Below are 288,358 nucleotides of genomic sequence, written 5' to 3' on the forward strand. Positions count from 1 at the left end.
TATAAGCCTAGCTTTTGTCACGTTAAAATTTCTTAATAAACGACAGTGGATAGGATAGTTTTAGGCCAACGTCATCTTCCCCGGATATGCCCTCTTTTTGGGACCAAAAAAGCGTCCAGTCTGATTTCAAAATTCCCTAAAATGTTTTTTTTTTTTTTTTGGCTTTCAGTCGTTTTTTTCTGCCTATGCCTAACCCTAATTGTAATTTATATATGTATATTTTTACAACAACAAAAAAAAAAGTTTTGTAAATTAAATTGTAGGACGTTTTGAGCGCTGTCTTGTTAAGAATATGGAATTGTATATAAATAACTTCTTAATCTCTTGTATAAATTCAGCAAAACATGTTTGCATTTTGTATTTATGAGTACAGAACATAACAAAAAAATAGGTGTATTATAAAGCAAGCAATTATAATTTGCATTAAAAAAAATTATAGGCTACATTTTTTATTTATTTTAAAAATTCTAGCTTTAAACATTGTAATTTGCAATAGTTTTACATTTCTTTGTCGGCCGTGCCTAGTTGCGTGTCAGTGAAAAATGTTAAACCCTAAACATATTTATATTTTTTAATATTTGTTTGTTGTTTTTTGGTTTAGTTTAAGTTACTGTCCAACAAGTTGTAAGTGCAGGCGCTTCGTGACGTCAATTTTAGAACCCTCGTTCTAGAATGCATATGCTGTAGGTCACCTCCAGCTTCCATCAGTTGGTGTACAGTAGTCGAGCAGTAGTGATTGCAGATTTATTTCTGATTTATTATTGTCGATTATCTAGCGATTGATTAAACGATGAGGCTTTTTAGACATTATCGAGTACATCCAATGGTAGAGGTGCAGGAACCCCATTCCACTGCACCTGCACCACCCAACCCTGGCATTGATATGGAGGTCCAGGATGATCGTCCAGAAACTCCTGTTGAAACTCCTGTTGCCGGCGAGGGAACGAAGAGAAAATTGTGGAAAGTTGGATCTTTGTTTAAATGTCCTAAAGGACATGCAAAGAGCACCTCGGGTCACCAGCAACAACTGAGTAAGTAATGTCTGCAAAGCGGGAAAAAGAGAGGGGGGTCAAAACGTCATAAATCAACTTAATAAAGTACTGTTGAAAAGGTATATTTGTTTTACAACATAGACTATTAAAACTTAAATCATCACCAATTCACATATAATGGCTATCCCCTTCATATGGTATGTAAAGCTCAAAATGGTCCTGCGGTGTATCGCTGAAATCTGAGTCTGCGACGGGCTGCTGTTTAGCGGGTAACCGCGCCTCGCCTTTCGACGTTACTCATTATGACTCCATGTTTTGAATACATATTATAACATAAAGATTAATTAAATTCCACTCACTTTATATAAATATTTTAAACCAAAAACTGCAGAGTTGCCTACCGATTGTAATCCAGAACCAGGTTTTTAGTTAGAGCCCCTATATATATATAGTTATGGGCCCAACTTAGCTAAGCTATTTTGTCAATAACATAAGAAACTATTCAAACGTGGTAAAATAGCATAACAAATCAGCTTCTCTTAATCTATACTTTATATTAATTAATTACTCGTTATTTTTTTCCTTAAGCATGTTCAATCACCCTGATACAGAAAATGTAAATAGGCCTAACGTTAGCTGAAAACTATTCTGCAAGTTTATTTGTTTAACAAAAATGTTAATTAATCTGCTTTTCTGGTTTGATTTATACAAAACTGTTTATGTACACATTTTAAGGCAAGTACATTATAAGTAACTATTCAGATTACCTGAAAATTAAAAGTAAGCCCTTACCATACGTTTTAGCAGAAAGGTCATTTAATTACACTACAATTACAGCAGTCTGTAACCGATTACACCTGACACTGCCCACGAAAAGGTAACACTGACAATATCCCACCCTCGCCTGATGTCAAAACTAAAATCTTTTTTAAATAATGTCACAATATATTGCAAGTGAAAAAGACTGCATTTTGTTTTACTACTTTGTCATTATTTGTTTTTTAATAAACTCCTCTGTCATCTTCAAACTAGACACTCGTCCAAGTGATGAGGCTCCCGTTGAAGCTGGTGAGGAAAACAAGGAAATAGAGAAAGTGGAGGAGAAGAATAGGAAGAAATGGTGGAGAAAATTCTTCAGATTTCAGAAAAGCAGCTCAAAGCGAGAGCAGCAGAAGAGTGAAGCCCATGAACCTGAAGAAGACAAGAAGGAAGCTCTTACCTTTGAAGAGCAAGAGAATGAAAAACTGAGGACAGCAGTATCCAGTGATGGTAAGTGACATGATCATGTCAGAAAGCATCATTTATACCCACATTTCAATTTCAGTTTAGTGATTTATTAAAGTATTCAAAAGTAAAAAGCAATTCGTTTTATGGGATTGCAAAATTAAATGGTAATTAGTTTTAATGCCTTTTTCATCACAATTTAACAATAGTTCACCCAAAAATCATCATTCACTCTCCTTTGAATGGTTATAAACTAGTTTGTTTTTTTTCTGTTAAACACAGAGGAACTTGTATTGAAGAATTAAAGAACCATAAACATTGACATTTCATGGTATTTGTTTTTCCTACTGTAGATGTCAGTAGGTACAGGTTTCCAACATTGTTCAAAATATCTTCTTTTGTGTTTAACAGATTAATAAAAAACCTCAAACTGGTTAAAAACATTTTCTATTTTTACTCTTTATTTTCAGTTTATTAAAAACAGCCCACACACATACAGTATCGCCTAAAAAACAAGAAATAGATGGATATTACTGTATATCAAAGTTCTCTTGGATGTACTCTATCACAGTGAATTTAGCTTACTACATAAAGGAACTCAAAACACTTAAACTTCCGCCCCACCCATCTAACATTGATCAAAATGTTTGTGGAAGGTTTATGAAAACCAAACTAAAAGACATATAATACATGTATAACATTTACAATCATAATATGGAATTGGCTGGGACAAAAAAAAATATTGAAGCAAGGTGTACATGGACAATTAAACCAAAAGAGAAATTATAAAATAATTATAGGATAATTATTAAATAAATTACATTATTAATAATATACAATAGTCTTGTAATAGTCTATATCTGTTCAGTCTGTCTGCAAAAATAGTATGAATGGTGGCCAAATCTAGTTAAAAATGGACAATTCGGATTATAAATGGATTATAATGTCACTGAAATTTTAGAAAAATTAATAATTTTGCATTGACTGAATTTGTTTTTATGCTTTAAAAGACTCCAGTTTGACCTCTCGAGAAAAGCTCCTGCTCAGAACATATCTGAACTGCAGAACTAACTCAGAGGAACTAGACAATCATGCAAATGATGAGTCTCCTGTTGAAGCTGCTGAGGAGAACAAAGAAATAGAGAAAGTGGAGAAGACGAAGGAGAAAAAGAAGTGGTGGAGAAGATTCCTAAAGCGTGCTAAGCCTGAACAGCTGAACTCTGAAGATCATAAGTGCCAAGATTCACCAAGATGGACACCAAGATCCAGTGATGGTAAATGCCCTCATCCTGTTACATTCATTTGTTTAATATAGTTTTTTACAACTCTGTATATAAGAAAGATGTTTTAAATGCAGATGACTTATATTCAGCCCACAATTTATATGGCCAAACAAGTTAAATGAAACATTATTCAATTTATTTTGTTTGTTTAAATTCAACGCATATAAATTGTTTGCAGCCAGTCACCTTTAAAAAATATTTTTTTCAGTGTACCCACATTACTTTAAAGAGATTTGCTCACCCTCAAGAAGTTCCATCCTTTAATGAGTTTATTTCTTCAAAAGAAGTTATCTTCACCTGACGTCGCAATCAAAATAGAACTAAAGATTAATGTCTTATAACGTTGTATGCCTGCTGGGTATATCCTGATGAAAACACATATGTAATGTAGGTTTTTTAATTGTATTTTTTTTAATTGTATTTTTTTATTCATAGATCATTTTACCATTACAAGTACTTTGCATCTGTGCAAACCTTTATATTGTTAACCTTAAAAAGGATTTAAATGTATTAATTTGCATAAACCAATTTTAACATAAAGTACTTTGCATTTGGCCTATATATTTTTTTTATTATTATTTTTTTCTATTTAATACTAACACATCTTCCTCTTTTAAAGAGAAATGTTAAAATATCTGAAATGTCACATTAACTGCATTTGTTTGTTCTATTTTCAGACTACATCTTCAGCCAATATGTGCTTGGTAAAAAACTGGGCGCAGGTGGATTCGGTGTCGTGTATGAAGCAAGGCGTTTGGTGGACAATCTCCAAGTAAGTAAAAGTCGCAGCGAGTTGCTGTTGCTTTATCATATCCTGATCCTTTTTTTGTTGTGCTTCATAAATCAGTCTACTCAGATTTAATGTACTGAAGAATGTGACATCTTTACACAAGCTAATCATTGTGCTTTGTTGATTAGGTGGCAGTTAAATACGTCAACAAGAAAGGCGACGACTGGGAACTATGGGATGTAAGTATAATAATGCATGTTATGTTTTAACCTCTTGTTAAAATCTCACAAACACAACATCTCTTGTTAACAATAATTACAGTCAGTGGTGGAAAGAGTACTGAAAAATCATAAAGTAAAAGTATATAAGGTTGGAGAACCTTGCTTTACGCCACTGAAAACAGAATTATTTTGAATTTGTTCAAGACAGGACTTAATTACTTTATTTGAAAAACAATTTAAATTAAAAATGGTCTCTCTTTCAGGATCAACACAGCAGAATGCTTCCATTGGAGATCGTCCTCACATTGATGGCAAATAAAGGGTGCAAAGAGCCAGGGATCATCCAACTGCTGGACTGGAAGGTTTACCGTGATCATTTCATTATGATCTTCGAGTATCCTGCTCCATGTCAGGATTTGGAGGTTTTTGTGAGGAATCAAGGTGGCAAAGTCAGTGAGAGTTTCGCAAGGCCAGTCATGACGCAGGTTATTCAGGCTGCGCTAGTGTGCTGCCAGCGTGGTGTCTTTCACCGGGATATCAAACTCTCCAACCTTCTCATCAACACCGAGACATTTCAAGTCAAACTAATTGACTTTGGCTGCGGAGCCATTTTGAAGAAATCTTACTACAGGACCTTCAGTGGTATGTACAGTAAAGTTTGGTTCTTAAAGGGATAGTTCAACCAAAAATGAAAATGTACTCACTGTTTACACACCCTCAAGTGGTAACAAATTTTTAAGTCTTTCTTTTTTCGGGATATTTTGAATATAGTTTAATACCTGTAACCATTAACATCCATAGTATCAAAAAAATACTATAAAAGTCAATGGTTACAGGTTTTTAACAGAAGAAAGAAACAAACCAGTTTAGAACAAGTGAATTTTCCATTTCTGTTAGACTATACCTTTAAACTTAACAGTAATGATTATTATTAGTTACTCCATCAAACAGTTTCCGTTTTACTTAGATAAAGACAGCTTTCAGACTGTTGTGAATCCAATAATTATTTCATATTTTTTTGTGTTTAAATGCATACAGGGATACTGCACCAATGCAAACTTGGCTGACCAAAAAAAATTCCTTTTTTCCAGGGACATTTTTGTACATTCCTCCTGAGTACATTTTTGAAGGGAAATACCATGCCAATCCTGCGACAGCATGGTCTCTGGGGATATTGCTATTCAGAATGGTGTGCGGAAGATATCCATTTTTCTTACCTCTGCTGTGGATCAGATGGAAAATCTGGTGCAGATGTGACCTGTCAAGCGGTAAGATCATTTTTTCAAACTAGCAATCATAATACATTGGAGACTTTAAATAAAGATGGTGGTTTTGAAAAGTGCACGACTTAATAATAGTAATGTTTAAGGTTTTCATCAAACGTCCCTCTTGTCTTTCTTCCACAGAACTAATCCATCTTCTCCATGATCTCCTTGAGATAAACCCAGACAAACGGATTCATCTGGAGGACATCCTTCAACACAGCTGGTTTAAGGTACTGAACATAAAAGCATCTCAACATAATTTTAGACGTCCGTTGTGTTCTTCTACATTAAATGTTTAAAGTATTTAAACGTATTCATTTGTGTTTTGTTTCAGGCCAGCAAATAAGCCCAATCCAGAAGTGGGAGTTTCTCTTCAGCTTTCTCGTCCATATTTTGAGCTAAATGATGTGTAAATATTGTATATTTGTTTTTGTATATGTATTGTTTACAAATAAATGTTTGTTCAATTACTATTTTTTTATTTATTTTGGATATTTTATCTTTTGAGTTGTGTTTTTATTTTTATTTTCCATGGCTTCTTAGTATGTTTGTTGAATAATTTCTGAATTTTTGTAAAAAAAAAATTTTGCCACCTTAAGTTATATTTTGGACACTTGGAATGTGTGTGTGTGTGTGTGTGTGTGTGTGTGTGTGTGTTTATTTTTATATTCTGTGCTCTTAGTATGCTGGTTAAATCAAATTACCAAATTTTCATTTCCAATTTTAGGCAAATGTAATCGTTTTGTTTTTTGTGTCCGTTTTTTTTTTTGAATTTCCAAAATTAGCTCAGAGCCTCGGAGATCAGAGAGAGACTGAATTGGTGACAATATTAATTATTTTCCTTACCATATATCCATGTTTTATAGCCTCTTTTCCTTCAAAATTGCCCAAGGAAACACTGAAAGACAAACACTTTAGTCTTGAGGCCAGGATGTGCAGATAAGCATGAACAATTTTTTTTTTCAGTATTAGATTATAAAATTATTAACTTAATATTGAATAAAAGGTAGTACAGATATTAAATTAAAATCACCCAGTAGATGGCGGTATGACACTATCTTAAGGCATTAATGGATCAGTAAATAATAAAACTGATTACTTTTTTTTTAACAGGTAACATGAAAATATTTAATGAAGATTTTTTTTACTCATACTAGAACATTTACAAATAATGGATAATATAAATGTATATTCAAGCCGAATCAAATTAATTAATAAATTCATTATTGAGGAAATAAATTAAATTAATAAGTGAAAATGTTGAAAATATTTACTTTAATTGATGAACAATAGTTAAACTCAGAAATTAGTTTGTGTTAAAAAAAATATTCGATAATCAAGCCCACAGACCTTGATTGACAAGTGCGTATTAAAATGTCTCCATAGTAGCACATATACCTGTGTACAAAACAGAATTTGCAAAGAAACTGGGATTAAAAGATCTGTTCCAACTCTCTGTGATCAGCTGCACCTCAGGAATGAGTTTTACAAGTTAAAAATATTTTAAAGTAAACCATAAAATCACTGTAATTCATAACTGCTGTAATCAGCATACGTGGACGTGCAAAAACAGTGCAAAGTTAAATGTGTGTGTACTGCAAACTTTAAGGCATTTGTGTGTGTCTCATCGTTACGGTGCATCGTTTGAATAAACTCCACCAAAACCATATCAAATAGCTATATTTGATTTATAAACTGAATCTGTAATCCATGAGCTGAATTCTAAATCTTTTAGGATTTAGGATAAATTAGTTTTTGCATTTGTGTAGTCAGTGTTTTAGGGCTTAAGGTTTGTGTTGCACATATACATATATACACGTTCTCCCCGTGTTCACGTGGGTTTCCTCCAGGTGCTCTGGTTTCCCCCACAAGTCCAAAGACGTGCTATAGGTGAATTGGGCAAGCTAAAATTGTCCGTATTGTGTGTGTGTGTGTGAATACGATTGTATGGGTGTTTCCCAGTAATGGGTTGCAGCTTGAAGGGCATCTGCTGTGTAAAACATATGCTGGATAATAAAGGGAATAAGCCAAAAAGAAAATAAATGAATGAACGAATTATTTACTGTCATCATGGCAAAGATAAAATAAATCAGCAATTAGAGATGAGTTATTAAAACTATTATGAGTAGAAATGTGTTGAAGAAATCTCCCCGTTAAACAGAAATTGGGGGAAAAAATAAACAGGGGGGCTAATATATATAATATATATATATTTTTTTTTGCGAAGAAGTTATGTGGGTGCAAACGCCTTGTTGACATCAGAGGAGAATGGCCAGACTGGTTCAAGCTGATAAAAAGGCAATAATAGTAATTCAAATAACCACTCATTTCAACCGAGGTATGCAGAGGAGCATCTCTAAATGCACAACACTTTGAACCTTGAGGCAAATGGGCTACAGGAGCAAAAGACCACACCAAGTGCCACTTCTGTGTAATGAATATGGCCGACCAGACACATAATTATTGTGCTTTTATTCAACAAATGAGCCAACTTTGCCCAGGGAAGATTCGAAACCTGATTCCAAGGTATTTATGACCCAAAGGAATGTGCCATGCAGCACTGAACAAAGAACGGTTCAGGACTTCTTTTAGCTCCTAAGACTGATGTTTTAATGTAAACTTTACTCTCTCTTTATGTGTAATCATGTGTTTTGCAACGTTTCCCTTGCTCCTGTATTAATATTATTGGTTTTAATACTTCTGTATACAATGTTTAACTGTACCGAAGCTAAACAAGCTCTTAAACTGTTCATGTTTAGACTTGTTCTAAAGCTAACTTGCTGAACTAATTGATCAATGACATTTTATCTTACGATACGAGTGCAACGTATTAACATTTTAAGAGACTTGAACGATTCTGCCTCAGTTTGCATCAAATTTGCCTATGCAAATTTCTCTTCCTTGAACAAAGGGCCATAAACACATGATTCAAGGAAGTTAGTTTATAATTGGTCAACTTTCCGTGGAGGGTGGAGCCGAACCCGCCCTATAAAGCTGGTTCAAAGCAACGCCCTCTCTCTCTTTTAAACCGCAACTCTCTTGAAAGAAACTCTCTCTTTTAACCGCAACTCTTGAACCATGCCCTCTGAAACCAACCTTCTTTAACCAGGGCTCTCTGCTCTGCAACGACCTAAGAATAAGACCTAAACAAAGAAACCTCCAAGAAAGCAGGCAGAGACCCAGATGGAAGGGATTAATCGCACAGCTCAGACATTTCACATGTCAGCTACCTCCTTTTCTTTATTTTCCATCGAGACTCTGGTTAAGTTTAGTGCGTTGCAAACCAGTAGTCCTCACTTCTGGCCATGCCGCTTCAAACTTAAAACTACTGACTCCACCCCACTTCAGACCTCATGAGCTCCAGGAACAGCCAACGAGCCACGTGCTCAACAATGGGAGCTTCTTCACATCACAGACAGACCGCAAGTACCCTCTTCCTTCCTACATCTGAACTGGTGTGAACTAAATTCAACCTTAAAGAGACAATAGAACGGTTAATTTTGATTATGTGTGATTTTCTTGGTTTGCTCTTACAAACTCCGAGGTTTTCCCATGATTACATTCTCTCAACCTCTTACTTTACCTTTTTTACTCTTCTCTACACTTGTATGAACCTGTGTTTTTGTTAGGTGTTAGTTTCTGTTAGATTAGTTAATAAAGTTTAATTTTGTATGAAGAAAGGTGCCTGTGTATATTTATGAATCTAATGTCTTAAACTTCGATCTTGTTACCCTGATCAAACTTAGTGGGTTTTATTTTTGATAGCAATAGCCATAATAAACTCGACTGCCCACTCGAACAATCGCTGGACGATTCGTTTGTTCGGATCTAAAGAGTCGATTCATTTGAAGCCCTGTTCAAATGAATCTTCCTCCCGCTAAACTAATCCGCTATATATATGTGTGTGTGTGTGTGTGTGTGTGTGTGTGTATATATATATATATATATATATATATATATATATATATATATATATATATATATATATATATATACATACATATATATATATATATATACATACATATATATATATATATATATATATATATATATATATATATATATATATATATATATATATAAATATATAATGGTGCAGAAGATAAGCGAGCACTTTAATCTAAATCATAACTCGCAACATTATAACAGTGGAAAAGGCATGGGAAGAATAACCTTGAGCCAATTGATCACAGTAGTAATGGTGTAGATATGCGAGCACTTTAATCTAAATTATAATTTGTTACAGATTATTAATGTAGATATGCGTGCAATTTATTCTACATTATTATAATTTGCTACATGTTTATTGGTGGAGAATCCACGCAGCAAAATATTACACCTGTCAGCTAAGAACCGGAAACTGAGGCTACAGTTCGCACAGGCTCACCAAAATTAGACAATTGATGATTAAAAAAACATTGCCTGGTCCGATGAGTCTTGATTTCGTCTGCAACATTAGAATGGTAGGGTCAGAATTTGGCATCAACAACATGAAAACATGGATCCATTCTGCCTTGTATCAACGGTTCAGGCTGGTGGGAATATTTTCTTGGTACACTTGGGCCCATTAGTACCCCTTATAGAAATTTCACATGAGTTTTACATGTGAAATTCACATGTGATCACATGTGCATGTGAAATTGCACATGTGAAATTTTACAGGTGAAACACACAAACCACATGTGAAATGCACATGTGATCACATGTGAAATTCATGTGACTTTTCTGTAAGGGACCATTTGAGCATTGTGTCAACTCCACAGCCTAATTGAGTGTTGTTGCTGACCATGTCCATCCCTTTATGACCAGTGTACCCATCTTCTGATGGCTACTTTAAGCAGGATAACGTGCCATGTAGTAAAGTGAGAATCATCTCAGACTGGTTTCTTTAACATGACAATAAGACATGTGGTAAAACGGGACATTGGCATCATGGATGTGCAGCTGACAAATCTGCAGCAACTGCGTGATGCTATCACGCCAAAATGGAGCAAAATCTTTGAGGAATATTTTCTGTACCTTGTTGAATTTATTCCACGTAGGATTAAGGCAGTTCTCAAGGGAAAAGAGGGTCCAACTCCCTGTACAATTTGGGCGTACCTAATAAAGTGGCTGGTTTGTGTGTGTTTGTGTGTACAGTATGTGTGTGTGTGTGTGTGTGCGTGCATGTATGTGTGTGCATGCGTGCGTGTGTATATATGTATGTATTTACAGTTTAAGTCAGAATTATTAGCCGTCCTTTGAATGTTTTCTCTTTTTTAAATATTTCTCCAATGATGTTTAACAGAGCAAATACATTTTCAAAGTATGTCTGATAATTTTTTTTCTTTTGGAGGAAGTATTATTTGCTTTATTTCGGCTAATATAAAAGCAGTGTTAAATTTTTTACACACCATTTTAAGGACAAAATTATTTGCCCTTTAAAGTTATTTTTTCGATGGTCTACAGAACAAATCATCGTTACAGTAAATTGCCAAATTACCCTGTTGCCTACGTGCCTAGTTAACCCAATTAACCTAGTTAAGCCATTAAATGTAATCTAAGCTGTATAGAATTGTCTTGAAAAATGTCTAGTAAAATATTATTTACTTTCTTAATGGCAAAGATAAAATAAATCAGTAATTAGAAATGAGTTATTAAAACTGTTATGTTTAGAAATGTGTTGAAAAAAATCTTCTCTCTGTTAAACAGAAATTGGGAAATTCTGACTTCAACTATATATAAAGGTAGTGCTGTTGCCTCATAGCAAGAGGGTCGCTGGTTCAAGCCTCGGCTGAGTCAGTTGGCATTTCTGTGTGAAGTTTGCACAGGAGGAAACCCATGCGAATGCTGGTAGAACATGCAAACTTCACACAGAAATGGCAACTGACCCATTTGAATCAAATAGCGAAAATTAAAGTAACATGAATTTCATTCATTCTTTTTGCTTCATAGTCCCTTAATTATCTGGGGTTGCATGAACCATCAACTATTCCAGCATATGTTTTACAGGGCGTATGCCCTTCCAGCTGCAACCCAGTACTGGGAAACACCCATACACTCTCACATTCACATATAACATTTAGTTTATTCAATTCACCTATACCGCATCTCTTTGTGAACATATGGATAACATGCAAACTCCACACAGATATGCCAACTGGCCCAGCCGGGACTCAAACATTTATTCAAGCCATCTTGTTGCTGCATGTTCAGCTCCTCCATCTACAGCTCAAGTCCCTCACGGCCCAAGAGAGAGAGAGAATGAGAGAAGAGTTTACAGTTAAAAATTGTCAGCAGGAGCATCCTCTGTGCCCCTCCCTTACAGCCAAACCATCACATACCCACACAGAGTTAAGAGTGCGAAGGACAGGAAGACATACAAACACCAAATGCTTAGGACCCAACCTGAGACCTTAATGGCTGACTTCTGCCAAAAAAGAGACTCATGCACCATCACTAATTTGCAGCTGTACACAGAAAACAGCAATGCTTGGCACAAAGCTATCTGTATTACAAGAATAAAAAAAAAAACACAGCATCTGCAATGGAAGACAAATCCAAATTCATGATGAGGACCGTGACCCCCTTTTTAACCGTAAATATATACCACATTGGAAAAATAATGTTTCAGGGGAATGAAGCCTGTCTCATCTTTGTACAAGATCAATTTAATGAGCTTCAATTAATAGTAGAGCAAGAGAGACAACCAGGCAGAGCAGACAGCAGTGCTAAAGGCAGGTGCTCCAGCCTGTAGCTGGAGCTGGAAGAGCTTGTCCTGGACTGTGATGCCCAGCTGGAGCGGTCAGTCACTCAGATATGCAACAGCCTGTCTCTACAAGATGTGGAGCTGGTGGAGCTCTGAGAACTGGTGCTGTCATTGACAACATCCAACAAACGCCTTCAACAACTAGAAAACAAATTGCAGCTGCTCAACCAAGAATATAAAGATAGTGTTGAAGAACTGAGAGGAGAAAAAAAAAGTTACAACAGGACAAAAACACCTTAAACACTGAGCTGATGACTGTAAAAGAAGAATTGATCATCAGAGAGAGAAAAAAAAAAAAAAAAAAGGGAAACAGAAACCCTCGCTCGGTCTACATCAAGCACCACTCAGACACCACCTGAAACAAACACACAGAGAGCAGACACACGTCAGCCCAAACACAGCTGAGATCAGGAGAACACATGCAGAAAGGCAGAAATAGTTATCTTAATGGACTCATATGGCAAGTACATCAGTGAGAAACGGCTATTCCCCAGTCACACAACATTGAAACGCTGGTGCCCAAACACAGCTAGTGCCTTACTTTAGCTGGACAAAGAGGAACTTTTTAATCCCAGCCATATCATCATACACATAGGGACAAATGACCCGAAGACACAACAAGAACAAGTTGCACAGTCCATTAAACAAGTGGCAATTAAAGAAACTGAGACTTTTCCATCTTCAAAAATAATCATCTACAACCTTCTACCCAGAACTGATTTCCACCCGCGGACTATACAGAGAGTGAACACGGAGATCTCACGTAAATGTGCTGAAATACCAAACATTCGCATCGGGGTGTGATAGGTGTGTGGGACAGTAAGAGGGGTTGTCGCGAACTGGGTACGCGGGCGTACTTAAGATCATTTGGGAAGGGCACTTTCAATCCAAGACTAAAAAGGACATGTGCACTGCACAGGTTAAGCCCTATGTGTGCACGTGCCTGCCCAGCACCCTCAGCCTCCACACCCTGTGACAGTGCACACTAACCCTCCTCAGCATCAACACCCTCTGCCAGTGCACCCACGCCCTTAGCATTCGCACCCTGTGCCAGTGCACCCACACCCTAAGCATCCACGCTCTGTGACAGTGCACCCAAACCCTAAGCATCCACACCCTGTGACAGTGCCCCCAAACCCTCCACAGCATCCACACCCTGTGCCAGTGCACCCACTCCCTCCTCAGCATCCACACCCTGTGCCAGTGCTCCCACACCCTCAGCATCCATGCCCTGCGGCAGTGCACCCACACCCTTAACATCCATGCCCTGTGCCAGTGCACCCACACCATCAGCATCCACGTCCTGTGCCAGTGCACCCACACCATCAGCTCCCATGCCTTGTGCCAGTACACCCACATTCTCAGCACCCACACCCAAGGCCAGCATTCCTACACCCTCAGTACTTTTGCCATCAGCCTCCACACCCTCATCAACAACAGCAGTATCTTGTAGTACCACCACATCACCAGCAGAGGAAACAGCTTGTATTCGGAGAAGTCCCAGTGTTGGGTAACAACACCAGCAGTTACAGACAAGAACAGGGAACTGAGCTATGCTGCAGCACTGAAACTGCCAGTGGACACACACAGCACCAGTCTGAAAGAGATCAAACGCATGATCAGTTTAATCTGCACTCGGCTGATTGAATAGTTGTGAATAAAATACTCAATATTGCTTGGACTCTAGATAATTTTGATAATGTTAATTATAATTTATGATATTTTAATATAATATATCATATAACTGTTTATGATATTTAGGTAGTTTATGGTTTATATGGATTGGTTCTATTCTAGAGGAATGTTAAAATTGTTTGTTGAGCAAATGAAACCGTTGACGATCTATTATTATTTTTGTATTGATTTGTATAAATAATATATGCTAAATAATAATATGATATTTTAAATAATAATATGAAATATTAATATTAATGTGATATATATATATATATATATATATATATATATATATATATATATATAAATAAAATATTGTGATGAATTGCATAATATGATGTATTGTCTATATTTTATTTAAATATTATATATAAATATCTTTTTTTTTACTAATACTATCTATTGTGTACTGTTTATTAAAATTATTATTATTATATATGGATGTTACTTTTTATGTAAACTTTAGAACTGCTTTGGCAATACATTTGTAACATTTGTCATGCCAATAAAGAAATTATTGAATTGAATAGAGAGAGAGAGAGAGAGAGAGAGAGAGAGAGAGAAAGAGAGAGAGAGAGAGAGAGAGAGAGAAAGAGAGAGAGAGAATATTCTGGTCATTTTTTTTTTACATCTGTCCGATGGTCTTGTCTTCCACTGTCGTCACTCCTGTTAATCCTCCACAGGTGTCTCTCATTACCAATCACACCAGCGGCCTATAAATATGAATCAATAAGCCTTATCTGCAGTGTTGTAGACAGTTTGTGTCTGAATCATGTTTACTTTTGGTATCTTCCTTACCTGTAAGTCACATGCATCAAACTCAGTTCCAGCTCTGCACAAATTTACTTTAACACTAGTTAATCGTGCTTAATCTAACTAATTTAGTCTATCAAATTAGTTTGAAACCTACAGGTAAATGTGTTAAAGCGGAGTTGAAACTAAATTCTTCAGGACTGTTGTCCTCTAGAATCTGTGTTTGACTGCCCTGCTGAAAGTTTCTTATTAAACTTAAAGAGATTTACTCAAAGTTTTACTGCACAGTTGAGATCTGGATAGTTTCCTAATGGGATAAGCTTTGTACTAATGTGAATTTGTCTGTGATGCACCGGTGTCAGTTTTCATTTATTTGTTTTTCAGTAATGGTTCTGAATTGCAGCCTGGCTTCCAGGGAAGTAAAGAAAGTGATTGTTTATGGGGGAAAAGGAGCACTGGGCACAGAGAGTGTGCGCTACTTCAGAGCCAAACATTGGGTAAGTTGGATTAATTCAGAAGAAAGACTACTTCATTGAAAATAAGTTTGCCTACACCATAGGCTTATGTTTTGATAATGGTTAATTATTTACTGTACTAACCACCAGTCGTATACGTTTCTCATTAAATATTGATTAATTAATATCTTCTGGCCTGTTATGTCAAAATGACCATTTTGATTTTTTTTTTTCCTTCCTCAGTGGGTTGTATCTGTTGATGTCAGAGTCAACAAAGAAGCCAATGCAAATGTTAAAGTTAAGATGACTGAATCCTTCACTGATCAAGCCAAACAGGTACACTGTGTAAAAGACTTTTTTTTTTTTTTTTTTTTTTTTTTTTTTTTTTAACTTAAGCATGTTTTAATCAGAGCCAATTCCATTCATTCAGTTCCCAGAAGTTTGCTAAAACTAGGGCTCTTTTCCATAAGTGTAAAAGCACCTGCTTTAAGAATCAAAGAATGTAAAGAAATTAAAAGTTCTGATGTTTTTGTTCTAAATGTAATGCTTAATGTAAGTTTTGCTGTGCATTAACTTTCTACATATTATTGTTAAAATAATTTAAGATTTGAAATTAATAAATTGGCATCAAAATAAGATTCTTAGTGATTTAACCAATGGCAGTGCTGGCCAATGCATTTGTTGGCTGTAATGATGGCATACCCCAAAGTACGCTAGGTGAAAGATTGTCTAGACCTTTCATGTAATGCTCTGAGCTTATGATTTTCAGTTTGATGTTTGGCAAAATGTTTATTTGGACTACAGAAAAGGTTGTAAACTCTTTACCCCGTAATGTTCGAGCAGTTAAGGAAACCGCAATTACAGTGTATGGAACATCCAAGCATATGTGAAGCCACGATCACACTAGGGTTTGTGCTTGTGAATTTCTGTTGTACAGTGCTGTGAAAAGGGTGGCGGGATTAAACAAGATGACTAGACATCTAAAACGGCAAGCGATTGGTTCAGGTTTTAAATTCCTGCCCAGAGAGGTCATGTTTTGATCATCGATTAGCCTCGCGCAGTCAAGACAAGATTTTTGCATGTCAGAGTTCACCAAGCTTTAACCATGCACTACAGTGAACTGCGAAACTTGACGCATGAATTTGTGTTTGTGGTCTGATGCATTTGCATGCGTATAAATTTAAGTCTATCGGGGGAAAAAAGTGCAGTGTGACCGCAGCTTTATACCAGTGTTTCCCAACCCTGTTCCTGAAGGCACACTAACAGAACTTTTTTTTTTTTTTTTTTAATAAATACACCTTCCTAATAACGCATACCTGAATCAACTCAACAGAAAATTAAAAGACACTTCAGAATCTCATTGTTAATTTAAGAGAAACATCTGAAATGTTCTGTTTGTGTGCCTCAAACAGGGTTGGGGAAACTGTGTATACACAGAAAGAAAGGGCTATAGTAAATCCAGTTAATTTAAGCACCTCACATTAATGTTGTTTCAAGTAACTTGTATCTGTTTATTCCCCCCCCCCCCTGCCCCCTCATAGGTAACAGTGGGTGTTGGTAAGCTGTTGGGTGTTGAGAAAGTTGATGCCATCTTCTGCGTGGCTGGAGGTCAAGCAGAGGGCAATGCTAAAGCCAAATGTTAGTACTGGTCTCATAGATTATTCAGACATGATCTGTTGCAATGGCATTGTCAAAGATACGACTTGGAAGCTTTGGTGCTTTCTGAAGTGTTTTGTGTATTTTGCACTGTTAAAAGGATGCAAGATCTAGTTCAATAATTGTCCTGAAGTTTCAGTTATGTGATTGTTTGACTGTATGAGGGGTTTTATTTTTTCTCAGCTCTGTACAAGTATGCGGATCTGATGTGGAAACAAAATGTGTGGACCTCCACTATTTGTACTCACCTAGCAACCAGATACCTGAGAGTGGGGGGACTGCTCACACTGACTGGAGCCAAAGTAGCACTGGGGCCGACAGCAGGTGTAAAACTTCATTTATTTTCTTCCCTTCATTTCTGGAATGAAATGCAAATGTATAATTGACAAACCAATTTGTTATTAATGTAAAATGGTTTAGGGTAAAAACATTTTATTACAAATAGTTTAACTTTTTGTTTGAAACAAACAATTGACCATGTTGACAGTTTTGTGCTTTAGCTTGAGAACTTGCTGATGGTCAATGGTAATTAAATATCTTTAGTTGGAAATACATTTTGTAAACTTTAGCTTTTCATTTCAGCACTGTTTAAAATGTTTTTACAACTGCTCTAAAGTAAAGGTTAAGATGTCTTTTTAAATAATAATAATAATAATAATAATAAAAGGTTATTACCAGGTCTGGTGGGAGTACATCTTAACATTAGATCATTGACTTAGATTAGACCGCAAGCATCTGCTTATGAACAATTAATTTTCTAATTTATAAAAAGATTGTAGTTGCATTGTGTATAGGTGTGGAAGAACATGGAGTTGCTGTTTTTTGTTTTAATTTTATTATGATCTCTAAGAAGGAATTAGGCTTTTTCCTTTTTATAGTCAACGTACCATGGCTTAGGCAGGGTTAAAATAAGCTCGTTTTCAGAAATGCCGTCAAGTAAATTCTAGGCCAGGGGTTCTCAAACTTTTTGTCCTGGAGATCCAGTGTCCTGCAGATTTTAACTCCACTTGCCTCAACACCTGCAATGATGTTTCTAGAAAACTTAGAGCTTGTTTAGCCAGTCCAGTTATATCTGATTGGGGTTCGAGCATAAAAGCTGTATGGCTAAGCAAAATTATGTACATTTTTATAGTGTTATTAGTGCATATATTAAAATTGTATGGGAATAAATAGGCAGCTCTTTATATAGGTGTAACCATTAAATGTACCTCTTTTAAGAATTTCCTACTTGGACATAAATCATTGGTTAAATCAAAATATTGTGTAATAAAACATGCTGTTTTATATTCGTTAAATGGATCAGTGCACCCTTTTACGGTTTACCTCAGGTGGGTGGGTGCACTTGATTTTGTAAAAAAAAAAACAAAACACAGGCTGCTGAATAGTCCAGCTAATTTCACTTAATTTCTCTTAACTTGCTCTTGATCCTGTTCAGCCAAGGTCTAATGAATTTTTTATATATAAAAATAATAATTCTGTAAGATATGACTTGGTTCGATCTCTTCTATTGTTCTAGAATCTGTTAGTTTTGGAATGGCAAAGGCATCTGTACATCAGCTGACCCGGAGTCTCGGTGGGCCAAACAGTGGTCTTCCACCACGATCTGTTGCTCTAGCAATCCTTCCGTAAGAAATACAAATATACAGAGTCAACTCATTGGTCCAGAATCCTTGTTTGACTAATATTTACTACCTTTTAGAGTAACTTTGGATACACCCACAAATAGAAAGATCATGCCCAATGCTGATGTCAGTTCCTGGACCCCGCTTAATCATGTAACCCAGTAAGTATAAGTGTATTAGAGTGTCTAGAGTTTGTCTGTGTGCACAAAGATATGATGCATTTTTTTCCCATTCTAGGCTGTTCTTTAAGTGGACTGTTGGTAAAAGCAGACTACCGTCAGGTAGTCTTGTGGAGCTTGTTACTACAAATGGCAAAACAGTAGCTACCCCTATTAAAAGCGTTTAGCATATTAATCAGCTGTCAGTCTCCCAATAAAGACTGTTTTAAGTGATTAATTTTGTGCTGTCTTCGTTTGCTCGCACATCACTCACATGCTTCATTCAATCATACTGCAAATTTTCTTTGGTAAACTCTGCTTGTACAGAAAAGATTTTCACCTAACAAACAAATGAAATAAAATTTAAATGTTTACCCCCCTCTGGTATATGGTTGAAAACAGTGGTGCAGACTGGTTTATTAAAAAAAAAAAAAAAAAAAAAAAGTCTTTCATCACAAACTAAAGTTCTTGTCTGTCAGTGCAAACTCAAATTATTATTATTATTATTTTTATTTTTTTTTGTAGTAGTAGTAGTAGTAGTAGTATACAGGAACAATTAGCATAAGTTGGCTTATGTAGTTGTTAATCATTCTTTCTCTTCTGCCTTATCACTATCAACCTGTACTAGAACGCTGATCTGATTTATCTACACTTGTCACGTGGTGCTGCCAAAGTTTGGTAATAGATTCTTTTGAAAACTTTGTTTAAAAATCCTTCATATATAAGTGGGTGACAATTCACTTTGGTCAAATCAGTGTGAACATGGGGGGCTTTTTGTTTAATGTTTTATTATAATTTTTTTTTAAAGAAATATTTAAATTTGTTTCCAACTTCTGACTCCTATTTATAATAATTTAAATTTAGATGCATCTAATTCAAGCTAATCACCTTATAGGTTGTGATTTAGTCTAATTTAAATCGATTAACCTAATAATTATTTTTAGTTAATGGTTCATCATTTACCCTAACTTGCTTAGAATCAGTTATGCTGGCCAGTTACATCTGGTCATGAACACAGCCTTGCCAGTTCTAGTTCTTAGAGGATATAACTAAACTAATATTGTTTAAGTAATATTAGGCTGCTCCATGCTAGGTTATAAGTCAGTGATTGTCAGAAATTAACAGGTTTCAACAGCTGCGGTCACACTTGACTTTTCTCCCCATAGACTTCTAGACATGCGAATGTGTCAGACCGGAAGCACAGGGTCATGCATTAAGTTTCGCCGGTCACTGTTATGCAAAGTTCATGCTTGGTGAACTCTGACCTGCGAAATCGCGTGACTGCGTGAGACCAATCGAGGATCAAAACATGACCTCTTTGGACAAAAATTTAAAACCTGGAGCAATTGCTCACTTTTTTTTTTTTTTTTTAAATGTCCATTAACCTTGTTTAATCCCACCCCTCTTTGCAGTGCCAAACGACAGAATTCCGCACACATAAATGTGACTGCAGCTTAATGCTGTGCCAATGCTCCATCCATTAAGCCTGAGGGTATGAGCAATCCTGGTCATAAGCTGCGGGAACATCAGCCTAAACAACCTATAAAGATTTCAGGAGATATTTCAGTTCAACAAGAATTTTACATTTATTTATCAGGCAAAGATTTTTGATGCCAATTTCGTAATTAAATAAGCCAATTTAAAAATGTACAACATCAATTACCCAAAGATGCATTTAAGAGTTAGAGATTAATAGGCCTACCTGACCAAGAAGTACGTTGCAGCATGCAGAGCTCAGACTCAACACTGATATATCCGATATCCTGGGAACAGAATCCCACAGACACTTTTGCACCTTTTTTTTTTTTTTTTAATAGGTACACCATATACAAAAAACTTGGACATTCTATGTGGAATGTGTGTGTGATCTGATCTGGTGGATCGTCACCAATCGGTGGGACAAAATGATTGTCACCTTAATCAATTTGTGTTTGGACAGCCTGAAGGAATTGTCTGAAACCCCCCCTTTTTACTGTGTACAAAGAGAGAATGTCAAAGTGGTTCTGAAGATTTTCATAAGGTGGGATTGTAAAAATACAACAATTTTACCAGAGGATGTCTATATTCACGCACTGTTGCCAACATCTCTGAATATAAAAGTGATTTTTTTTGTTGAATAAAGTGTTGTATTCAATATGTTCTGGAACGGGTGAGAAAATAATAAACGCGTTTATTCAAGCTGTCATTCAGTGATTTCTCATTCAATTCTCACCTATTCACATTCTATTTGAATTTGAAGATTTTATTCTGTTTGCCCTCAAAGGGTTTGTTAAGCCAATACAAAGAAAGTTTATATTTTGTTTATTTATTCAAGTTCATTTGAAATAGTTTTCTTAAGATAACCATCAAAAGAGCACACTTTAATAATAACATACATTAATTCAAGCTGTCAATCAGTGATTTCTCATTTAATTCTCAAGTATTCACATTCTGATTGAATTTGAAGAATCATAAGAGAAGTTCCAGTTAAATATTCTGGTTATCATTTATGCATCTGTCCGATGGTCTTCTTTGGTCTTTCACTGTCATTTCGCCTCCTGTTAATCCTCCGCTGGTGTGCCGCACAGGTGTCCCTCATTAACACTCACACCAGCGGTCTATAAATATGAAACAGTAAGCACTTTCTGCAGTGTTGAAGACAATCTGTGTCAGAATCATGTTATCGTTTGGCATTCTCCTTACCTGTAAGTCACATGCTTCAAACTCAGTTACAGTTCTGCACAAATTTACTTTAACACTAATTAAACATGCCAACACTAATTGAGTCCTTGATTTGTTTGAGACATGCAGGTAAGTGTGTTAAAGCAGAGCTGGAACTAACTATTTCAGGGCTGTGGTCCTCCAGGATCTGTTTGACAACCCTGCTGAGAGTTTCTTAAACTGAAGGAGATGCATGTAATGTTTAGCTGCACATTTGATATCTGAAATGTTTTCTCATGGGTTATTTGTTTTTTTTTTTTAACTGATGTGACTTTGTCTAAGGTGCACAGGTGTTATAAATTTTAATTGTTTTTCAGTAATGGTTCTGAATTCCAGTCTGGCCTTCAGCGAAGTAAAGAAAGTGATTGTTTATGGGGGAAATGGAGCACTGGGTTCAGAGAGTGTGCGCTACTTCAGAGCCAAAAACTGGGTGAGTTATCTCAGAAGAAAGACCATCAATGAAATAAGCTTGCTTGGCAGTGTGCCACCAGATGCACTTATATTTTGAGTTTATTTACTGTAAGCAGTGTTATACATTTCTCGTTTAACATTGATTTAACTTTATTTTCTTATGCGCTGTTATGACAATCTTTTAATTATTATTATTTTTCCCCTTTTCTCAGTGGGTTGCCTCTATTGCTCATAGCGTCAACGCAGAAGCCAGTGCAAATGTTAAAGTTAAGATGACTGAATCCTTCACTGAGCAAGCCAAACAGGTACACTGCAAAATAAGACTATCTCTCCCCCACCCCTTAAGTTTCATGCTTATTTTAATTCTACTCTGTAAAACCCAACAGTCAAGTTTATCGAATTAAATGAGTAGTTAACTCAATTGAATTCTACTACTAAGAGTTTACAATTTGGGTTTTTAAGGTAATGAGTTTTATCATTACTTCAACTTAAATGAAGTAAGTTAACAGTACTCAAACTTGTTAAATGGTTTGTTGCAAGCGGTTTCCACAAATAGTTTGAGTTTGCTCTACATTTTGGGTTTTACAGAAGTTTTGCTGTACATTAATGTTCTCCCTATGAATGAATTGTTGTGAGAATTAGTATAATTTATTGATTTTTTTAAAGATGTAAGGAATGGGTTATTTTAGCAATTATTAAATGGAGTTTTGAAGCATGCGTTGTACAAGTGTTTCCCAACCCTGTTTCTGAAGGCACACTAGTACAAGATTTCAACCTCTTCCTAATCAGATGCTCCTAAATCAACTTGGCAGAACATTTAACTGATCCCGAACCGTGAAATTGGCTGATTAGATTTAATAAAGACCTCCAAAATATGTTCTGCTGATGTGCCTCCAGAAACAGTTGGGAGAGCTGTGTAAAAAGCCACCATGGAGAAGCAAAGAGCTACAGTAAACGAAGTTAATTTTAAAGCACTTTTCACATTAATGCTGTTTCAGGTAACTTTTGTATCCGTTTATTCCCTCTTCTGCCCCCTCATAGGTAACAGTGGGTGTTGGTAAGCTGTTGGGTGATGAGAAAGTTGATGCCATCTACTGCGTGGCTGGAGGTCAAGCAGAGGGCAATGCCAAAGCCAACTGTTAGTACTGGTCTTGCAGGATTTTCAGACCTTATGTGACAGTGGTTTTGTTACATGATTTTTGACTCCATATGAAACTAATATTTTTGCCTCAGCTCTGTACAAGTATGCTGATCTGATGTGGAAAGAGAATGTGTGGACCTCCACCATTTGTACTCACCTAGCAACCAAATACCTGAGAGAGGGCGGGCTGCTCACACTGTCAGGGGCCAAAGTAGCGCTGGGGCCAACAGCAGGTGTGTAAGGTGTTTTTTTTTTTTTTTTTTTTTTTTTCTTTTCCCCCCCTCTCTTGCTCTCCTTACTCCCTTCCTTAATGTTATACGAATGTATAGACAAACCAAGTCTTTAATCTAAAATGTTTTACTAATGTTAACAACTTTGAAACCAGCTGTTGACAAATTTGTGCTTTTGAGCTCTATGCAAACTTACTGAATTACCACTGAACATCAGTATCTTCAGCTGAAAGTGTACTTTTTGCTGAACTTTAAGACACCTGACCTCCAGAATTGATATTGAACCCCCTGCACTAGGCTAAGTTGAATTTTCTAGTGTTTGACGACTTGTGTTAATATTTTATGAAAATAAATATGCAATTTTTTTTTTTTTTAATTTTTTTTTTTTATATGGCTGTAAAGATCAAAAGTACCTCCATCGAGAATCTGCTACTTGGATTTGCTAAGTCACTTAATCAAATGAATAAAGATTATGCCATTTTTGATATTTGTTAAATGCATCAACACTCCGCTTATCCAAGATGGGCCAAGTTGATTTCTTGTAATAAAACACAGGCCATTCAATTGTTGTTCTAATCCCGCTACACTGAATCCCAAAATTGCTGTTAATTTTCTCAATCTTGACCATACAAGTTGGAGGATTTTCTTGTGTGACTGTTTGCTCTCTCCTATTGTTCTAGAATCTGTTAGTTTTGGAATGGCAAAGGCATCTGTACATCAGCTGACCCAGAGTCTCAGTGGGCCAAACAGTGTCTTCCACCGCGATCTGTTGCTCTAGCAATCCTTCCGTAAGGAATGCAAATATACAGAGTGCATTTGTCCAGAATCATTGACTAATATTTACTGTTTTCATTTATTATTTAGAGTGACTTTGGATACCCCTACAAATAGGAGGATCATGCCTAATGCTGATGTCAGTTCCTGGACACCACTAAATCATGTAACTCAGTAAGTATGTGTATTAGAGTGTCTGGTTTTACTTGTGTGCACAAAGCTATGATGCTTTTCTCCCATTCTAGGCTGTTCTTTAAGTGGACTGTTGGAGAAAGCAGACCAGCTTCAGGCAGTCTTGTGGAGCTTTTTACCGCTAATGGCAGAACAGTGGCTACTCCTATTAAAAGCCCTTAGCACATTAATCAGCTGTCAGTCTCCCAATAAAGACTTTTAAACTTATTTGTACTGTCTTTACTAACCTGCTCATACATCACTCACCAGCTTGATTTAATCCCTTTTTTTTTTATTTTATTTTTTTTATTTTTTTTTTTTAAAGCTTTTATCTTAGGACTTTTAAAATATTTGGTAAAAACATCTGAAATAGGTGGTTTTTCTAAATTGTCATCTGACAAATTATTGATAATAGTGTAACAAACACCTGTCCATGAAGCAGCTTAAAAAGCTAATTGTCCAAATGCTTTTGGACCCTTAACAAGTGGGAGGTACTTACTGTATGCAAACTGTTGCTGTGCAAATATTTATGAATGTGTATCACTTGCAAAACTGATTTGTATTTGACAAATAAGATCTAGATCTGATATATATATACAAACTGAATCTTGTGAACAAATGTTTAATTGAAAGTCATGTAAGCTTAATTTTATTCCATTTTAAGCAACATATAAAGAGGTGATAAAAATCTAAATTTCCTTATAATAAACTCTCAATACTTTGCAAAGCCTAATTATCTTTTAATGACAAAATTATTAGTGAAAATTATTTTTCAAATGAATCTGGTGAAAAAAATGTATATAAACTGAAATTGAATAATTCCTAATTAGGAGCTTTGGTATAAAAACTAAAGATTTTACTCATGTTTAAAATAGTGAATTGCATTCATTTCACACAACATATTTAGAAAAAGCAGCCCTATCTAGCTAGTGGTACTAAATGCAAATTGTTCACCTCAAAAGAAACTGATGGCTACACTGGTTTAAATAATTCATATTAATGTGACTAAAAATAACCATGTATGGTAACTTAGCTGACATTAATTTCTCTCTTTATATAGCGTTCTAAAGACTTCTAATAATCAAGCAATCCAGAGGTTAAAGTGTATCTCACCTTAAAATGAGGAATCATGAACTTGAATGATAATTAGCTTAGAATAGCATCAAAACAGGACTAACCTTATTTTTGAGAATATCTGACAATGTTGCTAAAGTGGCTGTGAAGAAGGTAGACTGGAGACTACGGTGTTCGTTTGTGCATCCTAAAACTCAACACTTGTATTGCCTCTAGTTGCTGACATTATCTTTGGCAGGTACTGTGTGAAAAAAAACTGTAGACTACTGCTTCTCACTCAGGGCTGTCTAAGCTAAAGAGAGTGAGATAGTCACCAATGGGTGGGGCAAAATGATTGTCAACTTAAGCTGCAGTCACACTGTACTTTTCTCCCCATAGACTTCTATTCATATACATGCTAATGCGTCAGACCAAAAACGCAAGCACCTGCGACAAGTTTCACAGTTCGCTGCATTGCAAAGTTCAAGCTTGGTGAACTCCAATCTGTGAAATTCCATCACTTAACTGTCTGAGATCAATTGAGGATCAAAACATGACCAATCGCTCGCTTTTTTTAAAAAAGTCTAATCATCTTGTTTAGTCCCACCTCTTTTCACTGCGCCGTACGACAGAATTTCACATGCTCAAACTCTAGTGTGACTGCAGAATTAATCGTTTTGTGTTTGGACAACGTGAAGGAATTGTGTGGAACCCAGCAAAGTTTTTAGTGTGTACAAAGAGAGAATGTTAATCAAAGTGTTTCTTAAGGTTTTTATGAGGTGTGATTATAAAAAATATAACACAATTTTACCATTAGAGGATGTCTATATTCACACACTGCTGCCAAACATCTGTGAATATAAAAGTAATTTTCTTGGATAAAACGTATTTAGTATGTTCTTGAATAGGTGAGAAAATAATAAACATACATTTATTCAAGCTGTCATTCAGTAAGTTCTCATTCAATTCACAAGTATTCACGTTCTAATTGAATTTAAAGCATAATAAGAGAAGTTCCAGTTACATGTTCTGGTAGTTTATACATCTGTCCGATGGTCTTCTCTGGTCTTTTACTGTCTTCACTCCTCCTGTTAATCCTCCACAGGTGTGGCGCACAGGTGTCTCTCATTAACACTCACACCAGCGGTCTATAAATATGAAACAGTAAGCTCTTTCTGCAGTGTTGTAGACAGTTTGTGTCAGAATCATGTTTACTTTTGGTGTCCTCCTTACCTGTAAGTCACATGCATCAAACTCAGTTCCAGCTCTGCACAAATTACTTTAACACTAATTAAACATGCTTAATTAAACTAATTGCATCTATAAGTTTTGATAGAAACCAGCAGGTAGCTGTGGTAAAGCAGAGCTGGAACTGAACTCTTCAGGGCTGTGGTCCTCCAGGATCTGTGTTTGACAGCCCTGCTGGAAGTTTCTTATTGAGCTGAAGATGATTTGAATGTTTGGCTGTACAATTGAGATCTGAATGGGTTTCTCGTGGGTTAAATTTTGTTCTAATGTGTGTTTGAGTTTTCGATTGTTTTTGTTTTTCAGTAATGGTTCTGAATTCCAGTCTGGCCTTCAGCGAAGTAAAGAAAGTGATTGTTTATGGGGGAACTGGAGCACTAGGCCTAGAGAGTGTACGTTATTTCAGAGCCCAAAATTGGGTAAGTTGCATCAACTCAGAACCTCTTCATTGAAATAGGTTTGCTTCGCAATGTGCCACCAGATGATCGTTTGATAGTTTATTTTCTTCAAGCAGTGTTATTCACTTAAACATTTGATTGCATTTTATTTTATGCTGTTATGGCAAGATGATCAAATGTTATGTTTTATTTTTCCCCTTTTCTCAGTGGGTTGCCTCTATTGCTCATAGTGTCAACAAAGAAGCCAGTGCAAATGTTAAAGTAAAGATGACTGAATCCTTCACTGATCAAGCCAAACAGGTACACTGCCTAAAAGAATAGGACCATCTCTCCCTAAAGCCCCCCCCCCCCCCCCCCCCCCCCAAATAAATGCTTATTTTATTTCCACACTGTAAAACCCAACAGTCAAGTTTATCAAACAAAACGAGTATAGTTAACCACATTAACAGTTCAAAACTCCTCAAATGAGTAAAATTAATTTTGTCAAAGTCATTTGGTTTTATATCTCCTTACTTCAACTTAAATGGAGTAAGTTAACAGTACTCAAATTTGTTAAGTGGTTTCTTGCAAGCGGTTTACTCAAGTGGTTTGAGTTAGCTTTACTTTATAGGTTTTACAGTGAAGGTATGTTGTACATTAACTCTCCCTATGAATTAATTGTAGTGAATTAGTTAGTAGAATTTACTGATTTAAGGAATGGTTTATTTTAGCAATTATTAAATTGAGTTTTGAAGAATGCGTTGTACAAGTGTTTCCCAACCCTGTTCCTGAAGGTACACCAGTACAAGATTTAAACCTCTTCCTAATCAGATGCTCCTGAATCAACTCGGCAGAACATTTAACCGATCCCAAAACCTGAAATTAGTGGATTAGATTGATAAAGACCTCCAAAATATGTTTAGCTGGTGAGCCTCAAACAGGGTTGGGGAAACACTGCCTATAAAGCCACTGTGGAGAAGCAAAGAAAGAGCTACAGTAAACAAAGTTAATTTAAAGCGCTTTTCACATTAATGTGGTTTCAGGTAACTTGTATCTGTTTATTACCTCTTCTGCCCCCTCATAGGTAACAGTGGGTGTTGGTAAACTGTTGGGTGATGAGAAAGTTGATGCCATCTACTGCGTGGCTGGAGGTCAAGCAGAGGGCAATGCCAAAGCCAACTGTTAGTACTGGTCTTGCAGGATTTTCAGACCTTATGTGACAGTGGTTTTGTTACATGATTTTTGACTCCATATGAAACTAATATTTTTGCCTCAGCTCTGTACAAGTATGCTGATCTGATGTGGAAGGAGAATGTGTGGACCTCCACCATTTGTACTCACCTAGCAACAAAATACCTGAGAGAGGGTGGGCTGCTCACATTGTCAGGGGCCAAAGTAGCACTGGGGCCAACAGCAGGTGTGTAAGGTGGTGTCCCCCCCCTCTCTTGTCCTGTATTCCCTTAAACTGTTATACGAATGTATAGACAAACCAAATCTTAAGTGCTTCTATTTTACTAAATTAATAACTTTGAAACAAGCTGTTGACAATTTCCACAACTTTTGTGCTTTAGAGTTCTATGAAAACTTCGTCACCCTCAAATTATAAGGTTAAATTTGATGTGTTTTTCAATTTAGTTATTGACGTTCTTATTAAATGACAACTTGTTAAAAAAAAAAAAAAAAACCATAATGTAAATAAATTCTTTTAAATTGTAAGACTTACACATACGGTGTGCTGTATGGAATGCAAAAACTTTGAAGCTCAACATCTCTATCATTAAGAAAGCAGATGGAACCTTATTCCAATGTGACTTCTTGCTGAATTGCTATTGAACAGTGGTCAATCTCGTTCCTGGAGGTCTGGTGCCCTGCAGGGTTTATCTCCAACCTGCCTGGGTGTTTCAAGTGTACTTCGTAAGACCTTGATTACCTTTTTCAGGTGTGTTTGATTAGGGTTGGAGCTGAAATCTGCAGGACATCGGACCTCCAGGAAAATGTTTTGTGATCATTGCCATAGAAAATCGGTATCTTTAGCTGAAATTATTATTATTCTTTTTATGAGCTCTTTTAGTTGCTTTTTTCATTTCAACACCGTACTAATTCTGAAACTTTTAGAAGTGGCCATTTTCTAATCAGAGTAGGATTTTTTTTTTTTTTTTTAAATTCCTGCAGAATCTAGGATCATTGCTCCAGCAGGGTTAAAATGAGCACATTTTCAGAAGTAGTCCATTTAAACCTCTAGACCAGGGGTTTTCAAATTGTGTTGGTTCGGTGTCCTGCAGATTTTTCTAAACTTTGCAGGACGCCTGACCTCCAGGACTGAGATTGTTTAACGCATCAACTCTTAAAGTTTACCCAAGTGAATTTGATTTCTTATAATAAAAAAGGTCTTTTTTTTTTTTTTTTTTTTTTTTTTTTCTGCAAATCCCGCTAAACTTTTTCTTCCCAACATTACTGTTTAATTTGCTGTCTAGTTAATAGTGGATTATTTTATTTTTTGGATGTGACTTTGTTTGCTCTCTCCCATTGTTCTAGAATCTGTTAGTTTTGGAATGGCAAAGGCATCTGTACATCAGCTGACCCAGAGTCTCAGTGGGCCAAACAGTGGTCTTCCACCGCGATCTGTTGCTCTAGCAATCCTTCCGTAAGAAATACAAATATACAGAGTCAACTCATTTGTCCAGAATCATTGTTTGACTAATATTTACTATTTTAGGGAAACTTTGGATACACCCACAAATAGGAGGATCATGCCTAATGCCGATGTCAGTTCCTGGACCCCACTAAATCATGTTACCCAGTAAGTATACGCGTATTTAGAGCATCTGGTGTTTGTCTGTGTGCACAAAGATATGATGATTTTCTTCTATTCTAGGCTGTTCTTTAAGTGGACTGTTGGAGAAAGCAGACCACCTTCAGGTAGTCTTGTGGAGCTTGTTACCGCTAATGGCAGAACAGTGGCTACCCCTATTAAAAGCCCTTAGCATATTAATCCGCTGTCAGTCTCCCAATAAAGACTCTTTTTTTAAACTTATTTGTGCTGTCTTTACTAACCTGCTCGTACATCACTCGCATGCTTTGTTCAATTTTATTGGGAACTTTTTTTTTCCCTAATTTTTAAACTGCAAATAGCACTGTGTAATTGAAGTGACTTTTTTGATAAGACCGTTTAAACTCCCTCAGATGTTTGTCTATTGACTAACGCCTCTGGTTACTCTGTGTAGATGAGACTAGTGTTGACTGGGAGTGCTTATCTTGCTGGATCTTTCTTTTTTGTCCTCATTCTATTGTAGCTTTTATTACTGAATTTTTATTTTATTTATTTTTTTTCCTTCCCTCCCCTCTTTGTAAAAAAATTTAAACTGATTCCATTCGCCATATCTGCGCCGCTTCCACTGAAGGTAACAGCTTGCACACTAACTGTTACCTGGTGCAATATGTCTAGCTATAGGAGGGCTCTAAAATCTGCCAGAGCTGAGCACCTCCTCAAACTGATAGAAAATAATAATTCCTAGATTTTTGATTAATTTTTTTTTTCAGTGAGTTTTCAAAATAGGCTTCAAACAGAAAATAGATCATTCTAATGCAAACTCACAGCGTTTATGTAGTTTTGTTTCTGTTAGATCAAAAACAGCTACCATTGTCATTTACTCTAAAATAACTCTGTAGGCTTATCTATCTTTTATTAATTACATTTTACACAATTCTGTCATTACAGTTTTTTTGGATTGCTTAAGCACGATTTTCAAAACAGGGCCTGTGTTTTCAAAACAGTACACACAATTAGCACAACCACACACCCAATTAGCAAAACATTACAGATCCTTTGCATAATTAAACACTCTTATAAAAACTATAGACTTATGTTTAAAAACCACACTTTTTTTACCATAGAAACACACATTTTCATATTTACTATACACTGTTTGCACGAGTTACACACTGCTGTGATAAACCTAAAAGACTTTTAGCATTTCTGCTTCCTTATGATTAGAGTAGGCTACCATCAACAAAGTACAAATATAAAGTAAATTCACGAAACACTACTCAAGAACAATGTTGCACCTTGAAGAAACTCATCTATTCCTCAACATGTCCAACATGTTGGCATGAAGATTCAAAGTACTGTAACATGTCACTTTACGTATTGAACTGTAAGTTAGACATTGTCTCTTCGCCTAGCTGGATCTGGCATGAGAATTATCAATTGCAATGTTGTCCTTAGCAAGACACCTTGGAAAGAAGTGTCTTGAATGTACAATCTTGTATTGCTGCTACCTCCATCTGGTCACAGGCCTCCTCCATGGCTTGGTTGAGGGGTACCTCAGCTTGGAGACGAAGATCATATACTTTCCACCACCATGCTGAGAAAAACTCTTCAATAAGGATGAGGAATGAGAGTATGGTGGAAGATATACATGTAGGACGGTAAAATGTGGATGTTGCTGAAACCAGTTCTGAACCAGAGCAGAATGGTGGAAAGACACCATGTCCCAGACAACAATGTATTGCGTATGATCGATTTCATTTGCTGCTGTTATGTTGTGCAATTGGTCCAAGAATGTAAGTATATGTGCTGTGTTATAAGGGCCTATATGGGCATGGCAGTGGAGGATCCCATTCCTTGTAATGGCTGCACAGAGTGTTACTGTATATTTCCCCCATGTTGCCCTGGGACATTGACTATAGCCCTGTGGCCAATGATGTTTCTTCTACTCCGTGTTCTTGTCAGGTTGAACACACCATCATCTACGTAAGCAAACTCATGCTAGATCTCCTCTCCATCCATTCGTAAAACTACCTGAAGAACAGTGTCAGGCAAAATTGTATAGTTCAGTGTAGATCTAGTATTACAGTACAGTAAAAGATACTGTAATGAGACAGAATGCCAGATCACACTGCTAAAGTGAATACACACCTCTGCATAATCATGCCACAATCTTTTCACCTTTTCGAAATTGTGCTCGAAAGGCACTCCATAAATTTGCTTCATTTGAATATATATATATATATATATATATATATATATATATATATATATATATATATATATATATATTTATTATTATTATTTTTTATGGTGTGTGACAGTATTGATATTGAGACCTGATGGTTTTCATTGAAACTGGCATTTTATAGTGCTTAAACACCTGATTGATGTGTCTACAATAAATCAAACAAGTGTTTGCACACCTGATGACTGTGTTGAACCAATTGGTTGGACGGTGCAGTAATTTAACAGTCAGTGCTTTGGTATTGCAAGGAAGTGACTTCATGATAGATTTTAGTGTGTAATGTATGTTAAGTGTGTTTAGTGTTTTGAAAATCACTGTGTGTAGAGTTTTGCAACAAGTGTTAAGTTGACAATGTGCTTAAAGTTGTGCAAATATGGGCTGATGTTTTGATACTTGTGTGTAATATTTTGCTAATAGTGTACTACTTTTAATTTTAGTGTGTAAGCAATCCTAAAAAACTGTAATCCAGGGTCGCTACAGCGGAATGAACCACCAACTTATCCAGCACATTTTTATGCAGCGGATCCCCTTCCAGCCGCAACCTATCTCTGGGGAACATCCACACACATACACTACGGACAATTTGGCCTACCCAATTCACCTGTACCGCATGTCTTTCGACTATGGGGAAAACAGGAGCACCCGGAGAAAACCCACGCGAAGGCAGGGAGGACATGCAAACTCCACACAGAAACGCCAACTGAGCTGAGGTTCGAACCAGCGACCTTCTTGATGTGAGGCGACAGCACTATCTACTGCACCACTGCCTCGCCCATATAAGTGTATCACAGCTGATTCCCATCTAGAAAGCCCAGTCATATGTTAAGGTTTTTCCAATCACATGATCATATGCTTTAAAAGAGGACTCTTGAGGCTCTTGTTTTTGAAAGGAACAGTGAGCGCATCATAGAACTCCGTCACCAATACGTCCAGGTAAGGTTATGCAATACAGTCATTACTGTACTATACGCAGTGTGTTTTGCAGTAAACTACTCTTTAAACCTGGAGTTTATAAGTACATAGTGTAAATGCTGTACTGTACTGCATATCTACAGTGTGTCTAATTACTATTAGAGAGTCATGGAATTGGAGGCCAATCAAGTCCCACATGAAATTATTTGTTGACGAGGCTGACTTCAACTTGGTGAAAAGATGTCGCCCTGGGAGAAACAAATAGGCCAAAGGGCCACAGATACCGTACCAGGCCAGAAAAGAAGCCGGGCAAATGCAGAAGATCGGGCAGAATGGAAGATTCCTTTGTTTTTTGTTTTTTTATTATAACTGCGGTGCTTTTTCGGTGTGTATATCTTGCAGTAATGTCCTTTTGCAAATACTGCAGCAATTATGTGTCTTTATTTTATTTTTTAACATGAACTACATTTTATAAAGCTACTCTGAGATGGTCATTCATTTTTTTGTATTGAATTTCTACAGCAAAAGAAAGAAAATGCCTGCATTTACTAAACCCAGCAAAACTAAAATGGTGAGGCATCAAGTATAAGGGCAGAGCTGACACATAAAATAATGCAATGTCAGCTGATGATAGTGTTTTTATTGTCAGTGTGTTCTGATTGACAATGTTTCTGTTGGAAGAGAACATGTGTTAGTGTTTTGAACAATTATTTCATTTTGAAACATGATTGCAGTGTTTTGTTAGACATGGTGTAGTGTGTTGGTTCATTATTGTATTTTGAACATTAGTTTAGAGGTTTAGTTCACAATGTGTGATTTTGAGTATGAAGTTAACCGTTTTGCCAATTGTGTGTTTAGGTGTGTTGCTGCGTTAAGAGTTTAGGAAACTTGTTAAATGTATTGAAAAAACTGCAGCTATTGTAAAAAAAAAAAAAAAAAAAAAAAACTAGTTCACCTCAAAACAAGACTATGGCTGTCATGTGCTGGAAGTTATACAAATTTTAAATAACTCATATTAATTGGCCTGAAAATAACCATATTAGTCTCTTAGTCGCTGACATTATCTTCTGCAGGTACAGTGTGAAAACTAACTGTAGACGGCTGCTTTTCAGGGTTTTCAGGGCTGTCTAAGCTAATGAGAGTGAGATTGTCACCAATGGGTGGGGCAAAATGATTGTCAACTTAATCGTTTTGAGTTGGGAAAAGGTGAAGGAATTGTGTGGAACCCAGCAATTTTTTACAGTGTATAAAGGGAGAATGTCAATCAAATGGTTACTAAAGACTTTTATAAATTGTGATTATAAAAAATCCGACACAATTTTACCATTAGAGGATGTCTATATTTACACACTGTTGCAACACATCTGGGATTATAAAATTGATTTTTGCATAAGAGGTCCCCTTCAATACAGTAAATTAAAGTAAATGGAAAAACAGCACATTTCAGACAAATAAGTAATGCCAAAAACAGTTCATGAATATATATTTTTAGAATGCAATAGAATTTGGAGTTCACATTTATAAATACATTCAACAAACATACAAATAAAATAACCTGTAAATACACTTTAAAGAAGAAAAAAACACTGCTTCTGAAGATGCCTTTGATTAATAACTGTTACCACTTCCTTCCATCTGTAAATAAACAAAAAACAAGAAAGATATTTAAATTCACTAAAAATGAAAAGCGCAGGTTCTGAGATTTATTTCCTGCGACTGTCCACTAGAGGGCGCAGTCACTTTATAATCTCACCTGCTACACTCTCCACAAACGCTTTAGGGAAGAAGCCCTCTCTGCCATTGATTCTTCCGCTCCACCATTCATCATCTACATGAGCTGTGACCAGGATTCTGTCTCCCTGCTGGAAGGGTAGATCCTCCTCGGTCTCTGCTGTGAAGTCATAAAGTGCCACAGCCCATTCTGCACCATTGCTTTCAGCCTGTAGATAAACAACAAAAAGAACATTCTTCTTTACCTGCATACACAGTTCCCTTACTTCAAGAGACTTATAACATTAGCTGAGGGCAAAATAATTAGCTCTGTATTGAAATTTGAATTCTTTTTAAAATATATAACACACAAGTTTTTAGGGAAGAGTCTAAATGATAAAGTTCTAATTATAAATTACTTTTGTTTTGACTTTAGCTTGATGAAAGTACTTACAAAATAATTAGTGAAATTTTAAGATAAAAGCATTCATTCATTTTCTTTCAGCTCAGTGCCTTAGTTATCAGGGGTTGCCACAGCGGAATGAACCACCAAATATTCCAGCATGTTTTATGTCCTTTCAGCTGCAATCCAGTACTGGGAAACATCCATATATGCTTACCCATATATGCTCTAATTTGTTTATATTCTCACACTCATACAACATTACTTCATTTATCCAGCCAGCATGTGTTGGGGGGTCTACTCTTTTCCACTTGAATAATATCTAATGTCTTGCTAGTAGTGTAGTGAAAGCAATAACCGAATGTATATCTTTACTGCCGAAATGTACTTTGGATTTTTCACCTGAAGGATAAAAAATGGGTGAAAGTAAAAGCTGAAAAAAAAGTTTATGCTGTGCTGCACTGCACTGTAGAGTTCAGCGCATTGGTTTAACTCTCCCTCCAGCTGCACCGAGTGTAGAGGCTTTCGCACTGGACACGGAAAGCACTGCAACATGCAAAGTCCGGTTTACTGTTGGTCAAAGTTCAATATATCTCAATATTTCTGAAAGAAAATGTCCAATTTCATTTCATCCAATTCACACACCTCATGTGTTTGGACTATGGGGTAAACAGGAGCACCATACAAACATATGGAGAACATCCAAACTCCACACAAAAATGCCAACTGGTCCACCTGGGATTCAATCCAGCGACCTTCTTGCAGTGCGGTGACAACTGAGACACCATGCCACCTCTTTAGTAATCATCTATGTGCAATTTAAGGGATTAATTAGGCTGCTTAGTTTAGCTAGGCAACTCATTGAAGAACACTGGTTTGTTCTTGAGTCAATCAAAATAATTTCTAAGTTAATAATAAAATTTCTATTAAGGGCCTATTAATATTAACCTTAAATTATGATGAAATAAAAAATGCTTTATTCCAGTCAAAGTTAACAAATTAAAGGGCAAAATGGGAGGAATTTGGATCCTATATTTAACCTCGGGAAAAAAAGAGAGACTTATTGTGATTCCATCACTCCAATATAACTGTGGACACACTATATCTACACACAGTTCTATCCAAACAGCTTACAAAAGATGTTTCCATCATTGGTGCCCTTTAAGATTTTTTCATGTAGGAAAAAATATAGGAAAAACATAGAATTATCTGTTGAACATTACTTGGGAAATATTTTATTAAAAATATCACCGAACGGCAAATCATTTTGTCTTTAAATCAATAATCATTAAATATTAATATGAATTTGATAATATTGTCCACATTATTTTTTACTATGCATACTTTTTTATTGGAAGTCACAAACTTATAGAAACTTCTAACTATGGAAGGTAAAACAAGTGGTTTGTTAAAAATCACAAATTTACTTCCTATCATGAAATGAAGTGAAGTGAATGCAGGATTGCTTTAGTAAATGAAATGTATGGTCAAAAATGATCAGGTTGCTTTTGCCATTTATATGATCCCAATTTACAGAAGACTAGAATCTTCCTTCTATACGTCTTCTGCCTTTTGTGTTTCACAGAATAAAGTTGCAAAGTGTCAGGATGAGTAAGCATTTTGTTTAATTGCTACTTCAATGGGACATTATGTGTGTATATATACATACATACATACATACATACATACATACATACATACATACATACATACATACATACATACATATATACACACACACACACACACACACACACACACACACACATATACATATATATATATATATATATATATATATATATATATATATATATATATATATATATATATATATATACACACACACACACATACATACATATATATATATATATACATATATATATATATATATATATATATATATATATATATATATGTATGTATGTGTATGTATATATATATATATATATATATATATATATATATATATATATATATATATATATATATATATATATATATACACACACACACACATACATACATACATACATACATACATACATACATACATACATACATACATACATACATACATACATACATACATACATACATATATATATATATATATATATATATACACACATATATAAAACATACATATAAAACATGTTAACTTTTTTTAAAGAGATCACCAAAAAAATTTATTTTTATTTTTATCTTTTACACACATTTCACTTGTTCCTAACCTGTTTGAATTACTTTCTTCTGTTGAACACAAAAGAAGATATTTTGAAAAGTGGTAACCTTTGACTACCATAATATGACTCTGAACAACAAAATCAGTCAAAATTGTCAGTTTAAAAAAAAAAAAAAAAAAAAAAAAGATGTATGCATTCTCTAAAATGTGAATAAATAAAGAAAAAAAAAACTATAATTTTGGATTTCCACGAATATGCCCATGCAATACAAATACAAGAAGGTCACATATTTGTTTTTCCATCTATGGATGTCAGTGGTTATCTGCTTTTTGCTTTTCAAAATACCTTTTTTTGTTTATTTATCTGAAAAAAAAAATAAATAAAAAATTTTATGTTTGGAACTACTTGTTGATGAGTAAAGATTTAGTTTTAATAAAATGCTGTTCCGCTAGTACAGGAAATCATAAATGAGTTCAGATGGTAAGATAGGTACCTCATTGGCTCTGTATGATGATTGTGTGGATGAGCTGGCCATTCCTGAAAAATAAAACACAACCTACTGTAAATGAATGTAACTGTAAAATCTATTATAAAACAACTCTGTGCCAAAATACTGCACTCTTCCTTAAGTTATAAATATTCTAGAGTGTTTCAACCAATTTCTTTGTTTGCTTTGTGAACTTGACTGATTCCTGATCTCGATTGAGTGCCTGCATACGAATGCAGTTTGTGAATGAATTGCACTTTATTATTGGGGATGTAAAAACTGTTAATTTGCTCCAGGAGCTGCTGTTAAGAGAATCATCTCATCTATCCACGAGAAAACAATCTCCCTGTTCACTACAGTGTGAAGAAGTTTCACCCGGGCCTTAATGAAACACAAACAGAAGGGCAAATTCCTCACATTCCTGCCATAGGGAGAGTAGCCCACTCACTGAGTCACTGATGCTGATGCTGCAATACAACTTGTTGTTGATGCTGAGCGAAGATTAGACATCTACAAGTTGGAAACTGAACATGATGCATGCTTTCTGAAACTGCAGAGGCAAAATGAAAATTTCAGGAGTTCACATGGAATGCTTTTGGTTGCATTATTCCATACACCAGGTGGAATAAGGCGCAAAATGTGTGGGTCGCGATTTGTTGCTGTTTTCAGACCAGTGCAACCCTAATTTTCCCGTTTTGTGCTATGTTGTTTAAATAGCCTATACATTTGAGCCACTTTGCGTTGAGGCGCATTGTTGGTGTGTTGCTATTTTGAAGAACAGAAATATACCGCGCCGTTGACCAGCTAAAAACTGGTCTAAGGTCCAGGCTTTTTCAGTTTATTCATGACAATTTGCATTTGTATAATGTTATTATTATTTATATGCAGATTTATATTTTCTTTAATAAAAACAAGTTTTAGATTTGTCGTCTGCATCATCATATAAGGCATATGATAGGACGTGTGTTTGGATATAACTCAATTGTTTGAGCACACTTCGTTATTATTGTTCATTTGTTAATTTGCTGGAAATTAGAACTGAATTTAGAAATAGTTTTGAAACAAATCTTTGTGCTAAACAAATGAAATATGTAGGCTAATGGATGTCTTCAGTGGAGTGCATACAACACTGTTTCCTTATCCAGGAAAGTAAGAGTGTAAAGAGTAAAAGAGAAGGTAAAGAGGTGCAGAACGTATTTTTCCATCTTTAAATTAGCAAAAGTGGATTCGGAAATAACCTTAATGCTTTTGTGCCATGTGCTTTAGACTTTGCGCCTAGATCGTTAAAATATAGCCCTAAATGTTTCGGGACTATTGCTGTCTATGGAGGATGAGAGAGCTCTTCAATTTCATCTAAAATAACTAAATTTGTGCTCTGAAAATGATCAAAGCTCCCAGGTGATTGAAACAATATGAGGGGGAAAAATTAATAACATAATTTTTGGGTGAAATGCAAGTAAAATATATTTAGGCACAATATGGTATATTTGGTCTCTTTGCTGCATGTCTAATTGTTGTGTTTCGTTTATAAATAGTTCAGCATTATCTTATGAACAGGGTGACTCAATGACTCAATAAACCATTGATTAATAATGACAGTCAAATGCTTATGTAAAGGTGAGGCTACATAAGGGTCAGGGTGGCTCCGGCCTACTCAGACTGAAGGCTGGTCCGCCCAGACAAAAATCCTTTTTTTTGTAAAAAATTGTAAATAGGAAGCATGTCATTAATGTTAGACAAATTATGAATGTAAATTCAATGTTGAGGATTAACAGCCTTCTTTAGTCATTTTTAATGTTGTTAGTACATTTTAAAGTGCCCCTCCACTGCATTAATAAGGAAATGGCGAACTTTTGCTCTGCTCTGATAATTGTTTTCTTCTTTATTTGGCTCTTGAGTCTTGATTTAACAGCCATTTCAAATAAGTCATTTAAATGAGCAGTATTTGGTAATCAAATAAAATGTGTATTGTGAAAAATAGCTTGAGGCTCTTACCAGGCAATGCAATTTTATTGGGAGCAGATTTCTGCACTGGGACTGAAGGGAGATCCTCAATCACTTCCACAAAGTTGAGAGGGAAAATGCCGACGTGACCATTGACTTCTCCACGAGCCCATTCCTCTCCTAAATATTCCTTGAGCTGAATAACATCATCTTCAAAGAACGAGAGCTCATCACCCTGCTCTCCCTCAAAGTCAAACCTGGCAACACACCGAGGGCCTCTGAGGAAAATACACACACAGACATCAGATTTGACTGAATGACTATAAAGTTAATAAGATTGTCTGCATGTCCAATAAAACTGATTTAAAAAAAATATTGTTAATTTAACACGCGTTCAAGCTTTCACAATCAAATCTTCTGAGAATGACTAACCTGACAGTCTCGGGAGATGGTTTGTTTTTCCACTCATTTCTGAATGCTGGTGCATATATATTAGGCTTGCTCTGGAAAAGAAGATATTTGGTAATTGCACAGATGCTAATCATTTTTATCATTTCTAATTCTGAAATACTTTCCAACAAACATGCAAAATGGGGTTTCTTTTGTCAGGGTCACTGTGCAAATAGTTAAAGATACTACACAATAAACGACAGATTCTATTCACACTAAATTCAAAGAGGGAGAGCTTCTATTTTACACGTTTCCCCCTCTAAATAAATGTAATTTGCTGCTATTTATGCTTAATTGATAAAGTAGCTGATATTAGGCAACATTATAAAGTTTTTATGTAGTAATAATAAGTAATAATCATAAACACTTCCTTATATTATAGCTATTTGAAGAGCTAGTGTTTCTTCCAATACTGATAAACTCCTGGTGAACGGTTAATGTGACCTTTTTTTCCATTTTATTCTGTTCCTTTTACAGCATCGATATTGTAATCCAATTAAAATGTAATCAGTTTAATAGACTTTTGCTTCCATTTATTTGCTTACTAGCGGTTTACTCGCACACATCAGGATTAGCAGGCTAGCACAGAAGCTCCATTGAAAATACTGGGGTAAAATAAATGTTTACATTTTAAAGACATGGCAGGGAAAATGTAATTTAATGCAGTGCTTCTTGTACATTTTGAGACCCACTTTACAACGAATATCACTCAGCCTGTGGAGAGGGCTAATTTTCAAAGAAAACAGACGTTAAACGTGCTGATTTTGTAATGGCACACAGTTCACCAGAAGCGCTGACAAATTAAAAGTCCTTCCGCATACTTCTGCATATACCCTATTAAATACACATGAAGGGTTTTATTTACACTTTCAAGAATAGTTTATTTATTTTTGTTGAAAATCTGCAGTGTACCAAGAAAAAATTCATTATGTCTTGCTATTCCAACCTGGCATTGGTTGGTTGTTTATATTAGGAAGAGAAATCTGTAACTTAATTTGGAAACATCTATTAATTATTTTAAGTTCAAGTTCATTCATTTAAAAAGCACATTTAAAAACAGTCACAAGACTGACCAAAGTGCTGCACATAAGACAAAGTAAAATAAAAAGACAGAATATAAAAACCTATAAGACAAGAGAAATGACTGATAAAAATAAAACGACTATTAAAATAATTTTAAAAAGCCAAACTAATAAGGTATGTTTTAAGGAGTGATTTAAAAATAGACAGTGATGGAGCCATTCTACTCTCAAGGGGCAAGGTGTTCCATAACCGAGGACCCACCACAGAGAAAGCTCAGTCCCCTCTAACTTGATCTAAGACTTGATCTACTCATTTACAGATCCTGTAAGTCTCACAGGAGTGTAAAAATGCAACAGCTCCGAGAGATTGGGGCTAGATTATGAAAAGATTTATATACCAGTAAAAGCACTTTAAAATGAATTTTGAATTGGACGGGCAGCCAATGAAGGCCCCTTTGAAGAGGGGTAATGTGGTCATATTTTCTGTTATTACAAATAAATCTCGCAGCAGCATTTTGGTCCAACTGAAGGAGAGAAATTTGAGATTTTAAAATGCCACAGTAAAGTGCATTGCAGTAATCTAACCGTGATGTAATAAAAGCGTAGACAGCCATCTCTAGTGAGGTGGGATTTAAGAAATGTTTGACTTTAGACAGAAAACGGAGTTGATCAAAACTGGAGCTTGCTTTTAAAGCTTTATTAGCGTGTTCATGTAATTCACTAGCTTTACAGCCAATTCACACTGCAATGACAGAAGCAGACAGACGGCTACAGGCACATTTTGTTGGATTTTGTCAGAGTCACAGTTGTGAGTGCGTCACAGTTTTTCTTAATAGATCCTTTTCACATTTTTTTACATTGTAAAAAAAAAATATTTTTTTACTGTCCTATTTGCTGAAATAATAAAAGAAAAGATCTCCCACTCTATATCCCACCCTCTCATCATGTTTCAGTTCAGATTACATCAAACATCCAATAAAAATGCATATTTTAAAGCACTTTATGGGACCCTTAAGAATGCTGAATCAGCACTTGTCGTGTTGCTCAATATCCTTAATAAAGGCTTGTCTAATAGAAAGTATCTCTCGATAGGAGCTAGCTATTTTAAAGCAAAGTGTTGGTTCACAGATTTGCTGAATTGATAAAACAAAGATATTTGTTTACTTTATGAAGTCTTACGTGAAAGGGTTAAATATATGACCTTCTGAATGCTGTCAACACAACACTATTTGTAAAATCTGAGCAGTATAAAAGATCCCAATCAAACTGATTTGTGACCTAGGATGACAAAAATTTGTCTTACAGTATGTTGTTTAAGTATATTTTTGGGAATACATTGGGTCATTTTATGCCAAATTTAATCTTTGAATATTAAGTAAAGATCATATTCCAGATATTGTGTACATGTCCAACTGTAAATTTATAAAAACTTCGAATTCTTTTTGATTAGTAATATGCATTATATCATTTCATTTAAACAACTTTAAATGCAAATAAAACACTCAGATTACAGATTTCTATTAGTTGTATCTTTGCCAAATATTGTCCTATCCAAACAAACTATACCTCAATTGAAAGTTTAGAAATAAACAAAATGGATACTAATCTGGTCTAGGGTCACATTTATGGAATAGTGTCCATAATGGGAGGAAGTTTAATGATACCTAATAAACTGAAATAAATGTTTTTGCATTATGAATTTAAGTACTGCAGTTAATTACATTAAACTGACTTATTACATCAACAAATACCAATATTAACATATTATTGCACTACAATTTGCCAGTAGATGCATTTGTGAAATTTAGAAAGACAATAACCACCTATTTAAGAGCTAGATTAAAATATTTGATGTTAAGTGATTCAATTTGAAAGGAATAAAACATACTAAATAATTCTCACAACAACAACATTAACAAAATGTAATGGGGCATCTCCTGTTGTTTTTGAGAAAAATTCACTTACCAGCACCTTAACATAGTTAATGGGGAAGAATCCAGTGGCATTTCTGCATGTTCCCATGTACCAATCATCGTCCAGCTGTTCTACATTAGACACCACATCACCGGCTTTTAAAGCCAGCTCTCCTGGCCCCACTGAGACACAAACACATATGAGAATTATAGAAAGAGTTTCACAAGCGCTTCTAACTTTGATCATAAAGAAGATATGCTTAATTAATGGGCAACCAATCCTACAAATATGGATGAAACGGTATATAATGTAGTAATTATCCTTAGTTCCTACTTTAGAACTGTTTAGTAGGAATGCTGCGATCTGGATTTTTGCAGGCGATACAGAATCAACCGATTCCTTGTCATGGTGAACAGCCAATACAGAGAACCGATTCTAATGCTTCAAGCTTTATAATGCATTAAAGCACATTTTCCCTCAAAGTATGATACTTAAGTGGAGATCTCACCTTTCCTAAGAAAATGAATCAAGGATGTTGCACGTAATCCCTTAAACACGTCTCTTTAAACCATTTAGGTGTGAACATATTATGGCCAGAAGCAGCTTTACAGAAAATAATATAAGGCATGCAAAATTTGGTAAGAAATATTACAAACTGCTTGTGTCCCAGTAGCTCAAAACATGGTGAATAAACTGGATGCACTTGCAATAAAGAGGCCATCACTCACGTGAGTCACACCAATTCAATGTATAAACGGAGGTCACACTGCATCTCTATATATTTTCACGTCTCTACACATTATTTACCTTCTAACGTGTTGTGGCTGTTGTAGGCCATGTATAATACGGGAGCACAAGTGCATCTTCCTCTACTTGTAAACTCCTAAACACCTGTGATGAGATCGGCCAAAATGGCGAGTACCAATCGAGTCATCAAATGTGGTTATCGGCCGATGCTGAACTTCGGCCGATCGATTAGAGCATCCCTAATGTTTAACATTATTAAATTCACATTATCTGGGAAAATGGACTTTTGTTTTCTTACACAGAATACAGTTGCATGTCTATATTCACCTGGGGTAAAGTCATACAGGGCTTCCACTTGTAGAGATCCAGCATTTCCTCCCATTCCTCTAAAGGAACTGGTTTTCTGTAAAACCCATAGAGAGAAATGTTAGTATGGTGACATTGTGAGACAGCATACACCGCAAAACATTTTCTGTCTTGCTTTCATATATAAACTTTCCTAAACTAAAAATCTTTGTTTAATACTTTATTTATAAGCATTTATATAGATTTACACAAAACAGAAAAACAAAAAATCATCCCCAACATCTATTTCCCCTTCCTGGCTTTAACAGAAGCGTCAAATAGCTAACAGTATGGATACATCAAGATTCAAGTTCTCATGACACAAATGCACAGCAGTCCATGTACAAAAAGTTGAAGTCAGAATTATTAGCCCCCCTCTTTTTTCCCCCAATTTCTGTTCAACGGAGAGAAGATTTCATCAACACATTTCTAAACATAATAGCTTTAATAACTCCTTTAACTGATATATTTTATCTTTGCCATGATGACAGTACATAATATTTGACTAGATATATAATATTTGACATTTAAGGCTTAACTAGTTTAATTAGGTAAACTAGGCAAGTTAAGGTAATTAGGCAAGTTATTGTATAATGATGGTGATGCTGAACTTGAACTCTGAAAACTGGACTGACACAGTTTCAATTTACTAGAATCTTCTAGGTTCAGCAGTTTTGACACAATCTACATTGTAAAAGTGCTATAGAAATAAACATGAATTGTATGCTACATTAAGGCACTTGAAATAAACTACATCTCTGACCAACTGAAACCTGGTCTAAATTTACTGGTGCAATATTGTTATATATATATATATATATATATATATATATATATATATATATATATATATATATATATATATATATATATATATATATATATATAACTTTTTTTTAAAGAGTGTGTTGGTCATATGTGCTTATACAGGTTGATGGACCATGTACTTAAATAAATATAATTATGTTTCTGGGGTGATACACTTACTACAAAAACTACTAATAAACACTGAATTAATGTCAATATTGATCACCTGTGGTAGTGAATTGCTGGATAAATCTGTTAAAGGTGTGATTATCTTCATATGACTTTTCTGCACTGTGCCCTTGGTGTTTCCTGCTTGGCATTCAAATGTTCTGCTGTCTAACTCCTCGAGTAAGACAAGGACTTCATTTTTCTGTAGGGAATAAAAGGATAGAAATGGTAGAATTTCCATTGACTAAATTTCACTGGCTGAACAACACATTAACCAGCAGTAACCTGAGATAACGACATTACGGGTCTATAGTGAATGTATTGACTTTGAGGTCACCTGAAAGGACAGCTCTCCAGTGTTAGAGCCATTGTAGTCAAACTCAGCAATTCCATGAGGGACTTCAAGCTGAGCAAATCAAAAGAAAAACACAGAATTGTGTTAATTTGTCCAAGCTGCAATGTAGGCTCATTCAAATTATGTGTTTTTTTAAGAAATATACTGTTGGTACTTGCATGCCTCAAAGCCAAAAGTAAAATGTCCAGTGAGTGGCAATAAAAATAAAACGGCTTAAATTTTCTCTGAAGTAGATTGATGTGACTGTTTCACTAAAAGGTCAATGCTAATAAGGTTTTAATGCTTACATTTTGAAATAACACCACCTACTCTTAACCTTACACATTTGAATCAGATGTGGTCAGTCGCGGCATAACAAAGCAAGGACTTTTTGCAATGCATTGGGGGACATTCTAAAACATGGAAGCTTAACATGACTTAATATACCTAAGCATCAGCCAGAGAGATCCAAATTTCTGTCAAATTTATTTCTGATTAACACTAACTATTGTCAATTGAACGAGCCCTAATTTCTTAGATGAAATCAACAATATCCCGTTAAACGTTTTCTCCCCATTGAAGTCCATAACAGGAAACGACTTAAAGTAACTTGACAACAACCAAGGAAAACCAAATGTTAAAAACATTGTTTGTAAAATCAAATTTTATTTATAATAAAGTAACCATTGCTGTCAAAAGAAAGTGCTTGTGCATGTCACTGATGTCCCCACAACAACATAGGAGAAAACACTTAACACAATATAGTTCACTTTAGCAGTAGAAACGGGGCTAATTCTTTTGCTACTAGTTAGTAGTAATCACAAGTAAAATTTGATAGAAATCTGATTTTCCCCACTTGTTGTTAAGGTACAATAAGCCTCGGGGAATATAATGGGGAAAAACACTTAATGTGATGTTTTTCCTTTATCTATAGAATTGGGACTCATTCCTTTTTACAGTAGTCAGGGTTAATTACAAGTAAAGTTTGACAGAAATTTGAGACACGTTAAGCTTTTTTTCACGTTAAGAGTTTTAGGATGTCCCTGCATTGGGTTGTTCAGTTCGATTTGAGCTTTAGATCATGTGTAGTTTCAGGATGAGTTAATGATGACAGAGGTTTCATTTTTGGGTAAACTATCCCTTTCAAGTGGGCAGGGTGCCAAAATGCAAAAAAAGTTGTTCTATTGCCTCTAGTGCAGTGCTTCTCAACCACATTCCTGGAGGACCACGAAATTTGCATGTTTTGGATGTCTCCTTTGTCTGTCACACCCATTACAGGTATTTCAGTCTCTGTTTATGAGCCGATTATCTGAATCAGGGGTGTTTGGTTAAGCAGACACGAGGTGCGTCCCAAATCACATACTAATGCACTATTCTACGTCATTTTGTAGTATAAATAGTGTAAGTAGTGCGTTACTGAAAACTCTTAAAATAATAAGTGCACTTTTTCAACCGTAAATATAGTGTGGAATGATGGACACTTCACACACTCAATGACCGCTGCTGCTTTTGGGCACTGATGTTGGATTACATTATTTATTTTGGATTGTGAAAGCAAAATTCTTCTACGAGAGATTATACACCTCTTGTTGAAAAATACAATTATACTCAAGGCAGGTATTATTTGATAGTTTGGTCACCTTTTTTAATAATTTGGCAACCCACAAACGTTATCTGGGAAACGGTTTGAATTCTGCTTAGCAAAAAACCATTAGTGTTCCATTTGGGATGACACAATATACATATACTATGCTGTTGAGTGTGTAAATGCATAAGTGCGTATTGTGTGCCATTTGGGATGCAGCTGTGGAAAAGGTGCAGAGCTAGTGGCCTCCAGAAACGTGTTAGAGAAACACTGTTCTAGTGTTCTCTTCATTTGAAAACTGCTCTGAATTGTATATATACAAGTACATTTTGTAAATAAACATGTTGGTAGAGTCATGTTTTCCCACATAGCCTGTGTTCTCATAGCTTTCGTTAAACCATTAAATGAAGAATTAATTGAGGTAAAATCTGACCGTGTATTTGTTGTAAAGACGATGTCCAGGGTTGGGTCTTGGTGGTAGAGCAGGCCCCTTTTTAGAAGCTCTACGGTTTTGTTGCTGCCATTGAGATGGCTGTTGTTTTGATGGAGCTATTTGTGAAAATCCTGAATCAGATGGTCGCCGTTGGGAGTTATTCGTCTGTGGAGGAGGTGGTCTTCCTGGGCCTGTTTTAGCTGGTGGTGGACGAGGAGGCAATACTTTTCCTCCACTCTGCCTAAAAAAATATTTTGCTAAATTTAAGGACGCAGTATCAAAAGTGGCAACATGTTGTCTGTGTTTAAACACTGTTGATGCTCATGATGCCAAACCAGTTAGCTATGAAAATGGGACACCCATAAAGCACATTCAAAACACCCATTTTTTTACAAACACATACTAGAACAACTGTGAAGAAATATAGCATCAATTTACCGTGGAGGAAGAGACATATCAGATGAGACATTGAAGGGGTCCTAGAAAAAAAAAAACATTAAAAAAAAAAGCATACATAAAAAAAGCTTTTTTTTGTTTTGAATCAGGGAGCAAAAGAAATAAATATTGTCTTGTTTTTAGAAATAATATGGTAAAATTAAGTAAATATTTTCTTAAAACAACCTAAATAATCTGCCAATGCAGTAAGCATTTTAATCTTATTTCAAAGCGAAAACAAGTTTTTTTTTTGCTTCCCACATTGGCAGATTATTTTGCTTGTTTTACAGAAAAAAACTGACTTATTTTTACAGAATAAATATTAGAACATCAAAATAATAACAATAATAACACACACACACACACACACACACACACACACTACTAAAAGTATTTGAACACATATTTGGAAAGAAATTCTTTGGAAAGAAAACAAATAGAACATAACACTTGTAGATACATCCATGTAATCTTAATCTATGTTTATTTTAATCTCATAATGAGAATGTTATACATACTAGACAAATCTGTATCCACAGAGTATATCTCAAAGAAACCCCCCTCTTTGTTCTGTGTTCTTTAACATCTCTAGTAAATGTCAAAATAAAGCAAGTTTCAAATGCCAAAATCTCAGTAGATTAGAGAGTGAGGAAAATAATCTTTACAGCTCTGTTGACATTTTAAGGTTTATTGCCCTTTGAACAGCTTTAATGTCTTACTTGACGAAAGGGTTTAGCAGGTGTAGGTGTGCTGCCCACAGCCTTCTGTACAGGTAAAGGAGGAGGAAACTCTACTGCCTCTTCAGAGTCTGAAAATGCAGAAACTGATTTAATTGTTAAAGATTTTTCAAGATTTAAGCACAAACACTGTTTCATTGTTTGTTGGGAGTAATAATAATAAAAAATAAGATATTAATAAATGTTTGAGGCTGCTTTCAAAACTATTTAAAACATTTTAAACTTTTTGGTAGTGTACGTGAAAATAAAAGTCTTATGAAACATTTAGGTAAGGTGTAGGCTAAGCAGATCCAACGTACAAATGTAACTAGGATAATGTTAAGATAATAATGGCCCACCCAATCAGTTTAAAACAACATCTGCAGCTCTCTTTTTTTATAAAGTAAAACAAATACAAGGTTTGTATTTTTTGCAAACCACTGCTTATCTATTACTAATAAGCATGTTTATGTAAACATGCCTCTGATTACTTTCAACAAACTCATGAGCAACATTACTTGTTGTGGTAACTGACAAAGTATGACATAATTTGAAACCAAAACTGCAATTCGAAATTGTATTGCAACATAATGATATGGATGACAGGCAGTGTTTGGTAAGTTACTTCATTCATTTATTTTCTTTTCAGCTTAGTCTAGCTGAATGAAACGCCAATTTATCTAGCATATGTTTTACACAGCAGATACCCTTCCAATTGCTACCCATCACTAGGAAAGGTAAGTTACAACAAAAAAAGTAATTTATTTTTAATGACATCATTACAATTGTATTTACATTTTGTTTCTAATTACTTTGTCTGAAGTTTTTTTAAATTACTCAATTAATTAAAAGTATTTTAACTTCAAGTCCCTCTAAATCAGAGCCTTTTAGATTTATATATAAAAAAGAACACTAAACAAATGTTAAACATAGTAAATCTACCAAAATATGAAATGTTTCAAACTAATGACACCATATTCTATGCATAACCCATGTTCTCATGTCTTTGATTGTTTCTTAAGCATGTGCAAATGTCAGACAAATCTAACTTTCTTTAGTGGAAAAATCAATGTAATGTATGCAAAATATCTGAATAACAAAAATATAACTCCTATGTAACCTTCTTTAGTTGAATAATATACCTATTCAGCAAAATATATTTGCATAACACAAAATGCAATTACTCTGCATCTCTGATTTATACTGAACTGTAAAACTTATGTACAGTACTTAGTATAAGTAACTGTGATTAAATACTAAAAATGAAAAGCAATACCCTACTTTAAATTATTTCACTCTTAAAAATGTAATTGCATAACCAAGTTATTTTGTGGCTGATTGCACTCAAGGCTGACAACTTGTTTCATCCAAATATCATACTGCGCAATACTTGTTTGGTAGTTTCAGCTTGGCGCAAGAGTCGTTTTGAGGCTTTGCGCTATGCTGTTTAAATAGCAAATGCATTAGCGCTCATATGTGCGTCCATAGGCGTTCTGGTCTAAAAAGGAAGGCGTTCTGAGGCGGACCGCTGGCGCGTCACTATTTTGAGAAACTAAAATAGATTTTTCATTAGACCAAAACAAACCTGGTCTAAACTTAGGCGCAGAGTTGCGCCTAGCTTATACACTGCTTAATACGCACAAGAGAGCAATAGGCAAATATCTTTACATATGAAAAAAATTTTAATATTAAGGAAATATATAGGATATAATAAGAATAGATATAGGATATAAATATAAAGGATTAAAATATTACAAAACATATTATTTTCTAGTCTACATAAATATGAAAAATCACTGCTTTTATGTCTTCTTCATCTCTGGAGGCTTTTTCAGTTCATACATAACAATTTGATTTTGTATAATGTTATTATTATTGCAGTATTATTTATTATATCCATATTTATATTTGTTTTATTAAAAACAAGCTTAGATTTGCCCACCTGTCAGGTTTTAGATCATAAGGGGCACAGCATGTGTTTTAGGACATAACTCAGGTTCCCCTTCGGGGGGAACTTCAGCACTATAAGTGGATTTGATTGTAAAATCCACGCATTGGGAGGTTCGGTTCAGAAGCTACTCGTCTGAAAGAGTATTGAACGGGCCAATTAAGAATGAATTGGCAGCGCAAGCCTGCGCAGGTGAGCGGCATAAGCAATCAACTGAGTATATAAGCTCACCTGGCGCAGCAGACGCTATCCTTTTCGCTTCAGAGACTTTCTGATCGAGCCGATGAGGGTTCCTCCTGCTGTGACCAGCGATTCTGAGCGAACGAGAGCATTCTCCCGGTCCAGAGTGTGTACACGCAGTGGCAGACGGTCGAGCTGGGTTTCTCCCTTGCCTGGCGTTCTTTGGGTCCGGTCCTCCAGAGCGGTGCGTATAAAGTTGCAAACTTCACAGAAAGAGCAACACAGTCCTCGGATGATGGGCGCGGGCACTGTGTTACATGTCTGGGGGTCCAGCATGTTAATGCGCTGCTCGCGGGCAGTTCATGTCGTCATTGCGATGCCATGACTGTTGCGCAAGATCGCGGTTAGCCTTTGCAAAAAGGCGAACCACCCCAGTTGTCCCCTGCTCTGCAGCGGGCACTCGGGCAGATCTGAGGGTTTCAGCGAGAGATAATCCGTCGCCCACGGGCCCGCGCACCTCCCGCTCCTCTAAGCGCTCCATCCAAGCTTCGGGCGGGGGAAGCGATCCGTCTAACAGATGGTAGCCCTTACGCCCGATGACACCGGAGACCAGATGTCCACCGCGGCATCGGAGGGTGGGCTTTCATTGTCCGATGATGATCCAGACCCGCTCGCCCCCTTCGGGCTGGTGAGCGCTGTCACTACGGATCCTGAAACGGACATGTTAGCCGTGCTTTCCCGGGCTGCTTCGGCCGTGGGTTGGAGATGGTTTATCCCCCAGCTCCGCGGCCGGACCGACTAGAGGGGCGTTCCCTTCTTCCCGGAGGTGCACAGTAGGCTCACGCGGTCCTGTAAAGCACTTTTTTCTGCTCGTGCTGCGTGTTCCTCCACCCTAACCACTCTTGACGGTGAAACAGCCAGGGGGTATGTGGCGATTCCTCAGGTTGAGTGCGCGATGGCGGTAAATCCGCGCGGCGCCTCTTCTTGGCGGGTTCGCCTCGTCTCCCATCCAAAGCCTGTAAGTTATCTACCTCCCTCGGAGCTAGAGCTTACATAGCTGCGGGCCAGGCTGCTTCCGCCTTGCATGCGATAGCCACCTACCAGCGCTACCAAGCGCAGGCGCTGGCCGAGCTGCACGAGGGTGGGTCCAACCCAGGCTTACGAGCTTCGCACCGCCGCCGACTTAGCTCTTCGGACTACTGAGTCCGCTGCGTGTGCGTTGGGGAGGACGATGTCCACATTAGTGGTCCAGGAGCGCCACCCCTGGCTGATATGCGCAAAGTCGACAAAGTCCGCTTTCTTGACTTCCCCATATCCCCAGCCAGGTTCGGCGACACTGTCTGTGAATTCACCCAGGAATTTAAGGCGGTGAGAGCAGTTGGTGGGTGATGTCTTATCGGCGGTCCGTAGCCCGCTCCGCCCGCCGTGCCATTCATACCTGCTCCTCGCCGAAGGCGCCCGCCTACGAGAGCTGCTCCGCCCCCGCACACGCCTCCGGCGAAGCGAGCGCGTCGGGCACCTCGGAAGCAGGCAGCCCCCCTGCCCAGAACGCCGCTAAGTCCGGCAACGGACCGCGAAGCGCCCCTGGGACAGGCCATCTGGAGAAGAGGGAACTTGCTCTTTCCCCGCTGGAGGGCGGGGCCCCATTTCCAACGGCACTTTTTACTGCCATGAAAACATTATGAAAGGGCACTTTTCACTTCCCCAGATGTGACAGCCCGAAATCTGCCAGTCTGGGACGCTATGCCTTCTAGCTTGCAGATTCGGTGCGTTTCGCCAGTGGCTCACGAGCGCTGGGAGGACGGTCTCCTTTCTCCCACCCCTCGAGCCTCCCCTCCGGAGCTCGGGTTTGGAGTGAGAGCAAATATCTCACCTCCAGCTTTTCGGTGGGACCCGCGAGCTTCCCGGATCAGCACACCCACTCCGCGCTGCCCCACTGCTGGTACGTCAGCGATTGTAGCGATGAGTCCATTAGCGAGAGCTCTGCCTGCCTGGTTAGCGCGGGCCAGCTCTTCGCGGTGGCTCATACGCACAATCAGACTCGGCTATGCGATTCAGTTCGCGAAACGGCCCCCCAAGTCACAGGTGTGTATTCACCAGGGTCAGCCCCCTGTCCGCCCCTGTCTTGCGAGAGGAGATTGCTGTCCTCCTGGCGAAGGATGCAATCGAGCCGCTCCCTCCAGCCGAGATGGAGAGCGGGGTTTACAGCCCACGCTTCATCGTGCCCAAAAAGAGCGGTGGGTCACGGCCAACCCTAGATCTGCGCGTTTTGAACCGCTGCCTGCACAAGCTGCCGTTCAGAATGCTCACGCAGAAGCGCATCCTCCGGTGCGTTCGTCCTCTGGGTTGGTCTGCAGCATTAGACCTGATGGACGCGTATTTCCATGTCTCCACTCTTCCTCGCCACCGACAGTTTCTGCGGTTAGCGTTTGAAGGTCGAGCTTGGCAATACAAAGCCCTCCCCTTCGGGCTCTCTCTGTCTCCGCGGGTCCTCACCAAGCCCGCGGAGGGTGCCTCAGCGCCCCTTCGGCTCGCGGGCATCTGCATACTCAATTTCTTTACGACTGGCTGAATTGCCCTCTCTTTTGATTATGCACAGAGTTGATTATGCACAGAGACAAAGTGCTCTGGCACTTCCACCTGTGGGGGTTTCAGGTCAACCGAGAAAAGAGCAAACTCGCCCCCGTGCAGAGGATCTCTTCTCTCGGGCTGGAGCTGGACTCGGTCACCATGGCAGCGCGCCTCTCCGGAGAGCGCGCTCAGCTGATGCTGTACTGTCTGAGAGAGCTCGACAGTAAAATAGTGGTCCCACTGAAACTATTTCAGAGGCTCCTGGGGCATATGGCATCCGCAGCCGCTTCATGCCGCTCGGATTATTCTATATGAGACCACTTCAGCACTGGCTTCACGATCGAGTCCCCAGACGCGCATGGCACGCGCGCGCACACCGAGTCTCTGTTACTGCGCTGTGTCGCCGCGCCCTCAGCCCTTGGAGCGACCCCTCGTTCCTACAGGCCTGGGTGTCTCTAGAACAGGCGTCCAGTCTTGTTGTCGTTTCAGCAGACGCTTCCAACACGGGCTGGGGGGCTGTGCGTTGCGGGCATGCGGCTGCGGACCTGTGGAAAGGTACCCAGTTGCATTGGCATATCGCCTGGAGCTGTTGGCAGTGTTCCCCGCTCTCCACCGTTTTTTTCCGGTGTTGGAGCGGCAACACGTGCTGGTCAGGACGGACAGTACGGCGGCGGTGGCGTATATCAGCCGTATAGGGGGTATGCGCTCTCGCCGCATGTCTCAGCTCGCCCGCCGTCTGCTCCTCTGGAGTCATCCGCGGCTGAAATCGCTGCACGCCATTCATATTCAGGCAAGCTCAACCGTGCAGCCGATGCGCTCTCACGGCAGCCTTGCGTCCTGGAGAATGGAGACTCCACCCCGAGTCTGTTCAGCTGATATGAGCGCGATTCGGGGAAGCCCAGATCGATCTGTTGCTTCCCCCGAGATCGCTCATTGCCAGTTGTTCTTTCCCTGACCGAGTGCTCTCGGCACGGATGCACTGGCTTACAGCTGGCCTCGGGGCACGCGCAATACGCGTTTCCCCCAGTGAGCCTGCTCGCGCAGTTACTGTGCATGGTCAGGGAGGACGAGGAACAGGTTGCTGGTTGCGCCCCTCTGGCTCAACCGGACCTGGATGTCAGAGCTCTCCCTCGCGATAGCCCTCCCCTGGCAGTCCCTTCGAGAGAGCACCTACTCTCTCAGGGACAGGGCACCACCTGGCACCCTCGCCGATCTTTGAAGAGATTTTTAGACGCGAGGAAGACTTAGGTAACCTCCGATTGCGGTGGCTAATACCGTCACTCGGGCTAGAGCCCCCTCCCCAAGCGCGCCTATGCCCTGACGTGAAGTCTATTCACTGAATGGTGTGTCTCTCGCTGAGAAGACCCCCGTAATTTGCCAGATCAGCGTTGTGCTTTCTTTACGCCGAGAGAAGTTGGAGAGCAGGCTGTCGCCCTCCACACTCAAGGTTACGTGGCTGCCATCTCCGCTCTCATAACGCGGTGGCTGGCAGCACCGTGGGAACGCATAACCTCATCATCCGGTTCCTCAGGGGCGTTAAGCGAATTAATCCACCCCGCCCCCTCTCATGCCCTCTTAGGATCTCGCCTTCGCTACACAAGCCGCGTCAGATCCCTTCGATCCTCGACTCAGTATATTTCTGTCCCTGAAGACAGCTCTGCTGGTCGCGTTGATATCGATTAGAGGGTCGGGGACCCGGAGGCATTTTTCGGTCAGTGACTCGTGCCTGTAATTGGGCTGGCTTCTCTCACGTATGAGACCCCGCCCGCGATATGTGCCCAAGGTTCCTACCACTCCGTTTTAATACGAGGTAGTGAGCCTGCAAGCGCTGCCCTCGGAGGAGGCAGACCCAGCCCTTATTTATTGTCCAGTTCGCGTTTTGCGTATTATCCGGACCGCACTCAGAGTTTAGATCATCTGAGCAGCTCTTCGTCTGTTATAGCGGTCGGCAGCAGGGAAGTGCCGTACCGAAATAAGTTCCCACTAGATTTTGGATGCCTTTCTTTCACTATCAGAGCCGAGATGAGCCGCGTCCCCCGAGAGCGCGTGCGCACTCCACTCGGAGCTTCGCATCCTCTCGAGCGCGCGCACGCGGCGCCCCTCTAACAGACATCTGTAGAGCTGCGGGCTGGGTGACACCCAACACATTTGCAAGGTTTTACAATCTGCGAGTGGAGCCGGTTTCCTCAAGGGTATTAGGTAACCCTTGGTGATTGAGGAAACAATTCGGTAGGGTGTTGAAACACGCTTGCTGCGCCATTTTCCCTAACACGGAGATACGTGCGCCTTTTTATCTGTCAGTAAAGTTCCCCGTCAGGTGAGCCCTGCAGATTCCTCCGTGGCCCCCAGCACTGACTCAGCGGAGGAGTCACTTGCTGGCCCACTACGTTGTAGGTCTGCCCGCTGGTCAGCCCGCGTTTTGGATAAAGGTGCCTGCTATGCGTGGTCCCCACTAGGCGATCCCATATGCTTATTCAGCCACGGCCTGGGCGGACCCGTGTCTTCCCTCCCCGCTAACCACTCTTTTGCTATGCGTACTCCCCCTTTTAGGGCTAGTCCATATGTAAATTCTGCCATCTATCCCCCCTTGGGTAACGGATGGCCTCCGCAGCGTCCTCCCTATCGGGATTGCACGCTTCCCAACGTACTGTCGTATTTTCCTAGAATTATCTAGATGCTCACGACTTCCCAAAAAAATATATATAAATCCGTAAAACTTCTGTTGAAGTAGGATAAATTAGGGCCAGGGACACGTTGGAGGACCGCGCCCCCCATGATGTGGGTGCGTCACGCTTGCTTGACTATCTCCTCATCGGGGGTGTTGGTAAGGTGCAGTCATTATGGCGCTTTCAATGGGCTCCCAATGCGTGGATTTTACAATCAAATCCACTTATAGTGCTGAAGTTCCCCCCGAAGGGGAACGTTCGAGGTTACTAAAGTAACCCTTCGTTCCCCGAGGAGGGGAACGGAAGCACTATACTCCGTCGCCATAATGACTGTCCCTTAGCTGTTGAAAGTCTCTTCAGCTTAAAAAGGATAGCGTCTGCTGCGCCAGGTGAGCTTATATACTCAGTTGATTGCTTATGCCGCTCACCTGCGCAGGCTTGCGCTGCCAATTCATTCTTAATTGGCCCGTTCAATACTCTTTCAGACGAGTAGCTTCTGAACCGAACCTCCCAATGCGTGGATTTTACAATCAAATCCACTTATAGTGCTTCCGTTCCCCTCCTCGGGGAACGAAGGGTTACTTTAGTAACCTCGAACGTTTTTAAACACACTTCGTTAATATAGTTCATTTATTAGATTGCTGGAAATTAGAACTGAAAATTTGTGCTTAACAAATGCAATTAATTATTTATAGACTAACTGATGTCTGTGCGTAAAGGTTTCCCTATCAAAGAGCGAAAGTGAAAGTCATCCATATCTCTCATTCTCACGCAGTAGATGCTCTGTTTTTTCTGTTAAAAAAATTGTTAACTGTTAACTGTTAGCTTGTGAAATGCTCAGTTTTTCCACTTAGACTTACTTTACGTCCTGTAAATGACGAATGCGCTTATGGCGTGACGCATCTGGCTCTTAAAGGGAATGGGAGATGAGACTCTGATTGGTTTATTCTCAAAACACACCTATAACTCATTAAGAAAATAAACTCAACACTTTTAGACAATGCGCCATGGCATTTTCCCATTCCTTAAATTAGCAAAAATGCGTTCTGACATGCCCTGAAAGCGTTTGCGCCCTGCGTTTTGCACTCTGCGCATGGACCGTCAAAATAGAGCCCTAGGTATATTTTTAATGATCTATCCATATCATACATGCAAATAAATTACATCCTATGCACATGGTGTTATTAAAAGTGTCCTATGAAAAAAAAATCTTAGTATATCTAGGCATAAATTAATAATAACAGATCAGTATATGGAAATAGGCATGCTGTAAGCCTCAGACAACATGCTTTCCTCATTCTAATGTAAATTGCATGAGTGTAAAACTCCGCCCATCAGAAGACAAGCAGACTGTTGCGTGATTCATAGGGCACGCCCCCAGCATTTGCATGTACTTTAGGTCAGATTCCTTGTCATCCGGACGAGATGAACAGATGCGTCATCATATCACTAGCCAAAATACAGACTGATATGATGCCCTGGAACCACTAATATGCCCACCTCAAGTTACAAATTGAGGCAATTTTTCAGCTCCTCTCCAAAGAGGAATAATGTTAACATAAGATTAAACATACCTTATGTATGTTTAATCTTATGTTAATTTAACATGTTTTTTGTCAAATGTGAATGTTTCAACAAGCAAAAACTGCTGAATTGGGTCATATCACTTCAATAGTGAAAGAAATACACTTTATTAAATGACATCTGCTTATGCAGATGTTTAATTCCTGGCTGTGTTTTCTTTGACATTATAGCTAAGTCAGTGCGGAGCTAACTAATATTCACAACAGGTCCAAATATGGAGCTTCCAATTCTAGATGTATTTTATGGAGAAATAAAAGAGCATTTAAATCATTTCTAGATTTTGTAAATTTGAGAACCAATATAAATTTTGTAAATTTAATAAACCAATGCAGTATATGGAGCCTTTAGGTTTAATAGTCACTTCGGCTACATGTACAAGAGCTAACATTACTTTTACCAGAAATAGTGGTAACAAATAACAAATGAGATAAAAAAATTTTCAGTGTTAAATACAGTTGATAGTCAATGTGTAATAGAAACTCCCACCTCTGATTATAATAAAATTCTGCAGCCATCAAATCATAACCAAAAATACTAATATTAGGGTTTTATAAGGGGCCGATCACACCGAACGCGCCTTTACATTCCAAAAACGCGAGGTGCACCACACTGCCTTTTTGTTGACAAGTAAAAAGGTGCGCGGTCTTGACAACATAAACACTGCAGGAACCTCAACGGAAACCCAGCCACTGCTTTCATTTGATTGGAGAATGAAACAGACGTGAGTGACGTAACACTCTTTTTTCTGCTCAGAGTTGAAATTTTTTTTTTAACTTGCGCAAGGACAAAAACGCAAGGCGCAGGAGGCGGTTAAAACGTGAGGCGCGCAGGGCACATAAGCAGCGTGCAAAACGCTTATGGCCGTTAGCAAACCATTCAAAAGAGGTGCCTCTCAACGCAAGGCTACGTTCGATTTGATTGGCCCATATGGTGAAATTAATTCATGAATAGTATAAGGATTGTGGTAAATGTAATCTAATGTGTTATTAAAGTCTACAAAAAGCCTAAACCTACCCCTCACATTAGGCATATGCATTATATCTTCCACTATGCAATAGACCTGATTCATTACGCTATCGACATCATCAGGGACATCTTGGCCTGCTTCTATAAACTGCTCTTTTTAGTCTCCCTGCCTTTCCCATTTTCAAAATAAGACTGACAAATATGGTATGTTTATTACAATAACATAAGGAAAAAGATCATTGTATTGTTGAAATCTTACTAGAGATTGTTGAGGCCTAGCAAACGCAGCCTGGGGTGGCATATTATTAATACCATATTAATCGTCAAAGTCTGTGTTTTGTTCCTATTAGCATGATTTTCACTGTGATTTTACACAGTATTTAAATGAGAACATGTTTGAGGCTCACAGTAAGTCATGTACTGAACACCTATTATAGAGCCATGTCTAGGTATATACAGAGTTCCATTATAATGGCATCTTTTAAAACAAAATAAAATCCATTATGAAAACACACAGAAAAAAATATTAGGGAAGCAACAGCAATGTAATCTGCATTGACATCTCATCTGGCCATTAGTTTTAATGACTTACTTTTGTCAGTTTTACTGGGGACTCTGATGACTGTGGGTCTCCTGGTCACCGCCTGTGTATTCCCTCCCATGTAGGAGAATCCCCCTTGACGGACAGGTTTAGTGGGTGAGTGGTCTGTGAGTGGGGCACATTAATAATAATTAATGAATATACGTATGCATATTTAAAGTACTTTTACCAATGTATTGCATTCCTAAAAAAACTGCACTTACTAATGGAAGTATCCACATAGTCATTGCTTAGCACGTTCACTGCGGATGTGAGATCAGGCAGAAGAGCAGTGGAGTTGTGATTGTTGGCGTTCAGCAGGTCTTTACTGGGCTTGAGTGGTGGAATAGGTCCTTTGACAACCACTTCTTCATCTTGGGAATATACATTCTTATGTTTGACCAATGAGGGTCGAGAAGTAAGGGCTGTTTTGAAAAAAGGCTGAGAGTCAGACTCTTCTCTTGAATCCAAGGATGGTTTTTTAAAAAGTTGCGGCCTTGGAGCTGGTGTAGGTTCCATGTCAAGTTCTTCATATAAGTGACTGTCAAATTGTGAAAACGGCTCTTCTTTAGGCTTTATGACTGAGGGCCGTGGGGCAATGGAGGGTTTTGGTGCCAGAATAGGTGGTTTAGCACCAATTTTTCGTGGACGTGGAAAAGGCACAGAGGCTGCATCATTCTCTGTGGCAGCTTGACTTTCAAAGGCTTGGATTCTTGAGCGGATGTTGCGGTCGCTGTGGTGGAAGGTCATGTTCTCAATTTGGTTCCCGTTAGTTAGGTTGGTCTGCTCTCCCTGATTGTTCACAGGGTTACTCAGTTCACTTTGAGGTTCGGAGCTGAGGACATCTACGAGTTCCTTCAGATACTTGCCTGAATGGGATTCAAAGGTCTCCACAAGGGATATAGTGTCACAGCTGTCTTGCAGTGGTATCAGAGTTTGCCCAGTGACCTGGTTAGATGGACTCAGGGGCTTGAACTTGGTGCGAGGCTGAGGCACTGGACGTTGGATTGGGGTTTGATCAACAGTGGGTTGGGAGATGAAAGTGGATGTTGAAGATCTGGTAGTTTCTTGCAGGAGGGGTTTGGGTTTACAAGGTAATGTTGGACGAGGTGGTTTTATTGGCTGTTTCACTAAAACTGTTAAAGAAAAAATAATTCCCCTTAAGTCAAGGTCAACTTTATTTATATAGCACCTTAAAACAACATGAATGTTGACCAAAAAGTGCTTCACAAACATGGCAACAATAATAAACAGTAAGGTAAACAATAAGACAGGACAATATATGCTCAAATAAAAAATAAAAATAAAAAATTATTTTAGTCCTAAAAATAATAATAACAACAACAATAACAATAACAACAACAATAACTGAGAGAAAAGGTAGGTTTTGACTGATTTTTAAAAAAACACTTAATGTAGATGAGGCTCTAATTTCTAGAGGTAATGTGTTCCAAAGTTTTGGAGCATAGACTGAAAAAGTTCTGTCTCCTGAGCGAAGGACTTGAGGGATCTTTGGGGAGAATACAAACTTAAGAGTTCAGATATATAGGCCAGGGTAAGTCCATGTAGAGCTTTAAATACATACATTAAAATTTTAAAATCAATTCTCTGCTTCACAGGGAGCCAGTGAAGAGAGGCCTAGGGTTCAAAAAACAGGCTGCTGCATTTTGGACTATCTGTAACGCCCCATTCACACAGGGCTTCAGCTTAAACGCTTGACAGATGGAGTGTCTGAAGTTAGGGCTAACGCGATCATCATAGCAGCGTCAGCCAATGAAATTAGTCAGCAATAGGCCACTATCTGAGCTGATGTATTTGCATACAGCTATCTAAATGGCTGACGCTTCCATCGGCGCTTAAAAATTGGGCAAGTACCAACTTTTGCAGCGAGCAACGCCTCTAAAGCAGTCCCGACGAATCCACAATGCATTTCGGCAACGCTTGACATGACCCATTCAAAGTGAATGGGAAGCGTTGAGGCTGACGCCCTGTGTGAATGGGCCATGAGCGCGAGAGTGATGACTGACTGATGCTGATGTACAGTGCATTACAATAATCAAGCCCTTAAGAGATAAAAGCGTGAAAAACAGTCTTCAAGTCTTAAAAAAAAAAGAAAGGTCTTTAACATTTCTTAGTTTACTTGTTTGTCAAACTTTTATATCTGAGTCAAAAATGACCCGGGTTCTTGACTGACTGAGTTCTTGTTTACCCATCCATGACAACCAGTCCATGACATCCATATTAGGCATGAGCAATATGGGCGATCATCTTGTTGGCAGCGGCACGGGGAGAAAGTGCCAAAAAAAAAGTCCCCCGGTAAAAGCATTGAGATACAATTTCTTTATGCAAGAAATCTTCTCAAATCTATCTCAAGATTTCTTTATGCAAGTGTATTAATTTAGAGTGGCAATCCCAGAATAAAGACGTTAGGGACAAACTACATTTGGCATCTTTTGCACGAGCAAGTTTGTTTTTCTCTATGTAAAACCGAAACAATACTGGTAAAAGCAAACTGACGCATGCAAGCAGAAAACCATTCCCGCGCGCCTAAATGCGCTCCTGTACACCGATAACACACGTTTCGCTCATGGCTAAAGCAGAAAGGAGTGATAAAGAGTCAGGGAGAAAAGACTTTATAACATTAATTCTCATCCATGAGTTCTAAAAATTCCATTGTACACTCCAAATGTACAATATTTGAATAAGGACTCACCAGCAGGTTGTTGGTTTTGTTGTAAGGACGTACAGGAATCTGGACTTGTGACATTCTCCTCTAATGAGTCAGTCTGTGTTGCAATAGTTGTAGTGTACGAGTGTCGTGGAGATGGTGAAGGAGTGGTGACCTGCTCCTGGGTCTTCTCCTTGATCACCTGCTCATAGGATGGTGGCAGCTGAAGCACCAAAGACAGAAATCACTCAAACGCAAGCAGCAAACCAAGCAAACACGTCACAAGTATGCAGAAAACACACATGCCTAGAGAATAAATATTGAAAAAAAATGCACAATATACAGTTGAAGTCAGAATTATTAGCTGCTTCTGAATTATTAGCCCACCTGTTTATTTTTGCCCCCAATTTTTGTTTAATGGAAAAATATCTATATTTTCAACACATTTCTAAACATAATATTGTTAATAACAAATTTTTAATAACTGATTTATTTTATCATTGCCTTTATCACAGTACATACTATTTGACTAGATATAAGATACTAGTATAACTAGGGTAATTTAAGAACATCTGGGTATACTAAGGCATAGTAGAATAATAAAAAATCTGTGTATGGAAATGGGCATACTGTGAGTCTCAGACATTACCGTTTCCTTGTTTTCATGTAAATTCCACGAATGTAAAACCCCGGGGGACAACGAGTGAATCAGAACACAAAACAAACTCTGACAAGACTTACGGGCCAAACTCTCCTCATTTGCATATATGCCTACTTTATAGCAGTGACGTGCGGTGAGGTTTGTGGCTGATGAGGCATGACTCTTTCAGGGTCATATTTCCACATACTGTATACGCACCCAATTTATTTGTCAGCTACCGATTGTGTTTCATTTATCATATCAGCATTCTTACTGTAAATATAGTGGGGAATATTACATATTAAGCCAAGGAACACTGTAAAAATGAATAGCTATTAAATATGCCTCCCAAAAAACACCCAGCTGAATGCTACAGACAGCCGACAAAGCATCACGGCGGATGTGCTCTCTCTCTCTCTCTCACACATACAAACATGCAAGCACACGCATGCACCCACACACACGCGCCCACACGCGCTCACACACACACACACACACACACACACACACACACACACACACACACACACACACACACACGATTTGTGTCCATGTACGTTTAAATTGAATGACCTGAATTAGTGTAAATTGATAGAGTTATTTTCTGTCCCGTCCTTCAAAGCAAGCTCTTTAGCTCCTGCATTGGTTCTCTATTATTTATTCACGTTTTGATTAAAAGTCTAATTCCGAGAAATTTTTGAGCCACGATATTAACGTCACATCCAGGATTTTTGCAGTCAATCAGAGCAAACATAAAATAACAGACTCCTATTGAACTTTACTGCGTAGAAGAGCAACCAGCGAACAAGAATAGCTGTGAGCTCATGTGTGCTCTTTTCATTGTGGCAGAGCTACTGCCTGCCTCACCTCATGTCTTTTCAGTGCAGCTGTATGTCCGATTCTAACACTAAAAAAGTGATAGACATAAGTGAAATACTTTACCTATTATATTGAAAGTGAGAACATGATAAAAAAAAGTCTAAAATGTATAAAATATTTGAATAAAGCGTTACATTGGTAGCATACACTGAGCAAGCAAAAATCAGGCGCTCAGGCCAGTGTGCAGTGGTTAGGTTTAGGGTGCGTGAGGCACAGCTCAGTGCTGCCCCAGCTCGCTTTCTACACTCCTACACTGTTGAACAGGAGATACGCAAAATACAGCAATTTTGAATATAAAAAGGAACGAAATCATTTGATTCATACAGAATTTGCATTTATAGCACAGATGAGTGGACAAATAGTTATTTTATTATTAATATATATATATATCTCATGATGGCAGGGGTGTGAACCTACAATGGTCTCACGGTTCGGTTCAGTTATGATTATAATGCCATTCATTTGGTTCAATTCGATATCTCTGTGCATTGACAATGCTTTTCATACACAATTTGATATTTTACTTCACAGCAAAACAATTCTTGTTTTAAAATGTATAAATATATTTATATATTATTTTTAAAACAATTTTGTCCTTTAATAAAAATCCATCAGATATATGAACTGTACCTTTAAAAACTCAAGAACATGCTCAGAACAACATGATCATTCATAACAAACATAAATATCCCGCTCGCTTTCTGAGCCTTATCAAGTTCTTACACCCCTATGATTTATTCATTCATTCAACATTATTTATAAAGCACTTCACAACCACCAAAAAGCAGACCAAAGTGCTGAACAGTAAAATGGAAATTAAAACACTAACACATAGTATACAACTAAAGTAGTAAAACACTGCACGCATAAGGTATCAGGTAACAAAGGCCAGAGAAAAAAGGTAGGTTTTGAGTTGTGATTTGAAACGAGACAGCGAAGGGGCCTGCCTGATGTAAGGAGGTAGGGCACTCACTTACGTTTAGTTTTTGGCATTCTTAAGACGCATCTGATCTGCTAATCTAACACCACGCGACGGTATGTAGGGGTGTAGCAGTTCGGATACAAAGTGCGGGGCAGAACCATTTAAGGATCTAAAAACAAATAAAAGAATTTTAAAATGAATTCTAGTGTGGATCAAATCGGGGTGATATAATCAAACTTACGACTCCCTGTAAAAAGGCATGCTGCAGCGTTTTGCACTAGTTGTAGACGGGCCACAGAAGACCCACTTATCCCGATGTAGAGCAAGTTACAGTAATCCAGGCAGGTGGTAACAAAGGCATAGATTACAGTTTCAAATTACTGTCTTGACAAAAATGGCTTTATTTTCCTCAGTTGTCTCAGCTGGAAAAAGCTTGCCTTGACCACTGCCCCTATAATGCTGTCCAACTTTAGGTTAGGATAGAGTTGAACCCCAAGATTTGTGATGGTTGGTTTGATGTGCTGTGCTAGGTCACTCAGATTAACCGTGGAAGCTACAGTAGTATCCTCCCAAACCATGATTTCTGTTTTGTTTTCATTGACATTTAAAAAATTAAGGGCCATCCTGGACTTTATGTCATCTAGACACTGAAGCAGCGGTCTGACAGTTTCACTTTTTCTAATGGGGACGTAGATCTGGGTGTCGTCAGCGTACATGTAAAAAGACAGGCCAGGCCATGCCTACTAATTATTGACCCGAGGGGAATAGATAGAGGGAAAAAAGAAGAGGGCCCAATACTGAGCCCTGAGGGACCCCATGAGACAGGGTGGCAGGGGAAGAGACATGATCCCCGATACTAATGGTGAACGTCCGTCCTTCCAGATAGGACCTAAACCACTCAAGCGCCAGCCCTTTAATGCCCAACCACTTTTCCAATCGGAAAATTAAAAAATTTTGTGATACACAGTGTCAAAGGTGGGAGTTAAGTCAAGAAGCACAAAGATAACACACTCCCCAGAATCAGTGACTAAAGAATACACCTTAAACACCTTCAATAGAGCCTGTTCAGTACTATGTAAGGCCCTAAAACCAGACTGGAAAATTTCGAGCAACTTGTAATTTTCCAGAAAAGCTATTAATTGATCGTGTACTACTTTTTTAAAGAGTTTTTGAAAGAGAAGGTAGTTAGAAAAAAGGGCTACAATTTGTTAGGTCTGCAGTATTTAAGCCAGGTTTTTTGAGCAGTGGTTGCACTTCTGCATGTTTAAACTTTTTAGGGAATACACCTGAGGACAAACTACTAGTTACAATTGCTAAAACAGATGTCCCTAGAGTGGAAAAAGCCTTCTTAACAATTTGAAGAGTAAGGGCATCATGCAGAGAACCTGAGATGACAGACAATATCCTGTAGCATATCTAGAGTCGCAGGCTCAAACTTGTCAAATACAGCAGAGCAGTGTACGAAAACAGAAGGTTTGTTAGCAACAGGCTAAATAGGGGCCCTGATGGAATATATCTTTTTATTAAAAAGTTGGAAAAGCATTCACAAGTGGCATGTGAGCATCAACACAGAGTTTGTGGAACGTTGAGAACAGAGTCAATAGTCCTGAACAGGACCCGAGATTATTATGGTTTGATACAATGATTTCTGTAAGGAATTTCCTCTTTGGTTCTTTTGTAACCATCTGGTAACGGTGCCAGGAGTCTCTGAGAATTTGAAGTGACACGTACAGATTGTCTTTCTTCCATTTGCGCTCCGCTTTACGGCACTCGCGTCTAGCGGCGTGAGATGTGTTATTTTGCCAAGGTTCAAATTTGGTTTTGGGCTGTCTGATTTTTACCAGTGCCACAGAGTAGTGTTATGCAACCAAGAGCTAGGCTGATTAGTGTCCCTTTACTCGGGTATAACACAGATAGAGTTAAAAAAAGAAGTGACCTGGGCAGCAGTGGAAGAGTTGATAATATGAAAGGGTCTGGCAGAGACAAATTTTTCATCAGTATTAAAAACACCCGGAATTTCAATCTCAAAAAGTACAGGCATATGATCCGAGAACCCAGCGATATGATTGATCACACACTTAACAGAAAGGGCTATGATTAGCTCTGGCACTGTTCACAGCTGAAAAGCACTGATGAACAGCAGTGGTGATCACAGCTGATCCGTGATAGATGCGGAGGAGAAAACTTGCTATGGAGACTGCAATGGATCAACAAGTATTGCTACAACAGCCGAGAGGAGAGGAAAAGTTACCTCATGCCAGCTGGTCAAAGGTCGAGAGAGAGAGAGAGAAATAAACTATTCTCCATAGCAAGGGCTTCTGCTGTGTCCAGCAAACACACAGGCAGTTAATTGTGCACAGTTTCTGCGTTTTTAAGTAGTTGGAGCGTTTTAATTACTCTCGCTCGCCTCCCTCGCCCCAATATAGCGGATATGAGATAAATGACGTCAGTACGAAATAACCGGTAATGATCTATTACTGAACTGATACTTAATTTCTACGTCTGCATCGCAGTGCACAGAAGAAATTATTAATTTTGACATTTCTACTAATTTAGGTCATTTATCCAAACCTGATGAACGGTCACGTCAATAAGTGCGCACCAACTCATATGCAGCTGAGAGCATAAAAAAGCTCTGAAATCATTAATGTGCAAGCTGCAGGATGCGTTTGATAAGCCAAACGTTTTCTTGTCATATAACAGTGATAATTTTCCTCCCTTAGTTATTTGAAGCGTATATTTCACTTAGAATGCATTTATGACTTTTATTTTGAAAACGTGAGCCCCAATTTGTTTACTATGAGTTACTGGGCAACAACCGCACGAGGCATTTTTAAAATTGCTTCAGAATGCAAACTGCAAGATTTACACATGTATTCATCTCCACTCAGAAGAGGCACAAGGTATGTTTAGTTACATCTTTTGGTTATTGACCGTGGTTATTGTGAAATGTGATGCGATGTATGTTTTAACAAACACTGCTGAATTGTGTTAAATCACTTAGCTCAACTGTCATATGTTTATGCACAGGCTGATACTAAGTTCTGGCTGTTTTCTTTAAAAATTTAGCTTCAAAATACAACATGATACATCTCTATGACTCTCTTTTGTTAAGTTTTATTAGAATTTAGCCTTTATCCACAACAAATCTGGTGAGCAAAATAGATTACCATTATTCTGATTGGGTTTATATTTGTCTCTGCTCTGTGTGTGTGTGTGTGTGTGTGTGTGTGTGTGTGTGTGTGTGTGTGTGTGTGTGTGTGTGTGTGTGTGTGTGTGTGTAAGAGCAGCACGTCAGAGCGGAGCTCATTAATATTCACAACACAAACCATAAAGAGTTAATCATGAACTTCTGATTCTAATAGTATTTTATGGAGTAATACAGGAGCTCATGAAACCATTTCTGGAGATTTTTTTTTACTTACTGAAGCCATAAACCGACTATGTATACATCAGAGAAAAATTTAACTTATTAAACCAAAGCAGTATATGGCACCTTTAATTAGGTAAGTTAGGGTAATTATGTAAGTCATTGTTTAACATGGTTTGTTTTGTAGAGAATCGAAAAAAATAGTGCTAATATTATTGACCTTAGAAAGGTTTTAAAAAATTAAACATTCTAGACAAAATAAAACAAATAAAATAAATAATTCTCCAGAAGAAAAAAACAATACAGGAAATACTGTGAATAATTCCTAAATTTGTTAAACATCAGAAATATCTGAAAAAGGAAAAACAGTTATAGGGGGGCTAATAATTTAGACTTCAACTGAATATATATATATATATATATATATATATTAGGCTATATCACATATTTTATACATCAGCGCTGCCTAATATCGGATATCAACAATGAAAATGCTTATAAATAGTGTTGTAGTCTATTTCATTTAGTAACAAAACAGCACTGTGTTGCTCGGAAATGTTCAACATTTCTACCATGTACAGTATTACAACTATGTATACTATTTTTGTAACCATAATACAACACAAACTTTCAAAATATGTCTATAACTTTTTAAGCCACTCAATATTATCTTGAATACATGCATAATTTATTAGAATTAAAATATAATCCAAATCCTTTTAGTATGAGACTAACACAATTGTGCTGAATATAAATGCAAATCTGAGATCATCAAAAAAGGGTCATATTTATTTAACTGTGGAAATCCTCAAAACTCATTCTATAATCGCACAGGTTAATTAGTAAGGTAATCGCACAGGTTAATTAGTAAGTTAATACTCCACGTGTTAGTCTGTATTAACTCAAAGTGACCATGCTTTGAAAAGTGAAAACAAAGACATGCCAAGTAAACACAGAGAATCCACACACGTGTCTGGAACAAGTGTTAAGCGGCTGTTGAACTAGATAAAACGCCATAAATCACTGTACCTGCGCAGAGGTCAGAGCATTCTCACTCCAGACTGATTGTGTGGTAAAAGCTGTAGATGAAAACCGTCCAGATGGCACAGGATACCAAGAAGCTGCAAACGGCTCTGCTGATAGGATGGTTATCTCTGGCCTCCTGATATCAACAACAGATTTCTTATGAACATCGAGGAACGGACTACAGTAAATCATAGCAATACAACAATCATGCACAAATATTTGTTCTCCGTAAATCATTTAGCTATTTTCAATTACATAATAATAATAATAATAAAATATTTATGGTGGAATTTGACAAAGACTTGTATTTTGTCACAAGGCTAACAAGAACTCAAGTTTTTTTCTGCCTCAAAACTGTAAGTATTTGAATGGATTATATTGGGTCATATTTTCTGTCTTGAAGTTCTGCATCCAGCACAAATTTGAGTCAATGAAATTAATTGTTTCGATTCACGTCTGTTGGCATATTCCTTTTTAAAATAACTAAGTGTTAAAATAGCGAAAATGATTCAAACACACTCACCTTCTTTCTCTGGAGCAGACTGGCTGAGGAAGAGCTTTTGCAGAGGCTAGAAGATTTGACAGCATTCAGTGGTTCATAACACATTTGGCTACATATAAATGTAAGAACCAAACAATCATGTATAAGAGTTAATTTCTTACTTCTCTTGATGGCTGCTTTGATTGAAGAAAGGGGTCCTTGACTAAAAATGTAAACAGAACAAAACAATATGACACACACAGAACAAATGATCAGTTACCAGTGAAATTACTGGGTTGAAAGGAATGCTATTAAAAAATGACTAATTATAAATACACAAAGTGACAGCAAAGTTTTATTGTTACTATAAATGGTGTTTAAATGTTCTACTTAAAGAAAAAATAAATAAATAAACAAATAAATGCATAAATGTATTTAAGACTAAATGTTTTGTAACAATAAAACAGTCTTTGTTGTCACTTTGTGTATGATTTATAACATACGAACGCACGTACGCAAGCACGCACGCACACACAGTTTAGTTCTTTTCAATATTGCCAATAAGAATAAATGCTTTTGAGCACCAAGTCAACAAACCAGAAGGTTTTCAAAAAAGTTAATTTTCGGATTGAAAAAAAATAAAAATAAAAATAAAATCTTAGGATTGCAAGAATAAACTGCATTAAAAAATTATGTAACTTTAAATTGTAATGATGTTTCATATTACTGTTGTTCCTATTAATGCAGCCCTAGTGAGCTGAAAAGATTCTTTTTTAAAAATATCATAAAATCCCTAAATATTTTAAACATGTTTAACACATTGTCACCAGGTATCGTCACGTATCAGCTGATCAATATATCACTGCTTCTACCTGACTTTTTTCTCAAAATGTATTCACAATTTCTTATTCTGTGACAACACAATTGTTGTTGTTGTTGTGTAGATATTGGGACTTTTATTTTATATTTAATTCTTATTTGCAACATACAGATTTGTGCAAAAACTCAAAATCTTAAAATTCTCATCAAATTCTTAAAAATCTCAGAATTAGGGCTGCACATTACATCGTTTCAGTCTCGAAATCACAATGTGCACATTTGCAATAGACACATCACAAGATATGCATTGTTAAGTTTTAATTATATTTAAACAAGAGCTACAAAATTGTATTTAATTACTTTATTTATAGGAAATTTATATGATTTATGCAAAAAAGTTATTCTTAGAATTTTTGTCTTCTTTCTAGCCCAAATATATATTAGTTTATTCCACTGAAGGATGATTTGCTTGTTTGAAGAAAAAAAATGTTATTTCTTCTTTCTTCTGACTTATTTCTTCTGAAGATGAAAACAAAACAATATTTTTATTTGCTCTAAGACGTTTTGGATATTTAGACCAGCAGCAAGACGCAAGTAAGAAAGAAGTGAAAAAAGAGTCAACAAAAAAAGTAAGAAAATCTTTTTTTTATTGTGGTTATTCAATTTCTGGTAGAAAGTGGAGATACAGTATACTGAATACCATGTTAAGTTACTTATGACTAACTATGATTTTTATTATAACAAAGTCTTCAACGAATAAGGGTGCAGTTATTTCTCACAGATGAAATGTTGTTGCATTGACAAAACTTTGATTGAATTATTCCACTACATCTCTCATTCTTTAAAACTTATTGCTTATTTCCACTGTATCCTCCATGTACCAGGTCAAGCATTAAACGGCACAGTGAAACAGAACAATAACACTAAATTAGAGAAACTACAGTGTCGAGAAGACAGAGCGAATAAAAGACAAATAAAAAGAGCATTAGCAATAAATTTAAAATGAAGAGACATCAAAGATACAGTTCATACCTGGCATTAGCAGATATATGAAGTGTTAAAGGAATCAATTAAATCAAATTAGACTAATGATAAAATCTCTGTGATCATTCATGCTCAAGACTTTCCTTCACTTCCTGACTATGTGGACGTTTTGAAGCTTTTTGCTTTCTGCATAGCTGAAGTGATGTGTCATAAGGGCAGAGTGAGTATGCGTGTATGTGTGCGTGTGTGCGTGTGTGTGTGTGTGTGTGTGTGTGTGTGTGTGTTTGTGTGAAAGAGTCAGGCTAGGCCAGCAGGCACACAGCTTTAGCTTTGCTTTAAATGAGAACCAGCTGACATGTTTAGATTCACACCCTTGATGTCTCCCACTGTACAGGCATCATTAGCTCAGCAAGAAAAAGGAACAACAGTTCATCAGTTCTGTCAACAGTTGATTAATGTATTGGATTGTCTATTGCTGTTGACATTAAACAGTGATCAAACAAGCAAAAAGATGATTTAAGGTTGTTGTCATTTACTGTAGCAAATGTACACTGTATGCATAGTCAGAATGTTATAGCACTCTTTTTTTAAATTTCAGTTCATATTTGTAAATTTCTGAGATTTTTTTTTTCATAGTGGGAACTGATATTGTATATTAACCAATATTCTTCAAAAATGTTGAAATATTAAAAAAAGAAAAAGAAAGTCATACAGATCTGGCAAGGCATACGGGTGAATAAACGATGAACTGGCCCTTTAAGAACAGATTTTTATATTTTTTCTCTCTAGGTGACTGTAAAATGAGTCTCACCTAAGCAAAAATTCATTTTTGAGATTCAATTTGTGATGAAACATAAATCAAGGTAAAAATGTATGTTATTTCCAATTAAGCAAACGTGTTAATATTTAACTGCATATATGATACATTAAATGCTTTAAACAGAACAAAGTACACTGTAAAAAATTTGACCTTAAATTCACAGTAAATTACTGGCTAATAATTGCATTACTTTCACAGTAAATTACTGTATGTAAATTCACAGTAAATTATTGTGAGGTAGTTCACAGTAATTTACTGTGGTTTTGTCACATTAAATTATTGTGAAATTACAACCATATATTGTAACTTTACAGTAGACAATAAAGTCCATTACTGTGATTTCACAGTATTATCTTGTAGAATTAACTATATTTTACTGTGAATTTGCAATATGATTACTGTGATTTAGCAGTAGGTTGCAGTTTAAATACCTGATTTAACTGTAAAGTTACAGTTATATCCCGGACTAGTGTAATTTAACAGTGTGGTGCTGTAAAATTTCAAAGCAAATTTAGGTCACACAAAAATGAAAATTCTGTCTTAATTTACTCACCCTCAGGTTGTTCCAGCTGTTAAAAAATGATTTTTTTTTTGTTAAACACAGGAATAAAAATATACAATACTCCCCTTTGTGTCCAAACAACCTGAGAATGCATAAATGACGACAGAATCTTCATTTTTGAGAGATCTGAGAAAAAGATCTCTAAACTCTAAAATCAAAATAAAAACAAACACACAAACATTTTACAGATTTATTTAACAGTTTAATGACATCTGTGTAAACATTTCAGAAAACTTTCAAAAGGTGAAACCTCGACTGAAAAATACTATAAGAACATATTAATAAAAAAATCTGACATCATATGAAGCATACATATAAAAACATATAAAAAGCAGTGCTTCAGAGTGCGCTCTCTCTCTCGTATATATATATATATATTAGGGATGTAACGGTATCAGAATTTCACGGTACGGTAATACCTCGGTATGAATGTCACGGTACGGTATTTATTGAATCATTTACAGGAAAAAACAAAACTTATGAAAATACTCCAAAAAAGTGCCAAAAGTGTCAATGACATACAAATTAGCCATCTATCTGTTAGCTTTGAAACAGGAACTTCAATTTTAATAACAAAAAATTATTAAACCATGTAAAAAAATAAAGTTTCAATTTAGTAGTGTTAAAAACTCATCACATTCAACATTTAATCACTCACTTAGATAGAGATGGGTTTAAAGGAAAATTATCATATAACTATAATCTGGTAAAAGCTGGTATCTCTGGGTATTTACAATGTCCCCTACAACAGAAAAAACCCCTCTCATTTGGGACTGAGGATTCTGGGACAAGAGAGATATGACTTGGCCCATGTTGACAGCAGTGGGGTAACGTTGTGCATTGTCTTTCCCCCACTTGAGAGGACAAACCATGAGTGAGATAGAGATCTCATGTCTGCATCAATCTGAACAGTGTGCTGTGTTTCTGCAGTCCCCATGACTGTTATTAGTCGTATTCCCCAACTTGCAGGCACGTGCACACATAGGGCTCAACCTGTGCAGTGCACATGCCCTTTTTAGTCTTGGATAGAAAATGCCCTTCCAAAACGATCAAAAGTGCCCCCGCGACGCGACACAACCTCCGTCCAGTCCAGCCCTTCAGTAGGCGCTCGATAACACCTCTCTTGAGTATGCGCGCTCAACCCCCCCTCGGCGCTTTACAATACGCGCGCCACAACACAGCTGATCAGAACGCGCGCGACAGCACCGCTATTCAGCAAGCGCGCGGCGACAACACCCGCTTTAGGTTCGATCATTTCCATCTTTTTTTCATCTCCGCTACTAGCAGCACACTCCATTTCCGCATTACTGGATCTGTAGCGACAACAGACCGCAAAGGATTATGGCCACGCCGGGGCTGATGGGAAATGAAGTTTCAGCTACCTCCCGTTCGCCTGAGCAAATTTTCTCAGAAGACCTATAGTTTTACCGAGTCATGCGACTTCGGTAATATCGAAAAAAATTAATATTGCGGTATGACGGTATTTACAATACCGTTACATCCCTAATATATATATATATATATATATATATATATATAGAGAGAGAGAGAGAGAGAGAGAGAGAGAGAGAGAGAGAGAGAGAGAGGGAGGGAGGGAGAGGGAGAGAGAGGGAGGGAGGGAGAGGGAGAGAGAGAGAGCGAAAACTGCTTGCAAAAATAGGCAGCTGTCTATTTAAGGTCAATCATTTTCCTGATAATTGTACACACTTGCTGGTTGATGTGTCTTCTCTGCTTCTTTGACTTTGTCTGTCTTCCTTCCCAAAACTGGTGCCCAAAAAGCACCTATAAGCAAAAGGGCAGACAAACAGTTAGCTTCATACAACACTACAGCGCAAAATTACTGTTAGCTCAGTTTGAACATGCTGACAATACTGTAGCTCAGTCAAACTGCAATCACTTAAACAAAAACATCTGAAAAACATTTTCATCACAAACACACAATCAAGAACAGTCTAATGCTGGGTTCACACTTATTGCAAAGTGAACATGTGCATCACAGCACTTGCTCTTGAATACTATAGCAGGATGTTTCTTGCATCAAGCAAAAAAAAAAGAAATTTTTCATGATTTGAATATTTGGCAAAAAATTTGCAAAACAAATTGATTTAAGTGATACAGCACTTGTGTTGTATTCACTTCAATTAAGTTTTTTTTGCAAATATTCTTCCACATGTTTTGAGTTTCACTTAATTTGTGCTGCCCAGTAAAAATTCCCCACTATTTATGCATTTGCAATGACTTGTATGTAATCCACTCACCTGAATAGGTAACTTCACATATGGTATAAGAGCCCCATCCTTTTAAAGACAGCTTCCTCTCTGGTCTCCAGCACAGACACACAAATTGAGTCTGCAACACACCCCTTTATTACAAGGGAAGAAGGGGAGTCATGACTTGTGCTCCTATACATTCCTTGTTTAACCCCCCAAAACCCCCTTCAGGTACAATATTAAATGTAGACATTACCTTAAATTCCAGAGTGCAAAAGGCAACTTCAGCATACTTCAGTTTCAGACCAGATCCAAAGTCAATTGTGAAATCCAGGTGAGGTCCCATGACCACTTTGACCCTCCAAGGAATAAGACTAAAAGGGGGGGGGGAGACTAAATTAGAGGTGTTTGTGAATAATATTTTTTTTTTGTACAAATAAAGTTGACATTCCATGCACCACTTAATGAAAACCAAGCAAACAAACACACATGCCTAGTAAAATTGCTAATAAAAACAAAGACTATAGTTTAAAAAAATTCTTTGTCTAATATTTACTACTATTGGGGGTACTGGTGAAACTTCTGGAAGAACAAAAAGAGTTTGTACAAGAAACTGCTCACAACAAATCTGTGCACAACTTGACTTTTAAAAATCTAATCAAAATAAGGAAGGCATCAACATTACCTTGAATAATCAAGCGAGGTGTGCTTGGTAGCATCAGTGGCTGTGGCTGCAAAAAACAATAATTTATGAATATATAATGTTTAGATTGTGGTACTGACTTTAGGTTATATTTACTCAGTATGTACACTCACCTCACACTTCAGCTATAACGTTACAGTAACACTCAGGACTCTCAGGTACACCTGAACACCAAAAAATTAAATGTACAGTTAACGTTAGTGACAATATACAATAAGTTTCCATTAGTAAATGTTAGCAAAGCATTAATATTGCGAGAGAGAAATAGACAGTTAATATGTACTTTGTTAGTGTTAGTTTAAAAAATATAAGTGAATTGTATTATAAGCTCCATTTATTAAAACAGTTAATACTGTTTCATGATGGGTTTAGTTTATTTAACTAACTTACAGTGAACAAAACTAACGTTAACGTTAGCCATAATGATGGTCATAACGAGTAACGTTAACATACCAGAGCTTACCTTAACTTTATAGTCACTTCACCTACTTCAGTCTTGTACTGAAGTAGAGAATGCAGTTAACGCGAAGTTAATTAAAGAATATTACCTTTCTTTTTTCAGGAACTAGCGTCATGCTATTTAATACCTCAGAAAACACTACAATCACCGTCTGGCGTCGGTTAATTTCTTGTTTAAAAATAGGCGCGCTCAGACCCTTTGTTAACTAACGCTAACGTTACTAACGTAGGACCTACAATTAAAGTAAATGACATGTACTCTACAGAAATATATATACAACAATCATTTAACGGACAAAAGTCACATTTTAACACTTACCGCAGATGAATCCGTTGAATGAAGAGACGACAGTTCAAACGCAGATGATGCCTGTGGTGGTGACGGTGCTTGTTTGCAGGCGAGTCAGCTCGGTGAATCGGCTCCTTTAAACGAACAGTAAAGAGTCGAATTCGCCTGAAACCGATTCCTTTTTGTATATTAGTGTAGGACGCAAACATATAATTCATTAATATTCCGTCATACTGCTCGGTTACACGCAATTTTTACACTAGTTGTAGACGAATTGCATGTTGATGAGTATCAGCTTATGAACACGTCTGATAAAATAACTGAATATGATTCAATATTACGCGAGTCCTGAACCGAAGCAGTGCAAAGGTGATATAATGATTACAATAAAGTAAGTTTTTTTGCCATTCAAAATATTACAAATATCTGACTTTAACAATAAGAATAAAGTTCGTTTGGAGTGTTTTGAGAATTATTATTTTTTTCTCCCAGCATTCATTTCGCACCAAGCTGCAGCAAGCTGTAATGGTGGATGAGAAGGCACATACTATTATAAATGTTGCTTTTAATAGGTCATGAAACGAAGTTTTAACAGTTTTTCATGCGAGAATATAGTTCTTTAAAACTCAAATCTGTGGTTTTTTTGTAAAGATTGTGTGTATTTTAAGTGTGTTTTGCCGATAGCGGAGATCTATGACCTCCAGGCTGTTACGGCGCTAATTACTCATATATCCGGCGAGAGGCGCCTGTCTTCAGGCTAAACATTGTGCCATTTGCCCCGGCTTCGATGGATCTATATGCGTCAGGAAATTAAGATTTAACCGTTTTTCATGCGAGAATGTAGTTGTTTAAAATCTAATCTGTGCTTTATTTATACAGATAGTACATATTTTAAAATGTTTTTTCTTTTTAAATTCTGAGATTAGTGACCTTCAGGCAATGACAGGTGCCCAAAATGAATCGTCTAAAGCAGGGGTTCCCAAACTTTTCAGCCCGCGACCCCCAAAATAACAATGCCAGTGACTCGCGACCCCCAATATCCTCTGAGGTGGTTATAAATACAGAAACCTTGCATGCAATGACGCAAACACACCAATTAAATTTGTGTCAGTGCTTTAAATGTGCCAGAAAGTATAACCTGTTGTTATAAAATCAAAATGCATCTGACGCTATTGCTGTCTTTAATATAATGTAATTACCCCAGGGGTCGCAATCCAATAGAACTAGTAACTATAAGCTACTATAGTAACTATATAGAATATAGTAACTATAAACGACTATTTTTATTTTCAGTAAAGTTATGGATAAAATATGTTAATTCTTATGGTTTATTAAAAATAAATAGATTTTTGGAAATCACCAGACGACCCCCCTTCATTGCCCCGCGACCCCTCGGGGGGTCCCGACCCCCACTTTGAGAACCACTGGTCTAAAGCAGACATTTACCCTGACATTGAAATAATTTTGGCTGTTTATCAGTCTTTGGTTTCATTAATTAATTACTTTTTATTCCAGTTTATTATGTTTTAGCTAAGCACAAATTTGTGTTCAATAAATATTATAATAACATATTTTATATTTTCATGTTAACCTTATGAAATAAATAAAGGTGCAGTAGCTACAACTAAAAAGATCTTAGTAACCAAATTATTTTTGGGGCTGCAATAACATGCTGTTATTTCTAAATATCCAAAAAGTACCAATACTAGCATAAAAGTCAATTTGTATTAATTTACATGTTGAATTAAAAACCAAGTTTGAATTTCTATAACTAACATGCAAAACATATGGCCCCTTTTTACAGTAATTTGCTGTAATCATGCTACCTGCCTTAATTTCACAATAAATTTATGAATACAACATATTACTGTGATTTTTACAATTAAATACTGTGAAGCGATAGTAATGTAATTTACTGTGAAAAATTACAGTAATTTGTTGTGAAAATCTGGAAATTTTTTACAGTGTACACTATCTGACAAAAATCTTGTTGCCTATCCAAGTTTAAGAAATAATAACTTGACTTTTATTTGATCATTTGGTATCAGAAGTGGCTTATATGAAAGGCAAAGGCCTCGAGATTAAGCTTATTGTACCAAAATAAAAGATCATACCTTGATTTTTAATTAACTAGGACAGTAAGGTCTGACTTTGCTTAGACAAAAGTCTGGTCACTGAACAGAAATAAGCTAAAGTATAGAATATAAAGTCATGGTGCAGTGTAAAAAGAATTAATACTGTGTATGACTCCCATGAGCTTGGATGACTGCATCCATACATCTCTGCAATGACTCTTTTATTAATAATGATAACTTATTAATAAAGTCATCTGGAATGGCAAAGAAAGCATTCTTGCGAGACTTCCAGAGTTTATCAAGATTCTTTGGATTCATCTTCAATGCCTCCTCCATCTTACCCCAGACATGCTTAATAATATTCATGTCTGGTGACTGGGCTGGCCAATCCTGGAGCACCTTGACCTTCTTTTCTTTCAGGAATTTTGATGTGAAGGGTATTCCTTGTAAAATACAAGGAGCGCTATCCTGTTGAACAATCTCTCTCCTGTGATTTGTATAGTAATGGGCAGCACAAATGTCTTGATACCTCAGGCTGTTGATGTTGCAATCTACTCTGCAGATCTCTCACACGCCCCCATACTGAATGTAACCCCAAATCATGATTTTTCCTTTACTAAACTGGAACTTAGATTCTGTGAGAATCTTGGGTCCATGCGGGTTCCAGTAGGCCTTTTGCAGTATTTGTTATGATTGAGATGATTTAAACAGATTATTCATTGGAAAAATCTACCTTTTGCCATTTCCCCAAATGATCAACTAGAAATCAAGTTATTATTTGTTGCTCTTACAACTGGGATCCATGACAAAACATTTTTTGTTATTCCAAAAAATGTTAAATATATATTTCCACCCCAGAAAGCTATAGAATATAATGATATGACTTGACAAAAAAGAAAAAAGAAAAAAAGCATTTATTCTGTTTCAGAACAACATCAACATGTTCTTGTGATTCTTGAGCATCATTAGAACACTTTTTAGGCAAGGCAAGGCAAGTAAACACATTGGTCACAATAAAGGCTAGACTATTTATAATATGTAATTTTCCATGTGCCTTAATTAACCTCAGTTTTATCTGTCCTCCCGTCTCCACTCACTACAACCATATGCTGAGGATTTCGTTTAAAGACTCTTTATTATTTTGTGAATAATATCAGCTATGTATTGTAGTTACATAATCAAAATAATATTTAAAATAAGTCTACTGAGTTCCCATGTTTTGGTAGTACTTTTAAAATGTTTTTGTCTTAAAAAGGAACACTCCACTTTTTTGGAAAATGTATTACTTGGACTTATTTTACAAGCCCCCTAGAGTAAAACAGTTAACCACCTGTTTTCCCATTTTTATAAATTTTTCAGTCGAACTCTGAGTCTGGCAGGAGCACTTTTAGCTTAGCTTAGCATTTATCATTGAATCAGATTATACCAGTAGCGCATTAAGGTTGATTACAATTACTTGCTTTAATACATACAGTATGAAACAAAATCGCTTAATCGTTTAAGAAATCACATCACAACTCTGTAAATCGTAATCTAATCAAATCGTGAGGTGCCTCAAGTTTCCAACCCCGAACACTGATGATGAGAATTCGGTGTAGCACCAAACTAGACCAGATTTTAAATATGCTGAATCAGTGTTTCTTTGTGACAGCAACAAAGTCTTAATACTTTCTCTATTTCTTCGTTTATATCAGCGCACAATTCAAACACAATGTTCAAATACAAAATACAAAGACTATTATAGACTCAGCAACTAAATTCTATCTGTGGATAATATAAGAGTCTTGTTTATGTTTACATCTCATTCGAAGGTCTCAGAGGGTGTGAAAATGGCTTCCATATTTACAGTAGCAGAGATCTTACCTTATTTGCAAGCGCTCTGGTTTACTTCTTTCTGAGCGGTCTGTAAAACACAAAAAAGTATAAAGCGTGAGCTATTTTAACTCAGTCTACATTAAAGTGACTGAATTCTTAGGCACAGCTGACACTAGTGGCAATGTCTGTTTTGCTGGTTAAACTGTGTAGTAGATTCCTGATAAACCAGTTCTAAAAAGCTGAGAGAACTGCAGGCTATTGTACAACAACACAGTTTTTCCTGAAACCACACTCAGCATTCACATTGCTCCAGTCAAAAAGCTCACACAACAGGTTCCTGCATACATTGGGTACATTTATGTCTTCATTTTAACTTCTGAAGACATTTTGAGCATTTTATTCAACTTTTAACACCTTAAAGTGTATGAAACTTCAAAGCCTGTACAATAACACCAGCATGTTTCACTACACTAGTTTCTCCCAACAGCGTTAAGCATTTATAGAGAATGTTTAACTTTGCCCAGGTAATGAAGGTGAACTCATAAAACGTAATGAGCGCTTTGGCAATGGGGTCTTTGTGTATCTTTTATCAACTGTTGAATCACTGTCTCCAGACACACCTACTGGCTCCAGTTTCTGCTCTCACCGTGTCTCTCTGTGTGTGTTAAAGCCAGTGAAAAAGCCTAGCTCACCTTAGTTTGTTAAAATACATTATTTCAATCCCTGTTTTATTTGCAAGTTAAGTATAAAAATTTTAAATAGCAAGACATAATAAAGACGTAATCTAAAATTTATAATCCTACCTGTGTATTGCTGATAACTGTATGCGAGTTGTTTCTATCATTCTCATTCAAATAAGTGAAAGAGGTATAGAACAAGTCATGCTACAAGTGACGTTTTTTTTTTTCATTAGGTATGTTGACACATCCAGCGTGTCATGCAGGAATGCAGCCAATCAGGAAGCGTCCTGTCTTTTATCAATAGTGAACCAAAACATTTGGAAGGCACACTATTACTATGACTTGCATTATGTATCGCTGATCCTTCTTGTACAGTAATAGCTTACCTGTACAGAATATTATAGTTAGCTTAAAATCTTAATTGTGTCAGCGGTCTTCAGAACTGCATCCTGATGTAAGAATTTATCAGCTTTATCATGGTTACTGCTCCAGGAAGAGTTAGTGTGGTTTTGTGTTGATTTAGGACCAGCTTACCCCTTTAAAAGAGTCTTGATATCAGATGAAAATTCGAAAATCTCATCAGTCAAAAGAGACAGAATGGAATTTCTCAAATTATCAAAAACTAGCTTGATATGGGCATATGTTGAAAATTGATTGGTGATGCTAATGCACACTGCAACAAACAATATGAATGACAACTTCAATTTAAATACCAGTTATATTAAACCGGTCTTAAGTGAAACAACTGAAATAGACATCCTTTATGGAAAAAATACAGCTATTAATTATAGCTGTAGATAGATAGCTATCTATCTATTGTATTTATAATATCTTTCTATATATAATTTTAATAATTGTTTATAGATCAATAACTAAATTAAATTCCATGGATTACAATAGTGACCATAAAGGTTTCATTGATGAAACTCAAAATGTCACTAACTGATTTTTAGATGCATTTCCTGAAAAAATGGAAAGTTTTTATTGTCAAATAACATGTCTAGAGTCACATGGTTGGGGCAAAGTGTCACATTACAGTTTAATTTTTGTTTGCACCATAATAAGATGATACCTGCATGCATCAAAGCTCAAAACAAAAGGCAAGTAAACCATGTTAACAAAATGCATAAACATAGAGGTAAAATAACCATAACACAATGCAGCACTAAAAGTTTGCAATGTGGTATGGTCTTGAATCTATGTTTTGAAGATTTCTGTTGTAGTCTTTTTTACCTTGCTCCCTGTGTTTAGTCCTCCTTGCTGTTCCTTGTGTGTTTCCCATGTAAGACTTAGCCTATTAGTTGCCATAGGCACTCATTGTACCACAACAACCTGCCTGTTAGTTGCCTTAGCAATTCATTAACTCCTCCTGCTTGTTAGCCTGCTAGCATGTGCATTTATACCCTTGGGTTTGGCTTGTTAAGCTCTGTCTACTAACTGTTTGGCCAGTTGTGTGCTGGAAGAAAACCTAGTACTGCCCAATAAGCTAGCCACTAGCTAAATATGAGTGTTTATGCTTAGCTGACAACTAGCCGCATGCTTCAAATGCTAGTTATGAGTACAGTATATTGCACAGCCATACAGATGATTTAATCTTGGACTATTTTATGTTTTTATCAAACTTTCTTAAAGAGAAAAAAAACATTGTATGCAGTCATGTCATAAAGAGCCTTTAAGTTAAGAAAAAGTGAGAGAACTTGAGATTGTAAAGGGGACAAATGGTTCAAATTTCTACCATCAAAGAGTTCAGTTCTCAGCTAAAAAGGTGATTTGTGTGAATACAGACCTGTGTTTAAATGAGTTGGAAGGCATTATGAACAGGCTATGGGATTCATTTGTGCTGACAAAGTGTCTCTGTGTGTAAAGCCTGTCTGTGCAGGCCAACACTATCACTCATTGTATTAAGACAAAACCTTTTCACACTGACCTGAAATCAGTCTTCCAGACTGTGCCAAACAGATCATCTTAACTTTTAACTGCATTAATAAACATACAGTACGTCACACCCAGCAATGCATGCATAGACAAGTCATGGATTGATCCACATGCCGCTTTAATCGTGTATAAAGTTATCTTTCAGTCCCATTGAAGTGACCCTTAAACAGTGATGGATTAGGCTGTGCAATATACTGTATGCGCATACAGCAGTGGTTTGCAATAAATGAGCTATTTAAAACTCTTTTATCTCTTTGTGCCTGCCATTTGCACACCCTCTGAAAGAGTTTTCAGCACATCAGACAATGTAGTCACATGACGACAACAATCACTCACTGTCCTTCAGCTTATTCCCTGCTTATCACTGTTAAATATCTTGTCTGCTATTTGTTTTATGCAATGGTAAAACATGGTTTTTCACTTTCAGAAGTTGTAGCGATGTTTCTTTTACCAATGCCATCTTTTTCAAGTAACTGCTTTCAGAATAAAAAAGTAGACAATGGTATTATTTTTAAAGGTAATATTAGAAAAATAACAAATCAGGATAATAAAGTTGTGACACTGGAAATTGCAATAATGACTGTTAAGACAGATTTGGCGTCACAGGAATAAAATGCACTCATAAAATGTTACATTGAAAAAAAAATACTTTAAATTGTAATAATATTTTATAATATTGCTTTTGTTGTATTTATGAATGATACATAACTAGTAAAATGTTTATATTTATTATATATTTTATAAATATATAAAATATTGATAATGCATTATTTAGCATGCTATTGTGTATTGCATTTTTCTTCAATATAACACAGCCTTAGATAGTGACTTGAACTGAAGAGGAAGCGATTTTCAGTGTTTGATCAACAATACCTTCAATTCAGAACAATATCGATGAATTACTTTTGTATAGAAAGATGTGTACTATATTCATAACTTTACATCTCTTTTTTAACTTTATTATAAGTCTACTGTCTTAAATGTCATTTTCTTTATTTAAACAACAAAAATATTTATATATACTACTGGTCAAAAGTTTGGGGTCAGTAGGATGTATAAATATTTAAAAATAAGCTTCTCCTGCTCACCAAAGCTGAAATTTCCAAAATTCCCATCACTAACATCAAGACTGACAGTCTGCCTGGAGCAATGCATTTATCAGCACTCTTGAAACAATGCTTAACCAACCAAATCTGAGGACCAGAACTAAAATTGAGTAATGAAATATTGTAAAGTCTGAACATGTTTATGAACATGGGACTTTCCTGGTCGAACAGTTTATTCAGCTAACATGTTGAAACTGGATCATTTCTTCATGACTTCATGAGTGAAGTATTTGAGGATATGAGTAGGTAAAAAGAGTTTTGGGTACACCTATGTTCATCAATAACCACATATGTCAAATGTGTTAAATGTCATTTTCTTTATTTGAACAACTAAAATATTGATATAAACTACTGTTCAAAGGTTTGGGGTCAGTAGGATTTGTGAATGTTTTAAATTAAGCTTCTCCTGCTCACCAAAGCTGCATTTATTTCATAAAAATTCAGTGAAAAGGTGTAAAATTGTGAAATGTTATTTCACTGTAAAATAACTGTTCAAATGTAGCTGATCATTTTACTTAATATTAATTAATGTAATTGTAATAAAAACAATAATGACTGAAGTAATAATTTTATTTGAAATTAAATACAATAAGAAAGCGTTTAATTTACTTTGATTTAATTTAGTAAATGCCGCCTTAATGAACAGTATATATATATATATATATATATATATATATATATATATATATATATATATATTTAAAAACATAAAAAAACTGGCCCCAAACTTTTGACCGGTAGTGCAAATTAAACATATAAATGTAATAAAAATAATATTTTATGCTGCTATATAAAACCTGGAGAGAAGCCGGCAGGCAAAAGCAAAGATTTTAGTCCTCTAAATGTGAAATTTCACTGACACAGCAGCCACCTCTGCAAATAAAAGCCACTCATTTACTAGGTAAAGTGGGAGTTGATTTTTGTATGCTTTTAAGACAGTGAATTTACATCTAAATGAATCACTGTTCAATTAATTACTTTGTGCGAATTGATCAAAAATTCACTCTGATTATTACTTATCTAATAATGCAACATTGAGATAGGTTCAATTAAAAATCCCCATCATTAACATCAAGACTGACAGTCTGCCTGGAGCAATGCATTTATCAGCACTCTGGAAACTACACTTCACCAACCAAATCTGAGGACCAGAACTAAAATGAAAATGAGTAATGTAATATTGTATAATAAGTCTGAACATGTTTATGACCACGGGACTTTCCCGTTCACACATTTTATACAGCTAACATGTTGAAACTGGAGCATTTCTTCATGACTTCATGAGTGAAATATATGAGGATATGAGTAGGTGAAAAGGGTTTTGGATACACCTACATACACATCTATACCCACTGAAACCAATTTGATATTTTCCTTTATGAACAAGCATTAAAACTAAGCCCACTTTACAAAGCTGCAGACACATGAGAGAAAGTTTAAAATGTTTAATATGCTGACTGTCCAGACAAACACATGACACTGCACAGGTGCTATACTTTCAGACAGGCTGCGACAAGCACAACTGCTGCCTCATGTTTCCTCACTCAGAGTCATGTCACCTGTTCAGTGTCAATAAAGGAAAGCTACAACCTGCTGTTTTTACTCCCACTCACAGCTGACTCAGCCATACATCTAGAAACTAATGCTGAGGGAGCAAGAGGAACTTTTCACCCTAATTCACTTTTTTACAGTTTGATAATGGTTTTTAACCAATTACAAGTGTTAAATGTTTACGAAATATATTAAAACATTAAGTATCAAAAATTGACTTTTTGTTAACCCGCTGAAACTTAAGATACTTATAAATGATTATTGATGCATCAAGCCATTATTTACCACTTTCTTTGACAGGTTTCTACTTATTCTTGGAAGCAACATCAATTTCTTGGAGATTGTATTTTTCTTTGTCTATTACTAAATATGGGTCTGCAGCATCAGTTAAAAATATTTTAAGTTATGTTTTTAACTTAAGTTATTTTTTTTAATTTCACACATGCAGGAACCCAAATGTCTGTATTTTTTGTTTATCATAGAATAAGCATAGGAGATGCAGTTTGCTGTCATAATGTTTCTGAAATTTGTGATAAAAACTTGCAAAAATCACTTTATACATTTTTTATTGTTAAAAATGAAGTGTTCAAGTCAATTATTTTTTTGTACCATTTAAAAATGATGAATAATAATTGCACTCCAGAAAGTCAAAAAGAGCAGGCTAATTACTGTTTTAGGCAGTGTTGGGTCAGTTCCTTAAAAAGTAAATAATTTCAAAAAGTAAATAATCTCAAAACATACAATACATTGTAAATAATTTCTTACATTGATTCTTTAATGTCAACAATGTACCGTTATCTTAACAATTATAACATTCCTTAGTTGAAAAATGGCATGATTCTGAAAAATAGGCTATATTTGAATAACAAAAATAGCCTAGTCAATAATTAGTTTCTCTAAACTGATTTACAGGGGAGTGCAGAATTTATTTGAAGTAGGATAACTGAGTACATTACACTGTGGTTAAACTGCATAAAATTATCCAAGTTATCTCTTTATTTAACTTTCAACGGACAAGTTATTTAATTACAGTAACTACACGCAACAGAAAAATAATCCGTTACCGTACTCTACCTAAGCTACGTTTCAATTTTTCCATAGTAATTGCAACAACAACAATTGTCCTACCTGTTGAATCTCTTCTCGTAACAGAAACATTTGAAAAATCTTCACTTCCATCACTACAACGGGCTTCAGCCATGAGGTATAACCGCACGTACTTTCTAACAATATTTAGACTATTTTAACTTGAGGAAAAAAGCTATTTGAAAGATTTTGAAACAAACTCTGGCGGTGTGTTTTGTTTCAGCAAAAAGCCAGGAAGACTGTTATACAGTCAAAGACTGATGAACGAAACCCTGCGGTTGGCGCGAGCATCATGACAAACAGAAGGGCGAGAGAGAGATCTGTGCACGCGCGTCTTTTACTGCTCAGCAGAGGGCGGAGAAGATTACATTGATTTTAAACCTTTCTGTGAAACATTAGACTACACAAAGAAATACGTAAAGAAAAAAAAAAGTTGTGATCCTTAGCTATTCAGAAGTGTCATTAAACAAGAAGTGAGTCCAGGCCAAACGAACATTTGTTTTATAATTTGAGCAGCCTGGAGAGTCAAATTAAAATAAACAACAACAGTTAACAATTATTCTTTTTAGCCATATTATTTATGCAAACTATTTATTTCATTATTTTATTTTTGTTTTGATGTCAACCCCAATTATATGAAATGTTGTATTCAAAATATCCATTTCATCAATTCATTGTTTCATTTACATTCTATCAGTTTTAAAATGAAGCATGCATAATATTCTGATTGTGAACAACTGCATGATTTCAAAAGGTTCATTTTATTTTAATGAATTGGCATAATATGCATCCATGTTTTTAAAATTTATTATAAAACGATCAGAATTTAGGTCATTGCTAGAATATGTGCTAAAATAATAAATGTAGTATCACTCTTAATATATCATTCTGATTCACAATGCTGTAAAATATAATAAGGCCAAAGTGTTCTTTGGGATGGGTGTTTATTGTTTATCTTCTCAACTGCATTTTAACAAAATAGTTTTTACAGTTTTTGGCACACAAAAGTGTTCATGGAGCTTTTGAACACTGCCGTTGAACACCTGAAGTCAGTATAGGAATGTTTTGACAACCTTTTAAATATTCTGGACTATGAACTTCACTTGACCATTGTTGTCTATAGACATACAGTATATGTAGGGTGAGGGACGCTCTTAGATTTCATCTAAAATAGCCTAAAATAATTATCTTGTTTTCTGAAGATGAACAAAGGTCTCAGGGGAGTGGAATGATATGAGGGTGAGTAACAGTAATTAATAACATAATTTTCATTTTTGATGAACTAGTCTTTTAATGGCACCTTGTGGGTAATGGGAAAGTCACTTGGGCTACAAAAAAGTGTTTTGATTTTTTTTATATGCACATAACAACTCTATGAATGTCCATTCTCTTTCATTCTGCCACAGTGACTCAACATTGGAGTAAGGTTAAAAGCAGCAGTTACATCTTATGCAATACACATACAATACTGTCCAAAGTCTAATTCTTGGCCACTATATTCATTAACAAATTCAGTTTTTAAGTCAGTTATTTTTATCTTTTGCAGTAGTTAGTTAGAAGTAAATAGCAATTTACATTTCCAAAACAATTGTTTTCTACTCCTTTTAATAATCGAGTGACAGTTTTGATTGCTGATATCAGCCAATGCTCCACACAAAGATGTGATCTGCACCATCATCCAGTACACCTAGAAAAACATGAAGAAACAGAAAGAATCATGCTAAACTACATCAGTGTCAAAGTGCACATGTTTAATGTTAGAGCATAACTTAGCATACCAACATGGTATAATATTATGCAGTTTACTCATACTTTGGATTGTGCTATTTAGGATTTCACTGTGATGACAATAAAAGTAAAATTGTTACTAATATATGAATTACTAATATAATTTGTATATCAGAAAAAGTACATTGTATATTATATATAGTCTACATCATGCATGTATTACTAGGTTTTCAATTTATATTATTTCATTTTATTTTATTCTTGAAATCACGTGTTTATTATTAGACTGGTGTCACATACTCCTCTCATGTCTTCAGATGCGCTGATGAGGTTTTTCTGTCCCTCCATTGAATATCCTTCTTTCAAGTATTTTGAATGTGTAATTGTTTTATTTGAATTAAAGAATATGTACACTAGCAGTGGAAGTTACTGTGCAAGTTTTTGCTTGTGCAAAGCATCTGAAAAAAAAGATGGGCTGACTGTACTGTCCAATGCAGAGTATCAAGTTATATGAAACATTGAAAACTCAATAATTCTTCATTTAATAGAAATGCTGATTTTTATATAGTTCTACCTATTCTACCTTATATAGTTCTACCTATAGTTACCTATTTTTATCATGGATTTAATTTTTTTTGGCTTAAAGCAATATATATTTGAAGTTGAAAGTAAATTTAGATTTAACTTTTTCATACTAAAATTTATTCCAGGGTCAAGTTTTAAAAAAAGAAAAAAGTATTCTAGGAAATATATTCTTTTGTCTTTTTTTGTACATTTTGAAATGTGTTTTTTTCTACACGGGATATTCCACCATGACCTTTACATTTTAAAAGTAAAATTAAGAAAATGCAAAAAAAATAAAATAAATAAATAAATAATAAAGGAAAGAAATTAGAAAGGATAATGACGTTCCTAACATTTTTCCAACCTTATTTTTCCACAGTATAAACAATGTTACATGGCTAAATGGCTATCATGTAGTTTAGATACCTATGGTTTAGTCATTACTTTCTTTGCACAATTTATGTTACTCAAAATCCCTTCAAAAATTCTGGAGCTGACCCTGTCATATTTGTCAGGTTTATTCCCACTCAGGGGCTGGAGTCACTACACTGGAGGCATACACTTCTCAAAAACACACAGCTAAGTGCTCTATTATGGCTATATATGCGTGGGAACACCCCTGTCTTCCATTGTCATCTAAGAGAGACTTGTTATACAGGCAACACTTTAGAAATAGATAAAAAATGTAATGTATAAGTTGATCATTTTATTAATTTGCTGTAAATATGCACATTTGATGCAGTTACTGCATGATTGCATTTTACATTATTTCTGCCTTTACTAAACAAAGCTGTGCACACAATTTGCCACAGGCTTAATTTGTTACTGAAATTCCATGTTAATAGAAGAATTATACTGAATTTGATCAGCAAGAACACCAGGAGGAGGAAAAACTCATTTATGAAACCAAAGTATTCTCTTAATTCAATTGATTGCAAATTCATATTGGTTCAGGATCCAGAAATGTGTTGGTTCAACCCAACCATTATCTCAGCAATTGAAAAGAACAAAACAAAAACTTCAACTCATTCACCTTCCTCACCAACAGCCTTTTTCTTCTGATGCTGTTTATGTATATTTTTAACCAAAAAGGAGAACAAAAACAACACTTTTCACAAAAAACAGTTTAACTGGTTTTTAAAAATGACCTGTAATAGTGAATATGATCATAATAATAATAATAATAATAATACATTTTATTCATAATGTGCTTTTCTAAAACCCAAAGTGCTACAACATACAGAGAAATCAAACATGCAATAAAATACAAGTATACATAAAAAAGTTATAAAATATGAACGCAGAATAATCAAGAATCTAAAAATGCAGTCTTAAAAAGATGAGTTTTTAGCATCTTCTTAAAACTAGCTAGTGTGGAAGCATTTCTTACAGAGTAAGGGAGAGCATTCCGTAACCTATCATGCTGGCAGTGCGCAATCGATTTTACCGGGGGCCTCTTGAGAAGTTTTTAGTTTTGTTCATTCATCAGACTGTGCTTGTTGATTGTGCACACTCAATACAATGAATATTACAGACTAAAGAAGATTATGATAAAACTAATCATTTTCCATTTAAGCAAGTTTGAAAGTACCATAAAAAGTAAAGGAACTCAAGGCACTTAACAATCCAGTTATCTTTACATCTTGTAAGGTTTTTAAAAGCATGGGTTAACGCAATCAAACTTGAACCACCAGATTTCTGAGCCAGTCACCTGTAATGTGCTTCACTGCAAATCATCTGGTTGTGTAACAGGTATTATCTGAGAGGAACCATTTGAAAACATTATCATCCATTCTCTCTCTCTCTCTCTCTCTCTCTCTCTCTCTACCACAGGCGTCAAATCCAGTTCCTCGAGAGCCACAGCTCTGTTAAACACACCTGATCAAACTAATTGAGTCCTTGAGTTTTGTTTGAAACCAACAGGTAATGCCGCGGTCACATTAAAGTTTGTGCATGCTAAATTTTTTTGTGGCGCTGTGAAAAGGGGTGGGATTAAAGATTATTAGACATTATTAAAACGAGCGACTGGTCCATTTCTGTCCAGAGAGGTCATGTTTTGGTCTTCGATTGGTCTCACAAAATCCAGTGATGTGATTTTGCAGGTCAGAGTTCACCAAGCTTGAATTTTCGAAAGCAGCAAACTGAGAAACTTGTTGCATGAGTTTATGTTTTCGGTCTGATGCATTTATGTGCGTATATATAGAAGTTTATGGGGAGAGAAGTCCAGTGTGACCATGGCTTTAGTTTGTTGAAGCAGGGTTGAAACTAAACAGTGTAGAGCTGCATCCCTCCAGGAACTGGATTTGACACCTGTGCTCTAGACGTAGAGGAGTTGTAACATTTTGTTGTAACACTTTTTACATTTCTCCCTATATGTTTGAGATCTTTTAAGCCAGTGCGTTCAAAATCTGATTGAATAGTTACTGGGATGAGATTATGATTTCTACCTTACAACTAACAGCTAAACATTATCATCAACAACATGTATTAAAATATGTGCACAGACACAAAATTGACATAATTTAACTTGGATGGATTTAACTACAAACAAGGCATTTCTATTCCAAAAAAAATTTAAGCAAAAAGTATTACATTCTTAGCTCAAATGTAGTTTTTCTCCTCTAGCAACTGTTGTGTTTGCCACAGGCCTCTTCTTTTCCATATGTGGAATGAGGACTAATTAGCATGTGTGAAGTGAATCAGCTGGTTTGTAACTAGTCCCTGATTAGTGTTACATGACCTGTGATACAACTATCTGGTCTCCCCTATAGCAAACACATATTCCATTCCTCTTTCTTTAATTACTTCAATAAACCTTAATTGTATGGACTATTTTTGTTGTATATTGTATTTTGCTTCACCTAAGAATTTTAATTTAATGGCAGCTTGTCTAACTTTGAAAAATTTATATTTCAGAGTGGTTTTAAAAGGACATTTAATTGCATCATGTGTCATCATTAATTTATAGACCATTTTGAGGGATGTAAACTATAACAATGGTTCTATTGTATTTCCTGTTTTCCATATTAATTTCCAAAAATTCCAAGACTCTAAAAATGTCCAAATATTGAAAAAAATGTATAGCTGTTTTAATGTCAAGTTTTGATTGAATTAGGCTACCAGTTGTTACATTTAAAAAATAGTTTAACAACAAGCAGGAAATGTTCAGGGACCAATGACATTATGACATTGAAATGTTCTGCTTCTTATGCACTAATTATATTTTATTTATTGATTGTTATATATTGTAGTTATATTTGTGTAAAAAATAAAAATAACCTTTTAAAATTATAATGTATAGTTGTTTGCTTGATTGTGGATCGTGAATTTGAATACAACATGTAAGAAAAAAGGGGTTGAGATTACCTGCCCTGATTAAGGAATTCAGGCATATAAAACAACCTCTAATCACTAAATGAGCACCATTTTTTACAGACACTTCATATTTATTTAATTGTTTGCTGATTACATTCAGACTAATAGTCCTATTAGGCTATTTAGCCCATTGAAAACGTCTTAATATACATTAGTAATGTATTGCCATGTGTTTGAGAAATTGCGTTAAACAATAAATGAAGAAAATATATAAAAAACTATCCCAAAAACTTTTTCTGTCTGCAAAATGTATTCATAGACGCTGTGTACTTGTTCCATTTATATTCACGCTTGTATGTTCTTATTCTATATACGTTTAATCAGCAGATGTCACCAGAGAGTCGCGTTTCTGTCCTTGTTCTTTTTCTTGTGAGGACGTGTTTGGTATTTGGTTCTTTACCGCCACTAACTGGACAGGAGTTTGAAGCAGACTTCACCAAAGAAGGAAAACTCAGCTACATCATCATAGGAAAATACCAACTAATAAAATGTTATATTTAATTTTTTGGAATGTCTAAACCTGCACTGAGAACCTAATAATGTTGCATAGGCTATATTTCTCTTCCTGTACCATTTTAGTACAATTTACACTATAAGCAACGTATAGCTTACATTTTTGAACGTTTTGATTATTTATTTTATTCTGTAGGCTGCAGTACATCCATGCGTGTAACTGTAATAAATTGTCCTGTTTGTCAATATTGTAATAAACAGTGTCCTATAATAGTGTCCTCCAGTCACATTTTATTTGAAAATAAAAGTTTTATACTGAAATTTAATATTCACAAAATAAAAAAATGCATACATGAAACAATCTTTGAGAATACTTAATAATTTGAAATATGATATATGTTACGTGTTGAGAAAGATAAAGCATTATCTTTAACACCATGTAGTCCTCTATGTTTTCATAAAAATAATTAAAAAATGTCAAAAAAGGTCAGTTTAATATTTTACATTAATGATTATTTCCATGTAAATTATGTAAAAACGTTAAATAGTTTATTAAAAATTGTGTTAATAACTAGGCCTAAATTTCAAAAGTGTTTTATTGTGCTTTTATTTTTTTTAAATCCCCACACAAAGGTCGCATAAGACTGTTTAAGAACGTTTAAAAAATGTGTCCACACACAATTTTGTCTTGTGGCGTTAAAAAGACACGCACTAAATAAATACTACTAAAATAAATTATTCAAATAGGAATGAGCTAGAGCCCAGGCAGCAGCAAATCACGGATCTGATCTAGAGGTTGTGGGCGGGGCTTGTGCTCGAGCTCACCTTTCTAATGCACGCTCAGGTGACCGAGCGAGCGCTGTGCGGTGTCGTCAGAAATCTCTGGATCTTTAAAGTCTGTTCTGACAGAATCAACAAACCCACGACGACAACGACATTTGGACCACGGTAATGAGAGAAATAATGACGCGGGGGTATGATCGGTTTAACTCCAGTCGAAGAATATTATGACAGAGCTACACAGAGAGCTGCTGAACTGAAGTTTTGCCAGGTGTCGAAGAGAAACAGCGTTTGAAGACTAAAGGCAAAGTATGTATTGTTTCACATAGGCTATTATCTATGCTGCTGCCTTTTTGTTTGTGAATGTTTTGTAATTATTTAACCTATTCTAACGGGTTGTTTTCCTGCTCGAAAGAACAGTTGTGTACATTGTTTTTAGACCGAACATGAACAGGTTGATCTAGGTTGTCTGGAAAAGACACTCGTGGACTTTTGCTGGAAGCATGACTGCTACAACCAAATTCTGGTTATTTACATTCTTTAACTATAAGTAAGGTGCTATTGGTTATTATATGCGTAGAAGTCTAAAGATCTTCCCCTTTAGTGTTTCTTTATTGACATGACATGGAAAACAGATGTTTTACAAAAAAGAAGTATGTTGTCTTTAAATCTAGTCATTTAATTATCCAACAATATGACTCAGTAGTTAAATGTTCAGTGTTTTTCAGTGTTAAGAAGTGTTTTGTATAGTTACTTTTTGAAAAAATCACTAGGATTCTGTATTTCAAACACAAATATCATGTTTGTTTAAAGTGTAATATGTGCTGACACTTTTAATAAGTTATGTAACAATAGTTGGCTGTAAATTTAAAATGACAATCAAAAGATATTTACAAGTCTGAGAATAGAAAATAAAAGAGAGTCAAGTAGCAGTGTGAAATATGATGAGAGATGTCAAATATGACAATGGGGAAAAGTCAAAAATGTATTGTTCAATTTCAAGTCAATCCAAGAGCGCTCTAAAGACAGTGCTCTGTAGGGAGTGCAGCTAGTAAACACATGAGAAGGTCCCTCGGCGTGCAACAGGTGAAAAAAGAAGTCGCATGCATGAAGCTTTGCTTATGAATGCAGCTGTAATGTGACCATGTGACTGTGTTTTTTTTAAAATATGTTTTTACATAAAAATTCTTGGGCAACACAGTGGTTAGTCTCACAGTAAGAAGGTCGCTGGTTCGAGTCCTGGCTCGGTCAGTTGGCATTTCTGTTTGGAGTTTGCATGTTCTCCCCATGTTCCTGTGGGTTTCCTCAGGGTCCTCCGGTTTTCTCCACTGTCCAAAGACATGCACTATAGGTGAATTGAATAAACTAAAATGTTTATGGATGTTTCCCAGTACTGGGTTGCAGCTGGAAGGGTATCTGCTGTGTAAAACATATGCTGGATAAACTGGCAGTTCATTCCTCTTTGGCGACCAATGATGAATAAAGGGACTACGCTGAAGGAAAATTAATATAAATTGTTTTTGTAATGTTTTTTAAGCTAGTGAAGTATTTCCAAGTCATTTTATAAAATAGGTAAATACATTTATTTTTGCTTATATCAGGAAAAAATAACCGTTAAGCTGTCACTTATGCCATTATCCCAGCTGTTGTGACATATATCCTTCCCAATATTATTCCAAAGCCTGTCAGTGACGCATTGAGCAGCTGTCAGGCAGAATACAGTGGATTGTCAGTTTTTTTTTTTAACGCTTCAGGTTGATATTGTTCCACATTCATGTGGATTTGCAGTAGTAAACAGATTAACTTTTACATTTAACTTGTCTATTCCAGCCTTAGCTTGTCCCCTTGGCATGCCTTAGCCTGGTTCAGCCTTGTCTTGTGCTTGAGGATTAAAACACAAGACACACACACACACACACACACACACACACACACACACACACACACACACACACACACACACACACACACATGTTTTGGTGATTTATTTTATGCTAAAAAAAAACTGCTTATTTTATCACCCCTCAAACCAACCCTCACAGAAAAACATTTAATTTGAAAAGACCCTATTAAGTATGATTTATTTTACAAGGTCACGGCATTTTAATACCTAGGTCATACCCTTATCATTATACAAAGTGTCCTTGTAAAACCAGTACTAACATACACACACACACATACACGGACACTAACCTTCAAGACTACATAGCTAAGACATTAACACTCTAGGCCAGGGAATGCTACGGGAATAGTGACTGATTATTACATTACTTGAATTATGAATTTTGTAATGTTGGGTAAACATTTTCTTAAATCCCTGCCTCAAGTAATTTCAATCATTTTCTGGTTTAGTTTATTCTATTCATAAATCTTGTTTACTCGGACTAAATCATTGGAGACTACTGGTGATAGAGGGGCGCTGAATACTTAGAGGTAAAAAAAAATGTCTCAATGGGACTGAAAAGAGCATTCAGACTTCAAAAAGCGTTCTGTGTCTCTCTCATCTCAGCGTTTGATCTGACTCATGTAATTGCAGCAAGTGTGTGTCTCCTGCTTTGTGAGACAAACCACGTCATGAGGGCTTGCTGTGTGCTGTCTCTCTCTTTCTATCACTTTTTTGCATCTCTTTCTCGTTTTGTTTGTCCTTCCCCTTTGAAACCAGCTTTTGCTCATTTTGTACACAGAAACAACTCCCTCTTATGATAAATGCTAGCAAGCCATCAGGGATGAATGTAGTATGTCTGTTATATCAGGATTTCAGCAGTGTTTTCAGGAGATGTTTTCAATGTTCCATTTTCATGAGATCTTTTGATGTATAGGTATAAGTTAAGGCTTAATAAAATTGCATTAGGATTGCATTTAGCAAAGCTGAGATTGTCTTGCACATCATGCGAGTAAAGTGTTGTGATGTGATCAGTAGCAAATCTCTTAAAGGGCCATGAAACCCCCTGTCTCAGCCGGGTGTTTTCACACCTCTAGTTTGTTTAGGTGGGAGTATCGAGTGGCAAAAGAGGGAAGAGTTTGCATGAAAAAGAGTTTCATTACATGCACTACAGCTGATTTTCACAGCGGCAACACAACCACAGATGCAGGGGAGATGTACAGTGATTCGGAGAGCAGCATTTACAACGGATCTGAGATCTCTGGAAGTGGAGGATTTTCAGTCCAAAATATTGTCATGATAATACTGTAAACTTGGTAACTAAATCATTTTGACTAAGGTATGTCTTTAAAAACTGAAAGAGTACTGCTAACGATACTAACTTTGCCATCTGAATAAATAAAAAAAAAAACATTGATCACACACTTACCAAATACGTAGAGACAGGACAATGTCTCTACACCAATTGGGATTGCGTCCTAAAAAAAAAAAAAACATGAGTGGATTTCACCATTTCCATATTGAAAAAAGGTCTTAGGTAAAAAATGTTCCTTACAAACGTATTGTTGCCGTGTGTTAGCAGATCACTGTAGTCCACACATGTGAGTTCACACGCTAGATGTGCTCTTATCACAGGGAAATGGACACAAAACCTGACAAACCTGGCAAAAATGCGACACATTTATAAACGTAACACTGACAACCCATTTCTCCAAACAATTCTTTATTTTTCCACTTGTTTGAATTGCGTTTGGCAACACAACGTGGCATCTCTCTAAACACTGTAACAGGTAAAAGGAGTCTTCGAAGCTATATCATGCATATCAATGAATTTGCATCTCATTCATAATAGAGCGTGCTGATTGGTTCGAGCCAAGTCTTTCTTTAAGATTAATGTAATGACGTAACTTTGTACCGGCCGGTACAGACATCCAGTCTCCACGCTGAAGTTTACACAATGATCTCATCGCCGTGACACAGATTCAAAATTTCTTTTTAAAACAGAAGAACGAATTGTCTCTAAAACAACGCAAAAACAACCAACTTTCACTTTTTTTGTGAAATATGTGTCTTTATAGTGTTTTTAGCTACATGGGACACATATATGACTGTCAACATCTCAAAAAATGTGTTTTGGTGTTTCGTGACCCTTTAAAGCCCAGAACGTGCTCTCATGAGTGGCACGGTCGGACACACCAAATATGCCCCGAAGAAACCCAAGAAATCCTTTTCAGCGGTTGGTGAAGAAACCGAAGATTAAACAGATACTATGAAAGCAAATCATGTGGCTTGTTCACAAAAGGACATATTTCTCGACTAAAGTCTAAAAGTATGTTTGGAGTAAAGACATCATTATTTGTGGTATTTCTACATCCTTTCAGATGTAACATTAGCAACATTTACTACAAAGGGAAGCAAGAGCTAAGCTAAGCAAACAGCTGTCAATTTGTTCATTCATTTTCTTTTCGGCTTAGTCCCTTTATTAATCCGGGGTGGCCACAGCAGAATTACCTGCCAATTTATCCAGCATATGTTTTACATAGCAGATGCCCTTCCAACTGCAACCCATCACTGGGAATCACCCATTCACTCTCACTCACACACACATACTATGAACAATTTAGCTTACCCAATTTAACTATACAGGATGTAATAAAGTTCGTTGTTGTTGAGGGAAGAAGAAGAAAGGGTCGGCGACTCAGGTAAGCAAATGTTTTATTTATCTTTAAATGCCACCACACATGTATCGGTGTATGTGTGTGTGTGTGTGCTCTCTCCTCTCCCGACTGCTCCTCCCGTTCTCCTTAAGAAGGGAGTCTCTCCGGCCCAATCACTAGAAAGACAGGTGTTATTTATCATTTCTGATTGACCCGCTGATTAGCCGCCGGGCTCCTAGCATGCTCTCCCCCCTTATTGGGTGTTTGATCACGCTTGCCTCTTCACACAGGAATTCATGTCTTTGAATTTGTGGGGGAAGCCGGAGCACCCGGAGGAAATCCACGCAAACATGTGGAGGACATGCAAACTCCACACAGAAATGCCAACTGACCCAGCCAGGGCTCGAACCAGTGACCTTCTTGCTGTGAGGCAATTGTGCTACCCACTGCGCTACCGTGCTACCCTACAGTTGTCAATATCGCAGAATAATAATCTGTGATTTGACTCTTGGTGGCATGGTGGCTCAGTGGGTAGCACTGTCGCCACGCAGCTAGAAGGTCGCTGGTTTGAGTCCCGGCTGGGGCAGTTGGCATTCGGACTGTGGGGAAACCGGAGCACCCGCAATCGAAAACCACACAATCATGGGGAGAACATGCAAACTCCACACAGAAATGCCAACTAACTGTGAGGCATTCGTGCTAACAACTGCACTATACATAGTGTTCTTGCTTCTTCATCATATGGAGTTGATTTCTTTCCCATTTAAGCGTTTTTTCTCTGCCTTGTGAATGATTATAACCATTCATTAAATAAATTGATTAACTCTGAGTATTACTTTTCCAGTTCTGGGTTGTGGCTGGAAGGGCATCTGCTGCGTAAAACATATGCAAGAATAGTTGGCGGTTTATTCCGCTGTGGCAACCCTAGATTAATAAAGAGACCAAGCCGAAAAGAAAATGAATAAATGAATAATCTATGAATAGCACAGGTGTAGTCACTGACAGTTAACTGGGTTATGATAATTTATTCTGACTAATAAAACTGTTCATACTTCACCTTTGACATGGCAACTCCCATAACACTTGGCCCACTCCATGTAGAAAAAACAACAACTTATAGTTGCAGCATTTGAAAATAGCAAGTGCACCTTTAAGCCTCCAGTGTTTCTCACACAATAGTGCGCATTATCAGAACAGGATAACACCTGACTGCTGTTCCTTTGTTTGACTTAATGGGGCCACCATGTTTGTTTTATCTCAGCGTAACAGGCAGCTCCATAAAATCCTTTCTTTTTGTAAAGTGGGAAGTATGGCCTTGCTTGCAATCATATAATTGTGAGTTTCTCAGGATTGTAATGTAGGACTTTCTTGCTTGTTAGTGTGGAAACACAGTCACACTCTTTAAACACAAGATGAACACAAACATGCAATTTGCATAGCTTTTTGCATTATGTAAAGTTGTTGTCTCCCTAAACCACTTCCCTGTTTTTTTCAGTTACGCTCAGGTTGCGAATGTCTCCATAGTTACTGGTCCCAAGTCACCTTTTGGCTTGTGCAGTTTCCACCAATCAACGATGGAGACAGGTGGTGTGTTAATATGTTTATGCAGATCAGGTGCTTTGAACTCTGGGTAGGAAACCGATTGTATTGTAAACACACGGCACATGTTTGCATCTAACGTGCATGCGTACAGTAAAACCTTCAGCATTACTGGAGAGGCACTTATAATGTCACAGGCAATAAATTTGTGATAAGGGGTTTGGTTATCTGCAGGTTTTGACAGCCTTTGGACATTGGTATCAAACAGTTCTTTTTTCAAGTTCTCAACACATTGCTGGCCTTTATAATACCACAAGCAGTTATTGCTTTTAAAAAGGTGTTCATGTGAATGTGTACTGTCAGTTCAGAATTCGTGACCTCAACCAGGACCTGCTAGTCGTCTCCTCTTTGTGTCTGTTGTAAATATTTCAGTAGACTCTCACTGTAATTGCCCTCACGTCAGCTGGTCTCCATGGGCACCAGGACTCCTGGTAAATTCCTCTTATGTGTCTTTAGAAGGCGCTTGATCTTGACGAACATGTCTGCTTTGATTTGTTTTGGCATCCTTCATGTGTAGATTATGTGATACCCTCCTTGTGGGTGTGTGTGTGTGTGTGTGCATGAAAGAGAGGCCAGGTGTTCTCATCATGAAAGTCATATACTAGGAGATCAAAAACAATGCCTTGCTCTTAATTGGTAATGTGCTGCTCATTCATAACATATATTAATAGATTACTTTGGTTAGCTTGAAGTGTTTTGCCTTATTTCTTTCTGTAACTTTTATGAATTTGGTTTAATGAATTTCATGATCTGCTAAATCCATTTAATATTCGCTGTTGAAAAAATTTTAAGTGACTTTTAAGTGGTGTATTGGTCATACTTGTAAGCATATTTTACAGAAACAATTGTACAGAAGTGGAGTAAATGTGGCAAATTCTTATATTAGTGTCACTCTTGTTAGAAGAAATACATTTTCAAACATTTTCTTTTTTTGGTTTTAATGGTTAGGGCATGGGTAGGCAAGTTTAGTCCTGGAAAGCTGCAGTCCTGAAGCGTTTTGCTCCAACCCTAATCAAACACACATGAACAAGCAAGGTCTGACTGTTCCTAGGCTGCAGGCAGGTGAGTTTTTATCAAGGCTAGATCAAAGTTCCTGGGCCAAACTTGGGTTAGGGTATGGTATTCATATAGCTCTCTTCAAAGTTCTGTGTTGTTTGTATATGACTTGACTTGACAAATGCATATGTAATAAATAAACGTGGTGTACATGCGTGTACAATTAAGCTTTAATATATTATAATCTGAAGAGACAAACTTGCATAATAACTTTGGTGTATCAGTGTAAACATGGTTTATGTGAACACTTCTTGTCACTCAGTTGTAGGCTAAATGACTTAAAAACATAATAAACAACATTTGTTTTTATTAAAAATTTGATATGAGCTTTCTGTGTTGGGTTAAAGATAGTATATTGTATAAAAATCATGTCTATAGAAATTCCCTTTGTGTGTGTGTGTGTGTGTGTGTACCATATCAATATATTTCTGTATTAATACTTGTTCATTTGTCTGTTACTTATTTAATATGTAAATACCAGTGTTGGGCAAGTTAGTTAAAACACAATAATTATAAATCACTGACTACTACTGTAAATTTACTATTTACTAATTACTTCATGAAAAAAAAATCAGAATTACTTTTTACTTTACTTTGGAGGTACCTTTAAAACATATCAAATACATAAAAAACACAAACTGCTGCTCTTTCAGTAATTTAATATTAACTGAAAACATTACAATGGGTTTAGCAGAGCAGCTTCAAAAGATTTAAAAAGATAATTCACCCAAAACTTAAAATTCTCTTATCATTTACTTAATCTTCACTTGTTTCAAACTCATTTGTCTTTTTTTCGATCGTTTGACCACAAAAGACAAAAGAAATTAAAAAAAAAAAACTGGATACCTGTAACCATTGACATCCATAGCACATACTCGGAACATACTATGTCTGCGGTTGTGAAGACAAACTGTAAACACTAAAATGTTGAATGTGTGAAATCTGGAATACATGAGCGCGTTGCGGCACACGCGTCTACATTAGATATCGAACTTGTGCCTGCAAAGGACAGGAGAATGGCCCCATAAGCAGCTACGTTTCTCCTCACATTTTCAAAAGTTACCTTCCCTCCTGATTCTACACAAAAATCTAATTTAGTCTGTTTAGGCTGAGTTGGGCCGCTGTGTTTTTGGGCATTGGTGTTCTCCTTGACAAAGAGTATTGTTGTAGAATGCTTTCTGTTCAAATTCTTAAACACGTTGCTGGTCAAGTAAAAAGCAGCCGAAAAATGTTTAGAGGCTGGACAGAAACAGTATTTCAGCTCAAGTTCTCTATCAATTTAAAAGTGAATGCTCATAAACTGACGTTGCAGCAGAAAAGGTGATTTTAAAAAAAGCTTTTTTTTTTTTTTTCCAAAATTCTATATTTGTAACACAATTACACTGACTTTGGTAACTGTAATCAATTTACACACATTTAAAATAAAATTTGTTACTTACAATACAGTAACACATTACTGTGGATTATGTTGCACCCAACTCTGGTAAATACAGTAGCCATCTTAACTTGTAACATTTAAAATTATTCATTGATTTTAAATTTGTAATATAGAATCCTATTACATAAATGTATACAGAATTTTACCCGGCATGTTTTATTATTTAACCTCGAAGTTACAAATGTAGCAACTTTTAAGAGTCTTTAATGAGTTCTTGTGTGAAAAATGCTGCGATTAATTAAACTGACCTCTTTTCAACCTAGTTTTAAATGAGTAAGCTTCTGATCTGACACATGGCAGTCAAACATATGGTGTGGAATGTGTTGGACATGTGCTAGTAGATGACTGCACACAGAACAATCTCCAACACAAGTTACAACAGCCATGCGATAGGGTGGTGCTGGCTTTTCTAGTTGTGTCTCTGTCTTACTCAACCTCTCGCTGCAGCATGAAAAGCTCCAAGGACACTCCCTTTGGCTTGCAGGGCATGAAACCCAACCCATTCTCAAAGGACAGTCAGTCACAAAGGGACTCTAAACAAATAGCTCTGGGCCTGACCAGTATCACATTACTTTTTTTACAGAGTTGACCTTGTGAAAAACAAAAATACAAAACAAGAAAGAGTGCGAAAACCATTTTAGATTTTAACTGTTCAAAGTTTTTTTTTTTTAATCTTGTATGGGAACAGGTTCTTTGAAAATGTCCTGAGAATTTTGGTGTGACTACAAACATATGGAACCTGTTTTTCAGTGGTGTGGCACGATGTTCAAAAGGTAATGTCATATCAGACCTGTTTTAAAGGATGTAACAAGCCATAGTTCTCTGATAAAAATCAGTTTCTTAGAACTAAACAGACAAAACAATGGTGATGTATTGTAAAAACTGATTTTTTTTATTATAATGTATCTCCTAAATATTCTCTTCTGTGGTCTCAGGAAGTAGGAAGTATGGATTTAACATAATTAACTAAATGACCTTAATTGGATAAGTGTGGTTAATCTGAGCTAAACAGGGATCCAGTGTGCTCATGGGTGACTTCATTCTCATACTCCCCCACGTTAGACCACTACTAAGATAAGACATCTGTGCTGCTACTGCAAGTCTTTTTCTAATATCTGTTGAAAGCCACTGTCCCAGTTTTGTCCCAGTATATCTTCTGATCTCTTTGAAGAAGCAGATCTAGATCAAGAATCCAGTGGTGCTCTTTTCTCTCTAGAGGTTTTCTCTGCCCCCCTTATGCTGATTAAGAACTGGTATGTGCAATTGGGGTCATTTTTTTTATTTTTTTTTTTATAAGACAATGCTTATGCTGGTCATTTCCTGTATTACATCTGGACCTCCTCGGATGAGTTTAAGCCCAGTCATTAACTTGCAAAGAAGCTGCCTTTATTGAAATACATTAGTGATGTTTAATACAAGCTTTATTTGAAGCTCATTTTACTCACAACCTTCAGGCAAAAATCACTGAATTTGATTACTATCCAGTTTCATATACCAGCATTAGATGCACTTGTCCACCAGTCATGAACACACACTGGCACATTGTTTCTGCATTGACACACAGCTGCAGTGTTCAAAGTTGAAGCCGACTGCATTGCTACCAATGCCGGGTGTATTTAGTTACAAGGAAAATATTTGCTGTAATTGAATTTACTCTTCCACTAAAAAGTGAAATAAGAGATTACTTTTCATTTTTAGGAAATTAAGTTAGTTACTTACAATGTACTTGCCTTAAATACTGTACATAAATTCAACAGGTCTATATAAAGAGTATTTTGCAGAATAATTCTATTTTTTCAATTAAAAGCATTTATAATTTATTAACTCTGTTCTTTAAAAAATAATTGAGTTAATAGTTAATGAATGATTGAGTTATTAATTATTCAGTTAATCAAATTGATTAACATGCTTTAAACTATAAAATGTTTTAGAAGTTTATCTTAGCAAATGATATGTAAGAAATATGGTGTTATTCATTTGAAACATTTTGTTTAGATACACGTATTTTTTTAATTAAAGACAAAGTCCCTTTAAGACAAGTCATTTCACTCGGCGGCCATCTTTAAAACGCATCTCGGGCAGTATGCTCTGATATTCTGTTTGAATAGAAAAACATTAAATTCTCCAAAATTGCTTGCCAAGCTCACTTAAATTTCATAATAGGAATAAAAACAAACAAACAAACAAACAAACAAACAAACAAAAATGTCTCTTTAGTTTCATTTCTAAACATTCAAATCACACAAAATCTGCAGAAACTCACGTCTGGTCCGAGCGCCTCTGGTCAACCTCAGTCAATAGTGATTGATGATTGGCTCCTGTCCTAGTAGTAATATAATATAATATAATATAATATAATATAATATAATATAATATAATATAATATAATATAATATAATATAATATAATATAATATAATAAATAGTTTTTTTTCTAATTATTTTTTAGGGGTTTTCACCTTGATTTTGAAAGGACAGTTGGAGGTTACAGACGGCAAAGTATTGGGAGCAGAGAGAGTGAAAGGGTCAGCAAAGGACCTCGAACCGGGAAATGAACTCTGGTCACTGTGAGCACCATGGTACTATATGTTGGCACACTTGACCACTAGGCTATTGGTGCCGACTGTTATTATATTTTTTAAATAATATTAAATATCCTTTTTAAATGTAAATAATTAAGAGTTTTTCTGTTTCTGAGAATTTTTGTTGTCTATACAGTGAGATTTATGGGGATTTGTTTGTGCATTACTCTATAGTTTTAATTTATGTAAGTGAGTATAGCAATATAAAGAAATCCATGATCCTTTTAGAACCGAGTGTTCTTTTTCTTTTGGTGGACTAAAAGCAGGATCTGCTGAAGCTGCTTCTGCGAGTCTGGGAAACAATATTGACGTTCAAGCTTGCATGAAGCTGGTTGACAGCAAAAGCTGTCATTAAGGATAATAGTGAGCTCACTAAGTATTGATAGTCTTGTAAATATTGTCATACTGACAGTTTGCTTGAATTATTTTTGGTTGATTACACCTTCCAGGTTATTTGACATTATCAAGAGGATTTTGTTGACACGGGTTACATCTGATTTCTTGTCATATCATTTCCTAAAATACAGGGATTAAGCTGTGATAATGTGTTTAAGTCCACCTTATACTAAAACTTCTGTAATTACGTAGTTTTTCTCAGGAATTCTAATTTACTAAGTAGCGTTAAAAATGAGTACATTTACTTCCCCTTGAGTACATTTTTAGTGCAGTATTGGTACTTTTACTCCACTACTTTCCTTCAACCTGCAGTCACTACTTTATTTTGGGGATTATCTATGGGGATTAGAAGAATAAATTCTGTGATTCCCATCCAATCAAATTGCACATAGAAGGTAAATTGCATCATAATGAACAACATGGGCGATTTTATAATAGTAGCAAACTGTTCAGAAGCAATAAAAGTGTCCAAAACATGTCCAAAATCGTCACACACCATGACCCAGAGACTGTTTAGATGCATGTCACTGATGAGAAGATGACAAATGTTTACTGTATGATGACCAAAATGGCCTTTAACACCCAGCAGGCACAAGATGTCAATACGACATCAGATTGACATTGTACCCCAATGTCTTGGAGACGTTGCATTTTTGCATTTTGAAATGAAAATCGGGTTGACGTCAGAACTCAACCTCCAACCTAAAATCAACCAATTATCAACATCTAATGATGTTACAACTTGATGTTGTGTGGACATTAAGAATATGACATCTATCAGATGCTGGATTTTGGTTGCCATACCTAACGAATAAAGGTCAGTATTTGATGTCAATATGATGTTGGTTTAAGATGTTGGCTCTACATTGGATTTTGGTCACTTTCCAACACAACCTAAAATCAACCAAATATCAACATCATTTAACGTCATTATTGAACATTAAAATAACATTGTCTTTAGACGCTTGCTAGATATTGAATTTTGGTCACCTGACATCACAACCTAAATTTAACCTAATATTGACGTCTTATGATGTTGTGTGCCTGCTGGGCAGTAATTAAATGCAATACAGAATGTTACATTTACACACATCCACAAATTACATGTAAATGCATCAGCTTCTTACAGCGTAATACTCACTACTCTTGAGTATTATATAAAAGGGTTACTCTTTACTCATACTTTGAGTAATATTTACAACAGATACCTTTACTCTACTCTACTACATTTTAAGGTAGTTTAAGTAATGGTAGTTTTACATAAGTAGGATTTTTCAGTACTCTTTCCACCACTGTACATATGTGGTACTTATGAGCCACAATGTCTTGAACCCACTAGTAAAAAAATATACCAAAAGTTATATCTGGTTTTATATTTGAATTAAGAGTGTATTTGATAAACTATGTACTGTTTATTTCCTTATTCTTTGTAACTTTTATTTATCATAAATATCAAAAATTGCCATTCATGTTGCCATGCTAAGTGACTTGATGACTCTATTTGCAGTGGCTCATGAAATCAGTATTTTCGTGCTGTGTGTGTGGATCTGGTCATTTATATTTCAGATGGTTTCACACACACAAATTCTTTCTTTTTTTTTTCTTCAATTCTCACCTCCTCTTCTCTCGTGTTCTTCATTCTCTTTCCCGCACTTCCATTCTAAAGCTCTTTGTCATGCTCTGATCCATCTAGTCATTTCCTGGCCCGGCTCGTCTCATTCACACTGCTCTTACTAGCACATTTAAGCTGTTTTTCTTCATTTTTCATCTCTTCAGGACCCCCTTTGAATAGTTCTCAATCAACATGCCTCATTGAGCTCCAGAAAGCTCTGAAGATGCGAATGTTTCCAGCCTTGTGGAGTACTGTGTTCCCAGCAGCAGCTTTCAGCAGTGGTCTGACTGAGGTAGGTAGAAATTCAAAATCCATTCTGACTGTCTTCCCTCTTGGTTTCTGTGCATTTGTGGTGCTTGATGGCTCATGTGTACACTGAAACCTATCCATGCCTATTTTTGGCACATTTCAGATTGCACTTTCTACAGCGATTGACTTTAAATTCAGGTTGTATCTACTGATTAGTTGGTTGAGATTGTGTTGCTCGCATAGCAAAAACACAGTTGTGGTATTTGGTACATTCAATTATGTTAGAAATTAAAAATCTAAAAAAGTAAAAGTACCTATTTTAAAACTTATATGTACAGTATGTATTAGTGTTTGTAAAAAAGTATTCCGTACACACGGAAACATACTGTACGGAGACCAAATATCCAATATTGCAATATTTGTTTTATTCTTTGATTATATATTGCGATATGAATGCAATTGCACTAAATGTGTTGAATAACAATTTGGAAAGAATTAAACATTTTAGATTGTTTGAAATGATTCGGCATAAAATATAATAAACAATCTACAAGCATTGATAAGTTCAATAAAGAAAAAGATACAAATTAAATAAACATTGTTTTTATTGTTTTCCAAGGAGTCAAACCGTATTCAAGTATACAGTAATTGAATACTCAAAAGTAAAATAATACCACATGGTCCCCGTTTTATAAAAAAATTCAATAAACACATGTTACATGTTAATACAGTAAATACAAGTTATTAATTTGTCAAACTTACAAATGGTACAATTTCATAGGCCTCAATGCTTTTAAAACCCTCACACAGTCACAGGCCTCAAAAAACACTTGCAAAATTATAAATTATAATCCAGACTCAACATTGCATATACATGTGATGTGACTATTGCAATGATCACATTGCGATAGTGATGCTGAAACAATATATTGTGTAGCCCTAGACCAGACATAAGATTTTTTTATGTTCTTCTGGTATAATAATTTTATTTATCAGCTTTATTCTTAAAAATCAAATACATTATACATTTTATATTATTACAAATTTTAATACAGCTTTACTCTTAAGTCTTATGTTGCTCTGGTGTATCTACAGGATGGCAATAGCCAAAAATACATTGTATGGGTCAAATTATAGATTTCTCTTTTATGCTAAAACTATTTGAATATTATGTTATGATCATTTTTCATGTAGATTTTATGTACATTTTCTACTCTGTATGTACTCTGTCCATTTTTGATTATTAATGTGCATTGCTAAGCAAATCATTTTAACAACTTTTAAATTAGACAAATAATAGTATCTCTGCAACATATTGTCCTATCCTAACAAATCATTCATTCATTCATTCATTCATTCATTCGATTTCTTTTCGGCTTAGTCCCCTTATTAATCACGAGTCGCCACAGCAGTATGAACCGACAGCTGATCCAGCATATGTTTTAAACAGCGCACGCCTTTCCAGCTGCAACCCATCACTTGTGTACACAATAAATTATTATTTGTTATTCCTAAAACTTAGATAGGCGACAAGACCTTTGTCAGGTAGTGTAGATCTATGACTGGTGTTATGATCCTTTACAGAGGGCTGAAAAAGAACACTTACTGGTGCATCCAGGTCAAACTTAATCACCATTTCATGTAGTGTAATGCAGCTGTCCTCATATTACATTCCTTATGGAGGAATGTAATATGAAGATTGTACAAAGACAGTGATCTTAAGTAACACTGTAAAAATGAACAGCATTGGAATGCACATACTGGTGTATGCATGAATATAAGATGGTGCAACTTGTCACATGATAAGAATACCTCTGTCAACAAAGGAAAAAGTCTTGTAAATAAAATGGCATGTTTGCAAATGAATCCAGATTAGTATAGATATAGTTTTTGGATTATGGTTACAGAGGCATGCACATTCTGAGGATGAAATTGAGAACAGCTCGTTGATCTTGCTCAACAAAAGTTAATCTAATGCGTCAATCGCTTTTTACCAAAGGGGTCAATTTGACACCATTCAAAGGTTGACATCTGTAAATACATGGTTTAATTAAAGGAATATTTAAGTTGTCAACAAACAGCTTGAATTTCTTGACAAAAATCTTTTTTTTAAATAATGGAGTGTTGAAGTCAAATTGAACCCAGTTTTTAGATTTTAGGTTGATATTAGGGATATAGAGAATAATCAATCTGAACACTGAATAAAAATAAATATTAGGATTAAAAATCTATATTGAAGTGTTTTATTTAGTGTAGCATTCAACAATTGAGGCCTTGAGACGAAGAACCATATAAGTCCATATTTTCTAATTCTGAGTAATACGATTTTTTTCATTTGGTTTGGGAACATTATATTATATATTTCTATTTTACTTGACGATAGACAATAAAAGCTTCTCAATGGTGAGGAGAAAATATTTTCAGTGTCCGTGTTAAAAATCAAAAGTTATTCTGATTTTTATATTTCTAAATGTGGAAGTATATGTCCAGTTAGTGTGGAATAACAGTATATCATCATATCACTTGAAACCACTACAGATCTGATTTTTTTTATCATAGTTTTAATACAGTTACAGAAATTTCAGGTTAATATTAAGCATTTTTATTTTAAGTTTATTATTATTATTATTAGTATTTAAAAACAGAAAATACAGTATGAACAATGTACAATACATAGATCTTCTTAAAGGACAGTCGATAACCATCAATTATTAACAATAAACAATAAATAAATAAATACAACAATAAATGCATAAAATGCAGACATAAATCATAGCTATATATTGTTGTTTATTTAGAATATACATAGTTTGGCTGGTGTATGTGCAACTTGAAACTGTTCTCGCGCTTCGCCATCTTGCACATAAATATATAAACAAATAAACTCTGCTTGTCATAGTTTACACAAGACGGGCTGGAAATATGCATTGATACTGCTTTACTGTATATGGTATGTGGTTTGTTTTATGTTTGTTTTTGTAGCATTGTGTGCTAAATTTAGAGAAAGTGAGAGATCACATCCCATATACGGTTCTTCCCTTCTTCACACATATACGGTCGATATTTTTTTCAGTTTTTTTTTCGTTCTCCTCTTTTATTTAAATATGGTTTCCCAGCATCTCTCAAAACCTTCCTTACTCTGTCCTTCCATTTGTTCATGTCTGGATTTGTCTTATAATGTCTGAAGCGGACATGACAGCAAGGGGCATCTCTATTCTTCTTGGTGACATAAACAATTTTTGCGTGTGAGGCTATTTTAATGTTTAAAATTCAGACTCTTGGTCATGCGAAAATATCCCCAAACTGTTTCTGTGTACAAAGTTCACACATACAAATAATGTCACTGGGTTATTTCAGTATATATATTTTTTACTTATACGATTGTTCGTCGAACACACTCCATTACTATTTTTATTTAATATTTTTGTTTTTATATTTTAATTAAATACTAGAATATTAAAATATTCTGTTTTGGCTCTTCTGAAACAGTATATTAATAGAGTTTGTGCATAAGAAATACATTATAAAAACAATTTTACAATTTTGAAATTGACGAGTATGTCAGACAATTGAGGGAAAAGTTTTCCAGCATGCATCCCATAAAATGTTTTTTGTTTACCATTTTTCATGATATTCACTATGCATTCTAGAAGTGTGAACTTTCTTAAGATAGAGATCGACTCCAGATGATATGGATTGTAAAGAATGCTATGTTATTGCCTTTGCTTCTCTTTTAGACATCGGACACACTTACACACTCATACCATTGAAACTATAGATAATACTCCCCACACATGCATTTTTTTGACTGGAGACAGAGAGTATCTCTGTATCCGCGTATAATCACTGCCGCTTGCACACACATTTGGTTTAAAGCCAATAGCTGTTATCTAAATGCTTAAGGCTGTGGGTTTGTTTATTGATTTGGTAAAAATAGCTTGGCATATACAGTATAGAGAGCAAGCTTTGCAGTCCTGCTACATTTTCTTTTTTAGGAAGCATTATATAAGACTTAACATGTATGATATTACATAACTCACAAAGCTTGCGTCCACATGCTGTTAATTAGCATGTTTAAGTGATGGCAGCTGAGTTCATTCATTCACTGTCATGAAGAAATCTCTTATGTTTGAGCAGCCGCTTTATCCAGCAAATCCCGTTTTAAAAGCTTTGATTTTGTGAAGATGACACAATGCTGTTGCCAAGACAGCCACTGAAACAGTGATGCACATTTAAAATAGACTGTTTTCTGATGTTACTACCAGTGTTTGGTTTGTGCTGTTCTAGTACTACTTCACACAGTAACTCAGAGTGCAGAATTTTGTTTTATTTTGTCTCATTTTACTTTATTTTTCCAGTGAGATGCTGATAGTATTTAAACATTTTGTTTATTTCTCTACATGTTCTCATTCTCAGTATCTTATGTGACCATCCAGATAATCATTCTGGGTTGAAACTGGCTTCAACTCCATCCTTCAAAGTGAACATGATGGTTTAATATTGCTGTGAAGGTGCAACAATGACATCTATGGTTGTCAATGGGAACCGTGGTGGCCAGACACTGGTCCTGACAGGAGTGGATCCTGAAACATGCATGATTGTGTTCAAAAACCACTGGGCACAGGTATGTTATGCGTTTTACCTTCTTTACTTTTTGCTGCTCTTCCACATATTAATATTCTCCTCAACAGTTATAAGCAACAGCCATTGCTTATCATGCTACTATTGGCAACCTGTAACCACTGACTTCTGTAATAGAAAAAACAAATACTATGGAAGTTAATGGTTAAAGGTTTTCAGCATTTAATATCTTCTTTTGTGTTAAACAGAATACCGAAAATTAAAGTTTTTTGACTTACATTCTTTTCCTTGAAAATCCTGGTTCAGTTTAGAAAACTAAAACTTCTTTTGTTCTTTAAACATATTATTTTTCTTTCTTCCGCTTAATTTATTATAACTTTTGGCATGTTTTTTTCCTTGTCTGACCAGTTAATACAGGCTTAAACTTGACAATAGTTAATTAATTTATTCATTTTCATTTGACAAGGAGGTGGAGTCAAGGGAACTTGGGCGTTTACGGCAGGCGAGATGTGATAACAGCATCATAAACTCACGGTTGACAAAAAGCAAATCAAAATGAGCATAACAAGTGACTAGAGGGGTTTTGTAAAGGCAATGCTATAAAAATGTTTTGCAAATATATCTATCAAGTTTTTTTTTATTGTAACTATTTTAGTTTTATTTGCACTGCTTGTTTTTTATTTGCATTTTTTTTTTTTTTGTTGCAAATTTAATTTTTATTTCTCATAAATTTATTTTCGCTTTGTGATTTTTGCAGATTTGGATTTTTTTGCTCAATGATTTATTTTTTGTTTGCAAAACCTTCTTTTATTTTGCAAGCATATATGGCTCTAGATTGACTCCATAGTGCCTCCAATTTGGCCTATATGGCAATATGAATCTATTTTTCTGTTGGTAATATGTTATTTCTGTTTATATTATATGATTAATTAAAATAATTTACAAATACACATATTTTTGATTATAATATAAATTCCTAATTCAAAACAAGCGCATTAAAATGGAATGTTTTGCAAGTTCTTACAATCCTGAATTGGCTCTAGAACAGACAATCCTGTTGTAATCGTGCATTGTGAATAAGGCTCCTGACCTCTCCTGTTGATTCAGCAGAATGCTCCAGAACATAGGAGGCATTGTTTGGGCACAGAAGACAAGTTCACCCCATTAGAGAAACTCTACAGACAGAAATTATAGTGATTTTCTTTCTTTTTCTTCTGAATACACAATTGTTAACATCGTATCAGATCATTTTAATATTTTGCATGAGTCCTTTAACCTTTTCCTGCTTACTTTGCATTGCATTAATGAATGGCACATTTTGTTTAAAACAATATGTCATTTGGCCCTGCTTGTATTTCCTCTTCCTGAAGTCTCCAGGTTATGCCTTTACTGTTTATCACCCTGCTCTCAGTCAGGTGTGTCAGACTGAGATTTTGTCACCATGGTAATTTATCAGCACCAGGACAGAGGATGCATTGTTTCAGCTGATCTGGATTAGCAGCTCTCCTACTTCTGAATTTATTTACATAATATCAAAGTGATATTTTCCTACTACAAATAATTTAATTTAATTTAATTTAATTTAATTTAATTTAATTTAATTTAATTTAATTTAATTTAATTTAATTTAATTTAATTTAATTTAATTTAATTTAATTTAATACACAGTTAATTTAAACATAGTCTCTTCATGGTGCAACTTGATACTGAGAATAGAAGTCTTTTTTTTTATAGATTTTTATAGTCTAAAGCCTGTCCAGTATGAACACCCTCTGATCTCTTCACATTTCCTCAGGTGGTGAAGATTCTAGAGAAGCATGACCCTTTGCGCAGTAATACTGGTGGTCTGGGTGGAGGCCATGGTCTGGCTGGAGGTGGAGGACTCGGCAGCTTTCGTTTTGGACCAATCCCGGGTGATGAGGCCAGCGCTGTGCAGAACTATGTAGAACACATGCTCTTTCTCCTCATGGAGGAGGAATGTGGTCAAAATGGAGCCATGGGGCCCATCCTGGAGTTTGTAGTGATGGAGAATGTATTGGAGAGGCTATTCATCTGGAGCTTGAGACGAGAATTCACAGACGACATGAAATTAGAGCAGCTAAAGATGTATGAGATGCTGATCGGTCAAGCCAGGCAGCCATTGCTTCATCATAAACCTGTGTTGAAGCCCTTAATGATGCTTCTGTCATCCTGCTCCGGCTCTCCGACAGGTCCGAGCTCCCCCGCTGTGGAGACAGAACTCGTGCTGCTCCTGAACCAGCTGTGCTGTGTCCTGGCTAAAGATCCTTCAGTCCTGGAGCTGTTTTTCCATACCAGTGAGGACCAAGGAGCTGCTAACTTCCTCATCTTCTCCCTGCTCATCCCTTTCATACACAGGGAAGGATCAGTCGGACAGCAGGCCAGAGATGCACTTCTACTTATTATGGCTCTTTCTGCTGAAAATCATGTTGTAGCCAAACACATTGCAGAGAACACCTACTTCTGTCCGGTATGAGTCTGTTATTATAAGCTTTCCTTTTTTATTTATTAGTTTTTAAGCTACTTGAATAATTGTGAACACTTTTGGAAAAAATTCGAGTTACTGATGTGGTGTTTTGTTTATTTAATTATCTGCATTGCCTAAATTACCATTTATTTAAATAGATTTTAGGGACCTTGGTGCTTTTACATGTAAAAACTGTATTTAACTCCAGTGTTAATAATGTAACATACTGTATATTGGTATTATGTAGGAAAAATCATCATCATCTTGGAATTATAAGGTTCTATCTGCGTTCTGAATGATTTTGAGATAATGAGCTTTAAAGTTTTTGCATTCCATAGCAAACAGTATATGTGTAAAAAAAAAAATTTCTTTTTAATAAAAAGTCTTAAAGTGTAAACAACTTAAAAAAAAAGGAAGGTACGAGCGCATCACATTACTTAAGTGTGCTAGTTGCACATCCCCACTGAAAAAATGAACTTTTGCGAAAAATAGAAAAGCGAAATGCGAAGAGCCTCTAAAAGGCCGCCGTCATTTGCGATCTCCAGCAGTCTCTTGCACAGACATGGTGGATTCACCTGATTTGTTGACAAATGGGTTGCAGATCCATTCCTTGGCAGTTTGTGGGTCAGTCACTGTTCCTCAAAACAAAGAAACCTTCTAAAGAAGTTTCTTACACATTTTACTGTGTGCATTTTGCTGCATTTTTCAAAATAAATATTTTTAAAAGATTGTTCAGACTCAGATAATAAATAAAAAGGAAGTAAATAATGATTTCTTGTGCAGCCTGGTACCAATTGATACATGGACCAAAACCAGTCTGTGGCCCGGTGGTTGAGGACCACTGACTTAAAAGAAACACTTAAAATTTGCAATTTTCTGACATGTTAAATTCAGTACACATACAGACAGATTAAAACTTATTCATTTATTTCTTTATCTGGGGATCTTAATATTGATGTCTCTATAATAAACTTTTTTTTGTAAAGTAACCTAAAGTAACCCTTTTGTCTCGCAGAATACTCCAGGAATTTTCTAGTGAGCAATTTATTGAGTAGGGCTTAAATAATTGCTCATTGTAAAATTCCTGGAATGAAGGGATAAAGTGGACAGGACAATTGACAAACTGAATGTACACCCACTATACATGATAATCATTAAATGAAACTACACGCAGAAGAAATATGACTTTTTATATGAATTTTCATGAGCAAGAGCATGAATAAAACCTTGGATCATCTTATCTCACTGTTTATGAAATCAAAATGAAATCCACAATGAGTGAAACCAACAGGACATTTTAACTGGTTATATCTTCACTGAATGTGCAGATTGTTGTTGAATACTATCAATTTTTTTGTGCCACTGTGGGCACTCTCGGGGCGTCCAGGAGCACAGTGTGTTCTTATGTAAAGTCATTAGAGATAATTGCATAATCTGCTGCACCATGGATGAGTACCCCTCTTACTAAGATGACATCACCCTCAACTTCAACAGAGTCTGGCAGCTGATGTGCACTCTCAGCCCTTTGTGACCTCACATGCTTCTGCCAGTGAACGAAGCTAGAAAACATGCAGCTAAAGATTTCTGTGCTATTCCACAATTCTTTCTTCAAGTTTGCATTGTGAACTATTTGGGCATTAAATTAACTCATTATTCATGCGTTTTAATGTTGACATTCACTAAAACAGTAGTGCTCATCAATTAATCCTTGTGTTTTCAGAGTAAGAAAATGCATTCAGATTGTTAGTCTTGTTTTCCCAGTTGAATTTTAAAAATTATTTCAGATGAATCAAACAGACTAACACACATTTTTTTCATCTTAGGTTTTGGCTACAGGTCTGAGCGGCCTTTATTCATCTTTGCCTACCAAGTTGGATGTACCCAGTGAAGAGTGGCACTGTCTGCACCGTGACGACTGGCAACAACTGCCTGCTCTTGTGCAGTTTCTTAACTCTCTGGAGTTCTGCAATGCCGTCATACAGGTTTGTGCTAGAGATGCTTAATTTGTACTGCAAGTGTGTGTCTTTATACATCAGAGGTGTCCAGTCTTGCTCCCGTGGAGCACATTTATTGCAGAGTTTATTACATAGCTCCAGCACACCTTAGAAGTTTCATTTAGATTGATCCTTAAGACCTAAGTGCACATAAACTATGAGATATAAACCATTTGAGATCCATGGGATGCATACCCATGTAGTAAAGAATTCTGGCCCAGATTTGGCATCAATCTGGCACAGCAGGCATTCATCTAGCACTGGCATAAAGCATGTGGGCCAAACATGGCCCTGGTTTGGCAGAGGTGGCACCGTCTTTAAGGCGGCACACAATATTTAGCTAGATGTTATTAATTGATATGTGGGCTATGCAAGTTTAGCTTAACTTGACCCACATTTAAAATACATTTTTATTATTTTTAAATAAAAACATAAACCAATCAGGTCACTTCGAGAAAAGCATGCCCATAGCACGCCTAAAGTGCAATAATTCATCAGTTTATCAATTTCATTGCAGTCATGACACAGCAACATATTAAGCCTAGTTAAGGCTCAGTTACGTGTTATTAACTTGGCTGAGACTGCTTTTACTTGTATCAGGGTGTTCGTGGGGTCTTAAAAAGTCTTACTTTTTCAAAACAATATTTTAGGCCTTAAAAGGACTTAAATTCACTGAAATAATGTGTTGTCGGTCTTAAATAACTTTAAACAGGTCTTTAATTCCCTCTCTCAAAGTAAAGCTACTCAACAGGCAGATATTCATCCAATTACCAATAATCCATCTCAATAAATCTTCTTTTTAAAAGTTTTTTATTGCAAAGAAATACAGCAAAATCTCCAAATTAAAATCCTTAAACTAAAACAGTTACACAATTATTTATGATAACAACAATGCAACATATCCCTTTACATGATCTTTTATTTACAAAAAGTTTTTACAGAAATGAGGGGGAGTGAACATGTTTATAAGTAAATTTATTTATAAATAGCCATGAAACAGAAACACATTAGGCTGAATAGGAGTTATACTCAATTCTATCGTCCAAAAGCCAACAAATTTTACATTTACAGGATTTACATGAGAACAAGGAATCAATTTTCGAGTCTTTCAGGCTCACTGAATATCATGTACTTAACTCTTATTATTTAGCTATGCCTTGGTACAGTATAGATTTGCCAATCAGATGAAACATTCCCTTTGAAGTGTTGCCAATTGTGCATGCCATATTCATCAGACATTCAGCCAGTGATCTGTAGCATGAAATCCGAGGCTGAAACTTTACAAATCAGAAATCTATTGGCCAATCTATTAGTGAATTGCCTTTTCTTTCTGTTTTCTTCCAAAAAAGTGTCATTTGTAATGACAAAAGCAATCAATGTGAGTGCAGACCAGTATGGAAGTGGGGAAAGGACAATTATGTTTGGGCACAGTATGGGCTAAATTAACAGGCTTAGTTGTGTTAATTAGTGCTACAGTGAAACTGGGCTTCTAGTTACACAACTGGATGTGCATGGTCTAAAGCAAAACAACCTGCAATCATTTTACAATCAGAAACTAGACATCAGGACGAATGTGTGCAAGGTACTCAGAGGAGGTTTATGTCAGGTGACATAAAGGTCGCAAGGTTGAGCTTTAAGTAAACATTATCGTAGTTCCCTTATCTTTATATGCACACATACAAGAAAGTGAAATGCATATAAATAGTGGGAATGTATCTAATTTCAGCTTTCTCTGTGTGCAGGTGGCTCATCCTTCCATCAGAGACCAGCTGGTTGGCTACATCCACAATGGTTTTCTGGTACCTGTTCTAGCACCAGCATTGCACAAGGTTAGTAGGCTTTTTTTTTTTTTTTTTAGATTTGACAGCTAATACAAATAATATTTTATAACATGAAACCTAAACTTCTGTAGCTGACACTTGAAGAGGTGATGACCACAACCGCATACCTGGACCTGTTTATACGCAGTGTTTCTGAACCTGCCTTGCTGCACACCTTCCTCAGCTTCATCTTGCTCCATCGCCATGACAGTGTGCACATTTTGGACACACTAGTCAGCCGCATCAACACTCCTTTTCAGGTAACCCAGAATGTTATTCCTTCACATTTACCTATTATTTAATCATTATGAGAGAATGGGCCACTGAACTGCTGTTAGTAGCACTACTGTACCATAGAGCTACAAATAAAGGTTGAAGTTATGTTAAAGCAGGGTTAAGGGATAAATCAGGAATAATTTAAATATTATTAATTATAATAAATTTTTAAAAATACAAGGTTGGTGGCACGATGGGTATTGCTCTAGCCTGACAGCAAGAAGGTCACTGGTTCGAGTCTCAGCTGGGTCAGTTGGCATTTCTGTGTGGAGTTTGCATGTTCTCCCCTTGTGGGTTTCCTCCGGGTGCTCAGGTTTCCCCCACAGTCCAAAGACATGTGGTATAGGTAAATTGGGTATGCTAAATTGTCCGTAATGTGTGTGTGTGTGTGAATGAGTGTGTATAGATATTTCCCAATGATGGGTTGCATCTGGAAGGGCATCCGCTGCGTAAAACATTTGCTGGATAAGTTGGCGGTTCATGCTGCCCAGGTGACCCCTGATTAATAAAGAGTCTAAGCCGAAAAGAAAATGAATGAATGAGGTTAGTCTTAAATGATCAAAATAGTTTTCAGGATTTAATTTAACTTTTTTTTTTTTTTTTTTTTTTCCTTTGGTGCACAGATTTCAAAAACATATTCATGAATCTAGTTGCATAGCTTTCAAATGATACCTTTTTTGGATAGATGGGTAAATATTTTTAATAAACAAAGGTAATGAAATCTACAGACATGCCCAGATTGCCCGTGATGCATGTCACTGATGAGAAGCTGAAGGATGTTTACTGTATGATGACTGAAATGGCCTTAAACACCTAGCAGGCACAAGACCTCAACATGACGCTGGATTGACATTGTACTCCAACATCAAGGGGACATTTCATTTTGTTTTGAAATGAAAATCGGGTTGACGTCAGAACTCAACGTCAGGTTGATGTCAAAGTCCAACATTCAACCTAAAATCAACCAAATATCAATGTCTAATAAGGATGTTACAGCTTGATGTTATGTGGATGTTATCAATATGATGTCTATCAAATGCTGGATTTTGGTTGCCATACCTGACGAATAAATGTCAGTATTTGACATTAAAATTACATTGGTTTAAGATGTTGGCCTGATGTTGGATTTTGGTCACTTTCCAACACAACCTCAAATCAAACAAATATCAACATCATTTGATGTCGTTATTGAACATCAAAATAAGATTGTCCTTAGACCTTGGCTGGACAAAAAATTTTGCTCACCTGACATCACAACCTAAATTTAACCTAATATTGATGACTTATGATGTTGTGTGCCTGCTGGGCAATAACTAAATGCACTACAGAATGTTACGTTTACACATCCACAAATTACATGTAAATGCATCAGCCTTTTATAGCGTAATGCTCACTACTCTTGAGTACTTTTGAAAGGTCTACTATTACTTTGAGTAATATTTACAACAGATACTCTTACTCTACTTGCACTATATTTTTAGACAAGTAATGGTACTTTTACTTAAGTACGATTTTTCAATACTCTTTCCATCACTGCGTATAAGTGAAATAAGCTTTACTAAGAAAGAAAAAAAAATCTTTAAACAAATATAATAATCTTACACAATCTGATCTTGCATATAATTTTTTATCTTAAAACAAGATCAATATTTTGTTTGGCTAGAAATAAGATCATAACTATTGACTAAGGAGTTTTCCAACTGCAGTCCTTTTCTAATTCATGTTACTAATATATGAAGTCAAATATTAGTTTTCACAGCATATGTATTCAAACGGAACGCCCTACAGCACTGAGCCTTAAGGATCCTGTTAAACATGATAAAGTAAACACTGTTTTATCCACAATTAATAATAAATAATCTTTTAAATTAATTAGTTTTGTTGATTTTACAACATTTTTCAGTGTCTCTCTTGGGTGTTGTTTTGTGTTAGTATACTTATAGGTTGTGTTCTGTTCCAGCTGGGCACTGTATCTCTGGCTCTGTTTCGCACTCTCATCGGCTTATACTGTGAGGATGTCATGCTCCAGTTGATTTTCAAGTAAGTTTACTTCTGCAGACCCTTAAAGTTTATTACTCATCTGTTGTACATCATATGTGTTTTTTTAATATCCTATCATAGTCTCACTTTTGGTATTCTATGAACTGCAGTATCATTGAGTCAGTTGTTTTTGTGACGGGTTAATCACATTTCCTTTGGGTGTAGCTTTTCTATACCTTTTTTTCAACAGTATAATTGGACTCTCTGCACTCCTGACAGGTACCTGATCCCCTGTAACCACATGATGTTGAGTCAGCGTAGAGTCCTGAATGAGAGAGACTGTTACTCCGTGTCGGCCGCCAAGATTCTAGCCCTTACACCCTCTTGCTGCTCTCCCGAGATCATCCCCCCTCCTCTTAGACAGCTGGACTCAATCCTCTGGTCAAAAGGCACTGATGGCTCCCAAACTGGAACTATGGGTATGAATGTTGTTTACTTATTTTTTAATAAAATTCAGAATAAAATTAAGTTTTGCTTTTGTTATTACTTGTGGAAGACTCTAGCTATGTTTCCACCCAAAGAAGCGAATTAGATTTATGTGCAAAACTGGAATTTTACATAAAACAATTGAGAATATAGCAACGTTTCTAGCCAATGAGTCAAGTCTGATTTATACTTTTGACTGCTCGCACACATCACGAAAAGGTCAAGGCTTTTATACTTGACGCACTCACTGTTGTGATATTCTTTAAAGTGACATGGCCTGTCAAAAGAAACCCACCGTAATATCAGACGGATAAACAGAGAAGTAGGAATTTACTGAAACTACATCATATTATAATCGTTCAAGATTTTTAAACAAATAATTTTTGTTACTTTTATAAATAATTTTATTGACTGTAAATATTTTTTTATAACTATTCAAGGTTCATCACTTGCTTTTATTCATATCTCGAATAGTTCTACCTATTAAAGTTAATAAAACGTCAATGACAACAGAATATGGAATATTCAATCAGAATATTGCTCTACAATTATATTTTTTATTAAGGAAAGAATAAACCATTATCACTAGTAAAGCCTAGAAAAATATGCTATCAGTATATTTTATACCAATAAGTTCAAATATTATTTTCCAGTTATCAAAGAAATAATTTTGTTACTTCATCAAACACAATCAGTTTTGTTTACTTTGAAATTGTTTTAAATTTAAAACTGTAATATACAGGTGAAGTCAGAATTATTAGCGCCCCCCCCCCCCCCCCCTTTTGAATTTTTTGTTCCTTTTTAAATATTTTCCAAATGATGTTTAACAAGCAAGACAATTTTCGCAGTATGTCTGATAATATTTTTTCTTCTAGAGAAATAATTTCTTATTTGTTTAATTTCAGCTAGAGTAAAAGCAGATAAAATTTTTTTCAAATAATTTTAGGGTAAATGTCTACAGAACAAACCATCGTTATACAAACACTTGCCTAATTACTCTATCCTGCCTAGTTAACCTAATTAACCCAGTTAAGCCTTTAAAGGGCCATGGAACCCCCTCGTTTCAGCAGGGTGTTTGCACACCTCTACTTTGGAAAAAGCCAGAAAAGTTGGCGTGTCCAGCTCTGTTTAGGGGGGAGTGTCGGAGGAATAAAAGAGGCACGGTGTGGGAGTGTCTATTTGGGCGCGCGACTGTGTTTACATGGGCATTTGTAGTCGAATTATTTGCCAAATTATTAAATGGTGGACTTTAACTGTCTTTCATTCAGAGAATTCATTCATGCCCCTCGCGACACACGAGATATTTGATTCGAAGAGCTGCTCTAAGCGTGTATTTTTCATGCAATGTTTGATACCGCACGGCGAATGAGAGAAAAAAAAACTCAGCATTTCCCGGAAACTTAGATGCACACGGCAGGTAGCGTCAGAAAGCCGCGTGTTATTCCGGTCACAAAATGCGGTAAAAATCCTACACGAGGTTAAAGTTTGGTTGTAGTGCTAACATGTTTACAATCTGTGCAATAGTTTGTTCGATACGAACAAACTGAATAAACAAAGAGCACTGGTCGCTCACTTACCAAATCTGTAGAGACAGGACAATCACCAGCAACTAGAGCCGCGTCTTTATTAAGAGGAGAGTGAAAGCGAATCCGGATCTCAGCGTTTGCAGATGAGAACAGCTCTCAGGTAAACAATAATCCTCCTTAGACATGTAAGTTATTGTTGTCGAGCGTCGCGTACACTGTTAATCCACACGTGACTCTGAGCTCTCACAGAGAGAAAATGAAAACGAAACTTAACTGCAGCAAACTATAAAAGCAACACTTCACGCTTGTTTTGCCAATACAACGTGGCGTCTTTGTCGTCTAAACACTGTGACAGTAATGAATATTAGTGAAGTTGCACAATAGAGCGCGCTGATTGGTTTGAACCAAGCCTTACTCATGCATTAATGCATCACACTGTAAGACGTAATAAGACACACTCTGGCACAGATGTCCAGTCTGCATGCTGGAATACAACGCTATTATGTCATGACCGTGACGCAGCTTCAAAAATTCGTTTCAAACCGGAAGTACGAATTTGCTTGAAATAACGCAAAAAACAACCAATTTACACTTTTTAGTGAAATATAGGTGTCCTAATAGTGTTTTTAGCAGTGTGGGACACATACGACTGTCAACAGCTCAAAAAATGTGTTTTGGTGTTTCGTGACCCTTTAAATGTCACTTTAAGCTATTTAGAAATGTATTGAAAAATATCTAGGTTAAATATTACGTACTGTCATTATGGCAAAGATAAAATAAATCCGTTATTAGAGATTAGTTATGAAAACTATTATGTTTAGAAATGTGTTGAAAAAAATCTTCTCTTTGTTAAATGTGGAAAAAATATACGGGGGCTAATAATTCAAGGGGGCTAATAATTTTGACTTCAACTGTATACATCAGTGTAAATGAATGGTGGAAAAATATACTGCAATATTAAAACCACCTGGGTCTCCACTTTTGCCATGGCCTCTCTTTTTGGCTTTAACCAACTATCCCTCAGGTTTTTTTAAACTTATTGATAATAAAAATCCTTTCCCATGGCTGCTGCAATTTCTAGCCTAGAATTATTGTCCTTCTGGTTCTCCCTATGATCACACATGGACTGATCTATAAAGATGTCTGTACAGGCGTACCTGTTTCAGAAAAACTCTCTTTAAAGTGATTCATATTCAACTCAAATCAAATATGTCACCGTGCAAAATGTTTGCTTGAGTCTTAAAGAATTTTGTGTGCTCGGCCAGCCGAAATCATGTCGCGCACATTCAAAGTGAACCTCTGCCAGTACATCGATGAGGTCACATTCGCCGCGCGCACTCAAGCGAAGTAGCTGGCACCAAATATAAAAAAGGAATTTGCTTCATTAGGAAAAGCTACCGTGGCCTTTTTTATATATTAAATTAAGGACAAAGATGAAACTCAATGACTGTGCAGTTGCTTTTTGAGGCCTAAGATTGCTTATTGGGATCGCAGCAACTCAAGACAGAAGGTAATAATACCATACCACTTTGACACACTTTGGCTTAGGGATTTTAGGATGACCAAAACAACATTTTAAATCTTTTGCAATGTGGTTGGTCCACTTGCCAGTCTACTATCCCATTGCACCCATTTTTGTTATCACATGATTTGTTAAAGCAATATCACTCCATAGTTTCCATCGTTCCATAGTTTGTGCTCATTTTTTCTTATAGGATAAAATGTTTATCTGATTCAGTTGTACCAACAAGTTGCGTATTTTCCAAATTTCTACACATCTTGGTGTTTCCATTAAGTATTTTTATGCGATATTCCAAAATGCACATAAAACAGGTGGATTGAAACATAGCTAGGGGTGTTTCTTGTCATTTGACGTTGTAGTGTTCATAATGTGTAATTGAATTAATTAAATACATTTAAAATTTTAAAATGTTGACCTACATCAAAATTATGTTCAGTCTTGCTCCCAGAGACCAGCTGTTCTGCAAACTTTAGGTCAAACCTCAAAATTCTGTCATCATTTATTCACCCTCCAATTGTTACAAACAGGTTTTAGTTTCCATAGTATATTTTCCATAGTATTTTTCTTCCGTAGTATGGCTACTGGTTTACAAAAATTTTCACTATATCTTGTTTTGAAAAAAATTCAAAAAATGTTGGAACCAAGTGTGAGTAATTGATGAGAAAATGTCCATCCCCATGAATTATCCATTTAGGGTCAATTTTAAGATCTTAAGAATGATTAGAATCTTACAGACCTAAGTGTTGGGACAAGCTGAAGGTAAACTTTCCCAGACACTGGGCCTCAAAGAGCAAGAAATGGAGACCTCTGACCTAGATTATGCAATGCCTTTGAAGAAGTAATAGTTTGGTAATGATGTTTTTCAAAGGATTTTAGGGTTTTAATGTCAAAAGTAAGTGTTTTTGTGCTGCACTGTTTGAAACAAATTCGGCTTACTGGAGTCCAGTTGGTTTGTGAGCTGTTTGAAGACTGAAATGCCGTTCATTTCTCAATGACTTCCATGTTCTTAATTAATCTGCAACACACTTAAGTTGTGCCTGCACAAAGTCCATTTCCTCTTTCAAGACTAAATCTGCTTATGTCTGTGCCTGTTATTAAAATGTTTACAAATGCAAACAAATTCCTGAGCTCTGATTGTGTTAGGACTGCTTGACAACTGTTTTAAATTTTCCCTTAGAAACAAAGGAGACCCTCTCAGCAGAGGATGACTGTGTAATTGGCTCAGAGATCTACCTGGATGTCAGTTACCTACACTATTTGTACGATGCACGAAACAGCATTAGTCACTGTATGCGAGCATGCAGTGTGTGGTCTGCCCCATACAATGGTGAGAACCCTCCTCCAGAGGAATACCAGCGCAGCACATTGGAGGAAGCAAATAGAACTAGGTCATCAGTTGCCAGCAGGAAAAAAACAAATTCAGTGCATAACTCTGGTCCACCCCTCAAAGACCTCTCTGCTACTCCTGGATTGCTGGATCTGGAGTGGGATGATAGTTATGATGCTTGTCCTGCACAAGTGCATACAGAAGAAGATCAGGAGACTCGCCACATCCCGGACGAGCCCCCAGAGCACATTCAAGAACTGAGGAGAACTGCTATTATGTTTGTGAAGGGCTCTTACATTGAAGAGTCTGAGTTTCAGAACGATGTTATGGTCTATAACCTTGTAGCTCAGAAGGACGCCAATGATTCTGGCAATAATTATCGTGATCCATCCAAACCTACTGAACCAGAAAAACAGGAGGTCTTAGATGGACGAACAACTGATCAAAAGGCTAAAAATTCAGAATCCTCATTAAACAATGGGTTGAACTCCCCAGTTAATGAAATGGACAGTAAAAAGAGGGGGTCACAATCAGACCACAAGCTACAAGGCCCAGAAGGGGAGGATCTTATGGCCCAGTATGAGGAACTGATTAGAACTCTAGGTGCACAGCCTAATAGTCCAACAAAAGCAGACAGTGAGCTCAAGAGTCGTGTTGACCTCATAGATGACGAGGAGGATGAAATGGACTTTAATTCATTCTCGCCAGAGACACCAGAAGCAGAAAAGTTGCCTTCTCCTTTTGGAACCAAACCTCGCAGTGGGAGCAAGGGTCATGCTGTGCCTTTTACAGGTCAGAAAACATGTTTTACTTAATCCACAGAATGATTTTACCTTTTTGTTCTTTTTCTGTCTGACATTTCTCCAGTGGACCCTTTTCACTATCGATGCACCGATATCAATGGCCGATATCAATAACCGATAACACTTAGGATTTGGAGGCCGATAACCGATATACTATAGCCAGTAAATATAAATATTTTAAAATGTTATATTTTTATACAGTGAACAACTGATTTTATTTTAAAAACTTCATAAAAGTTTGAACTGATCTTATGTTCAGACAGATCAGAGCCACCGTACAAGTGAAAAGCTAAATACAGATTGTATGATTTACTTCAGAAAATGCAGCATAAATTCATCTTATATGGTGTTTTTGATTCTTTTGAACACATAGAGGCTCTGCTTGTAAATCAGACAATACTTCCAAGTGCGTTATTGCAGTCAATTGCGGGAAAAATTATCGATTCAATTTATTTATCGTTTATGATAAACCGATATGAGTCTTAAACTTGCGCGTACATGAATCAAATTTGTCCCCGTAGTCACATTTTGATACAACACCTGAGCATTGAGCACAGATGAATTTATGACAAACACAGTGCATAAAGACAGAACGTGGTGGAGGGTTGAGAACCCCTATGCTTGATTCAGTGACTGGCGCACCTTTCCCCTGCTGCTGTGAAGGCTCTGGCGGCTAACTAGTCACTATATGTTCGTGCGTGTGGTAATAGCCATCATGTGCGCTCGTTATAATCATAATAAATACGCCAATCAACTTGAATACAATCTTACATCAACAACACATGGCAAGCAATGTGTTGATAAGAACAAACAATCATATTAGATTACAAACAACCCAAAGAGTTGTTTAGCATGTGTGATTCGGTGCTATTGTGTTTACACATGTATTTTTTTTTCTGAGGCGATTTAAAGCAAAAGACACAATGACACTCTATCAAACAGGTCTACAATGATAAGGAATATGGGTATTTACTGAGATGTTAACGCACAGCAATACCACACAAAGAAATGACGGACTTTGAAGGAATAATAAATGTGAGGAATGCGCCTTTATAGTGCACTGGAAAGGTCTGAACAAGTTTGACCCATGCATGCACGAGGCTGGCAGTTCTGTACTATTCTGTAATCTATCGGCTTAAAGATATCAGCCTAATTTTGATGTCGGATCATAACGATAACAATTAAAATAGCATTTATCGGCTGATAATGATATGGCTGACGATATATCATGCATCCCTACTTTTCACAAGACTGTCATGATGCTTTTAGCGCTCATCAGCATCTTAAATCTTTTGAAAGTTTTTAATATTTAGATTTTTAAACAACGTATAAACATTTATATGTATTTATGTATGGATTATAACATCTTTGCGTCAAATTACACAAAATGAATAACTGATTGTGGCAGGTGTTAAAGTGTGTATGGAGAGTACAGTAAATTTTATGTTTTCTCTTCTGGCTATCGTCATCTGTCACACACAATTTTTTCCTTTTTCTGAAGGTATTGATAACAACATTGTGGAGTTTGTCTTCTATTATTTGAGCAAATAGGATTGTAAAAAAATATTTGTTGTATTCTCCCATTCACTGCACTCTTAAGTTTACCCAACCGTAGCGACTTCAGCTATAGAGAAACCTGGAAATATAAAAAGGGTCCGTTTCCCCATCTGGTTCACTATTTGAGGAGATAACCATTTGCAGTGGTGTCATTAACTATAGGGGACATTATCAAATGCATTATTTACAGTAAATCTCACAATGCACCTCAATAACAACTGTGTAAATTCAAAAGTTCAGTGGAATATGAGTTTATGCTGCTATTAATCATTTATATTATTTTTGCTTAAGTATCATAGTGGTTGATGTTTTTAGAGTTTCATTCCTCTTGTCTCTCTTAGGGCCGTTTGTGAGTGTACTGTTGTCTCGACTAGAAAACATGCCCAGTAACACTCTCCATGTGAACTTGCTTCTGACCGGCATCCTGGCTCAGTTAGCCGCTTACCCTCAACCCCTGCTGCGATCTTTCCTTCTCAACACAAACTTGGTGTTCCAGCCTAGTGTCCGCTCACTATACCAGGTATTAAACACTAACTAATCTACATATATGAATCTCCATTCATGAGTTTTAAAAGAAATTAATCCATCCGAGCGTGGCTCAAATCTATTTTCCCAAATCACATTCTTAAAGGGATAGTTCACCCAAAATTGAAACTTTTTTGTTAATTTACTCACCCTCACGTCATACAAAATGTAGGTGACTTTTCATTTCCTCAAGTAGGACAATAAAGATGATTTTTAGCTGAATTTGTAGTTTAGAAATCTTGGTAACACTTTATTTTGGTGGTCCATTTGAGTATCAGTAGACTGTCTGCTTAATATCTGTTGATACTGCTCCTTTAACACATTTAACTGGCTAAAAGAAACTTTGCAAGTAACCCTAACCCCAACCCCAACCCTTAATCCAACCTAACAGTCTACTTTTAGCCTAATGAGAATTAGTTTTAATGTAACTTAAATTCAACAAACAGACCATCAAAATAAAGTGCGACCGAAATCTTTATTGATTTCTATAATGGCAGTCATTGTTGGTTACCATTTCCTTTAGATTATCAATAAATATACACAAACAAGTCCAAATCAACAGTCAAAGCTCCACTGCAACACACTGATGTATTTTGATGTGGAACATTCAGTCTGTGTTGGATCCACATCCTTGACAAAAAGTTCTCAGGATGCAAACAAGCTAATAATATTGTAAATAATGTTCATTGAGTATTCAATTTTTATTTTGCTTCATAAGATCTCAGTGTATCATCAGGAGGCATGAAGATTGAATTAAATTTGTTCAGAAGTGTTTATTTTGAATCTCAAAAATGGGTGACCATTGAATATTTTATATTATAATTGTGATTTTATTTAAATCACCAAGGATAACACGTTCAGCTAAAAAGCTTCTTTAATGTTCTAAAAAAATTTACATACATCGTCAATGGCATGAGGGGGGAGTATATTACTTTTAAATTTAACTTTTTGGGATGAACTATCCCTTTTAATTTAGTTATAGTAGAAAAAATGACTCTGTTTAATTCAAATGTTAAAATTTTAGCATTTTATTTAAAGATATCTGCTCTCACTTAATTGATAAGCAATGTTGGTTTTTGCTAATCCTCAGATTCAATACAATAGCTATCATTTTTTAAAATTTCAGATATGTTTGTGCTTTTCAGGTCAGTATGTAGGTCAGTTTAGAAAAATTACCTGTTAATATGGGGCACCTTTAAGAGCTTGCGAACATTGCCTTTGGATTTGAGGAAAAAAAATAGTATTTGGGCCACTCTGAGATGTGGTGTGAAAGGAACCTTTGTGTCTGCAACTATAAAACATTACACATCCTGTAATATCAAACCAACTAAAACATAATCAGTGGCATTATATAAAGAAGTGCTAAAAGTATGCACTCAATACTTGCAGTATTATTGAGATTTTTTCTTTGGCAGGGTAATAATAGAAAACGTGTCTCTTAAATAAAAATGCGGCCCTCAAAATGTCATATAACAGAGCAATATCATCATCTTCCAGTCAGTTCGTGTCTCTACAGATATCTATTTCAATAAATTAACCAAATTAACCCAGTTTCATATCATTACATGAGATAAAAGCAGATACATTTAAATGCATAGCACAATAGTAAAAAAAAGCCTTCTGACTCCATTTACAATTCTGTCAATCTACATTCATCTACATAACTTTGTGTCTGTTGATAAACAAATAAAGCAACAGATCTAACAAATGCCATATAAAGATGTGCTTTTAAACAAATCTTTCACCTTTTTAAAATTTCTCCCAAAATAAAGAGATAAATCCTAAGGTGTCATGGTTTAAAGTGATGCAGTGAATTTATAGCAGCCAAGTCATGTGTATAGTCTTAGAGTCATTTATAACAGTTCAGAATGTGGCTTAACCAATCAGAATCAAGTATTGGAGCTATCCCTTTTATATATGAAAATTTAGTTTGTATATTTTTTTCTTTATTTTTTAAGGTGATTGTATACATTGATTTATATAGACGGGAAATTCATTGCAAACAAACACAAACAATAAATAAATAAATAAAGCTATGGAAGTTGACGGTATGCCCAAGATGGTGAGAACAGACTTTTTTTGAGATTTTTTTTTTTAGATTATACTGTCACTTGTGATTGAAATTCAGTGAATAAAGCATTACGAATTTGAAGAAGTGAACACTTATATTACATACACTCCCAGTCTAAATATTTAGAACAGTAAGATTTTTTTTAGATTTTATAAAGTAGTCTCTACTGCTTAACAAGCCTGCAGAGTACAGTAAAAATCTGCATATTTTGAATTATTTCTTTCACTATTTAAAAAAGTAAAACAAACCAAAAAAGTTTTCTTACATATCTAATAACTTTTCAAATGTAATTTATTGCTGTGATTTTAAAGCTGAAGTTCTAGCATCTTTACTTCAATCACATGATCCCTCAAAGCATTCTAATAAGCTGATTTGGTGTTCAAGGAAAGGTTAATATTGTTATCAATATTTATCTGTAAGAGATAAATTATGACTTGATGTATTTTAATAATGCTACTTTTTATAACCAAAACGAGACCTATTTATTGACAAGTGTTCATTTGGGTGTCAGACCAATGTTAAAACAAAACACATTACAAAAACAGAGCATTTAAAAACATCTATAGCTGCATCATCCTGCATTCGAACCTATTATATTTGCACGCTAGTCAAGAACTCACAACTCTTCTCTCAACTAAATCACTTAAAACCTCAACTCTACAATGTGGGGTTTAATACCTCAATTTGCTTAACTGTTTCTTTTGTATTGCTTTCTTGTTCCAGAGCAATACATAAAAATGACCACTACAGTATAACTGCAGAGATGGGTTTTAAAACGCTTCTAAGCTTCGACACATTTGCTTTGACTGTTTCAGTGTTTCATGAAGCCTTGCTTTGCCAATCACAATTAATCAATATACAGAGAATGACCAGGCAAAAGTCGATCAAAGGAGCAAACGGGTACATACAGGTAATCCAAAAAAACATTGTTAAAAACAGGCGAATGTTTAGGACAGGCAGCAAAAACAATGCAAACTATAAAACAAGGCAAAGGGTCAAAAACACAGCTAGACATGTCAACACAAGAAAATGCTTTGTGGTGTTACAAAAACAGACACAAGACCCGTTAATTATGTGTGTGCGCTGTTTATAGTTTATAACAATAAGATATACTTCTTTATATCCTGGCAGTGTTGCCAGGTAGTATTATGCAAAAAAAAACAACAAACTAAAGCAAGCCCCCCCCAATCGCTTACTTCATATTCCCACTAGTTAAAGCCCAAATTACTTTATTAACGCTGTCATAGTATTCATTTACAGTTATTCTGAATAACTTCAGCTGTGTATGTTTGAAGTCAAGGGGAATCTGGGACAGGTGTATGAGTGAAGTGCATGGTGGGATTTGTAGTGCAGTTGAATGTGAGTGTTCTCATTTATTTACATTTATTTAGCAATGATGCTCTAAATTAAACAAAAGTGAAAATATTTTGATTTAAGATAAATTCTCTTCTCTGCACCTTTTTTATTAATCAAAGAAAGAAAATATGAAAAAAAATTTACTCTGATGTTGTCAACGTTATAGTCTGATTAAAAAAAACTTTTTTTTTTTTTTGCAGCAAATCAGCAACTAAGCATAATTTCTGAAGGATCATGTGATTGGAGTAATGATGCTAAAAAGTCAGCTTTAAAATCAAAGGAATAAATGACATTTTAAAAGATGTTTAATGTCAAAACAGTTTATTTAAATGGTAAAAACAAACAATTACTTGTATTTATCTCTTCCTCTTTAAAAAAATATACATCTTACTGTTCTAAATCTTTTGAAAGGTAGTGTAGCCTATACTAATATAATAATATGTAATATTTCAAGCTTGAATTACATACTGTTTTGAAATTAAGAACCAGTTTTACAGAACTTGAGCTTTACATGATTGAATTCACATGATTGGAGTCACTGCATTCTAATAACGGACAAAATTAATAAATCACATGAAGTGGTTTGAGTGATCCAAACATAGACTTTTTTACCTATTGTATCTCTATATAGCACTGTCACTGTGTGATGATCACCCACATGGCTTTAAATATTGTCATTGTTGCATCGAGAGGAACATGGAATCTGTTTATTTATTCATTTCCCTTGCCTTTCCATTTTGATTTTATAGGTTCTGGCCTCAGTGAAGAACCAGATAGATGTATGGTCATCAAAAAATAAAGACTCCTCTGAGCTCCTCACAGCCGCTCAGCACTGCCTACTGGCCAGAGAGAGTTCACTAAGAGGTCAGAGTATGTTTATATTCCTTCAGCCATGTTTCATAAAGACATAGTGTATTCACATGTAATAAACACTTGACCTTTTTAATGCACGGCTTAATCAATTGTTAACTTTGAGGTTTTAAATGTGTTTATTTCATATGCATACCTGTAGTGGCTGTCTGCTACATTCTTGCTTTCTGAAGAAGTCTGTTGTACTTAATTGGTGTGGTTAGCTTGTTCCTGGTGTATGTCTTGTACAAATCGCAGCGTATGTCTCATACACAGTGTACATCTTGAAAATAATCAAGAAACAAAATCCTATAGGGAAGTTGACAAGGTTTAGCCAGGTTTATTGTTGCACTTTTAGTTTAGCAGTTTGATATTTAATATGAATTTTCCGCAATTTTCAGAAGACCAGGGCCTAATGTTCAAAGACTTGCATTGAATTAATACTAAAACATTGAGCACGGGCATGTGCGTACGCAGTAAAAAAATCTGATGTATGAAACACTGCGTATGTGGAATCCCATGCATATTCTCTTTGTACATCCGAATTAACGTGAAATTAAGCCCAACATGCAGCAGCGCAAAACCCCACCCTGCCTCCTCCCCTGTATAAATATGGTAATGACTCCACTTTGGCAAAACCAAACGAAAAAGCAATGACAAAAGCAAGCAAGAAAAAAAACAGGGGATGCTGAACTAACACCCTTTAAGGAGAGAGTTGCCTCAATTGTGGGTGACACTTTACTGTCGGAAGTAGTATCCGTGTCTGTGGGAGACACAGATGTATTTTTGTGGGTTGTTGAGGGGGGTTAACAGCCACGTCTTTAATGGATAACTGCTGTCTCCTGATATGCAGTTAAATAATTATGCTCAATAAAATAAAATAACCCATCGCGCACCGCACATCATCGTGGGCCAGAAAATCACAGTGATCCCAAAAAAATGCGTTCCCTTCAGATTCAACACTGCCATTGCCATAGACAAAGGGTTGTATACATTTGCAAATGCTTTTATGTTCCAAATCACATAATTAGTAAAAAATATATATTGTGTCAATTAACAAATTTTGTCAATTATAAATTAATAGCAATGTTTTTCACATGAGTTGGTGCGATACGTTGTACATGATACGTTAACATAATTGCCTCTAGGAGTCGCCAATGGAAAAAACAAACACACACAAGAAATACCAGTATGCCAGACATGAAGTTGGCGCAGACCTACGCACATTCTCACGTTAGTTTCATCGTTAGTAAATCCAAACACGAGCGTGAATCCTGCCGTACGCAGTGTTGTTACATGAGGCCCCAGTTGTTTGGCCTTTGGGCTTTCTGACAAACCGACAAATTTAAACCAGTGATCTCAAAAAAAGAAGAAAAAAATAAACCTAAATGTATTTAATTATATTTAAAAACAGGGTCTATTGGGGGAAAAAAAGATTTTTAATATTTAATAATAAGTACGCAAATATGCATGCATGAAAGTACAAAAGAATAAAGACAACAAACAATATAAAGTTTTTCTACAAACATATTTTTAAAGTTGAAAATATAAATCACATAGTATACAAATTATCAAAATTGATAACAATAAGGTATACTTCTTTACATGGGCAGAGTTGCCAAGTAGTATTATGCAAAAAAAAAAAAAAAAACTAACTAAAGCAAGCCCCTCCACCCCCCAAAAAACGTACCGAACAAGATACAGAATCGCTTACTTTAAACTTAATATTCCCACCCAAATAGTTAAAGCCCAAATTACTTTATTAACACTGTCTTAGTATTACAGTTTTTTCCAATTGTTTACACACATTTTCTGTAAGCAGGTCTCATGTTGTCAGAACTCTACACACAAATCACACACACATTGGGCAAAACTCTTCAATCCTTCTGCAAAATGAAACTCTACGTTCAAAACGATGTGATTTCTTATCAAAATGGTCTTTTGTTTTCAAATGAAACACACAAGCCATTACATCAATAGACAATTATAAGAACAGTTGAACACTGATGTGCTGAATGTAAAACACTCTGACCATTCATCATAATGACTTACTGTCAGTCTTTTTTGTTCAGTGTTACGCTTACTACAGACAGACAGTACATAGGCCTACAGAAGTGCACTGTAAAATATTTTAAAATATTGTTTTATACAAAACACACAAATACCAAATACATTTTACTGTATTTCCCCCACAAAAACTGTGTTCACAGTGTTCGTCCCAACCAACACAAAGTTGTAGATAACGTTGTCTACATGTACCATCAACAGAAGTATTTACAGAATAAAGTTACAGTAAAAAAAAACAAAAAAAAAACAGCTATACTGCATCTTCTTTTCTGTTTTGGTCTGGCCAAGCAGTGGGGGAAATGTCACCTTGCATGGCGAATCCAGCCATGAAAAGCATCAACTGCTATTGCTTGGAAAAGGGGTATACGTGTGTGTGTGGATTTCGGTCATACACTTTCCATCTCCAGACAGAAAAACAATTACTCAATAGGTTTGAGGAATGGAGAATATGGAGGGAGATAAACCACTAAAAATCGAGGGTGGGCAGTGAACCAGTTATGATCCAGATGAGTTCTGATTTCTAAATTAAAATTCTGTGAGACAAGTGTTTACTCATGTGATGAGTTAGTATGTGTAAAGTAAGGCAACTGACTTTACAATTGTGAATGACAGTGTGTTCCTTGTGAAAACAAAAGATTTTCTGCATGAAAATTGTGTTAAATGCAGAGAATTGTGTGTAGTGTTTTGAAAAATGTTTGTTGTAAACATGCAATTTGAGTGTAAAGCAGGAATTGTGCTTGTAGTTTAGCAGAATTGGTTCAGGGGGTGGTTCATCAGTTACATGTTGTAGAAATTGTGTCTGAAGTACAAGTAATTGTTTGTAAACAATTGAAAAAAACTGTAATTTAAAATCCTTTAAAAGCATATGGTATTTTGTTTTTAAAATGATACACACCTGCATTAAATTATACACCGTATTAAATAAATACACCGGGTCACTAGACCTGGGATGGCAAATGCTTTTTCTCTGGGTGGAAATTGCCATCCCGATTGATTCACTCATGCTTCTTGTGCACCAATTGAGCATGTTAGATTCTTCAGGAAAGGTAAATAACAGATACTATGTTTTAGGAATGTATATGTTTTGCCTTGTAGTGTAAGAGTAGAGTTTAATCTGCTCTATTTCACTGAGTTTTGTATATATTTGAATTAGAGAGATAATCCTTTCAATAAGAATGTTTAGAAATCACAAAAGATGTTTCTGACTTTCCTCCCCATTCATTTCAATCTAGATCCTCAAAGTTCACAAGCTGAAGATGCTTCTGAGGCCGACCGAATCAAGAGGAACTCCGCTATTCAACCCAAAACTGTGGTTCCCCTAAGCAAAACAGAGGTATACGCCACAGTTCTGTTCGCCGAATTCTTAAAAGAACTGGCAGCCATTGCACAAGAACACTCCATCCTCTCTCATCTTCCCACAGAGCAGTAGCCTTCAATTGTGCTTTTAAATTTATTGTTTTATGTTACCAGGAAACCTCAGAACTTTTGACATTTTGAATGAATTTTAGTTTTTATTGCAAGAACTATAGCCTCTAAATTAATTTGGGAATGTCTTGTTGTAAATAATTTTGAGGGAGTATCCTTTCGGCATTTGTTTGTCTGCTGTGTGAACAGTCTTTAAATTTCCATCATTTTGGTTATTACTAATACCCATTGCAGCACAAATGATCACTCATATAATCATATATTTATACTGGTGTTTTCTTTTTAAAATAGCCATTTTTATTGAAAAAAAAATATGTGCATTTTTATTGCTTTTCAGAAAAACAATCTCCATCTCCACTATATAGACTAAAATGCATGTTATCATTCCCAATCACTGCATGCCTCAGTCCGTTTACTATTTGTATACTGTTTGTATGGTCATATGATCAGGGCTTGACGAATGAACAGTATGTGATAGTCCAGAAGACCATTCAGAGAGCGATTGTATTCCAAGCTATGCCTCTTTTCAAGGGCACTATCATATATCTGGTGCAATGAATCACAAGACGTGTTTTCAGACCAGCGCAACCCTAATTTTCATGTTTTGCACCACATTGTTTAAATAGCAAAATCATTTTTGCCACTTTGTGGACACATTGGGTGTGCTGCTCTGTAAAGGTGCATTGTTAGCGCGTTGCTATTTTGAGGAACTGAAATGGACTGTGCTGGACTTTAGACAAGATTTTACCTGGTCAATAGCAAAAAGCGCGTTAGTTATGCGCCTATGTAGGTTCAAAGGTTTAATATACAGGATGTACAGCAATACACAAATATCTTTACATATGAAAAATGAATTAAATATTACAAACATTATTTTTTTACATTCTGTAGATATAAAACCACTGCCTCCATTTGCATAATGTTGTTATTATTATTAGCAGTATTAATTATTATATGCATACAGTTGAAGTAAGAATTATTAGCCACCATTTGATTTAAATATTTCCCAAATGATGTATAACAGGGCAATGGAATTTTTTACAGTATGTTTGATAATATTTTTCTTCTAGAGAAAGTCATTTTTTTGGCTTTATTTTGGCTAGAAACAAAAGCTGTTATTAATTTTTTAAACACCATTTTAAATTATTAGTCTCTTTAACCTATAATTCAGTCAATAATTCTGACTTCAACTGTATTTATATTTGCTTTAATAAAAATCAGTTTAGTTTTGTCCACCTGTCTGGTTTTGGTGACATCTGCATCACCATATGGGGCATAAACATAGGATATGAAACTCAGTTTTTTGAGCACAATTCATTGTTGTTGTTCGTTTATTTGTTTGTTGGAAACTAGAACTGAATTTAAAAATAGTTTTGAAACAAATCTTTGCGCTTGACAAACACAATTAAATATGTAGGCTAATGGATGTCTTCAGCTGAGTGCGTACAACACCGTTTCCTTATTCACCAAAGTAAAAAAGTAGAGTCAAAAAGTAAAGAGTAAGAGAAAGTAAAGTTATTTTCGCACACATGGTTTGTTTAACTGTTTTCTTGCCTGTAAAGTGTTTGAACCCACATAGGCGCATACCTAACGCTCTCTGCCCTGGACAAAGTGACACAAATGGATTTGCTATTTAAACAATGTGGCGCAAAATGTGAAAATTAGGGTTACACTGGTCTAAAAATAGCAACAAATCATGCTAAACACATCTTGTGTCTTATTACACTGGGTGTATGGTAGGCCCCTTAGATTTTGTGCCTACATCTTTAAATATAGAGCCCCAAATCTTTGCGTTTCAATCCATCTACACTGAAAACAAACACGAGCATTACCAAACAAAAACAGCATCTTCAGCATCTTTGACAAACAAAAATGGTGTGTTGGAAAGTGCTGGAGTCGTGTGCACGGCTGGTTGAACGGTAACAAAAATAATAGATTTTAAAACAAAACCACACTAGTGTAAACAGCTAAATCTCAATACCGAGCAATCACTGCTGCAGCACAAATCATCACTCAAACATCAGGAGTTGTTTACACAAGTGCGGGTTTCTTTTAAATAGTTTTTTTTGTATGAAAATGCTCTTCACTCAGACAGGTGAAGAAAAAAATTACAATTTCTTTTTAAACACTATACAGCCTAAAACGCATACAGTAAAATCTGACCATTCATGCTCACTGGACATGTGCGTATTTTTGTATTTGTGTTTCGTATTTGTATTTGAACTACTAGTTACATATAGAGTATGGTTATGTTACGTATTTCATATTCAAACTGCCAGTTGCTCATGGTCATAAGCTCATTTCAGCATAGATGGACTGAAACAGATTACCAGCTTTCACAAACTAAAACAGGGTCTTTGGCATCTTCACCCACCAATTTTAAATATGATAGACTATCATTTTAGACCATATCAAAACGTAAGCATTTTAAAACGAAAAACGCACTAGTGCAAAGAGCACCTCAGTATCACCTGCCGTTAAACAGAGCCATTTCAAGGTGACTTGTGGACTCAAGTGCTGGACAACAGGTAACTGAAACTAAAGGTAACTAACGAAGCATTAGATTATGGAGATTACATGGGATTGTTTACCCAAAAATGAAAATTCTGTCATCGTTTACTCATTCTCCACTTGTTTTATTTCTTTTGTTAAACTTAAAAGAAAAATATACTAAAGCATGTTGGAAAAAACAGTCACCGACTTTTATACTTATATTTATACATGGCAGTGGCTGTGTTGTTTCCCCAACATTCTTCAGACTATCAACGAAAGAGATTTTACTCAGAAGTAAGAAACTGAGTTTTCTTTTGCTGCTTGTTCAAACTAATAACATTGAAATAACATCTTTCTTAAGGTTTTTTTTGGACAACTTAAGGGTTTTATTTTTAGTTTGCTAATCAAACCTTTTCAGTTAACCTAATCAATTTGAGGTGAGACAACATGAAGGATTTATGTGGAACGCAGCATTTTTGTACAGTGTAGAACCTGAAATGGTGATGAAGTTTTCATTTTTGGCTGATCTTTCCCTTTAATAAAACCAATGATGATGATTGTTTGTAGAATGTACAGTGACCTTGTCTTTTTGCTGGATTTTAATCCCATGATGGCCTTACTCTAAACAGTGCCTGTTCCTACCGTCCTTAATTTTCAACATTGCCTTAAGAGTTTTATATACAGTAAAGATACTCTGTCAACCTGTACAACAGTCATTTTATACAGTACATTTGACCAACCTGTGGGACTTCTGGGCTGCTTTCCATTTTTATGTCCTTTCCTCCATCTAGTTGACTTGTATGTTGTTCCTTACATTAATTATAATGGAAGTGAATAGAATGCCCTACACCATTGAGCTTTTGGAAACTACTATGCACTGCAAATGCAAACTGCTGTTGTAATGTAACAGTCTTATTGCTTTATAGGCCATGTATGTGTCTGTACTGTACATTTTAAGTAAATTTGCTCTCTGTCAAAATCTAGGGTTCGTCTATTAGTCCAAAGTCCACTTGAAAACTTAAGTGTGTCTAAAAGTGGAGTGGAACGCAGCCCGGGAGTTTCTCTACAATTCTGACACTTTCTGGTTCTTTGTAAGGCATCACTGATGTTGTCTTGGTACTTTTCACAATTTCTATGCAGCACAGAAGTAACTTTCTTTTGTGGGGTAAGATTTACACGAACATTCAAAAGTTTGTGGTCATTGTCAAACTGTTATTTTAAATTGTTTTTGAAAAGGGTAATTTTCCCAAAATTGAACATTTCCACACATACAGGTGATTCTAAACTTTCTTCTGTTGAAATCAAAACAAGTTATTCTGAAAACCGTTGGGAAAAAGTAGCTATTAACATACTAAGGAAGTCAATGATGGTTTTTAGTCTCACAACATTCTTCATTTTATTTTCCTTTGTGTTCAACAGAAGAAAGAAACTCAAACAGGTTTAGAACAATCTGAAGATGTGTAAACAATGGCAGAATGTTTACTTTGGGGTGAACTATCTATTTAATGACTAGTTTATATTCCAGAAAATTGATGGAATGTTAAAAAAAAGGTCTTTGTTCCAGAATTATAGCATCTGCTGGGGAGGATTTCATCCACTCTGGGGTAGGGAATTTACGATTCACCTTGAGCCGGTTGAAAATCGTTTAAAATATATGATGATAAAAAACAGTAGAAATGTTGAATCAATTGTGATATCTTTTTTTGAGCAGAGGGGGTGATGTTTACAAATGCAAACTCGCTTCACCCGCACATCAGCATAGAGCAAGAGGTGGGACGGCAAAGTAAAATCACAGCAGCGAAGTGCACCAGACAAACTGTGTGCAGATCCCTCAAAAGACGTTTACTTGCATTAACAACACAAGGAATATGATGCATATAAACTGTCAGCACAGCGGAAAAACAGTCTATATGGAAAAAACAAACAAACCCCTGCTGAATAATGCTGCCTAGGCTGGTTAGCTGGTCGACCAGCCTGGTTTCAGAGGGGTTTTGGCCACTTCCAGGCTGGTTTCCAGCCATTTCCAGCCTGGTCTTAGCTGGTCAGGCTGGAAAGTGACCAGCTAAAACCACCTAAAACCAGTGTGACCATCCTGGTTTAAGCTGGACATAGCTGGTTTTGGCTGGGCTCCCAGCCTGGCTAGGCTGGTCAAACTGGTTTTAGCTGGTCATCTCCCTGCATGACCAGCTAAAACCAGTCTGGAAATGGCTGGAAACCAGCCTGGAAGTGGCCAAAACCCCTCTAAAACCAGCCTGGTTAACCAGCTAAAACCAGCCAACCATCCTAGGCTGGTTTAAGCTGGATTTTTCAGCAGGGACAAAAAAAAACCCCAAAAAAATATTGATTAGCCAAACCATGCGGACCGGATGGTTTGCAGTTTTGCAATGAACATCACACTGTGCATCAGTGTTAGTTTGAACATGTTTTTCAGACTGAAAGAGAAAGTTGCTCTCTTACAGAATTTTCAAAATAGTTTAAGAAAAAGAAAAGGCTCTTTACCTTAAATTTATTTCAAATAATTTTGTTTAAAAACCGTGACTAAATCATTTCATGGGATTAGTATTGTGAATTATATTGAATATTGAATCGTTACATCCCTACTCTAGGGTGATTTTGAGTCTTAATTTGGCCACAACTTTCTCTGTTTCAGCAAATGGAATGATTTTTGGTGACAGATCTTATTTTGGCATATATATATACAGCTGAAGTCAGAGTTATAAGCCCATATTGAATGTTTTTTTTTTCTTTTTTAAATATTTCCCAAATGATGTTTAACAGAGCAAGGAAATTTAATTTTTTAACACCATTTTAAGGTCAAAATTAATAAATCAGGGGGGCTAATAATTCTGACTTCACTTGTATATTTGAAAAATGCTTTGAAAATGTAAAAAATTAACAATACACTCTGGGCAAATTTACTACCCTTTTGTTTTGTTCGTCACTGTTTTAGCCCTATTGACTTCTATTTTTAATTTAGCATTTTTTTTTATTGCAAAGTCATGACACCATATTATCTGTATTCTTGATTGTTGCTGGTTTTCTCTGTTGGAAGAGGTACAGGTTTTTTTTTTTCATTCTTACTGTTGATCTTCAGTTGCAGTGCAAAAAAAGCTGTTTCTGCCTTCTATTTTGTGTGTGTGTGTGTGTGTGTGTGTGTGTGTGTGTGTGTGTGTGTGTGTGTGTGTGTGTGTGTGTGTGTGTGTGTGTGTGTGTGTGTGTGTGTGTGTGTGTGTGTGTGTGTGTGTGTGTGTGTGTGTGTGTGTGTGTGTGTGTGTGTGTGTGTGTGTGTGTGTGTGTGTGTGTGTGTGTGAGAGAGAGACCTTAGTGCTCTTGATATGTCTGAGAAAATTAAAATAAGCACCTCAGCTCTCAAAACATAGTAAGTGTATTTTTTGCACAAACACATTATAATCTGCTATTTTGCTTTTTAGAACTCCATATTAAAGCCAGAAATATTTTTTGCACCGACCTATCTAAAGGGTTAATGGTGCCAACTGATGATCAACAGTTAAAAACAAAAACAAAAAAAACCCACACATTTTCCCAACAGAGAAAATCCACCAACAGTAAAGAATGCATGATTTTATGGTTTCATTGCTTTGCAATCAAAAAGTCATTATAATGAAGTCAATGTGGCAAAAACAGCTACGAACATATTGAAAGTGTAGTAAATCTGAACAGTACACAAGGGGTAAATAGAGAAATGTATTTTAAACTGTAACACTATTTTTGACTGTATTGTTGATTGAATAATGGTGAGCACAAGATATTTTCAAAATAATATAAACCACAAACTTTTGAATGTTAGTGTATTAAAATACTTTTTTTCCCCCCACAAAAACTATTTTAAGGTTTAGCTTTGTATTTTCAGAATGAATTACTTATGCATGAATAATATGCAGTTTCAGTGCATCAAAACACCAAAGGCATGAGAATGTGTCCTTAGTATCAGAGAAATGTTGCCTTGATTTCACAGTAGTTTACTGTCTCCAGATGTAATGTTATACTATATATCAAAAGATCACCTGATACCTTTGTTTTTAGTTTAAACTGATGTTACATGGTGCACCGTAAGCATTGGTTGTTTTCACCAGCAATAATTGAAATGAAGACACTTGATTTATTTCCTTAAATGTACTCAGGAGGCTTTGAATAATTCAAAGTCTTTTTTTGGAGGCTGAATGTCTTTCCTGAAGCCCCTGCCTGATTATGTCAATCAAAACTTTATTACCAAACATCCCGAGGCCCCAGATGTAACTTGTTAATCCAAAGATCTTCATTATGCAGTTTTATGAATTGTAGGTTTTACTGAGGGGGACAAGGGCTACTGTAGATTAGAAATGTTAGATTCAATTGGTTCTGAGGGTTGGAGCAATGCTTTTATTACACATCTTTGTACAGTTCTGTATGTTCTTGGTTGTAAAAAGAATTGTCAATCTGTAGAAACTTCACCAGCTCATCAGTTTATATTTAGACAGGAACATGTTAAGCATTTTCTGTTTACTAAATGGAATTCTGTCTCACAAATATATTGAGGTACAGTATGAAATCTTGAATAAAGAACTTGAACCTGGCATACAGTATGACTGAGTGAAGATTAATCTGTGCTGGAATGGAGGTGAGCATCATTTTTTCTACTGCTTTTTTTACTTGGTGTTTTTTATGTATCTATAATTAATCACAGAAGAGACGCTCAAACCCTCCTTTATTAGGACGCTGAAAACTTTAGACTGCAAACGGGACAGCAGTTGAACATGACAACTTTCTTAAACTTTATAAATCCAAAATGTTGTTTCAAGCAACCCAAAGATGGAATTTTCTGTCACACTTTACAATAAGGTTTATTAGTTAATGTTACTTAATGCATTTACTAACATGAACAAACAATGAACGATACATTTACTACAGTATTTGTTTTAATGTTAGTTAACGAAAATACAGTTGTTCATTGTTAATTCATGTTAACTCATGGTGCATTAACTAATGTTACCAATCATGAGTTTGGATGTTTATAATGCATTAGTAAATGTTCAATTATGATTAATAAATGCTGTTCAAGGGTTGTTTATGATTAGTTTATGTTATTAAATGCATTAACTAATGAACCTTATTGTAAAGTGTTACAGAATTGTCAGCAGAAGAGCAAAAGGTTGTTTAAAGTCATTTGTTTTAGCAAAATGTACATTCTTTACCATTATTTACAAAAGACACTCATTCAGTCAAAGTTCAGGTTTAGTGTATACCAAAATATTTTCTCTTTTTAGTAATAAAATTTTAATAATTTTCATATATACATTTTTACATAGTTTCTAAGCATACAATTTAATTTACAGTAGGTACAGCTTTTAGCTTTTGATTATGCTGTTTCTTTTTTATATTAATGGAAACATGAAAAAAAATATATATAATACATTTTTAAATACAAAACAATTTCAAAGTGGGGACACTTTTTTTATTTGATTTGTACACTAAAAAGTATCTATGGACAGTTCAGTTCTTTCAATCTAATTATTTTCATATGATCATATTTTCTTTATTATTATTTTTGTTCTGCAAAGTATCTGATGAAACTTAAAATTTCCAAATAAAAATGTTTACAGAGTAAAATGACATTTGTCCAACAACTAAAAAGGCCTTTATATTCATTTGCAGTCCACACAATATCAATGTTTTCAGAAAGTACTATTTTGTGGAATTTTCAATCAAACCAAACACAAATATTTGCTATTTACAAGGAAAATCAAGGATTTACTTTTATAATGTTATCAGACTTTAATAGAATCAAAACAAAATACACTTTACTCAAACACATAAAAACATGTCACACTATTGGATTTAACTGTCCTAATGACCACTGTTCTCTATAACAACCCCCCCCCCCCTTTTTTTTTTAAGTCCTCATATTGTGATATCTTAGTATTTCTATTATATTTTAGCTGAAAGAGTGATATCACCACTGGTATCTTTTATGGCGTTTGTAAAACTCAGGCTCCAGCAGAGGGCGCCAGTTACTCATATTTCATGACCTTCTTGGGCACCATCAGACAAATATTTAAAACCCAAATATATATATATTTTGTGCAGTTTCACTTCAATGCTTTGGTTTTGACTGAAAAGTCTCTGTAATATATTACATTTATTTTAATCCTCCTGTCAGGGCTCTCATGCAAGCTGACCTGAACTGCGCTGATACGGCTAATGGTGATTAAACACTCCAAAGTTTCAAGCAACCTTGATCCGACCTGCTAAAAGTGAGGAATAATCCCACAAAATCCATTTCTGATGGAAAATCTATAAAGAGCTGCAAACAACTGAACACAGCACAAAAAGATTCTGTGCACACCCGCAATTTCCTCACGAGGGCCGACTATTAAGAAATCGATGATCATTGAGTGATAAATGTCTCTCGGCTCGGAATAAACGAGCTGTGAAGAATTAAGTCCTGAAATCTTTAAAAATAAAACAAAACACAGCCATGCTGCATGAAACATTTGTTTATTAGTATGCTATCTGAACAGGCGGCATAGCTCTGCAATAGACATCTTTTAAAATGATGCTACAGAGACTTTAGATTGCTGCATTAAGGTTCTTGTCCAGAGAACAGGTGTAAAGGAATAGTTCATCCAAATGTTTAAAATGTACTCCATTTTTATACACTCTCAAATGGTTCCAAACCTTTGAGAGTTCCTTTTTTTCAGATGAACACAAAAGAAGAGATTTTGAAGAATGTTGGCAACTATTAACTTGATAGTAGTACTATAATAATACCATGGAAGTCAATGGTTACCCATCTGCAGCATTTTTCAAAATAACTTGTTTTGTGTTCAATAGAAGAAAGAAAATTAAACAGGTTTGTAACAAGTGAAGGGTGAGTGAAGGAATTTTCAGTTTTGGCCAAACTATCCCATTTATTAAAGAGAGGTACTGTAAGTACTTCAAAAGATCATTTCCTCCAGAATGGCTTTGACTTGGAGCGGATTGGTTTTGCCTTTGGTTTCCTTCTGAATTTCCCCCATCAGTTTGTTCAGAACTTTCTTATTACCTCCTCTGATAATCTGAACCTGCAATAACAACATTCATTTGCAAAATTTGTGCAACAGTTCTAAAAGCAGCTGGGATCGCTACATGGAAAACTGTGTATTTGTATATTGTTAATGTTAAATATTGAGCAATAACATAATTGTCTCACTAGCTCAATATATATATATATATATATATATATATATGTATATATATATATATATATATAAACTTTTTATTTCTGAATCTGCAACAAACTTCTTTTGCAAAAATGAGTGCACAATTGACCAGTTTACATGCTGTTAATTAGTAAATAAAGAAATTAAAAGAAAAAAAATAAATACATAAATAAGAAAATAAAGATAAATGCGTACAGTTCAAGTCAGAATTATTAGCCCACGTTCATTTTTTTCCCAATTTCTGTTTATTGGAGAGGATTTTTTCAACACATTTCTAAACATAATAGTTTTATTACCTCATCTCTAATAACTGATGGATTTTATCTTTGCCATGATGACAGTAAATAATATTTGACTAGATATTTTTTCAAGACTCTTCTGTACAGCTTAAAGAGACATTTAAAAGACTTAATTAGGTTAACTAGGCAGGTTAAAGTAATTAGGCAAAATATTGTATAACGATGGTTTTTTGTTCTGTAGACTATCAAAAAATATATAGCTTTTATTCTAGTCAAAATAAAACAAATAAGACTTTCTCCTGAAGAATAAATATTATCTGAGAATATTATCTTGCTCTGTTAAACATCATTTGGGAAATATTTAAAAAAGAAAAAAAATTAAAGGGGGTGGGGGCTAATAATTCTGACTTCAACTGTATGTAAATAAATAGTTTTCTATTTAATGGTAAAGTAATTAAATATATTTGTACAGGTTATTTTTGTTTGTTTATTTATTTGTATAAATTTATAAGTACAATAAAGACAAAGTAGATTTTTCTGATACAACCTAATTTTTCTATTTTGACACATTTAGTGGTTCTTAAACTAAATCTTAATAGACAGTTAATCTGTAAAATAATCCGTACATTTTATTTTATGCTCACGTTGTATAATACATTTATTTTAGCTTCAAGTTATAGTAAATATTTAGTAGTGATTATCTAAACCTGCAACAAAAGTCATTTAAAAAAGCTGGCATTGGCAAACAGTAAAAAAATAATTTAATAATTACTGAAAAACATATTTGCAATATATCTGTAGTGGCTCATTTTAGTTCATACGAATCGGAAACTGCAACAACAATTTCTTCAAGCCAAACAAAACATTTAAAATAAAGAAAATAAAAGATGTGTTGATATTTATACACTATTAATCAAAAGTTTGGGGCCAGTTTTTTATTCATTCATTCATTCATTCATTTTCTTGTCGGCTTAGTCATTTTATTAATCTGGGGTCACCACAGCGGAATGAACCGCCAACTTATCCAGCAAGTTTTTTACGCAGCCGATGCCCTTCCAGCCGCAACCCATCTCTGGGAAACATGCACACACACATTCACACACACAGTCATACACTATGGACAATTTAGCCTACCCAATTCACCTGTACCGCATGTAACCTTCTTGCTGTGAGGAGACAGCACTACCTACAGCGCCACTGCCTCGCGGCAGTTTTTTATTATTATTTAATAATTTAAATATAAATACTCTGTTCATCAAGATAGTATTTAAAAATGGTTAAAAAAATAGTTTAATTGTTAAATACTTATTTATTAACTATTTATTTCTTACTTATTGTATGTAGTTTCAAATGAAATTATTATTCCAGTCATTATTGCTTTTAAAATCACTGGGATAAATTATTAAATTAAATGAAAAATTAAACTCATTTTAAACAGTTTTTATAGTGCAATAACATTTCCTAATTTTACAATTTGTTCTCTATTTTTTTTTATAAATAAATGCAGCCTTTGCTAGCAGGAAAAGCTTTTTTTAAAACATTTAAAAATCCTACTGACCCCAAACTTTTATATAATAAAGTATATTAATAATAATATAAAATAATAATAATAACAATGATAATAATAATATATTTGTGCTGCCATTAAAAAAGATAAAGACAAAGATTAATGTGTTAATGTACCTCCTCAGAGTGACTGTCCACAATCCTCTGGCAGATCTGTCGCAGCTCTTCTTTGTCATTTATCATCCACAAATCCTGCTCCTTGACTATCTGTTCCACTGTCTTCTCAGGGGTCTTCCACATCTCCTGGAAAACCTGTGCTCGCCACAAACACACACAAAACCCGAAAGTCACCAAAAAGTACCTTTAACATCTGACAATCGGGTATTTTGTACATTTCTATTTTATTTTTGTCTTACTTTCTTGGCAGTTGAAGATGAGATGTGACCCGATCCTACAAGATTGATCATCTCAGCGAGAGCACATGGAGAGACGGGACTGAGAACGGGTTGGAAAGAATAGATTACAATCAAAGACATAAGAAGTAATATTCTGGAGAACAAGAATTAGAAACATTAAAACTTAGGAGAACTAATTACTAGATAGGCTAATCAAGGCTTGTCTCTGTGTGTTTACAAATTTTGGGCGCACTCAGATTTGAGTGAAGTCAAGAAAACAAGAGGTGATCATTGAGGCCGTTTCTGATCAGTGAGCTGGACAAGTCCAGAAAAACACTCACACATACATCCCCAGGCGATGAGTCTACACAACCTCCATTATTTATTATTTACTGACTGGAAACAATGTTGCTGAGAAGGAATAAAGCAAACAGACTGGAAATAAGCCCTTGGCACACACATGCACATTGCACACACACACACACACATACACACACACTTCCTCTCTTCCTTTTTCTTGGAATTATTCTAATTTGTTTTTCCAATGCTCGGGATGTATTGCAGCTATTGAATGCAGGCTTACCTCTGAGAGACTTTCAGATTCTGGAGATTGAGATTTCCCATCAGCTCATTCATCACCCAGCCAATCACCTTCCTTGGTTCAGTTTTAGTCATCTTAACAACGCTCTCAAAGTAATCCACAAGGCCATCCTCATTCTGAAACAGTTATCATGAGTTATCATTTCAAGTCTTTTCAATTAGTACTAATATTTCTGATGAAAAAATGTAAATGCATGAGTGATTAACAACCAGGGCCAGGCAGATTCTGATGGCTTTTCTTTTGCTACCTCTTTGGATTGATTTTAAAAGTAAGACTTGAGAACTTTACAGATAAAATAAAAAAAATAATAAAAAAAAACTTTTTAACTTTTATTTATAGTTACAGTGCAAATCCAATAGAACTTGTTTGGTGAAAAGAAATGGTAAAATTGGTTGTTCTCATTTAGTTTATCCATTACAGGATTATTTAATTAAAAAAATATATATATTATGTTGTATTGTACATAAACCATGAAAACCTTTGCCTTTTATTGCATTATATTAAAGAAATAAAACATAAAAGCAGAACAAATATATATTTACACAGATTTACATAAGTAAATTAATAGATTGTATGATGGGCTATAATGTTGTGGATTTCTATGGGTGCAGATTTGATATGGGCATATTAATAACACATGATATTGTGAATGCATGCCGTATGTGAGTGGCCCGGGAGTGGTCTCAAATCCTGTCTTTTTATTGTAGACACTTAAAAACAATCATTAATTGCTGCAGGAATAAAAGAAGGATCTTGTTTGAGGCTGTGGATTTGTTTGTGGTTTGTTTGTGTGTTCATGTGGTGCAGAGAAGCACTGTGTTTTTGAAGTGAAGGAAAATTCAGGATAGTTTCCTATAGTTTATTTTGTTACTTTTTTTTCCCTCTGATATATTTATATTACTTTGGGGACACCAACAAACATTCATGTTAACACTGTGTTTTGGAATTATCTAGAAGTATGTCTATGGCATTTTCAAGTTTCTCATATATACATGCTCAACAAGAACGCATAATTAGGCCCAATCCCAATTCTATTTTTGTGCCCTTTCTCTTGGCCCTTGAAACAGAGTGTGAAGGGGAAGGGTTTTAAAACGTACCCCTAAGAAATGGGACACCTCTACAGCACCTCCACACGTCATCATATGTCATCCGAATCTCTTGCTTCATATGAGATCAGACGATTGCGACTACTATAGTTATTCCAGTAGCGTTATTTGTAGGTATTTATGTTCAGGAGATCACTGAAGGCCTTGATATCATGTTATCATAACAATATAATGTTGCAATAAGCTTGTAACTGAACTGTGCATTTACACCATGGCCATATTCATCTATTCATCTACGAAAAGAACATTAACGTTATACCAGACACTGTTAAAAGCAGCCACTGGTCTTTTCTGACAGGGTGTCTGAGTGTCAGATGTTGTGGGACTGCTGTACAGGAGTTATTACTGTGGATTATAGATAGCGAAATTTAGTAAATTCTCTTTAACCCCTTGGTTTCGAGCGTGGTGAAAAATCTCTGTTTCAAGGGCTATCTAGCCCTTCCCCTAAGGCCTATGCCTTCAAGCTAAAGAGAATTGGGACATTAAGGCAATGGCTAAGGGGTAGAATTGGGATTGGCTCTTAGTGCTAAGCCAGACAGTAAGGTAGCCCAGGTACACATAAAGTAGTTCATTTAAGTCAAGCCAGTTGGCAAAGTAGCCAAGGCACACATAGTTTAGTATACTAGTGTTAATCTATTTGGTAAGCTAAACAGGGCACACATAGACAGTAAAACACACGGCATGATAAATAGGGCATGTTTCTCAAACATTCCAACCAGCTAATCATATTTAAGGGATACAGTTCACAATTTAGCTATATCATTGTTGATTTTGGAAATAATTTAGTTATGGTTAGTTTTGGGGTATAGTTTAAGGATTACAATTTTAAACAGGAATGATGCCTCAAGATCAACATTGATGTTAAACCAGGAATGCATCCCACTCTTCAAAATCACAAACTCTAAAGTAAAAAAAACAATTGAAAACAATTATACAAAGGACCAATGTGCCTGATAGTAAATTTGTTTTATAAAACAAGCATGTGAACAGTCTCACCACAAGTGTGAAGCTGTGCTCTCTCAGGATGCCGTAAGTCTCCACAAGCCTTGTCCTGGTCACAGATGGCAGCTCTGGCAACTGGGAGCTCAGCCTGTCAATCAGCACGAGCTGGGTGGAGTCAGCACCAGCGGGCACCGAGGCTTCACTCTCATACACAAACAGTGGTGGCAAGTTGGGCTCTGGCATGAACCTGAGAGTAAATGGAGATGACAGAATGTACATGGAGTCATGTGGGGAAACATGAGAGTGTTTTCTTCTTATCAGGTGCAGAGATAAGCCAGCGTTTGCTGTGTTCAGACAGTGTGTCATCTCATGGCCTGATCCTCAGACCTCCTGTCTCTCTGTCAGAGCCTCCTCGTAGACTTCTTCAACCTGAACCAACCAGTCACATATACCCAGCCTCTGTTAAACTGATTGTGCCTGGGGTCCTCTGCTGTGGTGGTACATCAGAGGCCTGTGCGGCTGAGCTCTCTTAAAAATATGTTAAAAATGAATATATATATATATATATATATATATATATATATATATATATATATATATATATATATATATATATATATATATATATATATATATAAATAAAATACAGGTTTGTTAGAAAAATATAAAAAATAATAATAATAGTACTTTTTTTTTCTCAAATAAATGAGTATCATTCAGCATGTTTATTTTGCCCATAGTCTGTAGATGGCACTACATGATTTTGTTATTACATTCTTACTCTTCCTCCTACTTTATATAGATCTACAGTCGCATTATCAGAGCACAGGCAGTATGTCTTCTGTCCTTCATGTTGCCACTTACTCGATCTAGTCTTCCTGTTCTCCCCCTGTTTTATCTCCTGATCACATTCTCTTCTTCCACAGCACCTGTATTACTGCTGACATCCTTTCAACAGTTTTCCTTTTACCCGGCTCCATTACTTTTTCCAGTGTTTTACTCCTGTTTTTCTTTTCCTTTACTACATAGATTTCACTCACCTGAAGGGTTCAGTTTAGAGTTTTGCTTACCTGTAGTCCTGCAGGCCTTCCTTATCCCTCATCGGAATTGTGATACTGGTGAGTGAAAAGACGAGATGGTAAATACAGTAATTTTCAGTTTAAAATAAATGTTTAAAAAGCAGTATAATCAAATCTAATCTAATAATATAATATGATATAATATAATACAATACAATACAATACAATATAATATAATTTAATATAATATTAGTGACTATTAAAATACATCCATTTTGAAAATATCAACATTAGCCAACATTAGTGTGATGGTCATTTTACTTTATGTCATAATTACTGTAATTACTAGATAACAACCTGGACATTGTACTTACAGCATTTATTGTCCTCAAATTGGATATGACACCCTTACAGTATATAGCAACATCGTTAACAACAAAATGAATTTGTGCAACTTGACTAATTTGACAAAACAGACAAAAATTCAATACAACATGCTGCAATATGCTAATAAAGCTATATACTGTATAATTAGCTATAATATTAAATCAAATTATGATTCAAATTTGTAAATATTTGTTTACACTAAAATGTGCTGCAGAAGTCCAATAGTACATTACATTTACTGAATGTGTACCTTGGCTCTAGGGGTCAAACAACAAAAAATAAGGTCAAGAAGGTTATTATGGAGTCAGATTGGAGTTTCGTTAGTCATGTTGAAGCAGTAACTAATCAGCATACCATCATCGCAAAAATATTGCAAAAATTAGATGCTTTGTTTCCAGTGAGAAACATGTTCATGCTTTTATTACAAGAAGGGTGGATTACTGTATTGGGCTCCTAACTGGCTTTTCCAAAAAGTCAGATCTTTAAGATCAAATAAACTACAAATTCCATGAGTTCATTCAAAGCAGGGTGAATCGGCCTTCAGCTACTATTCCCCTGCTGGTAGAATCAGCTTCCAGAAATGATCAGATGTGCTCCAACATTTAGCACATTAAAATCAAGATTTAAAACACATCTGTTTAGCTGTGCCTTTCCTGAATGAGCAATGTGCTACATCTGACAGATCCCATTATTATGTCTTTCTTTTCTATTTCATTGTTTTAAAACCTATTTTAAAACATTTTAATCTGTTTTAATCACTTTTATTCTTTGTTATTTTCTTTTACTTGTCTCTTTTAGTCCTTTTTATGTAAAGCACTTTGAATTACCATTGTGTATGGAATGTGCTATATAAATAAACTTGCCTTAAAACACATTTGTGAAAACACATATTCACAAATTATGTGATGGTGTGATTGCTTTTATGAACTGTGAACTCATTATTACAATGATTTAGAAAAATCACGGACACCACTTTTCTTTGTTAATTGCAAATTTGACAAACTAAATACATTTAACTAAATACAAAAAAAATAATAATATTTTTTTATTAAATTAAAAAAACATTTAAGATGGCATTTTCAGTTCAGCAATACATAGAGGAAACTTAAATTTTTTTTTGCAAATCTAAAACTATTTGTTAGATGTTGGTAATAAAACCAGAACAGTCAGATACACCGTTGTTTTTGTATCACGCCTGAAGGAGTTTATTCAGCAATATTGTCCAGCTCTACTATACACTACCTGAGAAAAGACTTGTTGCCGATCCATGTTTGAGGAACAACATATAATAACTGAACTTCTAGTTGATCATTTGGTATTAGAAATGGCTTATATGAAAGGTAGATGATCAAATTTATTGAAAGCAAAGAAGGTCAAGGCGCTCGAGGATTGGCCAGCCCAGTCACCAGACATGGTCAATAATGTTCATGTCTGGTGACTGGGCTGGCCAATCCTGGAGCATCTTGACCTTCTTTGCTTTCATTAAATTTGATGTGGAAGCTGAAGTATGAGAAGGAGCGCTATCCTGCTGAAGAATTTGCCCTCTCCTGTGGTTTGTAATATAATGGGCAGCACAAATGTCATGATACCTCATTCTGTTGATTCTGCCATCCACTGCAAATCTCTCACATGCCCCCATACTGAATGTAAGCCCAAACCATGATTTTTTCTTCACCAAACTTGATCGATTTCTATGAGAATCTTGGGTACATGCGAGGTCAATAGGTCTTCTGCAGTGTTTGATGATTTACTGGAAAAATCCACCTTCTGCCACTTTTTCAAATGATGAAGTCAAGTTATTATTTTTGCTCTTACAACTGGGATCGACGACAAGACTTTTGTCAGGCAGTGTACAATAACCTGCTATTTACATGGCTGCTAAAAACCAAACAAATAGATACCAAATCTTGTTAGAAGATAGTAAAATCAGGTACAATTTCCTGACCACTATCTGACAACAGCTTCTGCAATTAACCAATTAGATTAAAGTATTCCAGAAGTTTGTGTACTAAGCACTGATAGATTGTTGGTTTATGCTAGCATATCATATCCAAAAGCAGGGGGACGCAGCTGTGAGAAGGGACTTTTATTTCATGGGCAGATGCTCGCAATAATAACTGCTCTGTCATCTGTAGAGAGCATGAGATGGTGTGTGTGTGTGTGTGTGTGTGTGTCTGGTGCTGCCATGTGTACAAGTCGACACATGACACAACTACTGAGGTCAAATGACCACATTCATCTTCTGTCACAGATGGACAGGAAAAAGAGCAAGGGAAAAGTCTGTGCCCATGAATAAATGAATTCCTGAATCACTATTCACCAGTGCTGCAAGAATATACAGCATCACAAACAAAAGAAAATGGTGAGAACTGAACATGAGATAAAAATAGATAGTGTATCACAAAATAATGCCAATACATCACCGTCTACTGTGTTGTTTGCACTGGCTGCACACAACAAAACAGCAGGACATGTTTATCTTCCCCCCCCATATATTTTAGAAGGCAATTTATTCATGTGATGGCCATGTTGCATTTTGCAGCAGATATTACTTCAGCCTCAGGGTGACATGATTCCTCAGAAACGTAATGTATTGTTGTTTGCATCTGTGTATACAAACACATTTCTTTGGTTTGTTTAAATTGTTTAAAAGAATAAAATGTATTTAAAATAGAATTATATGTAGCTATGCACGCATGATTACTTTAACTTTGGATCAATTTAATAAATCCTAGCTAAATAAATGTATTTGCCATGAAGAAATAGGGGCTTCTGCTGTAAGTGTCAGGGAAAGTCTGTCCAGAAAACACACACGCAGTGAAATTGTGCACAGTGTCTGCATTTTTAAGTAGTTGGCGCTTGGAGTGTTGTAAATACCTGCGCTCGCCTCCCTCACGACAGAGCGTATATGAGGTAAATGACGTCAGTACATAATAACCGGTTGTGATTATTACTGAACCGATATCGAATTGCCAGCGTCTGCATCGTGGTGCACCGAAGAAACAATTAATTTTGACACCCCTAATAAATAGCACTATGTATTTATTGCCTCATCTTATTGAATCGCTGAATACCTCCTCAAGTGAGTAGCTTTGGACAAAAGCATCTGCTAAATGACTAAATGTAAATGTACCTTTATTATCAGACTGTTCATGATATGCATCACAATCCCCAGGAATCTAATCCTGGCAGGTTGCTGGTAAACACGCAGTTCGCCAAAGAACTACAAATCTGCCGGTAAATGGACTACAAGTTCCAGTCATGCACCATGCACATGCACCTGTTCCTCATTCAGTAGAACACTCACGGCTTTGAAGCTGCGGTCACACTGTACTTTTCTCCCCATAGTCTTTCATTCATACGCATGTGAATGCGTCAGACCATAAACGCAAGCACATGCGACAAGTTTCGCAGTTCGCTGCATTGCAGAGTTCAAGCTTTGTTGAACTCTGACCAGCGAAATCACATCACTTGACTGCGTGAGAACAATCGAGGATCAAAACATGAACTCTCTAAACAAAAATGTAAAATATTGTCCATTAATTCGCTTTTTTAAATATCTAAGTATCTTGTTTAATCCCGCCCCTTTTCACAGCGCCGTACAACAGAATTTCACAAGCTCAAACTCTAGTGTGACTGCAGCTTGAGCTGCTCACAAACTGATTACAAGGACTATTTATACAGCGCACACACACACTCATCAGGGCTGAGTCTTGTTTATCTGTTTGGGGACTTTACAATATGTTTCTTATGCCTTGTTGTGTTTGATCCTCGCTTTGTTTTAGTGTTTATTCCTGTCTGCTGCCTGCCTTCTTACCACTTGCCTGTAATTTGACAACAACTCTTGATTCTCTGTACGTACCTCACTGTCCCTGTGTGAACCATTGCTTGCCTGACCATTCCTGTTAATGAAACCTGCATTTGGATCCGCAAATCCATTGTCAGCGTCCCAATCAAATTACAATATGACAGTAATTTAAATTTTAAAAAATGTAAAAACTAAATTATGAATGTTTTTTTTTTTTGTTATCAATTGTAAATGATTGTAATGAAATTTTAGATAGGTGGTTTGAACAATGTTAGCATAAAATGACAGCTTTTCCTTTGAAAATCTGTGCAGAGACACTGACTAAACCTGAAGCTCAGCCGTGAGACATTAAACATGTAATCTGACATGAATATTTTTAAGTGGCTGTGGGTTTAAAATGTAATAAGAAACCAATATAAAATCAGAGACTCAAACCCTCTAAGCCGCAGATCCTCTAATTGCATTGCTCTGTTCCAGTTGATATCACATGAGAATGCAGTGCTTGTAGAAATCTGCCTGTTCTGGGCCTCCTTACCCAGATTTGCTGTCAAATGCCCGGGTCTCATTAAGAACCGTCCCACCGCTCTGTAGAACCTCCATCTGTCTCTGGATCTCATAGTCTGTGGAACATGTACCAAGAGAGGACCAATCAAACTCCTAACCACAACCTTCTGCCAACAAAAACCCTAAAGTGCTTTTGAAATGGCTGTGGATCAGCATTTTTCTGCATTACTGTTTAAATGAGCTTTTGAGGGAAATTATGATATTCATGTATAGAATACTATTCCTATTGTTTTAGTTTTTCCATCAATGAATATTAACAAACAAGATCACCAACTGAATTATTGAGAAAAGAAGCATGCAGATACGTTCATTGCTGTGACAGCTACACTGGTTTGTATGGAACAAAATGATTAATTTAAAAATACCACAGAAATGGTTATATGTAATCATAGCTGAATAGCTATGAGTCCATACATGGAAATGACATACCATGAGCCTCAAACACCATTGTTTCCTCATTCTCATGCAAGTAATGTGAGTGCAATATCTCAGTGGACAAGACACAGACTAACATTACTCACAGGATCATTAATATGCAGCATTTGATTGCTCACAAAATTTTCAAGAGATATTACAACAATTATATATATTAAATTGTTTGTTTGCTTAGGTTCAACTTTTGGGTGAAGCAGTGGCGCAGTAGGTAGCGCTGTCGCCTCACAGCAAGAAGGTCGCTGGTTCGAGCCTCAGCTCAGTTGGCATTTCTGTGTGGAGTTTGCATGTTTTCCCTCCGGGTGCTCCGATTTCCCCCACAGTCCAAAGACATGTGGTACAGGTGAATTGGGTAGGCTAAATTGTCCGTTGTGTGTGTGTGTGTGTGTGTGTGTGTGTGTGTGTGTGTGTGTGTGTGTGTGTGAATGTTGATGTTTCCCAGAGATGGGTTGCAGCTGGAAGGGCATCCGCGGCATAAAAAAACTTGCTGGATAAGTCGGTGGTTCATTTCGCTGTGGCGACCCCGGATTAATAAAGGGACTAAGCCGACAAGAAAATGAATGAATGAATGAATGAGGTTCTACTTTTAACACAGGGGTTCTATGTTCTATGTCTAGGGGTTCTATGTTATATGTCCATCTGTTTTATCTGTTTACATTTGGTTTTGCATATATTTTGCCTATACTTCATAAACAAAACATAACTCAGGAGCAGTTAGGAACAGATAGCTCACTAAATCCTAATCTGAGCCTATTCCCCACTTCAGCTGAAATGAATGTCAATCAACAAGGCATCTACCTATGCATTCATTCATTTTCTTTTCGGCTTAGTTCCTTTATCAATCAGGGGTCGCCACAGCGGAATGAACCACCAACTTATCCCACATGTTTTATGCAGCGGATGACCTTCCAGCTGCAACCCATCACTGGGAAACACCCATACACTTTTATTCACACTCATATCCTATAGACTATTTAGCTTACCCAATTCGCCTATACTGCATGCCTTTGGACTTGTGGGGGAAACCAAACCATCCTGTGCCACCATGCCGCCCGACATCTACTCAATTTGTTTACATTTTTTTTACAACTAAATTATGATAAATTTGCATATATGTATTTCAGAGTACATCACATAATAGAAAAGAGTCGCAGGAGTCAGGGCCATAAAGAAGAGGGCGTGGGAGTGGGAGCATGACAGAATAGCTCATTCAGATTCATGACACTTCCAAATAAGGTCAAAACACAGCTTTCACAATTACTCACTAAATTGGATTGTAAAAGCATTTCAGGCACTTTCCGAAGGCACATTCTTTGTAGCTATGCATTGAACAATTTAAACAATGTATCAATGCATTAAAGATGAACTCAGATCACACAGTAAAAATGCATGTTCATTTCCACTAACTGTGTTCTTTTGCGTATTTTGTGATTCACTATTGTTTTCTCTTTATTTACGGATGCGAAATGCATTATGGGACCTTGATCTGTGCACTGTCAACCTTTGCTGTTGAAAATTCAACTCTACAGTGTAACAGTGAATTTTGTTGACATTTTAGTAGTTTGAAATAATATATTGTACAATAAGGGATATATAGAGAAATACGTCAGTAAAAGAACAGGAAATGTACTGCCAGTTTATTACAGTTTACATTAATAATAATAATAATTCCTTACATTTATATAGCACTTTTCTGGACACTCAAAGCACTTTACACATTTTTGGGAAGAATCTCCTCATTCACTTCCAGTGTGCAGCATCCATCTGGATGACGCGACGGCAGCCATATTGCGTCAGACCGCACACTCCACACCAGCTGAATAAATGTGACCTGGGATTTTTAACCACCACAGAGAGTCAGGACTTCGCTTTAACGTAACATCCAAAAGACGGTGCTCACAGAGCAGTATAGAGTCCCCATCAATATACTGAGGCATTAGGACCCACACAGAGGGCAGGTTGAGCGCCCCCAAACAATATCAAAAACTATATTTATTACTTTAAACTATTAAAAATGTTAATAAAATACACTTTTTCAAACTTTTCAAGGTTAAAAGTTCATGATCCCAAGATCATAGTCCCAAAATGCAATTCAAAAGCATAAATAAACAGTAAAAAATTAAAACATGAATCACAAAATAAGGAACAGGCAATTTACGATTATTTGTTAGTGTAGTGGCATGTGTAATACAAAAGTTCAATTTCCTTTCATAGGGAACAAATCCAAATATAAGCAACCTCTGCATAATCTATGTTCTGGATGATTTATGCTAATTGCAATTGCACTAATTGTGTTATTAAACATTATTTATATTCCAGAAAAAAAATTATATATAGTGCTAAGCATAATTGAGTACACCCCAATTTGAAAAGGAGTATTTTTATCCATTTTAGTGAATATAGGGAATGCATTTTGTTACAATTAAATAAAACAGATTTATTATGTGTTATATATTTATGTAAATAATATTTTAGTCACCAAACATATTTAGAAATTGAAATAAAATACAAATTCAAGCAAAATATTGCAAAAATAAATTATAACCTACAAAATGTCAACTAAATATTTCTCTTTTTTTGCTTCACTTGATTGTTCCTCTTTTTAAAATTTGTATTAAATATTTTTTTTACAACATAAAATTTGGTATACTCATTTTTAGACTTATTGTAAGTTATTTTGTTAAATAAGCTCCAGATTTGGCTTCACTACTGACAAATCTAATGTATAAGCACAAATATAATATTGTATAGCTTCCTATTAAGAATGTGAATTTAAAAGATTTGTGAGGGGTGTACTTGTATAAGCTGAGCCCTGTATAATGAAACTGCATGTATTTTGCTAAGGGGATATTATAAAATAGGTTTAAAAAAATCATTTCACTTTCAGTTGTTAAAGATCTTTCTGTTTACTCTTTCTGTTATTGACAGCACTACTTAATTTTCTCATCCTTGATAGACTAGACTTTGTGTTTTTAACAGCTATTATTTGCTTGGATAAAATCAGTCAGGTTTTCTTGAGTCAAACTCCTAGGTTCAAAAAGACAACTTTGTGATTTAAATTAATAAAATGTGTGTATCTGTGTGTGTTGAAGTAGCAGCAATTTGGCTTCTGCAGCCTTTATTCAATGGTGCACATCTTGACAGTGCATTTAACACGAGACAGAGATGGAGTGAGGTGAAAATGCTTATTGTTCGAGTTTCTTATCTGGAGTTTGCAGTATGACTTTCCGCTCTGCCATAATTACACACAGACACTCATTTCCTTCAACTGACGCAGAGTTAAATGTGACAACCATACTGGAAAAGTGACTTCCAGCTATTACTAAATTGCATGTGTGTGTGAATATAAATGCGGCATGATTAAAAGATTTCTGAAACCCACTGGCTAAAAGTCTATTTAATTCCCTTGACATGTCAAGCTGTACTGAGGAATGTCAAAGAGATTTTACTGTGCACTTTTAGTTAAGCAAGAAAAACCCTTCTTGAAACCAGCTGAGAGATCTTGAAATTCATCACATTCTTTCTTGGTGTCAGTTAGACATCCTTACCTATAGCTTTGGCCAGATGCCTCACACTGTTGATGTTTTTGACCTCAGTTCTCACTCCCAGAGGTTCTCCGGGATGATGCACGGACACATTGGCATCAACCCTAAGCTGGCCCTCTGTGAGGAAAGAGAAAAAGGGATCTGATTTGAGAATCACACCATACAGTCATTACAGTTCAACCATCCACAGCTCTTCAAACCCTTGCTTAACAAACAGTGCATATATTTGAATTTGAATGATATATTTGCATGAAATACTGTATTCTGGAGGGCCCTGTGAACCACTGAATAGTCTGAAACAGATAAACAATTTGCTGCATTTTGCTTCAGGGGGCTTTGCTTTGATTAAACAAGAGCCACTGCATTTTTCATCACAGGAAGACAATAGGTTGATTGAGTGGTGAGGCTTTAAGAAGGGTCGAGGAACAGGTCAGTTATTTTCTCATTTGAAACTGTGTCTCTTGCACAAACACTAGATTTCCTTCATATTTCTTAATGTTCTCACTTAAAATGTGTAATTGAAACCAGGATATTCATATTAAAATATTCAAACATTCAGTTCCAAATATCAGATTCCCTGACATTCACTAACTAAAAAACTTATTTTCTATGAAATCTAATGAGCAGGCAACTGTTGTGCTTATACATACTAATAACATATACAAAATAATATTTTAATTTCCCAGTGATGGGTTGCAGCTATAAGGGCATCCAATGTGTAAAACATATGCTGGATAAGTTGGTGGTTCATTCTGCTGTGGCCTTATGAATAAAGGGACTAAGCCAAGGGAAAATGAATGAATGAATAATAGATTAAATAAAAACAAAATATTCAAATGATTTTTAAGCTTGAATATAATTTTGCATTACTTTAATAGCCAAAATATCAACATCAATGGTTCATTTACCTCAGAGTTTGAATAACTACAAGGTAATTGAAATAATTTAATAAAAACATCCAAAGTAATTGCTATTTGTGTGGCTGCAAATCGCTCCCTCCACCATGTTTGATAACTCAATAGAAGTTTTACAAACATTTTTTTTTAGCTTTTCCTGTCATCAACTTTTAATACCCAATTTTTTTGAAGTGATTATTATAAAACCAATTAACTTAAAATGTATATTATCCTGACGTGTTAACAGTACAGGTCTGGTGATTGTATTTGACTTAAGTGACTACAATGTAAGTTGTTTTGTGCAGCAAGAGATTTTTGAATGTCAGAACAATAAAATGGAGCTGAAAAATAGCCCAACCAAAACAATAGGTGTGATACAACAAATAAAAAAGCAAATATACACATACACAATCATATCTACTGCACAATATACAGTTGAAGTCAGAATTATTAGGCCCCCTAAATTATTAGCCGTTTATGTTTTTACCCAATTTCTGCTTAACGGAGAAAAGATTTTTTCAACAATTTTTTAAATATAATAGTTTTAATAACTCATATCTAATAACTGATTCATTTTATCTTTGCCATGATGACAGTAAATAATATTTGACTAGATATTTTCAAGACACTTCTATACAGCTTAAAGTAACGTTTAAAGACTTAACTAGGTTAATTAGGTTAACTAGGCAGGTTAGGGTAATTAGGCAAGTTATTCTATAATGATGGTTGTTCTGTAGACTATATAAAAAAAGTTAGCTTAAATGGGTTAATCATTTTGCCCTTAAAATGTAAAAAAAAACAAAAAAGTGTATATATTCTAGCCGAAATAAAACAAATAAGACTTTCTTCAGATGAAAAAAAATATTATTAGACATACTCTGAAAATTTCCTTGCTCTGTTAAGCATAATTTGGGAAATATAAAACAAAAATAAATAACAAAAAAAATCAAAGGGGACTAGTAATTCTGACTTCAACTGTGTATACAGCAATCAGCATAAATGAGTATAGCATATTGAAAATGTATATTTAAAGCAGTATTTCAGTAAATATAGCCAACATATTTGGTGCATTTAAACAAAACAGTTTTGTTAAACAGTTAAATCTATTAAAATAAACGCATGGTCACCTAACACCTTTAGGAATAGAAAGATCTTTTAAATTTTAATAAGTTATTGAAAAAAAAATCTATAAAAATAAATCAATAAATAAAACTACAACATTTCAACTAACTTTAATCAATTTATTTTCTTTAGATTTATCATGTTTATTAAAATTTTAAGCCTATTGAAAATGTATATTTAAAGCATTATTTCAGTAAATATAGGCAACATATTTGGTGCATTTAAACAAAACAGTTTTGTTAAACAGTTAAATCTATTAAAATAAACGCATGGTCACCTAACACCTTTAGGAATAGAAAGATCTTTTAAATTTTAATAAGTTATTGAAAAAAAAAATCTATAAAAATAAATCAATAAATAAAACTACAACATTTCAACTAACTTTAATCAATTTATTTTCTTTTGATTTATCATGTTTATTAAAATTTTATTTAACATTTTCCCCAACATATTAATTTGGGGCGTACTAATTTATGGACTATGGTCTTATATTTTTTGTTAGACTAGTTCCAGTTTTGGCTTTGGTACTGAGTAAATATAATGTATTTACACAAATATATTATTTTAAAGCATTCTATAGAAAATATTAGACATCTGTGAGGGGGTGTATTCATATATACTGAGCACTGTATATACACACACACCTTTTTTCATGGTTTCAATTATTATTTTTTTTATAAATAAATATTGATAAATCAAAAATGAAATTTAAAGCGAAAAACAAAAATCCCAGATATTCCATGACTTAAAGAAAATTATAAAAATTCCCCGACTTTTGATATCTGGAATGGAACTTTTACAATTTCATGATATTCCATAAATTCCATGACCTATAAGAACCCCGAACATTGCAATGCATAATACTTTTGAATCTGGACAAAGTAAAAATAAATAAATACATACATTTTTAACAATTGGCAAAGCCATAGTTAGGCAAAAGAGGGATGTTCACCACAGTTGTATGGTGTACAAACTACCTTTTTGCTTTTTTTTAAATATTGCCTTTGTAATACCCATGTGTCAGCAGGTGCAGGTCTGCAAACATAAAGTTATGTACAAAGTATACAAAATATAAAAAGTTACATCCTGAAATAATGAACACATTCTCAATTACTGAAATTCAATGCAATTCATTTTTCACTTCCATAACTGATCAACAGATCTACACATTAAATTTGCATAATGTCAATCACAGAATTACAGTCCTTTCCCTTATTAAAGCCATTTAGAACATTTAGTGCCTTTGTGCAGTTATCATGAGTTATCATTCATCTGTTCTTCTTGTTGCAGGTTGGAAAAAACAAATGGGAAAAATACTTCTGGAACTGACAAGCAGAAAAAAGTGGGAGGACAATGATGCATGCTGCTTCCCCTTATCAAACAATTTGTAGAGTATTTTTGTTCATTTTGGAGGCATTTTTTTGCCACAAGCCCTTGCTAATTTATGACACACAAACTAAGTATAAAATTACAACTGGGTAATATCTTCATAATCTCTTTTTTTGTGACAGAGATTGACCAACTAGTTATTCCAAATAAAAATAAATTAAATAATATGGCATAATTGCAGAACTTTAAGGTATACGTGATCTGTTTGAAGACGTTTGAACAAAAAAACAGAATGGAAGGCTTTCCAAATTACACATTGTTTAACAGACATTTTGGAAAATTACTGCAAAATACTTATTATTAACAATATACTGTATACAAGTATGAATTCTGTTGCCAGTATAAAATTAAGCAACATTATGATCTAGCCATAATGAGTATTATTTGTCCATTGACTGTTTCTGTAATTCTTCATCTGCCTTTATTATTAATTTAGAAGAGATAGTTCACACAAACATGAAAATTTACTTTCCATCAAGTGGTTTCAAACCTTTTATTATGTTCACTTTAACAAAAAAATAAGGTCACACTTTATTTTGAGGGTCCATTTGTTGAATTTAAGATACAGTGCATCTACATGCCAACTAATTCTCATTAGATTATAAGTAGACTGTTAGGGTTAGGGTTAGTGTAAGTTTACACGTACTTGCAAAGTTTCTTATAGCCAGTTAAATGTCTGTTGAAGGTGCAGTATTAACAGATATTAAGCAGACAGTCTACTAATACTCAAATGGACCATTAAAATAAAGTGTTACCCAAAGTTAAATATTTTGAAGAACGTTGGAAACCGGTATCCATTAACATCCAAAGTAAACAAAAAAGAAAAAATACTATGGAAATCAAATTACCTGTTTTTAACATGCTTCAAAATATATTATTTTGTGTTCAAACAGGAAAAAAAAAACTCTAACAGGTTTGGAAAAAGTGGAGGGTGAGTAAATGAGTCAAAATTAATTTACTATATGTATAGGATCATGTAATCATCTTGTTGAATAAGAAATTACTGAATAAAAAAAAGATTCAACAAGACTTATGAACGTTAAACAACTTTTTAAACATTCAAATTTTTGTTTGCATCAATAAAAAATGTTCTGGGAAGACATAGATGTAAATTTGAATGTAATACATTGTTAAAGTAGTGGTTAAACATTAAGGCTGTGTTAATGGTTCACGTACAAAAAAAATGTTATTATTGTGTTTTTCTAATAAAAGTGTGTAGTTATATATACAGTTTATATTTTTCTCTTAACTTCTGAGGTAGTTCATACATACTGAGTCATCAATATTAACAACAACCACACAAATGTAAAAAAGAAAAAAAGATTTTCAGCCACACTCCTCATACTTACAGTATAAATACTGGATGGATTACCAAATGTAAAAATGTTGTTACAACAAGGTGATATGTGTGTGAGTCCCAATCCGGGGAATAAATGTGTACAGACATTAAGGTTCAGATCAATGCTAGCTGTAGGGGTGTGTTAAATCACCAGCCATGTTGGCCTGGCAGGTGCCCAGAGCCTGCAGGATGAGCTGAAGCTCTCTGACGGCAGCGCCTGCCTCCTCTCCACAACACATCTCGGGCTCCATCACCAGCTCCATCAGACCCACACCTACAGACAGACAAACACAGCCTTCATTTGTCCCTGTCCTTAAAGGCGTCTCTGAATAATAGTGAAGAAGCAGCACCTGCTCTGTTAAGATCAATGAGAGTCTGGCTCCGTTCATCATCATGGAGACTCTTTCCACTGTCTTGCTCAAGCTGGATCTGTTTGATTTTCACACTCTTGGTTACCACATGGTTCCTTTTACGACCTTCAAAATGACTATAGCTTAGTGTGCCATTTACTGCAATGGGAAGCCTCGTCTGAGTAATCTGGTAACCTGCCTGAAAACACACACACAAACACAACACAAACTATTACGCAATCAACTGATGCTTATATGGACCTAAATAAATGTGTTACAGTAATATCTTTCTGTCCCTGATCAGGTTTTTTTAAACAGCAGGAGAGTGCCAGGAGAGGCTTAGAAAATGTAAAATTAATAAGGGGCTCCTATTTTACCACTTTTAAAACAAGTCTTTGGTGTATGCAGAATAATCTGTAACGTTTCAGGTCAAACTACTCATTAGATTATTTATTATACAACACTGAAAATGCCCATTTTGGAGTGAATAGAAAGTGTAGCTGTTTTTGTACCCTGTGCCTTTAAATGCAATGAGCTGGTTCTCCCTGCCCACTCTTCCCACATGCGTGTGTCTGCTTCTTCTGCATTACGTCAGATAAACAGCATCAATTAAAGACACGGATGAAGCAGACAGAGATCCATGTATTTGTATGTATTTGTGGTGGAGTTTTTTCAAGTTCACATATCATCACCTTAGAATTATAAGCTTCTATCTTGAGTTGAGTAAATGACAACTTATTTACATTATGGTATTTTATTTTTTTCAGTTCTTTACATTTTAATTTTACATTTTATTACAAAAAAAAAAAAATGTTACACACATACTGTTTGCTTTGGAATGCAAAAACTTTGAAGCTCAAAATCTCAAAATCATTCAAAACGCAGATAAAACCTTATAATTCCAAGTTGACGAAATGTCATTACAAGGTTTGTAGTAGACACATATTTTTAACTTTGCAGTGTTTTGCACATTTACTTACGACAAATGTGACAGGATACTAGTCAATAAATACTGCAACATTATTATACTACTGTACAAAATAAAGCAGATTTAATGCCCACAAAGCGTCACTCCTGTTGTGCAGTTGGAATGTAATATATAGTTGTACTGACACCATGCGCCTGTGGCAATTCCAGCGACTATGAATTACATAGTGATTTTACAGTCGTTTCTTTATTACAGACATGGACTGTTTTAAAATGTTTTAAACTGTGTAAAACCTATTCTTGAGGTGCATATGATCACTGAGAGTTGGAACAGATCTTTTAATCCCAGTTTCTTTGCAAATCCTGATCTGTGGACATGTTCATATCTTTTACTATGGAGACATCAAATCAGTAGGTGGGGAAAACTGCACTGCTATGTCATGTTGCAGTGGGCCTCAAAATCGGTAGGGTTTGTATACTATTTTAACATCAGGATATTTTTAAAGAGTGTTTATATTGCTCCAATATGACTGAAAAAAAAATCTGCTTTGCGCTGTGGCGCATGGTCTTACAGGTTTGAGCTTATTCTCTTAATGAGTTATAGGTGTGTTTTAAGAATAAACCAATCAGAGTCTCATTTTCCATTCCCATTTGCTATTTACATGGTGGACTTTGTAAGTTGAAAAACTGAGCGCTTTCACTAGTAAGAAAACAGTTAAACAGAATATCTACAGCGCGAGAATGAGAGATGAGCCTCCTCATTCTTTACTTTCACTTTCATGGATAGGGAAACATGTTGTGCAAACATTAGAGTTGGGGTCGAGTCCACCTTTGTCGAGTCCAAGTCAAGACCAAGTCCTTAACCAGTCGAGTACAAGTCCAAGTCCAAGTCCGAGTCCAAAAGGGGTCGAGTCAGACTTGAGTCCGAGTCCTTAACATCCGAGTCCGAGTCGAGTCCGGCCGAGTCCAGACAGTCATAAAACTCATTTATTAATTTTCTTTCGGCTTAGTCCCTTATTTATCAGGGGTCGCCACAGCGGAATGAACTGCCAACTAGTCCAGCATGTTTTAGGCAGTGGATGCCCTTCCAGCAACCCATTCACACTCTCATTCACACACACACTCACACACCACGACCATTTTAGTAAATTTAATCCCCGTATAGCGCATGTGTTTGGACTGTGGGGGAAACCAAAGCACCCGGAAGAAACCCACATCAACACGGGGAGAACATGCAAACTCCACACAGAAAAACTCCTGGCCCAGTCGGGACTCGAACCAGTGATCATCTTGCTGTGAGGTAACAGTGCTAAATAATAATAATAATAATAATAATAATAATAAAATAATAATATTAATTAATCAAATAAAGTTTTAAAATAACAATTAAACTGTTAAACTAATATTTTAAGCTTTTTATACATTTTTACAAAGTGCCTTGTATTTTTTTTTAGCTTGCTTCAAAATAAAATGAAAATAGAAGGATATATGTAGAACTTTTATTATTTTACAAGAGTCACACGTTTGACATTCTCATGCCACTTTCTCATATTTCTTCAGTTTAAATTACGCTTGCATTACCAACAATGCATTTTTATTAACATTAATTCCAGAGAACTCTGTTATCAGCCCCAGTGAATGAAACCATGTTCATGCTGATGGACCCAGATCTGCACAGAACATAAAGGTTCAGCAAAGAGAGACCATTCGACTCTTCTCTTAACAGGGAATTACAGTTACCCTGTTAGTGATAGCCTAAAACAGGGGTTCTCAATTTCTACATTAAAAGGTCCAAATCTGAATTTTTATTAAGGTCAAGTGTATGAAACAATTGATATTACATAACTTGTTTTTAATAAACATCCATAAGATGCACAGAGGCAGCATGGTGGCGCAGTGGGTAGCACAATCGCATCACAGCAGGAAGGTCACTGATTTGGCTTGTGGCAAAAAATAAACACATACTTATCAGTTCATTCAACTTTGAACTGTCTAATCTCTGCAAGTTTTCTTTTCCGTGAGGCTGACATTTTCATCCATTCAAATGATTGCTTTTCCTCAGTGTGTTAAAGCAGGCGCGCACATGCGATTTTCCAGCTTGACCATGATTAGGCCCGGCCCTAACCAATTTGGAGCCCTAGGCAAGATTTCAGGTGAATTTCAGTAATTTCCACTGCTAGTGTACATATACTCAAAATAAATGTATTAGCTTTGTCTTGGACATTCTTTCATTTTTAATAAAGCAATAGTACATTCAAAATACTCAGAAAGAAGTCTTTGCAACTGTGGGCCACGATGACATAATACGCAGCCATTATGCATCGTGAAACCTGTGTAACCCCCTTTCATGCTGAAGTGTCGGCACAGTGAGTTTTGCAAGTGGACAAAACAAAAATTAAAACAATATGATGATGATCTTATTTTATCTAAACATGCTATGAAGCAGAAAGGAGGGATGAAGAGTCAGGGAGGTAAGATTAGGCCTAAAACAGTTCACAATTCAGGTCTAAAAAGACAATTAATTCTCATTAATTTATTCATTTTCCTTTCAACTTTGTCCCTTTATTAATCAGGGGTCGCCACAGTGGAATGAACCACCAACTTATCCAGCATATGTTTTACACAGTGGATGCCTTTCCAGCTGCAACCCAATACTGAGAAACATCTATACACACTCATACACTACAGCTAATTTAGTTGATCAGTTCCCCTATAGCGCATGTGTTTGGACTGTGGGGGAATCCGGAGCACCCGGAGGAAACACATGCCAACACGGGGAGAACATGCAAACTCCACACAGAAACACCAACTGACCCAGCCGTGGCTCGAATCAGCGACCTTCTTGCTGTGAGGTCACAGTGCTACCCACTGCGCTACCGTGCAGCCCACAGATAATTCTATAAAACATGTTTTTTGTATCTTATGGAATTGTCAAATTAAATTAATATTCTTGCAAAAGACTTCATAAATGATCTTAGTATATCACTCCAGTTGTGTCGTTGTGTTCCAGTTACATTTAGGACAAATTTCTGTTATTTATTTAGAATATTAATGTATAATAATAATAACAATAATAACAACAATAATAATACTTTTATTTATTTAAAATAAATCTAAATATTTTTATATATTTATTTATTTATTAAAAATTATTATAAATAAATGGATGGTGTGGGGGGGGGGTGGCTTTTGAGGATAGGTGATGGTCCTGGTCCTCAGTTCAGAAGACAATGATGACATCAGCATACAACTATGCATAATTCTAAATAATTTCTAAATTAAATTTTGAGATGATTTTGTTATACACATATTCTTGCACTGTCATTGACTTCATATAAATAGACTATTTTCAAATCAGAAATGTGCCATTATCAGATTGTCTCTTGCATATTCAACATGTAGGGCAGATATATACTGCTGCTCACAATCAGTAATGTTTATTCTCACACAGAAGACTCACATTGTGGACACAGGCACACTTAATCCCTCCAATGTCTCTCATCAAAATATTACCTAAAACATTCATTTTTACACAAACCTCATTCTATCTTTAAAAATATTATAATATTGCTTGAATTTGTGGACTTAGTCCAGTGATTATTCATTCTGAATATTGACTGGATTTGAATATAACTCTACATTAAATCTATTGTGCTTATATTGACTTAATATAATATGCAACTCCAAGCAACATTATTAAAAAAATTTTGCTATCCCATCATTTAATTCCTGTAATTTTACACACTATTTATACTCTCCTAACCCTCCTGATCTGGGATTATTATAGGCTACGGAAGGTGTCCGTCAGTCAGCATGCAGACTACACTGATTTAGAAGTTGTAACGATCGACGCACAGCTTTAATGGAAAGAAAGAGAATGCAGATGTTTTTATATTAATTTTAACGTGCTATCAAGCCAAAATAAAGCGAAAGCACAATTCTCTTGAACAGCTCTTGCAGTTCTATTACATTTGAGTTCGGCTGTGTTGACGGTACTTTCACTTTTCATAGAAAGATTAAACATAAGGGGGAAGTATTGGAAAATGAAACAGGATGATTGCGGGGATGTCATTACAAGAGTCACACAGGAAACTTTGAATATTACGGAGTCCGGATTTGAGAAGCCCTGGCCTAAATCAAGCGCTGAAAGCATCTTTCTCTGGCTCAGAGCCAAAGCGTGAAACTTTGAATCTGACAGTTATTAGCGGATATATTGACACCAATATAAACAACAAAACAATATCGCCAGTATGTAATAACATCATCCCTACGATATGAATAAACAATTCAAGTAAATAAGCTCTAACCTTACTTTGTTTTCTTTCAACATGTTGGTAGAAGACAAATTATTGCTGATTTTGAAGACATTATAGTCCTAGACCTGCCACGCATTGTGCGATCATGGCTATTTCTGGTTACACGTTTAAGGTGATGACGTGCTGCTGCTGCTACCTGCAAGTGTGGTGCGGTGCCGTAAATAAATGCTGGCATGCAGCCAGAGAGTTCGCTAAACTCTTGTTATAGTTTCATGCTGTTTTTTATTAATTTTTAATATCTTAATTTGTGTTGTGAATGATGTGGACTCGACTGGACTCGTGATATTTTCAGAGTCCAAAATGTCCAAGTCCGAGTCAAGTCCGAGTAAAAGTTTACCCAAGTCCGTGACAAGTCCGAGTCCAATAAAAACTCGACTTGAGTCCGGACTCCAGTCCGAGTCCAAGTTCGAGTACCCCAACACTAGCAAACATCCATTAGCCTATACATAATTAATTTAGTTTATTAAAAGCAAAAATTTGTTTCAAAACTATTTCTAAATTCAGTTCTAATTTCCAGCAAATGAATAAATGAACAATAATAACGAAGAGTGTTCAAAAAACTGAGTTATATCCAAACACACATGCAGTGCCCTATATGGTCTAAAACCTGACAGGTGGGCAAATCTAAGCTTGTTTTTAAAAAAAAACAAATACAAACATGCATAAAATAATAATATAATATAATAATGATAATAATAACATTATAAAAAAGCAAGCTGTTGTGAATAAACTAAAAAAAGCCCCCGAGGTGAAGAAGGCATGGAGGTAGTGGTTTTTATATTTTTGTAGAATATTTATGAATTGCTCTACATCCTGCGCGTTTTAAGCAATGTTTAAGCGAGGCGCACAACTATCGTGCTCTGCGCTGGACTTAGACCTGCTCTCAGCTGGACTATTGTGCAGTCTATTTTAGTTCCTAAAAATAGCAACATGCCAACAATGCGCCTTAACACACCTCTTTTCCAGACCAGGTCACCCATGAGTCTACAAAGTGGTGCAAATGGATTTGCGATTTAAAAAACGTGGCGGAAATGGGAAAATTAGGCTTGCGTTGGTCTGAAACTAGCAACACGTCTTGGAAACACTTCTTGCGCCTTATTGCGCCAGGTGTATGACAGGGTCCTATATCTCATCTTGATTGAAATGCTGTAACAAGAGCTTTGCAAAAAAAAAAAACTGACTGATAAGATTGATATCATATATGTGTGTCTACAGCATCAATACACTTGACCACTACAAAGAATTATACAAAAAAATCGAATTAAGTGACTTTATCACATCACTACTGTATAAGCAAGAAGATATATGTAAAAAAAAAAAAAAAAGACAGAATAAAACCAGGGATTGGGTAGGATTGAAAAGCAAGGGTTACAGTTATGACCAGACAAAACCACATACAGATACTTGTGATCTGGCTACATATTCAACCTCCTTCAGTTTCACTGTGAAGCAAAACAGAGCACTCATAGCTGTTGCTATGACAACTCCATGACCAGAAGCCACTAGAAATTTATCATAGTTATTGGCATGCAAAAGAGTAAAGGAAAGAAAAATAAGCAATTAGCCATTACCATCTGTGTGTATACCTGATCAACTAATTCATCACCAGCACAAAAAAACAAAAAAACAAAACAAACAATAACAAATGTAAGCACTAAAGAAATTAAATTAGCTTTAATAAAGAGTGACAGATCACTCCAAAGACAAAGATTCCTTCCTCAGTTGCCAACTCACATTTGTTTTAAGTCCTTCTTTATCTTTAATTATGTTGGCTTAAAATTGGTGCAGCCGTCTGTTTTGTAGTCTAATATATGTCGTATTACAAAAAACATTTTTAGAGAAAAAAGGATAGGCCTAAAAAAAACAAATGAATAGAAAACAAATCAGTTTTTATTTGCATTGCTGCTTTTTGGTGAACAAGTTTAACAATATAATTTAATTATGAGTAATCTCACGATTTATCCAAGTATCTTGTCTTTAATTATGATCTATTAATGTAACAAAAATCAACCTGTGAGGCACTGTGAGTATAACAAATTGATTTTTTTTTTTTTAGAAAAAAAATCCCATTTATTTTCTTTTATAAAAGAATTTATTACAAAACATAAACATTTTCAAGGTGGAGTATTTAGAAGTGTGGGGAGCTACAAATTAGTGTTATTTCAAGTTTAGTTTAGTTTAAGAAAATCCACAAGGGTTCCTTGTCACACATGTTTTGGTTTTGTCCTAAATTGTTTGTTTTTTGGGATGGCCATATTGTATTTTTTTCAAAGGTTTTTCAAAGGAGGTTAAGCCAGATCATTGTCTAGCAATTCTTGGATACTTTGAGTCAAACACTGTTCCAAGTTTCCAACAACGACCTCTATTGATGGACATTATTCATCAAGAAAAAACTATTCTATTAAACTGGGAATCCTCAGACTGCCCATGTTTTAAAGCTTGAATGGGTGAATTGTATCATACAACTGGAGAGGATACGTTTCCTAGAGCCCAAATCTCATCTCCAATTTCAAACTGCCTGGCAAGTTGGCAACCCTTTTTGAATTTCCTTAATACTGAATAGTGTACTACTACTTTCACAGTCATGACCGAATTACCTCTGTTGTTAATTCACGACTTTGCTTTGATTATGTTAAATGTCCCTCACATGTTGTTTTTTAGTTTTTGTTTGTTTTGTTGGTACATTATGTAAAACAGTTACATAATACATAAAAAGTTACATAAAACATAAGTTACATAAAAAAAAAAAAAAAATATATATATATATATATATATATATATATATATATATATATATATATATATATATATATATATATATATATATATATATATATAAAAAGAAAATTCTGTTCAGTTGCAGAATTCCAAATTAAATTACATTACCCACACTGCTCAAAGGAAAACCGGTAAAAAGAAAGCATTGTTTGTTATCGCTAAAACTCAATTTCTCTACATTTAAAATCCAGTCATTTGTTTATATATAGTGAATATTACAGAGTTAAAGCTAACTGTGTTTAATAATACTGTGTTTATTTAGTTATTCAAAATTATTTCCAAACTTATTAAGTACCATATTAAATAAAAAGAGCAAATTAGTGTGAGAACACAATCCCCTATATGCATAGATGGGAGTTTAAAATACTGTGAGTAACTACTCACAATCCACAAAATTTGAAACCAGAGAGGCAGCAGCTCCTTTCCATAAAGTGCAGCACAATCTAACCAAAAGCAGCAAAAATTATAAACATTAATCTTCATTTGCATACCAAATACAGTAAAGAAAAACCTTCTAGCTTCTACTTTGGCAGCTATCACATCATGACAGGGGTAAAATTAATTCAGACATGCTTTTTTGGAGTTTAATAATGATGCAATTACTGGTAAATTGGCAACTGCAAACCTCAGTTGCATGCATGGCTCATTTAAATACTCTCCTCCAATCATTTTTGAAAAACTCCAGCAAATAAATACAGTATGCAAAAAGGTCAGTCTGCGCGAGTCATTTCTCTGAATGCCATTTTTTCACCTTTATTAACAGTATAGTTAATACACCGTAGCTAAATGAGAATTTGTGCAGTCACAAAATTTCAGTTAAGCTGGCCATAAAACCAGCCCTGGCTAATCGGAAATACGTGCCTCTCCATGTTAATAATGTTGTCTGTGTGCATTTTGTTGCATGTTTCAGATAAAAAATCCACTAGAGGGCCCTGTCTACATTATTCAAATATGAATATTATATATGGTACGTATTGTTGTAAGATTCATGTACTTGTCCCTTGTACACATTCAAAAGAAGTCAAGGATCGTTGTATAGATCACCAAGACAGGCGAACCAATGACTCAAACCCTTTTCTAAACCCAACCAATATTGTTTTCAAAAGTAAACATAACGTGGTTTCTTTAGTACGACCACATAGTTTTACCATTTCCGCCCCTCTTTTATTAAACCATGATTCACCAGAGTACTTTGTATCACAAGTACATGACAAAAAGTGAACTACTGAGCAAACTGATACCAGAGATAATGTCCATATGGAGAAAGGTGAGGCAAACATAATAGATTACAGATTATAAACACAAGTAGGGATGCAATAATTAACCAATTTCACTATTAATCATGCTTTAATTCGTCATGGTTAATTAATTGTAAAGGCTTCTCAACACTGCATTTCTGCACGGAACAAAACTGCTGCAACTAAACAAAGTTATGCCAATTAGTTTAAAGTTCCGAGCTTGTACACTAAGGCTAATACACATGCAAACTGGATTAAAGGGTAATTTAAACTATGGCCGAGGCTATTAACTAAGGGCCTATCCCATCTTTTGTAAGCGCAAGTTTGTTAATTCCAAACAAGGAATGAGTACCATGATGCTCAAGTGTTATTCAGGTACACCTAGTTAAAAGAACGCAGTGAGCGCACCGTGAGTCCTATGACAAGAACTGACTGTTCAGCTTCACACTTTGTATGGAATACATACAGTATACACATTTCTACTCTAAAGAGAAAAAAAATACAAAAGAAAAATACCGAACATTTTTGTAATGTAGTTGTTATATCATAAGTGTCTTTCAGACAGAGGTTCAGCAGTATTTCACTATTTGTTCTCTTTAAAAGGGAAATATTTAGCTAATAGCTTAGATTTACATTAGACAATTACATTTTTTTATTTATTCTTATTTTTTTATTAATTAATTAATGTAATTATTTATTCATTGTTCTGTCATTTATTTTCACTGTAAAAGTATTACTTATGTTGAAATGCCAAAAACTTTTCACTTATTTTTAAGTCAAAAAAGAGAAATTAACTATTAATAATACTACTGTATTTATTGTTTTGTGCTGTATTAATTGGTTACTGAGCAGCAATAAAAAACACTTTAAAATTTAAAGAGTTTTCACATGATTTTCTAAACTAGTAGTGTTTTAAAAATAAATAAATGCCTAATATTTATGATAACCGTGAAGCCATGATTATTTTTCAGACTTTAATCGTACAAACAAAATCTAAAATCAGTGCATCGATAGACAAAAGTTGTTTTGTGGTATTTATTTGGTGTTGTTTAAAGAACTGCATGAAAAGAATCCTTTATTCATCAATAATATAAGCCTGTAAATATTATTAGTGTGAAAAGAAACAGAAGTTGTTGCCCTGTTGTGTTCATTTTACCTAGAAACTGCAGTTAAATGTATGTTAATACAAATAAGTTTTTTTTTTGTTTAACAAAAATGTAGGTTGAAGCACAACCTTTTTTCAACACATTTCTAAACATATGAATTTTAATAGCTAATTTCTAATAACTGATCTCTTTTATATTTGCCATAATGACAGTACATAATATTTCACTAGATATTTTTCAGGACACGAGTATTCCACTTAAATTGCGATTTAAAGGCCTAACTAGGTTAATTAGTTTGATTAGTTAATCCAGGGTAATTAGGCAAGTCATTGTTTTTTTTCGGTAGACCAGTGGTTCCCAAGGGGGGTTTCACAGGACAATGAGGGAGGGTCGCTTGGCAATTTCCAAAAACCAAATTCCTTTTATTAAACTATTAGAATTAGCATATTTATCCATAACCTATTGAAGAACAAAATAGTAGTTAATAGTAACATTGTTAAAATGTTAATGATAACTATTAAAAAACAACATGCAAATAAAAAGCCATCAGCCTTTCTATCTTTTTTTTGCAACCCATAGGGTGATTATGTTATATTAAAGACAATATATTAAATATATATATTAAAGCAATAGCGCCAGATGCAGCACATTCATTTTATAGCACCAGGTTAAACTTTCTGAGCACTCACATACATTAAAAATATAATCAGGCTACAAGTGGAAAAAACTGGGAAAAAGTTCTTGTCAAAAATAAAAATACATTTTTTTTTTCTGCATGAATACTATACAGATCGAGAAAACCAATACCAGAACTTGACTGTTTTAAGCTTTTAAGAACTGACTGTTCATTCATCTACATTAGTGGCACCTATTCTGTTTCTTGCCTGTTCAGCATGGATTGCCATCACTTCTTTATTAAAGCTCGGAGAAAGAGAATGTGATGTACTAAATATACGCGTGTGTGTCTGTTTGACAAACGATGGATTCATAAAGCAGCTAATCAAAAATAACAACCACACAGACTGGGAAGTATAAGAAAGATGTTCTTGTCTATTGCATTTGTGTCATCAGCACTTCTATGCTTAGGAAAAGGAAGATAAAATGAAGAAGTGCTGACCAATTTATTAAACACCCACATGTGTGCAGTTAGGACAACTCACAGGCATGTCTGCATAGAAGTAATGCTTCCTATCGAACAGTGACTTCTTGTTTATGGTGCAGTTGAGAGCAAGGCCTGTTAATACGGCAGCCTCCACACATCTTCTGTTCAGCACCTTAGGAAATGTAGTGGTAAGACATAGAACAACCTCTATAAATGCAAAAATACATTATACAGTGCATTCGGAAATTATTGATAGCACTTCACTTTTCCCACATATTTCTATGTTACAGCCTTATTACAAAATGGATTAATTTCATTTATTTCCTTAAAATTCTACACACAATACCCCATAATGACAATGTGAAAAAAGCTTTTTTTAAATTGTTGCAAATTTATTAAAAATAAAAACCTGAAAAATCTCAAGGATATAAGTATTCACAGCCTTTGTCGTAAAGCTTTAAATTGAGCTCAGGCACATTCTGTTTCCACTGATCATTAATTAATTAATTGGAGTTCACCTGTGGTAAATTCAGTTGATTGGACATGATTGGAAAAGGCATACACCTCTCTATATAAGGTCCCAGGGTTGACGGTGCATGTCAAAGCACAAACCAAGCATGAAGACAAAGGAATTGTCTGTAGACCTCCGAGACAAGATTGTCCCGAGGCACAAGGCTGTGGAAGGTTACAGAAAAATTTTTGCTGCTCTGAAAGTTTCAATAAGCACAGTGGTCTCTATCATCCGTAAGTGGAAGATGTTTGTAACCACCAGGACTCTTCCTAGAGCTGGCCAGCCATCTAAGCTGTGTGATCGGGGGAGAAGGTCCTTAAACAGAAAGGTGATCAATAACTCGATGGTCACTCTGTCTGAGCTCCAGCGCTCTTCTGTGAAGAGAGGAGAACCTTACAGTAGGACAACCATCTGTGCAGCAATCCACCAATCAGGTCTGTACGGTAGAGTGGCCAGATGGACACCACAGCCACCTGGAAGCCACCAAAAAATCTTTGGTCTGATGAAATTGACTAAAATTGAACTCTTTGGAGTGAATGCCAGGCGTTACGTTTGGAGAAAACCAAGCACCACTCATCACCAGGCTAATACCATGCCTACTGTAAAGCATGGTGGTGGTGTTTTTCAGCAGCAGGAACTGGAAGACTAGTTAGGATAGAGGGCAAGAGGAATGCAGCAATGTAAAGACATCCTGAATGAAAACTTGCTTCAGAGTGCTCTTGACCTCAGACTGCGGCGATGGTTAATCTTCCAGCAGGACAATGACCCAAAGCATACCACCAAAATATCAATGAAGCGGCTTCACAACAACTTGGTGAATGTCCTTGAGTGGCCCAGCCAGAGCCCAGACCTAAATCCTATTGAACATCTGTGGAGAGATCTAAAAATGACTGTACACCTGTCACGGTTGCGGTTGGGAAAAAGGAGCGTGGACTCAATTGCAGAAAATGATATGGGTTTTATTAATAATAAAATACAAATAAAACAAAAAGGCTAAACAAACTACCCCGAGGGGGAAAACATTACTATAACACAAACAAACTTGGCTGGGCTGGCAAGACAAGACTGGAGCAGGAGCAGGAACACAGCGGGAGTATAGAAGACAAACTGGCACAGGACAGCAGACATGAGGAGAATATAAACAGAAGCAAATTAACACAAACAGATGAACATAATTAACTAATAATGGGTTAACAAGGAGGGTGGGATTAGACAATAGACGGGAGAGCACATGACACAGAGACAACACAAGCCATGTGCTCACATAAAACAGGACAAGAACAAACAGCCAATGAGAGAACTCATTAACCACGCGTTCACAATAACAGGACAAGACTGAAGCAAGTGGTCACAATGTAAACACAGAGCCATGTGCTTAGACGCAAGACACGAGCACACGATAGATGAACACCTTACCGTGCGCTCACACATATGTCTCATCTCAGCGTCAACCAAAACCGAAACCAACTAGACAAAGATGCTGAGAATGAAACAGCACGATGCCGACAGAACAAAACACAAACACGAGTACAAGAGCGCGCGTCCGAGGCACGCAGAGCTTCGACACCTCCGACGGTGTGTACACACAGAGACACACGCACAACGACAGAAACAGGACAAGACAGAGCTAGTGTCCGGACTCTGCCACCAAAACAAGAATTTACAAGACCAGAGTGGCAGAACCCTGACAACACAGTCACTTCCCATCCAACCTGAAAGAGCTTGAGTGGTTCTGCAATGGGCAAAAATTCTCAAAGACAGGTGTGCCAAGCTTGTGGCATCAAATTCAAAAAGACTTGAGGCTGTAATTGCAGCTAAAGGTGCATCAACAAAGTATCAAGCAAAGGCTGTGAATACTTATATACAGTACATGTAATTATTCAGTTTTTTATTTTTAATAAAACTGCAACAATTAAAAAAAAATCACATTGTCATTATAGGGTATTGTGTGTAGAATGTTAAGAAAATAAATGAATTTAATCCATTTTAGTAGAAGGCTGTAACATAAAAAATGTGGAAAAAGTGAAGCGCTATGAACACTTTCCAGATGCACTGTATATACAAACAAATATGTTTATTTTATTGATTCACTTACTGGCAGTGTCCCTGGTAATGAAGCATCAAAATGAGAGACAAGTGAGTTTGGTGGATCAGAGAAACTAACATGAGATCCAGAGAAGAGCTTTGATTTGGAGTGAATCTGAGCATGGATTTCTAGACCCACAACACCGACCATCTGAAGAAGACTAGAAAACATAGAAAAATTAATGATGAGGAGGTCAAACCTGAAAGTTTCTTTCATAATTAAGGCATTACGAGAATATTATAAAATGATTAAATACATTATAAAGCTAAATGCTTGTTTCATAAGGATTTAATTTTGGTGAGACCAGGGGCAAGATTCACTAAAACCTTCAACAGAGGTACGTTAAGAAATATATTAAGATAAACTCTGAGGAGTTCTTAAGAATTTGCTTAAGCATAACTCTTGTAAAAAAAAAAAATAAAAAACTCATGTGGAAAAGTGGATTTCTTCCACATATGAATAACTTTAAAGTATAGTCTACAACAAATCATTATAGCTTATGTCTTAGCATCAAAATTAGCATCAACATCACAGTCAGGTTTTTGACATTAGCCATCAAAAGACAATTTACACACAGAAAAATATGTAAACTACTCATCAAATTAGACATGTACGACAAGAAGAGAAGCAAATTGCATTGATGTTGTTGTTGTTGTCTCTTTTGGTTAGATGGCCTCTCAATTTAATGTCCCTAAAGCTAATTTTTCTAGATATTTACAAATTCAAGATTCTGTGCGCAAAAAATAATTGCTTCAGATCTGGACACCATACTGGGCATAGATCCCTGTGCTAAATGTTCAATTTCTAAATTATTTAATATAATTGTTAATCTGGAATTTTCTTCTGATAACTACTGGACCATCTGGTCTCAAGACATTGGAGTTGACATTAACGAGCGACAAGGAAAGCGGTCTCGAACAGGGTTAATTCTTCCTCTGTGCACGTCACAGGTCCATACAATACATGGTAGTGCATAGAGCTCATTGGTCCAAGAGCAGGCTAGCTTGCATCAACCTGTCTATTGACCCTGAGTGCGACAGGTGTCATTCTGGTTCAGCTACTCTTATCCATATGTTTTGGTCCTGTCCTTTCCTGCTTTCTTTTTGGAGAAAATTTTTCCTCTTGTTGTCTGCTATTACCACTGTTCAAATTCCACCTTGTCCAATTATTGGTTTATTTCGGGTTATCCTACCAGGGCACACTTTACCCTCTCATTTGCTAGAGTTTGTAGCCTTCTTAACCCTTCTGGCTAGGCGATTATTCATCTGAACTATTTTCATTAAACTATGAGAACCCCTTCGCAAACATGGCCAAACTCTTCAGCTTAACCCCTTTCTTTCTGATTCCACACCCTGAGTCCACACCCCCTACTCCCATATATACATGTATATAAAATAAATTACTGGACTGCACGTGTGTTATCAGACTGTGTGTACAGTACATCCACACTTGATTACTGACCTTGACTTTTTGTGTGCCTTGTTAATGTACATTATACTGTGTCATTAATACCACAATTGCTGGCTAATGTGCTTGTTGAAAAAATATTTAAAGCTTTATCTGCCTTAAAACAAAATATATGATTATATTCCTTTAAATGAAATTTATCACAGTTCGTTAATAAAAGTACATTCAAATATATTTAAAGGGCAGAATGGCAATGTTAGTTTGCAGTCTTTTATTATATATATATATATATATATATATATATATATATATATATATATATATATATATATATATATATATATAAAGAATAAAAGCTGGCTAATACTTATAAGCTGGCTAATACTTATACTTATATATAAGTACCCAGCTAGCAAAGTTCACAGTTCACGGAATATACTTTATTCTTTATATATATATATATATATATATATATATATATATATATATATATATATATATATATATATATATATATATATATATATAAAGAATAAAAGCTGGCTAATACTTATAAGCTGGCTAATACTTATACTTATATATAAGTACCCAGCTAGCAAAGTTCACAGTTCACGGAATATACTTTATTCTTTATATATATATATATATATATATATATATATATATATATATATATATATATATATATATATATATATATATATAAGAATAAAAGACCGCAAACTAACAATGACATTCTTCCCTTTAAATATTAGAATGTACTTTTATCAACGAACTGTGATAAATTTATTTCATCATTTAAATTCACCCATCATTTAAATTCATTCATCATTTATTTAATAATTTAAAGGAATATAATCATATATTTTGTTTTAAGGCACATAAAGCTTTACATATTTTTTCAACAAGCACATTAGCCAGCAATTGTGGTATTAATGACACAGTAACATGTACATTAACAGGGCACACAAAAAGTCAAGGTCACTATTAAAGTGTGGATGTACTGTAAAAACAGTCTGATAACACACGTGCAGTCCAGTAATTTATTTTATCAGAGCCGAGAAAGACTGCTTACATACGGGTCATATTGGAGTGATTGTCCTACCTACAGAGCACTTTGCAGGACACTTGATGCCTACCTTTCAGTCTGTGTATTTAGCTGATGTTGATGTTTGCATCCGGTTGTCCATGTTGTCCTTATTATGAAGTTAGAATTACCAATATGGCATAAACTTTGTGATTTATTAGCATATTTCCTCAGCCTGAAGAGTACACCGCTGTATCCTGAAGTGGAGGCTGCCATGCTTGTGTTTATGTGAGGGCAGCTGGGACATGTAGTTTTACGGAGCATTCAGAAACTCGCAACTCTGCTGCTGAATGATAAGGAAAAAACTCAACTCCCACAATGCCACAAGCGCAACGGCGGAGTTTCCGGCGGTTACTTATGACGGCATTCACGATCCGCGAATACATAACTGAGGGGCAGCTGGTGGCGGGAGATTCACGCATGGTCCTGCACGTGAACGATAAGTTTTTGGCACTTCTATATCGTCAGAACTTTTTATTTCAATAACAATGGCACTGCAGCACAACGGCACCGCTTCCAAACTGGCCAAACACAACGGCGAAACTAGCGATCATCACCCCTCTACAAACGGAAAGGAAGAAGCCGAGCACGAACACGCTGATCGGTTCACTTTCACCTCCGAACCAACACTTGAAGACATCCGCCGCATGCAGGCTGAGTTCACGGACGAGAGGAACTGGAACCAGTTTCACCAGCCGCGGAACCTGCTTCTGGCTCTGGTAGGAGAGGTCGGCGAGGTGTCGGAGCTATTCCAGTGGCGTGGGGAGGTGGCGGAGGGTCTACCTGACTGGACCGAACCGGAGCGGGAGCATCTGGCCCAGGAACTCAGCGACGTTTTGATCTATCTGGTTGAACTGGCCGAGAAATGCCACGTTGATTTACCTCGAGCTGTCCTGCGCAAAATGGCATTAAACCGACTCAAGTACCCAGCTAGCAAAGTTCACGGATCAGCTAAGAAATACACTGAATACAAGGACTGATGTGGATGATGTGTTTTAGCCAAAGACGATCGTTACTGAATAGTTTATAACAGATGGAGCTGATACCGAGTTCCTTAAAACCCCCCTAAAATCACCGTGCTCCTAAAGGTCCTAGTTTTCTTCGTTTAATCTACAGGTGGACACTCTACTCTGTTTTAGGTTGATCTTTTAAAAATCTGTATGCAAGAGACTTGTTTGCACATTTTCCTACTGTAAGCAGCTAAAGTTTTATAGTTGTTTTCTTTTATTTTCCAAATTATTTTACCAAAGCTGTTCTGGACAACGTTACTTTGTACTGTGTAGTGTTTTTGCATCACAGTAAAGTGTTTTGCAACACACATGGTCTATTTGCAAATATTTACTCTGGAAACTGGAATGTTTTTGTTATTACAGCTAGATACGTTGGCTCTCTAAGTGTTCACTGTTTTGGATGTGCATGAACCCTTAACAGTATAGCATCTTAATATATGGTCCCTCAAGATGCTTCCTATTCTGGCAGAAGATTTGAACCTGCACTCAAGTCTATATATATATATATATATATATATATATATATATATATATATAAAACTGCATGTGCGATTATGATCAGGATTGCAGTTAAACTTTATTCTAACAATCTGTCTTTATTGATTAAACTGTTTCCGCAAAGACATGTCATCGGTTATGTGGTTGGTAATAAAAAAAAACACTTTAAAGGAGGAAATCTCTGTACCAGTAGTGCATTTGTATGCAATTTAATTTGGTCTCAGCATTAAAGTTAGGCAGAGCTCCCAAAGTACTGCTAGAACAGCTTTTTTTTTAATAAAAAAAATATAATTTTTTTTTGAAAGTTAGTAATATTTTCATTCATTTTCTTTTCTGGGGTTTTTACAGTGGAATGAACACCAACCTTATCCAGGGTATGTTTTACACAGCAGATGCCCTTCCAGCTGTAACCCATCACTGGACAACAAAAACATCCATACACACACACACACACACACACACACACTGCTAACAATTTAGCTTACCAAATTCACCTATAGCGCATGTCTTTGGACTTTGGGGGGAAATGGAGCACCAGGTGGAAACCCACACCAACACAGGAAGAACAAGGAAACTTCATACAGAAACACCAACTGACCCAGCCAAGGCTCGAACCAGCAGCCTTTTTGCTGTGAGGCGAACGTGTTACCCACTTTGCCACCGTGCAGCCTATTAATATATTTTAACTTGGGTAAATGTTTTTTAAAAGATCCAATTTCCTGTCAAAAAAGTTTGTATAGTAATGTTTATTTTTTATGGTTCTTTTATAGTTAAAACCAAATAAGCCAACACAATTTTGTGTAAGAACAAATACTTTGTGAAAGTACACATTTAAGAGAAATTCAGAAATGCATTTCTTAATACTGAATATATTAGTTCATAATGACTGTTACCTTGTTGTCCACTTGCATACTTCACTTACACAATCACAACTAATGCAGTACTGTGCTTATTATGTAACCTGAAAGTTAGCATGACTTCTTGCCTCAACAAAAGCTGAATAGGACTTTGCCTTTTTTGTTATGGCAGAATGACTACACCTTTTGTTCAATATGATAATCTGCACTGCTTTTAGTAACTGTAGACTAAACCAGGGGTGTCCAAACTGAGTCCTGGAGGGCTGGTGACCTGCTGAGTTTAGCTCAAACTTGCTTCAACACACCTGCCTGGAAGAATAGTATATCCAGTAAGAGCTTGATTAGCTGCTTCAGATGTGTTTGATTGGGGTTTGAGCTAAACTCTCCAGGACACTGGCCCTTCAGGACCGAGATTGAACACCCCCTGGACTAAATAATGTGGAGTAAAAAGCTAAAATTAGGCTACACAATGTAATGTTTCACAATAAATATCTGTTTTCTGTACAATAATTTTGTACAATAAACAACAACAAAAAAAAAATCTCCATAAAACTGCGGGGATCAGGGACCTGTAAAGCAAGAGTTGTATTTTAAATTAGCATATAGGAGATAATGCAACATCAACCTGTAAAAATAGTTTACCAAACAGCACATGGCTCCATATTTCATGACAGTGTTGCATTGACCCTTTTTTGTGTTTCACATGTGAAAGGTTAACAAGTGCTGATTACATGAAGCAGCCTGAAGTTGGTGTATCGGTTATTAGCTAATTATCGATTAGCTAATCTGTTTTTGCTGGTGAATTCCTGATAGAAATGCTTTGAAAGTTGACAATTTACTCACTCTTAATTGGTTCCAAACGTTTGATTTTTTTTTTTTTTCATTTCTGTTGAACGCTAGCAAAAATATTTTAAAGAAAGTTAGAAACCTGTAACCATTGACTTCTTTAAGCAGGAAAATTATATACTATGAAAGCCAATGGTTATTATCGATTTACAACATTTTCCTGTTTTTAAAAGGACAAATAATCAGATGACTAATGAAGGATGAGTAAATAATGCCAGGATTCTCTATTTTAGATGAACTACTCCTTTAACCCTACACTTCTTTCATATTTTAGCTTTTTAGTTCAAATTGGGTCACTCTTAACCTGTTGTTGAGAACAAAACATGTCAACATTCATATGGAAGCTAAAATCCATCATGACAGCTCTCACTGGTTACTTTGGGAAAAGATGGATATGGAACTCTAACTAGCAAAGTTAAGTTCTGGACACATAATTAAAACGGCTCAATAGTAGATGTTTGGTCTCCTGAGCTGAGTGTCACATTATTAAGATGCTCATGCACTCAGGAAGACTGTTAGATGAACCATTTGACAAAGGCAAAGCTGGCCATTGTGGCACAGATGATTTCGGTGCATGTATAGCATATTCAAGTTCATCATTAGATTATTTAAATGTTCATTTTCATAATTAATTTTTTTTCCCAGAGCCTTTTCTTTACAGAACTGCATTTTCTCACTGCCCTGTTACTGATCACACATCAGAGCAGGGTGTGATCAATAGATTTGATCTTCTTCCAGCTCTCTGCTGCCGGTCGAAGAGGGCAATCATCAGCATTCCATTCTGACTGGATTTAAAAGATTCATCTGTTTTATCAGATGAGCAGACTGTTAGATAAGCCCTCAGCAAATGAAGCTGTTTTTATTGCAGTTTCAAAGCAACAACAGCATAATCCAAATGATGCTAAGAACTTGCATCTCCCAGACACCGTTGATCTATTGTGTGTATCTCTCTCTCTATGGGTCCACCATGGTGGGGGGCAGAGTGAGCTGTCAGCGTCTTGCACCATAGGGGACGCAGTACTGCTGCTTTCTCCCTCGCTCTGTGATTTTTTATGCCACTCAGACTTTAGTAGCCAGACAGTGATTTTCCCAGCATCTGTTTTTCATTTGATGTCATTCAGAGCTGACTATGGAAGGCCTGCCACAGTCTTTGTCGCTCTTTCAGTTCTGTACACAAATGTCAAAATCCAACATGCTCTTTCTTCTCTCTTGACAGCTGAAAGCATTCTCAGAATTAAAAATCTTGAAATAGTGCTTTTAAAAAGCTTATTTTGGCCTATTCTTAAGAGTTGATAGGCGTTTTTCCAAATCCACAATAACCGGTTTCTTTGAATGGGGCTATTTTCTTTTGAGTCGTATCATCAAGTCTTATTTATTCCCTGAAAGAGAAGTCCACAGGGAATGAAAACACCAACTTCTCTTGCCCTTTTCACAGGCTTCACATTTCATCCCATTTCTCCCAATTTCTCCCAATTTCCCCTAATTACACTCATTCTAACGGAGATACCACAAAACAGACTGATTTTTGATAAGATTTGTATTTGTTATTTGTATTCAGTTCACCACAAGACATATAAACATGGAATTCCTCTGGAATTTGACTGAAATGTCAAGATTACAATAGTGCTATTCAGAATTGCATATAAAAAAGAGGTCAAATTTAGAGGGCCACAGCAGCAGAATATAATATACTGTAAGACAGAAACAATTGTCTGGTTTTGAATCCATTTATTCTTTTTTTTCATGGATACAACAACCTTACTCTATTTCACTAGTAAGGAACCAACAAACTGTGCCAGAGGACTAAACTCCCATAAAGAGACAATCTATCAATATGTACACTCATCGGCCACTTTATTAGGTACTCCTTACTAGTACCAGGTTGACCCCCTTTTGCCTTCAGAACTGCCTTAATCCTTTGTGACATAGATTTAAAAAGGTACTGGAAATAATCCTCTGAGAATTTGGTTCATATTGACATGATAGCATCACACAGTTGCTGCAAATTTGTTCGACTGCACATCCAAGATGTGAATCTCTCGATTCCATTCCACCACATCCCAAAGATGCTCTATTGGATTGAGATCTGTTGAATGTGGAAGCCATTTGAGGACAATGATGATGGGTACACTGTGGTCATAAATGGATGGACATGGTCAGCAATAATACTCGGGTAGGCTGTGGTGTTGATGCAATGCTCAATTGGTACCAATGGGCCCAAAGTGTGCCAAGAAAATATCCCGCACACGATTACACCACCACCACAAGCCTGAACTGTTGATACAAGGCAAGATGGATCCATGCTGTCATGTTGTTGACACCAAATTCTGGCCCTACCATCTAAATGTTGCAGCAGAAATCGAGAGTCATCAGACCAGGCAACGTTTTTCCAATCTTCTATTGTCCAATTTTGGTGAGCCCGTGCGAATTATAGCCTCAGTTTTCTGTTCTTAGCTGACAGGAGTGTGGTCTTCTGCTGCTGTAGCCCTCAAGGATGGACGTGTTGTGCATTCAGAAATGCTCTTCTGCATACCTCGGTTGTAACGAGTATTTGAGTTACTGTTGCCTTTCTGTCAGCTCAAACCAGTCTAGCCTTTCTCTTTCCTCTGGGATCAACAGGCATTTGCGTCCACAGAACTGCCGCTCAGTGGATATTTTCTCTTTTTCGGACCATTCTCTGCAAACCCTAGAGATGGTTGTATGTGAAAATCCCAGTATATCAGCAGTTTCTGAAATACGACTGGAACCAATAAACATGCCACATTCAAAGTCACCCTAATACCCTTTCTTCCCCATTCTGATGCTTGGTTTGAACTGTAGCAGATCATCTTGACCATGTCTACATGCCTAAATGCATTGACTTGCTGCCATGTGATTGGCTGATTAGAAATTTGCATTAACCAGCAGTTGGAAAAGTGTTTCTAGTCAAGCCCTGTACAGTTTTAAAGAACCCTTTTTTATTAGTAAGTTCATTCACTTCGCTATATATATATATATATATATATATAAAAAAAACATACTTAAACAGCACTTTGTGTAAACGTTTTTTTTTTTTTTTTCCGCTTGTTAAGTGTGATGTCCCGCAAAGCGGCTTCTGGGTCTAAGCGCTCTATCAAACTGTATGGGGAGACTCAACAAATGTTAATAATAAACTTTTACAAAGCGAAAAAAAAAAAAAAAAATATATATATATATATATATATATATATATATATATATATATATATATATATATATATATATATATATATATCCATCCCTAATATCCGATGGCCTGCAAGTGATATTTTTTTTATAAATTGTTAAAATATTTGTTTTTGTGATGCAGCAAGCCCAGAGATTGCTGGAAATAAACGAATATTTTCTTAATCACGATTTTCATCAATTCAAATGAGTAGCGGCTTGGACCCGGAAACAGTATTCCATACATCACGACTTAACAAACGGATTGTATTAAAAATTTTTGTTTTGCACCAATAAACAGGTTGTAATTTCAAGAAAGCCACAATATTGTAAAATCTAACTGAAAAACTTGACTCTAGATTGAACTTCAAACTTTAATTGTCTTTAATATATATATATTTATATATATATATATATTTTTTTTTTTTGTCAGCTAACTGCTTATTATATTCAGCTCCATGCCTCCTTTCGGATCCAAACTAATCCCCCTGCAGCTCTGAATCTGTTGTTCTGAGGTGTCGTCCGTATAGATCCAACAGAACAACCTTTTCCCACAGGATGAAAATGAAAGGCAAGAGTGCACTTTGTAACATCCAGTCAGTCAAATCAAAGCGTTGTACTGTGGAGATGGAACAGCCCTGTATGGGGAAAGAGCAGTTAGTGAATTTCTCACAATGACACTAAAGTGGCACACGTTCCCAGAGCAATAACATCTGCACATTTACAGTAATGGCTCTGATGACTTCAGTCTCAATATAAGTGGACCAAAGCATGGGGCAAACGCAACTCAGATTCCATCACTTATTTCTCACAAATCCATCAAAGGTGTGTAAGAACAGGATCAAAGATGAAGTAAAAGTGTACTACACAGCAACAATTTAATTAGAGATAGTAATATTTACAGAGTCCCTGTTTCAAAATATCTATCTATCTATCTATCTATCTATCTATCTATCTATCTATCTATCTATCTATCTATCTATCTATCTATCTATCTATCTATCTATCTATCTATCTATCTATCTATCTATCTATCTATCTATCTATCTATCTATCTATCTATCTCAATTTATTTTGAGCAAGAGATTGGCTTTTGCAGGTTCTCCATGGTGTTTTGCTATTTTTATGTGTTGTTTTGCAAAATTTCAATTCTGATCTGAGAATTGTATACCAAAGCGATTGAGAAAAACTCTAATTTAAGATATTTCACTCTGGAAATAGTTTTATGGTTAAAACTAAAAAATAAATAAATAAATAAAATAAAATAAATGATAATAAAACATTTATAATTAATAAGTATATGGAAATTTGTAAAAAAAAAATAATAATAATAAAATTGAGGAAAAAACCTTGTCAAAGTTCTTAATAAAATAATTTTAACAATATCAACAAAACCTTTCATTCAAAACCATTTTAAAGACAATTTCAAGTTTTTTAAAAAGAAAAAACTGTCATGTTTTTAGTATTAATTTTACAATTTAATTGTAAAGCACTTTATGCATTTTCTTGGGAGGTGCTCTAGAAACAAACATTACTTGCACGTTTTAGTTTCCTTCTAAAACAAAATTATGTTACTCAATCATTTGCTGTTTATTTATTATTTTCTACTCATTTACTTTGACTTAATTACCAACCAAATCTGCTTTTTTCTTATTTTCTCATGTTTCCATCTATCTATATACTATAAGTTTAAATTAGAATTTAATAACAGATTCTAATTATTCATACTTTTGAGTGATGCACACAGAGAGTGTCTTTTTATCTAGCTGTTGCTGCTGTAGCTCTGTAGTTTCCCTCTCAGGATGAAAGACTCCAACTGACGTCTCTCTTGAGAGGGCGGCAGACCATAATGGCAATCTTGTATTCAAGATAGTTGTTGCCATGTAGGACTGTTGCTATGGAAGAGATTCCAATTGACTTGCTGTACTAGCAATCAGAACGGACCACCGGTTGCCTGAAAGTTGCCACCAGAGGGCATTTTTCACATGCGGTGCATTGCTTGGAATATATGACTGAAATGAATCAAGTTTGAGTTTGTGATAGATTCATGTAAACGCAATTAGTTTGGAGATATTTTCTTGGCTTGTGTGATTATTACATTTATACATTAAGAGACTTATTTGAATACACAAACAGAGTCATTTACATTGCATTTACATTAAATTTATGCATTTAAAAGATGCTTTTATTCAAAGTGACTTTCAAGTGAGGGATACAACAAGCGATTTGCCATAAAGAGGTAAAATGAAATACAAAATTTCAACGATTTTTAGATAATAAAAGCCAGAATAGGGAGTTTTTTTATTTTCAAATGATTCTATAATGTTCATGTTCCCGACTACTAGCAGTTCAAACTTGTCCTCTCTAGAGGGCATATGCAAACTTGAATATCTCCCACCTCCTGCTGTAAAGATGGCATTTAGGACTTATAGAGGTGGGGTTAAGCAACATTTTTTTCCTCCTTAGAAAATTATGCCATCTATCACCACAAGTATATGGGAAAATGAAAAGTAAGTGCCTAATAATTTTTATTGAGCAATTTGTTTTCTTGACATGTTGACATTTGTTTATGAATCTTCAAAAGATTGATTAACTTTGTAATGTATTGCAATATTATATTTTATTTACTTTATTGCCACTATAAGTTTATTACCTTTTCTCAATTCTTTCTATTGAGCAGGAAGGCATTCACTGCTAGAGGCGAAATAATACATGTAAATTTCTGATGAAAAGTGAGAATTTTGAGATTGTGTACAAAGCACATGCATCAAGGTGTCGTAAATCTGGTTTTAAAAACAAAACTCATGTGATGTCTACTGAGTGATAGCAAATCCATTGTGTTTAAAAGATCCTTTCAGAAATATTATTGATCATAAATCAGAAAAAAATCTAAGTTTCAATGTGCTACATTAACATTTGCTAGAGATGAACAAATTTGTCATATATCTAATTTGCAATTTCAGGTAATTTAGAACTGAGAAAACAGAGTTTTTGAGACATTTTCAACTTTTTTACCAGCTATGGGTTGATCTTTACAATTATATTATGTCAAATGTGCTGGATTTAGAAAAGATTTGAGTTTTGCTCTAACCCTGATCAAACAAGAGGGGTCAGGATGCAGACTTGGTGCAGTGCAATCTGAGCTACATCCAATGCTTTTTAATGGGCTCACCTAATCCCACCCCTAACCATACCCCTCACAGTAACGTCACTAGTTCCATTGAGTGCATTGTGTCGGACGCTGAATCACTGAGAGATGCAGTCTCAGCTTGCATCATAAAGGCTGCATCCATACTGTTGGATCAAACACTGATCCAACTTATGAATGTGTTCATGACTTTTTAGAACACCTCGATTATTTGGATCAGCTGTGTTTGATAGAGTTAAAGAAAAAACTGTGCTGAGTGCAGCCATCCAAGAATTGAGTTTGAGACTTATGGTTTAAATTCATGTAAGTGTTTGTAGTCATGCCCTTTTTGTAAATGACCCATTAGTTATTCAAATGGGATAGTTAAACCTTTATATATATATGTGTGTGTGTGTGTGTGTTTGTGTGTGTGTGTGTGTGTGTGTATGTGTGTGTGTGTGTGTGTATATATATATATATATATATATATATATATATATATATATATATATATATATATATATATATATATATATATATATAGGAATAGTTTTTTTTTTAATATTGGCAAATAGTTTAATAGTGGCAAACAAAACAGTTTGACTGAGAGCAGCTGTTCTTGAGTGTTCAGAATGAGCAGGCCTAACACATTTTTAACAATTTTGTGTGCCTCTGCAAAACTTTGTAAAATATTCAATTTCTATAACACACTAAAAATACTTAATTATTATTTTTTTTTGTTAACTTTGCTATGTTCTTTGGATTTACTTTCTGTAAAAAAAATTTACATGCACTGAATTTTCATGTTTTCTTAAGTAATTAGGAAATAGTTAGGAACTTGGGAAATAAAGTATTCATTCATTCACAATTCATTTTTTTTCCAGGGGGATCCTGAGGCGGTTCCAGGCCAGCCGAGAGACATAGTCCCTCCAGCGTATCCTGGGTCTTCCCTAAGGCCTCCATCCTCTGGGACATAGGTAGGCGTCCAGGAGGCATCCAAAACAGATGCCCTAGCCATTTCAGCTGACGTCTCTTGATGTTGAGGAGCAGTAGCTTTGCCCCCGAGCTCTTCTCGGGTGTCTTCCTGGGTGTCACCCTCTTCCCAGGTGCTCCTTACCCTATCCATACGAGTGCGCCCTGCCACCCTTCGAAGGAAACTCATTTCGGCCGCATGTATCCAAGATCTTGTCCTTTCCGTCATGACCCAAAGCTCATGACCATAGGTGAGAGTAGGAACGTAGATTTTTTTTTCGGCTCAGCTCCTTCTTTACCACAACAGACCGGTACATCGACCGCATTACTCGTAAACAAATCCCCAAGATACTTTAAATCCTCCACCTGAGGTAAAGACTTTCCTCCTAAATTATTTATATTTATATACAAACATTTTTTTATAGTCAGGAGGATATTCCAAGCTTAAAATGACAATGGCCTTGACAGAAAGTTGTGCAGCATGCGCTAAAAGAAAAACCTGATCTTTCTCATGTTGCACAGTGCAGACCTGAATGAATGTAATCATACTCATACAAATACCTCATTTTGCAGTGATCTATCACACACATTAGACCAACCAAGAGGTAAAACCTGTTATTTCAGCTGTCTATGGCACTGTAATCTTGTCAGTAAAAGTGTACTGTATCAAAGGCAAAGCTGCTGAATCACAGATGGTGTGGTTTTCCATTCTAAACAAAAGACTGTGCTAATTTCTTCTATAGAGCATGGCACACAGACCCAGTGGTTTGGACTGAATTTGAACATTGTGTGTGTTAAATAGTCTGTTGCTCCAGAGAGGCAACCTTTACAATGTCATTATCACTTTAAAACTGCAGCTGTCAAAAACAGATGGGCTCCTGATCAAGCATTTGTGTGTGTGTGTGTGTGTGTGTGTATGTGTGTGTGTTTGTATGTATGTGTGTGTGTGTGTGTGTCTGTGTGTGTGTGTGTGTGCGCGCCATGTGAATTTTCAGAACTTTCAGGTAGCACGGCCTGAAGGCAGTATTTATGTTGCTCGAGACTAAAGCTGAATACAGATGAAAAATTGACACCCTCACAATAAATACACTCTAGCACAGCAGTTCATGTGCCTGAAGTGATCGATACCAAAGTATGTATGCAGCACAGATGTACAGTATTTGTCAATCATGTCAGTATGGTAATGCAGTAGAAACACTTTATTATAATCTTTTTGCATTGAAACCTATAACTAAGGAAAAATATTCCTTCAAAAATTGTTGTTGGTCTTGCAAGTCTTGTTGCATATTTATTTAAGAAAAATTTAAATGCCCCTTCAATGGTAGGCTAGTTACATATACCCCCGACATCTTTCAGTAAATCACAGACTTCACATATTTAATTGAATATCATTAATATTCAAGACCCAAACTCGGCCTGTAACAGTTTGTGTGCTGAGTCACTGACAGAATGCAACTTCCTGCAAAACAGAAGATCTGAACAGAAGAGGAAAACATACATTTTAATATTCATAGCTGTCACAAAACATGGTTAACATTTGATTGTTAAGCTTCTGAGATCAAAATGATTTACATTTTAGTTTTATGTTTTAAACATTTAATTAGTACCTAATATGTGTATACCCTTGGCAACAAGACATTTAAAACCAAATACTCGACGATAATAATAAGATCAAGCCATTGAATTGAACAAAACAATATTTTCTCAAAAAAAAAAAAAAAAAAAAACTCAAATCTGTCGCAATTCATAGAGGAGTCTTCTCAGCTATTTTGTCCTCCTCTCTGTCTGTCGTATCACACCTCCGTGCTTTATTTTTTTCTCTAGCCACATCATTTCCCAGCCGCTGCATTTTTTTCAGGTCTGACAGGTCATTGCTCATACCATTCAGGGCCAGGAAACCTCACACCTCCTCTTCTAGACATGATCTGTCAAGGAATGGCAATAGACATTTGTATTTAGAGTCTTTATTTAATGGAAATGATATGAAAACAAAGCAGTAAAAAGAACAATATCCGGTGTGAAGATTTATCAGTGCAAATGAAGATCAGTTCAAAAGGCAGATTTTGTTCCACAGAATGCTGGTTTTGTTTTTGATGATTCAGTTCAGTTCAATTTAAATGTCAGCTGGGTTTCTATCACCCTGTGTTTATGCACATTTTAAAGTAGGCTATCACATGAGAAAAGAATGATGGAAAGTACATTTTAAATAAAAAATTTATATTCACAAAAAAGTTTAAAAGCTTGCTTGGGCTGGTTTTGGACTTGTATGGAAAAGGCTTAACGTAATTAATGGAGGTGGATGAATCTGCCTAATAAATAAACTCAGATGTAGCCAAAATTCAATAGTCTAAAGCAGTGTTTCTCAACCACATTCCTGGAGGACCACCAACACATTTTTCCATGTCTTCTTAACCAAACACACCTGGTTCCAATCATCGGCTCATTAGCAGAGACTGAAATACCTGTAATGGGTGTAACAGACAAAGGAAACATCCAAAACATACAGTGCTGGTGGTCCTCCAGAACCGTGGTTGAGAAGCACTGGTCTTCACTAACAAGTTACAAATACTTGAATCACTGTAATCGATTTTTTTTTCTAAGGAATTGTACTAAGTAGTTTAAATATGTGTTTTACTTGATTATATTTTTCAGTTCTGTATCTGTACTTTTACTGTGCTAATTTTATTCAACCTGTAGTCACCACTTTATACTTTTACTCTACTTGCAGTACTTTTTTTTAGCAAGCAATGGTACTTATACTTGAGTATGATATTTCAGTACTCTTTCCACCACTGCGAACATTACACAAACTTTACCTGTACTCATTATGCGTGCCTTGTTTACTGTTGATTGTCAGTACTACAGCCAGACACTCTAAAACCTTGATGGAAATGCACCCTATTTGCATTAGAGATTTATCCTTCTTTTTTGTGAATATTGAAAAGATTTTTTTCGTTTTAAGATATTGAAACAAATTTTTTGTTGTATGTGTTGTTGTAAGTATACTATCAGAAATAAAGGTGCAAAATCTTTTAAAAAGTAACATTGTTGTTCCAAACAGATCCTAAAAGGTAGGGTGAGTTGGGTATGTTGTCACACTATTCATAACTCCAACTCTAAAGGTGCTATCTTACAAATCAAATAGCCACTTTGAGTGACTCTTCTATAGTCTTCTTCTATCTCTTATAGTCAACCTCCAAGATTGTTCTAATCTAAGGTTAGCACACTTTTCTTATTTTTTATATTTTTGCCTAAAAGGTATAAACAAATCACTTTAAATTGTATTCAGTACAACATTTTTAGGTATAGATGTAAAAAATATATATATTATTTTGCGCAAAACAGATGCTATGTTGAGCTATAACCCTGACATTTAGCCAAAATTAGCACACATGTCAGTTTGCAGAAAGTTGTCTCAAGTTTTACCAAGTGAATTCCTGGGATTATGACAATTGCCTGTCCTTGGGCTGCAACCCCCAAAAAATCAGGCTGCTTTAGGGTGGCTGGAATTTAACTTTACAAGAGAAATGTATCAAGAAACGTATTTCTGGAAACCCAATTTGCACCCTCCTACATCACAGATCACCCTATTCAGAACCCTGGCCTGTCAGGTCCCAGCACCAACTCTGCACTGCCAGCCTCAGCACCAACTCTACCCTGCCAGGCCCCAGCAACAACTCTGTCCTTAATCAGACACAGATGTTAACAGATGTTAAGTTATGCAAGTTGTCTGCAGCATTCCATTCAGTTATCATGGATCTATGCCAGAGAATATTTGAGTTTAAAGTTCAAAGTAAAGTTGTTTAGCCAGTTAACATGTTTTGATTTAAATGATAATTGATTAAAATATATTTTTTAAAATCCTCTAGGCATGATTGTTCACATTTCAAGTTTTTTTTTTTAAATTTAACAATTAAAATCAATAATCACAATTAAGTAGTTGTCTTCTAATTTTTAGATAATCTGGTGACAACTTACCTGCCAATAGGACAAATTGTCAGAAGTGCACATTCTCCATTCAACAGTCTATAACTCCATAATGAGCTAAGATATGAAAATGTAAAGAATACAAAATATGTGCCAAGACTTCCTTCCTTTATTTGGTATGTGATTTATTACATTGTAATGTATGGTGCTTGGTAAAAGCTAGACAATATGAAAGTTGTGACAACTTACCCTGCTTTCCCCTACATATTAATACCTAAAAAGTACAAATGTGTATCTCACAGTACAGTACCTTAAAGGTACAAAAGTAAGCTTTTAAAGGTACTAATGTCCACCTGTATGGTACAAAAATGTACCTTTTGAAAAAGTTCCACCCCAGTGACAAATTTAGTACCTTTATTTCTGAGAGAGTGTTTGATTCAGTGTAGGGCAGCTCCTTCGAACACAATTAGGCAAATGTCAGTAGAAACAAACAAAACAGAACAAAGCTCCCCCTATTAACCGTCCTCAGTTGATTGACCAGTTGTCCTCTAAGCAAATAAATATAGACGTCAGAAGTGAAGGACATCAGTGACATTGAGGGCAATCAGTGTCAAACTTGTTTAAGGTACAGGTCTCAGGAATCCTGGACAGGGTGCATTCAAGATGTCCATAGGGATCTGATTTAAGGACTTGTCCAGTCATCAACATGTTTGCTAAAGAACAGCTCCCCCTGATCTTGAAAGATTGTGTTGTGATCGTCCTCAGTACAAGTCAACTATCTTAGCAGAATATGGACTAGATCCAAGTGAATATGTTAACCTCTGGAAAAGGGAGAGACAGACAAACAAGCTTAAGTGTAGATACTGTACCATTCTTCTTACAACGTTGCCTTGGGAAGTCCCCAGTTATGGTTTGGCTAATTAATGCAGCCTAACAATTCATTATACTATTTGAATTTCAATGGACAAGCACTTCTTAATTTGTCAGAATTAATTTATCTGCTATATGCAGGTTAACATACTGGCTAATTAAGCTGGATATCTCGTTGTGATAATGCCCTCTCACCACAGCTTGTGCAATTCCACTTGGGACGGTGAGGAATGCCAGTGATAAGAGGCTCCTTATCAATTTATTTGTGATAGTGGCATTAAAACTTCCAAATATTTTCTGGTGATGTGGCCACTCCACTAGATGAGAACAGCTTAACTTGAGAAGCTGGCGTTTGAGGGATTCACTGAGTTTGTAACTTTCACTGAGGAACTTTATCTGCAGACACTAAAGCGTAGGGCTGGGAGGCATTTCCAAAAATAATCAAATTGAAAGTCGATTTCAGAATCGATTCCATGAGGAGAATCGATTCTGAATAATTTAATCTGTAAAATAACTAATTAATATTGTGTCTTTGTAGGATTGATCAGATGTCACTTGCTAATAATGGACTTTCCACAAAACAGATTTGGTTGGTTCACTTCAATGAGTTGATTTAAATACCATATATGTGATTCACTACCATTGCATATTGCTAATCAGCTGGTTATGATGATATGTCTTGCTGCAATATCCAAATAGACTCTATATATGGTTATTGATGATTATTTACTAAAGTTAATAATAATATATATTTTTTATACTTTATTTCTATACCTGGTTCAGACTTTTATACACAAATGGTGCATTTCAAATGGCATGCTTTACATAGTGAAAACTGTATTATAATCCAAAAGCAAGGTTTTGAGCTCCACTCTAAATGCATGAAAAGATTACATTGTTTTACATAAAAGTCTGCTTTATTTTTCTTTTGAATAGTGCTGAAAGCCTACACACATCTGATTGACAGATAAACTGCATGCTCTTATTTCACTGTTGTATTTTAGTGTAGAGTTAGCTGTTTCTAACTGACAGTTGTTCAAACTAGTGCAATATGCAATCAACAAATGTTACATGCTTGACTGTGTTTCCCTGTTAGGTTATTTGTTAGCTATGAGTATAAAGAATTGCAAAAGAAACTCAACAGTGAGGATTCGACTCTCAGAATGAAATTAAATTCAGAAGTAGGCATTGGAATCTGATGGATTCTAAACAACACTAATAAAGGGTGGGGCCAATTATGGCTAAGGCAACAGATTTTTGCTAATTGCAATTAATCAAATTGTAGCATGTACTGAATAATTAAGAGGGCACAAAGCTTTATTAAATCAAGCTGCTAAAGTCTCTGTGGAAAAAATGCAACAAGTTTACTGAAGCTGCCTCTGCAAAGCTGTGTATTCCCATGGTTGCTTCAAAAGAACATCTTTGAAGTGTAAGGGTAAAAAAATAAAATGCAATATTCCAGTTTGAACGTGAATTAATGGAAAAAGAAGTATGATTAAAATGGACTAAAATTCAAATGTCTTTATCATGACAATTTTTTTAAAATATGCTTTTACAGTGTTTGATATTTATATGTAATTCTTTTAAGAAACAAATATATAAATAAATAAAAATAGCAAAAATACTTTCACACTAAAACGAAAAGTTAAAGACCTAATAGGTGGATACATGTGACTGAAGTGCCACCTATAGAAAATAGCTGCCCAGAGTTTATTTTTTATGGTTGAATTTAAGTTACATTGAATCTACATGCCAACTAATTCTCATTAGATTATAAGTAGACTGTTAGGTTGGGGTTGGGGTTAAGTTTAGGGTTAGTGTAAGTTGACATGTACTTGCAAAGTTTCTTATAGTTAGTTAAATGTCTGTTGAAGGACTGTCAAATGTTAGTATCAAGAGAATGAGCAGAACCTTATAATTCTAAGGTGACGATATTGCATAATAGCTTTAGTTTTAGTAACAATAATAACACTGCAGTTATTAAGAATATATCATCTTTGTCAACTTTCATTGAGTATATTTCTCTTTCTGATTGCCAGTTTAATTTTCAATGGTGTGACCAATTTAATTCAATATACAAGTTAGCCAGTTTTTTATACTTGGCATTTTTGCCATATACCATTTTACATGATCACAAAATATATTGTCATTCTTTTGTTCACGGAATTTACTTTAAACAGCCAGTGGTCCTCATAATGCGAACACTACTGAGGGGAAACTTGGCCCAGTACAATGTAAGGCTCCATCCATGCCAGCTGTAGCACATGCAATTCTTATCCAGCATGGCGTCAGGCAGCTATGATGGAGTCATGGCTGGGCACTGGTTTATGTGTGTGAGGTCATAGATTATGTATGGCGCCTGTGGCAAGGGGCATGTCTGTTGCATATTTCATTGGCATGCTGAGAAGCTTCAGATCTCTTCACTTTTTTTGTTAGAGCTGTGAAATAGAGTACATTTTTTAAAAAACAAAATTGGTAATCGTTTATAATATGGGTGCACTAGTTTGCACTAAACAATATATATTTAATGCACAGATAATCATTGAGTTAATGTGTGAAGAACTGAACAAGTTATTATTAATAAATGCATCGGCAAAAAAATAGCCATTTGTATTATTAATAGATTGTGTAATGAATAAATTATGAAATTGTCAAATGTGTCATGATGTATTAATTCCTTAAAATCATATTATATTAACTAAAAAGAAACATCCACATGTTAATTAATGGCCAACCTATGTACTTCCTTTTGTCTGCTTCAATTAATCATTAGCTAATGATTTGCAAAGGTATCTCACTGTGTTATTACATGTGGAGGCAAGTTTTATCAATTCATAAGTAATATGTCACTGTGGTAATGGATTTTGAATTGCTAAGTCATGATGTTCTTCAACAAGTAAACTTGATGTTTGCAAATCATTAGCTAATGATTAATTAAAGCAGACAACTTGAAGTTGAATTGGCATTGACCTATTGTGTAATTTACATGAGTTGATGCAATTAGGTAATAATATATGTAATTGCTGAAATATTAGGGCACATTTAACTAATAACAATTCATATATTAATCTCTAAATAAAATGTACATTTGGTATTGATTTAGTCATAATTAGTAAGTGGATTTGTTTTTAATGAGTAAATTAATTAACAAATCAGTATCTGAACATTTATTAAGCATGCCAAACACTCAAAAAAGTTTTTGCTGCTTTTTTTAACTATGTATTTATAATGAGTTGAATCAACACAATTCTTGAGGGTTTTTGTGGGATAACTTAATGGCTTTATGTTCAATTAACTTAAATTTGTAACAACAGTTAAGTCAGTTAACTTAATTTGTTTTAAGACAACATGAAGCAATTGTGTGGAACACTGGTGTCAGTGTAACAAATTCATTCTTTTAAGAGATAGAAGACATGAAAATTTACTCACCCTCAAGTGGTTCCGAACATTTATTTCTTTGTTTTTCTGCTGTTGAACACAATAGAAGATATTTCGAAGTTGAAAACTTCAAAAGAATTGACTAGAATTGACGGGCTATACCGGATACCTGTGAGTATTAAAGGGGGTATATATCAAGCTTTGGTGGATTCAGGGTGTAACCAGACCTCCATTCACCAAAGCCTGCTTCAAGACCCGGCATATACGAGCCGCACGGTAAGGGTAAGGTGTGTGCACAGGGATGTAATTCACTACCCGCTAACGGCAATGGATATTCAATTTTGGGGCAAAAAGAAGAGGTAGCGGTTAACCAGCACCTCAAACACCCGCTAATTCTTGGAACCAATTGGCCTAGATTTAATAGATTATTAGGGTTCTTATGTGCGGTTGTTTCTTGGAAAAAGAAATCGCCGGATAGAGGGGCGTGTCGCTAAGCTGAGGGAATACCAAGCAGTGACGTCATGCACTGATTCGGGAAGGGCTGGGAATGTCCCGGTGTAAAGACTTTCCCCTGGAACAATCGTGTGATGACATGCCAAGACATGCACTCGAAAGAGTGCAGGTTATAGATTGGCAAAACCTCCAGCTCGATCGGCCCCTCTCCTATCTCTATTTTGCGATCATTAATGACAGGGTGTATTGAGTGACCCAAGACGCTCAGACAAAAGAAGATACAACCCAATCATAAGTACTAAAGAGCCGTCGGGAAATGCTTTTCAGGCGGCTCATTCTAATCCTATGGCCGAAAATTTAGGTCAGGCAGCCACACTAAATCGCCTCATGAACCGATTCATGAACTCATAAATGTCAGCTGGTAAATCCACCGGCCACCCCAAAAGCGCCATTGCGCCCATTACCAATTATGGAGATCCTCTTCGAGAGAATTGGCATGAATCTCATCGGGCCATTAGAGTGATCCGCACACGGGCACCGGTTTGCATTAGTCCTAGTGGATTATGCAACCCGATACCCGGAAGTCGTAGCGCTCCGTAACATCTCAGCAAAGAGTGTTGCGGAGGCTCTGTTTCGTATAATCACCTGAGTGGGAAATCCCCAAGGAGATTCTCACTGATCAAGGCACTGCGTTCATGTCACGCACATTGTGCGAACTTTACAGATTATTGGGCGTTAAATCTATTCGCACTAGCGTCTATCACCCACAAAAAGACGGGGTGATGGAAAGGTTTAATCGCACGCTTAAATCAATGATCTGTAAATTGGTGGTTGGAGCCCTTATTATTCGCTGTGCGGGAGGTTTCCCAAGCCAGAATCTTGGGAGGACGAACCTTCGCAGAGTAAAAATGAAATTCAATATATCCTGGACCTACGAGCAAAACTCCGCACACTGGGGCGGCTCTCTACTGAGAATTTGCTCAAGGTCCAGGATGACCAGTGCTGGCGTTATGATAGGGGCACTAAACTACGTAAATTTTCACAGAGAATTAAGTCCTTGTACTACTGCCTGCTTCCAGCACCAAATTACTCGCCAAGTGGCAAGGGCCATTTGTGGTCACATGACAAGTCAGCGATCTCGATTATGAGGTATTTCATTCGCATAGGGCTGGTTCACGTTAGATTAATCTGCTAAAGCAGTGGAGGGAGCCGGAGGAGGTGATGCTGGCTACGTTGGTTACAAAAGAGGATGACCTGAGGCCAGAGAGCACCGGCCGACAGCGGTCGACAGTGTCAAATATTATATATTTCGACCGCATATTGCTCGACCGGTTAGGTGCTGCTCGGTATTACTCGACATTGGATTTAACAAAGGGATATTGGCAGATCCCTTTATCTCCTATATCCTACAAAAAAACAGCCTTCACTACGCCGTTCGGATTTTCACCTAATTGTGACACTTTCGTTCGGGCTGTTCGGGGCACTGTCGACGTTTCAGCGTCTGATGGATAAAATACTCTACCCTTACGCAGCATATACCGCTGCTAATTTAGATGACATCATCATTTACAGTAATGACTGGCAGCGGCATATGCAACATCTGAGGGCAGTATTGTCGGAGCTGTGACAGGCCGGGCTCACGGCCAACCCACGGAAGTGCGCAATTGGGCAAGTGGAGGTAAGGTATCTGGGCTTCCACTTAGGTCATGGGCAGGTGCAGCCCCAAATTGAAAAGACTGCAGCTATTGCAACCTGTCCAAGACCTAAGACCAAAAAGGAGGTGAGACAGTTTTTGGGGCAGGCAGAATATTATAGGCGTCTAATTATTCGGCCCTCGTCAGCTCATTGACAGCTCACTAAAAAGGAGGGACCGGATACTGTCCAATGGTCGGAGCAGTGCTAACAGGCCTTCTTGAAGGTAAAGTCTATACTTTGCAGGGGGCCGCTATTGCACGCAGCTGACTTTGTGCTCTTCTTTGTTTTACAGACGGATACGTCCGATCGGGGACTGGGGGCTGGGGGGCTTGTATGTGCAGAGGTAAGCGTGATTGAATACCCAAAAAGATGGGAGAGCATGCTTGGAGCCCGGCAGCTAATCAGCAGGTCAATCAGAAATGATAAATAACACCTGTCTTTCTAGTGATTGGGCCGGAGAGACTCCCTTCTTAAGGAGAACGAGAGGAGCAGTCGGGAGAGGAGGGCACACACACACACACAGCTGCACGCGTGTTGTGCATATATAAAATAAAGAATCTTTTACTGACCTTATATCGCTGACCCTGTCTTCTTCTTCCCACACAACAACGAAGTTTACTACACACCTGATTACACATAAAGAGAATAAAAGTTTACATTAAAAGCATCAGTCCTAAGCAAGGAGCTTGAACATTCCCTGAACATTAGGGTTGGGTACCGAAACTTGGTGATATTATGGCACCGGTACCTTTGGAACCGGTATGCACCGGATCAAAACATCATATGAATTTCGGTGCCTAATTTTGGTGCTGTAACAAGAACGTAAAAAAGGTTGTGCACTGGAAGCACCTTTCGGCGAAGCGTAGAGCCATGCATTTTAGAATTCGCAAGTCAGCGGCTGTCCACTGTCATGACTGTCATATTTCTGCCATGCCACAGAGCGCCATGTGAATAGTTTCATTTTAAATAACATTCGAATGTGCACGTCTGGTGCGTATCTCTAAATGTTTAATTCTAAACAGCTTTGAGGGATACAGATGTCAGCGGTGTTAGGCGTTTGTTATTGTAGCTTATAGAAGGCAAAACGCACAATACACCGCATACGGCAAGCGACTAACTTCATCAACATGCTTGATCGTGTTCAGCTAATTTGCTTAAACTAAGCATTCTACAGTATGGCTATATTTTACAATCAAGGATTCTGACACACCAACATGCAGCAGATGTTACAAAAGTTGCGTGTAAGGGAGAAACACGTTAAACTTATAACATGTGAGGGCTCATGGAATCACCTTAAAGGTGAGAAATGGACCATCTCTGACAGCTTGTGACATCGTCTGACACATTATCTGGGCACGTTTACATGGACACCAATACTCTGATTTTAATATGATTAAGACAATACTCTAATCAAGAGTCTACCACGTTAACAGTGAATTTTTAATATCTTAAAGAACCACAGACACAAACTGCGGAGGAAACATTTATAGGCTGGTGACGCAATGACGGTGATGGATCTATGTGCTATAATATGTAACTGGGAATCATGAATGTAAAATTCAAAAAGCAACTCATGTAAACACCTGAATCATATTATTGTCTTATTCAGATTAAGGCAAATCATTAGATCCCTGATATCCATGTAAAAGTAGTCACAAGCCCCAAACCCAGAAAAAAGGTGCTCCTGATTTTGATGACAGCCTTTCCACAGGTTAGTAGTAAGCTAATGTAATGTTAATGGCATAATGCAAATCTTGCATTTATGCTAATAAACAAATGATATTAAAAATATATATATGAATACAATTCAAATAAATAAAATATGAATTGATGTTTACTATAAACTTATTATAAATATATATTTATATGGATCAATTATAATGATATATATATGTTCAGGCACCGTTATTTTTTTAATAAAAGCAAAATAATTATGTGTGTGATGGGCCATATTCGTTACAACTAAACCATCCCTTTAACTCTTTCAACACTGCAGATTGGTTGAGCCGGTCACATCTTAGTAAAGTTTCAATGTCTAATCTATTTGGTTTGGGGTATCTGTTAGCAACAAATAGTTTTTCATTTCACTTCCCCCTTAGGTGTTTAACTACTGATGTTTACATATGGAAATGGGAGAAGATGTATTAACAGCAAATTAAATCCTAAAATGAGTCTCTCTGAGCATATTTGACCTACTTTCCATGCATGGGACTGACTGCTGCTTGCCCGCCTTCATTTCATGCTTGCTTTACATTCCCATTCTGCTTAATACAAGATCCGCCAGCACATTCCTCTTGCTACAAGGTTGTTTTCATTCATTTACCATCTCTCCCCAGCCTTCTGGACCATTAGTCATTTCATCTGTGGAAAAGGAATTTGTGATGAGCGTTGCTGGTCTCAGTTGATCTTTCGCTCACTTAACAGGCTATTCTGTCTGAAGTTTGTTTGTTCTTAGTAAAGTAGTTTGGACAGTCGAGCTGAAGAATAACGCATTCATAAAGGAAATAGCTTGTCTGTGGCATGCCATTTGTGAAAGTTGGAAATTAGGAATTAGTGAAATCTTCCAGTGATATTTAGTCATTTTAAATGAATTGTGGCAATATATTAGATCCAACCATTTCAGAACTATAATTAATAACTTTTAAAAGTTGCATCATTTAGAAATACTGCTTTGATAAAGGGCCCTTGACTATTTAAGCTTATGTAAGAGTACATTTGGGCTGTTGATTTTGTCATTAGCTTGTCATAGTTTGTATTATTCATTCCTCACAGTTTCTGTTTTTCTGCAGGCCAGTCTATTTCATCAGTAAAAGTTTCTGACGCTCACCAAATCTCTTGAGCCTCAACACTTTTCATCATATTTCATGTTTCCAAAGGAAATAGGAAAATATTCAAGACATTCCCTAGGGTACAACCTCACAACAACCTTCTTTTTTATCATATGGCACAAAAAATTTAATCTCAACACATTTAATAAATACTTATGCTCATTTTACTTTTATAATTTCATTAAAATATCAACATACACAAGATAAAGTGTCAGAACTATGCAAGATAAAGTGTCAGTTGTGTAATCATACATCAACATTTGTTTGTCTTTATGAAAATGATTAGGTTGACTAAATAAAAACAGTTCTGTTTGTTGAGATTTGTTGACATAATTTTTTTAATTGATAATGATAAATTGATTGATGTAAAAACATTTGAATGAAAAGGCCTTGACTGTAATGCTGTTACATTACTATTTTTAAATGTAAAGGTTATAATTAATTAATTAGTTAATTACTTAATTCATTCATTCATTCATTCATTCATTCATTCATTCATTTTTTTGGCTTGGTCCCTTCATTAATCAGGGGTCACCACAGTGGAATGAACCCCCATCTTATCCAGCAAATGTTTTAAGCAGTGGATGCCCTTCCACACACTACGGCCAATTTAGTTTATTCAATTCACATATAGCGCATGTCTTTGGACTGTGGGGAAAACCAGAGCTTATAATTCAGGATTTTATTCAGCAATTCCATTCATTAGATGCAGAAGCTATAGGTTAAGTGAGTGAAATTATACAACTTAAATAAACAGTGTTTGCTATTATGACATTTGTAATCGTAATTGAAAGTTTTTCCAGTGTTTACATGAATTTGATTATGAATTTCAAACTTCTTTAGCCAATAAAGGGATTGTTCTCCTCAAACTGAAAATGCTGTCAACATTTTAATCACCTTTTACTTTTTCCAAACCCTTTTGAGTTTCTTTCTTTTTGATATTTTGAAGATAGCCTGAAATCTGTAAACATTTTTCCCATGGAAATAATTAATTACAGGTTTTCAGCTTTCTACAAAATATCTTAGTTTGTGTTCAACAAAAGAAAGAAACTCATAAAGTTTTCGAACCACTTTATTGAGTAAACTATAACCATTTGGAGGAATGGTGGAAGATGTCACCTTTAACAAAGTGTACCTTTTACCTTTAGCTATAGGCTATGTCTTTTTTATTAAGCAATACTTTGCCTATGTTACAGTGTCTATGTTACCATACAATTATAAATATAATAGGTCACGCTTTACAATAAGGTTCATTAGTTAATGTTAATTAATGCCTTTACTAACATGAACAAACAATGAACAAAACATTTACTACTGTATTTGTTCATGTTAGTTAACGTTAGTTAATGAAAATACAGTAGTTCATTGTTAGTTCACGTTAACTCATGGTGCATTAATTAATGTTAACAAGCATGGACTTGGATGTTAATAATGCATTAGTAAATGTTCAATTATGATTAATAAATGCTGTACATGTGTTGTTCATGATTAGTTCATGTTAGTAAATGCATTAACTAATGAACCTTATTGTAAAGTGTTACCATATGGCAACTACTTTATCTCCACTTAAAAAAAAAAAATTATTCACATTGTGTATTTTCATTAACACTTTATTTTGATGGTTCATTTGAGTATTAGTAGACCGCCTGGCTAGTATGTTGATTTTGCTCTTTCAACAGACATTTAACTGAATATAAGAAACTTTGCAAGTACATGTCAACTTACACTAACCCTAACTCTAACCCCAACATAAATGTCTACTAATAATCTAAGGAGATTTAGTTGGCATGTAAATGCAATGTAACTTAAATTCAACAGTCGGACCATCAAAAAAGTGAAAGTATTTTCTATACAGGCTTAGTAATAGGTTTGATTTTAAGATTTGTTGAATAATTTACTGCAGTAAGTACATGATTAAGAGGAAAAGTTAAAAAAGTACAAATAAATATTACGTCATGAGATACATAAAGTACATATAAGGAGAAAACCTGTACATTAGAAGGTAGAAACACAAGATTTGACAATATCAAAAGTTAGGATCCAGGACTTAACAGCTTTTGATTGAGCTCCATGTAAAAAAAAAAGTGTTATATTTTATTTTGTTACTAATACTAATATGTTGTTTCGACACTGCTTTAAGCTTTTTCTCTTTCTTTTTGTGTAGAATAGAGATTACATAAATAACATTAGGCAAAAGCTGCTAATTAAGCCATATTAACCAGCAAAGCATTAAGCTCCTTGGTGAATTGCACAGAATGTAATACAGTGGGGCATCCACTTGGGGGTGCATGACACTCATGATCCCGATAACTGTCAGTGCTCTAAATAGCAATTAAATCCTGCCTCATTAAGACACAAATCAGCCCATCAAGGGTCTTTGCTGATCTCTCAGAGGGGCCCCGGTGGTACAAATAAGAGGAGAGTTAGTGAGATTCAACCCTGAATCTCTATGCCACATCTGAACTGCTCTCAATAGAAAGTGCAGTGTGAGCAAGAGGGTTGCCAGGTAAAAAGATAACTAATTACAGTAGGGCCCCATAGATGGGTCCTCTCTTGTTCGTGGGATCTGTTTTCGGTCTTTCATTCAGAGTCATAGTGAAAGCTCAAAGCACTTTTTTTTGGCTTCGCTCCCTGTGGAAAAGGGCTGCTCAGAGCACCAGAGAGTGAAGGCCACCTATTCAGAAGCCTGCTGTTCCCACAACTCTTCACAAATCCAAGGCCTCCATGTTCAAAGGACTCAGAGAAAAAAAGGGGTAGAAAAGAGCGCGCAGGACAGTCAGAAAAAAGCGGAGTGCACTAAAGTGCTGTCCTCACACATGAAGCTTGTTTATCAGCCTCCACCCCTCGCCCCACACAAAACACACACTTACACATACACACACTACCCCACTTCACTGGAAACCATGGAGACTGTAATGGCGTTCTGATTAAACAGAACAAAACATGACCTCCATCTATAATTCAAATACAGAATTAGGAAACAAAGGCGATGAAAGAAGCGCATCCAACCAGTAGAAGGACACAGAGACAAAGAGCCTGATTTGGTCATGTGATCACAATTAATCTGATGAGACATTTAACTATAATGATTTCATTTTGACCTCTTGTTTGAATTTATGTTCTAGCTTTCTGTGCTCATTCATTGGTGCATTTTGCAATCATTTACCACAGCTTAGCTGTTTTATGCGAGAGAGCTTAACGTGCTGCAATTTAAGAAAGCATATGCCATTAAAACACACACTAGCAAATAAAGAAACAATCTTCATCAATTTAAGAGCACACGAAATTGGTCACAACACAAACAAATGAAGAAACTTGCAGCAAATTGGTTACAACACTTGCAAACATCCACGTAACATAACGTAACATCCAAAAACATGACGAACCCTGCTGAGATATGGATGGTTTATTATGCCGTGACTGTTGCTGACTGAAGTGTTTGGTGGTCTTTGAAAGGTGAGTAGTTTTTCATTTATTTTAATGGCCTGATTACACGATATAACAACACATGCATATCTCAGCAAGGTCCGTCATGTTTTTGGGTCCTCTAGAAACATTTCCGTTATGTTACGTGGATATTTGCAAGTGTTGTGACCAATTTGCACCGTGTTTCTTCAATTGTTTGTGTTGTGTCCAATTTGCAACACGTGTACAAGATCGTTTCTGTACTGCTGGTGTTTTTTGTAATTGCAAGTGCTTTTTGAAATTGCAACGCGTTAAGCTTTCTCTGCCACTGTAGTTTTTGCTGTTTTGGCAACATAAAAAAAACAATGAACATATTTATTAATTAATTTATTTAACCTTTATTTTACCAGGAATTTCCCATTGAGATAAGCACCTCTTTTACCAGGGGGTCTGAATTAAAATTTACACAAAACATTCACATGATTTTTCCAGGTTAGACTTCAAAAGATAATAAAAAAAAAAAAAAAATTGAGATGGAATTGTTTCTAACATGATAACACTCTGCATTTTATTCATAATGTAGGGCCAAAGTTTTACCAAACTCTGCACTCTAGGAACAGTTAAATGTAATTAATAGGAATTTTGTGTACTATAACTACAAGTATAATATGATAAAAGGTTACAAATGTAAGATGGCAATTTACCCATTAATGCCCTAGTGGTGAATAGAAGCATAAGCATATCCATTTTTCTCCTTTGATGCTGGGAAAACCCAATTTAGGCCCGAGCTTCTTTACGAGATTTTCAATATAAATATATTAAAACCAAACCGTTCATCAAGCCATCTGCCCAAATATTTGTAACTGTTTACTCTTTCAATACATTCCCTCTCCAGGATTAAGAATAATTTTTGTACGATTGCAATTAAAAACCATATATTTACTTTTTTTGCTTTTAAAACCAACTTCAATTTCAGCAGTGAAAGTTGCTTTAAACGAGTCTTGTAACATCTCTATGGCTTGATTCATAGATTGTGCAACTGTGTCAATAACAGTGTCGTCGGCATGTAAATGAATTGTAACTGTGTTTGAACTCTTGAACTCTCTTGATCTAAGTCAGTTAAATAAAATGAAATTAAAATTGGAGCTAAAATAAATAACTTTATTTGTTTTCAATTCTGCAGAGGTAACATTTTTTAACGGAGACACACTGTACTCTGTCAGTCACATAGTTATTGTTCCAGTTTATACAAATTTTCGTCCCACTTTATATTAAGTGTCCTTAAGTACTATATGTACTTACATAAAAAAATAAATACAATGTACTTACTGTGTTTATAATGTATGTATTTGAGAACACGTGGTGTTTTTGAGTTGAGATAGAGGTTGGGTTATGGACAGGTTTGGTGGCAAGGGTAGTTTTAAGGGTGGGTTAAGGTGTAAGGAATGGTCAACAGTGTATTTACAAATGTGATTACAAAAGTTAATTACAGATGTAATTACATACATGTATTTAATCAAGCATAAGTACACAGTAAATAAATGTATTTACACAATAAGTACATTGTAACAAACTATTAATTCCTGTGTAAGTACATATTAGTTAAGGCCACTTAATATAAAGTGGGACCCTATTTTTTACTAAAACCCATACAACTAAGTATCTGCAATAAGATTTTATGGTCTACAGAATCAAAGTCTTTAGAGAGATCAACAAATAAAGAAGTGCATTACTGTTTATTATCTAAGCATGTAATAATATCCTTTGTAGTTGACATAGCAGCTGTGATCGTAATTTACCCTGATCAAAAACCTGATCGAAATTCATTTAAAATATTATTATCCAATATTAAAATATTAAAATTATTAATTTTAAAATTGTAAAAATTATTAAAATTATCCTTCACAATCTTACACTAGACTGACTAAGCTGTTTCTTAAATCATCCTGCTTAAAAACTACTTAAATCAACCTAAACTGGCCAGGATGGTCTTAGCTGATAATTCAGGCTGGTTTTAGCTGGTTTAAATGAGTTTTGGTCAATTCCTTAGCTGGGACAGCAGCTTTTTTATTTTTATTTTTTAGCTTTTTTTCAGCATGAAGACCTCTAAATGCCACGTAATGCTAAATGAATTATATTAAGGATTTACCAACACAGTTATCTTTCAATATTTAAACAGATTTAAAGATTGTTCTGTGGTATTTAACAATGGAAATATACAATAGAAAGCAACAATAGAAACAACAGAAAACACAATAAAATAATACTTACTTACTTACTTATTTTTATTTGTGGTTGAGATGTGAATGCGCAGTTAAAAATAGGACATTTCATCCAACTACATGAGAATAGAAACAGACAAACACACAATTTGGGAACACTCTTGACACATTGTCTTGTTTTGCAGGCTCTCTGATTTGGAAAGGAGAAAGTAATCTCAAGAGAACAAACAAAAACCCACACATGGACTTTCAGCATTGTGGTATTACTTTTTTTAGGCTTGACTTATTCTGCACTTCTTTTGTGATTTTTCTTGCAAACTTTAAGTAGGTAAACATTTTAAGAAGTAACAGTAGTAAATGTTTATAATAAAAATCAATAGTTTCAAACATAAACTGTACAGTTACCGACAATTTATGGATAAATACGTGTTCTACTAATAAGTTGAATCAGTGGGTAAATTCCCTTAGAGAAATGATGTAAACACTGAGAATTCTAATCCATCAGATAAACCTCCATCACTGCAAAATGCAAGTGTCTGAAAATAATCCTTCATGCGTCTAGCTAAATTTATAAATCCCTCTTTGATGAGAATATTCCTCTCACTGTCATCTTACCAATGTGGTTTTGAAGAACTAACCTCACAGTTCCCTCTGAAGACACATTTTATAGTGTTTTTGTCATCAAAGACCTGTATATGCTGAGCACCTGTTTGGCTCCTGCTTCAGGCTGACAGTGAAATTGGATAGTTGATAGTTTTTGGCCAACAGATCTTTTTAATATAGGTTCAGAGCTGTTTTTCATCCTCTTGCTGTCTATCAGTATGAAGTGAGACCATCTTTTGCCTGTTTTAATGCTGGAATCTGGGCAAAACATACTTCCAAGACAACTTTCTGTGTATGTTTTAACCACAGTGGTTACTTACAACTCCAGTTCAGAAAAAAATATAGTTTTTTCTATATAATTGACAAAAGCACAAAGAAAATATCTTCCAAAATAAGCAGGTAAACAAGTAATTTTTTTATTTTTTATTTTTTACTTTAAAAGAGGGAGCTTAGTCAACAAAGCTGGATTATGACTTACTTTTTGTGCCAAATGTCATGAAAGAAACTGTCAAAAAATTAATTAAAAAAATCTAAATTCAAAATCACGGTGAAGTCCTTCTCTAACCATAATACTGTGAACCGATTCAGCTTCTTAAGTTTTCTTTCCTTATGTAAGTTTGACCAAGATGAGCGAGTCTGACATTTGCGCCTAAAGGCTAATTTAAATCATGTTAGTTAAAATCATTAGCATGCTAACAATGTTAGTTTAAATGCCATTTTACATTGCATTTGTTGCCATACTACTGAAAGCAGCAGCAGATAGTTTACTTCAGATCTTGAAAATAAAATAATCCGTTTGAAATTGAACTTTAGCACTGTGACTCAAAACCAACACATATGATTCAGTGATTCAACATTTATTAATGTTAAAGAGGTTTAATCTGTAATAATTAGATTAAAAACCCCATGTGAAACTCTGAATCTGTTTCTCATTTCTGAGTCTGCTACTGCCCACTGGAGGTCGCATTTCGGTCACAGACACATGCATTTAGAGCCTTTCTGAATGAATGAAATACACTGTTTTCCAACAAGGCAACCCGGGGTGCAGGAATATAATTAGCTAAATTGGCATTGGGCAGGTTATAAGAACCAAATCAAAATCAACTGTTTCAGCACTGAACGCCCATTTAAAAAGCAGAAATCTGACTTCAGCAATGTTTTTTGGAAAAACAAGAGTGTTCTCTTGGCATATTTCTTAAATGTCTGCAAATATATTATGGTATTTTTATGCTGTAGAAGAGTCAAAAACACATACAACACCTTTAATGTGCACAACCTTTGAGCCCTAAGATGGCAATGCGTAAAAAGGTCATACAATGGTGTTAATATATATATATATATATATATATATATATATATATATATATATATATATATATATATATATATATATATATATATATATATATATTAGGGATGTAACGGTATCAGAATTTCACGGTACGGTAATACCTCGGTATGAATGTCACGGTACGGTATTTATTGAATCATTTACAGGAAAAAAAAAAACTTTTGAAAATACTCTAAAAAAGTGCCAAAAGTGTCAATGACATACAAATTAGCCATCTATCTGTTAGCTTTGAAACAGGAACTTCAATTTTAATAACAAAAAATTATAAACCATGTAAAAAAATAAAGTTTCAATTTAGTATTGTTGAAAACTCACCACATTTAACATTTAATCACTCACTTAGATAGAGATGGGTTTAAAGGAAAATTATCATATAACTATAATCTGGTAAAAGCTGGTATCTCTGGGTATTTACAATGTCCCCTGCAACAGAAAAAACCCTCTCATTTGGGACTGAGGTTTCTGGGACAAGAGAGATATGACTTGGCCCATGTTGACAGCAGTGGGGTAACGTTGTGCATTGTCTTTCCCCCACTTGAGAAGACAAACCATGAGTGAGATAGAGGTCTCTTTGCGGTACAAGTCAATGTCTGCATCAATCTGAACAGTGTGCTGTGTTTCTGCAGTCCCCATGACTGTTATTAGTCGTATTCCCCAACTTGCAGGCACGTGCACACATAGGGCTCAACCTGTGCAGTGCACATGCCCTTTTTAGTCTTGGATAGAAAATGCCCTTCCAAAACGATCAAAAGTGCCCCCGCGACGCGACACAACCTCCGTCCAGTCCAGCCCTTCAGTAGGCGCGCGACAACACCTCTCTTGAGTATGCGCGCTCAACCCCCCCTCGGCGCTTTACAATACGCGCGCCACAACACAGCTGATCAGAACGCGCGCGGCGACAACACCCGCTTTAGGTTCGATCATTTCCATCTTTTTTTCATCTCCGCTACTAGCAGCACACTCCATTTCCGCATTACTGGATCTGTAGCGACAACAGACCGCAAAGGATTATGGCCACGCCGGGGCTGATGGGAAATGAAGTTTCAGCTACCTCCCGTTCGCTTCATTCGCCTGAGCAAATTTTCTCAGAAGACCTATAGTTTTACCGAGTCATGCGACTTCGGTAATATCGAAAAAATTTAATATTGCGGTATGACGGTATTTACAATACCGTTACATCCCTAATATATATATATATATATATATATATATATATATATATATATATATATATATATATATATATATATATATATATATATATATATATATATATATATATATATATATATATATATATATAGGGATGTAACGGTATTGTAAATACCGTCATACCGCAATATTAAATTTTTTCGATATTACCGAAGTCGCATGACTCGGTAAAACTATAGGTCTTCTGAGAAAATTTGCTCAGGCGAATGAAGCGAACGGGAGGTAGCTGAAACTTCATTTCCCATCAGCCCCGGCGTGGCCATAATCCTTTGCGGTCTGTTGTCGCTACAGATCCAGTAATGCGGAAATGGAGTGTGCTGCTAGTAGCGGAGATATATATATATATATATAGCAAAGAAACATTGTTAAATAAATATATAAAGATATCTAAAATGTATATATAAAGATTTTTAACACATTTCTAAACAGTTTTGATAACTCATCTCTAATAACTGATTTCTTTTATGCTTGCCATGATGACAGTAAATAATAGTTTACAAGATATTTTTCAAGACACTTCTATACAGCTTAAAGTGACATTTACCAGATTAACTAGGTCAATAAGGCAGGTAAGGGTAATTAGGCAAGTTATGATGATTTATTATCAATAATCAGATAAGTGTGAACTCTTGAAATAACCTTTTCAGAATTGGGATTGTACAAATGTGTCCATATAATTCAACAAGGATGGAGAATAAATTTACCAATATTCAAAAACCATTGATGCAATCTACTGAAATAGCCCAGAGAATCATTTATTTTGAATAGAATCTTAAGAAATTCTGCATACTTCCACTTTCCCACACACACGCCCGTACTCTCTCTCACACACACACACACACACACACACACACACACACACACACACACACACACACACACACACACACACACACACACACACACACACACACACACATATTCTGTTTTTCAGTTCTAACAAAAGACTAAAACATTACCCTAGACAATTTCCTCAGGGGGTTAAAAAAGTCCCCACAAGAATTGGGTCCCCACAATGTGATAAATACCATTACTATTTTTTTTTCAAAAAGTGGTTAAAAAAATTAAATGTTTGCTCTGATCTCTTAATACACACGGTCTCTTGTTTGCCTGAAACTCACTGTTACTCCTTGAATTTTTAATTTCAGTTTATTTATCCACATTTTATTCTCCCCAAAATAGCAATTACGAACCACAGCGCTCTGGCACAGCGATAGTTAGAGCTCCGATGCCAGAAAGAATAGAGAGACAGCTGCATCCTCAGCCCAGGAGGTGGTCCCTCTCAAACTATCTCAAGACTCGGGGTCTAAAATTTGCTTTATATAATGAGTGGAGGAATTATTCCAATTGCTTGAAAGATTGATGCTTTCATGCATCATTCTGTGAGGAAGAAAGGGTTCGTGATGCATGAATAGTTGACATAGCTCCATACTTACTACCATTTGTAAAGATGTCAAAGCTGTTGAGTTGAGAATCACTTCAGCAAAAGCAACACTGAGAAAGAAATGAGTGTCTTGAGTAGAGGTTCGGTTGGTAAATACACACACTCTTTATAATTTTCAGAGAAGCTATCAGGAAGCATAAAAAATCCAATGTTTCTTTGCTTGACCTATGGTGAAGATACGTCCTGATTTGCTTCATATAAAGAGGATATTTGGCCAGGTTCTTTTTATGCCACGTTCAAAAAGGTCATACATTCAGGGAACACAATGTTTCATTTTGCCAGTGGGGTTCTGTAAACATGAGCTACAAATGCTTTGCACACCCAAGGCATTTGGAGGAATGGGTTTGAGAACTAGATAAATAATACTAACTTTTCTTTACACATTTTTCTTCATGCAACTACCGTGTTTCAAATTATAGGTTGCTTTTCTGATTTGAGAAAAATAAAAGAACTGAAACAAATCATTCTAAATAATGAATAGACCATATAAACAGTGACAACTGAATGAGAGGTACATTTGGATTTGTGCTTTATTTTATCCATCATGAAATTAATGCCTTTGTTTAGAAAATGCTTAGAATCACAAGTATATTTGTAGCCAAAGCTCTATTGTTCTTCTTATTTTCTCTTAGTAGCATGTTCCTCCTAACAAAACAGTAATATTTAACACATCTATAATACTGTTGTGGAAAGAGTTGTTTTGTTATTTGAATAAGATGCTGATTACAATATTGGATGGATGAACTGTAAGGAGAATGACACCTTATTGTAGCAAGATATAAACAACAACAATAAAAAAAATAATAATCTCTAACTCACTGATTTATTGTTTAAGCATGTAATGCACAGTGGAGTGCATGAAAAAGGTGGATAAATTCACTAGTCATTTGAGGAGAAGTTTAAAGCCGACATAAAATTTTAAGTAGGAAAATAGTTTATTTTGCTAGCAACAGTAATTGTCAGAAAATCTGTGCCAGAAATGGAAATTTTCAGGAAAGGTAAATTCACAAACTTACATGTTATTTTGGAAAATGATTTATTAAAAAAATTCTGTTATTCCATTTGTCTGCATCATGCTTCATATATATAGGGTATATGCAGCAGTACGTTTAATTTTCAGTAACCCAGTTAAATCAATTCTGGTGAACTTTGGGCCGTTACAAAATCGCTGTGTTTAAGGTCTGTTTTCTTTAAAAATCAATGATCATCACTAACTGATTGATATAATATATACTGTGGTTCTCAGAATGTACAAGAAGCACTGCAATAAATTCCATTGTTCTGTGCCATGTCTTTAAAATATGAAAATTAATTTTGCCAAAGAGTTCACCCGGTTTTTTGAACCATCCTTTCCTGGACCCCGCTCTGCTCTGCTTCGTGTCTCAAGTATGATGCCATACATGTCTTATTATCTTTTGGGAGAAGCATGTGTCAATTCTGGTCCAAAAAACTTGCTGGTTGAATAAAAGTTACTTTAAATCAAAATTTGCTAAGATTATGAAAAATTTTGGTCTTGTATACAGTACATGTTTAGAAAACTAATGTCAGGGGAATTCACCTGTTGCTTTTCTGTTGATTTGATTTGTGTTTGTCTCAAAGATATACAGCGCTACAAAGTTTATATGTCATTTAGTTCTCCATTTTGCTGTTTCAATTGCGTAACACATTTGACTACATTCTGTCTGCACAAGAGGAACCAGCCCTGGAGGCCACGTCTTGGTTATTCATGCAACTACCAATGCAAAAGGTTTGCTTTTGACACTGTTCTATTCAACATTTCAGTTTTAAATTAAGTTTTAACATTCAGCAATGGCAGCTGCCAGATATTTATTAGCACTACACTGTTCAGACAGGATTTGTTTTCCCGGGGGTTTCGCTGACATACTTTGCAATTTTAAACCTGTCCCAATTGAACATGTTTTTCTAGCACAACCCAATGCTATAACTTATGATAATTGCTTGATGTGCTACTCGGTACACCATCTTTATTGATTTAGATGTTTTTGACCACTTTCTGGGTAAAATAACAGTAAGTGGTACAATTGCTCTGGGCTGGCATTCCATTCAATGCTAAAATATTAAATCAAACATAAGTGAAAGTAATTACAGAGCCAAGCAGCAGATCTGTTTGTTAAATTCAAGAGGACATTGAGTACTATAATGATTTAAGTCAACTACACAAGAGATTTATGATGGAATTGTGCTATCATTTGTCCATTAGGTAGCACAGGCACCATATTTTTATGTTTTTGTCATGACTTTGTCAAACATTGCAGAAATGCACTATGAGGTCATGTTTATGCAACACTAGCAATGGTTTAACTCTGCTGGCTTGTTAATTCTCTTCATTGCGCCCATTTTTATTATTACATAATTTGTTAAAACAAAATCATGTGTTTTTTTGATTTGCAGGATGAAATTTATTCAGTAAATTTCCATTGTAGTTTATGCATTTTATGTGCATTTTCAAAATGTATTCACATCTTGGCATTTCTATAAAGCATGTGTGCATTATCCAAAATGCACAAAAAGTAGGAGGATGAAAACAAAACTAATGTTTTAAACAAAAATGTTAAACATGTCATGTGCTTATACAGGGACACCAGCCGTTTAGTGGCCTGAAAATGCAAATTTTTAAAAACAATAGTTTGACAGTGATACCATCAGCGTGTAAAATAGTGACATCATGCAGATGTCTCTTCAGCAAATAAGCATGCATACACTGTAAAACCCAAAACAGTTAAGGTAACTCAAATCGTTTGAGGAACAAACAGTTTAAGTTCAAAAACTAAGTACTGTGAACTTAAATCACTTGAGTAAATGAAACAATTTGAGCACAGTAAAACTCAATAAATGGAGAACTCAAAGCAACTGAGTATTGTAAAACCCAATAATTTAAGGCAACTTAAACTGTTTGAGGAAACCGATTGCAACAAACCATTTGAGTTAAAAACTAACATGAGTACTGTGAACTTACTCCATTTAAGTTAAAATAATAAAGGATTTAATTAACTCATTAGCTTAACACTAAGTTAAAAACTTTTTTCAAATTAATTGAATTAACTTTTAGTAAATTTTGAGTTAACTACACTCATTTCATTTGATAAAGTTGACTGCTGAGTTTTACAGTGTATATACTTGACAATTAAACCAACAATGGAGAACTGTGGGTATTCCAAAATAAGTCATATACAGTAAGTACTTTACTCATAATATTTTCTTACTCATATGAAGGGAAATAATTACTGACATCCATGTTAACTTGTCCATTGTTTCTGTGTTCTTTTTTTTTTGTTTCCTATATTCGCTAAGTTCAAGCTCTCTTGTCTTCTGTTTTTTCTTCAGTGGTGACTCTTTGTCAGTTCTCCTTTTAGGTGCTATGTGGTTTTCCTTTTTAGCCCTCTAATACAGTAAATCCCTACATTTTACTGTTATTATTAAAGATTATTATTCTTTGTTTCAGTATGCAACATAATGTTATTAAAATGAAATGGCAGCCCACATGGAAAAATACTATAGTATTTTTGAACCATACTATAGAAAAGTACACTGCTAAACCTTATCGGGCTTTTTACAGAAGAATACTGGTAGAACTGTTGCCAGCTACTCACTGTAATGGTTTGGTTGAAGTGAGTAAATTGAGTTAATTACTCTAACCGAACCATTACAGTGAGTAGCTGGCAACAGTCTTGTCAGTTAATTACTGTAATGGAGCAGTAGCGGTAACTAACTGCAAACTGCTTACAGTAATTACTGTATTGTAGTGTTACACCATTATACTGCATACACATTGATGGCATGTCGTATTAAGTTATTGTACTGTTACTGAAATGAATCAGTATTCTTAAGTGTTATTAAATTAAAAAGCATATAAATTCTTCAGACAAATATATTTGATTGTTTTGGCAGCACATATACAAACAAAAATGTACAACAGAAAATGTACAACAAAATTAAAGAAATCAGCAGATATAAATAAATGTTCTTTTTACAATGAAACAAAAAAATTCAATTAATAAACAACACATGCAGTGTATAAAGCACAGGTGTCAGACATTTAAATATCCTCTGACATATAAGAAAGGGCCACAGGTCTGCAGAGTTTAGCGTGGACTCCAATTAAACACACCTGATCAAACTAATTGAGGCTTGTTAGAAATCTACAGGTAATGTTGAAGCAGGGTGGGAACTAAATTCTGCTGCATGGCTGCAGCCCTCCAGGAACTGTGTTTGATAACATTTAAGCAACTGCCAACATTTATCACAATCACATATCCAATAGAAAACAATATAAATTAATTAGTTAATAAACTCCATCCAAAGCAAAAAATAAAACATTGTTCAGCACAGATTCTCATGTTGTTCCAAATCTGCTGTAATAAAAACAAAACAAATAACCTGATTGATGCATTTATTTAAGAAACACTTTATTCAACAAATACCACTTTTACTTCATTTGATGTTTTCCAGTGAGCTTCATTGAGTCTCTGCAAAAAATGCATGGAAGTGCTAAATGGAAGTGCATGGAAGTGCGATAATATGGTTGTAGCTCGGTGCATATAAGGTTTCAATACCATGCAGCTGACCAGCCAAACATTAAAGCGCAATTTGCAGCGATCGCCGGTTTTCCTAATGTAATCAGAGTGATTGACTGCTAGCACATTGCTATCAAGGCGCCATCTGAAGATGAATTTGCATATGTGAATCGGTAACATTTCCATTCAAAAAATGTGAAAATAATATGTGATGCTCAAATGCGCTTAACAAATATTGTGGCAAGGTGGCCTTGGTCAACCCATGATTCATTCATCTTCACAAACAGCATGGTTGGGATGAGGCTCCAAGGTGGCAGGGTGCGTGATGGATGTCTTCTTGGTGAGTGATGTATTTAAAGATATTATTTCAGCTAAGTTTTAATTTTTTTTTTTTTTTGAGCTTAATTATTTAACTGCATATCAGGAGACTGCGGTTATCCATTAAAGACGTGGCTGTTAACCCCCCTCAACAATCCACAAACTGACCAAGAACGCAAAGACAATGATGTCCATACTCGCACTTGGTCAGTTGAGCGAGCGATGGGCAGCTGAAATGGCGGTGGCTTTGCATTGATAAGAGCAGAGGGGTGCTGCTATACCGCCCTAACCAAGTGTTCCACTGTGTCTCCCACAGACACGGATACTACTCCAGACAGTAAAGTGTCACCCACAATTGAGGCAACTCTCTCTTTAAACTGTATTAGTTCATTACCTATTTCCCCACCTGTTCGGTCCACACTTTGGCTGCGCGCCGCTGTTCTCCTCTTAACCTACACCTTTACATTGGACCATTTCTATTTTATTTCAATTACAGTGTGATGTTCAGACCCCACAGTGTCAACTGCATCAGCTAAACTCTCCCACTCTATTTTTTTCTTTTGTTATTAATTCCGGAGTACAAACTTGCAAATAACACAGTTTTTCTCCGGTCTACCTTCAGTATGAGCACCTCCAATTCACATTCTGTGAAGTTTCTCTTCCTGCTTGCTTTTACCTTTTGGAGGAGGCAGGGAGGGGTTTTGCGCTTGTGCATGTTGTGCTCAATTTCACGTTAATTCAGATGTACAAAGAGATTATGCGTGGGATGCTGCATATACAGTGTTTCATACATCTGTTTTTTTTACTGCGTACTTTTACTGCCCGTGCTCAATGTTTTAGTATTAATTCAAGGCAAGTCTATGTATATGTGTGGTAAATAATATAAAATACAGTATAACACGCTTAATTTTATATATATATATATATATATACATTATCTAATAACATTTTAATTGTTGTATGAGAGTCTGGTTTCATGCTGGCATTGCTGACTTAAAATCTAAAGATTATATAGTGCAAACTTTGGTGAAGACTGCTTAACATTTACAACAGTTTACAATCAAAATGGATGATAAATGCAACTTCAATTCTAAAAGGTTTTTTAGTATTTTTGTTGTTGTTTATTCTAAAAGTTTTTTTTTGTATTTTTGTTGTTTATTACACATAATAGAAAGAATGCAAAAAAAAAAAAAAAAAAAAAAAAAAAAAAAAACACTTGAGATTTTTCATACAAAAGAAAAATGAATAATGTAGGAAATAGACCCAGGGAGGTAGTTCAAAAAAAGTCCCCTTGCCCTTCAGTGTCTCCATACATGAATAACTACACAAGAAAAGAAAAAAAATGCACCACTTTTTTAACAACAGTCCATTATGTTATCCTCATGGTCAAATTCTTTTATTTATTTCTCAGAAACCTTCCAGTTTCAAGGAAATAAAACAATATAATCCTCCCAGTAGCCCCAGTACAGCCTATTACCTCCATTTTACTCCCTCAAAGCATTGCGGGAGTTCTACTCACAGCTGTTTGTCAACAAAATGGCTTGATTGAATTGAATTTGAACGCAAATGATCCCTCATAACCGCAGGTTTAAGGACTCTCATCAGGGACCGTGAGTTGCGTGTGCAACAAACACCAAGTATCTGTGGTTCAGATGTGGCACAGAGGCCCAGACTGAATAATCAGCCTCCCTGTTAATATCCTGCCAGACAGAGCATAGAGCCAAAACCACACTCCCCTGCACATCTCACAGGGAGGGAGATTTCCACTTATTTGTATTCAGGGCCATGGCTGATCTCGCTTTTTGGATGATCTGTTGTGCAGTTTGAACACTTATTGATGAGGGGGTTTAACTTTGCATGATTATCTTTTTATATCATTAAGCTCTTAGATTTTAAAATAGAGCATTTGTTTATATTTTAAAAATAACATTTTGACATTGCGTTCATTGTGAGTCTGAAACATTTATGAAGACTGCTTATTATTTGCCTCAGTAAAGTTGTTCAACAATTCATCAAAGGGCTGAAAAAATGTATACAGTAGCTCTGGAAAAAATTAGTATGATTAGCAATTGATTTGCTTGGGGTAAAAATGAGACCTACCATTGGGTACTTATATTGATTTGATCTCTCTGATCTTAAACTTGTAATAACTAAATGAACATCACTCAGATATTGAACTGAACTGAATCAATCTTGAGCTGAACTAAACAGAATAATGACAAGAGTTACCAAACTTGATGTTCAATGATTCTACACTCATTGGCCACGTTATTAGGTATATCTGTCCAACTGCTTGTTAACGCAAATTTCTATTAGCCAATCACATGGCAGCAACTCAGTGCACCTAGGCATGGTCAAGACTATATACTTCAGTTCAAACCAAGCATCAGAATATAGGGAAGAAAGGTGATTTAAGTGACTTTGAACGTTGCATCTTTGTGGGTGCCAGACAAGCTGGTCTAAGTATTTCAGAAACTACTGATCTCCTGAGATTTTCATGCACAATCATGTTTAGAGTTTACAGACTAGTTGTCAACTTTATGACCACAGTGTACCCGTCTTCTGATGGCTACTTCTAGCAGGGTAACGCGCGACGTCATAAAGCGTGAAACATCTCAGACAGGTTTCATGAACATGACAATGAGTTCACTGTACTCAAATGGCCTCCACAGTCACCAGACCTCAATCCAGAATCAATCCAGTTTTACGAGTTTATACATGTTTTAAAATTAAAATTAATAATAGTTAGTAGTCTCTTGTTGGCCTCTTTAGCATAACCCACCATGAAACAAACATCATATAAGCCTCTGAACTTTGGCTAAAATAAAGCATATTATGCAGACACATAAAATTGTAATGATAGTACTTGCTAAGTTAAGTGTGTTTATACGTTCAATTTAAAGTTAGCAATATGCTTGATAAAACCAATTCCAATGCATGTTTTGCATGCCTTTTGGTTGCTTTTACATGGTTTTGACCACTATGTGCGGTTTTGAACACTTTAAAGCGTTTAATTTTTTTTTCTTTGAGAAGGCTTAATTTCTCCTTTCACTACTTTTTACATAACTACAACCAACATAGGCTCATTCTAAAAACGTAGCCCTATAAACGTGTTTGGAGATCACAAATTATGTAGCCAGATGTATGTAAGGCAGGGCAGTATCACGCTGTTCCCCTTCGGGGGGAACTTCAGCACTATAAGTGGATTTGACTTGTAAAATCCACGCATTGGGAGGATTCGGATCAGAAGCCGCTTGTCTGGAGAGTATTGAACGGGCCAATGAATGAAATTAATTTGCAGCATAAGCTTGCGCAGGTGTGCGACATCTGCAATTATCTCAGCATATAAACACACCTGAAGCCAGCAGACGCCATCCTTTTCGCTTCAGATCCTTTCTGAGTGAGTCGATGAGGGTTCCTCTTGCTGATCAGCACTTCAGAGCGAACGAGTGTGTCTCCCGGTCCAGAGTGGGTCTTCGCGGTGGCAGACGGTCGAGCTGGGTTACTCCCTTGCCTGCGGTTCTTTGGGTCCGGTCCTCCAGAGCGGTGCGTATAGTTGCAACTTTCCTAAAAGAGCAACACAGTCGTGCAGCACGTCCTTTTCAGGATGGCGCTCCGACTGTGCGTTTCTGGATGCGGGGGTTTCCTGGCTCCGGATGATGGACACGATCACTGCATTGCATGTTTGGGGGTCCAGCATGTTAATGCGGTGCTCGCGGGCGGCTCGCCCCCTCCGGGCAGGTGAGCGCTGTCAAATCGGATCCTGAAGCGGACATGTTGGCCGTGCTTTCCCGGGCTGCTTCGGCCGTGGGGTTGGAGATGGTTTATCCCCCAGCTCCGCGGCCGGACCGACTAGATGGGTGCTACGTAGAGGACCAGAAGGCGAAGCCTTCGAAGCCTCTCGTCCCCTTCTTCCCGGAAGTGCACAGTAGGCTCACGCAGTCTTGGAGGGCACCTTTCTCTGCCCGTGCTGCGTGTGCCTCCGCCCTCACCGCCCTTGACGGCGGAGCTGCCAGGGGGTATGAGGCGATCCCGTCAGTGGAGCGCGCTATCGCGGTCAATCTTTGTCCGCGCGGCGCCTCTACGTGGTGGGGTTTGCCCCGCCTCCCGTCCAAAGCCTGTAGGTTGTCTGCCTCCCTCGGAGCCAGAGCTTATAAGGCTGCGGGCCAGGCTGCTTCTGCTTTGCACGCGATGGCCACCTACCAGCGCTACCAAGCGCAGGCGCTGGCCGAGCTGCACGAGGGCGGGTCCAACCCAAGCTTATTACATGAGCTGCGCACCGCGACCGACTATGCTCTTCGGACTACTAAGTCCGCAGCGTGTGCGCTGGGGAGGACGATGTCCACACTTGTGGTTCAGGAACGCCACCTCTGGCTAAACCTGGCCGATATGCGCGACGTTGACAAAGTTCGCTTTCTTGACTCGCCCATATCCCAGGCTGGCCTGTTCGGCGACACCGTCGGTGAATTCACCCAGGAATTCAAGGCGGTGAAAGAGCAGTCGGATGCGATGGGCAATGTCATCTATCGGCGTGGCCGTAAGCCCGCTCCGCCCGCCGAGCCATCCACCTCCGCTGTTCCTCGCCGAGGGCGCCCGCCAACGAGTGCTGCCCCGCCCCCGCCTGCGCCTCCGGCCAAGCGGGCGCGGCGTTCACCTCGAAAGCAGGCAGCCCCTCCTGCCCAGGGCGCCGTTAAGTCCGGTAAACGGACCGCGAAGCGTCCCTGAGACAGGCCATCCGGAGAAGAGGAAACTTGCTCTTTCCCCGCTGGAGGGCGGGGCCCCGATAACAACGGTACTTTTCAGTGCCACCAAAACATCAGTAAAAGAGCACTTTTTCCCTTCCCCGGATGTGACTGCACGAGTTCTGCCAGTCCGGGACGCGCTGCCTTCCGGCTCGCAGACTCTACGTGCTTCGCCAGTGGCTCACGAGCGCTGGGGGGACGGTCTCCCTTCCCTCAGCCCTCCAGCCCCCTCTCCGGAGTCAGGGTGCGGAGCCAGAGCGAATCGCTCTCCTCCAGCTCTTCCGCGGGACCCTCGTGCTTCCCGGATCAGCACACCCACTCCGCGCTGCCCCACCGCTGGTACGTCAGCGATTGTAGCGATGACTCCATTAGCGAGGGCTCTGCCTGCCTGGTTAGCGCGGGCCAGCCCCTCGCGGTGGCTCATACGCACAATCAGACTCGGTTACGCGATTCAGTTCGCGAAACGGCCCCCCAAGTTTACGGGCGTGTATTTCTCCAGGGTCAACCCCCTGTCCGCCCCTGTCTTGCGAGAGGAGATTGCTGCCCTCCTGGCGAAGGGTGCAATCGAGCCGGTTCCTCCAGCCGAGATGGAGAGTGGGTTTTACAGCCCATACTTCATCGTACCCAAAAAGAGCGGTGGGTCACGGCCAATCCTAGATCTGCGCGTTTTGAACCACTGTCTGCACAGGCTGCCGTTCAGAATGCTCACGCAGAGGCGCATTCTCCAATGCGTTCGTCCTCGGGATTGGTTTGCAGCCATAGACCTGAAGGACGCGTATTTCCATGTCTCCATTCTTCCACGCCACCGCCAATTTCTGCGGTTTGCGTTCGAGGGTCGAGCGTGGCAGTACAAGGTCCTCCCCTTCGGGCTCTCTCTGTCTCCGCGGGTCTTCACCAAACTCGCGGAGGGTGCCCTAGCGCCCCTTCGGCTCGCGGGCATTCACATACTCAATTATCTCGACGACTGGCTGATTTTAGCCCACTCGCGGGAGCAATTGATTATGCACAGGGACAAGGTGCTTCGGCATCTCCGCCTATTGGGGCTTCAGGTCAACCGAGAAAAGAGCAAACTCGCCCCCGTGCAGAGGATTTCTTTTCTCGGGATGGAGCTGGACTCGATCACCATGGTAGCGCACCTCTCCGAGGAACGCGCTCGCCTGTTGCTGAACTGTCTGAGGGAGCTCGACAGCAAACTAGTGGTCCCACTGAAGTTCTTTCAGAGGCTCCTGGGGCATATGGCATCCGCAGCCGCCGTCACGCCGCTCGGGTTGCTCCATATGAGACCACTTCAGCACTGGCTTCACGATCGGGTCCCCAGACGCGCATGGCACGTGGGCACACACCGGGTCTCGGTTACTGCGCTGTGTCGCCGCGCCCTCAGCCCTTGGAACGACCCCTCGTTCCTACAGGCCGGTGTGCCTCTAGGACAGGCGTCCAGCCATGTTGTTGTTTCAACAGACGCTTCCAACACGGGTTGGGGGGCCGTGTGTCGCGGGCATGCGGCTGCGGGCCTCTGGAAGGGTGCCCAGCTGCATTGGCATATCAATCGCCTAGAGCTGTTGGCAGTGTTCCTCGCTCTCCACCGCTTTTTACCGGTGCTGGAGCGGCAACACGTGCTGGTCAGGACGGACAGTATGGCGGCGGCGTATATCAACCGCATGGGGGGTATGCGCTCTCGCCGCATGTCTCAGCTCGCCCGCCGTCTGCTCCTCTGGAGTCACACGCGGCTGAAATCGCTGCGCGCCATTCACGTCCCAGGCACGCTCAATCGTGCAGCCGATGCGCTCTCACGACAGCTGTTACGTCCTGGAGAATGGAGACTCCACCCCGAGTCTGTTCAGCTGATATGGGCGCGATTCGGGGAGGCCCAGATCGATCTGTTTGCTTCCCCCGAGAACGCTCACTGCCAGTTGTTTTTTTCCCTGACCGAGGGCTCTCTCGGCACGGATGCACTGGCCCACAGCTGGCCTCGGGGCATGCGCAAGTATGCGTTTCCCCCAGTGAGCCTGCTCGCGCAGTTTCTGTGCAAGGTCAGGGAGGACGAGGAACAGGTTCTGCTAGTTGCGCCCCTTTGGCCCAACCGGACCTGGATATCAGAGCTCTCACTCCTCGCGACGGCCCTCCCCTGGCGGATCCCTTTGAGAGAGGACCTACTCTCTCAGGGACAGGGCACCATCTGGCACCCTCGCCCCGATCTTTGGAACCTCCATGTGTGGTCCCTAGACGCGAGGAAGACTTAGGTAACCTACCGACTGCGGTGGTTAATACCATCACTCAGGCTAGAGCCCCCTCCACGAGGCGCGCCTACGCCCTGAAGTGGAGTCTATTCACTGAATGGTGCGTCTCTCGCAGAGAAGACCCCCGAAATTCCCAGATTAGTGTTGTGCTCTCTTTCCTTCAAGAGAAGTTGGACAGCAGGCTGTCGCCCTCCACTCTCAAGGTTTACGTGGCCGCCATCTCCGCTTATCATAGCGCGGTAGCTGGCGGCACCGTGGGAAAGCATAACCTGGTCATCCAGTTCCTTAGGGGTGCTAGGCGAATTAATCCATCTCGCCCCCCTCTCATGCCCTCTTGGGATCTCGCCCTCGTTCTCACGAGTCTGCGATCCGATCCCTTTGAGCCACTCGAATCAGTATCTCTAAGATTTCTGTCCCTGAAGACAGCTCTGCTGGTTGCGTTGGCCTCCATCAAGAGGGTCGGGGACCTGGAGGCATTTTCGGTCAGTGACTCGTGCCTGGAATTCGGGCCGGATTACTCTCACGTTATCCTGAGACCCCGCCCCGGTTATGTGCCCAAGGTTCCTACCACCCCCTTTAGAGATCAGGTAGTGAACCTGCAAGCGCTGCCCCCGGAGGAGGCAGACCCAGCCCTTTCTTTACTTTGTCCAGTTCGCGCTCTGCGCATTTATGTGGACCGTACTCAGAATTTTAGATCATCTGAGCAGCTCTTTGTCTGTTATGGCGGTCGGCAGCAGGGAAGTGCCGTATCGAAACAAAGATTATCCCACTGGATTGTGGATGCCATTTCACTCGCTTATTCGAGTCGAGGTCAGCCGTGTCCCCCGGGAGTTCGTGCACACTCCACTCGGAGCGTTGCATCCTCTTGGGCGCGTGCACGCGGCGCCTCTCTAACAGACATCTGTAGAGCTGCGGGTTGGGCGACACCCAACACATTTGCAAGGTTTTACAATCTGCGAGTGGAGCCGGTTTCCTCAAGGGTATTAGGTAACCCTTTGGTGATTGAGGAGACAACTCGGTAGGGTGTTGAAACACGCTTGCTGCGCCATTCTCCCTAACACGGAGGTACGTGCGCCTTTTTTATCTGTCAGTAAAGTTCCCCGTCAGGTGAGCCCTGCAGATTCCTCCGTGGCCCCCAGCACTGACTCAGCGGAGGAGTCACTTGCTGGCCCACTACGTTGTAGGTCTGCCCGCTGGTCAGCCCGCGTTTTGGGTATAGGTGCCTGCTATGCGTGATCCCCACTAGGCGATCCCATATGCTTATTCCGCCACGGTTAAGTCCCCCCCCTGGGCGGACCCGTGTCTTCCCTCTCCGCTAACCACTCTTTTGCTATGCGTACTCCCCCTTTTTAGGGCTAGTCCATATGTAAATTCTGCCATCTATCCCCCCCTTGGGTAACGGATGGCCTCCGCAGCGTCCTCCCTATCGGGATTGCACGCTTCCCAACGTACTGTCGTATTTCCTAGAATTATCTAGATGCTCACGACTTCCCAAAAAATATATCTAAATCCGTAAAACTTCTGTTGAAGTAGGATAAATTAGGGCCAGGGACACGTTGGAGGACCGCGCCCCCCATTATGTGGGTGCGTCACGCTTGCTTGACTATCTCCTCATCGGGGGTGTTGGTAAGGTGCAGTCATTATGGCGCTTTCAATGGGCTCCCAATGCGTGGATTTTACAAATCAAATCCACTTATAGTGCTGAAGTTCCCCCCGAAGGGGAACGTTCGAGGTTACTAAAGTAACCCTTCGTTCCCCGAGGAGGGGAACGGAAGCACTATACTCCGTCGCCATAATGACTGTCCCTTAGCTGTTTGAAAGTCTCTTCAGCTTAAAAGGATGGCGTCTGCTGGCTTCAGGTGTGTTTATATGCTGAGATAATTGCAGATGTCGCACACCTGCGCAAGCTTACGCTGCAAATTAATTTCATTCAATGGCCCGTTCAATACTCTCCAGACAAGCAGCTTCTGATCCGAATCCTCCCAATGCGTGGATTTTACAAATCAAATCCACTTATAGTGCTTCCGTTCCCCTCCTCGGGGAACGAAGGGTTACTTTAGTAACCTCGAACGTTCCTTTTCGTGCTTACCAGCTGACCACTACCTCTATAGACGGCTTTTCCGCTGTTACCAGTTTGTCCAGTTAGCTTGCTATGTATGTCTGTGGACTTAAGATTCAGAGAGGAGTAGACCATAATGATGGGTTCGAGTCCGTTGAAGAACTGTTCCAGAAAGCAGGTAAGACAAAAAAAGAATAAAAACAAACATGTAAATTACAGGGTGAGAATGTGGTTAAATCTGAAAACGTGGTTAAAATCAGGAGAGGGCTTTTTTTTTCTAGATTGCTTATTAAAACTGTCATTTGGGTTTAGGCAAGGATGGGTGGGTCAGTTGATTGGTCAGTCAGTTAGTTATTCTGTAAGTTAAACAGTCAGTCAACAGTGGCCCCTGGTGGATTTGCTTGAGAACAGCAGGCGCAAATGGCACTTGCAAGAGAAATTTGAGGTCTCAAAAACACAGCACAGTACACAGCAGCCTCTGGTGCATTTGCGAAAACAAAAACTACAAAAACACGTAGCTACTGGGATGTATTCATTGGTCTCTGGAAATGTATATAGAGGTACATTTTCAGAATGAGCCTGTGTTGACTACAATGGTAACTCTTTACAATAACAGTACATGAATTATGATGTGTTAATATGTAAACTTTTTGTTGAAGTTGACAGAATACTTTTCCATTGTTATTCAGTGAAAATGCACTAGACAAATGTGCATAAGGAGTTCATGAGTAGTTAAGAATGGGTTAATGATTATGTGCCCCTTCAAGTAAAGTCACAATATAATTTTTCATTAACATATCATAAGTTCATAATGGTTAAATTAAGCATAAACTAATGTGGTAATTATTACACAACGTAACAAACATTTCATGTACTAACAAGTAAGGTAGCTGTCTTTCACACATGAATTCAAGTGACTCATGTTGAAGTTAGAATTGTTCATAATTAACGCGTACATTAACTTATCATTAATTCGTAATAAAGTATGTTTAGTTTACATATCAACTCATATACTGTTATTGTAAAGGGTTACCACTGCAGCTCAGCTGAGCTGAAATTATACAAGATAGTAGCTGTAAGGTGTGCTTTGTGTGGCATGTTGTCTTGTATGTTATTTTGTAGTTTAGATTTGTCTTTGTTTGGTGCCATGTGCTCCTTTGTTCAAGTGTCATGTTCTTATTGGTGTTTCATGTTACATGATTCCTACACTCTCAGAAATAAAGGTATGCGAGCTGTCACTGGGGTGGTACCTTTTCAAAAGGTACACATTTGTACTTGAAGGGTCCATATTGGTACCTCAAAAGTATATATTAGTACCTAAAAATTTTAAGAGGAACACTTTTGTACTTTTTAGGTATTAATATGTACACTCGAGTTATTAATATGGTCCTTTTAGGTACAAATTTGTACCTTTTGAAAAGGTACCACCCATGTGACAGCTTGCGTATCTTTATTTTTGAGAGTGTATGAAATAGCCCTCATGTTTCCCCTGTTAGCGAGTTTATCTGATGTCCATGTTTCATTTTTTGGTTGATGTGATTACCAAGTGAAGTGTAATTTTTGATCACTTTTATTACTTTTATTAGTAGACTCTCCATTGCAGCAGCATTATACATGACTATGGAAGTAAGATAACTGTCAAGCAGAAGCCCATGTAAAGTTAGCAGTCTAACTGGTTAAATTAAAAATTTTGATTTTACTTTCTATTGCATTATTTATTTTCCTTTAACAAGAGCAACGCGGTGGCGCAGTAGGTAGTGCTGTTGCCTCACAGCAAGAAGGTCGCTGGTTCGAGCCTTGGTTGGGTCAGTTGGCATTTCTGTGTGGAGTTTGCATGTTCTCCCCGCTTTTGGGTTTTCTCCAGGTGCTCCGGTTTCCCCCACAGTCCAAAGACATGCAGTACAGGTGAATTGGGTAGGCTAAATTGTCCGTAGTGTATGAGTGTGTATGGATGTTTCCCAGATATGGGTTGCAGCTGGAAGGGCATCAGCTGCGTAAAAACATGTGCTGGATAAGTTGTTGGTTTATTCCACTGTGGCGACCCCAGATTAATAAAGGGACTAAGCCGAAATGAAAATGAATGAATGAATGAATAAAGTATCTTTGGTTGTTTTGGTTTAAGGGACAAATCTAGCCATTACCAAATTTTTAGCTTTTTATCAATTTTAGCTCAGCCTCAGACTACTAATTAGCTGCTTATTAAAAAATACTAATAGTTTCATATGATCAAACAAATGTGCTGGTTTTCTAATAGGATGCTAAACAGAGTACCCATTAAAAATGCTTTAGTTGATGCAATTACTTTCAGCTTATATAGGCAATGAATGAAAAATTTCAGTGACAGAATGAACTTCATTCATCTTTAACACAAGGAAATGCAGTTTTAACAACACCTCATAAACCATTTAAGACATATGAACCACAGGACTGTTCAATTGTATATGCTGATATTTGTGAAATGTGTTTGCATTATTTTAACTTATTGTTAAAACAATTGTGGTTAATGTAAAAGTTAGAATTGCAATGAAAAAACACAATGAAACAAACTATTTTTCTCATTACAAATGAGTTTTAGCAGATATTTTCTGATATTATAAGATGACAGAGTCTGTAATAGTTACCACTGTAGGAAGTGCAATGTCCGACTTGGAACACATGCCATTCATAGCCAATGGTATTAGATTAAAGCCTTCACTTGGGTGACCTGAAATAGGGAGCTTTGTCCCTCATCCTGCTTAAGTAGTGTCCTGCATTTAATTTTTTTTCTGCAGCTTATTTTTTCTTCTTCTATGAAATGACAACACCATGATAAAAAGGCAAAAAAAAAAACAAAACTATTAATGGTGTCAATAATGGTGACAATAATTGTATTAATAGAGAGGCCTTTCTCGCCATCTGACTTAGAGATAAAATATTTAGATAAATGTGTTGGTGCTGGTTAATTAACCCTTCACTAAGCCACACCCGAAAACCGCCACACACCAATCGTGGCTCAGCAACCGTAGCTTTGTGTAGGAGGCCTGTCAAGCTTTTGAGCGAGGGAAACAGAGCAAATCATTGTGCATTTGGATTGTGCAAATCTGATACCGGTATCCCTAAAAGTTTGTTTGGGGTGGTGGTCCAGCTTCCAGCCTCCGGCGCCTAGACTGCAGCTCTGCACAAGACGTTTGGCCAGGGGAAAAATGGTCGTACCCAACTGAGCCTGGTTTCTGTCGAGGTTTTTTAATTCTTCACTTTTGCCAATTGGTGATGTTTTTTCCTCACCGCTGTCGCCTCTGGCTTGCATGGTTTGGGATCTGTAGAGCTGCGCATTGATGGATTTGCTCTTCATTGTTTTGTCTCGCAGTAGTGACTATTATACCTCACTGAACTGAGCTAAACTGAGCTGAACTTAATCTCTGAAAACTGAACTACACTGTTTCAATTTACTTTGATCTTCTATGTGAAGCTGCTTTGACACAATCTACATTGTAAAAGCGCTATACAAATAAAGGTGGATTGAATTGAACTTGCGATCAATATACTTCACCCGCAGCAGTTTTTCAGTCATTTATATTCCTCATGTCCATGTCAGAGCTACAATTCACCTTTTTTTTCTGTCTTTTGGAAATTTAGTCAATAGTGACGGTATTATAATGAGATAGTGTCTGCTTTTATATTTGGTGTCGGATTAATTATGCCAATGATGCTAATATTCGGCACAAATCCATCTTTTTCCCCTTTCTGGCTGCTCTTTTTATGAAAGAATTATGTAAAAGCACTGTTCGTGTGTGTTTCCTTGTCAGTTAGTAATGCTATTTTTCATTGCACAACAATAGTCTATCAGGCTTTTTGGTTTAAAAAAAAAAAGAGAAATCATCATTTAATTTGTTATTATTCGACTATTTTTAAGTTTCACCTCTCCTGCTGTGCATGAACTAAAGTGTTGAATGGCTGGCGTATGATGCGGCTAGGCTAACCTAGCTTCAATTTTGATTAAATTTTTTTCTAATCAGTTGCATGTCGTGAATATACCCCTGTAATGCATACTACAGTCCTTTTTTGTCTGGCTTTCTCAGATAACTCACCTGTTCACCAAAAATGACTAATTATATCACTGGGAATATCTGACACTGGCGCATAATAGACGTATGTAATGTAATAGATATGCCAGGCACAAAAGCTTGACAGGCGTAACAACAGTAACTAAGAAGGGCGGGGTTTAGGTAAGGGTCAATTGGTCAATTGCTGGACAATTGAATGTTTATGGAACTAGATTATTAAATGAATTATTTGGAACTGGATACTGTTACCTGAAAATATAAGTGATTAGGTAAATGTAATTAGTAATACATTGATTATATGTAATTAGGCATCAAATATCCATGGTATACCGTAGTAATAGCTAAATCCTTTACCATGGTTTTGTAATAAACTACAAATAGAGACTGCAAAAATGGACAAACTTTGGTGTTGTCACACATGTACATGTGCACACCTCTATGGCTATCTTTATGGGCACTATCCATAGGTGTAAAGATGTTTATACAGTACAGATACACAGAGATTGTGATTACTATCATAACTCCAAGTACATAAAATTATCCAGTTAACTGTGTTGTCGGTAGATCATTAATATTTAAAAAAAAAATTCTCTTGAGTAGGAAATTGAATGTATTGTCGTATACAAGCAGCATCATATATTTCCTCCTTTAGACATAAAAAGACGCTAAAGTGTCTTCCACAATATATATAAAGCCAAATAATTCACTGTATTTTGAACACATTTATATAATCATATGTTTTTATTCATAGTATTATTGAATACCATCAGCAGAATACATGTATGATACCATCAGATATGACATTTGTTCATTTTTATATATGCATTTATGTATCACCATGGGTCTTAAATATTTATATCCATCCATCCAAGTCCATTTTGTTTTGGCTTGGAGTCATATTTCTCTCAAGTGTATTGTCATGGTGCACCAGAGGGCAGATTTCTCTCCCTGAGGCTGTGGATGAAATCTTGGCTCTCTGCTGAGTTCTCTCCTCTGCTGTGTTCCCATAACTCTGGGTGATTTACAGCGCCTCTGCCACACTGAGGGGTAATAAGCAGTGTAATTTGCTGGAAGGTGTGACTGGACTGAGTAACCAGAGCTGCAGCCTTTACGACACGTTCATGTGTCTCACACATGCAGGTGAGTGAGAAACAAACACAATCAAGCTGCCACATTTCTGTTCTCTCTCTCTTTCTCTGGCTTCCTCTAGAGAGGGCGCTCATCCGTGACCCTGTTCATTTTACATGCCTCTCTCCCTAATTGTGTTCCTCAAAATCAAACACTTCAAATAAGCATTCTCATTGGATTTGAGATCTATTGCAAATTGCATTTTGAGGTCTTTATTGAGGATTTATCATTGCAAGTAAACCTACTTCTAAATCAAATACAGCTATTTCTAAAACTCTTGGTCCTGAGAAAATCATTAGTTCATAATAAAGTAATGCTTAGTTTACATATTAACGCATCATTATTCATGTACTGTTATTGTAAAGTGTTACCACTGCCACTCAGCTGAGATGAAATTATACAAGATAGTAGCTGTAAGGTGTGTTTTGTGTGTCATGTTGTCTTGTGTTATTTTGTAGTTTAGATTTGTCTCTGTTTGTTTTATGTTCTTACTGGTGTTTCATGTTACATGATCCCTTTGGCATAGCCGTCATGTTTCCCCTGTTAGCTGTTGGTGAGTTTATCTGATGTCCATGTTTAATTTTTTGTTTGGTGTTATTACCAAGTCAAGTGTAGTTTGTTAATGTTTTGTTTCGTTTGCTTTTATCACTTAACTTTATTTAATAATAAAAAATGTAAAAAATTATTAAATGAAGTGCTTGTGTTCAGTGGACTCTCCGTTACAGCAGCATTAGACATGTCAATGGAAGTAATATCAGATAACTGTCAAGCAGTAGCCCATGTAAAGATATGAGTCTAACTGGTTAAGTCTAAATTTTTAAATTTCACTATCTATTGCATTATTTATTTACCATTAATAATAAAGTCATTCATTCATTTTCTTTTCGGCTTAGTCCCTTTATTAATCTGGGGTCGCCACAGCGGAATGAATGGCCAACTTATTCAACATATTTTTATGCAGCGGATGCCCTTCAAGCAGCAACCCATCACTAGTAAACATCCATATACACTCATTACACACATACACAATGGACAATTTAGCTTACCCCTCATGACACCCTCTATCAAATCACCAGGAACTGATCAGAAATCAGATACAGGGTTTAAATCACTTTTGGGCATAACCTCTCAAACAAGATATTATAACAAATTTACAGTTTTACATTTTTAATATTTTTTAATGAAGAAATACAAATAATTTTATATCTTACAATTTTACATTTTATTCAGTGTGTGGGTGTTTATTAGCCATTGTTTTTGGACCTTACAACAAATTTCTGAGAGAAAATAATTTGATGTCCTACACCATTTTCTAATCCAGTTTCTTTGTGAACACATACCTCTTTATGCACTTCTGAAGACTGCGAAATACGTCACAGGAGCTAAGTTTTTTTGCCGTTTTTTCTTTGCGAATCCACCAGAGGCCGCTGTTGACTGACTGCTTGACTGACTGAATGACTGACTAACTGACTGACCGATTGACTGACCTGCCCACCCATTTTCCTAAACCCATAACCAACCGTTTTCAAAAGCAACGCAGAAAAATAAAAGGCCTCTTCTGATTTTTACCATTTTTTCAGATTTACCGCATTCCCACCCTGTTATTTACTTGTTTATTTTAATTTTTAGATTCTATTTTTGTCTTACCTGCTTTTTGGAACCGTTCTTCACCAGACTCAAATCTCGTTGTCATGGTCAACTCCTCTCTATATCTTAAGTCCGCCGACATACATGGCGAGCTAACTAGACAAACTGGTTACAGCGGGAAAGTCGCCCACACTTAGGTAATTGGTCAGCTGGTAAGTGCGAAAAGGATTGGCGTCATACCGCCTGGTAGCGTTCGTTTTAAAAATGAAATGCTGCCATACGGACCTCTGGCTACATATTTTGCGATTTCTAGGAACATATATAGGGCTATGTTTTCAGAATGAGCCTATGTTGCCATTTTCTTTTTAGTGTAGAATCCAGAAAGCAAATTTTTAACTTCAAGCTAAATTTTCAGTAAATCAATTAATCTGTTGTGGTGTGTGCATGCTTATCAAAGGCAAAAGGCAGATCCACATGCAGACAAAAAGTTGAATAAAGTAACCCATAGGACCAGGAAACCAGGAAAATTAATCTGTATACTGTAACACAGGAGCTGTTTATACACAGAGCCGTAGTGTATGAGTGTGAATGAGTGAGTGTGGATGTTTCTCAGTGATGGGTTGCGGCTAGAAGGGCATCCGCTGCGTAAAAACATGCTGGATAAGTTTGTGGTTCATTCCGCTGTGGCAACCCCGGATTAATAAAGGGACTAAGCTGACAGGAAAATGAATGAATGAATGTTTACTAGCTAAGGAAAATTTTTGAAAATGAAGAACACAATTTCACGTCCCACCAAATCACACTTAATGCTATTTAAAAAAGTTAAATAATTTACACGCTCCATCCACCTATTTATCTAACTAGCTACCATATAGGATAAATATGGACCAACCTTATTTGGTTGAAAATACAATTTACAAAAGTTACCCCCAACTGCTGGGTTTATACATATTTGACCAAAAAAAATTACACTGTAAAAAGGTCCAGATTTTCATAACATGTTACTGTATTTTTTTTCACCATATTACAGTAAAACTTACATTAGCACCACTTTACAGGATTTAAAAATACACAGTGATGCGTTGTATTCAAAATTTTATTGTAAAATTAAGGCAGGTAGCAAGATTACAACAAATTACTGTAAAGAAGGCTATATCTTTTGTAGGTTTATGCTAGTACTGGTGGTTTTTTGATGTTTAGAAATAACAGAATGTTATTGCAGCCTCAAAAATAATTTGGTTACATATTCAAAAGTAACTTCAGGAAGAAAATCATCCTGTTTTAAGATGACAGGAATGTCATGGTAAATTTTCATTTTTGGGTGCACTGCACCTTTATTTAATTTTATAAGGATAACATAGTAAATAATATGTTTTTTTTTTAATGAATAAATAATTTTTCATGAATATAAATTTGCACTTAGCCAAAAACATAATAAACTGGAACAAAAGTAACTGATTCATAAAACCAAACAATGTTAAACACCCTAAATGATTTCAGGGTAAATGTCCAAATGACTAGCCGAGGAAAGTCTGCCTCACAGTAAAATATAGATCATTTTTCAAGTTAATAATGTGAAATCACAGTAATTGAATTTACTATTTACAGTGAGGTTACACTATATGGCTGCAGTTTCACATTGACTTAATGTAACTGTCAGGGTTGGTGAGGGGAAATGGGGAAAAAGGAGCGAGGACTCAAGTACAGGAAAATGGGGAATTTATTAAATAATAAACATAAAATAAAATGCAAAATAAACTACCCCGAGGGGGAAAACATTAACAAAACAAATACATACACAAACAAACTTCACTGGGCTGGCTGGTAAGGAACAGGACTGGAAACATGACAAGACAAGGGTTCAAACAACAACATGTGATGACGAACTGGCACAGGACAGCAAATGTGAGGGGTATATAAACTGTAGAAAATTCACACAAACAGGTGAACACAATTAACTAATAATGGGTTAACAAGGAGGGTGGGACAAGACAATAGACGGGAGAGCGCATGACACAGAGAGACAACACAAGCCATGCGCTCACTTAACAAGACAAGAACATGCAGCCAATGAGAGAACTCATTAACCGCATGTTCATGACAACAAACACAACACTGAAGCACACGACAAAAGCACGTGACCACAATGTAAACACCAAGCCACGTGCTTTGAAAAGAGACGCAAGACACGAGCACACGATAGATAAACACCTTACCATGCGCTCACACATAAGCAACACGCATGCTTCATCTCAGCGCCAACCAAAACTGAAACCAACTAGACGGAGGCGCTGAGAATAAAGCAGCGCGCTGCTGACAGAACAAACACAAACACTAGTACAAGAGCGCGCGCGTCTGAGGGACATCAAGCGGCAGCGCGCACACTCTGCGTACACCCACGACGGCGCGCGCGAACACAGAGACAGAAACACGACCAGACATGAGTAGTGTCAGAGCTCTGCCACCAAAACAAGAATTTACAAGACCAAAGTGGCAGAACCCTGACAGTAACAGAATCACAATAAATTACTGTGAACTACACTGTAAAAAAAATCCATAGTTTTACAATTTACGTAACCCTGTAAAAGAGCGGCCATTAAATCACAGAATATACCATAGAATAGCAGATGTTAAATTACAAAAATTTCCTTAAATTAAAATTTCCGGTAAATTTCTATAATTTAGCATTTGTTATATTATGGTAAATACCTCACCGTAATTTGTTGTGAATTTATATGTAGTATTTTACTGTGAAAGTAATGCAATTATTAGCCAGTAATTTACTGTGAATTCAAGGTAAAATGTTTCACAGTGTAGGCTAAAATCAATGTACCTTTCGAAGCAATTTCCCCCCCATTAATTTTCATTCATAAGCATCTAAATGCAGCAGACTGAAAATGCAAGCTTGGTGTTTTGCATGTCACTGCATTCCAAAGTTCAAGCCTAATAATCTTTGACCTGTAAAATTGCAACACAGTTGCATGAGACCAATAAAAGATCAAAACGTGACCTTTCTGTGCAGAAATTTGAAATATGGAGCAATCCTTTGCTTTATCAATATCTAATCATCTTGTTTTAACCTGCACTTTTTCACAGTGCCGTGCAACAGAATTTTGTATGCTCAAGCTAGTGTGATTGTGGTTTAAGACTTAGTAATCAATGACATGTCAATGAATTAATTAATTAACCAATAATTAAATTAAAATATAATGTTAGATTTTTTAAAATTGCTTTTATATTAAATGTTTTCTCCAAATTTGCAAAAGAAATGGGAAAGTTTGTAATATCACTGTCACTTGGCACATAATGCAAAACACTGAGTGACAAAAAAATGATTCCCCAGGCTTCTAGACCACATTTATTTTCAGAGACCCTCTTTATAATGTTCTGATGTTTCACTGTGCCCTTATTTTTATTTGAAGCTGAATTTCTACCCAGAAGGCTTGGTTTTATTTGACAGCATAAGCAGCAGACCGCTGTTACCGACACACTTGCAGTGTCAGAATCATCTGTGAATTGTGGCTCTACCCACAGCCCCCTAGCAGAGGCTAATTTTCTTTTCTTTTTCCCTCTTTTTGTTCTCAATGACATCTGCCTATCCTCTGTCCATTTAGTGAAAGGACACATTGACAAATACAATAATCTTTCTCCCAACACTACAGGGTCTCTAAGTGCTTTTAACTTGCCGTTTTGGCTGCCTTAAAGAATTCTGACATGCAATAAAGCTGTCAGCACACAAATTAATGACGGAAAGACAGGCAGGGGAAACAGACCACTCTGCTATCAAAAAACTGTCTCTTCTGGGTTTATAAAGTCTTGTGATGATGTCTTTTTACTAGAAACTACTTTATAACTATTTCAAGATTGTACAAGCATATAAAGTGTTAAAGATAATCTGTATTATATAGAAAAACAGAATTTCAAGGCTGAATGTTTTTTGTTGCTGATGGAATATAGATTTTACTCTTTTTTTTTTATTTTTTTTTTTAGCTTTTTATCTCTCAGGAGTAATGTTTTTTTTTTCAGATTAGTTTTTCTTTTCAGACTGCTGATGACAAAATGTGTTTTTTTAAATAAATAGTTCTGTAATATTTCTAGCAATGGAGTAGATGATAATTATGGTCTGAAAACACAAGGACAACTTGGTCATAATAATGGTCATAATAAAAATAAATAAATTAAACCCCAAAAATGAAACAAACCATAAATGTCAACAGCGTAACCTAACCATGAAACACGGCACATATCAGGCTTTTAGTGTGTTCCATTTGTACATACAGTATGACCTTTTCAAATAGCATTAATATCTATCTTGTTTATTAGCATTTCTGTTTGTCTCTTTTTCAATAAATCCAGTTGCAGCGCACGCAATATTTTCTGTGAAATTTATATTTGAGAAATGTAACATTGTACCCATCCATCTTAGTTTTTTCCATCTATATTTTCTTAGCTTTGACATCTGACTTCTAAATTACCCATTGCTGACAGGAAACAATCTGCATTTTAACATTTTAAAAAATATTTCATTATGTGCGACTTATGAACCATTTTCTTCATGGGAACCAAAATAAGTCCCCACAAGGTCAAATTTTGCTGGTGCTTCTATACTTTTGGGAACATTTGGTCTCGACACCATAGGGAATAAAAGGTACTACACGTTAACACAGGTTCAAGTCAAGTCAGTTTGAGCTTTATTGTCATTCCACTACATGTGTGGACATACAGAGGAACGAAATGTCATGTCTTGCAAGACAAAGGTGCTACATAAATTAATCATAAAAAAAAAAAAAAAAGCATAACTAGCATATACCATAAAATACTTACACATAAGACAGACTATACAAGTTCTTTTACATGAGACTGGACAATGTTGTGCAGGATATTGTGCAAGTGAGGTATTAAAGGTGAATATTTAGCAAAAGAAGTACATTGTAAAAAAGTCTTTAATTTTACGGTTTATTTCCGCCAGTTGGGGTGCTGAAAAAAAGTCTGTTAAATTACAGAAATTTACCATTAAAATAACGGACATTAAAGGACAGACATTTCTTTAACTTGAAAATTTCTGGTAATTCAACCTTTGTTATTTTACAGTAAATTTCTGTAATTTAATTGCCATTATTTTACTTTTTTCTCCAGCACCCCAGCTGCCGGAAATAAACCATACAATTACAGATAGATTTTTTTACAGTGTATTTATGGTTTAATATTGTGCAAAAGAGGTAGTGAAGGTTGAAGCAAGCAGTGCAACATAATTGTGTACATTTACCACAATCATGTTGTAGTAAATGTACCAAAATTTATTATTTTTTAAAAAAAAAGTGTCAAGAGTGTTTCTACAGGTCGTTTGTCAAGCCCACTCAACCGAATGAAGCACAATTTGAAATGTACCATGTTTCCAAGACATGAAATGATTAAGAAAGTGTCTATAATGCAAATGTGCAACCTGGTGCAAGAGTCAGAGAGACGAGAGGGTGTCTTTTCACAGGTGGTTTGTTAAGCCCACTCACCTTTATGGGACATACTCAGAAATGCATGGGGAGGGGGCGGATGAGATTTCAGAGGGGGGTAAGTTGACTGGAGTTGAGGCTCTGACAGCCTGTGGAAAGAAGCTGTTGAGTAGTCTAGCCAATAGAGCCGATAGAGCCAATTGAGTCTGGCTGCAGATTTGCTCTTGCACCTCCAGACTTGCACGCTCAGGCACCCGCGCTTCTTCTGCACGTGACATCATTTACAATCGCCACCTGTGTCTGCTTGCATGAAAGTCCTTCAGGTAATTTAACTTAAGGGTGTCCCTGAGGCGGAAAAATTTATGAGGTAACGGATTTCATTTAGATCATTGCAACAAACTTATCTGTCACCCTTACTCAAGTGCCTTTTTTCTAAACGTTTCACTGTGGTTTCTGGCAACCTACAGCGACGGGACCACAGTTGCTATAGTTATGTAAACAGATCGTAACGAACCACGAATGCTTGCCTTACACAAAGAGCTTAGAATGATGGGGATTCTATGCTCTTTGCCTTACAACAGCTCTGCAGTAATATTACACATCCTCTGTGCTGCAGCGAGTCAAGACGTTCCCTTATTGAGTCGATCTCGACATTATATTTGGAGGACCTATAAAACCTGGCTGGGATCATGTAAAGACTTTTAAAGCTGCTCTGCAACTGTGATTGTGATTTCAAATGGAGGCACTCCTGAGCAGACGTGCTACTGTAACTTATCAAGAATAGTTATAAAGAACAGTTTCCCAAGTCATTCAAGAATCATTGCTGTCAGTCTATAATGTGTATCTGTTAATACTACAACTACTTGAAATGTTTTTTTTATTCATAACTGTGGAAGAATACCTTGTGTGTATATTCAGACTGATACTTAGTTGATATAAATAATATGCTTTGCTGGTATGAATGTTAATAGTAGCCTGCTTTGGTAAATTTACATCAAAGCATATAATCATAACGATGAATATACTAACTGCTTTTCGGGGGGTGGGTTCTGTCATAATGTACAACGTAAGTAGGCTACATAGAATTATTTGACAACGTCGTCATTGGCAACGCAAACAAACTGGAAACTTACTTTTGGTTTATTTGTGTTGATTTCAAGTGACATGACAGGTGCGGGTGTTGATTATAAATGACGTCACTTGCATAGGAAGCGTGGGTGTGAAAGCCCAAGAGTGCAAGCCTGAAGATGTAAGTTCAACTCTGCAGCCAGATTATTTTCTGATGAGCACCCAGTTTAAAAAATATTTAAACATTTACATATAACAGAATGTGGACAGAATCGCAATCGCATAACAGAACAAGATCAGACAATGAAGTTCATCATCATCATAAAATGAAAAGTTTCCCATTCACTGTTACTGTTAATTATTTCTATAGCATATTTATAAAAATGACTTAAATGGCATAGTTTAATTAGCCTTACCCTGTCTGTGAAACTAGGCTTGAGTGTACCAAAATTGTAAAGGAACAGTTCACCCTAAAATAAAAATTTCCCATTTTTTACTCATCCTCAAGCCATCCTCGGTATATATCACTTTTTTTCTGTCAGAAGAATACAGTTGGTGTTGTTTTACATTTTTCTTGGTCTGTCTATACTGTAAAGTCATGTTGGATAGTGGCTTTTATTTGAAAGCTTCAAAAGTGCATAAATCTATCGCCAGATTTGCCACACTAACCCATGGTTAAAACTTGTCTTATAAAGTGGATTGATGTGTTTTAAACTTAAATATTTCAATAATTTCAATTAAAAACACCCATTTGGCAGCAGCTGAACACACATTAAGCTGACAAATGATTTGTTAAATTATACAAACAATAAAAAATATTAACATGTCTTGCGGTCTATTTGTTTATTTTTGAGGTAATGGTTTAAGCTATGTTTTAACACTGTAAATTCAGCCACAATAGACCTTTTTTACATTTTCAGGTTTCTCAGTAGCGGAAGATGCCATAGTTTGATAAACTTAGAGCACAGTGAATGGGAGAGTACCACAAATATATTTTTTACAATCCCATTTGCTGAAATAGCAAAATAAAAACTTCACAATGGTGTTATCAACACTTTCAGAAAAAAGAAAAAAAAAATTGTGAGACTAATAATGGCAGGCAGAGGAGAGAATAACTTACTCTCAGCCCTATTGACGCTGCATTACAAACACCTTGGACAAGCACTAATTCATTTTTTGCAATTTGAAACAAAGATGATATAATAGAATCATAAATGCATATAAATGTTCATACTTAAAAAAATCTAAATATTGAAAAAATTCAAGGATTAAAGATTGTCATGACCTTTAAATGCATCATAACAGTCTTGTGAAACGGGCCTATTTAGTTGTCTGAGACAAATTTGGTCTTTAAAGATTTTAGCAATCTTAAGCTAAAATCTTTGGTCTTTGATTGTAGGTTTGACATGTACACCATCTGCAGTCGTTGTGGTCAGATTTTCCCTCTGATGAAGTTCTGACTGTGTCAGAAAGCTTCACATTTTTTCCTGCAGTGTGACTTTAGCCGCGACAAGCATCAAACCAAGAACCGAATCTGATAATGCAATCAGTTTGACAACTTCAAACCAGCCCTGGAAAATGTCAAAACAGTTTTTTTTCTGGTCTTATTATTGAGGCATGCTGTGTGGAAGACTATCACTTGTTTGTTTATGTTTACAGAGTAGTGTCATGTCAGAATGTGGGTCAGTGAAAGTGATGACTTCTGTAACCAAAGGAGTAAAACTGACAACAGAGGTGCGGATCCACATGCAGGTTCATTAGAATTGTCAGGCAAGCAGTGGTCAATACAGGGGCAAACAGATGTATGAAAGCAATCCAGAGTCATAGTCAAATTAACAGGCAGATGGTCACAAGGCAGGCGGTAAACAAGATAAAACAAATAAAATGGGCAAAGGATCAAAAACACGGCACATGCAGACAAAGGAAGCACGGTGTCATGTCAGTACAGCAGAAAACAAGACTCAGCAATGAGTGTCTCAATGTGAGCTGTATATATGTGTGTTTAATCAGTACTTGAGCAGCATCAGCTGTATGCAATCACACAGGATCAGGAACCAGTTGTGTTTGTGTGTGTTGCATGACTGAATATGTAGTCCATTTACAAGCAAATTTGTAGTCCTGTGAGTGTTTATCAGCAAACTCTGGTGGTTAGATCGCTGGTAATCATGACAACGTCAAACTTCAAATGAGTTTTAATTGTCGCTCAGACCTCAGTCTTTCATGGTCATCATGGTAGTGCAGTCTAAGATGCTATAATCCTCATTTTACTATCCTTCAGCTTACAGGTAGTTCTCCACCAGAGGTTGCCACAGTGGAATGAACTGCAAATTACTTGGCATATGTTTTACGTGTGTTATGGTCCCTAAATAAACGTGACAATGTAATAAATGAACAACAGCCAAAGTGCTCCAACTAAATTATTTATTGACATAACAAGCAAAACAATCCAAAATGGCTAGAGACTGGGAGCCCAACAACATAATAAATAACAACCAAACAAACCTAAAGCAGGTTGGGGGACTCCAAACAAATATCAAAAGGAAAGCATAAAGGAGAACACAACAATAAAGCTATCAAAAACTGTGGTGGCATAAGAAATGAGCGAGCATGAAGAGTCCGCCTCAGTCCATTTTAAAAGCCTGACATCTCCAAATCATGCAATTAAAAACTATAAAGAGAAAAAAGACAAAAAAGATCAATCGAAAGCAAAGCAATACTTATGGGCAGAAGTGAACTTCACACGTAATAATGTGGCTCAACACAACACTGGAAAATAGCCCCATACACTCTATTAAGCAAACACACCTTCATGAGCCGGGCTTTACTTGTGGTTTTTGGTGTTTTTGTGTGTCTAGTGTTCATTTTAGCTGAAAACAGTGGCAAACATTTTGGTTTTTGGAGTTGCTAGAATGTTGATTTAAGCTAATTTTTTTCAATTAGCCTTTTCATTTAGATTTTTGTGATATCCAGATTTGATTTGCCAAAATGGAATCTAATCATACTTTGGAGGAATTCAGGCTGTGTCTTTTTCATCCCTAAAATGTCTCTTTAGCGTGGCAGGTGTTCTGACAGGCTTTAATCCAGAAGGAGCCTGTGGACATAATATTTTACCACCCGCAGCTGCTGTTTCTCTGCGCCTTACAGGTGATTTTCTCTGCTAAAGCACATGGAGAGGCCATGTCCCCTGCTAACAGCATATATTAAAACTCACCTCAATCATCTAACAGTGCCTTATCAAAAGCAGGGCTGGACGGGGGGATGAATCAATTTGGTGGTTTTCTGGCAGTTATTGCAGATAGAGGTGGGAGAAATAAGGAGAGAGGCAGAGCGGCAGGAAAACGTCAGATTATAAAATCAACTGTTAAAGGAAAGGCCTGCATTGACCAACATCATGTGATATGCACATCACATAAAGTATATATATATATATATATATATATATATATATATATATATATATATATATATATATATATATATATATATATACATTTCTCCATTGCAGTGTTGACTTTATAAAATATACTGACTTTTTTAATTATAGTAAAAATGTATTTAATAAATGTAATCAAATATTATTACATTATATCTAAAGAAAGACTGAATTTCTATATATTCTTACAACCACAATTTTGCCTTTATGAACTTTTTGTTCTAAGTTATAAAGGATATGGACAAGTAGAAAAGTATGCTAGAAATACGGGAAAGTATTTATTGTGTGCTGCTTTTTCCAATTGGGCTGTTACTTTATCAAATATGTAAAAATGTACAAGGTTGTCTATAAAATTATCCTTTGTAAAACAAAGATGTCTGCCTTTTCTATTCAGTCTAATGATATTTCTGTCCACACAATACATTATTTGATATAAATACATATGATTTAGAAGTATAAGCTTATACAGAGTTCAAAGTCTGATTTTTCATTATATTCCAGTGAGAGAAAGGGAGACATGGGGAGAGAGGTAAATGGGATGTCATTGACTTTTTACTAGCCTGTTTGGCACATCAGCTGTGTGCAAGAAAACATTGCTGAGAATGAGATCTTAATTACCATACTCCATCATGCCACTCTGCCAAAACACACAGAGGAAACACAGGAAAATTTAATCCACAGCAATATTTATAAGCAAGCCTTCTTGTGACAGGTTGTCCAGTGGATTCACAGCCTGGTTAAAGACAAAAAGAGGAGGCAACATACAATTCCTCTCTGACTGTCCTCTCAAAAATAAATAAATAAATAAATAAATAAATAAATAAATAAATAAATAAATAAATAAATAAATAAATAAATAAATAAATAAATAAATAAATAAATAAATGTTAAGGGCCTGAAGTGAAATTTATGCAAAGAAAAGGAACAAACATACGCTTGAAAATAAACATAAAACTAAACAACGGTTGATGTAACTAATGTAACCAACAACAGGTAGAGACAATAATACACAACTAGAGAATGAGTGCTTAAATGAGCAGTTAAGGCAGTGGTCACCAAACTTGTTCCTGGAAAGTTGGTGTCCTGCAGATTTTAACTCAAACCCTAATCAAACACACCTGAACAAGGTAATCAAGGTGTTACTAGGTATACTTGAAACACCCAGGCAGGTGTGTTGAGGCAAGTTGAAGCTAACTCCTGCAGGGACACCGGCCCTCCAGGACCAAGATTGATGACCCCTGAGCTAAGGGGGTCACATGACAAAACCAACCAATGAACAGGAAGAACTGAAAAGTAGCATAATAAGGCAATGGATCAGTAAATGCACGATGCATCTAACCAATGAAGCACATTTCTTTAGAATTGCAAGGAAAAAAGAAACACCAGGACAGCTTCCGTTGCCCTAACAGAACACCCACTCAAAAACCAAAACTCGTTTAGCTCCACCCACTGAAATGCTGCAGTTAAATAATTAGAGAGGCAGGGGTCTGTTCTTACATTTTTACGGTATTAAATTGTGGAAAATAAAAATATTGTTCTTTTTTAATTATTAGAAGAATACAAACAAACAAACAGACAGTTTGTGTTACTTTCAACCTTTAAAGAGAATATTTTAGTATTTTTAGTCACTTATACAGTGTGTTCACCATAGACACACTTACTCCCCGGGCCATTTATATAAAAGTAGATATTTAACCGCACCATGCTGGTGTTTTGTAACACCAAATGTTTAAAAGGTGGGTCATTAGCCCAATTCTCAACCCCCAACCTGAAGGACCAGGACATACACACATACACTATGAACAATTTAGCTTACCCAATTCACCTATAGCACATGTCTTTGGACTTATGGGGGAAATCTGAGCATCAGGAGGAACATGAGGGAGAACATGCAAACTCCACACAGGAATGCCCACTGACAAAGCCAGGACTGGAACTAACGATCTTCTTGCTTTGAAGTGACACTACTACTGAAGTGCTACCCACTGCACCACCGCTTAGGCAGTAAAATATACTTTTAATAGAGCAATATAGACCTTTTAGATACTAACTTGAACTTTAAAATGTTACCGCTTAAGATTTAATACAATTTATGAGAGTGTATGATCGATAGGTCCACTATTCTCAAATATATTTTTAAAGGAATTATTATATTATTTATTTTATCACTACAGTGTTTGCATTCTCCACTGTGAAGAAGAATATGCACACACTGTAAAACTGCTGGGTTCCAAGCAATTCCTTCATGTTTCCCAAAACAAATCGATTAAGTTAATAGTTGTTGTTTTTATTTCAAATTTAAATAAATTGAACATAAAACAATTAAATTGTGCCATTAAAAACTCAAGAATTGTGTTGATTCAACTCATTTTAAACAAGTAGTTTGAACAAGCAGCAAAATAGTCTTTTTTTTGAGTGTGAGTGCAGATACACAGGACTTTTATTAGTCTATTTTAAAGTCTCTCAGTTTTTTGACCATTTGTATTTAATTGTTAAAAACTACAAAAGGTGTAAAATAAATAAATGGGTTGATGATGGGTGGATGGTAAGTCACCTTGGCATAGTTCAAGATGAGTAACCCCTATACATAGTTAAGTGTGCTATGCAGTGCACTATGCAGTGTTGTAGATGTTTTTTTTTTTTTTTTCAGAACTTGAGCTGACGTGAGACTGAAAATAAATCTTTCTTCTTATTTTCTCACCTTGAGGAGTGTTTTCTGTTCTAGGATATATAATAAGAGTGTTGAAGATAGGATGGTGAAAATTGAGTTCTTTCTCTGTTCCAGAGGATGTAAAGCAAACGTCTCTGACATGGTGTGTAAGAGGTTAATGGCTTTCTGAGAAGAAGTAATGAAGCACTGTCTGTGGTACTAACTTTAAAACTTATCTACTTATGTCTCTTCGCAATTCTGCAGAGAGCCAAGCATGCTTAAAGTGTGCACTTCCTTTAAAACTTAAAATCTGAAAGTATGCTTTTTGTTTACTTTTATGTACTCATTTTATGTACTTTATGTATTATACTTAATCTTGCAATTACTTGATTTATACTGACAGAAAATTCTTACTGTATTTGACCTATACTTGTTAGTATCCAGTTAGTGTACCAGCGTAAAGTACTAATGCTGGCTTTTTTTTTTTTTGCTGACCCTGTGTCACGATCACTAGCAATCCTTCCTGATAGATCACTGGTCAACTACACATCCTGCTAAGAACTACAAATCCCTTCAGGCCATGTCTCACACACACCAGATGCTGATCATGGCTGATGACACACAAAAACAGCTGAGACTTGCGTCACTAATCATTCAGACTATATATACACCACACACATACTCCAGCTTATGACAAAGTCTTTGATGTATGTACCTTGCATCACCAAGCCACTCGTTTTTTGCCTGTTTGTATTTTTGATCATTGACTCATTGTTCTTGTTTTGCTGCCTAGTATGACCTTGTGCCTGTTTTTTGACCATGTTTTTGGATTACCCTTTTTGTAACTGCTACTTCTGTTTGTCCTTGATTGCCTTAAATAAAATCTTTTACCTGCACTTGGATCCTTGTCCCTGTTGTTCCTCACTTTGATACCCACTTGTGACACCCTGTTCCAATATGGAACTAAATATGTACTATAAGTATTACGAAAGTGAACTACAGTACTTGTATACTCATAAATTTAATTGTAGCGCAAATTAAAACTTTTAGTTTTTAAACATGGAGTCTCAAGTGGAGTGCAAATAGTACTCTTCTAAACAGATGTTAGTATAAACAAAGTATGCTTAAAATATATTGAGCATTACATAATACATAATACGACCCTGAAGTATAATTCTTTTTCACAAAGGATAGATGGCACTGAAAGTTGTGACAGTGTCCTTGACCCTACTTTTTTGTCTCTCTTTGCTCCTCTTTCAGATAAAACTCTAACCTCAAATAGTGGTATGTGAAAAAATTCTAGCCTTAGCACATTGATCATGTTCATCCATTGCTTTTGCAGGAATGACCTCCAATGCCCTCCTATTCATAGCACAGAGAGATAGCTCATGATAAATTACACCATTACCCGGATTAGAAGAGGATCCTTCCCTAGAAACAGCATTCAGAATTTAGATGGAATGTAATTGATTGTATAACAATCCTGCACATCCTGTATTTGCATAGTGAGAACCAAAAGAACCGCATGTTTTGAACGTGAAAGATGAAACAGAAAGGGCTTCTCTACACTTCTGGCTTTTCACTCATTCTTCTTTGAAGTGTCCAGGTACTATACATAATGCATCATATCCTGCTCTCTCCACAGACAATATTATCTCTGGTAAGGTTCTCTCTCCTGACACACATTGAGAAGACTCTTCCTAGATTCAATAAGGAATTGCTCTAAGGAATGATGTCAGAGTTTCACAGTTATTACCTTTGCACTTTTGCTTTTGTAAAGCCTCATCTTGTTAGATCAAAGTGGCTTTTTGAAGCATGTATTTTCCAACTTACAGCCACCATTTTCTGTTGAAAGTTTCCAATTGACTTTCTGCAAGATTTTAATTGGTTTCATAAAGAGTTTCAGAGAAGCCTAGCTGTACTCTTTACGGTGGTTGTAAAAGATATCTTGAGAATATAGGTCATTCATTTTTCTCTTTACAATATTTGTTTAAATTTTATCTCAGCACAATTATTAAATAGCTATGCTGGTAATTTTGCCACAATGGAAATCAACACTTTGCTATAATTTTAGATAATTCTATTAGACAGTTAAGATAATTGAGTAAGTATATGACATATTGATTCAGTCATAGAGTATGGTCACATTTTAGAATCATGTGAGTAATGCGTAAAATAGTTAATAAAAAATTGTCAAATGATAAAGCGTCCAGTTCCAAAATGTTTATTAAATAATCCAAAGCCACATTCAAAAAGACAAGGAAGCAATAAAGGCAGGCCACAGAAACAACAATCAAGAGACAATAAACTTATGCAAATTAGCATCACATAGTACTTATTGCATAGTACAAATTATATAAATCTATATATAGATGATTTTAGTGATAACTTTAAATAAAACACTGCAATTTTTACATATGAATAAAATATTTTAAAATATATTTGGACCCTTCATAATTAAAATATGTTGGTTGATTAGCATTGAAATAATATTATTTTGAAGTTGCTTTCTCAAACTTGTGCTGCATCAGCAAAATAATTTCAGATAATGATATGTCTTCACTTTCAATGTAGAAGTGAATTGAAATGAGAGAAATAAATAAAACTGATGCTCCCATGTTTCTTGTGATTGGCTATTGCACAGAGTTTATCAGACTAGGTTAAACCCCAATTTAACATTGATAATTTGTATCAAGCATTGTGAAACTGCTTGACCAGATCTTAACCATTTTTTCATTGGTTTGGTTTTGTCAACCAAGGGTGCATTTCCCAAAACAACTGTTAGCCTACTAAGGTCACAAGTTCTGTCCTTAAAAACGCAGTTTGTTGATTCCAAATCTATCGCTCCAACGAACATAAAAAAAAAAAAAAAAAAAACGCGTTGCAAACTTTTACGCTTGCAACTACACCTCTAGAGCTGTAGTTAAAAGCACAGTTTTTGGCTCTATTTCCAGTTGTCCCACTCCCCTTCTCCTCCCATGCCCTATTCCTTTCGAATAATCCAACATGTAAACTTGGAAAGATTAAAAAAAATGAAAATTATCTCTGTTAGGTGTAGCTTGATTTCAAAGTATTTTTACAGTTCAGATTTAGCGATTATCATATTTACAAGTGCGTTTCTTTTAAAGTGCACTTTGAAAACATTTATGCCATTTTGACTGTAGCCATTTAATAAATAGGTGTCAGTAATATTTGTGAAGGAAACATTGGCCCTGTATGTCTCGTTTACATATATTTTAGTTAACATAGAAAACGAGTGCATTTTTTTTAGCAAAACTATCATTGGATTTCAAGTGTGTTTGTAAAACAATATAATTTTATACAGAAAAAAATCTGGTATTTTCTCTAAAGAAGTTGTTAGTCTGCCTCATTTAGAGGATCATTATGAAGGTTTTACGCTATAACTAACTTAGTTCAAATGATGGATCTGCGACAGAAAAATTATGGTTTCGAGTAACACTCGCTACTACATCATTTATTTCCCAAACGAAGCATCGTACTCTGCAACTTGAAGTTATAGTTCAACTGTTTTTGTTAAACAGGCTTCTGAATTTTTTTTAGAGCATGTTTTTTTCCCACATCTAATAAACTTTTTTTATTCAGACTGTCAAATTTGGTTTTGTCCTGTAGATAACAGATGATTTGTGTATATTGAATAGTTTTTCCTTGATCTATTTGAAGAAGCTGATTATCAACCAGCTATTTTGTTATGCCATTTATTTTAAATACAAACAAAAAGAAGATTTTTTTTTGTTTTTTGTTTTTTTAGATTAAATCAAATGTTCCTGTAATCAGTGTTTGAGACAATCCTTATGTGGAACAAAAATATGTGTACCTGTAATAAAAGCATGAGATTATTCCTTGAAAGAATGGCTGTACGTGTAATCAATTTGGAGTTTTGTACAAAGGGTTTTGGAAATAAGACACTTATTTGGGAAAATATTTAAACCTATTCTAAAAAACTGTTAGACCACAGAATTTACACTGAATGTACCAATTTCACAAAGGCTCAATCCAGCAAATCCATTAGATGTCTGATGTGGCTTTAATAATGCCTTTTATTCACAAGCACATCAAAACATGGCAATTAACAGGGCTGTGATGCTTCCTGCCTTGTTAAAAAATGTTCTCCTTGCCTAATTCACCTTTCATAGTTTCCTCTATTAGTGGGGTCATTATGCTTCTGTCATTATGTTTAAGTTGCGTTATTTGTAGCACAGACTTTGTAACCTGAATAAATGTTCAGAATAAAACATGATTTATTTTTTCAGTTCAATTTAGAACTTTTTTAATTATTACATATTTTTAATTATCAAAAATTATATTTGTATTACATCCCATATTACGTGTAAACACTTTTACTTCATCATCATCATCATTATTATTATCATCATCATCATAATAAAAGAACATTTGGTAAAATGAAACTCAGAATGTGAGGTTTTTTGCAAAAACATAAGAAAATGTCTTTTTTGAAAATTATTTTTTTATAGAACTACCATACTCTTAATGCAGGGTTGTCCAAACTCTGTCCTAGAGGTCCGGTGTCCTGCACAGTTTAGCTCCAACTTTCTTTAACACACACCTTCCTGGAAGTTTCTAGTATACCTAAAAAGAATTTGATTAGCTCGTTCAGGTGTGTTTAATTGGGGTTGGAACTAAAATACAGAAGAATTAATGGTGTGTTCAGAGCAGACCAGGATGAAGCACTTAGTAGATGATTATAATGCTTTCAGCCGATTCGAATGTTATCACTCAATTGAATGGGTGTTATCAGTGGTTATCAGCTGATAGATATAGGCCAGTAGGGGCTATTATAATCCATCCACATGGTTAATTAACTATTGATCACATATGGCTGCAGCTGGAAGTTAATGAGAAATATTGATTTTTAGTTTTTTTTTAAATAAAATTTCTAATTATTGTATTTTTTTTTAGCGTTTACTTCCACCCCAACCCTAAACCTACACTGTAAAAAATGATATCCAGCCACAGTAAATATGGCTCATTTAAACAAACAGATTTCACTTAAAAAGTTTAGTTTTGGACATTGCTTAATTTTAAACTACAAATGTTACATAAAATATTGATTTCACTGTTTACTTTATTTAATAAAGAAAATCAACTAGCAATTTTCAGTAAAGTTAGCAATAATTTGAGGTTTAGTCACTTGAACCCAATATTTTAGGATCATCAGATTATCATGTGACGCTGCACCACAGCGCACAATTTGAGGAGTCCATTTTGGAAAATCAGCTCGGGAGAAGGCTGTTCATCTTTTGGTAAAAAGAGGTATGCAAAAATGATGCACTATATTCTTAAGTAAATCTAGCATATTATTTTTTTCAGTGCAACCGTCACAGTAATATAAAAATAGATCTGGAACTGGAGTCTCTCTATTAGGATCGATGATTTCCTATGTGGATAGATGATAACAGCCTTCTGAGCCTACCAGTTGGCACAGAAGGCCCATACTGGCCCATATTTATCAGCTGATAACCACTGATAACACCCATTCAATCGAGTGATAACATCAATTGATTGAAGGGGTGTTCAATCTCATAGGTGTTCAAAATCTCATTCCGTTTTCTACATTTTTAAACAAAATTTGTCTGCATTTGTTAAATTAAACCATTATTACACAAATCATTGTAAGCATTTGTTAACAAATGTAATTTGGCAGAATTTCAGAACTTATGCGAACATATGAATTAAAATTAGCCAATAAAATGTTTTATAACCTCTTGATATTTTCTAATCAACAATGATTTACTGATCATTGTTGAGAATCATCTAATCTTTTTCATAAAGGAGTCATCCTAAAGCGGACACAATGCGTTAGTTAAAAATTGTCAAAACATTTCTTTTTTTATGTTTTAGATGATAAAGTGTGGTCTTTAGGGCTGTCTTTCTTTAGCTAGACAGTGAACTGTCACCCTTATCAGCTCTGTACAATGGAAACAAGACCATAAAAGAGAGTGTAATCACACTCTGCTGCATCTGTTTTCGTGCTATAATGTTATTCACTTCAAACGCTCTAACGGGCATCGATTGGCATACCTTACACAACCCAGCCCTACATAATGGCCATCTCTCCCTCGCAGATATATTGTGCTTGTGCTTTGATCTATGAAGGGTAATGCCTGTTAATGGAGGAGCAGATGATCTGTTCTTCTTCGGTCTATGGCACGTAATGGAGCACTGAGGAAGAGCTTAAATCTGAACCCTGACAAAACTGTAATCATTCATAATGTGCCGCCTGATTGAAATGCATTGCCTTGAGGTTGTCTGAACTGTTAAAGGTCTATGCCAAAATAAGATTGTAGATTTTTTTCATGTTATAGAGTATTTGAAAAATTAAGCCACACAATCATGGATGGAAGTAACTGCAGCACATAACAAATATCAAATTTACTTTTTTGATGAAGCATCTCGAACCTGAATTTCCAAAGTTTATTTATAGGTTTTATATTTGTACATTATTATCAAAACATTAAAGGTGCAGTAGGTGATTGTCTTCAGAAACAATTAAAAAAATTATTTAAAAACTACACTTACAAAGGGCACTTAGAAATGTCGCCTTGCACACAGGTATCTTGTGATGGAGAGGAGCGCTCCCTGGCCTTCCTCTTAATTGACATCAGTGGAGACTCGTTCCCTGCTGCATTTGCATATTGTTGACAGACGTATTTTATTCTGGTCCACTTTTGTAGCGTTTTTATACATTTTTGTGAAGTTGAAGGCTTCATCTTCTATCGCTAAATCAATGAGCAAACTCAGAGCACTTCACGGGGGTGAAAAAATACATTTTTTAGTAGGCCTAAAATGTACATTCTTAAATGTTATTAATGGCAGAAATTCACAAATAGATCAAGGTACATCTGAACAGTGATTTCCAATTATAAAATCCAAACAGCAAAAAATTACGCTTATCGCGTTTTGCAACCAAACTCTTCATATGTACTCTGTATATTTATGTATAGAACTATAAACAAACCAAATTCTCTACATGCAATAAAAAAAAATATTATATAAATATAAATCTTATCTTGGATATAACTACAGGGCGAAGCAGTGACGCAGTAGGTAGTGTTGTCGCCTTACAGCAAGAAGGTCGCTGGGTCGCTGGTTCGAACCTCTGCCCAGTTGGCATTTCTGTGAGAAGTTTGCATGTTTTCCCTGCATTTGCGTGGGTTTCCTCCGGGTGCTCCGGTTTCCCCCACAGTCCAAAGACATGTTGCAGGTGAATTGGTTAGGCTAAATTGTCTGTAGTGTATGAGGGTGACAGGCCCAGACGACAGGCCGGCCTGAATGTGTAAAAAAGCCGTTATCATTAGGACAAGTCTAACATGGCTTGTTCCAAAGAGCCGACCCCGCAACCATACGGGACTAAAGGCCAAAGAAGAAGAAGAAGATCTTGGATATAACTACAATGAAATTACAATATAATGACATAGTAATTACAATGTAAAGATTAAAGATTAAAGTTTGCAATAACATGTGTACTGTGTAAATTTAGTGTATACTAGAGATAAATACTGTACATGCAATATACAAAGAAATATTTACTTTTATAAACATTATCTTGAATGTAACTACAATGTAATGACATAGTATATACAATGTAACAACATAGTAATTACATCCATGGTGAAAGTTTGTAATTACATATTACATGTGTACTGTGTATATTTACTTAACTATGCCTAACCAAATACTGTTCATGCAACATACAAAGAATCATTCACATTTATAAATATTATCTTGGATGTAACTAAAATGTAATTACAATGTAATGACAATGTAACGACATAGTAATTACATCCAAGATAAAAGTTTGTTATTACATATTACATGTGTACTGTGTATATTTGTGTATACGACTATAAATGACCAAATACTGTGCAAGCAATATACTGACATGTTACAATGTAATGACATAGTGATTATATCCAAGATAAACGTTTGTAATTACATATTACATATACACTTTGCATATTTTTGTATACAACTATAAATAACCAAATACTGTACATCCATATAAAAAGAAACGGTAACACTTTAGAATAAAAAGTGTTTGTTGTTGATCTAAGTGTTGTTCATGATCTATTACTAATTTATTAGGTATAGTTATAAATAATTAAAATACAGTAAACAAGTCATTTACAACTTGTTAACTAACAGCTTGTAAGTTATCCATTAACCATCTATAAGGCACAGTTATAAATAATTAACAAACTATTAACTTTTATTTAACAAGTCATTTATAACTTGTTAACTAACAGTTTATTAATGCTCTGTTAACTAGCTATAACGAATAGTTATTCTAAAGTGTTACCAAAGAAACAATTACATTTATAAATATTGTCTTGGATGTAACTACAATGTAATGACATAGTAATTACAATGTAACGACACAGTAATTGCACACAAGACAAAAAAGTATGGTATTATATTATACATTTAAGATGTACTGTAATTACAATGTCATCTCAACCAAAATAAAAATAAAAAACAATGTAATAACAATGTAATGACATAGCAATTACAATGTAATGATACAGTATTTGCATACAAGATTAAAACTTTTTTATTACACTTGTACTGTGTATATTTATGTATACAACTATAAATAACCAAATACTGTACATGCGATTTACAAAGAAACATTTATATTTATAAACAGTATCTTGGATGTAAGTACAATGTATTGACATAGTTATCACAATGTAACGACATAGTAACTTCATCCAACAAGTAACTACAGTGTAATGGTGTTGTATTTATAATGTATTGACACATTAATTGCACACAATATTAAAGTTTGTAATTACATGTGTACTGTGTATATTTACATATACAACTATAAATCAACAAATACTGTACATGCAATTTACAAAGAAATATTTACATTTATAAATTTTATATTGGATATAACTACATGGCAATAACATTGTAATTACAGTGTAACAATATAGTAATTACATCCAAGATAAAAGTTTGTATTTACATATAACATGTGTACTGTGTATAATTACTTATACAACTATAAATAACCAAATACTGGACATGCAATATACAAGAAAAAACTGCATTTAAAAAATAATACTTTAAATGTAACTACAATGGAATTACAATGTAATGACACAGTATTTACATTCTAGATAAAAGTTTGTAATTACATATTACGTGTACTGTGTATATTCACGTATACAACTATAAATAACCAAATACTCTACATGCAATATCCAAAGAAACATTTACAATGTAATGACAACGTGATGACATAGTATTTACAATGTAACAACATAGTAATTACACACAAGACAAAAAAGTTTATTACACCGTACATTTCAAATGTAATTACAATGTCATTAAATCCAAAATAAAGGTTTGTAATTACATATGTACCATGTATTTTTAAATATAAATGCACAAAAACTGTACTTGAAATATACAAAAACATGCGTCTAAATATTATCTTGGATGCAATTACAATCTATCAGCAATGTAGTTACAATGTAACAATTACATAGTAAACACAATGTAACAACACAGTATTTGTACACAGGATAAAAGTTTGTATTTGTACTCTGTATATTTACATATACAATTATGAATAACTAAATACTGTACATGCAATATGCAAAGAAACATTTATATTTATACATATTATCTTGGGTGTAACAACAATATAATGACATCTAAAATAAAAGTTTGTAGTTATATATGTACTGTTTATTTTTACATGTAAATACATGAATACTGTATTTGAAATATACAAATACATTTGTTTCTAAATTTTATCTTGGCATGTAATTACACTGTAACAACACAGTAATTGCACACAAGATAAAGCTTTGTAATTACACATGTATGTTAAATAATATATTTGTGATCCTGAAACAGATCACCTCTTCTTTTTCTTATATAGGGTGTTCTTTGCCTAAAATTCAGTCTGTTGGCAGTTCGGTAAAGCACTGTACATGATGTGCATAACCAAATATGATTCCTGCTGTACTAAGATAATGCTGACAACACCTGACCTCTCAGTCTACACCAATTTAAGTCAGAACTGATACATATACGAATAATAATTCAGTTGTTACATCTGAATGTCATTTAGGGGATTTAATTTCATTACGACACACACACAAAACCTTCCTACAGATAAGATGACATACTGTTGTTTGCTAGGCTAACGGAACACCATTCATGGTGTTTAAAAGGTCTTTTAAGTCAAAGGAAAGCAGCATTAAATTTATGCCTCTCTTTTGTAAATTGTTATTGCAAGCTTTTCAATTAGCTTTATTTTATATTCAAACTGTTTTTATTTTACATTCAAATCCTCAAAGATAGATAAAGAGATAAAATGTTCTGCATTTAAATGGCGGCATAACTGCTTGATGTGCATTATGTAAAATATGTCCATAATATGTATTTCAGTTTGAAAATGAACGACTAAAAGGTTGATGCTACATCACTTTTGAAATTAATGTAGTGCTTAATCATTATAGTGGGCAAAGTCATGTTTCATAAAAACATGCTGAAGTATTCATGCCATTTTTGTCACCTCTACAACACTGCTCATTGTGTTGTAGGTGCTTTTCACTGTAAGTGCAATGCTGTAAGGTGAGGTGAGTCATTTGCAGTTTTTTTTCTTCTATAATACACCCATTACCATATAAGTCAGGGTTTACTGTGGTATATATTATTTAACAGTGTAGTACAAAGACCAGCAATAAAAACAAAAATATATATCAGGCCCATATATCATAAATATATATCAGGCCCTAGTCAGCCTGGTGAAATTAATGGTTCTTTTTCCTCAAAAAGTGGACCTTTTTGAAGTTATTTGCCTCAGTTTCCAATTAACTGTAAAATTTAAATACTTTTTTTTGCTGGTTTAGCTAGTCAGGTGTCAACATAACCACACTTTTTGATTTACTAAAAATATTTGCTAAAAATTTGCAATGAAGAAAAATTTAAACAATAGTACAAATTTATTAAATCATGTATCATTAGGGGGAAAAAAAATAGGATTATGTAAAAGTAAAAGAAATGTGTAGCCTACTACCATTTATTAGACAAAAAACAAACTAGCCACCAACTGTCCTCAGTCACAATTTAGCTGAGGACTTCATCCAGGCACCTTAATAATAATAATAATAATAATAATAATAATAATAATAATAATAATAATAATAATAATAATAATAATAATAATAAGGCAATAATAATAATAAGGCAATAATAATTAATTCATCAGATTTTTTCTAGCCTCTTTGGTAAAAAAGAAAAAGTACATTAGAAAATTCCCGAATATCAACAATAGCCAAAATATATTCAAATTAATTTAATATGGTTTGCTTCTGGTGCTTCACACCTTTTTATTGCTCATTTTTATTTCTCTACAATTGAAACAAAAAAAGTGTTGAAAATTATTAGTTATAATCATCTATTAAACTAGCTCATGAGAAGCCAGTATACACTGTAGGATATATTCACCTAAACATAAATATTTACATTAGATGTTGCCTATGCTACTGTTGTCTATTGGAAGGAATGTGTCAATAGAGGCGCCATTTTAGTACAGGGTAGCGCTCCTTTGAAATGAATGTGGTAAAAAGGTGCAGTGGAGGACTGGCCATCCAGAGCCAGAGATATATAGACATATATACATATATCTGTTTGGAGTTTTCCCGGTGTTTGGTGTGCAAATATTTTTTTAAAATTACGAAAATTATAATTTTACAGTTCTACATTGATGGATAAGTGGCCTCATTGGCATTGCTGACAAAGAGCATGCAACTGTGTGCAAGGAAAAGTATTACCCTCCCTCCCTGTTAAATTTGATATAATCCATGTCCTAAAATACATCTCCTCTCCTGCTTTCACTTCTAATTCTAATGGAGGGAGCAACTCATTTGTGAATGAATTCCCATTATGAATGACCACTTCACTATGAATCACTTAGCCAACAATAATACAAGTTTCTGTCATCTTGTTGTCATATAATTTAGATTGTTTGCTGATTTTTTTCAACAAAACTAGCATAAGCCTATTGAGTGCGAGTTGATGCTTTATCATATATTATCATTTATAATATTACTTGTTTAGCACAAAAGTCTGTAATATACAAAAACATAAAAAACGAAATCTTACCTATAAAATGTTCTGCCTTCATGCTTTGTTTTCTTTGTTTGCTCGTTACCACACCCGTACGCAGTGCAAAAGTCCAGCATCTTCAGATTGGCTTTAGTCCTGACTAGTGCGGATATTTAGAGTATTTATCTATGTCACCTAAAGGCTTACCATAGTGGAGAAGCTTGGCAGGTACTAACTTTGCAAATGCCTAATTGAGCGGCTTTGAATGGAAGTAAATGTGAAATTGTAAAAAAAAAATGATTATACCTGACATTTATCAATACTGGAAGTACTGATGGTTCCATATTAATTTGGGTTTGCACATTTTTACAGCATTGAGCATTGCAGTCAGTCACAGACAAAACTGTTGAGTGCAGAAACATTTAAGTTGGTCAGAATCTAAATACTACTTGAAACATTGATTCCATTAACATCCCATTAGCATAAACTGACTGTGAGAACTTCAAACCTGTTCTTTATAATCAATATGAAATGTAGAGACTCTGTAAATAAGAGATTCATTGTGCAGTGTTGTCAGCTTCACAAACGTGAAAAACTTTGTAAGCTCAGTCTAAAAAGAAATGTCTGAAAGGAAGTTTTTTGTTCACTTTCTGTATATAATCACTGAACACTTTGCACATAATTGTTTTTCATGCTGCTAAGAGGACTTGAGTGTTTGCTAATTATCATTCTGTGAGTCATTCCTGAAATATTTAATGTTGAGTCAGGGCATAATGACCACTCTTTGGTGAAGTGAATATCATTGGTCATACTCACAAATCCACATATCAATATTTGGATGGAACGTATTTTAAAGGAAGCCAATGGTTTTCAGTTAACATGTTAGATGCATGCATAATGGCCAGGAATTCAGATCTGACTGAAACTGACAAGGACTAGACTGTTACAGCAAATCACTCTGTCAATGTGTTTCTGAAATGAAGTCGATTGGTTGCTCCTGGTTAGCAGTGTTGAATTTTTTGCAGTGATCTGAGGAAAGACAAGCCACAAACTGGCGCCAGGGTGTTGGGTGCTACATCTATTCACAGGTCAAACTTAATTGTATTGATATTAATGTAAGGATTTAAAAATATATGTATTCATTACGTTTTAATAGGTTGTTAATTTCTTATTTAAAGCCAATGTATTATCTTCACAGCTGTAATCAGATTACAAGTTATTGTAAGGTATTACAAGGTAATAACTAAAACAATTCAGATGTATTTTTTAAACTAAATTAAAGATAGAAAATTTGGGCACCCCAATAGAATAACCCTTTTGCTGAAAAACAAGTCATATTAAGTGCCTGTAGACACTTATAGTCAAGGATAAGTCACTGAATCTTGCTGAAGGCATTTTGGACCATTCTTCCTTGCCAAATATCTCCAGTTCAGTCAGGTTTGATGGGTGCCGAGCGTGAGTAGTCCTTTTCAAATTAATCCATAGATTTTTGATAATGTTTAAGTCTGGGGACTGGAATGGCCATTCTAGATCAGTCTATTATGTCTAAATATGAATGCCTTGGTAAAGGAATTATGAATTCCTTGGTAAATCTGGAACTTTTCTTTTTGGTCATTGTCCTGCTGAAACATCCAACCCTGTCTTAACATTAGCCTTTTGACTGATTCCTGAACTTTGTGGAACCCATGTGACCTTTAACTATGACAAGGTTTCCAGTACCTGTGCTTGCCACACATTTGCGAGCATGATTGACCCTTCACCATATTTTACAGTAGAGAGCAGGTTCTTCTTTTGAAATGCTCTTTTCCACAATGCAAAGCGCATATGGTTGTGGCATCTGTTCACAGTATATTTTTTTCAAAAAATGATTCTGGCTTGTCCAGATGAACCTTTGCATACCTCAAATGACTCTTCTTGTTGGCAGAATGGAGAAAAGGCTTCTTCTGCAACATCTTCCATTGAGCTGTGTTTTGTAAAAGAGTGCACTGAACAGTGGAACGATGTACAATGACATTGTTAGCAGCAAGATGTTCCTGGAGTTATTTGGTTTTCAGTAGTTTGTCTGTAATCATTCTAACCATTCTAAGCCTTTGCCTTTCGAATATTTTCCTTTACAAAAACTGTTTTTTGTAAACTTTACTTGCACTGACTACTGAAACTTTGATACCATAACAACAATAAACATAAGCATGAACAACTGAGTAGTGTTGGGAGCATGTGCCCCATATTAAATAGTACAATCAAAAAAAAAAAAAAAACTTTCGCTCCTTGTTTATGTTGCCGTTTCCTCTCCCACCTGGTAACCTCCCTGCACACTTCTAACAAAATTGCAGCTGGTCAGCAACATATCAACTGAGTTGCTGTTACATTTCTTATTCTATTTAGATACAAAAACAACCCAGAGAAGAGAACACAGCTAATATTCAGGTTCACCAGCCAGCCTGCAGGACAATTATGCAAATTTTGGCCCCAGCAGTGCACCTGAGATTTTACAGAGGACAGCAGTTTTAACACTGGAAAACAGCCAGATCTTCCTCTGACCATGGGAAAATAAGAAATCGAAAGCTCAGGATGCATTTGAATAATGCAGGGAATGTGGATAAGCTGATGATTAATATTCAAGTCAGTGTAGAAATACACTTGTGACTGTAGTATTACTGGTAGAATCTTCTAGTAGAGAATGTCAAGCTACAATCCTTTGTTTTGTATTTTGGACTTGTACAGTAATTTTTGTGTTTTATTGTTGCCATTATCAGGCTAAGTAATGATAGCTAAGTGGTAAGCACACTTGCCTCATATCAAGAAGGTCACTAGTTCGAGTCTTAACTGGACCAGGAGACTTTTTGTGTGTGGCATTTGCGTGTTCATATATGATTAGAGGTCTTTAAGGAAAACCCAAGGAGCTAGTTTGTGTGTAAATATGTGTTGTGAATTAGACATTTTTTTAAAACTTGAGAGAGGGGGTAGAATCAGGAAAGGTCTGCAAGTTGCTGTAAGAATAGATTTTTAACTATAGCTGTTTAAACTGTAGTTCTGTCGAATTACTAAAAAGTTATCTGTATGATGGTGAAAAACGTTCGAGGTTACTAAAGTAACCCTTCGTTCTCCGAGGAGGGGAACGGAAGCACTATAAGTGGATTTGATTGTAAAATCCACGCATTGGGAGGTTCGGTTCAGAAGCTACTCGTCTGAAAGAGTATTGAACGGGCCAATTAATAATGAATTGGCAGCGCAAGCCTGCGCAGGTGAGCGGCATAAGCAATCAACTGAGTATATAAGCTCACCTGGCGCCAGCAGACGCTATCCTTTTTAAGCTGAAGAGACTTTTAACAGCTAAGGGATTATGGCGACGGAGTATAGTGCTTCCGTTCCCCTCCTCGGGGAACAAAGGGTTACTTTAGTAACCTCAAACGTTCCCCTTCGGGGGGAACTCCAGCACTATAAGTGGATTTGATTGTAAAAATCAAAACGCATTGGGAGCCCATTGAAAGCACCATAATGACTGCACCTTACCAACACCCACCATGAGAGAGCGGTCAGGCAAGCGTGACGCACCCAGATCACGAGAGGCGTGGTCCTCCAACGTGCCCTTGGCCCTAACTTATCCTACTTCAAAAGAAGTTTTACGGAATAGGTATCTTTTTTGGGAGTCGCTAGCGTCTAGATAATTCTAGGAATACACGACAGTACGTTGGGAAGCGTGCCATCCCAGTAGGGAGGACGCTGCGGAGACCATCCGCACCCAATAGGGGGAAACAAATGGAATTACATATGGACTAACCCTGAGAAGGGGGAGTGCGCATAAGAAGGTGGTTAGCAGATAGGGAAAGCACGGGTCCGCCCAGGGGGGGAACTTAACCGTGGCGGAAAAGCATATGGGGATCACCAGCGGGGATCGGCCATAGCAGGCACCTGTACCCAAAACGCGGGCTGACCAGCGGGCAGACCTACTACGTAATGGGCCAGCAAGTGACTCCTCCGCTGAGTCAGTGCTGGGGGCCTCGGAGGAATCTGCAGGGCTCACCAAATGGGGAACTTTACTGACAGACAGGAGGGTGCACATCTCTCCGTGTTAGGGAAAAAAAGGCACCGCAAGCGTGTACAACACCTACCGAGTTGTTTCCTCAATCACCAAAGGTACCTAACACCCTTGAGGAAACCGGCTCCACTCGCAGATTATAAAATCTTGCAAATGTGTTGGGTGTCGCCCAGCCCGCAGCTCTACAAATGTCTGTTAAAGAAGCGCCACCTTTCGCTCCGAGTGGAGTGCGCATGCACTCCTGGGGGGCGCGGCTGGCCTCTGCTCAAATAAGCACATGAAATGGCCTCCACAATCCAGTGGGATAAACGTTGTTTAGACACGGCACTTCCCTGCTGCCGTCCGCCATAACAGACAAAGAGCTGCTCAGAAGATCTAAAGTTCTGAGTACGGTCCACATAAATGCGCAGAGCGCGAACTGGACAAAGTAAGGACAGGGCTGGGTCTGCCTCCTCCGGGGGCAGCGCTTGCAGGGTTACTACCTGATCTCTAAAAGGAGTGGTAGGAACTTTGGGCACATAACCCGGGCGGGGTCTCAGAATAACGTGAGAAAATCCCGGCCCGAATTCCAGGCACGAGTCACTGACCGAAAATGCCTCCAGGTCCCCGATCCTCTTAATGGAGGCCAACGCGACCAGCAGAGCTGTCTTCAGGGACAGAAATCTTAAAGATACTGTATCGAGTGGCTCGAAGGGATCAAATCGCAGGCTCGTGAGAACGAGGGCGAGATCCCAAGAGGGCGTGAGAGGGGGGCGAGTTGGATTAATTCGTCTAGCGCCTCTGAGGAACCGGATGATGAGGTTATGCTTTCCCACGGTGCCGCCAGCCACCGCGTCATGGTGAGCGGAGATGGCAGCAACGTAAACCTTGAGAGTGGAGGGCGACAGCCTGCTGTCCAGCTTCTCTTGAAGGAAAGAGAGCACAACACTGATCTGGCAAGATCGGGGGTCTTCTCTGCGAGAGACACACCACTCAGTGAATAGACTCCACTTCGGGGCGTAGGCGCGCCTCGTGGAGGGAGCTCTAGCCTGAGTGATGGTATCAACCACCGCGGGCGGCAGGTTACCTAAGTCTTCCTCGCGTCTATGGACCACACGTGGAGGCTCCAGAGATCGGGACGAGGGTGCCAGACGGTGCCTTGTCCCTGAGAAAGTAGGTCCTCTCTCAAAGGGATCTGCCAAGGGAGGGCCGTCGCAAGGAGGGAGAGCTCTGATATCCAGGTTCGGTTGGGCCAGGGGGGCGCAACTAACAAAACCTGCTCCTCGTCCTCCCTGACCTTGCACATTAACTGCGCGATCAGGCTCACTGGGGGAAACGCATACTTGCGTACGCCCCGAGGCCAGCTGTGGGCCAGTGCATCCGTGCCAAGAGAGCCCTCGGTCAGGTAATAAAACAACTGGCAATGAGCGTTTTCGGGGGAAGCAAACAGATCAATCTGGGCCTCCCCGAATCGCGCCCATATCAGCTGGACAGACTCGGGGTGGAGTCTCCATTCTCCAGAGTGAATCTGGCGCGCAGCGACTTCAGCCGCGGGTGACTCCAGAGGAGCAGACGGCGGGCGAGCTGAGACATGCGGCGAGAGCGCATACCCCCCATGCGGTTGATATACGCCGCCGCCGCCGTACTGTCCGTCCTGACCAGCACGTGTTGCTGCCCCAGCGCCGGAGAAAAACAGCGGAGAGCAAGGAACACTGCCAACAGCTCTAGGCGATTGATGTGCCAATGCAGCTGGGCACCTACCCACAGGCCCGCAGCTGCATGCCCGCGACACACGGCTCCCCAGCCTGTGCTGGAAGCATCTGTCGAAACAACAACATGACTGGACGCCTGTCCCAGAGGCACACCGGCCTGCAGGAACGAGGGGTCGTTCCAGGGGCTGAGGGTGCGGTGACACAGCGCAGTAACAGAGACTCGGTGTGTGCCCGCATGCCATGCGCGTCTCGGAACTCGATCTTGAAGCCAGTGCTGAAGTGGTCTCATATGGAGCAATCCGAGCGGCGTGACGGCCGCAGCAGAAGCCATATGCCCCAGGAGCCTCTGAAAATATTTCAGTGGGACCACTAACTTGCTGTCGAGCTCCCTCAGACAGTTCAGCAGCAGGCGAGCGCGCTCTCCGGAGAGGCGCGCTACCATGGTGACCAAGTCCAGCTTAATCCCGAGAAAAGAGATCCTCTGCACCGGGGCGAGTTTGCTCTTTTCCCAGTTGACCTGCAACCCCAATAGGCGGAGATGCCGGAGCACCTCGTCTCTGTGTGCAGTCAATTGCTCCCGAGAGTGGGCTAAAATCAGCCAGTCGTCGAGATAATTGAGTACGCGGATGCCCGCAAGCCGCAGAGGCGCTAGGGCACCCTCCGTGAGTTTGGTGAAGACCCGCGGAGACAGAGAGAGCCCGAAAGGGAGGACCTTGTACTGCCATGCTCGACCTTCGAACGCAAACCGCAGAAACTGACGGTGGCGTGGAAGAATGGAGACATGAAAATACGCGTCCTTCAGGTCTATGGCTGCAAACCAATCCTGAGGACGAACGCATCGGAGGATGCGCCTCTGCGTAAGCATTCTGAACGACAGCTTGTGAAGGCAGCGATTCAAAACGCGCAGATCTAGGATTGGCCGTGACCCACCGCTCTTTTTGGGTACGATGAAGTACGGGCTGTAAAACCCGCTCTCCATCTCGGCTGGAGGTACCAGCTCGATTGCACCCTTCGCCAGGAGGGCAGCAATCTCCTCTCGCAAGACAGGGGCGGACAGGGGATTGACCCTGGTGAAATACACGCCCGTAAACCTGGGAGGCCGTTTGGAGAACTGTAGTTCGTAGCCGAGTCTGATCATGCGTATGAGCCACCGCGAGGGGCTGGCCCGCGCTACCCAGGCAGGCAGAGCCCTCGCTAATGACGTCATCGCAGCAATCGTTGACGTACCCGCGGAGGGGCAGCGAGGAGCGGGTGTGCTGATCCGGGGAGCGCGAGGGTCCTACAGGAGAGCTGGAGGAGAGCGTTTCGCTCTGGCTCCGCACCCTGACTCCTGAGAGGGGGCTTGGGGGCTGGGAGAAGGGAGACCGTCCCCCCAGCGCCCGAGAGCCGCTGGCGGAGCATGCAAGCCCTGCGAGCTGAGAGGCAGCGCGTCCCAGACTGGCGGGGCTTGAGCTGTCACATCCGGGGAAGGGAGAAAATGCTCTTTGATCGAAACTTTGGTGGCACTGAAAAGTACCGTTGGATTTTGGGCCCCGCCCTCCAGCGGGGAAAGAGCAAGTCTCCTCTTCTCCGGATGGCCTGTCTCAGGGACGCTTCGCGGTCCGTTTACCGGACTTAGCGGCGCCCTGGGCAGGAGGGGCTACCGGCTTTCGGCGTGCTCGACGCGCTCGCTTCGCCGGAGGCGGAGGCGGGGGCGGGGCATCGGCCGTTGGCGGGCGCCCTCGGCGAGGAACAGCGGAGGTGGATGGCTCGGCCGGGGATGGAGCGGGCTTACGGCCCCGCCGATAGATGACTTTGCCCATCGCATCCGACTGCTCGCTCACCGCCTTGAACTCCTGGGTGAATTCACCGACGGTGTCGCCGAACAGGGCAGCCTGGGATATGGGCGCGTCAAGAAAGCGAACTTTGTCGACATCGCGCATATCTGCCAGGTTTAGCCAGAGGTGGCGTTCCTGGACCACAAGTGTGGACATCGTCCTCCCCAGTGCACAGGCGGCGGACTTAGTGGTCCGGAGAGCATAGTCGGTCGCCGTACGCAGCTCGTGTAACAAGCCTGGGTTAGACCCACCCTCGTGCAGCTCAGCCAGCGCCTGCGCTTGGTAGCGCTGGTAGGTGGCCATCGCATGCAAGGCGGAAGCTGCCTGGCCCGCAGCCTTGTGAGCTCTAGCTCCGAGGGAGGCAGAAAACTTACAGGCTTTGGACGGGAGACGGGGCGGACCACGCAAAGCGGGGGCGCCACGCGGACAAAGATTGACCGCAATGGCGCGCTCCACCTGCGGGATCGCCTCATACCCCCTGGCAGCTCCACCATCCAGGGTGGTGAGGGCGGAGGCGGACGCAGCGCGGGCAGAGAAAGGTGCCCTCCAGGACTGCGTGAGCCTACTGTGCACTTCCGGGAAGAAGGGGACGAGAGGCTTCGAAGGCTTCGCCTTCTGATCCTCTACGTAACACCCATCTAGTCGGTCCGACCGCGGGGCTGGGGATAAACCATCTCCAACCCGACGGCCGAAGCAGCCCGAGAAAGCACGGCCAACATGTCCGCTTCAATATCCGTTTTGACGGCGCTCGCTTGCCCAGAGGGGGCGAGCGGGTCCGGATCATCGTCGGACAATGAAAGCCCGCCCTCCGATGCCGCGAAGGACATCTGATCTCCGGTGTCAGCGAGCGTGAGAGCTACCATCTGATTAGACGGATCACTCTCAGTACCCGAAGCTTGGATGGAGTGCTTGGAGGAGCGAGAGGTCCGCGAGCCCGTGGGTGGCGGATTGTCTCTCGCTGAAGCCCTCAGATCTGCCCGAGCGCCCGCTGCAGAGCAGGAGGCAACTGGGGTGGCTCGCTCTCTTACGAAAGCTAACCGCGATCTCAACTGCGCAACGGTCATGGCATCGCAGTGACGACATGAACCGCCCCCGAGCACCACATTAACATGCTGGACCCCCAAACATGTAATGCAGTGATCGTGCCCATCATCCGGAGCCAGGAAACCCCCGCAACCAGAAACGCACAGTCGGAGCGCCATCCTGAAAAGGACGTGCTGCACGACTGTGTTGCTCTTTTAGGATTTGCAACAATACGCACCGCTCTTGGAGGACCGGACCCAAAGGGACGCCAGGCAAGGGAGATACCCAGCTCGACCGTCTGCCGCTGCGTGGACTCGCTCTGGACCGGGATGAAATCGTTCTCTCGAAATGGCTGTAGATCAGCAGGAGGAACCCTCATAAGCTCGATCAGAAAAGGCTCTGAAGCGAAAAGGATAGTGTCTGCTGGCGCCAGGTGAGCTTATATACTCAGTTGATTGCTTATGCCGCTCACCTGCGCAGGCTTGCGCTGCCAATTCATTCTTAATTGGCCCGTTCAATACTCTTTCAGACGAGTAGCTTCTGAACCAAACCTCCCAATGCGTGGATTTTACAATCAAATCCACTTATAGTGCTGGAGTTCCCCCCGAAGGGGAACTGTACATTTGTAGTCAAACCATGCTTCTTTAATCTTCTTAACCAAAATGGAAATAAGGGCAGTTATAATACCTAAAAATGTGGGAGAGCGTTGCTATTTTATAATGTTATTGTATTGCAATATGGAGCAATTAATTGTTGATGTTAATTCAAAAGTAATTTACAAATACTTAAAAATGAAATGATTTAATGGCAATAACTTGAGATGGTTACAACTGAATTAGTTACAAAATAACTGTATAAAATGATAAAACATGACATGATACAAACACATGATTAGGCCTCAAGTAGGCCTAGAGAGTAGGCCTCAAAAAAGCCTGATAGCAGGACAGGAGCAGAGCAGGAAAACTGTAAAAGGAAAAAAAAAAAATTACCACATATTTTGCATCTTTCTTGACCATGTGACCAAAGCCCAAACACTGAGACATACAAACTGACCAATTAACATGTGACCACATTGTAAAACCCCCAAAGTCCACATGTTAACCAGGCCCTGATCTTATCAGTATTTGCCTTTGGAATCTGTATGGGCCTTCTTTGTGAAAAATACATGTTTTGCTATAAACAAATGAATATGACAATTTTCATTCCTACATTGCGAAAAGTAATTTTAATTATTAAACCAAACAAATTATTTGGACAACCTGTTTTCTTTAATGTCTTTGTAAGGCAGATATTACACTGTGTTTCCCAGTTTTGATCTATGTAGTTTCCAATATAGAGTGGTAGAAATAACTTTTTTTAACAACAAAATTAATACACTGCCTCAAACACACTAGCAAAAAGTCATTGTGATCCTCCTGATCTGCCTTGTAAACAAAACAATTATCCAAAACTACATAACACAGGCTTTACATTCACTATTTAAGGATTAGGATATTCTCTTTAGGCAGCAGATTGTGGTTTTATCCAAAGCCATTTACAAGCAGGGCCATGAACAGACATCTTGAGGGACAGTAGCGCAAAACAAGAAAAAGTAAACCAATTATTTCCCACTTTGCATTAGCTTGACTAAATAGACATTTTAACACAAACCCAACAGATACTTAAACAGTGTGTGTGTGATCATTTCACTTCAATAATAATAATATATTCACTTCAATAATAATAATGATATGATGATGCTTATGCACATTTGTGTTTCAGGTTTCTGTGCAAGGTGGCTAAATGGTTGGCACGTTTCCCTCACAGCAAGAAGGTCACAATTTTTAGTCCCAGCTGGAAAAGAAGGCTCTTCTGACTTGAGTTTTCCAACCCAGGCTCATTCTGATTACGCACCCTTATATACATTTCTCGAGATCGCCAAATACGATCCGGAAGCTATATTTTTTGCAGTTTTTATTTACCATGTATGTATATATATATTTTTTGGCTTAATCCCTTTATTAATATGGGGTTGCCACAGTGGAATGATTCACCAACTTATCAGCATATGTTTTACGCAGCCGATGCCCTTCCAGCTGCAACCAGGGCTGGACTAGGACAAAAAATCAGTCCTAGTATTTTGGGACAGAGCGGCCCACTACATCAATCAAAATGCTCCCCATCTGTGCACACCCTTGAATATGTTTACCAACTCCCATTCTATAAAAGCACAAAAGCCCTATATAGGAACTAATGAAAGCTGACAAATTAAAAACTTAAAAATGTTAATTAATAATAAATATATATATATATAATTTACACTGGAAGTCCATCTTGTGTGTGCCTGTGTGTTTTGAGGGAGCCTATATTAAATAATGAACTTAACAAAAACTGCCTGCTGATGTACAGTTTATGTTGATTAATAAAATAAATATAAATAATAAAAGCAATGTATCAGAGACCCTTAAAAAATGTTTTACTCAACAACGAAACATCAAACATTAAAAATTGTTCATAGTCAATGAAATGAACTTTAACAATTAAAAAATTCAACAAATATTTATTTGGGCAGAACTACAAAACTAAATGTAAAAAAAAAATTATTAGTTTTGCACACTAAGTTGGTCATGTATAAATATCATTATAACCATATTGTATAAAAATTATTGTAACTATAAGCCTACATCATGCTGACAATCAAAAACACAATGCCATATCTCATGCAATTGTCTTCTGACCGAGTGCATATTAAAATACATGACTGACACTCCTCACAGAGCTTGAGAAGCATATATTCTTTATAATTTGTAAATTAAAGACTTGCAGGTTAAGGAAACAGCATAGGAGGAAGTTGCCGCGGGCCTTGGTGCAGATGAAAAGTTAAAAAAATTAGTATATTTATATAGACAGATAGGTAACTACATAGAATAGACAGGAATATATTAATCTGTGCTCCGCTGCGCGCAGCAGACACAAAAGACAAATGCCTGCTCGCCGCTTCTGCTCTTCTGTGCGCATGGCGTGAGAAACAAGCATGACTCTTGACTATTTTGACAAATACACACCAACGTTGCACGCTTACACAGAGCACAAAATGGAAGCTTGTGATTGGGTCAGCCCAATGTCAGTAAAGAAAAGAACCAATGGGCTGCAGATTATGTCAAATGGGCTGGTCTGTCCGGAAAAGAAACATCTTAGGCCCCGTTTACACTAGTGCGTTTTAGTTTTAAAACGGCGTTTTAGAATGAAAACGATCCGCGTCCACACTCGCGTTTTACCCAGCGTTTCTGAACTGCTCTCCGTCCACACCAAAACGCTGAAAACGCACATCACGTGACCACACACACACTCTTTGGCAATCGCTGGAGCCCATCTACCCAGATGAGAGCTCTGCTAGTCGGACTTCTCATCAAGCATCTCCCGCTGGATCTAATCTCACTATATTTATTAAACGTGATATTTCATTCATCTTGTTGTCTTTATCTAACGACATATTCCCTGACTTTATTCATTGGAATCTATTACTTGTTCTCAGGTAACGTGTTTTGGCTGAGCGCAAAGATAAGTTAATGATTAATGTAAGCACGTAGCCTACATTCTGTATATTGACTGATCGCTTGCCTTTATTTCCTATAATGTATAAACTTATTGTATGTTATACTTTTATAATGGCCATTATCGATTATTAAAACTGATATTCAGCAAAAGAGAGGGTATGTTTGTATTTTCACTGAAATTGAAAGGAGGCAGTTGTTATCGGCTCCGTTTTGTTATAAATATGCACACAGTGAAGATGACGCTCATGCAGCACGACGCCTCAACATTTCTGCTGTCTGTTTAGTTGTTAATATTAAAATAAAAATAGGCAGTTCCTTATATCAAGTTTACATTTTATTGTTGAGAAAGTGAAACAACGTAGCCAAAGTGATGTGAATGAAGTTATAAAGTACACTGTTCCCTGTGAAGATTGACGCGTGTCCTCGGTATGTTTTCCATATTAAACTGAGAAGAAGAGATGCAGCCTTGATCAAACTTGCGAAGTCTGAGCTTACACGGAGAAGATTCAGGACTGAACTGTGTGTTAGGCTACTTAATATTGAGGAAAAGCCCCAATCAGAGAGGCGAATGTCTGCAGCCCCGCCTCCGTTTTCAGATGTCTCCGTCTTTCCCCATCCACACTGAGACGGAGCAGCAGCGTTTTAGAATGAAAACGGCCTCTCCAGCGTTTTCGAAACGCTCCGTTTTCGGCGCTCGAGAACTCCGGCGTAGTGTGGACGGATGGCGTAACCGTAGCAAAACTTATGCGTTTTCAAACTAAAACGCATTAGTGTAAACGGGGCCTTACTCTTAGTGCGTCACAGCTCACAGCATCATCAATTAATTAGGCAGAAAAGCATGACAGTCTGCTAAGCATTTTATGGGCCGATCAGATCATAAGACGATGATCAGCCCGGCCCAAAAAGTATGTCAGCCCAGCGGGAAACTGCCCGGTTTGCCAGATGGCCAGATGATCATTATTACTTTTAAGACAAACGTGTGAAAGAAAGCATGAGATTAAAAACTAAAACATTGAGGAGTTTCAATGTAAAATGAATGTTGATTTCATAGAGCTACTGTAACCATATTGCTATGCGACACCAATGGAATCCAAGAAATAGCTGTATTAAATTGATATCAAAAGGTGATACATTTGTGTTCAAACCACAACACATCAAAATAACAGTTGACAAATCCCAGCAATGAAGAACACTCAGATATTTGGGGTCAATTTGCCCCTAACAGGACCTTGAACAGATAAATATGAATGTCTTGGGGACTATGAAGATACCTTAATAAAATAGGGGAGGCGATGTGTTATTGACACATAACTGATTCTCCTAGGCCCAAGCAAACACAGAACAATGTCACAGCATATACAACTTTCTAACAAAACTGTGACAACTTACAAAGAAGATTGACATTTCTTCGGTGTGTGGTGAAGGTTGTCAAATCCCTGTCAAAATCTCTCAGTCTGGCTATGCTGAGAGGCACATTACCCAGCCGGCATTTCAACGGTGATTCAACGTTGAATCAACGTCAGGTCTATGGTTGGATCAACGTTGAATTACCTTTCGATTTTGCAAATTGGATCAACGTTTATATAGTGACGTTGTTTCACCGTCGGACCACCACCGGTGATTCACCGTTGAAATCACAACGTTGTTTCACTCTTACCTTTTTCATGGGTGAATTGTGGTCGTTTTGTAGACGTTGAATGAAGGTTGAATTACCTTTCGATTTTGCAAATTGGATCAACGTTGATACCGTGACGTTGTTTCACCGTCATACATTTCAACGTAAGTTAAATAGAAACTACATACAACGCAAAGTCCATAAATATAGCAAACAAATTTTTACTAATAAAAAATACACGACACAAATACACAACTTAGTCTGTGTATCAATTTATTTAATACACACCTCATTATTTCAATTATTTTAAATATACAGCAACATTTACAGCATACATAGTTCATTAAAACCATGCAGGTTACTATACATGCTGTACACTCAAATACAGAAAAAAGGCATACAATTAAATAGTCACTTTTTAATTAGGTTTCATGAATTAAAGTTAATGTTTACTAACATGAACAAAGAACAAATACTTGTACAGCATTTATTAATCATTTAATTAATTGAAATATGTCCCGATGCTATTAAAATCAAAATGTGTGCTTGTTAACATAATGCACTGAGCTGACATGAACTGTACTTTCTTTATATGAAAGATGCTTCATTGCTCTTTGTTCATGTTAGTAAATACATTAACACTTACTAATACAACCTTATTGTAAAGTGTTACTGTCTTCAGAAAGACAGATACTAACTAAATTAAACTAAGTAACTAAACTACGCTTCAATTCTGTTTACAAAGTTTACAAAATACCCATTTTTAAAGTGGCTGCAGTAAAAAAAATAAAATAAAAAACATCACTCACAACTAAGAATCACAAGTGAAATACATTACATCTGTTTGAGGTTTTATAGGTTGAGAGAAACACTTGAGGTAAAAGATGGCACTGAGGACAAAGAATCAAGTGTAAAACACTAAAACATCTATATCAGTCTAGCACTTAAATACATATTTATTTCTCAAACACCAGGTGAGTTTCCTACAAAATCAATAATGAGGTTTTCTATTCCAATTCATTGTGAATGAATGGCTTTACTTTCACAATAGTGAAAACTCATGCTATAATCTAATCCTGACATTACTCCTTCACTTTGCAGGTCTGCATGCTAAATATTTAGTAGTTTTGTTTTTTTTTGTATAAAGTACATCTATTGTGTTTAGCATTACTGCAGCAAAACTGAGCACCTGTGACAGTGGAACATAGACAAATATTTCAGTAAATCATCAAGAAAATGTGTAGAATATATGGTTTGATTCTCTCTCACAAACACAACAGTAAAAGCAATTTGTTATTCCATTATTATTATTAGTATCATAAAAATTGCATGTTCACATGGGTCTTATAATAATGGCTCACATTTGTGAATGTAGGACCACTATTTCACTATTACATGTCACATTAAGTGTTCATATAGGTTCTGTTATTAATTACTTGTGTCATCCCAGAGACCTGTTAATCTTCAGAACACAAACTAAAATATTTTTGATTAAATGCTCCTCATCCTCTACAGACAGCAATGGTCCCAAGATGGTCATTGTCAAGATAAGGCACAAAACACATTGTCAAAACGTTCCATGTGACTTCAGTGATTTCCACTGTGAACATACCAAGCTCCAACAACACTTTAGTGAGGCAAAACAAAACAGCAAATACAAATGTGTTTGCGTATATCTCTCCCGCATCAGATCAGCATGTGTGTTTACTACGAGCAGTAAGCACACACCATGACCTGTTGTGGCAAAGGCAAACAAGTTATTTTTACAGTACTTACTGTGATTTAACCTTTATGACAAATGTACTGGACCTGTTACACAAATCACTATCTTTTATGAACACAAATTTCACTGTAACGGATGCTATTGTTTTGCTCCAGTTATAACTTTAGAGAACACCGTACTAGTCAGACATCCATACAAAAGCAGAGAGTTTGGTCTTGTGTAGCAGAACTGCAATAGATGTCTGTCTGTCTAGGCTGACACTGGTTTAGGCCATCAGTATGTCCTTGATGCCCTCAAATGGAGCTTCCAGAAAACCTGCAATAAATGAAATATGAGGTTACAATTACAACTAAGTTGGTATCAGCTATTATACAAAGTGAAATTCAAATATTTATTTTTTATTGAATCCAAATTTGTCCTATAATATCGCCACACTCAATAATTTTGACTCATCCATCTGAATATTCCTAACTAAGAGAAGTGAAGAATTAGGTGTGATGTCGTCAGGAAGCCCTTCGCCACTACTGGTGCCAGCATTTCCAGAATTCAAATTTAAGATTCTCGAAAAAATTGCTTTTTTTTTTTTTAACCAAGGCTGCAGTAAAGAATCATGAAACATTCAACACATCTAATAATTACAAGTTGTTGTAAACCATTACATGTACTGTAAAAGCTGTTTGAAGCTTTTTAGACATATGGTTGAGAAAAACTCTAGAAGGAGTAGCACTTTTGCAAAAGTCTGCATGTAGGACAGAGAATTAAAGGGATAGTTCAAAATTTGTATTCTGTCGTCATTTACTGACCACATTGAACACAAAAGAAGATATTTTGAAGAAAGCTGCAAATCTATTTAACCATTGACTTCTATAGTATTTTTTTCTACTATGGAGGTCAATGTTTACAGGTTTTTAGTTTTTTTTTTTTTCAGAATAGCCTCTTTTGTGTTCAACAAAATAAACTCATAATGGTTTTAAACCATTTGGGGAGTAAAATGTGAGTAAATTTTCATTCTTGGGTGAACTATCCATTTCAGTTGGAAAACACCAGAATTCTTAAGTAGACCCTTTTCGCAAGACAGATGATGCATTTCATTTGTCATCTTAATCCTCAAGTTTTTAATATTTAGATTTATTTAAATAGCATGTTTATTTATTTGTTTTAATGACATTTAATAAAAACAACTTCTCAATGACATCACATGTACTGGACCTGCTACACATGTATCACTATTTTTTTTTAATACAAATTTCACTGTAACAGGTGCTGTTGTTTTGCTCCAGTAATACCTTTAGAGAACACAGTAGTAGTCAAGACATCCATACAAAAGCCTTGGCATGGAGTAGCAGAACTGCAGTCTGTCCAGGTAGGCTATCTGCGTGTTCTTGATGCCCCTCAACTGGACCTTCCAGAAAACTCAGAAAGTTAAAACCCATTACACCTTTAATCTGCTACTATACAAAGTGTAATTTAAGCATTAATTTCTCACTAAATACATATTTGTTCCCCAATACTGTCACATAGTATAACATCACAACATGATTTCACAATAATAATATCAATATAACAATATAATATCACAACATAGCCTAACAATCAATAAACAAACATATTAGAAAGAGAATATCACCATGCTTTTGGTTAACCAAAGCACTAAGAAGATTTAACAGATAGCTTAGTTAAAGGTAAAGTAAACTTACATGGACAAAGCCTTTTCCATTCAATGCTGTGCAAGTTACATCTCTAAAAGCAAAAACAACAACAACAGTGAAACGACAGCAGTTCACTTTGTAATAATAACACTAATAATACAGCGTTTAAAATGGATATTGTTTTATAACGTTGCTCAGTAACTTTAAACTGCGTTTGGAGTTTATCGCTTTGAATTTGCCATAAAAACGCTCATTTAGACTAACGTTAAACATGTGACATTACCTCGAGGTTAGCTGCGTCACCGGAGCGCAAACAAGACTAAAAACAAACTGGAAAGTTTTAAATGCTTCAAAATTCGAAACACTACACCAAGTCACATTTAAGATGTGTGTAAAACAAAATCGGGGGGTAAATAAAACTTTAAAGCATCTAAAAACACGCTTACCTCTGAATTCTGCTGCACTGCAGGTCAGGTGTTCGTAATTAAGTGAAGTGAAGCGCTGCGCGTGGCCGCGTGCGCCGAGTCCTCCGATACCATGGTAACCAAACATGTTGAATATTGGGTGAAGCCATGACGTTAATTCAACATACAGACCATGATAAAAAAATGTCAACGTTGATTTGTACAAGGATTTCTGTAACTTTTTTCAACCATTTATCATTCAACATTGTTTCAACATTAAAGCAACAACTGACGTATTTTCAACCACATTTCAACGTTGAAGCCTTGTCATATGCAGGCTGTTTTTCAACCGTTCAACATTAAACGTTCTATCAACATTATTTCAACGTTCAAAACACATCTGACCTTATTTCAACCATATTTCAACGTTGAAGGTCGGTCGTGTGCCGGCTGGGTATGGTCGGCTTTCTGTCTGACGTGAATTTTAACTCTTTTTGCATTTCAACAACAATGTTCGCAGTCCATCTGAGGAAAATCTCATGGGGATTAAGTGAATTTTGCATTGCCTACCATTATTAATGGTAGAAAAATTAGGTCAGCAGAGACTGTCATGAAAGCTCACTCAACAAACACACAGATCTTAGGAGTTATCATAAACTTAAACATCAAAACGCAGGCAGGGCAAGTAGATGTGGCAATACAATATTGGACAATAAATTGAACTCAGGGGTACAAATACACAAGACATGATTAAACAGATTACTGTAAAAACAGGGGTGTGACACAAGTACACTGTTAGACCTTACCAGGCTTTTTTACAGTAGAACACTGGCAACACTGTTGCCAGATACTCACTGTAAAGATTTGGTTGCAGTAAGTAACTGGCAACAGTGTTGCCAGTTATTTACTGTAACCGAACCATTAAAGTGAGTAGCTGGCAACAGTGTTGCCAGTTAATTACTGTAATAGAGCAGTAGTGGTAACTAACTGGAAACTGTGTACAGTTAATTACTGTACTGTAGTGTTACAACTTACAGCATTATACTGCATACACATTAATAGTATGTCATAGTGTTACTAAAATTAATTAGTATTATTACCTGTTATTAAAAGTAGAAGGCATAAAAATTCTGACAAATTTATTTTATTGTTTTGGCAGCAAACAAATATACAACAGAAAATATATAACAAATTAAGAAACCAGCAGATATAAATATCATCTTACATATTAATGAGAGCCACAGGTCTGCACAGTAAGGCTGTGGTCACACAGTGGTTTGAGTATGCGAAATTCTGTCATATGGCACTGCGAAAAGGAGTGGGATTAAACAAAATAATTAGAGATTGAAAAAGCAAGCGACTGGTCCATAATTTTTGTTCAGAGAGGTCCTGATTTGATCTTTGATTGGTCTCAAGCAATCACATGATGCAGGTCAGAGTTCTCCAAGCTTGAACTTTCCAATACTGCAAAATTTTTTACTGCTGTAAAATTTGTCACATGAGGTTGCATTCCAGGTCTGCAGCATTCACATGCGTATGAATGGAAGTCTATAGGGAGAAAAGTGCAGTGTGACCGGGACTTTAAGCTGTAACTCTAATTAAACACACCTGATCAAACCAATTAAGGCTCGTTAGAAATCTACAGGTAATGTTGAATCAGGGTGGGAACTAAACTCTGCTGCCCTGCAGTTCTCCAAGAACTTGGAGTTTGACCCCCATGGTATATAGCAGGGGTGCTCAATCCTGTTCCTAGAGATCTACCTTCCTGCAGATTTCAGTTGCTACCCATATCAAACACACCTGCCTGTAATTATCAAGTGGTGTTCAGGTCCTAATTAATTGGTTCAGGTGTGTTGCAGTGAAACGTGTAACTCTCTCCTCAATGCGAACCATGCATAAAAAACTGAACAGCAAAAAACACAAAATAATTATTTTATTTTTTAAATTATTTAAAAAAGGCATATGAAAAGAACACATAGATAGAGATATAGATAGAAACATGTTTGTCAAACACAGGCACATACTGTCAATTCTTAATAAAAAGTTTAAAATAATTATAAAAAAACAAAAATAAAGTCGGCAACACAGAGTATCCAAAGGATCCAATCTTTTATTGTTATACTTATTATTTACTTTAAAAATCTCATGACAACAAACTTTTATATTGTTTCTAATATAAATTCATAGGTGAAAACACTGCTCTGAAATCTAAAATAGCAACAAACTCACAACCTGGGACCTGACAGTGGAGCTTTTGTGTGTGGATGGTTATGTGTATCATGTTTTTGTGATTCCCTGTGATGATTTCTGTGCACATGTTACCTTACTAAGGTGATGGAATTTAATGGTTTTTATGTGCATTAAAACTGCTTATTTGCCAGAAAGATACATGAAATGTTAGCATCTGTACATTATGACAATATCCAATAAATAAATATACTTAAATAAAAGTAATGTAAGAAGTTATATGAGGAGAGGCTAACTAGCTAACAATGTAGCTTTCAACACATTTCAAGATAACTACAATATAACTTAAAACACAGCCTTATTTTAGAAACCCTCAAAATTAATTTGAACACATTTTACTTACTCATTGTAGATTCTTATTTAAAGCTTAAAACATATCAGACTACATCTGAATTGATGGACAGAGAATAGAGCACGCAGCAGTAAACAAATCAAACACCTGACTCCCTTATAGGGCCAGCATTTTCTGAAAACTTTTTCTAAAACTTTTTTGTTAAGAATAAGACAGCCTATGGGAGTGTCTGGTGATGCCTAAATCATTGTTTTCTGCCTTTAAAATGCACGTCTCTATGATTAGCAACATAAAGCATCAGAGTAGATAGGACAGTACTGGTTGAACAGTAATTTGTTATTTATTGTCACAGTTACTACCTGTAATGTGTACGTAAAGTAAGTTATTGTAATTTGTCATTTGCACTACACAATTTAATACAAAGTCTGCTCCTTTTACAGTAAAATACTGTTTCTTTCATTACAGCAAAACACTGGCTATTTTACAGTTATTTACTGCATAATCTACAGGGTAACAGTGCAGTTAAGCTTTAACCTTAATTAAACACACCTGATCAAACTAAATCTAAAGATAACATGTTGAAGCAGGGCTGGAACTAAATTCTACTAGGCTGCGGCCTTCCAGGAGTTTGACACCCCTGGTACATAGCATATTTTCAAAGCAACTGCCTACATGTATCACAATTATGCACATATCGTTTAATAAAAAACAATAAAAATATACAAACTTTATTCAAAGCAAAAAATTAAAAATAAATAATAATAATAATAATAAATAATCTGATTCTCATGTCGTTCCAAATCTGTAGTAATAATAAAAAACACAAAAAATAACATGGTTTATACATTTATTTAGGAAAGCCTTTATACTATACTGTTAATGCCACATTAACTTACTTTATTTGAAGTTTTCCAAACAAATTCATTGAGTCTCTGCAAAAATGTATGTGCGTGCTGTTTAAGATGTATATATATATTTTATAAACATTTTTACTAGTTATTTAGCAATGCTTGTTTATGGTTGAACAGTAATTTCCCATTTATTATCACAGTAAATATCTGTAATGGTACATAGAGTAAATTACTGTAATTTATTCTTTGCACTACAGAATTTCATACAAATCCTGCTCCTTTTACAGTAAAATACTGTTTCTTTTCATTACAGCTAAACACTGGCTATTTTATAGTTATTTACTGCATAATCTACGGTAAGGGTTAACAGTGTAGTACTACTGAAACTATCGAAAGGCGGGAAAACGGATCAAAGGAATCGCAAGATGCAAACACATGAAATAAACACATGGGACATCACATGATACAATTACAAGAACAAAACACAGACACACCAGACTCATGACAAAGACAAACAAAAGATGGGTAGCACTACTTAAAGGGGTATTCATAAGATGGTCATGAAACATTTTATGCATGCTTATGACAAACGACATTAAGTGTCATTCGCTTAGTTACTGTGTGTCCTTTTAAATGCAAAAATAAAAATAGTTTAGGATGTCTTTATTATGGGAATCTGATGTCACCAAGAGACAATAGCTTATCATAAATCTGTCATAAACATGATTGTCTTGGGGCCATGATAACCATGCCCTTAGTATTTTTCTAATCACTTTTTTTCAGTGGAACAGGATCAATTTGTTAAAGTTTTCAATAAATTTGTTAATACTGTCTAAAATTAACCATTTACTAACTATAGCTTAATAAACTACTAACTAGCTGTTTATCAATAGTTAATGCGGCAGAAGTTGAGTTTAAGTTTTGGGTATAGGATTAATGACGCAGAATAACATCATACTATACTTTATAACTTCTAATGAACAGTTACTATCTTAATAACAGGCAGGTAATAACCCAGCTGTTCATAGCATGAATTGTGACCTTCACTTCAGTGTTACAGACAAATTCTATTTGTACCACTGTAGAAAAACATTACAGTAATGATGCCTATGTCAAATTCTAACAAATCCTAACAAAGACATCTCAAACAATGTCACCTTTGCATATGAAATGACATAACTAAGCAAATGACACTTAATGAGTGTTGTTATAAGCATGCTTAAAATCTAATTCAAATTTGTCATGCGCAAAGTTGTGATGTGCAAGCAACAAGGCATCATAATATATATGTGTCCTTATATATGATATTATCAAAATATAATTGTAACACAATTGTAAAACAGTGCAACACTGAGTTAATTAACAATATGAGTCAGTTAATATAATAGAAGCATTGTAAAGTAAAAGAGATAGCATTGCATGAACATTGTCACTGAATACTCAGGGAAGAGTTTAAGACAAAACACTGCCCATTTATCACCACCTTGATTCAAATTCAGTTATTGACAAGTTACAGTACAGATCATCAACGACGAAAGCCAACCCATCTTTTAGAAACCAACTTCAGGACACTAAAGGAAAAGTGATATTTGACTTAAATTGCATTCATGGTCTTATAATCAATAAGTCAATAAGTCCCATTTGTCTACTCAGAGAATACACTTTATTAGAAGTACAGTAGATTGTCTGGTGTGCCTTAATATGAGATGAGTGATGTGTCTGTCATTATATCAAACATACACTCCCAAGGGTTTGTGCACTGATAACTGCTTCGCACTTCACTGACTGCTTCAGAGAGATTGCTATATTGAATAACAATAGAAAGGTCACAGCTAACCTCAGGGCTTCTTTTACGTATAAAGCGAAAATTTAAGGCAGGGATGTAGAAAGGGAATTATATCTGGTAACTTGATCATCAGACCAAGAAATCAATAACTTGTGCTTCAGACACCAAGATTGGGATTCAATGAAGACCATACTATATTATCAATATAAGAATTGTTCATTTAAACTGATGAGGTTAAATGATTTATTTATTCTAGTTGTAAATATACTACCAAATGAACATATCAGCTATATCACAAGAGTAGCAGTGCGATGTGGTTGTATATGGGCACTGGTGTGAGGCATGCATTGGCACAAGGTTGCAATGCTATGAGTGTGTTGTTCTATTTATACAACAGTTCAATGGAATAATCATGTATGTAAAAAAGAAAATCCAGCACAGGATTCAAAAAAACTTTTGTATGAGGAACTACTTTCTTCCACCATTAATTCACATCTGCAGCTGACATCAGAACAGAACACGTCACTTCAGAGCTTGTATTTCAATGATTCTCTAGTGTTATACAGTATCTAAATCGATGACAAAACAGGTGATTTTGCTGATTTTTTAAGATTATAAGGCTAAACAGCATGAAATGCCATTAGTCTACAGAGATTTCCCAGTATTTCTCTGTAGTAATCTGTGACGCTCAATAATCAGGACGTGGAACCCAATTGCAAGTAAAAGTTTTTTAATTTTTAATCACAGAAAAAGACAGAGGAAATGGTGAGTGGCTGGAAGTACACAGTCTTTTAGCAGGAATAACCAACACATTCTCACTCCCAACTCGTCACATACTGACGCTTGGTCAGGAACCCTCGGCGTCAGTTATTGACGCACAGGGTACCCCTTTAGCGTCATATTTAGACGTGCAGGGATTCCCTATAGAATCTGTGCCTGAGCCTGAGGCGTCATATGGAGACGCTGGAGGCTCGTATAATTACCAATAGATGTCAACGCAATTTTTAAAACCTGATTTACGCCTATAATCTTAGTTTTCTTATTTTAAAAATATGTAATTTTTATTTTGTTCATGAAAAGCGTCTGTAAACGGGGTCGAAACTACTGTATGAATAAACTTCGGCCCACGTGACATCCCTTCACGGTGAGTTTAACGCCGCTCTGCTATTGGTCAAACTGCATCAGCGGTGAGTTCTCAGATGAGTTCAACTGTCAACATTAAATATTACGTTAATGCTGCATAATATATTTTTATTGGAGATTAGTTGGTGTTTATAAATATGTTATCATTTACTTTATATTTAATGAGTGAAAATATATTCGGTTGTCCAGTTTAGGGTAACTATGCCTAATAAAACTTTGATTCATTCATATTATTTATTATTTTTTTACTTTAAAAAAATATTAAATTTCAAGTACTAAGTTTAAAAATGTTTTCGGCTGATATTTTTCATTTTAAATTATTTATTAAAGTTGGGGTCATTGTATGTGGCGATCTATTTTTTACAGTCTATGCTCGCTATAGGTTCATTGCGATCCCAAGGTTCACTGCGGTTTTCCACAAGGTAAGTAAAAAGTAAACAAATAAACACGATTTGTTGATAAAGCATGTACTGTAAACTAGCGACGTTATCTAATTACATCAAGTTCATTTATTAAAAACATATTTTTCTCACATATAACGTTGGTCATGCATTAGAACAATATATACATTTTAAGATAAGGAACAGTGTAACCAGATTGTTGTTTTCCACAATAGAATTCGTGCAAAATCTATATATAATATGCAATATGCAACTCTAATAATACAAATGTATTCGTAATTGTTTCAATATTAAAGAACATCAAGTGTTTCCAAAGGTTTATTGTAAAAACAATTATTTTCCATGCCTTAAAACACACACACACACACACACACACACACACACACACACACACACACACACACACACACACACACACACACACACATATATATATATGTATATACATATATATATACATATATATATATATATATATATATATATATATATATATATATATATATATATATATATATATATATATATATAGCATAACAAAAGCTCAAGTATAACTTAAGCTGATGTATGTCACACAATGAATATCATACACTATTACCAGTACAATTTGGCCTTTACCAATTTATTTAATAAAAGAAAGAATCTATCATCTCTAAATTGTGGTAAAGAGGCACAACAAGCTGTCTTCTTTTCAAATATTATGTCAGTCAGGATGGTAATGGTAAAATTCAAGGATTACCTTGCACCTTCTCAGAAATTTACCATTGATCATTTGTATTACAAGTGGCTGGATTGTTTTTAACACAAGCAACGTTTTTTTAAATCATTATCTTAAAGAGATTAAGGCTCATTTTGGACTACACTTACATTACTTTACAACTGCTTAATGCAGTACTGATGTATCTAGTAGTTTAGTGGGTTTAACTAATGTCACATCTGTTTTTATTCATTTCAGATGCAGAAACTTTTGACATATGAATTCATCTTGACTAAGGGTAATGTTTTTGTTCAGAATTAATCATTATTTAAAATCATTGTATTATCTTTGTTATTATGTACAGATTTTAAAAGAATGTACTTTCTTTTAATAAAGAACTCTTCACAGCACTGCAGCTAAACAGTCACAACCTCACAGAGCTGCACAACTACCCCACTCAGATCAGTGTTGAAGCTGGAACCTCATCTTGTGTACAGCAAAGGCAGAGCTGAAAATTCACTGTTTGTCTTGTATTGTGTGGTAAGTCATAGTTTTATTAATTTTTTTATTTTATTGCAACACTAAGTAGTCCATTCTGTGGCCAATATGATATAAAGGGCCTAAAATGGGACTGACGTGATCATTGTTTTGATTTCTAGATAAGTACTCATGGGGCTACACATGCAGCTGAAGTTAGCTACATTGAGTAGGACATTTCTTTCAGTATACTCTTAAAGAGATTCACCCAAAAATGAAAATTCTGTCATTATTGACTCATCCTTCACTTGTTCCAAATATGTCTGACTTGCTTACTTCAGTTAAACACAAAAAAATTATATTTTAAAGAAAGATGAAAACCTGCAAACATTAACTTCCATAGTATTTGTTTTTTCCTACTATGTATGTCAATGTTTTTAGCTTTCCAGCTTTCATCAAAAAACTTCCTTCATGTTCAACACAAAGTAACTTGGAAGTTTTTAAAAAAGGTTTACAACCACTTAAAGGAGAGTAAATAGTGAACTATTCCTTTAACCCAATCTAGTTGACTTTACTAGAAAATTGTATAGAAACCCAGTGCCTTAAACCCCTTACATTTTATACAAGGTACAACTTAACAGCCATACTTGAATTAAAATATTACTGTAAGTTCAAGAAGATTGTAAAGGTTCTAGGTTAATTTAAAGTGGGCTGTTTAGTTTCACCTTGTGTAAAAACAAAGGATTTAAGGCAACATGTTTCGATGCAGTTTTCTAATAAAGTCAACTAGTTTGGGTTAAGAGTGTAATGGGTTACAGTAATAGCAGTGAATCATGCAGGCATAAAATAAATGTTTAGCCATGTAAAGCAATAAGCTTGTTATAATTTAGAAATATTTTTAGGGTGGAGCACAGTATGCTGTTGTAGTTTTCATATAATTGATGAGTCAAACATGAGATGTGTTTTAAATTGCAAGACGTGAATTAACAATATGTTCATCAAGATTCAAATCTTGCATCTTATATTTTTTAAGGTTTTGGCCCAATAATACCCATATTCTGCTATTTTAAAAATCATACTGGAATTTGTGTCAGCATTCCCTTCAATGAAAACTACAACAGTGGACATCAGTGGTGATAAAAATGTATGAGAAGGATAAGGGTGTTCATAATGAGAAGTGCAGTCACTATCCTGATCTCTGAGTTTGTAGAACTGACAGATCTGCTTGGAATACATGGAAACATGCTGGAAATGTTTAACCTATTTTACAGTTAATTCAAGAGTGCCAGGTTTAATGACACTTTACATATATAAATAAATATCACTGAACTTTCTAAATGAAACCTAACACTCATTCTTTGTTCAGTAATGATGTTGTGCACTTCTAATACTTTACAGTGGCAAAACCTGGAATAACACATGGGAGCCCTCCAGGAATTCCTGACACTTTACGCCCAAGTCTCCTTATGCTAACCGGATTGCAATATGACAGTCTAGTCAGCATAAACACCTGGACTCACCAAGCACACTTTGGTTCTCAGTGTTTTGTAAAAATAGTTTTTGCTATTCTTCAGTAAATACTTGAATATGTTTTGAACTTATTCTACTTTTGATGTTTAAGTTCAGAAAGTTGTTATTATAAACATAATTTGCATTTGTCATGAACTTGACTTCTTGTTGTTGTGAAAGCTGTTTATTATGATGGCATTTCCAAAGGCATCATTTGAAAAGATTTTTTGCAGTGCAGTTTTACTTGAGCTTGACATACCAGATGTATGACATGAATAAATATCACAAAATAAATATAATAATAATAATACAAAATATACATTTCCTTCAATTATAATTGTTTTTATTCATTTATATATGTATGGTAATATATTATTGCATTAAAAACTTATAAAATATATATTTTTGGTTAAAATATATATTTTTGCATTTTTGTGTGATTTTTATTATTTATTTTTATTTGTGGCATTATAAATAAATTATAAATGTTTCATTAAAAATGTGTTGTGTTTATTTGCATACTCATTTACAATGAACTACTATTTATACTATTTAATGGGCACTATATTTGTCATTTAAGTTTGACATATATTTATATTTGTATACCTACATGATGCAGGGTTTAGTTACAGCAAATGCTTGAAATGTTTTCAAACATGAAGCTTTTTTATTATTTTATTATTCGTTTCAAATTAAGTATACTGCCTATGATCTGGTTTTACTATGATCATTTTGCACATCAGGTTACCCCCACAAAGTAATCTCACGGTAAATATACATTTGTATTTTTAATAAGACAATAAATAACATGTAAAATTAATACACATTTTGATATTTAAGTTATATTATAAGGTTATAATCAACCTTCAGCCGGAAGATTACCAAATAGAGACAAAGTGTGACGTAGATTGCGACGTTGTGATTGGACTATAACTTCAAAGCCAAATTAAAAGATCCTTCGTGTTGCTAACTATGTTTTGCTAACTTTGCCACTTTACTAACAGTGTCCTTTATCAATGAGTTATCGCTGTGTTTTAAATAGTTAACGATTAACCAAGATCGTAACCCTAAACTTAACCCTAACTACACCTTTCAAGGAACTACAATTTGTAGCGCCATGTCTTTCCCCTCCCATCTATACAGCGACAAAGGATTGTGGGTAATGTAGTTTAAAGCCTTTTTGTAATAAAATGGAACAGATACAAATTTTAATGAACTAAAGACTATCTGAA

The 288,358-nt window shown here is 36.5% G+C and overlaps 8 protein-coding genes and 6 long non-coding RNA genes across 25 annotated transcripts in view; 8 read left to right on the top strand and 6 right to left on the bottom strand.

Moving 5' to 3' along the window:
* The window catches only part of LOC137490007 (serine/threonine-protein kinase pim-1), a 6,624-nt gene extending 436 nt beyond the window's left edge, over positions 1-6,188 (top strand). The window contains exons 1-9 of the mRNA XM_087237233.1: positions 1-1,031; positions 2,025-2,261; positions 3,227-3,490; positions 4,177-4,271; positions 4,418-4,468; positions 4,714-5,092; positions 5,542-5,718; positions 5,857-5,945; positions 6,050-6,188. The exon at positions 1-1,031 is cut by the window's left edge and continues 436 nt beyond it. Of these exons, the coding sequence (XP_087093359.1) occupies positions 791-1,031; positions 2,025-2,261; positions 3,227-3,490; positions 4,177-4,271; positions 4,418-4,468; positions 4,714-5,092; positions 5,542-5,718; positions 5,857-5,945; positions 6,050-6,061 (1,545 nt within the window). The 5' untranslated portion in view covers positions 1-790 and the 3' untranslated portion in view covers positions 6,062-6,188. The remainder of the gene's footprint in view (positions 1,032-2,024; positions 2,262-3,226; positions 3,491-4,176; positions 4,272-4,417; positions 4,469-4,713; positions 5,093-5,541; positions 5,719-5,856; positions 5,946-6,049) is intronic.
* An 8,699-nt stretch (positions 6,189-14,887) lies between these two features.
* qdprb.4 (quinoid dihydropteridine reductase b, tandem duplicate 4) lies at positions 14,888-19,022 on the top strand. The gene is given in 8 exon segments (NM_001111173.1): positions 14,888-14,943; positions 15,281-15,393; positions 15,595-15,687; positions 16,893-16,989; positions 17,191-17,331; positions 18,524-18,632; positions 18,707-18,790; positions 18,867-19,022. Coding segments are annotated over 8 exon segments (774 nt in total). The 5' UTR covers positions 14,888-14,915; the 3' UTR covers positions 18,976-19,022.
* A 2,393-nt stretch (positions 19,023-21,415) lies between these two features.
* qdprb.2 (quinoid dihydropteridine reductase b, tandem duplicate 2) lies at positions 21,416-24,442 on the top strand. Its single transcript, XM_087237242.1, is given in 9 exon segments — positions 21,416-21,471; positions 21,805-21,917; positions 22,111-22,203; positions 22,940-23,036; positions 23,132-23,272; positions 23,950-24,018; positions 24,021-24,057; positions 24,134-24,217; positions 24,289-24,442. Coding segments are annotated over 9 exon segments (771 nt in total). The 5' UTR covers positions 21,416-21,443; the 3' UTR covers positions 24,398-24,442.
* Positions 24,443-26,446: 2,004 nt separating this feature from the next.
* On the top strand, positions 26,447-29,922 carry qdprb.3 (quinoid dihydropteridine reductase b, tandem duplicate 3). The gene is given in 8 exon segments (NM_001109710.2): positions 26,447-26,502; positions 26,819-26,931; positions 27,118-27,210; positions 27,974-28,070; positions 28,166-28,306; positions 29,425-29,533; positions 29,606-29,689; positions 29,765-29,922. Coding segments are annotated over 8 exon segments (774 nt in total). The 5' UTR covers positions 26,447-26,474; the 3' UTR covers positions 29,874-29,922.
* Positions 29,923-34,085: 4,163 nt separating this feature from the next.
* Positions 34,086-86,392, bottom strand: sh3d19 (SH3 domain containing 19). Of its 10 annotated transcripts, none has more exons than XM_087235683.1 (20): positions 86,123-86,392; positions 79,771-79,810; positions 69,169-69,209; positions 69,029-69,074; positions 68,509-68,641; positions 61,714-61,870; positions 59,225-60,136; positions 59,013-59,126; positions 48,509-48,597; positions 47,793-47,833; positions 47,355-47,595; positions 45,340-45,408; positions 45,061-45,204; positions 44,010-44,085; positions 42,987-43,117; positions 39,982-40,052; positions 39,601-39,827; positions 37,612-37,655; positions 34,570-34,756; positions 34,086-34,451 (listed from the first exon to the last, which is right to left on the bottom strand). In XM_087235683.1, the coding sequence occupies exons 1-20, from the start codon at positions 86,193-86,195 to the stop codon at positions 34,435-34,437; spliced, it is 2,853 nt and encodes a 950-aa protein (XP_087091809.1). In that variant the 5' UTR covers positions 86,196-86,392; the 3' UTR covers positions 34,086-34,434.
* On the bottom strand, positions 71,747-77,801 carry LOC147846830 (uncharacterized). Its single transcript, XR_015476616.1, has 3 exons — positions 77,258-77,801; positions 75,998-76,796; positions 71,747-72,319 (listed from the first exon to the last, which is right to left on the bottom strand). It is a non-coding gene; the product is annotated as an uncharacterized LOC147846830 (long non-coding RNA).
* On the top strand, positions 72,349-75,160 carry LOC147846831 (uncharacterized). Its single transcript, XR_015476617.1, has 4 exons — positions 72,349-72,556; positions 73,744-73,959; positions 74,438-74,697; positions 74,774-75,160. It is a non-coding gene; the product is annotated as an uncharacterized LOC147846831 (long non-coding RNA).
* On the bottom strand, positions 73,821-75,939 carry LOC147846832 (uncharacterized). The gene is made up of 6 exons (XR_015476608.1): positions 75,863-75,939; positions 75,198-75,248; positions 75,067-75,112; positions 74,638-74,755; positions 74,430-74,533; positions 73,821-73,953 (listed from the first exon to the last, which is right to left on the bottom strand). It is a non-coding gene; the product is annotated as an uncharacterized LOC147846832 (long non-coding RNA).
* Positions 86,393-93,058: 6,666 nt separating the features above from the next.
* On the top strand, positions 93,059-136,449 carry fhip1aa (FHF complex subunit HOOK interacting protein 1Aa). Of its 2 annotated transcripts, none has more exons than XM_087237218.1 (13): positions 93,059-93,289; positions 106,366-106,493; positions 110,867-111,074; positions 112,827-113,519; positions 115,340-115,498; positions 117,253-117,339; positions 117,423-117,590; positions 119,567-119,646; positions 119,866-120,065; positions 124,298-125,239; positions 127,149-127,327; positions 131,509-131,623; positions 134,908-136,449. In XM_087237218.1, exons 3-13 carry the CDS (start codon positions 110,970-110,972, stop codon positions 135,102-135,104), a joined length of 2,925 nt encoding a protein of 974 aa, XP_087093344.1. In that variant the 5' UTR covers positions 93,059-93,289; positions 106,366-106,493; positions 110,867-110,969; the 3' UTR covers positions 135,105-136,449. The 2 variants fall into 2 exon arrangements, with proteins under 2 accessions (XP_087093344.1, XP_087093343.1); XM_087237217.1 differs by having other exon boundaries at positions 110,887-111,074.
* On the bottom strand, positions 136,190-143,417 carry LOC147846833 (uncharacterized). Its single transcript, XR_015476610.1, has 3 exons — positions 141,357-143,417; positions 139,831-140,607; positions 136,190-139,524 (listed from the first exon to the last, which is right to left on the bottom strand). It is a non-coding gene; the product is annotated as an uncharacterized LOC147846833 (long non-coding RNA).
* Positions 143,418-144,071: 654 nt separating this feature from the next.
* On the bottom strand, positions 144,072-181,216 carry gatb (glutamyl-tRNA(Gln) amidotransferase, subunit B). The gene is given in 13 exon segments (NM_001013446.4): positions 144,072-144,654; positions 146,715-146,849; positions 146,954-147,032; positions 147,516-147,649; positions 149,636-149,828; positions 150,652-150,696; positions 155,331-155,415; positions 159,340-159,453; positions 164,234-164,356; positions 164,433-164,631; positions 175,958-176,071; positions 178,506-178,656; positions 181,043-181,216. Coding segments are annotated over 13 exon segments (1,662 nt in total). The 5' UTR covers positions 181,207-181,216; the 3' UTR covers positions 144,072-144,528.
* A 146-nt stretch (positions 181,217-181,362) lies between these two features.
* dctpp1 (dCTP pyrophosphatase 1) lies at positions 181,363-182,668 on the top strand. Its single transcript, NM_200771.1, is given in 1 exon segment — positions 181,363-182,668. A coding segment is annotated over 1 exon segment (492 nt). The 5' UTR covers positions 181,363-181,478; the 3' UTR covers positions 181,971-182,668.
* A 91,485-nt stretch (positions 182,669-274,153) lies between these two features.
* On the bottom strand, positions 274,154-277,850 carry LOC147846834 (uncharacterized). Its single transcript, XR_015476604.2, has 4 exons — positions 277,766-277,850; positions 277,368-277,410; positions 276,957-277,072; positions 274,154-275,985 (listed from the first exon to the last, which is right to left on the bottom strand). It is a non-coding gene; the product is annotated as an uncharacterized LOC147846834 (long non-coding RNA).
* Positions 277,851-284,421: 6,571 nt separating this feature from the next.
* Positions 284,422-287,624, top strand: LOC147846835 (uncharacterized). 2 transcript variants are annotated; one of them, XR_015476607.1, is made up of 4 exons: positions 284,422-284,464; positions 285,399-285,438; positions 285,537-285,680; positions 287,016-287,624. It is a non-coding gene; the product is annotated as an uncharacterized LOC147846835 (long non-coding RNA). The 2 variants fall into 2 exon arrangements; XR_015476606.1 differs by lacking the exon at positions 284,422-284,464 and having other exon boundaries at positions 285,397-285,438.
* The last annotated feature ends 734 nt before the right edge of the window (positions 287,625-288,358 follow it).

Source organism: Danio rerio, chromosome 1 (genome assembly GCF_052040795.2).
Source record: "Danio rerio strain M-AB ecotype USA chromosome 1, GRCz13ab, whole genome shotgun sequence".
Lineage (NCBI taxonomy): Eukaryota > Metazoa > Chordata > Actinopteri > Cypriniformes > Danionidae > Danio > Danio rerio.

Bases quoted from the DNA above. Each gene is read 5' to 3' on its own strand.
- fhip1aa (XM_087237218.1), top strand. From the start codon at position 110,970: ATGACATCTATGGTTGTCAATGGGAACCGTGGTGGCCAGACACTGGTC. The intron at 115,499-117,252 runs GTTTGTGCTAGA...CTCTGTGTGCAG, and splicing joins TCTGCAATGCCGTCATACAG to GTGGCTCATCCTTCCATCAG. The intron at 117,591-119,566 runs GTAACCCAGAAT...GTTCTGTTCCAG, and splicing joins GCATCAACACTCCTTTTCAG to CTGGGCACTGTATCTCTGGC.
- sh3d19 (XM_087235680.1), bottom strand. From the start codon at position 86,195: ATGGCTGAAGCCCGTTGTAGTGATGGAAGTGAAGATTTTTCAAATGTT. The intron at 69,210-79,770 runs GTAAGATCTCTG...TTACATTTTTAG, and splicing joins CCAGAGCGCTTGCAAATAAG to TCAAGGACCCCTTTCTTCAA. The intron at 43,118-44,009 runs GTGAATATAGAC...TTTGTGTCTCAG, and splicing joins CCTGTATGACTTTACCCCAG to TGGGGCCAGGAGAGCTGGCT.